Source organism: Saccoglossus kowalevskii, chromosome 8 (genome assembly GCF_978046115.1).
Source record: "Saccoglossus kowalevskii chromosome 8, keSacKowa6.1, whole genome shotgun sequence".
Classification (NCBI taxonomy): Eukaryota; Metazoa; Hemichordata; class Enteropneusta; family Harrimaniidae; genus Saccoglossus; species Saccoglossus kowalevskii.
The window spans coordinates 5,205,052-5,493,409 of NC_140648.1; the positions used below are offsets into that span (position 1 = coordinate 5,205,052).

General features: G+C 37.2%; 15 protein-coding genes and 1 long non-coding RNA gene across 32 annotated transcripts; 10 read left to right on the plus strand and 6 right to left on the minus strand.

Moving 5' to 3' along the window:
- Positions 1 to 26,046: 26,046 nt before the first annotated feature.
- On the minus strand, positions 26,047 to 34,365 carry LOC100368316 (tektin-3-like). Its single transcript, XM_002732079.3, has 6 exons — positions 33,403 to 34,365; positions 32,807 to 32,877; positions 29,613 to 29,756; positions 27,274 to 27,496; positions 26,786 to 26,940; positions 26,047 to 26,654 (listed from the first exon to the last, which is right to left on the minus strand). The coding sequence occupies exons 1-6, from the start codon at positions 34,096 to 34,098 to the stop codon at positions 26,429 to 26,431; spliced, it is 1,515 nt and encodes a 504-aa protein (XP_002732125.2). The 5' UTR covers positions 34,099 to 34,365; the 3' UTR covers positions 26,047 to 26,428.
- Positions 34,366 to 43,753: 9,388 nt separating this feature from the next.
- LOC100368768 (cytosolic Fe-S cluster assembly factor NUBP1 homolog) lies at positions 43,754 to 63,152 on the plus strand. The gene is made up of 10 exons (XM_085502060.1): positions 43,754 to 43,809; positions 44,856 to 44,960; positions 45,849 to 45,982; positions 48,036 to 48,137; positions 50,185 to 50,275; positions 51,187 to 51,341; positions 60,024 to 60,134; positions 62,127 to 62,229; positions 62,640 to 62,723; positions 62,880 to 63,152. The coding sequence occupies exons 1-10, from the start codon at positions 43,767 to 43,769 to the stop codon at positions 62,921 to 62,923; spliced, it is 972 nt and encodes a 323-aa protein (XP_085358186.1). The 5' UTR covers positions 43,754 to 43,766; the 3' UTR covers positions 62,924 to 63,152.
- A 726-nt stretch (positions 63,153 to 63,878) lies between these two features.
- LOC100368923 (Golgi apparatus membrane protein TVP23 homolog B-like) lies at positions 63,879 to 69,871 on the minus strand. 3 transcript variants are annotated; one of them, XM_002732083.4, is made up of 6 exons: positions 69,854 to 69,871; positions 69,685 to 69,764; positions 68,931 to 69,165; positions 67,095 to 67,214; positions 65,963 to 66,091; positions 63,879 to 64,682 (listed from the first exon to the last, which is right to left on the minus strand). In XM_002732083.4, exons 1-6 carry the CDS (start codon positions 69,857 to 69,859, stop codon positions 64,647 to 64,649), a joined length of 606 nt encoding a protein of 201 aa, XP_002732129.1. In that variant the 5' UTR covers positions 69,860 to 69,871; the 3' UTR covers positions 63,879 to 64,646. The 3 variants fall into 3 exon arrangements, with proteins under 3 accessions (XP_002732129.1, XP_085358185.1, XP_006813228.1); XM_085502059.1 differs by lacking the exon at positions 69,854 to 69,871 and having other exon boundaries at positions 67,095 to 67,208; positions 69,685 to 69,845; XM_006813165.3 differs by lacking the exon at positions 69,854 to 69,871 and having other exon boundaries at positions 69,685 to 69,845.
- A 445-nt stretch (positions 69,872 to 70,316) lies between these two features.
- LOC100369067 (uncharacterized) lies at positions 70,317 to 71,447 on the plus strand. The gene is made up of 2 exons (XM_002732084.4): positions 70,317 to 70,740; positions 71,224 to 71,447. Exons 1-2 carry the CDS (start codon positions 70,317 to 70,319, stop codon positions 71,445 to 71,447), a joined length of 648 nt encoding a protein of 215 aa, XP_002732130.2.
- Positions 71,448 to 72,574: 1,127 nt separating this feature from the next.
- On the minus strand, positions 72,575 to 86,539 carry LOC100369212 (UNC93-like protein MFSD11). Its single transcript, XM_002732085.4, has 10 exons — positions 86,439 to 86,539; positions 84,929 to 85,193; positions 83,986 to 84,141; positions 82,054 to 82,177; positions 81,661 to 81,698; positions 78,834 to 78,899; positions 78,238 to 78,363; positions 77,410 to 77,581; positions 76,771 to 76,906; positions 72,575 to 76,141 (listed from the first exon to the last, which is right to left on the minus strand). Exons 1-10 carry the CDS (start codon positions 86,532 to 86,534, stop codon positions 75,983 to 75,985), a joined length of 1,338 nt encoding a protein of 445 aa, XP_002732131.2. The 5' UTR covers positions 86,535 to 86,539; the 3' UTR covers positions 72,575 to 75,982.
- Positions 86,540 to 90,160: 3,621 nt separating this feature from the next.
- On the minus strand, positions 90,161 to 92,588 carry LOC144345889 (uncharacterized). Its single transcript, XM_078006977.2, has 2 exons — positions 92,510 to 92,588; positions 90,161 to 90,960 (listed from the first exon to the last, which is right to left on the minus strand). Exon 2 carries the CDS (start codon positions 90,945 to 90,947, stop codon positions 90,183 to 90,185), a length of 765 nt encoding a protein of 254 aa, XP_077863103.1. The 5' UTR covers positions 90,948 to 90,960; positions 92,510 to 92,588; the 3' UTR covers positions 90,161 to 90,182.
- A 4,401-nt stretch (positions 92,589 to 96,989) lies between these two features.
- Positions 96,990 to 101,343, plus strand: LOC100369357 (serine/arginine-rich splicing factor 2-like). 3 transcript variants are annotated; one of them, XR_014930056.1, is made up of 5 exons: positions 96,990 to 97,308; positions 97,737 to 97,940; positions 99,374 to 99,415; positions 99,712 to 100,051; positions 100,463 to 101,343. XR_014930056.1 is itself a non-coding variant. In XM_006813166.3 (4 exons), the coding sequence occupies exons 1-4, from the start codon at positions 97,127 to 97,129 to the stop codon at positions 99,929 to 99,931; spliced, it is 648 nt and encodes a 215-aa protein (XP_006813229.1). In that variant the 5' UTR covers positions 96,990 to 97,126; the 3' UTR covers positions 99,932 to 100,421. The 3 variants fall into 3 exon arrangements, 2 of the variants coding, with proteins under 2 accessions (XP_006813229.1, XP_006813230.1); XM_006813166.3 differs by lacking the exon at positions 100,463 to 101,343 and having other exon boundaries at positions 99,712 to 100,421; XM_006813167.3 differs by lacking the exons at positions 99,374 to 99,415; positions 100,463 to 101,343 and having other exon boundaries at positions 96,992 to 97,308; positions 99,712 to 100,421.
- Positions 101,344 to 101,540: 197 nt separating this feature from the next.
- On the plus strand, positions 101,541 to 138,369 carry LOC100369503 (ubiquitin domain-containing protein UBFD1-like). Of its 10 annotated transcripts, none has more exons than XM_085502062.1 (8): positions 101,541 to 101,680; positions 107,305 to 107,433; positions 109,849 to 110,238; positions 112,855 to 113,034; positions 116,342 to 116,439; positions 116,994 to 117,099; positions 119,726 to 119,808; positions 137,562 to 138,369. In XM_085502062.1, exons 2-8 carry the CDS (start codon positions 107,397 to 107,399, stop codon positions 137,670 to 137,672), a joined length of 1,005 nt encoding a protein of 334 aa, XP_085358188.1. In that variant the 5' UTR covers positions 101,541 to 101,680; positions 107,305 to 107,396; the 3' UTR covers positions 137,673 to 138,369. The 10 variants fall into 10 exon arrangements, with proteins under 10 accessions (XP_085358188.1, XP_085358192.1, XP_085358197.1 ...); XM_085502066.1 differs by having other exon boundaries at positions 107,305 to 107,421; positions 109,852 to 110,238; XM_085502071.1 differs by lacking the exon at positions 107,305 to 107,433.
- A 2,271-nt stretch (positions 138,370 to 140,640) lies between these two features.
- Sepx1 (selenoprotein X, 1) lies at positions 140,641 to 147,065 on the plus strand. Its single transcript, NM_001184921.1, has 4 exons — positions 140,641 to 140,776; positions 142,589 to 142,731; positions 144,502 to 144,619; positions 144,873 to 147,065. The coding sequence occupies exons 1-4, from the start codon at positions 140,722 to 140,724 to the stop codon at positions 144,902 to 144,904; spliced, it is 348 nt and encodes a 115-aa protein (NP_001171850.1). The 5' UTR covers positions 140,641 to 140,721; the 3' UTR covers positions 144,905 to 147,065.
- Positions 147,066 to 147,533: 468 nt separating this feature from the next.
- On the minus strand, positions 147,534 to 154,863 carry LOC100377333 (THUMP domain-containing protein 1-like). The gene is made up of 4 exons (XM_006818943.3): positions 154,774 to 154,863; positions 150,132 to 150,368; positions 149,555 to 149,691; positions 147,534 to 148,734 (listed from the first exon to the last, which is right to left on the minus strand). The coding sequence occupies exons 2-4, from the start codon at positions 150,343 to 150,345 to the stop codon at positions 147,976 to 147,978; spliced, it is 1,110 nt and encodes a 369-aa protein (XP_006819006.1). The 5' UTR covers positions 150,346 to 150,368; positions 154,774 to 154,863; the 3' UTR covers positions 147,534 to 147,975.
- A 168-nt stretch (positions 154,864 to 155,031) lies between these two features.
- On the plus strand, positions 155,032 to 166,909 carry LOC102805198 (uncharacterized). The gene is made up of 7 exons (XM_006818944.3): positions 155,032 to 155,115; positions 159,035 to 159,362; positions 161,324 to 161,530; positions 162,365 to 162,592; positions 162,699 to 162,788; positions 163,128 to 163,363; positions 163,943 to 166,909. The coding sequence occupies exons 1-7, from the start codon at positions 155,048 to 155,050 to the stop codon at positions 164,067 to 164,069; spliced, it is 1,284 nt and encodes a 427-aa protein (XP_006819007.2). The 5' UTR covers positions 155,032 to 155,047; the 3' UTR covers positions 164,070 to 166,909.
- Positions 166,910 to 182,968: 16,059 nt separating this feature from the next.
- On the plus strand, positions 182,969 to 192,411 carry LOC100374599 (UPF0764 protein C16orf89 homolog). The gene is made up of 8 exons (XM_006824746.3): positions 182,969 to 183,453; positions 190,001 to 190,162; positions 190,259 to 190,409; positions 190,521 to 190,635; positions 191,113 to 191,275; positions 191,518 to 191,643; positions 191,809 to 191,856; positions 191,975 to 192,411. Exons 1-8 carry the CDS (start codon positions 183,234 to 183,236, stop codon positions 192,055 to 192,057), a joined length of 1,068 nt encoding a protein of 355 aa, XP_006824809.3. The 5' UTR covers positions 182,969 to 183,233; the 3' UTR covers positions 192,058 to 192,411.
- A 594-nt stretch (positions 192,412 to 193,005) lies between these two features.
- On the plus strand, positions 193,006 to 216,356 carry LOC100370347 (transmembrane protein 220-like). 2 transcript variants are annotated; one of them, XM_085502877.1, is made up of 7 exons: positions 193,006 to 193,118; positions 212,701 to 212,864; positions 213,237 to 213,266; positions 213,456 to 213,516; positions 213,974 to 214,094; positions 214,238 to 214,306; positions 214,775 to 216,356. In XM_085502877.1, the coding sequence occupies exons 2-7, from the start codon at positions 212,757 to 212,759 to the stop codon at positions 214,926 to 214,928; spliced, it is 543 nt and encodes a 180-aa protein (XP_085359003.1). In that variant the 5' UTR covers positions 193,006 to 193,118; positions 212,701 to 212,756; the 3' UTR covers positions 214,929 to 216,356. The 2 variants fall into 2 exon arrangements, with proteins under 2 accessions (XP_085359003.1, XP_085359005.1); XM_085502879.1 differs by lacking the exon at positions 213,237 to 213,266.
- A 7,894-nt stretch (positions 216,357 to 224,250) lies between these two features.
- On the plus strand, positions 224,251 to 256,278 carry LOC102805459 (putative sodium-coupled neutral amino acid transporter 10). 3 transcript variants are annotated; one of them, XM_085502073.1, is made up of 16 exons: positions 224,252 to 225,397; positions 230,239 to 230,356; positions 231,434 to 231,479; positions 231,616 to 231,709; positions 232,707 to 232,847; positions 233,953 to 234,074; positions 235,026 to 235,128; positions 235,706 to 235,891; positions 236,774 to 236,891; positions 244,823 to 244,938; positions 245,559 to 245,745; positions 247,657 to 247,716; positions 249,820 to 249,890; positions 250,663 to 250,708; positions 251,282 to 252,321; positions 252,737 to 256,278. In XM_085502073.1, exons 1-16 carry the CDS (start codon positions 225,311 to 225,313, stop codon positions 252,749 to 252,751), a joined length of 2,550 nt encoding a protein of 849 aa, XP_085358199.1. In that variant the 5' UTR covers positions 224,252 to 225,310; the 3' UTR covers positions 252,752 to 256,278. The 3 variants fall into 3 exon arrangements, with proteins under 3 accessions (XP_085358200.1, XP_085358199.1, XP_085358201.1); XM_085502074.1 differs by lacking the exon at positions 247,657 to 247,716 and having other exon boundaries at positions 224,251 to 225,397; XM_085502075.1 differs by lacking the exon at positions 235,706 to 235,891 and having other exon boundaries at positions 224,253 to 225,397.
- Positions 238,871 to 249,824, minus strand: LOC146739239 (uncharacterized). Its single transcript, XR_014930057.1, has 3 exons — positions 249,648 to 249,824; positions 240,685 to 240,747; positions 238,871 to 239,135 (listed from the first exon to the last, which is right to left on the minus strand). It is a non-coding gene; the product is annotated as an uncharacterized LOC146739239 (long non-coding RNA).
- An 11,769-nt stretch (positions 256,279 to 268,047) lies between the features above and the next one.
- Positions 268,048 to 275,073, plus strand: LOC144347848 (uncharacterized). Its single transcript, XM_085502880.1, has 5 exons — positions 268,048 to 268,268; positions 270,252 to 270,898; positions 272,498 to 272,663; positions 272,855 to 272,996; positions 274,617 to 275,073. Exons 1-5 carry the CDS (start codon positions 268,080 to 268,082, stop codon positions 274,742 to 274,744), a joined length of 1,272 nt encoding a protein of 423 aa, XP_085359006.1. The 5' UTR covers positions 268,048 to 268,079; the 3' UTR covers positions 274,745 to 275,073.
- The last annotated feature ends 13,285 nt before the right edge of the window (positions 275,074 to 288,358 follow it).

Genomic DNA, 288,358 nt, shown 5'->3' on the forward strand with positions numbered 1-288,358 from the left:
CAGTACTGAGACAAAACAGTGCGACGGCACAACTGTCACTGAGACGAAACAGTACTGAGACGAAACATTGCGACGGCACAACTGTCACTGAAATGAAACAGTACTGAGACGAAACAGTGCGAAGGCACAACTGTCACTGAGACGAAACAGTACTGAGACGAAACAGTGCAATGGCACAACTGTCAGTGAGACGAGACAGTGCGACGGCACAAGTGTCACTGAGACGAAACAGTGAGATGGCACAACTGTCACTGTGACGAAACAGTGTGATGGAACAACTGTCACTGAGTCGAAACAGTGCGACGGCACAACTGTCACTGAGACGAAACAGTACTGACACAAAACATTGCGACGGCACAACTGCCACTGAGATGAAACAGTGCGACGGCACAAGTGTCACTGAGATGAAACAGTGCAATGGCACAACTGTCGCTGAGATGAAACAGTACTGACACGAAACAGTGTGACGGCACAACTGCCACTGAGACGAAACAGTACTGAGATGAAACAGTGCTACAGCACAACTGTCACTGAGACGAAACAGTACTGAGACGAAACAGTGCGACGGCGCAACTGTCACTGAGACGAAACAGTGAGATGGCACAACTGTCACTGAGACGAAACAATGCAACCACACAACTGTCACTGAGACGAAACAGTGAGATGGCACAACTGTCATTGAGCCGAAACAGTGCGATGGAACAACTGTCACTGAGACGAAACAGTGCGACGGCACAACTGCCACTGAGACGAAACAGTGCGACGGCACAACTGTCACTGAGATGAAACAGTGCGACGGCACAATTGTCACTGAGACGAAACAGTGCGACGGCACAACTGTCACTGAGACAAAACAGTGCGATGTCACAACTGTCACTGAGATGAAACAGTGAGATGGCACAACTGTCACTGAGACGAAACAGTACTGAGACAAAACAGTGCGACGGCACAACTGTCACTGAGACGAAACAGTACTGAGACGAAACATTGCGACGGCACAACTGTCACTGAAATGAAACAGTACTGAGACGAAACAGTGCGAAGGCACAACTGTCACTGAGACGAAACGGTACTGAGACGAAACAGTGCAATGGCACAACTGTCAGTGAGACGAAACAGTGAGATGGCACAACTGTCACTGAGACGAAACAGTGCAACCGCACAACTGTCACTGAGACGAAACAGTGCGATAGCACAACTGTCACTGAGACGAAACAGTGCGATGGAACAACTGTCACTGATACGTAACAGTGCGACGGCACAACTGCCACTGAGACAAAACAGTGCGACGGCACAATTGTCACTGAGATGAAACAGTGTGACGGCACAACTGCCACTGAGACAACACAGTGCGACGGCACAACTGTCACTGAGACGAAACAGCGTGACAGCACAACTGCCACTGAAATGAAACAGTGCGACGGCACAACTGTCACTGAGACGAAACAGTACTGACATGAAACAGTGAGATGGCACAACTGTCACTGAGACGAAACAGTGCGACGGCACAACTGTCACTGAGACGAGACAGTGTGACGGCACAACTGTCACTGAGATGAAACAGTACGACGACACAACTGCCACTGAGACGAAACAGTGCGACGGCACAACTGTAACTGAGATGAAACAGTGCGATGGGCCAACTGTCACTGAAACGAAACAGTACTGACACGAAACAGTGCAACGGCACAACTGTCACTGAGACGAAACAGTGCGACAGCGCAACTGACACTGAGACGAAACAGTACTGACACGAAACAGTGCGATGACACAACTGTCACTGAGATGAAACAGTGCGACGGCACAATTGTCATTGAGATGAAACAGTGTGATGGCACAACTGTCACTGAGACGAAACTCTACTGACACGAAACAGTGCGACAGCACAACTGTCACTGAGACGAAACAGTGAGACGGCACAACTGTCACTGAGACGAAACAGTGCGACGGCACAAGTGTCACTGAGACGAAACAGTGAGATGGCACAACTGTCACTGTGACGAAACAGTGTGATTGAACAACTGTCACTGAGTCGAAACAGTGCAATGGCTCAACTGTCGCTGAGACGAAACAGTACTGACACGAAACAGTGTGACGGCACAACTGCCACTGAGACGAAACAGTACTGAGATGAAACAGTGCTACGGCACAACTGTCACTGAGACAAAACAGTACTGAGACGAAACAGTGCGACGGCGCAACTGTCACTGAGACGAAACAGTGAGATGGCACAACTGTCACTGAGACGAAACAGTGCGATGGAACAACTGTCACTGAGACGAAACAGTGTGACGGCACAACTGCCACTGAGACGAAACAGTGCGACGGCACAACTGTCACTGAGATGAAACAGTGCGACGGCACAATTTTCACTGAGACGAAACAGTGCGATGGCACAACTGTCACTGAGATGAAACAGTGCGATGGCACAACTGTCACTGAGACGAAACAGTGAGATGGCACAACTGTCACTGAGACGAAACAGTACTGAGACAAAACAGTGCGACGGCACAACTGTCACTGAGACGAAACAGTACTGAGATGAAACATTGCGACGGCACAACTGTCACTGAAATGAAACAGTACTGAGACGAAACAGTGCGAAGGCACAACTGTCACTGAGACGAAACAGTACTGAGACGAAACAGTGCAATGGCACAACTGTCAGTGAGACGAGACAGTGCGACGGCACAAGTGTCACTGAGACGAAACAGTGAGATGGCACAACTGTCACTGTGACGAAACAGTGTGATGGAACAACTGTCACTGAGTCGAAACAGTGCGACGGCACAACTGTCACTGAGACGAAACAGTACTGACACAAAACATTGCGACGGCACAACTGCCACTGAGATGAAACAGTGCGACGGCACAAGTGTCACTGAGATGAAACAGTGCAATGGCACAACTGTCGCTGAGATGAAACAGTACTGACACGAAACAGTGTGACGGCACAACTGCCACTGAGACGAAACAGTACTGAGATGAAACAGTGCTACAGCACAACTGTCACTGAGACGAAACAGTACTGAGACGAAACAGTGCGACGGCGCAACTGTCACTGAGACGAAACAGTGAGATGGCACAACTGTCACTGAGACGAAACAATGCAACCACACAACTGTCACTGAGACGAAACAGTGAGATGGCACAACTGTCATTGAGCCGAAACAGTGCGATGGAACAACTGTCACTGAGACGAAACAGTGCGACGGCACAACTGCCACTGAGACGAAACAGTGCGACGGCACAACTGTCACTGAGATGAAACAGTGCGACGGCACAATTGTCACTGAGACGAAACAGTGCGACGGCACAACTGTCACTGAGACAAAACAGTGCGATGTCACAACTGTCACTGAGATGAAACAGTGAGATGGCACAACTGTCACTGAGACGAAACAGTACTGAGACAAAACAGTGCGACGGCACAACTGTCACTGAGACGAAACAGTACTGAGACGAAACATTGCGACGGCACAACTGTCACTGAAATGAAACAGTACTGAGACGAAACAGTGCGAAGGCACAACTGTCACTGAGACGAAACGGTACTGAGACGAAACAGTGCAATGGCACAACTGTCAGTGAGACGAAACAGTGAGATGGCACAACTGTCACTGAGACGAAACAGTGCAACCGCACAACTGTCACTGAGACGAAACAGTGCGATAGCACAACTGTCACTGAGACGAAACAGTGCGATGGAACAACTGTCACTGATACGTAACAGTGCGACGGCACAACTGCCACTGAGACAAAACAGTGCGACGGCACAATTGTCACTGAGATGAAACAGTGTGACGGCACAACTGCCACTGAGACAACACAGTGCGACGGCACAACTGTCACTGAGACGAAACAGCGTGACAGCACAACTGCCACTGAAATGAAACAGTGCGACGGCACAACTGTCACTGAGACGAAACAGTACTGACATGAAACAGTGAGATGGCACAACTGTCACTGAGACGAAACAGTGCGACGGCACAACTGTCACTGAGACGAGACAGTGTGACGGCACAACTGTCACTGAGATGAAACAGTACGACGACACAACTGCCACTGAGACGAAACAGTGCGACGGCACAACTGTAACTGAGATGAAACAGTGCGATGGGCCAACTGTCACTGAAACGAAACAGTACTGACACGAAACAGTGCAACGGCACAACTGTCACTGAGACGAAACAGTGCGACAGCGCAACTGACACTGAGACGAAACAGTACTGACACGAAACAGTGCGATGACACAACTGTCACTGAGATGAAACAGTGCGACGGCACAATTGTCATTGAGATGAAACAGTGTGATGGCACAACTGTCACTGAGACGAAACTCTACTGACACGAAACAGTGCGACAGCACAACTGTCACTGAGACGAAACAGTGAGACGGCACAACTGTCACTGAGACGAAACAGTGCGACGGCACAAGTGTCACTGAGACGAAACAGTGAGATGGCACAACTGTCACTGTGACGAAACAGTGTGATTGAACAACTGTCACTGAGTCGAAACAGTGCGATGGCACAACTGTCACTGAGACGAAACAGTACTGACACAAAACATTGCGACGGCACAACTGCCACTGAGATGAAACAGTGCGACGGCACAAGTGTCACTGAGACGAAACAGTGCAATGGCACAACTGTCGCTGAGACGAAACAGTACTGACATGAAACAGTGTGACGGCACAACTGCCACTGAGACGAAACAGTACTGAGATGAAACAGTGCTACGGCACAACTGTCACTGAAACGAAACAGTACTGAGATGAAACAGTGCGACGGCGCAACTGTCACTGAGACGAAACAGTGAGATTGCACAACTGTCACTGAGATGAAACAATGCAACCGCACAACTGTCACTGAGACGAAACAGTGAGATGGCACAACTGTCACTGAGACGAAACAGTACTGAGACGAAACAGTGCGACGGCACAACTGTCACTGAGACGGAACAGTACTGAGACGAAACAGTGCGACGGCACAACTGTCACTGCGACGAAACAGTGACATTGGCACAACTGTCACTGAGACAAAACAGTGCGATGGCACAACTGTCACTGAGACGAAACAGTACTGACACGAAACAGTGCGACAGCACAACTGTCACTGAGACGAAACAGTGAGATGGCACAACTGTCACTGAGACGAAACAGTGCGACGGCACAACTGTCACTGAGACGAAACAGTGAGATGGCACAACTGTCACTGTGACGAAACAGTGTGATGGAACAACTGTCACTGAGACAAAACAGTGCGACGGCACAACTGTCACTGAGACGAAACAGTGCGATGGCACAACTGTCACTGAGACGAAACAGTGAGATGGCACAACTGTCACTGTGACGAAACAGTGTGATGGAACAACTGTCACTGAGACGAAACAGTGCGACGGCACAACTGTCACTGAGACGAAACAGTACTGACACAAAACATTGCGACGGCACAACTGCCACTGAGATGAAACAGTGCGATGGCACAAGTGTCACTGAGACGAAACAGTGCAATGGCACAACTGTCGCTGAGATGAAACAGTACTGACACGAAACAGTGTGACGGCACAACTGCCACTGAGACGAAACAGTACTGAGATGAAACAGTGCTACGGCACAACTGTCACTGAGACGAAACAGTACTGAGACGAAACAGTGCGACGGCGCAACTGTCACTGAGACGAAACAGTGAGATGGCACAACTGTCACTGAGACGAAACAATGCAACCGCACAACTGTCACTGAGACGAAACAGTGAGATGGCACAACTGTCACTGAGACGAAACAGTACTGAGACGAAACAGTGTGACGGCACAACTGTCACTGAGACGGAACAGTGCAATGGCACAACTGTCGCTGAGACGAAACAGTACTGACACGAAACAGTGTGACGGCACAACTGCCACTGAGACGAAACAGTACTGAGATGAAACAGTGCTATGGCACAACTGTCACTGAGACGAAACAGTACTGAGACGAAACAGTGCGATGGCGCAACTGTCACTGAGACGAAACAGTGAGATGGCACAACTGTCACTGAGACGAAACAATGCAACCGCACAACTGTCACTGAGACGAAACAGTGAGATGGCACAACTGTCACTGAGACGAAACAGTACTGAGACGAAACAGTGTGACGGAACAACTGTCACTGAGACGGAACAGTACTGAGACGAAACAGTGCGACGGTACAACTGTCACTGAGACGAAACAGTGCGACGGCACAACTGTCACTGAAACGAAACAGTACTGAGACGAAACAGTGCAACGGCACAACTGTCACTGAGACGAAACAGTGCGATAGCACAACTGTCACTGAGACGAAACAGTGCGATGGAACAACTGTCACTGATACGTAACAGTGCGACAGCACAACTGCCACTGAGACAAAACAGTGCGACGGCACAATTGTCACTGAGACGAAACAGTGTGACGGCACCACTGCCACTGAGACAAAACAGTGCGACGGCACAACTGTCACTGAGACGAAACAGCATGACAGCACAAATGCCACTGAAACGAAACAGTGCGACGGCACAACTGTCACTGAGACGAAACAGTACTGACATGAAACAGTGAGACAGCACAACTGTCGCTGAGACGAAACAGTGCGACGGCACAACTGTCACTGAGACGAGACAGTGCAATGGCACAACTGTCACTGAGATGAAACAGTACGACGACACAACTGCCACTGAGACGAAACAGTGCGACGGCACAACTGTAACTGAGATGAAACAGTACTGACACAAAACATTGCGACGGCACAACTGCCACTGAGATGAAACAGTGCGACGGCACAAGTGTCACTGAGACGAAACAGTGCAATGGCACAACTGTCGCTGAGACGAAACAGTACTGACATGAAACAGTGTGACGGCACAACTGCCACTGAGACGAAACAGTACTGAGATGAAACAGTGCTACGGCACAACTGTCACTGAAACGAAACAGTACTGACACAAAACATTGCGACGGCACAACTGCCACTGAGATGAAACAGTGCGACGGCACAAGTGTCACTGAGACGAAACAGTGTGATGGAACAACTGTCACTGAGTCGAAACAGTGCGACGGCACAACTGTCACTGAGACGAAACAGTACTGACACAAAACATTGCGACGGCACAACTGCCACTGAGATGAAACAGTGCGACGGCACAAGTGTCACTGAGACGAAACAGTGCAATGGCACAACTGTCGCTGAGACGAAACAGTACTGACATGAAACAGTGTGACGGCACAACTGCCACTGAGATGAAACAGTACTGAGATGAAACAGTGCTACGGCACAACTGTCACTGAAACGAAACAGTACTGAGACGAAACAGTGCGACGGCGCAACTGTCACTGAGACGAAACAGTGAGATTGCACAACTGTCACTGAGACGAAACAATGCAACCGCACAACTGTCACTGAGACGAAACAGTGAGATGGCACAACTGTCACTGAGACGAAACAGTACTGAGACGAAACAGTGCGACGGCACAACTGTCACTGAGACGGAACAGTACTGAGACGAAACAGTGCGACGGCACAACTGTCACTGCGACGAAACAGTGACATTGGCACAACTGTCACTGAGACAAAACAGTGCGATGGCACAACTGTCACTGAGACGAAACAGTACTGACACGAAACAGTGCGACAGCACAACTGTCACTGAGACGAAACAGTGAGATGGCACAACTGTCACTGAGACGAAACAGTGCGACGGCACAACTGTCACTGAGACGAAACAGTGAGATGGCACAACTGTCACTGTGACGAAACAGTGTGATGGAACAACTGTCACTGAGACAAAACAGTGCGACGGCACAACTGTCACTGAGACGAAACAGTGCGATGGCACAACTGTCACTGAGACGAAACAGTGAGATGGCACAACTGTCACTGTGACGAAACAGTGTGATGGAACAACTGTCACTGAGACGAAACAGTGCGACGGCACAACTGTCACTGAGACGAAACAGTACTGACACAAAACATTGCGACGGCACAACTGCCACTGAGATGAAACAGTGCGATGGCACAAGTGTCACTGAGACGAAACAGTGCAATGGCACAACTGTCGCTGAGATGAAACAGTACTGACACGAAACAGTGTGACGGCACAACTGCCACTGAGACGAAACAGTACTGAGATGAAACAGTGCTACGGCACAACTGTCACTGAGACGAAACAGTACTGAGACGAAACAGTGCGACGGCGCAACTGTCACTGAGACGAAACAGTGAGATGGCACACCTGTCACTGAGACGAAACAATGCAACCGCACAACTGTCACTGAGACGAAACAGTGAGATGGCACAACTGTCACTGAGACGAAACAGTACTGAGACGAAACAGTGTGACGGCACAACTGTCACTGAGACGGAACAGTGCAATGGCACAACTGTCGCTGAGACGAAACAGTACTGACACGAAACAGTGTGACGGCACAACTGCCACTGAGACGAAACAGTATTGAGATGAAACAGTGCTATGGCACAACTGTCACTGAGACGAAACAGTACTGAGACAAAACAGTGCGATGGCGCAACTGTCACTGAGACGAAACAGTGAGATGGCACAACTGTCACTGAGACGAAACAATGCAACCGCACAACTGTCACTGAGACGAAACAGTGAGATGGCACAACTGTCACTGAGACGAAACAGTACTGAGACGAAACAGTGTGACGGAACAACTGTCACTGAGACGGAACAGTACTGAGACGAAACAGTGCGACGGTACAACTGTCACTGAGACGAAACAGTGCGACGGCACAACTGTCACTGAGACGAAACAGTGAGATGGCACAACTGTCACTGAGACGAAACAGTACTGAGACGAAACAGTGTGACGGAACAACTGTCACTGAGACGGAACAGTACTGAGACGAAACAGTGCGACGGTACAACTGTCACTGAGACGAAACAGTGCGATGGCACAACTGTCACTGAGACGAAACAGTGAGATGGCACAACTGTCACTGTGACGAAACAGTGTGATGGAACAACTGTCACTGAGACGAAACAGTGCGACGGCACAACTGTCACTGAGACGAAACAGTACTGACACAAAACATTGCGACGGCACAACTGCCACTGAGATGAAACAGTGCGATGGCACAAGTGTCACTGAGACGAAACAGTGCAATGGCACAACTGTCGCTGAGATGAAACAGTACTGACACGAAACAGTGTGACGGCACAACTGCCACTGAGACGAAACAGTACTGAGATGAAACAGTGCTACGGCACAACTGTCACTGAGACGAAACAGTACTGAGACGAAACAGTGCGACGGCGCAACTGTCACTGAGACGAAACAGTGAGATGGCACACCTGTCACTGAGACGAAACAATGCAACCGCACAACTGTCACTGAGACGAAACAGTGAGATGGCACAACTGTCACTGAGACGAAACAGTACTGAGACGAAACAGTGTGACGGCACAACTGTCACTGAGACGGAACAGTGCAATGGCACAACTGTCGCTGAGACGAAACAGTACTGACACGAAACAGTGTGACGGCACAACTGCCACTGAGACGAAACAGTATTGAGATGAAACAGTGCTATGGCACAACTGTCACTGAGACGAAACAGTACTGAGACAAAACAGTGCGATGGCGCAACTGTCACTGAGACGAAACAGTGAGATGGCACAACTGTCACTGAGACGAAACAATGCAACCGCACAACTGTCACTGAGACGAAACAGTGAGATGGCACAACTGTCACTGAGACGAAACAGTACTGAGACGAAACAGTGTGACGGAACAACTGTCACTGAGACGGAACAGTACTGAGACGAAACAGTGCGACGGTACAACTGTCACTGAGACGAAACAGTGCGACGGCACAACTGTCACTGAAACGAAACAGTACTGAGACGAAACAGTGCAACGGCACAACTGTCACTGAGACGAAACAGTGCGATAGCACAACTGTCACTGAGACGAAACAGTGCGATGGAACAACTGTCACTGATACGTAACAGTGCGACAGCACAACTGCCACTGAGACAAAACAGTGCGACGGCACAATTGTCACTGAGACGAAACAGTGTGACGGCACCACTGCCACTGAGACAAAACAGTGCGACGGCACAACTGTCACTGAGACGAAACAGCGTGACAGCACAAATGCCACTGAAACGAAACAGTGCGACGGCACAACTGTCACTGAGACGAAACAGTACTGACATGAAACAGTGAGACAGCACAACTGTCGCTGAGACGAAGCAGTGCGACGGCACAACTGTCACTGAGACGAGACAGTGCAATGGCACAACTGTCACTGAGATGAAACAGTACGACGACACAACTGCCACTGAGACGAAACAGTGCGACGGCACAACTGTAACTGAGATGAAACAGTACTGACACGAAACAGTGCGACGGCACAACTGTCACTGAGACAAAACAGTGAGACGGCACAACTGTCACTGAGACGAAACAGTGCGACAGCACAACTGTCACTGAGACGAAACAGTACTGACACGAAACAGTGCGATGACACAACTGTCACTGAGACGAAACAGTGCGACGACACAATTGTCATTGAGATGAAACAGTGTGATGGCACAACTGTCACTGACACGAAACTCTACAGACACGAAACAGTGTGACAGCACAACTGTCACTGAGACGAAACAGTGAGATGGCACAACTGTCACTGAGACGAAACAGTGTGACGGCACAACTGTCACTGTGATGAAACAGTGTGACGGCACAACTGTCACTGAGACGAAACAGTGTGATGGAACAACTGTCACTGAGACGAAACAGTGCGACGGCACAACTGTCACTGAGACGAAACAGTACTGACACAAAACATTGCAACGGCACAACTGCCACTGAGATGAAACAGTGCGACGGCACAAGTGTCACTGAGACGAAACAGTGCAATGGCACAACTGTCACTGAGACGAAACAGTACTGAGACAAAACAGTGCGACGGCACAACTGTCACTGAGACGAAACAGTACTGAGACGAAACAGTGCAACGGCACAACTGTCACTGAAATGAAACAGTACTGAGATGAAACAGTGCGAAGGCACAACTGTCACTGAGACGAAACAGTACTGAGACGAAACAGTGCAATGGCACAACTGTCAGTGAGACGAAACAGTGAGATGGCACAACTGTCACTGAGAGAAACAGTGCAACGGCACAACTGTCACTGAGACGAAACAGTGCAATAGCACAACTGTCACTGAGATGAAACAGTACGATGGAACAACTGTCACTGATACGTAACAGTGCGACGGCACAACTGCCACTGAGACAAAACAGTGCGACGGCACAATTGTCACTGAGATGATACAGTGTGACGGCACAACTGCCACTGAGACGAAACAGTGAGATGGCACAACTGTCACTGAGACGAAACAGTACTGAGACGAAACAGTGTGACGGCACAACTGTCACTGAGACGGAACAGTGCAATGGCACAACTGTCGCTGAGACGAAACAGTACTGACACGAAACAGTGTGACGGCACAACTGCCACTGAGACGAAACAGTACTGAGATGAAACAGTGCTATGGCACAACTGTCACTGAGACGAAACAGTACTGAGACAAAACAGTGCGATGGCGCAACTGTCACTGAGACGAAACAGTGAGATGGCACAACTGTCACTGAGACGAAACAATGCAACCGCACAACTGTCACTGAGACGAAACAGTGAGATGGCACAACTGTCACTGAGACGAAACAGTACTGAGACGAAACAGTGTGACGGAACAACTGTCACTGAGACGGAACAGTACTGAGACGAAACAGTGCGACGGTACAACTGTCACTGAGACGAAACAGTGCGACGGCACAACTGTCACTGAAACGAAACAGTACTGAGACGAAACAGTGCAACGGCACAACTGTCACTGAGACGAAACAGTGCGATAGCACAACTGTCACTGAGACGAAACAGTGCGATGGAACAACTGTCACTGATACGTAACAGTGCGACAGCACAACTGCCACTGAGACAAAACAGTGCGACGGCACAATTGTCACTGAGACGAAACAGTGTGACGGCACCACTGCCACTGAGACAAAACAGTGCGACGGCACAACTGTCACTGAGACGAAACAGCGTGACAGCACAAATGCCACTGAAACGAAACAGTGCGACGGCACAACTGTCACTGAGACGAAACAGTACTGACATGAAACAGTGAGACAGCACAACTGTCGCTGAGACGAAGCAGTGCGACGGCACAACTGTCACTGAGACGAGACAGTGCAATGGCACAACTGTCACTGAGATGAAACAGTACGACGACACAACTGCCACTGAGACGAAACAGTGCGACGGCACAACTGTAACTGAGATGAAACAGTACTGACACGAAACAGTGCGACGGCACAACTGTCACTGAGACAAAACAGTGAGACGGCACAACTGTCACTGAGACGAAACAGTGCGACAGCACAACTGTCACTGAGACGAAACAGTACTGACACGAAACAGTGCGATGACACAACTGTCACTGAGACGAAACAGTGCGACGACACAATTGTCATTGAGATGAAACAGTGTGATGGCACAACTGTCACTGACACGAAACTCTACAGACACGAAACAGTGTGACAGCACAACTGTCACTGAGACGAAACAGTGAGATGGCACAACTGTCACTGAGACGAAACAGTGTGACGGCACAACTGTCACTGTGATGAAACAGTGTGACGGCACAACTGTCACTGAGACGAAACAGTGTGATGGAACAACTGTCACTGAGACGAAACAGTGCGACGGCACAACTGTCACTGAGACGAAACAGTACTGACACAAAACATTGCAACGGCACAACTGCCACTGAGATGAAACAGTGCGACGGCACAAGTGTCACTGAGACGAAACAGTGCAATGGCACAACTGTCACTGAGACGAAACAGTACTGAGACAAAACAGTGCGACGGCACAACTGTCACTGAGACGAAACAGTACTGAGACGAAACAGTGCAACGGCACAACTGTCACTGAAATGAAACAGTACTGAGACGAAACAGTGCGAAGGCACAACTGTCACTGAGACGAAACAGTACTGAGACGAAACAGTGCAATGGCACAACTGTCAGTGAGACGAAACAGTGAGATGGCACAACTGTCACTGAGAGAAACAGTGCAACGGCACAACTGTCACTGAGACGAAACAGTGCGATAGCACAACTGTCACTGAGACGAAACAGTGCGATGGAACAACTGTCACTGATACGTAACAGTGCGACGGCACAACTGCCACTGAGACAAAACAGTGCGACGGCACAATTGTCACTGAGATGATACAGTGTGACGGCACAACTGCCACTGAGACAAAACAGTGTGACGGCACAACTGTCACTGAGACAAAACAGCGTGACAGCACAACTGCCACTGAAATGAAACAGTGCGATGGCACAACTGTCACTGAGACGAAACAGTACTGACATGAAACAGTGAGATGGCACAACTGTCACTGAGACGAAACAGTGCGACGGCACAACTGTCACTGAGACGAGACAGTGCAATGGCACAACTGTCACTGAGATGAAACAGTACGACGACACAACTGCCACTGAGACGAGACAGTGCGACAGCACAACTGTCACTGAGACGAAACAGTCCGACAGCACAACTGTCACTGAGACGAAACAGTACTGACACGAAACAGTGCGATGACACAACTGTCACTGAGACGAAACAGTGTGACGGCACAATTGTCATTGAGATGAAACAGTGTGATGGCACAACTGTCACTGAGACGAAACTCTACTGACACGAAACAGTGCGACAGCACAACTGTCACTGAGACGAAACAGTGAGACGGCACAACTGTCACTGAGACGAAACAGTGCGACAGCACAACTGTCACTGAGACGAAACAGTACTGACACGAAACAGTGCGATGACACAACTGTCACTGAGACGAAACAGTGCGACGACACAATTGTCATTGAGATGAAACAGTGTGATGGCACAACTGTCACTGACACGAAACTCTACAGACACGAAACAGTGTGACAGCACAACTGTCACTGAGACGAAACAGTGAGATGGCACAACTGTCACTGAGACTAAACAGTGTGACGGCACAACTGTCACTGTGATGAAACAGTGTGACGGCACAACTGTCACTGAGACGAAACAGTGTGATGGAACAACTGTCACTGAGACGAAACAGTGCGACGGCACAACTGTCACTGAGACGAAACAGTACTGACACAAAACATTGCAACGGCACAACTGCCACTGAGATGAAACAGTGCGACGGCACAAGTGTCACTGAGACGAAACAGTGCAATGGCACAACTGTCACTGAGACGAAACAGTACTGAGACAAAACAGTGCGACGGCACAACTGTCACTGAGACGAAACAGTACTGAGACGAAACAGTGCAACGGCACAACTGTCACTGAAATGAAACAGTACTGAGACGAAACAGTGCGAAGGCACAACTGTCACTGAGACGAAACAGTACTGAGACGAAACAGTGCAATGGCACAACTGTCAGTGAGACGAAACAGTGAGATGGCACAACTGTCACTGAGAGAAACAGTGCAATGGCACAACTGTCACTGAGACGAAACAGTGCGATAGCACAACTGTCACTGAGACGAAACAGTGCAATGGAACAACTGTCACTGATACGTAACAGTGCGACGGCACAACTGTCACTGAGACGAGACAGTGCAATGGCACAACTGTCACTGAGATGAAACAGTACGACGACACAACTGCCACTGAGACGAAACAGTGCGACAGCACAACTGTCACTGAGACGAAACAGTGCGACAGCACAACTGTCACTGAGACGAAACTCTACTGACACGAAACAGTGCGACAGCACAACTGTCACTGAGACGAAACAGTGAGACGGCACAACTGTCACTGAGACGAAACAGTGCGACAGCACAACTGTCACTGAGACGAAACAGTACTGACACGAAACAGTGCGATGACACAACTGTCACTGAGACGAAACAGTGCGACGACACAATTGTCATTGAGATGAAACAGTGTGATGGCACAACTGTCACTGACACGAAACTCTACAGACACGAAACAGTGTGACAGCACAACTGTCACTGAGACGAAACAGTGAGATGGCACAACTGTCACTGAGATGAAACAGTGTGACGGCACAACTGTCACTGTGATGAAACAGTGTGACGGCACAACTGTCACTGAGACGAAACAGTGTGATGGAACAACTGTCACTGAGACGAAACAGTGCGACGGCACAACTGTCACTGAGACGAAACAGTACTGACACAAAACATTGCAACGGCACAACTGCCACTGAGATGAAACAGTGCGACGGCACAAGTGTCACTGAGACGAAACAGTGCAATGGCACAACTGTCACTGAGACGAAACAGTACTGAGACAAAACAGTGCGACGGCACAACTGTCACTGAGACGAAACAGTACTGAGACGAAACAGTGCAACGGCACAACTGTCACTGAAATGAAACAGTACTGAGACGAAACAGTGCGAAGGCACAACTGTCACTGAGACGAAACAGTACTGAGACGAAACAGTGCAATGGCACAACTGTCAGTGAGACGAAACAGTGAGATGGCACAACTGTCACTGAGAGAAACAGTGCAACGGCACAACTGTCACTGAGACGAAACAGTGCGATGGAACAACTGTCACTGATACGTAACAGTGTGACGGCACAACTGCCACTGAGACAAAACAGTGCGACGGCACAATTGTCACTGAGATGATACAGTGTGACGGCACAACTGCCACTGAGACAAAACAGTGCGACGGCACAACTGTCACTGAGACGAAACAGCGTGACAGCACAACTGCCACTGAAATGAAACAGTGCGATGGCACAACTGTCACTGAGACGAAACAGTACTGACATGAAACAGTGAGATGGCACAACTGTCACTGAGACGAAACAGTGCGACGGCACAACTGTCACTGAGACGAGACAGTGCAATGGCACAACTGTCACTGAGATGAAACAGTACGACGACACAACTGCCACTGAGACGAAACAGTGCGACAGCACAACTGTCACTTAGACGAAACAGTGCGACAGCACAACTGTCACTGAGACGAAACAGTACTGACACGAAACAGTGCGATGACACAACTGTCACTGAGACGAAACAGTGCGACGGCACAATTGTCATTGAGATGAAACAGTGTGATGGCACAACTGTCACTGAGACGAAACTCTACTGACACGAAACAGTGCGACAGCACAACTGTCACTGAGACGAAACAGTGAGACAGCACAACTGTCACTGGGACGAAACAGTGCGACGGCACAAGTGTCACTGAGACGAAACAGTGAGATGGCACAACTGTCACTGTGACGAAACAGTGTGATGGAACAACTGTCACTGAGTCGAAACAGTGCGACGGCACAACTGTCACTGAGACGAAACTGTACTGACACAAAACATTGCGACGGCACCACTGCCACTGAGATGAAACAGTGCGACGGCACAAGTGTCACTGAGACGAAACAGTGCAATGGCACAACTGTCGCTGAGACGAAACAGTACTGACACGAAACAGTGTGACGGCACAACTGCCACTGAGACGAAACAGTACTGAGATGAAACAGTGCTACGGCACAACTGTCACTGAGACGAAACAGTACTGAGACGAAACAGTGCGACGGCGCAACTGTCACTGAGACGAAACAGTGAGATGGCACAACTGTCACTGAGACGAAACAATGCAACCACACAACTGTCACTGAGACGAAACAGTGAGATGGCACAACTGTCATTGAGATGAAACAGTGCGACGGCACAACTGCCACTGAGACGAAACAGTGCAACGGCACAACTGTCACTGAGATGAAACAGTGCGACGGCACAATTGTCACTGAGACGAAACAGTGCGACGGCACAACTGTCACTGAGACAAAACAGTGTGATGTCACAACTGTCACTGAGATGAAACAGTGCGATGGCACAACTGTCACTGAGACGAAACAGTGAGATGGCACAACTGTCACTGAGACGAAACAGTACTGAGACAAAACAGTGCGACGGCACAACTGTCACTGAGACGAAACAGTACTGAGACGAAACATTGCGACGGCACAACTGTCACTGAAATGAAACAGTACTGAGACGAAACAGTGCGAAGGCACAACTGTCACTGAGACGAAACAGTACTGAGACAAAACAGTGCAATGGCACAACTGTCAGTGAGACGAAACAGTGAGATGGCACAACTGTCACTGAGACGAAACAGTGCAACCGCACAACTGTCACTGAGACGAAACAGTGCGATAGCACAACTGTCACTGAGACGAAACAGTGCGATGGAACAACTGTCACTGATACGTAACAGTGCGACGGCACAACTGCCACTGAGACAAAACAGTGCGACGGCACAATTGTCACTGAGATGAAACAGTGTGACGGCACAACTGCCACTGAGACAAAACAGTGCGACGGCACAACTGTCACTGAGACGAAACAGCGTGACAGCACAACTGCCACTGAAATGAAACAGTGCGACGGCACAACTGTCACTGAGACGAAACAGTACTGACATGAAACAGTGAGATGGCACAACTGTCACTGAGACGAAACAGTGCGACGGCACAACTGTCACTGAGACGAGACAGTGCGACGGCACAACTGTCACTGAGATGAAACAGTACGACGACACAACTGCCACTGAGACGAAACAGTGCGACGGCACAACTGTAACTGAGATGAAACAGTGCGATGGCCCAACTGTCACTGAAACGAAACAGTACTGACACGAAACAGTGCAACGGCACAACTGTCACTGAGACGAAACAGTGAGACGGCACAACTGTCACTGAGACGAAACAGTGCGACAGCACAACTGTCACTGAGACGAAACAGTGCGACAGCGCAACTGTCACTGAGACGAAACAGTACTGACACGAAACAGTGCGATGACACAACTGTCACTGAGATGAAACAGTGCGACGGCACAATTGTCATTGAGATGAAACAGTGTGATGGCACAACTGTCACTGAGACGAAACTCTACTGACACGAAGCAGTGCGACAGCACAACTGTCACTGAGACGAAACAGTGAGACGGCACAACTGTCACTGAGACGAAACAGTGCGACGGCACAAGTGTCACTGAGACGAAACAGTGAGATGGCACAACTGTCACTGTGACGAAACAGTGTGATGGAACAACTGTCACTGAGTCGAAACAGTGCGACGGCACAACTGTCACTGAGACGAAACAGTACTGACACAAAACATTGCGACGGCACAACTGCCACTGAGATGAAACAGTGCGACGGCACAAGTGTCACTGAGACGAAACAGTGCAATGGCACAACTGTCGCTGAGACGAAACAGTACTGACATGAAACAGTGTGACGGCACAACTGCCACTGAGACGAAACAGTACTGAGATGAAACAGTGCTACGGCACAACTGTCACTGAAACGAAACAGTACTGAGACGAAACAGTGCGACGGCGCAACTGTCACTGAGACGAAACAGTGAGATTGCACAACTGTCACTGAGACGAAACAATGCAACCGCACAACTGTCACTGAGACGAAACAGTGAGATGGCACAACTGTCACTGAGACGAAACAGTACTGAGACGAAACAGTGCGACGGCACAACTGTCACTGAGACGGAACAGTACTGAGACGAAACAGTGCGACGGCACAACTGTCACTGCGACGAAACAGTGAGATGGCACAACTGTCACTGAGACAAAACAGTGCGATGGCACAACTGTCACTGAGACGAAACAGTGCGACGGCATAACTGTCACTGAGACGAAACAGTGCGATGGAACAACTGTCACTGAGACGAAACAGTGCGACGGCACAACTGCCACTGAGACGAAACAGTGCGACGGCACAACTGTCACTGAGATGAAACAGTGCGACGGCACAACTGTCACTGAGACGAAACAGTTCTGACAAGAAACAGTGCGAAGGCACAACTGCTACTGAGACGAAACAGTGCGATGGCACAACTGCCACTGAGACGAAATAGTGAGACGGCACAACTGTCACTGAGACGAAACAGTGCGACGGCACAACTGTCACTAATACAAAACAGTGCGACGGCACAACTGTCACTGAGATGAAACAGTGCGATGAAACAACTGTCACTGAGATGAAACAGTGCGACGGCACTTCTGCCACTGAGACGAAACAGTTCGACAGCACAACTGTCACTGAGATGAAAGAGTGTGACAGCACAACTACCACTGAGACGAAACAGTGCGATGGCACAATTGTCACTGAGACGAAATAGTGTGACGACACAACTGTCACTGAGACGAAACAGTGCGACGGCACAACTGCCACTGAGACGAAACAGTGCGATGGCACAACTGTCACTGAGATGAAACAGAGTGACAACACAACTGTCACTGAGACGAAACAGTACTGACACGAAACAGTGCGACGGCACAACTGCCACTGAGACGAAACAGTGCGATGGCACAACTGTCACTGAGACGAAACAGTGCGACGGCACAACTGCCACTGAGACGAAACAGTGCAATGGCTCAACTGTCACTGAGAAGAAACAGTGCGATGGCACAACTGTCACTGAGATGAAACAGTGCGACAGCACAACTGTCACTGAGACGAAACAGTGAGATGGCACAACTGTCACTGAGACAAAACAGTACTGAGATGAAGCAGTGCGACGGCACAACTGTCACTGAGACGAAACAGTACTGAGACGAAACAGTGCGACGGCACAACTGTCACTGAGACGAAACAGTGTGATGGCACAACTGCCACTGAGATGAAACAGTGCGACGGCACAACTGTCACTGAGATGAAACAGTGTGACGGCACAACTGTCACTGAGACAAAACAGTGCGATGGCACAACTGTCACTGAGACGAAACAGTGCGATGGCACAACTGCCACTGAGACGAAACAGTGCAATTGCACAACTGTCACTGAGACGAAACAGTGCAATGGCTCAACTGTCACTGAGAAGAAACAGTGCAATGGCACAACTGTCACTGAGACGAAACAGTACTGACACGAAACAGTGCGACGGCACAACTGCCACTGAGATGAAACAGTGTGACGGCACAACTGTCACTGAGATGAAACAGTGCGACGGCACATCTGTCACTGAGACGAAACAATACAACGGCGCAACGGTCACTGAGACGAAACAGTACTAGGTCATAACCGTGAGTGGAAGAAACGACATTTGTACGAAAGACACTCGGTGGCGAGTTGGTGCTACATCAAAACAATTACATTTGGACTCAAAGCACTTTTTACAAACAATAAGGACTTCCACCACATATGATTAAATTTGTTCTGAATTAGTATGAACTGGTCATAACTGTGTTTCAAACCACATCTACGTGGAACAGTGACGATATAGATGGTAAAGTTCATGTGTTAAGCATTCATATAGTCAGGTATAAATAGTTCATATATTGTATATAGACAAAATAAAATTAGATATTCATAACTGATAGTTTTGCTGGTGGTAGAAAATCAGGCTCATTATTATCGTTACAATCATATATTTTAAATTCTCGATTGAAATTGTACCAACACGGTAAATTACTTTCATTTAACTATAACCTCCCTGTTATGTATGATGACCACCTGCCCAAAGTGACCACGTTTGTGTTAACCCAATGTAACTAACATGTGAAGTGGTCTGGGTATAATGACCACCTGCCTAGAATGACCATCTTTGTGTTATTCCAATGTAACTAACATGTGAAGTGGCCTGTGTATAATGCCCACCTGCCCAAAGTTACCACCTTTGTGTTATCCCAATGTAACTAACATGTGAAGTGGTATGTGTATAATGACCACCTGCCCAAAGTGACTACCTTTGTGTTAACCCAATGTAACTAACATGTGAAGCGGTCTGTGTGTAATGACCACCTGCCAAGAATGACCACCTTTGTGTTATTCCAATGTAACTAACATGTGAAGTTGTCTGTGTATAATGACCACCTGCCCAAAGTTACCACCTTTGTTTTATCCCAATGTAACTAACATGTGAAGTGGTCTGTGTATAATGACCACCTGCCCAAAGTGACCACCTTTGTGTTAACCCAATGTAACTAACATGTGAAGTGGCCTGTGTATAATGACCACTGCCAAAGTGACCATCTTTGTGTTATCCCAATGTAACTAACATGTGAAGTGGTCTGTGTATAATGACCATCTGCCTAGAATGACCATCTTTGTGTTATTCCAATGTAACTAACATGTGAAGTGGCCTGTGTATAATGCCCACCTGCCCAGAGTGACCACCTTTGTGTTATCTCAATGTAACTAACATGTGAAGTGGTCTGTTATAATGACCACCTGCCCAGAGTGACCACCTTTGTATTATCCCAATGTAACTAACATGTGAAGTGGTCTGTGTATAATGACCACCTTCCCAGAGTTACCACCTTTGTGTTATCCCAATGTAACTATCATGTGAAGTGGCCTGTGTATAATGACCACCTGCCCAAAGTGACCACCTTTGTGTTATTCCAATGTAACTAACAGGTGAAGTAGTCTGTGTATAATGACCACCTGCCCAGAGTGACCACCTTTGTTTTATCTCAATGTAACTAACATGTGAAGTGGTCTGTGTATAATGACCACATGCCCAAAGTTACCATCTTTGTGTTATCCCAATGTAACTAACATGTGAAGTGGCCTGTGTATAATGACCACCTGCCCAGAGTGACCACCTTTGTGTTATCCCAATGTAACTAACATGTGAAGTGGCCTGTGTATAATGACCACCTTCCCTGAGTGACCACCTTTGTGTTATCCCAATGTAACCATCATGTGAAGTGGTCTGTGTAAAATGACCACCTGCCCAAAGTTACAACCTTTATGTTATCCCAATGTAACTAACATGTGAAGTGATATGTGTATAATGACCACCTGCACAAAGTTACGACCTTTGTGTTAACCCAATGTAACTAACATGTGAAGTGGCCTGTGTATAATGACCACCTGCCCAAAGTTACCACCTTTGTGTTATCCCAATGTAATTATCATGTGAAGTGGCCTGTGTATAATGACCACCTGCCCAAAGTGAGTGACCACCTTTGTGTTATCCCAATGTAACTAACATGTGAAGTGGCCTGTGTATAATGACCACCTTCCCAGAGTGACCACCTTTGTGTTATCCCAATGTAACTAACATGTGAAGTGGTCTGTGTATAATGACCACCTGCCCAATGTTACCACATTTGTGTTATCCCAATGTAACTAACATGTGAAGTGGCCTGTATATAATGACCACCTGCCCAGAGCGACCACCTTTGTGTTATCCCAATGTAACTAACATGTGAAGTGGTCTGTGTATATCGACCACCTGCCCAGAGCGACCACCTTTGTGTTATCCCAATGTAAATAACATGTGAAGTGGTCTGTGTATAATGACCACCTGCCCAAAGTGACCACCTTTGTGTTATCCCAATGTAACTAACATGTGAAGTGGCCTGTGTTTAATGACCACCTGCCTAGAATGACCATCTTTGTGTTATCCCAATGTAACTAACATGTGAAGTGGTCTGTGTATAATGACCATCTGCCTAGAATGACCATCTTTGTGTTATTCCAATGTAACTAACATGTGAAGTTGTCTGTGTATAATGACCACCTGCCCAGAGTGACCACCTTTGTGTTATCCCAATGAAACTAACATGTGAAGTGGTCTGTGTATAATGACCACCTGCCCAGAGTGACCACCTTTGTGTTATCTCAATGTAACTAACATGTGAAGTGGCCTGTGTATAATGACCACCTGCCAAAGTGACCATCTTTGTGTTATCCCAATGTAACTAACATGTGAAGTGGTCTGTGTATTATGACCACCTGCCAAAGTGACCATCTTTGTGTTATCCCAATGTAACTAACATGTGAAGTGGTCTGTGTATAATGACCACCTGTCCAGAGTGACCACCTTTGTGTTATTCCAATGTAACTAACATGTGTAGTGGTCTGTGTATAATGACCACCTGTCCAGAGTGACCACTTTTGTGTAATCCCAATGTAACTAACATGTGTAGTGGTCTGTGTATAATGACCACCTGTCTAGAATGACCACCTTTGTGTTATCCCAATGTAACTAACATGTGAAGTGGCCTGTGTATAATGACCACCTGCTCAGAGTTAATGACCACCTTTGTGTTATCCCAATGTAACTAACATGTGAAGTGGTCTGTGTACAATGACCACCTGCCCAGAGTGATCACCTTTGTATTATCCCAATGTAACTAACATGTGAAGTGGTCTGTGTATAATGACCACCTTCCCAGAGTTACCACCTTTGTGTTATCCCAATGTAACTATCATGTGAAGTGGCCTGTGTATAATGACCACCTGCCCAGAGTGAGTGACCACCTTTGTGTTATCCCAATGTAACTAACATGTGAAGTGGTCTGTGTATTATGACCACCTGCCAAAGTGACCATCTTTGTGTTATCCCAATGTAACTAACATGTTTTGTGGTCTGTGTATAATGACCACCTGCCTAGAATGACCACCTTTGTGTTATCCCAATGTAACTAACATGTGAAGTGGTCTGTGTATAATGACCATCTGCCCAGAGTGAGTGACCACATTTGTGTTATCCCAATGTAACTAACATGTGAAGTGGTCTGTGTATAATGACCACCTGCCCAAAGTGACCACCTTTGTGTTATTCCAATGTAACTAACAGGTGAAGTAGTCTGTGTATAATGACCACCTGCCCAGAGTGACCACCTTTGTTTTATCTCAATGTAACTAACATGTGAAGTGGTCTGTGTATAATGACCACATGCCCAAAGTTACCATCTTTGTGTTATCCCAATGTAACTAACATGTGAAGTGGCCTGTGTATAATGACCACCTGCCCAGAGTGACCACCTTTGTGTTATTCCAATGTAACTAACATGTGAAGTGGCCTGTGTATAATGACCACCTTCCCTGAGTGACCACCTTTGTGTTATCCCAATGTAACCTTCATGTGAAGTGGTCTGTGTATAATGACCACCTGCCCAGAGTGACCACCTTTGTGTGATCTCAATGTAACTAACATATGAAGTGGTCTGTGTATAATGACCACCTGCCCAGAGTGACCACCTTTGTGTTATCCCAATGTAACTAACATGTGAAGTGGCCTGTGTATAATGACCACCTGCCCAGAGTGACCACCTTTGTGTTATCTCAATGTAACTAACATATGAAGTGGTCTGTGTATAATGACCACCTGCCCAGAGTGACCACCTTTGTGTTATCCCAATGTAACTAACATGTGAAATGGCCTGTGTATAATGACCACCTGCCCAGAGTGACCACCTTTGTGTTATCTCAATGTAACTAACATATGAAGTGGTCTGTGTATAATGACCACCTGCCCAGAGTGACCACATTTGTGTTATCCCAATGTAACTAACATGTGAAGTGGCCTGTGTATAATGACCACCTGCCCAGAGTGACTACCTTTGTGTTATCCCAATGTAGCTAACATGTGAAGTGGTATGTGTATAATGACCACCTGCCCAAAGTTACCACCTTTGTATTATCCCAATGTAACTAACATGTGAAGTGGCCTGTGTATAATGACCACCTGCCCAGAGTGACCACCTTTGTGTTATCCCAATGTAACTAACATGTGAAGTGGCCTGTGTATGATGACCACCTGCCCAGAGTGAGTGACCACCTTTATGTTATCCCAATGTAACTAACATGTGAAGTGGCCTGTGTATAATGGCCACCTGCTCAGAGTGACCACCTTTGTGTTATCCCAATGTAACTAACATGTGAAGTGGTCTGTGTATAATGACCACCTGCCCAGAGTGACCACCTTTGTGTTATCCCAATGTAACTAACATGTGAAGTGGCCTGTGTATAATGACCACCTGCCCAGAGTGACCACCATTGTATTATCCCAATGTAACTGACATGTGAAGTGGCCTGTGTATAATGACCATCTGCCCAGAGTGACCACCATTGTATTATCCCAATGTAACTAACATGTGAAGTGGCCTGTGTATAATGACCACCTGCCCAGAGTGACCACCATTGTATTATCCCAATGTAACTTACATGTACAATTACATATTTTTAAACTGAAAAATTGTCATCTTTTTATTCATTTACTTTATTTTTGTATATCGGCAATGAATTGGGCAACATGAAGAAGAAGTCAGAATGATCGTGACATGGTGGATATATTTCATAGCAATATTTATTCATTTCTGATATTACGATACATCAATAGCACGCTTCAAATGTGTCAATAATGTAACAAAAAACAATCAAGCGCACTTTGAAGTAATGAACACCAAACGAACACTTTATAGGAAACGACATAAATATGACACCATAATATATTAATATATGTGTCCAATTTTGATTTAATATTCGTGGGTTCATATTTATATCAAAATCCTTTTTATAGCAAACGTTTCCAAATTATCTATTTGAAAAATCTGTAAGACACTCTGTGATCAGGAGGCTAGATATTCTAATTGCGTTTCAAAGAAACTTGGACGGAATTGCTGAAAAAAAACTAATTATAATTAGTTATAATTGTTCATGTTAAAAATACAACAAAACACACTTCAAACAGTTTAAACATATTTTTTAAGTTAAATTTTAGATGATCGCACCATTTTCTGCACCATTTGTATGTGAGTGAACACTACATTTTAACTGTACAATCTCAACACCGCTCCATTTCTCTGCGTCTTTTAATTTCGAAACGTTAATGGAAAGAGAAAAAAAAACATATTTACATTGAAAATTCGTGCATAAATTGAACACCTAAAATACAAACGTGAGTCTAATGATGAATTAAAGCTTTGCATAATTGATTAGTGAAATTGACAAGTGGTGCAAGACTGGCAAACACCGCTATTGCAGTCACTGGGAGTGTGCCTAAATTCGGCATCATCGAAAATACCATTTAATATATACTAATCCATGGACGGTTAAACGCTTGAATTTTTCAAGCAGAATATTTGCATAGGCATCCCACCATGTGAGCTGTGGGATTTATTGGCTGAACCCTGACCCTAAGGCTATTGTGCTAAGCGTTGGTGCGTTTAGAGCATTCTATGCTATATTTATGCTATTTATTTGTAATACTGTGTGGTTGATTAATTTCTACCAGTGTGTATCTGCTTAGATTCCACCTTAAATCCGTAAATATGCTTTATAAGCTCAAAATAAACAACTTCGAGTTCAAGTCGTGGACTGCACTGCAGTATCAATCAATCAACGGTCGACATAAATTACTGAATTCAAATAAAAATACGAATTAAGTATTCTTTGTCGAGTGTAAAGTTTTCAGATAATTGCCACTAAAAAGGCATAGCCAATTTCAATGAAGGGCTGGTTGAAAAAACAAACAAACAAACAGAACATTGTAATGGTGTAGAGGTGGCGCTGTCTGTGTGTGCACTTCATTGACTAGCTGGATATTGTAATTTCGGAGAATGCTTTATGGACCCTGTCTGTAGGCAGCCAACTTAGTGGTGGTTGGGTATGTCCTACGTACACCCATACACTTCTCTTTGTCGATGAAAAGACTGTTGTTCTTAACGGACAAGTCGTGCTCCAGGGTGGTCTTGGTACGGACGAGTTCTTGTAGAGCGGCCTCACCGGCACGTAGACGGTTCTGTAGAATGTCAACTGTTTCATAGATCTCACTAACTTCTCTGACCAGCCTAGAAATGATACAACAGTAATCGTCAATATAACGTTCTACTAGCTTCATGTATTGTGCAAGTTATGATTTTTGTAATTATAATATGTTGTTGTTTTTTAGGCCACGCGATTACAGCCATGTTTACTGTACCTGTGTTGTGGTTGATCTCTGCAGAGTTCAACATTGGGTCGTCGAGTTCTGCTATCCAGACGTGACTGAGCAACTTGCAGAGGAGCATTTTTATCCTGGAGTGCCTTTCGCATCATTGAAATGTTGTTTTCCATTTCATTAATTTCTTGTAGTACCTAAAATACATATAAAAGAATACTATTTAGTTTCAGTCTAGCCCGGACAATGGATCCTTATTCCGGGCGTCATGTCAGCGTTACATCCATATATTGACTTATCAATGAACTGAATAATTTATTGAAACCAAAAATAAAATAAATAAAAAGCCCACAATTTACTACTTTAAAGCCTAAATCATCGTTCGCAATATAAATTCACGTAGGCTGTTTTAATAATACCGCAATTTTAATGGAGACTTGAAAACAACTGAAACGCACGTCCATATGGTCCAAAATATTAACAAAATTATCGAAAATGCTACACCGACCAATTGGCGGGATTCTACTCACTTTAGCCAAATGGGCCTGGATGTTGTTCCTAGCGTCAAGCGTCTCAGCCACTCTACCTTGAAAGGCGACGTTGGATGTGTTGTATTGCGTCCACATGTCATTGGCAGTTTCCTGAAGGACGCTGTCGACGTCGCCTCTTAGACCACGTGATGCGTTACGCTCACGCTGCGATCTCAGCAGGTTATCGTTGGTGAATTTAGCCCAACTTTCTGGCACAGAAACCCTACAATGACAAACAATTACACGGTCACGTGGTGTAAATAACAATAGTATTTGAAATTATAGCACTGCTAATTTGCCTAAAAATATATTATGAGAAATGTTTACCACACCTAAGTCACCAGTGCCAAATTACAGCAGAGAAGTTCGATGGTAGGTGACCGAGATAAAAATGACTTTTTGACATGCTAATTCTATTGAATCTTTTTTTCGTGACGTAAATCACCACTCACAAAGGTAAATTCACCATTTTATTTCACTATAGTAACTGTTACGACCAATTTAATATAGCTGTAATATATGTCATCGCTCGTTTTATAAATGCACTTATAGTAAGTTTTATATGTTCGATTCAATAGCATCGTAGTATAAATGATATCAATAAAAACTGTGATCACGATTTATTTACATATTCAAATAAATATGTATATTTCGATCGATATTATTACTTGGAGTTTAGGAATGCCATGGCAAAGGCCATCTACGCAGGGGAGAGACTAATAGAAACTGAGCTCTACTCATTAAAAATATGTCACTTTTACGGCGTGTAATACTAAAGCAAATTCCCATCAGAAGCCCACTTCATCACGGTCTGATTACACATAAAAGGCAATACTAACAACAGGATACACCTGCTCTGTTTCATGTGCGCCCTCTGACCCCTCACATTAGACCTAAACGTTGTAATAGTACGTTACCATGTTACACCATTTTGTGTATAGTTACTGTTTGCAAGTCGCGCTGTAAAGAAGTGCTGATCAATGTGTCAAAATTAACTTTAATTTAAGTGCTATATTTCACTCGTCATGAAATCACCCAGAAACCCAACTAAAACAAATAATTAGATTCAACTTATAACCATGCGAGTAACAAACACTGGATACGAATTTGGGTCAATTGTCTGTGTTTTAACATTCCAGTTTATTTACATGATAAGATTAATAGTCTTACAATAGCCAAAGGTATCGTAAATTTACTCAACATGGCGTCCACTGTAACACGGTTGCTAAGTGACGCCCCCACGCGATGTGGGCGCTTAACAAATAACAAATATGCAATTTATAGAGTTATTAATAATCTTGTGGCATTTCAAGCGTGTATTATTTCATATTCACACAATAATGCTGTATATTCAAGGAGATAAACGGCATAAAATTATTTGGACTAATGAGATATTCAACATAATGGGGAACATGAATATAATTGTGTTTTTTTTGTGTGTGCGTGATTCAACAACGTGATCGATAAAACGTTATTTGCAACTGGGGGTCCATATTTACGTTAATACTGTGCTTATATTTAGGGACGAGCTAGTATTTATACAGGGTCGGGATAAAAAGGTCATATTTGACTAGATAAGTAAACTGCCCATTTGATGAGTGCATTGTTTGGCTTGATAAACCTGGCCAAAACAAACATATGATATCGAGTTGCGGCTGTTCTAGTCGTCTGAGTGGGTTAACTAGTATAGGATTAATTCTTGTTTCCATGACAAATAATTAATTCACAATGATGAGGATGTAAAAAATGTTCTGATAATTAAAAACGTTATTAAAAATGCCTGTTCACTGTCTTTATATATTGCTTTTGACAATGGCGTCGTAATAAAACCAATATACCTGTTGTCGTAGTTTTATTTGGTACGTGAATAAACGGATTATTATTTGAGGATTATTGTGCTCAGATTATATGGACTTCGGTGAGTTTAAACTTGTTCAATTTTTAAAATGACTATAGTGAACTCTTTAAAACTAGCTCCATAGAAAAGCTGGCATTGTACTTCTTCGTAGAGCTTTGTTGAAATTGAAGTTAGTCATTGTACAGTGATATCTTCTCATTCCACTGTACTAGGAACCTAATGAGTTGTAAAGACACCTAACTTGTTGCTAGGTGCACCAGTCAAATGCTTTTACAGTGGGATTTTCATATTCTCTCAAAATTAGTAGTATTTGTTTATAGCCAGTGTTTATCGAATTGAAGATGCATATTACTAATACTATTTTAACGAGTATGTTGCACCCATACAGAGACCTTTTTTTATTTGTTTACCCAAACATCTGCCAACTACAATGTCTTTGTAATTTGACTGATCGGTTTGACAGTCGTGATGGTCTACTTACGTGTTGTCCACGCCCTCTACGCCACGGAAATATGCCAAGCCTTCCGAGTTGTTATGTAACTGGTGACATTTGCCATCGATGTTCAGCGAGCGCCATTTGTCAGCGGTGTCTTTCTCGAGTTCATGTAAGGCTGCTCTGTTCATGCTGAAAGAAGACATAAAGGAAAATTTAGTTTAACGTCTATTTCACGAGTGAGCTGCTTCAAGTTGCAAACGTCGGACCTCACCCGGAAGAATACTCAATTGACTTCTGTCACCATGAATGTCTTTTAGGCTACATTATGGAACGTTGCCAGTGTCCCACTTGTATCATGAGCCGGGTGGGACTTCACAAACACATATGATAAAAAATAATATTATGAGATGTAATTGTTGAAATAAATTTTGAGAATATAATTATACTAACATAACTGGTAATAACATAGTATCTACTAGTATATCCCGTGACTCCCAATATACATTCACATGTTTGGTACATGAATAAAAATTGTTATTAATTTCTTTTTCTCATCGTATTTTAAATGTTATTTTACAGATTGCCAGCAGAGTACTGTAAGATGTGGGACCGGCTGTGTCGTTGCTATGACGATAACATCATTGTCATATAGTAAGTAGGTTTTTTGTCTGTGGCGGTAAAACAACAAATGTAGTCCCAGTATTTCACGCTATAAACTTTTATTCTGTTTACTGTCGCAATTCGTGGGTGCGATATCGGTTTACTATTGCTCGACAAGTAAGGCACCCCGCAGTTACGTGTACCTGATCCCTTCTCCCGTCTATTCGTGGAGGTGTATTTGTCGCCATGATTCGCTGTTCATGTGGCGTACGTTTCAGTATGTATATACATGAGATTGCTCAATAGCAGAGTAGCCGTGTTTAGTCTACTAAAATTTAAACAACACAATACGTGATAGACTAGAGAGTGGGGGCAGTCACGTGATGAATGTGTGTTATTCCAATATGTTATCGAGATGAGAACCGGACGTACATGCAAGCTAAGTGAAACTGACATTTCACATTTCATAAAACACACACGGCGTTGAATTTTAAAATAGACCGGATGTTACGTATTTCCTAGCAACAAGCTGGTAACTATAGAACACGTATAAGTAAGAGTGAAATTAGCCAGATAGTTTGTTGAACTCATAGCACATGTTTAGACTTATCAATAAGGGATTATATGCAGCGATTTTCTTGTCATAATTACTCCAAGGATTTCTGTATTATAAAATTTCACGGAAAGCTGACTGAGGAAGAATATCTGAGGCTGGCCATTTAGTATTACGGCAACACTGAATTCGGTATATCATTATCGCCTAAAACATATTCTGCATTCACTGAAACAGCGCTTAGCCACTCCTTAGTTTCCTACATGTTTAACAAATAGCATGTTCGGAAAGCAATTAGATATGAGAATGAAACACAGATTTGGGTTATTATGTTTAAATGTACAACTGCGTTCTTATCACGAATACAGTCGGACCGATTTCAAGAATGGTCTATTTCAATTTGCATAGCAATGTTTGTTTTTTGTTGTTTTTTTTCACGAGAAAATAAAATCGACGGAAACGATGAGTGACAGGCTGTCTGCTCTTTCAAAAGTATGAACAGAAGTGAGAGGTCATTAAATATCGACTCATTGAGATTCAGGGTGCGTCTCCGTCACGGTGTCTTGTTTATCTCTTGCACAATATAATTAAATTCGATTTATGTTGGAGTGATCTAGTATTCTGAAGCGATGTAAAGTAAAGAATGATTCTAAGACCTTTGTGAACTTAATTGAAGTTGAAATTAACTATACCGTTAGAAATGGAATTTTTCTACCTTGTCTTTGCTGGTTACTAGGGAAAAATAAGCGGCGCGTACATTTATATCTAGATATCATGCACAACCGTGTTGTATTGTACCGTGATAACCCAGACATTAATACAAGTAATTGTCTGTCCTTGGCCCTAGTATGTATACCGCCGGTCGTTTTTTTTTATAGTACAAAGCCTCGTTGCTAAGGGCGACGCACGTCACGTGAAGTGATAACCACCTCTCCGTTGTATTGGCAACGATGAATTTGTCAGTCGGTCGTTGGCTTGTTCGTTTCGTGTCAAGGAATGTCGATTACAGCGTAAACGTCACATTCAACGGACATTATGAAAAAAACAGTGCTTGAAAAAAGGGGGTCCACCATGGCCACCGTGACCGACCAAGGCACGGTGCCAGAGAAGGAGTGTTATGTATAAACTTGTGATCAGCGATATCACTCACATTGACATTCTCCTGTTTACTGTTTTTTTATAATTCTGTTCTGTTTGAAATAAATTAAGGAGTGGGAAATATGAGTCACCATGTTATGCAGTTATACGTGTGTGTAACCTTTGAACAGTGCTTCGCAACAATGGACGTGCAATTAACCAGTTTGATTTATCGTTTGTTGAAGTTTCAAGGCACGATAACGGAAAAATGGTGCCGCCCTTCGGTCAACAGGTGGATTGTCGAATAATTCTATGAAGGGTTAGAAAAGGTCATAAGGTTAGAATTTACACAAAGAGTAAACCACACCGCGGTGAAGAAATGGAGCATAACAAACTAAACAAGCCAAGGGTGAAATATACACTGTAGTATATTTACAAATGGGCTATTAGTCTACAGCGTGCAATCATAGAGGTATAAGATATCCCATGATGCAACACTCTATATTTACATATATATAGTAATACATGATGTAATGGTGTGGCCAGGGTTGAGTACTAGACCGGCTTGTTTCCCGTGTGTTTTCACTTTAAATGTCTACTTGATCTGCCAGTGTTGGAGTGACGTTTACTTTTAACATAATGCATTTTGCAATAATGTTGTTAGAAGAGTCAAGACCTCGCTGTGGCGGGGGAATTGTATGTTTGGTGAGTGCTGATACCATGGAAACTGTCAGATTTGGTCACGCGTAATGTCGAGTGTCTTTTTTTTTTAAACACAATATAACATATACATTTTTGAATTCTAAATTATGATGTCAAATGTCTGTTTCGTTTATCACCATTATGTCTGCATGTCATCTTATATACGCTATGAAGTCGTTGAGATAAAGGTTGTGCAGTCACGGGGGAACACTTCAAACTAAAAGGGGTCCCGTTATAATGAGATAGATGGATAGCACAAGGAGCACCGTTCTCGGGAATATGTCAGATATAAATGTGTATAAGTTACCTTAGCTGTGCTGACTGGCGGTCGATCATTTTTCTCAGTTGGTCTTGGGAACGTTTAATTGTGTCTACCTCCTATAAAAAGAACATACAAAGCACGGTCTTGAGTAAATAGAGTGAAAATAATCTAATTTCAACTCAAGTTTTGTATTTGTGCATGTTTCCATAGAACGTCAATTTTATATGTACAATTTCATTAGTTAATAACCCCATTAATTTCAAGTTGTCGATTCTGCAATTTGATTGTATCCTTCCGCGAGCTGGGGTGCCAATCAGACGCTGGCATCGTAACACAAACAGAAATAATGGAAGTTTGTTTACGCCTGTTTATAGTGATAATCAGTTCTGGTGTATAGCATGGAACGATATGCACACATTAAGCCGCTGATCCCTGATTAATGTACCGTTAAATAAACTACACTTCGGGTGATAACAACAAATATTGACTTAGTTGGAAAATCCCGCGAAATGTAACCATGTGGTTGTTTGGAGTCGGCATAATGGGCATACTTACTGTGTGATATTATTGAACATGAGATTAACATCTTATTTGCACGTGTATTTTAAAAACCCCATTATATTGCTTAGACATGTACGTACCTTCAACAGTTCCTTTTCTACAGCATCGTTCACCAAGTCAATTCCTTGTCTCTTTTCACGATTAAAGAGGCATTCTTGCGCAATTGCCAAAGGTCCTTCGGTCTCTCTCAGTGCGTGTTCGGTTCTCTGTTTCCATGCAGCTACGTCGTTGATTTCTTTCTGCATTTCATCGATTTCTTTATGTAGTTCCGATTTCCAGAAGTTGATGTCGCTCATCCTCTGTCCCAAATTCTTGCTCGATTCGTGTTGGTTCTTAAAGGTTTTTGCGTCGGTGTCGTGAGCAATTCGGACGTTCTCGTCACGTAACCGCTGTGCAGCGCTTCTTGTGAAATCGGACGTTCGGTAGTTTGTGTTGTTGCTCTTGAACCATTCCGTTGGGGTATACTTGGAAAATAAAGCCGTACGATTCGAAGGGAGCATTGGGGGTACTCTGTAGACAGCATCATCTCGCATCAGTATACTAGGATTGGCGACGGGAGCACTCTGGCTGAGTGGACTTAACTTATTAGCACCTCGGTAGTACACGCTGGGTTTCCATGGTAAATTAAGTGACTGGCTTACAATAAATGGCGGTGCATAGCTCTTGTAAGATGCTTGCATGGTGCTTTCAAGTGGTGGCAGGAAAGTCGCTCCTGTTCCCATTCTGGGAGCGGAGAAATAACTCCCTGTCATTGTTTGTCCGTAATAATCCTGCATGTTGTTATCGTCTAGTGTGTATGCGTCAACCAAATCGTCAGTAGCCCAGTCCTGTTACAAGGTGGGGAAGTAATTAATTAACTCACTTTAGAGAACAGTGTTCCGAAACGGAGTTGTTCCTTCTTCTCTGGAGTCGGTTGTTGTCTCCAAACTGACACTGTCACTACCTCCACCGAAATAACCACGTTGAACTTGGAATTTGGGCCAGATATGAAGCTCAACAAGTTCCACTGTAGACTGACGGAACTCGACGGACTCTAATCTATGTGGTACACAAAACGGCTACCTCGCAACCAGCCTCATGTTTATGGATACCTTGCTTGGCCAATTGAATGCCGTGTCTCATGAATATCAGTTTAGCATATGATTGGTAACTATGCGCGTCGGCAAGGACGCCATTATGACCTGAGAGCTCCAATTGCAAACATGGGGAACAAAGAGTCAAATCTGTCACAGCGGCTCCGCCCCTAGAAACCATTCAATCGGAAAGTTTTCATGACATAACCAATTCACTGGGATTCAATGTAAGAAGTAAAATAACTCATAAAATGGCATTATAATTAAAAAGTACAGCATGTTTTTATTACAAGCTAATCACTATGTCTTTACGATGATGGATAATTGAGTAGTCACGTGGTGGATTATGTTTTACTGGAGCCTTATAATATCATTTTGTGTTCTGTTAAATGTAAATATTACAAGAATATTACGCACTACTAGCGTCTGTTATATTGTGAGTAAAATACATTTGAATAAAATGAATAAAATAAAAGCCTTTTATTATTTTTGTTTTGAGTTGCACGTAAAGACGTTATAACCATTCTTATTCGACCATTTGTCGCCACCCATACGGATTTATCTCTATCGGGTACGATGTAATCATGATATTATATCAATCAATGTTATAAATGTGGACAGGTCGCGGCGACAGTTAAAATGACATTGATGTGAGAAATGCTATGATAATTAGCGCATTCATCCCAGCTTCTACTCACACCTCTCCAGCCCATCTAAGTGTCTCAATAAACATTGCGTTAACGTAAATCAGTTTAATATTGTAATAAACGGCTCGCACCATTTAGGAGAGAAAAATTTTCAGTAAATAGTACATACTGTAACCTGATTGTTTTCAATCTTTGCATTAGTTTGTTTTTATTAATTTGACTGACACGCACTACTGAAATCCATGTAGTGATACCTGCCTGGGGTTCGTGTCATTAGTGCCGACCATTGTCGCAATAGAGCACATCTGTCACACACCTTTTGTAAACATGTAAAGTTAATCCAATTCAGAGACCTCGTTAAACGTTCTGTCGTAAAGTGGTTCACAGTAATGCATTATATAACTAGTATTGAACACTGTAACTGAGATAGATAGATATGTTAATGACCATGCTTGTTCGATTATTTCGTGGCGTTCATGTGCGTCACGGTGTATTCACACACAGGTTGCATTAAATGAGTATTCATCGTAACGATCGAGTCGATCTCACCATCGCCGCCATAATATCACTCTACTCACTGAAGTACCCCGTGTAATTCCAGTTCTTTGTTTACGGATTGAAACATGTCCTCGTGAGACATTGTAACAATCACTGTGACTAGGACAGAAATGGTGACGAAGAACTGTATTACAGTGTAACCTTGAAGATAGTACAGAATTTAGAAATCGCATGGTTGCTACGATGTCTATGAATAAATTAAATTATTTCCAACAAAACATTGAACTATTTGTAAAAATCTTTCCCAGCAAAGAATACTTCTTTGAATCTTGGATCATTTAAGACTTCAAGTATTACGTTTGATTTAGCGATGTTATGTTTTCCATAAAAACGTATTCATTTTAGTTTAATTAAATGTGTGAATTATTATAGAATGCTACTCAGTAGTAATTTGAAATTGTCGGTCGTTGCTTGCTCATTCAGTTTACGGTAAGTGTTCACCACAGGTGTACGGTGTCAACTATAGTGCACTTCATTTGCAATGAACTTGAACATGGTAAAGTTGTTGATCATTCTCAGTTTTTTTTAGAATACTGAATACCCCCACCCATCCCCATCCAGTCCCTGGATACGCTAATATGCTGTTGCTAGGCACCGACATTCATTTAACATTTATATTATCGCGTCATCGATACTGGGTATTAGACAACGGGTATTGATCGTTACGTCTCATTGTATTCGCGTTATGTCCTCTTTGTTTTTTTTTATTGAAATGTGTTTGCGTTTGTGAAGACAAGACATCCAATTCTGTTCGGTTGCTAACTTAATAACTTAACATTAATAAGTATCTGATCTTATGCAATTTGAATGTTTTGAATCCCTATAATTTCACTGGAATGCCCTGCTGTATTTCACCTGTCTGAGAACACGAGAAAATAATACATTGCCATACTATTGCCTAGTAACCGTAACCATGGAAATATAATACGTGTATGATATCATTACACCTGTCTCATTTTTAGTAAAGCATACAATTTTCATGACATATATGCTAAGTGTTTGCAGGTTCGACGCTAGTCGCAATCATCTTTAAGTTATTTTCTCCATAGTTGCGACCGAGCCATAGTATGTTGTTATCAGGGGTTTACGACTGTGAAACGCGACAATAAACATTGTGATATGGACTTGAACACTGTAAATCTTTGCTACGGGCATTAACCGCAAAGTCTGACACGATACGATTTTTGTATTCAAGAGGAATGCTAAAGATTTCAGCTGGAATTATATAAACCGCTACTCCCACACTGCACGCAGTACAAGGGGTGTTTCTGAGGGTTTAATATTCTAAACGATTACCACGTTTGCCCATTGGCAAGGTTTGACTTGGCAACCTCGTTTTCTACTTTCTTGTAGGATTATTTTTGTCTACGATTAATACAAGTGAACTATTATTCGAAATACTGCTGTTAATCCTAATAATATAGTGGCATTTCAAAACGCATTTGGAATACCATGGGAACGGGGATAATAAATTAGTGTCTCGTCTCTCATAGAGATACGAAGTTTGGGGCCACCGTGACTGTGAAAGTAACGTAACACACAATATTGAGCGATAGGTCAATCAAAAGTTGAACGCCTAACAAGAAAAGGAGAACAATTGCCTGGGATTATGCGAGGTTATATAATGAAAAGAACATGACAAAAATATTAATTTATGAAATGAACGCCATCCGTACCTTGTGGGCATTACAATATTGTAAAAGGGTGTCAGTAGAGTCCTTTGAACAAGGTTAAAATCAGGATTATCGATGAAACATCAAATAAAGAAGATTGTTTGCTCGTCCTTTCAGTGAACTTCCAATAACATATGTTGTATGAATCGATGGGTATTATATCTGTCATTGCTCTGAAGCCCAAATCTTCAGTTGTTTGCCCCGCTGATTGTTTGTTACTGAAAAGCTTGGCAGTCACCATTGTCGTACCTATAAAGAAAGCTTCTTCTGCAACGGTTCTTTAGGGCAAGTGCGCCACGGCTTGTGTGTAGCACCGCTGCCGACACTAAAGTCTACGGTATGGCCTCACGGAATTACTGTACATGTATTTATAAAAAAAAAAGGATCGTTTGGACGAATGTTTACAACCTGAATTTACTGAGTCAATCAATTGTTCGACGTCTTAACCCAGAGTTCATAAATTTAAAAGTCTAGGTGACCGTAAAACATATTTGCTTTAATGTCTGCGTATATGTATGTACACATTGATATGTGTGAAACTGGCCTTTCTCAGCGTGTATGCACAGTGCACTATTATATTATACACTTAGTTAGGTCCCGCTATCATAGATCGATCGACTGTGGCTCGAAGGGTCCCTCTATTATAATAGACAGCCATATATAGAGGAAGTGTGGTTAACTAAACACCTGTTCGTCGATATACCCGAGCTGTTTCTGCCCGGCTCTGTCATGACCTGTTCCCATTAGATATTCAATACACTGGCTGGTCTATATCGTTAATCACACTAGTTACTATTGTTCAGATAAGGAATGTTTTTAGTACCTGTGTCAATGTTTCACTGTACCAGGTCACGTGGTTATCATGTAAGTGGCTGGTTATTTATTTATTTATTTATTTATTTGTTTATTTATTTATTTATTTATTTATTTATTTATTTATTTATTTATTTATTTGCCGTTATGAATTTTTACAGTTTTCTGATTGATTAATAATCTAGCAACTAAATTATAAGATTTCAAGATTTTGACATAATATATGCGCTCCACGTGTCAAAAACACAAAAGTCGTGTACTACCCAATCTGACTAAAATCTTTTTTTCTAATTTACATATTGCATTTAGGTTTAGTTATGGCAACCGAGATATGGCATATGAAAAAATGAATAACGGCAAGTAACCCCCCCCCAATAACAATGAATAAAATATGGAAATTTAAAAAATGGAACCTATAGCTACACTGCCATAAATCTAGTGCATATTTGTATGTGATTTGTGATTTAAATAATAAAGTCATAAACTATTTGCAAGTTGGTTCACCGAAGATGGGAAGATCAAAATAAGAAAAACGTATGGTTTGTCTCGACGCTGACAGCCTGAGCGTTCTACGCCGTGGGAAATGTTCCGCTCGTCGCTGACAACGTTCCGCATTGCGGGACAGGGTCCACTCGTCACGCTGTTAGCGTTCAGCATTACGGAACACGTCCCAATGGGCGCTGACAGCGTTCCGCATTACGGAACACGTCCCAATGGGCGCTGACAGCGTTCAGCATTACGGAACTCGTCCCAATGGTCGCTGACAGCGTTCCGCACTACGGGATACGTCCCAATGGGCGCTGACAGCGTTCAGCATTACGGAACACGTCCCAATGGTCGCTGACAGCGTTCAGCATTACGGGATACGTCCCAATGGTCGCTGACAGCGTTCAGCATTCCGGAACACGTCCCAATGGTCGCTGACAGCGTTACGCATTACAGAACACGTACCAATGGTCGCTGACAGCGTTCCGCTCAACGGAACACGTCCCAATGGTCGCTGCTAGCGTTCCACACTACGGAACACGTCCCAATGGTCGCTGACAGCGTTCCGCACTACGGAACACGTCCCAATGACCGCTGACAGCGTTCCGCATTACAGAACACGTACCAATGGTCGCTGACAGCGTTCCGCACTACGGAACACGTCCCAATGGTCGCTGACAGCGTTCCGCACTACGGGATACGTCCCAATGGTCGCTGACAGCGTTCCGCACTACGGAACACGTCCCAATGACCGCTGACAGCGTTCCGCATTACAGAACACGTACCAATGGTCGCTGACAGCGTTCCGCACTACGGGATACGTCCCAATGGTCGCTGACAGCGTTCCGCACTACGGGATACGTCCCAATGGTCGCTGACAGCGTTCCGCACTACGGAACACGTCCCAATGACCGCTGAAAGCGTTCCGCGTTACAGAACACGTACCAATGGTCGCTGACAGCGTTCCGCACTACGGGATACGTCCCAATGGTCGCTGACAGCGTTCCGCACTACGAAACACGTCCCAATGACCGCTGACAGCGTTCCGCATTACAGAACACGTACCCGTGAATGGTCGCTGACAGCGTTCCGCACTACGGGATACGTCCCAATTGTCGCTGACAGCGTTCCGCACTACGGGATACGTCCCAATGGTCGCTGACAGCGTTCCGCACTACGGGATACGTCCCAATGGTCGCTGACAGCGTTCCGCATTACAGAACACGTCCCAATGGTCGCTGACAGCGTTTCGCACTACGGAACACGTCCCAATGGTCGCTTATAAATTAATAAACGCTGCTCGGACTGATAAATATAATATATAGAAGATAATATTTGGTAATCGTAGTCCTAAATGGTCGCTGCTAGCGTTGCGCACTACGGGATACGTCCCAATGGTCGCTGGCAGCGTTCCGCGCTACGGGATACGTCCCAATGGTCGCTGACAGCGTTCCGCACTACGGGACACGTCCCAATGGTCGCTGCTAGCGTTGCGCACTACGGAACACGTCCCAATGGTCGCTGACAGCGTTCCGCACTACGGAACACGTCCCAATGGTCGCTGACAGCGTTCCGCACTACGGGATACGTCCAAATGGCCGCTGACAGCGTTCCGCATTACAGAACACGTCTAAATGATCACTGACAACGTTCCGCACTACGCGACACGATCCGAAGTAGATAACAATTATCTTTTAATTATTAATGATAATGATTATTATTTGAAAAATATTGAATATCCCACTTGAGCTACTAGTATTTCGCGTGGCACAGTATGCCATAATGACGGATGGAATGATATAATCCTATGATCGCATAAAGCAGTCACGTGAAAACAGCACACAATTTTTGTGGATTAAATTAGTTAAGGTAGAAGCCTACTCATCATTTTTGAGAAAGTTGGTCATATATTTATGACCAACTTTCATTTATGACCAACTTTCACCAGCATTGGTCTATTATGTAAAATCATGGAGCTATCATCCCATGGCCAATGGCACCATTTTAGAACAATTCCATTGAACACAATGTTTAAGAAAAATTGCATTCTGTGACACTTTTCAAAATCCAGATTTTAAAAGTATTTTAGGAAAGCAAGTGTATCCCTTAAATACAATATAGCTGTAGGAACCTATGGTAAAAGCGTTATAAATCTGATAAAATGGCCACTATCCACTAAAATGCTACCATTATTTTCTCGAAAATATCTTTATATTTCTCGGGAGTACTATTCTTTTCAAAATGAATAAATTATGGGTATTTGCATTTATGATTAATGAGGTTCACGCCTAATTGAAGATTATATGTCATGTTTACTAGGATTTCATTATTATGGGTTCATACCATCAGGATACCCCAAAAAATGGGGTTAGGATTATTGCTTCTTATCTCAAAATTGTATTTGGTGACATGGGATAAAATAATCATATATTGGTATTGGTAATATTATGATAATATTTTTTAAAAAATGGTATATAATAATATCTCCTATAATCTATTGCGTATATGTGCAGTAACTCAGTATTGTAACATACAAGTTCGGCTCAAACTGCCCCAATTGTATTGCCATAGATGTATAACATTGAATCACGGCTTAAAATAGCAAAAAAAATGTTCACTCAGTTCAGTGAGTAAGCAATCATAAATAGACGTTGTGTCGCGCACATCCAGTTTATTGCCGATCGATTCATAAACACTTTATTCAGTGAGTAAGCATATGTTCATACACAGGATAATATTCTAGTTTGAGATTATTTCTTCATACTTGTATTTTTAAACAACAATAGTTAGGTTAACCCCAATGGTATAATCAAAATGGTGTACTCACAGTGGCATAATCAATGTGGTGTAATCTGAGTGGTATAATCAAAGTGGTGTAATTACAGTGGTATAATCACAGTGGCATAATCACAGAAGCATAATCAATGTGATGTAATCTCAGTGGAATAATCAAAGTAGTGTAATGAAAGTGGTATAATCAAAGTGGTATAATCACAGCGGTATAATTACAGTAATATATTCATGTTGATATCACAGAGGTGAGTGGTTCGGAGGGTATAACATCCATGCATGCCTACGTGACGTCACATCTATATATGAGTTTGTAGCGAGAAACAAGAAAGGCAGAATTCTGTTTCTGATATGTTAATGTGACTTCATATTACTCTCAGGCAATTATAGTTGCTAGGACAACGACATGTGACCATATTCATCAATGACTATGTGTTATTCTCAAATAGCTATAGTTACTACAACAGCGATATGCAGCCATGTTAGTGCTGACATATCACATTGTAAAAAATAAGCATTTCAGACTTCTGGTTTATACATTTGTCAGCAACTAAATAATCGAGCCTTCTGATTAGTCGACGTCGTCATGGAAATAACAATTAACTCTGTAGATCACGCATGACGGCTCGTACTATAAATTCAATCCTTTTTTTCTATGCTGGTCATAGTCTCATTTTTTTTTGGTTCAAGAATATCCCTGGAACAGTTATGGCGAACGAAATCTCTATTCCATTATATCATGTCACGCACGTATACGTAGTCACACAGTTAATAATCTAGCTGACAATAGATGCAACAGTTATAGTACCCGGCACGTCCATCAGGAAGGACAAATAAATAATTTGTTCTAGCTACTTACACAATAAAAGTTATATTTTGTTTGGTATAAAAATACAGTGCAAAGACTTCGTTGTGACAATACTTTAAAAACAAACACAGGGGACTGAAATCGGCGATTACCGTATTTCCCCCAGCGTGCCAGCCCGACTCAAGTAGTCGCGACGACAACTCACTTCACCCGTGCACCGCGACATCGTCGTTATTGGGGCGCGCATGCTCTGACCTTCTCGACGCTGTAATGATGCAATCAATAACAGTATTATCACAATCACATTTACGCGTGAAATGCAAATATTATTGCTACATTTCGTAAACCTTGGCGTCGCCGCGAATGGCTGACGCTATTGTTTCGACATAGTAACACCCAGTGTTAGATGAAGGGTAATGTTACACCGTTTCCATGATGACTAATTGTCCAAATTATCCGACTGCTCATGGGTCGGTGCAAATGCCGGAGCGTTTCAATCACAAATGTAACAGTGATACACACAGAGTAAGTAAACACGTGGGAAGGCTTTCTTCAAGCCAACTGTGTCAAATTTCTCTCTCTTCGATACTGTCAATTTGACACGAAACAAATTAAAATACAGACTAAATACAGACTAACGTTTGGTATGTAATAATGTAAAAGAGATCCTCTGTGTGTGTTTTATAAATATATTTTTCTTCCTTTTTGTAGATTTTTTCAAAATTTTTCATTTTGTCGTTTTTAACCACGTCTACCATTTCCCCTAGAGTTTCTAATTGTGAAAGATACTCACAATGCTACAAACCATTGACACGGCACCATTTACAAAAGTGAAGCACAACTTGAATGCTACAACTAATGGCATGCAATTTACGGAAGTGACGTACTCATTTTTCAACCCAATGACAATCCTGGGCAACAAGGGTCACGTGCCATCATGTTCCACTGTTGCCTGTATATATTCATAGATTTTTTGCGATCAAAAACTAATTCACAAGAGATGTTGAATTGTTTTCGTAATTCTATGTCCGTAACTCGAACAATTCAGCATCTCGTTTCACAAAGTAGCATTCATAATAGAGAAAATAAAACTATAGCAAATTGAAATGAAGCATTGCATCATGGATGTTTTCTAGTTAATTGCTTAGAAACTTTAAATTGAGTGGCTTTGCCACTTTAAATTTGTGTGATAAGTATTCCAATATTTCATTCTAAAGCCCATTATTTTTAGTATATACATCATGTGTTATTGAAATACTAATGGAACAGATAAAAATATGCCAATTGTTATGCAACTTAGGTAATTAATATGCAACCAAAATATGTGACCAATTTTATTGATTTTCATGGATCGTGTTTTTTGTCTCAAAGACACACGCCTGTAAATCCATACAACTTTTTTCAAATAAATTAAGAAATAAATGAATAGCCTTACATCTCCTTTTCTGGCTAAAATAATTTACCTGAAGCAAGTGTATATGTGTTAGGATATGCATGGAGGTACTAACATTAGTACATGTACCTCTATGGGATATGCAGCACGGGTTTGAAATTACCCGGATACACTTGCGCCCGCTAGTTGGCGCAATAATAAAGATGGCGGCGCCCAATGTAAACGTGCCTGCAGACGCACCTGAACGTACGTAGCAAACATTTCTTATTTTTTCGTGCAGTATTTCTTGCCAACTTCATGTGCACGCATTATATATTCGTCTTTGAATCGAAAACCGTGCGATGTGCCAATGACGCGAAAACGTGATACGGTTGGCTCGATACAACAAGAATGACGATCTGACTCGGACTGCACTACACTCGCAGTTCTGAGTTCTGTTTAATAGCTCTTTGGGTTGCTGTAGTTTGTTTTTATTGTCGGTAGGAATATTTGACGGAGGAAATTATTAGAACTAAACAAACAAAATAATAATAAATGTAATAAACAGTACAGTAGGTTATTCTAGTGTTGTAAAGGTAAAAATCCGAAAAAGAGGTGACACGGTTTGCATATGTAACAAACATACCAGCACTTCATTAACCAGTTTACTAATTAAACAGTAACTCTATGGTGAATAAAACCTCAGACAACTGTTATATTAGATAAAACAGTGTAATAATTCTACGGGCAATAACAAATCGTACTGCAGCGAAACCCAGGGCTACAGACTTGCAGCAAGAGTCTTCTTGCTTTACTTGAGGGTCTGATCATTAGAAATTCAGGTGGGGATATATAGGGCCTCGGCGATGTTCTGCTAAATGGGTTACTTTTCCTTGTAAAGTTGACTATACATACTACCGGGGTATATGGGTTATTTTTTTATGAAAGAAATTGCTTAATGTGGGTCATATTTTGAAAAAAAAACATACATATCCAGAAATTACGCAATTGCATTTTAAAACGAAAATGTTTATTTTTTTCTCAAAAAACGCCATTTTTCAGACCAACATTTTTCTGTAACAAGATTGTTGTTTTGAGTTTAAGCAGCAGACCCTTTCAATTTGTTTCCTTCACTTAGTTTTGAGCAAGATTTTTCTTTAAGTATGCTGTTGCATGTTTCTTTTGGCTTTTCACTATAATTTCCTGCAGATTTTTTTAACCAAAATCATCCTTCAATCCTCAAAGTTACGAATGGTCAATCCCTTATCATTGAATTCGATGGACCATTAAATTTATTTATTTTGTTTTTTCAGATTGTCCAGGTACAGAAAGTAGTGATGCTGGTAAGGTATCTGCATGTGCTGGATGTCCAAATCAACAAATATGTGCAAGTGGTGAGACACAGGCACCTGATCCAGGTAAATATGCAAGGCTTAAAACAATAATGGCTTCACATATTGATTGAGGAATCGATTCTATGCTTTACCTTTAGTAAAATGCTTCTAGGTTTATAATTGTCTCTCAAATTAATGAGATTAGAACAAATATTAGAACTTGTATAAAGTGTTCTCGGCTGAATCAACTTTAGCTGTAGCTCATAGTCTGAACGTATTTACTTACCTGTCGATGGCTTGGCTTGCCGATATGGTGACTTACAGCAAAATGTGTCAAACAAATAAAAGAGAGTTAAAAATGAGTTGTCTTTCACAGTAGTGTGCGATGGAACCACAGCTAAATCAACACTAACCCTAATACATGTATGACACTGGCGGAATTATTTTTTTTAACTGTAAGGCCGTCACTGATCGACTCCTGAGTTGGATGGCGATTTCGCTTTCTAAAACCCTGGGAAAGTGTTTTATGTTTTTCGTGTAATTAGGAGTCCATATGCAAGATATATTTCCACCTGATTGTGATTGACGCATGTCCATACAATAATCGATCAGATTTAATGTCCCAGCATTATCCAGTGGACGGCAATAGTGTAATGTGTAAAAATTATGTCACATAATGTCCACATATGAACAATGGTATTTTAGTACTTTAACACTATATATGGGGTGTATGTCTGTTGATGTTGTCATTGCTGCTAACAATTTCTTGTGTCTAGTTTAGTTCTATGATCAATTAGTGGATACCAGTAATCTTGTCATGTCTGAGCTATCACATACTTGTTGGCGTATCTTAATGTATTATTGCGTCTATTTGAAATAATACAATAATACAAACGTACAACCTCCAAACAAAGGATTGTTTTCTTATATAATAATGTAGCATGTTTTTATTTATAATATTTTTTGTTCAAGCTATTGAAGTAATCAAAGGACGCATGTCATCAGTAAAACATAAAATACTAGTCTTGAGTGGTAAAGGTGGTGTCGGGAAGAGTACTTTCACATCTCATTTAGCCCATGGTATTGCACATGATGACACTAAGCAGGTAAGTTTGCTACCAATGATCAGATCTGCAGCATACAAGTACCAATGCATTAAATCTAGGTTCATAAACAGAAACAATAGATATTCCGCAGTTACCAAATATCATAATCTGCTTCAACAACTCTTTTGCAAACTATTCACTACAAATCACTACACAATTTAATGATTTCACATTTATTAGATGAAATGACCACAGTTAAAAAAAAAACTACTACAAATTTCACAATTTCCCCTTACTCTTGTATTTTGCGAAAATTGGACCTGTGAATTACCCCAACTCCATGTCTTGAGTTTCAGGTTAGCCTAACTCACATATTTGCAGTATTTGAACTTATGCTCTGTTATATTTTCCTGTTTTCACATAATCTTCAGCTAAGACTGTAGTGCTATTACAAATACCAGTATGACATATTCACACAATTTAATGTATGCGACTAACTAGTGAAAATATATTTGAAAAAATTTGGAAACAGTGGTCTTGTGCTTTTACTCACTGGCAGCCAATTTGAATCGAAAATTTATCAAGAATATATACAACTCATATTTATGGTTCAAAATATAGGTGGGTGCACCATTTTTTGCCTAAGATCTTCAGACTTTTAAGGTAGCGGGACTATTATTTGCATACTTGTTTTCATCTTCTAATTGTGACTAAATGATTACAAATAGACCCGGGAAAGTATATATTTTTAGAATCGCCAGATTTCAAGCTTTTCACAAGTGTATTTTGCATGCCGGTATCTGCATTCTAGACGCGTTACTCAATCAAAGGTGAAAAATTACTTTTTCTGTAAAAAAAATAATTACGCATTTATGCTGGCGATAAGAAGTATTTTTTTTCACTTTTCCTAGTTGTTCAATAGTCTGGTAAATTGAATGTGTCTGGTCAGTTTTATTCAAGCAATGCGTTTTAAAAAGTAGTGTGCTGAATTTCAATTACTGTTTTAGTCGCATTGCCCCCAACTCAAACCACAACTCGTTGGTAAATAATCGATGAAATACTGTAAAGGGGGTAATTATTCACTGGGTTTTAATTTAGTTTATTTCGCTGACTGGAAAAATGCGCTAAATTAAAACATCGTCAATATGTAAAATTTAGCATAAAACACATTATCTTAATGACGAAACCGTGAATTTAAAACCCACTGAATATGCCTGAAATGGTAAATCAGTGAAATTTAAACCCAGTGAAAATTAGTCATTTTACAGTAGTTTGTCTGGACACATTCAAGTTCCTCTCACTGTCACCTTAAAGCTGTGAAAATTTGGTGTTAATCCGACGACAATAAGTATACGTTATTTTTTGTTAAAGACCTTGTATTTTGAAAAACATAAACTCCTAGAAAACGTCCATGAAGTAACAGCAAAGATTTTCAAGCTTGTTTATCGGCACAATCAATTTGTTTCCCCATCAAGGTCTGTTTTAACATGTGTAGGGACATCCAAATGTGTAAGGCTATTGGAAACCAAAAAAATAAAGGAATGGAATAGCGATAATTGGATAAATTCGGCATATGAAAACAGCGGAGACAGACCACTCAAATGTTTGGAAACACTCATTGTGTGTCAGATAGCTACTGATAACACATCCTAACATTGCTTTGTCTTGAGTTTATCTTTGAAACATATAGGCACACAGATTAAACCTGTGTTGTTGATTTTGGAAAACACTACTGAGGCTGCCTTGTTTCCCTTCAGAAAATCTACATTTTAACCAACTTACATGACATTCTATGTTATGTTGACTTTATCACATGAAAGTTTATAGTGCATTTCATCAATTAATAAATAAATGTGAAAATCGTAATTTTCAACACAAATAATAGTCTCGCTACCTTAAATAGCCAGTCCTGAAATAACTTTCTAAATTACGGGAAATTCCTGTGTAAAAGTGTGATGGCTTTGTATAACCTTAATAATCACGAGAATGTATCTTACTGAGCTTCCAGCTTTGATGTATTGCAATGAAATATATTATTTGGTGATACACATGTATTTAGAATTAGCTTGGAGTGTGCGCATAATAATATGATAGTTTAACTTTGCATTCACAGGTTGCTGTGTTGGATATTGATATATGTGGTCCTTCAATACCAAAAATAATGGGTATTGAGGGAGAACAAGTCCATCAAAGTGGGTCAGGATGGTCACCTGTGGTAAGTAGGCTTTTAAAAGCAACATACATGTACATGTAGTTGGGATATATTTCTGCTTAAAAGATATTTTTGACATGTCTAGACCACTTGCATTACAACTTTACACATGCATACTACATCTTAAGATATTTCTTCAATTCAAGATGGTCAATCATTAGCTCCACTGTCGATGTAATCAAAAAAGCAGAGCTGTTCATATTACTGATTGTCTGTTGTCGTCAACATTACATTTTCGGCTTCTTCTTGAAAACAGCAAGTTCGCTTGGGTGACCCTTTCTCAGATTTGTTCATTTCGTGAATATTGTTGGTAACAATTGCTATTTTCAACTTCTACATGAAAATAGCTTGCCCAGTTGGTTTGATATTTATATGTACCGGTAGACACCTTGAGTTGACGATGGTCCGATTTATCCATTTTGTAACAATATCTTAAAATTTTTCAATTATAATTATTATATATGTAATTATATTTTTTCGTAATTTTTGGTAAATGCGATTTTTGACTTCTTGAAAATGGCTACCCCAATTGCTTCAATATAGTATATGTAGACACCTTGGGTATATCTAAGTCAGATTTGTTCATTATGTGGCGATACCTTCACTTCTAATTTTATTATTAGTAATTTTTGGTAAAAAATGCTATTTTCAGGTTCTTTTTTAAAATGGCTAACCATTTTCTGGTTTTTAGTCCCTGTCGCAGTTCAAAAACGAGGACTTATGAATTGACTTCTGTGCTTCTGTGTGACCATGTGTGCATCCAGATTCAAGAAAGCCGAATGGCGACAATTTTTGTGCTGAAAAATCAACAAAATCAAGCATTTATGGATGGATTTTGTTCAAACTTGGTACATACATTGGACATTATGGGACCTTGATGCATGTCCTTTTATTTTTTAGTTCTGATTTAAAATGGCCAACTGGCGGTTATTTTGTTTTAATGAATGCAGTTCTAGTGCAATATCTCTGCCATGCTTTGACTAATTATGTTCAAATTTTATATATTCATTATACATCATGTTATAAATATATAGGTGTAATCAAAATGACCGACCATTGGTCATTTTTTTTAATTAATGCTGTTCAAGAGCAATATCTCTCAATATGGTACTCATTTAATGATCAGATACAAGATGTCAATCATTTTAATGTTAACAAATTCACATCTCTGATATGTTTATGTTTCATTTATATCTTAAATTTGACTGTGCCATGCATAGCTTGTCTATGTAGACACCTTTCTTTTTTTCTTGATAATAAGTTTTATTTTCTAATTTTAGTGAATATTTTTGTCATTTTGACATATCAGTCGACAGGCTAATTGTTTATTTCAGTTTTGTTTCATGACAGGAATTATGCTAATGACTTGTTATTACATATTGGAAATATTGTGAATACTTTATTTTCTCCATTAGAAGCACATCTTCAAAAAAAGCACATATAGCCAAAAACTGTATGTATTGTATGCTGGATCATTAAAATGATTTATTTTGACCATTGTATATCTAATGTACAATTCTATATGGTAATATTAGATAGGACATTAAATAAATTCATAAAAAAAAGAGAAGAATACAAATGGGGACTATGACTATGCCATTGACGAAAACTTGTTTTTCAAAATGGCCAACTGGTTTCTATTGTTTTTCTGCTCTGACTAATTATATCCATACATCAATGGAAAATTATGCATTTTGTTATGTGATCTGAAATTGGTTGACTAGCGGCCATTTTGATGTTAAGAATTTTTAAATCTTAATTCTTGGATATGTCCACAACCGGTTCTCGGAGATGACTTGGTCTATTGCAATCTAATGTATGACAGCAATACGTATTTTATAGGATCAGATGAACTTTTAGTGATTCAGTAAAACATTTTCATTTTTATTTAATATATCAAGGTAATGGTAGTTTTTATTGTCTGAAACCTTTTTTATTAGCTTTTATCTCTGATTTACAGTATGTGAAAGGCACTAAATCATTGATGGCCACTTACAAACAAGTAAAGCTAACACTAGTTTAACTCTGTTTTATTTGTATGTATTTGCAGTATGTTGAGGATAATCTGGGTGTCATGTCAGTTGGATTTTTATTAGGCAGTCCTAATGATGCTGTTATATGGAGAGGACCAAAGAAAAATGGTGAGGGCATTTTAAGACTATCAATATTTATCACTTTCTAATAAGTACTTTTTTCTGCTACACGATTTCTTCTATCAAAGTTAAAGGTTTTATTCATAACTTCATTTGCTTGATCATTACGTTGGGAATAATTTTTGACACAACTAGCTTAAGGTTGCTGTGTTAGATTTTTATTCCCTGTTCAGACATAGTCCAAAAACTAAGACTTATAGTTTAACCTCCATGCGTCCAACCGTTCACACCTGTATCTCTGAAATGCCTCGGCTAATTACATACACATACATTTGTTTCATGATCTAATTCAATATGTTCAAACAATTTTTTAGCCACAAATTCATTTCTGCCATTCCAGAACCAGACCTCAGTAATGCATAGACGTATTTCATTCACATAATATTCTTTCCAGATCAGATTCAAAATGGCTGACTTGCAAAAAAAGGCATTTATTATTAGTGCCCGTTCGAATGAAGTCCGAAAACAAAGACTTATAATTCGGTCTCCGTCCATCCGTCCGGAGTCATATTTCAGAATCCTACCGACCGATTCTGTTCATTCTTTGCATGTGTCTATAGTACTTTATGTGGGACATATGCACATGCAGTGGTTGAGCGATTCGATTCAAAATGGCCGACTGGCAACCATCTTGTTTGTTGAAAATGTTGTATTTTGGACATGCTTTGTCAGTTTTCATTCAACATCTTTAGCCAACATCTGAAACTACCAAAAATATCCAAATTAATATAATTTCTAATAATAATTCAAGAAATATTGTGTAAAACCTTCAACATACCTATGATGGCCTAAGTTTTGACAGTCAGGCATGATGGCAAAAATGCAAACTGTTCGTCAAGATGTAAAACAATAAAGTGTGCTATTACACATATTTAATATTTATTCATGATTTATGACAGGTCTGATTAAACAGTTTTTACGAGATGTTGACTGGGGTGATGTAGATTATCTGGTTGTAGACACACCCCCTGGAACGTCTGATGAGCATCTATCTATAGTACAGTATCTTAGCTCTACCAATGTGGATGGTGCTGTTCTTATTACTACACCTCAGGTAGGTAGTAATAAACATCTTTTTATAGTACAGTATCCTAGCTCTACCAGTGTGGATGGTGCTGTTCTTATTACTACACCTCAGGTAGGTAGTAATGAACATCTTTTTATAGTACAGTATCCTAGCTCTACCAGTGTGGATGGTGCTGTTCTTATTACTACACCTCAGGTAGGTAGTAATAAACATCTTTTTATAGTACAGTATCTTAGCTCTACCAATGTGGATGGTGCTGTTCTTAATACTACACCTCAGGTAGGTAGTAATAAACATCTTTTTATAGTACAGTATCTTAGCTCTACCAATGTGGATGGTGCTGTTCTTATTACTACACCTCAGGTAGGTAGTAATAAACATCTTTTTATAGTACAGTATCTTAGCTCTACCAATGTGGATGGTGCTGTTCTTAATACTACACCTCAGGTAGGTAGTAATAAACATCTTTTTATAGTACAGTATCTTAGCTCTACCAATGTGGATGGTGCTGTTCTTATTACTACACCTCAGGTAGGTAGTAATAAACATCTTTTTATAGTACAGTATCTTAGCTCTACCAATGTGGATGGTGCTGTTCTTATTACTACACCTCAGGTAGGTAGTAATAAACATCTTTTTATAGTACAGTATCTTAGCTCTACCAATGTGGATGGTGCTGTTCTTATTACTACACCTCAGGTAGGTAGTAATAAACATCTTTTTATAGTACAGTATCTTAGCTCTACCAGTGTGGATGGTGCTGTTCTTATTACTACACCTCAGGTAGGTAGTAATAAACATCTTTTTATAGTACAGTATCTTAGCTCTACCAATGTGGATGGTGCTGTTCTTAATACTACACCTCAGGTAGGTAGTAATAAACATCTTTTTATAGTACAGTATCCTAGCTCTACCAATGTGGATGGTGCTGTTCTTATTACTACACCTCAGGTAGGTAGTAATAAACATCTTTTTATAGTACAGTATCTTAGCTCTACCAGTGTGGATGGTGCTGTTCTTATTACTACACCTCAGGTAGGTAGTAATAAACATCTTTTTATAGTACAGTATCTTAGCTCTACCAATGTGGATGGTGCTGTTCTTAATATAACACCTCAGGTAGGTAGTAATAAACATCTTTTTATAGTACAGTATCTTAGCTCTACCAATGTGGATGGTGCTGTTCTTAATACTACACCTCAGGTAGGTAGTAATAAACATCTTTTTATAGTACAGTATCTTAGCTCTACCAATGTGGATGGTGCTGTTCTTATTACTGCACCTCAGGTAGGTAGTAATAAACATCTTTTTATAGTACAGTATCTTAGCTCTACCAATGTGGATGGTGCTGTTCTTATTACTACACCTCAGGTAGGTAGTAATAAACATCTTTTTATAGTACAGTATCTTAGCTCTACCAGTGTGGATGGTGCTGTTCTTATTACTACACTTCAGGTAGGTAGTAATAAACATCTTTTTATAGTACAGTATCTTAGCTCTACTAATGTGGATGGTGCTGTTCTTATTACTACACCCAAGGTAGGTAGTAATAAACATCTTTTTATAGTACAGTATCTTAGCTCTACCAATGTGGATGGTGCTGTTCTTATTACTACACCTCAGGTAGGTAGTAATAAACATCTTTTTATAGTACAGTATCTTAGCTCTACCAGTGTGGATGGTGCTGTTCTTATTACTACACCCCAGGTAGGTAGTAATAAACATCTTTTTATAGTACAGTATCTTAGCTCTACCAATGTGGATGGTGCTGTTCTTAATACTACACCTCAGGTAGGTAGTAATAAACATCTTTTTATAGTACAGTATCTTAGCTCTACCAATGTGGATGGTGCTGTTCTTATTACTACACCTCAGGTAGGTAGTAATAAACATCTTTTTATAGTACAGTATCTTAGCTCTACCAATGTGGATGGTGCTGTTCTTATTACTACACCTCAGGTAGGTAGTAATAAACATCTTTTTATAGTACAGTATCTTAGCTCTACCAGTGTGGATGGTGCTGTTCTTATTACTACACCTCAGGTAGGTAGTAATAAACATCTTTTTATAGTACAGTATCTTAGCTCTACCAATGTGGATGGTGCTGTTCTTAATACTACACCTCAGGTAGGTAGTAATAAACATCTTTTTATAGTACAGTATCCTAGCTCTACCAATGTGGATGGTGCTGTTCTTATTACTACACCTCAGGTAGGTAGTAATAAACATCTTTTTATAGTACAGTATCTTAGCTCTACCAATGTGGATGGTGCTGTTCTTAATACTACACCTCAGGTAGGTAGTAATAAACATCTTTTTATAGTACAGTCTCCTAACTCTACCATTGTGGATGGTGCTGTTCTTATTACTACACCTCAGGTAGGTAGTAATAAACATCTTTTTATAGTACAGTATCTTAGCTCTACCAATGTGGATGGTGCTGTTCTTATTACTACACCTCAGGTAGGTAGTAATAAACATCTTTTTATAGTACAGTATCTTAGCTCTACCAATGTGGATGGTGCTGTTCTTAATACTACACCTCAGGTAGGTAGTAATAAACATCTTTTTATAGTACAGTATCTTAGCTCTACCAATGTGGATGGTGCTGTTCTTATTACTACACCTCAGGTAGGTAGTAATAAACATCTTTTTATAGTACAGTATCTTAGCTCTACCAATGTGGATGGTGCTGTTCTTAATACTACACCTCAGGTAGGTAGTAATAAACATCTTTTTATAGTACAGTATCCTAGCTCTACCAATGTGGATGGTGCTGTTCTTATTACTACACCTCAGGTAGGTAGTAATAAACATCTTTTTATAGTACAGTATCTTAGCTCTACCAATGTGGATGGTGCTGTTCTTAATACTACACCTCAGGTAGGTAGTAATAAACATCTTTTTATAGTACAGTCTCCTAACTCTACCATTGTGGATGGTGCTGTTCTTATTACTACACCTCAGGTAGGTAGTAATAAACATCTTTTTATAGTACAGTATCTTAGCTCTACCAATGTGGATGGTGCTGTTCTTATTACTACACCTCAGGTAGGTAGTAATAAACATCTTTTTATAGTACAGTATCTTAGCTCTACCAATGTGGATGGTGCTGTTCTTAATACTACACCTCAGGTAGGTAGTAATAAACATCTTTTTATAGTACAGTATCTTAGCTCTACCAATGTGGATGGTGCTGTTCTTATTACTACACCTCAGGTAGGTAGTAATAAACATCTTTTTATAGTACAGTATCTTAGCTCTACCAATGTGGATGGTGCTGTTCTTATTACTACACCTCAGGTAGGTAGTAATAAACATCTTTTTATAGTACAGTATCTTAGCTCTACCAGTGTGGATGGTGCTGTTCTTATTACTACACCTCAGGTAGGTAGTAATAAACATCTTTTTATAGTACAGTATCTTAGCTCTACCAATGTGGATGGTGCTGTTCTTAATACTACACCTCAGGTAGGTAGTAATAAACATCTTTTTATAGTACAGTATCCTAGCTCTACCAATGTGGATGGTGCTGTTCTTATTACTACACCTCAGGTAGGTAGTAATAAACATCTTTTTATAGTACAGTATCTTAGCTCTACCAATGTGGATGGTGCTGTTCTTATTACTACACCTCAGGTAGGTAGTAATAAACATCTTTTTATAGTACAGTATCTTAGCTCTACCAGTGTGGATGGTGCTGTTCTTATTACTACACCTCAGGTAGGTAGTAATAAACATCTTTTTATAGTACAGTATCTTAGCTCTACCAATGTGGATGGTGCTGTTCTTAATACTACACCTCAGGTAGGTAGTAATAAACATCTTTTTATAGTACAGTATCCTAGCTCTACCAATGTGGATGGTGCTGTTCTTATTACTACACCCAAGGTAGGTAGTAATAAACATCTTTTTATAGTACAGTATCTTAGCTCTACCAGTGTGGATGGTGCTGTTCTTATTACTACACCTCAGGTAGGTAGTAATAAACATCTTTTTATAGTACAGTATCTTAGCTCTACCAATGTGGATGGTGCTGTTCTTAATACTACACCTCAGGTAGGTAGTAATAAACATCTTTTTATAGTACAGTATCTTAGCTCTACCAATGTGGATGGTGCTGTTCTTATTACTACACCTCAGGTAGGTAGTAATAAACATCTTTTTATAGTACAGTATCTTAGCTCTACCAATATGGATGGTGCTGTTCTTATTACTACACCTCAGGTAGGTAGTAATAAACATCTTTTTATAGTACAGTATCTTAGCTCTACCAGTGTGGATGGTGCTGTTCTTATTACTACACCTCAGGTAGGTAGTAATAAACATCTTTTTATAGTACAGTATCTTAGCTCCACCAATGTGGATGGTGCTGTTCTTAATACTACACCTCAGGTAGGTAGTAATAAACATCTTTTTATAGTACAGTATCCTAGCTCTACCAATGTGGATGGTGCTGTTCTTATTACTACACCTCAGGTAGGTAGTAATAAACATCTTTTTATAGTACAGTATCTTAGCTCTACCAATGTGGATGGTGCTGTTCTTATTACTACACCTCAGGTAGGTAGTAATAAACATCTTTTTATAGTACAGTATCTTAGCTCTACCAGTGTGGATGGTGCTGTTCTTATTACTACACCTCAGGTAGGTAGTAATAAACATCTTTTTATAGTACAGTATCTTAGCTCTACCAATGTGGATGGTGCTGTTCTTAATACTACACCTCAGGTAGGTAGTAATAAACATCTTTTTATAGTACAGTATCCTAGCTCTACCAATGTGGATGGTGCTGTTCTTATTACTACACCTCAGGTAGGTAGTAATAAACATCTTTTTATAGTACAGTATCTTAGCTCTACCAGTGTGGATGGTGCTGTTCTTATTACTACACTTCAGGTAGGTAGTAATAAACATCTTTTTATAGTACAGTATCTTAGCTCTACTAATGTGGATGGTGCTGTTCTTATTACTACACCCAAGGTAGGTAGTAATAAACATCTTTTTATAGTACAGTATCTTAGCTCTACCAATGTGGATGGTGCTGTTCTTATTACTACACCTCAGGTAGGTAGTAATAAACATCTTTTTATAGTACAGTATCTTAGCTCTACCAGTGTGGATGGTGCTGTTCTTATTACTACACCCCAGGTAGGTAGTAATAAACATCTTTTTATAGTACAGTATCTTAGCTCTACCAATGTGGATGGTGCTGTTCTTAATACTACACCTCAGGTAGGTAGTAATAAACATCTTTTTATAGTACAGTATCTTAGCTCTACCAATGTGGATGGTGCTGTTCTTATTACTACACCTCAGGTAGGTAGTAATAAACATCTTTTTATAGTACAGTATCTTAGCTCTACCAGTGTGGATGGTGCTGTTCTTATTACTACACCTCAGGTAGGTAGTAATAAACATCTTTTTATAGTACAGTATCTTAGCTCTACCAGTGTGGATGGTGCTGTTCTTATTACTACACCTCAGGTAGGTAGTAATAAACATCTTTTTATAGTACAGTATCTTAGCTCTACTAATGTGGATGGTGCTGTTCTTATTACTACACCCAAGGTAGGTAGTAATAAACATCTTTTTATAGTACAGTATCTTAGCTCTACCAGTGTGGATGGTGCTGTTCTTATTACTACACCCCAGGTAGGTAGTAATAAACATCTTTTTATAGTACAGTATCTTAGCTCTACTAATGTGGATGGTGCTGTTCTTAATACTACACCTCAGGTAGGTAGTAATAAACATCTTTTTATAGTACAGTATCTTAGCTCTACCAGTGTGGATGGTGCTGTTCTTATTACTACACCTCAGGTAGGTAGTAATAAACATCTTTTTATAGTACAGTATCTTAGCTCTACTAATGTGGATGGTGCTGTTCTTATTACTACACCCAAGGTAGGTAGTAATAAACATCTTTTTATAGTACAGTATCTTAGCTCTACCAGTGTGGATGGTGCTGTTCTTATTACTACACCCCAGGTAGGTAGTAATAAACATCTTTTTATAGTACAGTATCTTAGCTCTACCAATGTGGATGGTGCTGTTCTTATTACTACACCTCAGGTAGGTAGTAATAAACATCTTTTTATAGTACAGTATCTTAGCTCTACCAGTGTGGATGGTGCTGTTCTTGTTACTACACCTCAGGTAGGTAGTAATAAACATCTTTTTATAGTACAGTATCTTAGCTCTACTAATGTGGATGGTGCTGTTCTTATTACTACACCCAAGGTAGGTAGTAATAAACATCTTTTTATAGTACAGTATCTTAGCTCTACCAATGTGGATGGTGCTGTTCTTATTACTACACCTCAGGTAGGTAGTAATAAACATCTTTTTATAGTACAGTATCTTAGCTCTACCAATGTGGATGGTGCTGTTCTTATTACTACACCTCAGGTAGGTAGTAATAAACATCTTTTTATAGTACAGTATCTTAGCTCTACCAGTGTGGATGGTGCTGTTCTTATTACTACACTTCAGGTAGGTAGTAATAAACATCTTTTTATAGTACAGTATCTTAGCTCTACTAATGTGGATGGTGCTGTTCTTATTACTACACCCAAGGTAGGTAGTAATAAACATCTTTTTATAGTACAGTATCTTAGCTCTACCAATGTGGATGGTGCTGTTCTTATTACTACACCTCAGGTAGGTAGTAATAAACATCTTTTTATAGTACAGTATCTTAGCTCTACCAATGTGGATGGTGCTGTTCTTAATACTACACCTCAGGTAGGTAGTAATAAACATCTTTTTATAGTACAGTATCTTAGCTCTACCAGTGTGGATGGTGCTGTTCTTATTACTACACCTCAGGTAGGTAGTAATAAACATCTTTTTATAGTACAGTATCTTAGCTCTACCAATGTGGATGGTGCTGTTCTTATTACTACACCTCAGGTAGGTAGTAATAAACATCTTTTTATAGTACAGTATCTTAGCTCTACCAATGTGGATGGTGCTGTTCTTAATACTACACCTCAGGTAGGTAGTAATAAACATCTTTTTATAGTACAGTATCTTAGCTCTACCAATGTGGATGGTGCTTATTACTACACTATTATCACTGAGCATCATTTAACATATATAGGAAAGAAAGTGCCAACTTTGTAACAATGGGGCTATTGACAATGAAATTCATGCACTTTTAGACTGTAATCATACTGGAATAACAAATGCTCGTACTGAATTTCTGAATACAGTCAACATTTATAATGAAAGTATACTTAAACTATCAAAACAACAAATGTTTGCAGAAATTTTAAGTTCGAGAGATGGGTTCATTGCCAATAGTGCTAGCAAATTTATTGACAGCATATTATTTTACTATAAGGAATTTTACTTAGACTTTAGTCTTTTATTTTTTTAGCTCCGCTGTCGACTTTGTCGAGCGGAGCTTATCATATGAGTGATTGTCCGTCGTCGTCGTCCGCCGTCGTCGTCCGTCGTCGTCCTTGTCAATGTTTTACTTTTTCGACTTCTTCTTGAAAACTACAAGCCTGAATGCTTTGATACTTGGTGTATATGTACCTTGGGTAGACCTCTCTTAGGTTTGTTCATTTCATGTTGATATCTTCAATTCTCTAATTTTGGTGAATATTTTTGTCATTTTTGGTAAAAAGTGATATTTTCGACTTCTTGTTAAAAACCGCAAGTGCAAATGCTTTGATAATACATATATAGGTACTACATGTGGACCTCTCTCAGATTTGTTCATTTTGTAATGATATCTTTAATTCTCTAATTTTGGTGAATATTTTTGTCATTTTTGGTAAAAAGTGATATTTTCGACTTCTTGTTAAAAACCGCAAGTCCAATTGCTTTGATACTACATATATAGGTACTACATGTGGACCTCTCTCAGATTTGTTCATTTCGTGATGATATCTTCAATTCTCTAATTTTGGTGAATATTTTTGTCATTTTTGGTAAAAAGTGATATTTTCGACTTCTTGTTAAAAACCGCAAATCCGATTGCTTTGATATTACATATATAGGTACTACATGTGGACCTCTCTCAGATTTGTTTATTTTGTGATGATATCTTCAATTCTCTAATTTTGGTGAATATTTTTGTAATTTTTGGTAAAAAGTGATATTTTCGACTTCTTGTTAAAAACCAATAGTTCAATTGCTTTGATATTACATATATAGATACTACATGTAGACCTTTCTCAGATTTGTTCATTTTGTGATGATATCTTCAGTTCTCTAATTTTGGTGAATATTTTTGTCATTTTTGGTAAAAAGTGATATTTTCGACTTCTTGTTGAAAACTGTAAGTCCGATTGCTTTGATATTACATATATAGGTACTACATGTGGACCTCTCTCAGATTTGTTCGTTTTGTGATGATATCTTCAATTCTCTAATTAATTTATTTTGGTGAATATTTTTGTAATTTTTTGGTAAAAAGTGATATTTTCGACTTCTTGTTAAAAACTGTAAGTCCGATTGCTTTGATACTATTCATATTGTTCATTTTCTAATGATGTCTTCAGTTCTTTAATTGAAATGTGCATTGCTAACAGCGGAGCTATCTCAGCCGATAGGCTGCTTGTTTCTTTTGTCTCGTGTGTGTACTTATGTTTTATTATGTTTAATGTCTTTTGACCAAAGATAATGTAACAAAATATATAATTTAATGTCAAATAAAATATACTATATACGGTATATATATTTCATTGGATGCAGGAAGTTTCACTTCAGGATGTCAGAAAAGAAATCAGTTTTTGTCGGAAAGTAAAGCTCCCTGTCATTGGTGTTGTGGAGAATATGAGTGGATTTGTTTGTCCCAACTGCAAGGTAAATAATACTAATGTCTGTCACTGCCCATATAAAGCACTTGTGCCAGGATGCGTCATCTCGGAGGACAGTTTTCCTTGAATTGTTATTAAAATTATGCTGAATAGAAAGTGGCTGTCAGTGCTATATTGTACAGGTGTCATACGGTAGCATTGACAGATGTCTTTGATAAGGAATACTTGCAAGATTTGAGCCAGTGACTTCAACGACCAACAAATGTAAACAGAGCCATCGTACTTGCATCCCTGATAACTGAGTGTGAGATCACCAGTCAAATCTTTCCTATACATTTTGTATTACTTTTGCGTAATAATAGCTTGGCAGTCACTCACAAAATACTTAAAAAATAATGAACGACCCACCAACCCATAATGGACGAAAGCTCACATATTATTGTATTGAACTTGTATACATTGCGAGTGAATGAGTGACTGATGTGTGGTGTGGAGTAGCATTGCAGTGATCGCCCAAGCGAACGGCACACCATGACTGGTACGCCGTATCGGTGTCCACCGCGGCCTTGCACTACGCTACGCTAGATCGTCACCGTGGTCCAGCTGGATCGACTGAGCATAGAGGTGCATACCCGAGGTACATGCACGTAGTTGCATCGTTACCCCATCCCACTAGTGTTTTCGAACATCAAGGTAGATATTAATTATTGACAACTGTCCTTTCTGTGTAATAGTTATTTTAAATTCCACGACAGGGCTCGGAATTGACGAATACTTTGAAGCGGGCGAACAAACATGACCGAAAAGCTAGTGGGTGTTAGCCATCCTAGAAGGAGAACCAACAGTGATTTTAATCTCACTGTATAAATAAACAGACACACACATGGGAACACGGATACTTTCATTTATTTATGCAAACTGTGCCCGGACTGTTACATTTACCGGGAGTCGAGGCTGAGGAAATGTCATGTCGATCTTTCGTCGATCTCGTTTCGCAAATTTTGTAGTACTACTCACTACAAAAACAGAACAAATTCATCTCTCTGTACTCGTAGACATAGTACCCCCATTTCGTTTATCGCATTTGCTTGGATAAATAATCCTTGGTTAACCTCACTTCATCAACATGATTGGGCGAACTAATCAGGAGGCCACAAGGACAGCGGCATCAGTCGCGGAATCTAGAAGCGCGCTTACTAGATGGAACGCTTCGACCGAACGCGCGTAAGCGTACAGAGCAGACGACAATTCCCTCCCAATATTGTCTGATTTTGATATTGGAATCGGCTGTTAATGGTTATGGACCGTTTAATTCGATGTTATTTTTTCCCATTATATACTTGTTATCTAACAATTTCTCTTCTTTTTCAATAGTTTCTTCTTTATTCGTTTTCGAAAATAACATTGTATTCATATCCATGGGACAGGGCCTTGATGCTCAATAATGTAATACATTATCGCAAATAATCTGCTGCAATGACATCATAAAATCCACTGGTATTGATAATGCTATAATATAATATCCAATACTGTAATATGTATCATACGAACCAGAACTACTAAGTGAGCAAATGCCATTGACTGGCATTAATGTTGTTATGGAAACATTAATAAAAACATGGCTTCAGAAACTTGTCTCAGAATTTTCTGGCATACCCACATGTACCTGACCTGGACCATTGCTTGTTTTTGTCAATGCTATATATTCTTATTGCTATCTCAATTCCAGCTGTTCTGTACATATATATATATATTATTCAATGACCATGTTTTTCGATGCCGATTAATTCATTTCTAATTTGGACCAAGTTGCATCTAATACTTAGTATGCTTCCTCTGTTTCGGGAAAAAGCCTTAGATTCATAGAAATGGGAGGAGATATTTAAGGTTGAGAACTTCTATTGTCCTTATAAATTGTTTAGAACATGTGGAATCCTATGTGCAACTTTATCTGGATGTAGCACTATCAATGTCTTGTGCTAGTCTTGTCTTGTATTAATACTAAGTACTGATGACATCATATCTTTATTTGCATTAGACTGAATCTCAAGTCTTTCCACCAACAACAGGTGGTGCAGAGAAGATGTCAATTGACATGGATGTACCATTTCTAGGAAAATTACCCTTAGATCCACGGATAGGTCAGTAATATCATTTAATGTTTGTCAGTACAATCTACAATATATGCTATTTCAAGTATTGTTTTGTTGCAATGTAATTTCTCTAATGAATTGATAAACTGTATTTAAGAGCATAGTGTGACTATTAATTTGGGTTACATTCATGTGTTCACCTTTCATTTCTTGACTTTGATACAACAATAAGATATAGGTCAACTGTTTTTTTGATCCTTATGTTTTGGCTAATTAGTAGTCATGTTGGTGAACAATCAAATATCTTTTCTGAGATATTCCTATAGTGATTGTATTCAAAAAATTCCACTAGGATTCATAGTGAATGAAAACTTTCCTTGCATCAAAAATGTCCTAAGTATGCTGGCTATATTGGCTGTACATGTTTTACTCATTCTTTTCTTTTCTGTGTTACTTAGGTAAATCGTGTGATGAAGGTAAATCGTTTTTATCAGAGGTTCCTGATTCACCTGCAACACAAGCTTACAAACAAATAATTGAAAGTGAGTTATATTATTAACAGCTCATTTCTTAATTGTCAACAAATGTCATATGTTATGTACCACACAAGAGTCGATCAAGCCTCAAACATATTTATGAAAATATTTCAGCTATGGTTTCATTCATCATAGTACAACTTTTCTTTACTTTCTTCTCAGAAATACAAGACTTCTGTACAGGCAGTCAACTTATGGAAACCTGACATGGACTACTTTGTTTAATAAACTATTCATCTCCATTTTAACTTGGCACATGTAAAATATAGAGGAAGCCAACAAGTTTGAGGAGAAATCACATTTACATATTTCAACACTTGTATAAGGTGAAATAATAAAAACGTAAAGGGAAGCAGAGGTCTGCACATGAAATTTGACATCTACGAGTGAATTCTGTCAATAAAAACTTGTATGGGCTGTGAAGTAGACGACAAACATCTGCTTTGCCTGGTGTCATTTTTCCTCTAAAGGACCAGTCAATGATGTCATCAGTGAACACTGATAAGTGAACCCATTCATTCTAGTACATCAATCCCATAGAAATGCTACTATGAAATACCTTGTTAAGTGACAATTTAAAATGTGTATGAATGCCATAATTCATGTTAAGCTTCTTGAAATCCCAAATATAAAATCACTTTGTTGGTTGAGAGAAATCGGCAGAACTAACTTGAAAGTGAAGATTGTTTACTAACGCTTAATATACCAAATCCAGATCTCGTAAAGAGGATGGGAGGTTTAATGGGGTTACATCGAAGAACAACTAAATTATAACTACTTGCTGAAATTTATATGATCAAAGGTTTCTTTATGAAAACTGTAGGATATAGTCATAGATGGCAACTTTAGTTTCAAATAGCCTTGGCAAAGTGTTCATTGTGCAATGAATTGTTTGTATGCAAGAAATTTTCCACTGTTGATTTACTATAAATATATAATGTTATTTACTATGTTACTATATGTCCCCTACTGCAATATAGATCCTAGCAAGATTCAAAAGCCCACTGTTCAGTCAAAACAGTGGTAGTTTTTGCTTGATTTTGATGCGACAGATTTTATCTACCTAGAATGTGATCTTACTAAGTCATTCAGTCGATATACCAGCTTTAAATTCACAATTGAAAAACCAGAAATTATGAATCCTCGTAGGCACTAGGATACTCATGTGCAGCTTCTTTGACTTTATTCGACAGTTGAAAATAAAAATACTGTATTTGCTCTTAGAATCGCACCGTTCTCCAAGCTGAAAAAGTGTTTTATTTTGACTCCATCACAAGCACAATTACATGCATGTAAAACTATTATTGTTGGCCTATTGCCTGAATCATTTACATCAACAATTTCAACTATTTATAAAAAGGCATTTAAATACCAAAAGAAATTGCATTAAAATTAATTTTAGTATAGACATACCCAAAACTTAAGTTGATTTGCTTCTAATGACAAATATGGTAGCTACTGTAAAGATTGCATAAAGCACACAAGTATTATCAGTACATATAGGAATGATAGGTAGGTATAATTCCCATTGGATAGAAACAAGCATTTCACTTTCTCAGCTTCACCTTATAATTAATATTATATTAAATATACACAAATTGTTTAAACGGATGAAAATATGGAATAAAGAATAGACAATGATATAAAACCTGCAATGTACCACGATTCTAAAAAAAAGCACAAATATTTTGAAAATATTGTTTTTTGATGTATGAGAGTAAATAATTTTAATAAAGTCTCAGTTATTCGTAAACTACAGCATTTTGCACCAGCTGTCAATCCTTATATTGTTGACATCTGTGACTAGATGAATTGCCATGCGGTCTAAGTGAATGTCAACAAGCTCAGATCACTACTTTCGGAGGCTGTCTGTATTATTTAAGTATAAATTTAATAAATATTATAGTTCACATCCTCCACTGTGTATCTCTATTTCTGTTCAGCTGGTGTCATGGCAGTTGTGGCCTGAAATAAAACAAATATTTACTAAATAAACCCAAAATTTGATAAAAAAGTGTGCAAAAAAACAAATAATTACCATAGTAGCCATTGTCACATGTATTTTTGATTTCCCTAGTTGCTATGCTACTGACCAATAAGAAACAAGTGTCTTTCACGAGTAGATGTTCATGGGTATTGCGGGCATGGCTTTGACGTACTTTATACTAATATATGTATGGATATGATCATACCAAAATATCATGATTTCTGTTATTTGTCCTCTTTCATCGGTGTGCTTGAATAAATAATAGTGCTTTTCTTTCAAAGACAGTTGGGCCTGAATGACCTCAGTAACCAACATGTTATATAATAAGGCTGATGTCATAAAAACCATGTGTAAAATCTTGATGCCTGCATGTCTTGTAGCCTAGCAACTAGAGATCCTAAATTTTGAGTCTTTCACATCAAAACATTTTCAAAATTCTATTTTTTTTAATAATGGGTTTGCGAATTTTAGACCAAATTACTATAATATAGGCCTTTACTCAGTTTTGTGCTATTCTGTCATATTGACAAATCAATTTGTAATACTGTAAAATACTTTATTTTAGCTGAAATTAATTTTCGCTGAAAAAAAGAATATTCGCTAGTTTTATTTTCACTGAATCATTCCTTCAGCGAAAAAATTAATTTCAAGCGAAAATATAGTATTTTACAGTACAAGGTATATGCATTCAGCACACACAAAAAAATAGAATTAGTTTTTTGTTGATGCCCATTATTGTATTCATAGTTTCCTTATTTGAAATTAACTGCATCAGCAACATTAAAAGAACTCTAGATTCAGCAACTGTTTCTCTGTTTACATCTGAAGTGGCACCAATACACGACACAATAGAATTAGAATCCAATCACTGAACGTTTTTTCACCGTTATTTGTTGCTAATGTGCAGTAATTGTAGTGTTCAATCCAGGGTGTAAAGAAGATGCAAAGTATAAATTTTCTAGAGACGAATTTTTATAATCAGTTTTCATGAATGCCATAAAATTAGGCAGTTTAATCTTCTTGAGCTTGGGGTTCCAGTAGACTTAACATACAACAGACTTTTGTCATTTCTCATTCGTAACAACTTGAGAATGCATGAGGCAGTATGGCAATTCCATTGACTGACGCATGGTTGACAGATTACATACTGCTTGAGTACATACTTTGCGGTATTCTCATGATGACATTATTATTATTATTATAGATCTTTTTTCTGCTTGTAGTAATAAATATTGAGTGAAACGCATTTTCAGCTTACCGTCCTTAATAGTTGGGCTCCTAGAAAACTTGTTGCCACTGTTGTGAGTTTCTTCTTTGCTCCCACTTTACATCTGATATAGCCATATAAATTAGATCCTGTCAACCCTAATGCAATAATTACAACCATCTAAAACAAAGAAAACACAAATTATAATTTTGCATTTGAGTTGCTCATGTCGGCAGATTTGAACTTTGCCGAAGAAAACATACACACATGCTACCATAATAAAGTTATTTTTAATGGTAAAAAGACATAACTAGAATACAGATTTAACAAAACTTAAACATCCTGTTCTTGTGCTGCTCTACAAATTACACTGCAACACATACTGTGAACCACTTTTATATCACAAAAGACAAATTTTCACAAAGTTGTTGACTTTCGTGAAATCTTGTTTTGAGGATTTCTCAGTAAAAAATATGTGGTAGACTGTATTCAATGTTTTTTTATTGAGGACTATGTTTGCCATAGTGTGGTGATGTCGATGAAAATGACAGTCCCCACTGGTACGGTACTTTCAAAGTGATCCCTTATAAGCTAAACATCAGACTTACAAAAAGATAGGGTGGATTTTGTCTGAAAAAAATAATTCTATGCAATTCCAAAAGAAACCAATGACCTGTTTAAATGTGTCAATTGTTTTAGTGTGGTTAGTATGTTAATTGAGGTGTTATAGTTGTTTGTGGCATGATACAAGGCATTCATGTCTTTAATGTCTATTATGACAGACATATGATACAAACTGGAATCAATTTACATAGCTTTCATTATGCATTTCTAGCACTAAAATGACTGCCGTTTGGTCATCCTATGTAAGCACATGTAAATGTGTGACATGATGTATGTGTGAAGTTTGAACATGATGAATTTAGTCATGTCGGGGATATGGCTTGAAAATAAAATGCCCAATGTGAAAAACAAAATTACATTTCAAGGTTCCATAATACTCAATGTCCAAAATGTTTGAATGAAATCCATACTGTCAATGGCCACCATTCAGCCATCTTGAATCAGAAATAAAAGTACAACTTTAACTAGTCACGAATCAGTGAAATCACGAAAAGCACTGAAAGATGATGTGTTCATTTAAAATAACGTATTCTACAGTAAATGTGAGTGTTATACTTACAAACCACTTGAAACTGAGACTGAATAATGATGCAAACAAGAAAGCTACCCAGATAACCGGACATACAATCAATCCAAACCAAAATATCCTGGATTCTGTTATAGTTTCTCTTGTCTTACTCTATAATGAAAAGAAACATCATATGAATATCATTATCTATACAAAGAAGAGTCTTTTATGGATGCAGACATCATGTGACAACAATGCAATGTAATCTTAAGCAAGTAACCTAGTGTTATCATATTGTGAATGCCAAATTCCAGCAGCATTAATCTCCAAGTACCCCGTATATGCATGCTATCTGAGACGCAATATGTGTACCATAATACCAAACTTATTTACCTGGTACATTTTTGTTAAAACCGTGGCTCCGGGTCTATAGGGACAGATGGAGACCAGGTTACAGTATACAAATTGCACTCCATGGTAAATTATCTGGTCAAAATGCTTTAACCATACAAAAAATTTAATATTTGTAGAATACAATTTCAGTGTTAGTTTAATAGTTAGGTAATTTTTGCCCAGAAAGGCATGTTTTAAACAGCCATGTTAGTCTTCAGAATGACAGTAAATCATAGGTTTATTCAAATAACATTGTAAACAGAATGTGTGCCATTTAAATAACATTTCCCATAATGTATTGGTTTAATGCGAGGAAATTGCAGAGCCATGCTTCAACAGTAATTGGTTCTAACACATAGTTTTTTCAGCATCAGATATTTTCACTAATGGCCACTGATCATTAAATACAGCAACCACGCAGTTGCACTTTTTTCTTAGAAAAGCACTATTTGGAAAAATTAGCCACCAAGATTAGAATATACAGCAATTATAGAACTGGTAGAACGAGTTGACACCAACAAAGCCGGTTTTCTCATTTTGTATAGAACACAACCCAGGAAGTGAAATTTCCCAGTAATGATGATAGAGCACTAAACTTTGACAACTACATAAAGAATAGACCATTATTATTTCCCTGATAATGAACACCAGAAATGGTCACCAAAATGTTAAAACCAGCAAAGCACATGAAACGTCAAGTTTTTGGTGGTTTTTATGTTTATAGCATTCACTATTTGGAGCAAAATTTTATTTGACTGACAATTGATGTATTATTAGACTGTAAAGCTGTTGTGCAAGCTGTCACCACCAATAGATCTACACCACACAATAAAACTATTAAAGCACACAAACACCAGCGTTGTCTTCCCTAGAAGTTGGAAATCAGTACTCACCACCCAAATGACGAATGGCAATTTTGAAACAAGTAAAATTATTTTAATCAGGACAAGTTCACACACATGTATACATTGTATACATTGATATAGTTTATTGCATTGGTGTAGATTAGAAGTGCATTGAGATCATAACCATATGACTACTATTTTTTTATTTTCCAGGATTTCAATAATTCAGACTATACAGTTCTGTGAGAAGAAATCAAGGTTACAGTTGGAAGAAGGTTAGGAATCTATGTAATTTTTTGCAAGGGTTTTGGTTAAGTTTTGGCATGGTATCCACGTGTTTTACATGATAATACAAATGATGTAATGGTTACCCTTACTTTCAGAAAATTGCAAACTACTGGGTTTTAAGTTCACAAACTTTGCAGGGAAGCAATGAGTTCTATTGTTATTTTACATGGATTTGATTTCGTAAATTACTTACCAGGGAAAAAAAAAAAAAAGTGAATAAATAATACATTTACAGAACATTTCATATACTAGTATCCTCCAATATCTCTGATGTACACTTTCAAATAATTTGCTAGAAACTGTATTGAGCACCTGAAAAGAAGCTTCATCTGAGAAAAGTCTTTAATAATATTGTACCAACCTTTCTAGATTCAAAGACCCAATGACTTTTACCATCTTCGTCAACATGATTCCACCATCTCAAGCCAACCATCAATCTACCTGTAATGTTTTTCACTGTCCAGAAATCCATTGATAGTAACACAATTATGATGACAAAAGAGGCAATAAAACTATTACTGAACCATCCACAGAATAAATAGGCTACTATGGAGAGCACTCTAAAAAGTAAATGGAATAACGTGGCCAGTGGATGCCTGAAAAAAACGACACAAAATGATATTAGAGATGCAAGTTTCTCTGCAGAACTTGAAATTTAGAGTTGATACGCTATTCATTTTCAAAAGAAAATTATAAAATTGCCTTAGCATTTAAAAATAATTGATGCCTCCATGAAGTTCATGCCCTGTATGTATATATTTATCACACTCAAAATCCGGAAGTGGAAATCGTCTTTCCTGCATAAATATTCATCTTACAACGAACGATATGTATTATAAAACTGCATTTCACCGTCAATTGCTAATCATTTCAAAATGTAAACAATAATAAATATTATTGATATTGATTTCCATGTTTTGTTTATTTATTCACCTGTTAGACTAAAAGAAACATCATAGTTTTTTTTTCATACTGGTAAAATCATGGTTAAGTTGACAAAAAAGAAAGTGGTACAATGTGAATCACCAAATCCAACACAGTACACGCCACAGACAGCAGCTGTGCGTAAAATTGCCAACGTGTAAATCGTAAAATAATCAAACAATTATTAATACCTGATTCTGCGCCTCAATTTAGCTGCGTCTTCTTCACTGGCGAAGTCCAACGCCACATCCTCCGTGTCGTCAACGTGTGACTGAAAGAACATGTCCAGAATAAAACTCAGTTGCTACAAGGAAAGTGCTAAGAATCAGTTCTAAATATAGTGAAACTGGAGGTGCTTACCATCATCGTGATCCCGTGAAACCTTTAACGTATTAATTATTTATAATATGGCCGCCTTAAGGTTCCTTGTTATAATTATAATTCTGATATATAATGCGTGGCTTGATGACGAGATTAGTAGTAAATTTGTATACTAAATAAACATAAGATACGTTTCGAAGTCTCGAAATCTCCTGCATTCACTACAACAGTATTAGTTTACTCTTTTATCATTGGTCTAGGAGGTTCTCAAATATCCTCTCTCACAGAAACCTAAGAGGGCGCTATAAAAACAATTTCTTATAAATTGAGCGGGACTCAAAGATTCAAATAGTTAAAATGATCAATCATCTTATCTAAACATTCACGCTTTCGAAACGGATTTGTGAGTATTGATAAATTGGTGATTATACATGTACTGTGATTTGAAGATTTAGTTTGTACTTACTATAAATACTAGTTTCGTACTTTTGCCAGCCACGGTATGTTCTGGCAAAACTTGTGTCGTGTGTTCGGGATCGTGATGTCAGCTGGACTGATCTCAGAGATGATTTACCAGGTATATAAAAGCACAACTAAGCAGAAGAAAGAAAGTCGTCTAGATCTTTTTCACCGAGTTTTGTTTTTCCCAGATAAAGTAGTGGCTTGCAAAGCACATTTCCGTGGAAGAGATGGTTGCAAAAACGTGAACTGTCATTTTTCGCACAGTGACACAAGTCTTAGTGAGCTGTTGAAATACATAACAAATGCAAAGAGAAGTCTCGATGTCTGCGTCTTCAGTATCTGCTGTCATGAGTTGGCTGATGTGTTGGTCGAGTCTCATGAACGCGGAGTGATCGTCAGAGTGGTTACTGACGGTGAACAGACTGGAGCTACTGGATCTCAGATTGGGAAATTCAGAAGTAAAGGTGTGTGATGAATCATGGGTGATTTCAATCTGACTTTTTGGTGATCTAGCTGCAAATATGGTCGTACAATTATTTTATTGCTATACAGTGCACAGAAACCTGTACCTGAGATTATAAATGCATTTTGTATAAATATTTGTAAATTTGCCTGTACTGTGTGCATATGCCTTCAATTATTTTTGAATGTACTGGCTGCAATCACCCACTTATTCAAATTAAAGTCTTTGCTGATTGATGACACTGAACTATCTCATTACAGTGAGTACAAAATATTTACATACACCTAACTCCCACACCTAGTTGTAAAATGGGATCTTAATAATGAAATCCTCATTCCCCATCATCCAATCCTTTTCTAGATTTCAAATGGATCAAACCTTATATTGTTGACATTAACTGTTTTCTTAAATGATGCTGCAGTCTCTCACAATATTCACTATATTATCTGCATAACATAATTTCTCTCTGTGTGTTTCTCTTCAGGTATTCAAGTTCGTCACGACAACTCTTCCTTCTTGATGCATCATAAGTATGTTATCATTGATGGAGAAATTCTCATAAATGGATCATTTAACTGGACAAGAAGTGCTGTCACTGGTAACCATGAGAATGTTGTCATAACTAATAATACAGAACTGCTGAAACCATTCGAGGAGGAATTTGAGAATCTCTGGGAGCTGTATGAACCGTCTAAGCATCTAAAATAGTCAGATCAAAACTAATGTTCATACAGCATGATAATAATACAACACATCATATAGGGTCCTTTTTTGCTTTGAAGAATTGGTCCAGCATGCAATTAATTAGAAGAGTCATGTGACCTCATTCTATTTTGACCATAAAATCAGTTTACAAATCTAGAAACTATTTCTTGAAACACACTATTTTATTTATTCATTCAGATTTATGCAAACATCACATACAATATAAGGTCATTTGGCAAAAAAAGTTTGAAATTTGGTCCTAGAATTCCAAATAACCATGGCATCATCTCAAAGTGACTGACAATACTTATGTTGATGTCATTTTTGAACCGTCAATCAAATTTACATTAAATAATCGACACCAAATAATAGTGACTACCTCCATTCCTACTTTAAAATCTGTATTAGAAGCTATATTCCTAATGAAAACCACACTCATTCTTTTTGAACATTTGAGAACCATTACTCATATGTGTAATTCCTCTAATAGAAGCCACATCCCCTCTGTTGCATCATAATAATAGAAGCTGCGGCTTTGAATAAAGATTTTATATTTGTCCTTATTGGTGGGAATTTTTGTGATGGTCTAGGCTAAGCATATTGATACGAGTTTAGTAAAATCATAATTCACATCATGAGCAATAGATAAGAGAATTAAAATGATCACTAATTTTTTGTATTGAGAGAAAACCATACAGCTAACAAGAAATTTATTTTTGATGCATCATATATTTGATATCTTTACATGTATATTGAAATATTTTTTTTTTATAAAATATTTTGAAATTTCAAGTACAATGTACCATTGCACATTCCATGAATAAAACTCATTAAACTCAAAAGGGAACATGTACATTATAAGCTATTTACCGGTATCTATGTTAACAGGTTCTATGTTCTATGTTAACAGAGTTGTCGTGACGAACTTGAATACCTGGAGAGAAACACACAGAGAGAAATTATGTTATGCGGATAATATGTAGTCCTGAATGAGGACTTTTAGAATCTGCACATCTGACATAATTTATGGGACATGACTAGGACAGCTCAATGTTAATACAATAACAAGTCACAATGGTACACTTTTTTTTTTTTAACGCAAGATTAGCAATCAGAAAGTAATGAACAAATTGTCATTGGCAGTAAGTTTATTTCAACTAATACAGCTCATTTGACAAACATAAAAAAACACACACACAAATTATGTAGACAGGTTTAAGTACTTTCATCAATTCAGCATTATTACTTACAATATATCAACCAATTTCCAAGTTACATTTTAAAATAAAGTTCTGATAATAGTAATAAATGGTTATTATTAGATTCCATATGCATTGCTTATCACGAGGTTTGAAACTGTTTTTTATGGTCCAGGACGGCTAGTTGTGCCTTAATGACTAATAGTTGTTCACTCCAAGATCACAACTAGTTTAAAAAATGACTGGTAATTAATTGTTCATTTCAAGACCATAATTATATCTTATCAATTCTACAAAAATAAGTATTTGAAGCCTCATTTTTTTTTAAAAGTAATGCGCATTAAAAACATAATTCTGAACATATTCTGATGGTGCAACCCATTTGTGTGGTGCAACCAAAACCGGAACCATATTTGTGGTGCAACCAAAACAGGAACCCATTTGTGTGGTGCAACCAAAACAAGAACCATTTTGTGTGGTGCAACCAAAACAGGAACCATTTTGTGTGGTGCAACCAAAACAGGAACCCATTTGTGTGGTGCAACCAAAACAGGAACCCATTTCTGTGGTGCAACCAAAATAGGAACCCATTTCTGTGGTGCAACCAAAACAGGAACCCATTTGTGCGGTGCAACCAAAACAGGAACCCATTTGTGCGGTGCAACCAAAACAGGAACCCATTTGTATGGTGCAACCAAAACAGGAACCCATTTGTGTGGTGCAACCAAAACAGGAACCCATTTATGTGGTGCAACCAAAACACTAACAGGAACCCATTTGTGTGGTGCAACCAAAACATTAACAGGAACCCATTTGTGTGGTGCAACCAAAACAGGAACCCATTTGTATGGTGCAACCAAAACAAGAACCATTTTGTGTGGTGCAACCAAAACAGGAACCCATTTGCAACCAAAACAAGAGCCCATTTTGAGTGGTGCAACCAAAACAAGAACCCAGTTTGAGTGGTGCAACCAAAACAAGAACCCATTTTGGGTGGTGCAACCAAAACAAGAACCCATTTTGTGTGGTGCAACCAAACAAGAACCCATTTTGGGTGGCACAACCAAGACAAGAACCCATTTGTGTGGTGCAGCCAAGACATGTACCAGTTTAGGTTAAGAAACCAAAGTAGGAACACATTTGGCTGGTGTGCAGCCAAAACTTGATTGAAATTGGCGACAGATATTTCTGAGTTTTTATGTGATAAAGACACATTACCTTAGCCTAAAGATGTGTATGAACCACATAGAAAAGCATCCTTAACTCATTCCATATGGACATCGCATAGAAAAGCACCCTTAACTCATTCCATATGAACATCACACCAATATTGCACATTTAAAACTTGTAAAAAAAATATACAAATGTCAAATTTAAAAGCTCCCACTTTCATACAATTGACATATCAATTAAAAATAATAGTCATAATTACCTTGAACAAGAAATTTGTTTCAATTACAAAATTTGAACACCAATACAAAAACATGATTTAACAAAGTGATCAAATTTAGTAAACACAATTCATAACATTGATTAAAAAGTCTTTGTATATAATGTCAACATTCACCTAGGGGATCCACCTGCTATTACCATTAACCTAGGGGATCCACCTTCTATTATTGTACATGCTATTACCATTCACTTAAAGGGGCACTTGCAGTTAAGCCTAATCTTACAAAAAATTTTACTTTCTGGATTAAAATTACAATGGATAACAAAAGATAGATTAACTTTGTAAACAACATAAACAATAGTGTCCCATGATTCTTTGGTGCAATCCCTGGGCTTGGAAGTTTCCCGTTTAAGGGAGTCACCTGCTATTATTGTACATGCTATTACCATTCACCTAAGGGAACCACTTGCTATTATCATTTACCTAAGGGGCCCACCTACTAATACTGTACATATTTTAGAAGACAGCGGAGAATTGGAGATTTGCTTAGGAATGGCAGCAAATTGAGGGAACCATCTATTACTGTACATATATTCACCATCTAGTTTTATTTTACATCAATAAGATCGCATTCATCTCAAGCATTTATTGTGGCAGTGAACACCAGAATAGAATGATAGAACTAAAAAGACATTGATGCTCAACATTCCCAATAATGCATGCTGAAAAAAAGTGTTAATTTAATGTGATAGTGCACATAAGAATATATTAATACTAGCAAGCAGCTACATAACCTGAACAGCATTACGGATACACAAATATTTAAGAAAAACAACAAAATTCAGCAACACATGCTTAAAAAATTATTTAAAAAAAAACAGCCTGGCTTCATCTCAGCCTCAGAATGAAATCACAATTTATCAGCCTCATGAGGGCGGTATCAGCAGAAAGAAAAAACAACATCAGCCTCTTGAAAGGGATATCAGCAGAAAGTAAGACGAGATGAAGATGTATGAATACATAGAAACAGCAGTGTTACTTCAAAACAAACTAGGTGCATATTGGAGCAACTATATAAAAGTGTGTGAATTACTGAGGGGTTACCAGGGTTACGTATGCAACATACGTATTTCACAATACCTTAAAATGAAGAAACATATTTGAACACTGTTGTAGCAACAATTCTCATTACTTATGGACAGTCTTCTGTTGAGAAATTAATTGCAGGTGATTAAATATTTTTACAAATTTCTTAGTTTGTGTCACTTATCTGGTAGTAGGTATTGGAAAGTAAATCAGTAACAAGAGGGTATTGGGAGTGAAATGAGACAATAGATCTAATGCTCAACCCCTATATATCACATATCCCTGTATTTCTGGGTATTATTGTCTTATAATGACAATTTGTTAACTCAATTTTTGTCATGTTGAATTAAATGACAATTCTGTTTCTTGAAATTGAGAAATTCCAGTTGATAAAGTTTGTACACTCAGAAGGTACCAGAATGTGCGACTTTTTTGGGGGTCATCTCTAAATTGTGTTAAATGATTGATGAACAATGAATATGTTTTCTGAATTGCCTACTTGGATGAGAGTGTATATTGGACATGGACATCAACACAATATATCATCCAAATATGTAAATATTAACAAATGGGGAAAAAACTAATTTTGGTAAGTTTAACTCAAGACAATTCAGAAAATGTATGTGAATTTATATTTAAATTTATGTTACTATAACAGTAATTACTCCTTCTGCCACCTGGGCACTGACTAGTATATAGGGCAGCACAGCTTAGCTAAAATGGCAATTTTACTAAAATTTAACTTCTGCTTCTCACGCTTCCTCTTCACTTGAAAAATAAGACAGATCTCCGAGTGATTCCATTGACACAACCACACCTTTGTGGAAGAAGTCTGAGGCGTAGACAAAGCCAGGTCCCCGTCAGATTTGTTTATAGCCTTCCTTGGCAGCCCTGCATGTCTTCCATTCCACCACACAAAAACACATAGCACCAGCCGTGCCACTAACAACCAGTATAAGTAACTGCCAATGTAATAGCACATATGTACTGTAGAAAAACGCTGCGGCTGCCGCAATGGACTGAAAATAATTAGAACAAAAAATATGATATAGTAAACAAGCAACTTATCAGTCAAGACAGAAAACAGCTCCCCTGTTATATTTGTTTATTTACATAATTCATATTTTAACAGCATTATTGATACCAGGACTGATAGTTTTCAAAAAGTATTACCATTTTCTACCAAAAATGACAAAAAGATTGACTAAAATAACAGAATTGAAATTATTGTCACAAAATGAACAAATCTGATAACTACGATATATCATGAATAACAAATTGATGTTGGACATCAGACATTCAGTCATATAACAAGCTCAATGGACAATGTTGTGTGAAACCAAGTCCTTAAAAACAAATAAGTCAGGAAATAAATCAAACTACCAGAATCTTGTTTTGGGTTACAAACACACCAGTGGAGAAAAGAAACTTAAGACTGGATCTCATGTACGGCCCCTGAAGGTCACTCATCATGGTACTTTTACAGTTGACTTGTACCTTCCAGTACTACCGGTACACCTCAATTTATGTCATGCTAAACAACATTCACTTTAATGGAAAAATAATTGTGAAATTCCCATTGATAGGAAAGTACCAGGATGTGTGACCTTTAAGGGTCGTAGGTGATGCAATATACCTATTTACTGACCTGCATGAATTTGTAGAGTGCAAATGCAGGGGCACTATCTTCTGGAAACATAAAACCCAGAATTGAATATATTTGGGTATTAAAACAGCTGTCACCAAAACCCAACATAAATGCACACAATAATGCTAAGTATTCGCTGAAAAAAAGAAGGAAAATGACTTATGAATAACAAAATATTTTTAGTCATTGATTTTTACAGATGAGTGAAACACTGACATGCTAATCTGTGCACTCACTGGGTGATAGAGGAAAATCACAGAGTTATATAACAGAGAGCATTTCACTGAGCATCTTGAAGTATGACTCTGCAATCCATGTGACTGCAACATTGCATCATGGGAAATGATTGTCTGCCAAGAAAAGACATTGTCACTAACAGTTTGGATTAAAACATTAAAAACCTGTACCTGACATTTATTTTGAAGACTTGCATGGCTGTTCAAAACTCGTCTTTTTATCAAGAATTTTGCTTAAATCTAGCCCAACTATTACTGGTGACTAATAAGGATATCTATATTTTATCTATATTGTCAGCAAAAAGATAATTTTTATACAATTTATGTTTTCAGCTTGTTCTGTTCATATCTGTGAATTCAAATTTAACAAAAATGTATAACAAAAAGAAATACTGGTACTTACTTGGGGATAATATATGCTTGCATGTGTTCTGAAGGCCCCATGGGAGTGTCAGCAGGTAGATTGAGAAATATTAAGTAAAAACACAGTGTGTGTACGAGATAGCCCATTAAAACAACAGGGTCACGCCCATGTACGACAGTACGTCTTCCAAGCAAACCAAATGCAGCACCACCTGAAACATTAATATTGTTAATGTGGAGAGCACAAACTCGTGTTTTTATCAGCTGATTGATTTCCATTCACTTTCACTCAGCAATGTAAATTACATTACGGGGTTATATTAAGCCAACCAATAACAAAATTCGGCCATATTTGACGTTTTTATGTGGAAAAATCCCTTGCATACGAACACCTAATTACACGAAGAACATAGAACACTTTCCTGGGGTATTTTAAAACCGAAATTGTCACCTGACTGTAAGGCCATCACTGATTGGCTGCTGAGCTGGAATGACAATTTGTGGTTTAAAATACCCCAGGAAAGTGTTCTATGTTCTTCGTGTAATTAGGTGTTCTTATTTAAGGGATTTTTCCACACAATAACGACGAATTAGACTGAATTTTGTTATCGGCTGGCTTATCCCAATATATCGTATTTCTGTGAAAGATTGGTATTTTTGTCCTGATTTGTAGGAATCTGAAAAACGCATTTCACAACTTGTCTCTTATTTAGTTTTATGCTGCATTCAAGATGGCGGCCCCCCATATAGTAAATATCGTATTTATTTTATTACCACGTGTGCATCAGCTGACTGTGGCTATGAGACATACGATGCTCTAACAACATTTACACTCTCTTCAATAAAAAAAATAAATTATAGGTCATACCAAATATTTCACCAACACCGATAAGTATTCCACACAATCCAATGTAACTTTTTGCTTCTGGACCCCAATAAGTTGTGTTACCAACACAGGTACCATACACCCCACTGAAGAATGTCAACTCAAAACCTGGAGAGGAAAGATTTTAGGAATATTATAATATTCACAAATGATGTGAGTTTTCAGGAGATATATAATTTTGGGTTTGTTTAAAGACCTTTGCAGAGTGCCTATTCAAATCCAGAGTGCTAACTGACTGTCTGCTAAAGTGGGAAGACTGTGTATGGTATTACAGAAAGTCTTCTTTCATATAAACATATAACAAAGGGTAGTTTAGCTACAATCACTAAGGAACTTATATTTTTTTCTACTCTGCCCCGCAGTCCCTCCCTGATTGTGTCTGCCCTCAAGAAAATTTTTACATGTGAACATAATAATTATATAAATTTAGCATACCATCAGTACTCTTAGTGGTAAATTGCTTTCAAGGTTTCAACAGTGAATCATGCTAGTTTGAGGGATTTCTGGTAAGAGACTGCTGATTATTAATATAATGAACATTTTTCTTCAAAATATGGGTTTAATAAAAGATGGCATACCTGTATATGCAAAACATACAGAAAGAAGCAAAATTTCTTTTGTCTTCAGCAGTTGAAAAGATCGTTCTGTAAATGTAAAAATACCATATATATAGAAAACTTGAAATAAAGCATGATAATGGAAAAAAAATTAAAAAAAACATTTTACAAGCACAATCAGCAGACATTTAACACATTAAGACAGCTAAGGTGGAATACTTTATTTTCGCTGGGGGAATGATTCAGTGAAAATGAAATCTAGCGAATATACCTTTTATATTTTACATTCAACTCGTCAAAAATCAGTGAAAATAAATTCCATACAATACACCCAAAAAGTCTATTCAGCGAAAATTAATTTCAGCTAAAATAAAGTATTTTACAGTATTACAAATTGATTTGTCAATATGACAGAATAGCACATTATAGTAATTTGGTCTAAAATTCACAAACCCATTATTTAAAATAACAGAATTTTGAAAATGTTTTGATGTGAAAGACTCAAAATTTAGGATCTCTAGTTGCTAGGCTACAAGACATGCAGGCATCAAGATTTTGCACATGGTTTTTATGACATCAGCCTTATTATATAACATGTTGGTTACTGAGGTCATTCAGGCCAAACTGTCTTTGAAAGAAAAGCACTATTATTTATTCAAGCACACCGATGAAAGAGGACAAATAACAGAAATCATGATATTTTGGTATGATCGTATCCATACATATATTAGTATAAAGTATGTCAAAGCCATGCCCGCAATACCCATGGACATCTACTAGTGAAAGACATTTGTTTCTTATTGGTCAGTAGCATAGCAACTAGGGAAATCAAAAATACATGTAACTGTGACAATGGTTACTATGGTAATTATTTGTTTTTCAAAAAAAAATATATTTGCCTAAAACTTTACAAAAAAAAAATATTCACTAATAAATCAAGACAATATTGGTGGTATATCACATGACACACTGATACAAGTACACATGTTCACAAGCGGTATTACAAGTTTACATGTACATACCAAATCTAGCTAATAGATCATATGCATGTTGAGTGCCTGTCACAAAAAATTGTCAAAAAATAAAAGGAGAATTGAGGTCATTACAAAATCCCATTGTAAATTAAGCCACTGACATTAAAGTAAATTTTAAGACAGTAATGTAGATCTAGAGAAATACATATAGTGGAGAAAAAAACCTATTTCAACAAAACAACATTACTTGCAACCCAAAATATGCATTATTTGCAAGTAAAACCTGAATGAACCTAGTAATTTTGGAGTCATTATTTTCAGTAAAGGGTCACTCAAATATCAGAAATGCTATTATACAAAAATAAATTCATCAGTAGTAACTACCAGTAGTTACACTTATCCAACTATATTGATGACATCAACGTGAGATTTCAAAGCAGCAAGACAAAAAAGCTATGAAAGCTCTGCTCTCAGCTAAACACTCTTCAACATAGATGCTGAAATACTTATTAAACTACTTAATGCTATTATAAAACCCATTTTCTTATATAAAGTCACTGCACATTACACATGGATTACTAATATTGAAGGCAATGTCCATGAACAAACAAAGTCGTTCACTGCCAAATCAGCTGTAGCTACACACATAGAGCTCCATTCTACATACATATATTTGTAGCATACATATACACCTAAATTACACTAATAAAATAACACTAAATAATAATGAATTACAATAAAAATAAGCACTGCCTGTGTGTGTATTAATGCCAACAGAATAAGGTTTGCAACATTTTACCAACTCCAAAAAAAAGTTATTGTGAAAACAAATCCTAAATTTGAAAACCATTCCATTTTCAACAATTTACAACTATTTTGTTGAGTAAATAAGCGAAACCGATGATGGGTGGAAAGGAAAAATTTACAATGGAGTTAAGACTTGAAACAAGAAAAACAAAAGATATAAATCAGATTAACCCCTGTCCTCCTACCTTTGATGATCTAAACAACTTAGGGTGTGCCATTTAATAAAATAATAATAATATTTTATGTATAGAAATTCATCTCGGCCCTCACCTTCGGCTCACTGAAAATATCACCTTAATGTTTATATTAACATTAGGATGAACATTTGCTTGCTGATGCTAACTTGTATCCTATTACTGTTAAAAAAAGATTATTTTCACTATTTTTTTTTTTTTGCCATATACCCAGGTGCTGGAACATCACCCAAAGGGTGATCTCTTGGGATGGGTGATGTTTCAGAGAAATACAGTAAAAGAAATAAAGTGGCACTGTGCATTTTATGGAGTATGAATTTATTTCATATAAATATTTATAAATGTTTCATAATTCAAAAGATGATAGAAAACCAATAGACCGATAACCATGTGTTCAAGATGCCAATGAAGAAAACACATAGGTAGTTAATGAGTGTTACTAAATTGCCAATGAAAGCATTTTCTGCAGATTTAAATGAAGCATGAGGAAAAAATAATGGACTTGCTAAGGAAGTGAAAACATCTAAACACGGAAGAATTGATAGACACACAGACAGAATGAGATGCCAAGGACATGTACAAATACAATGACAGTTACATACAAGTCATAAGGTATTCATTCATTTTTCTAAATTTAGTATATAAAAGCCTTAATGACATAAAATTTAAATAAATGTCTAATTTACAATAAAATATATATATATCACTGCACCACTGCAAACATCAAATGAACCAACACTAAACCCAACATATCGGTACATAGGATTGCATTTATAATAAAAAAAAAAATTACTGCACAGAATTACAAGCAAATATGGTTATCATGAGTCACAATTAAACATACCCGGTATTGTACAAAGATGATGTACTTACTGATTGCCTGAAGAGGTCCCCTCTGTGTTTCCTCTCCACTGAAAAACATTTTAAATAATTGGTGAGAATACATTTTAGTATTTATTTATTTAATATTTATTTTATGCAATCAGTATTCAAAATACTCTCACAATTAATTAAGACTTGCTACACCAAAACAAACACATACCAGTAACTCTGAATATAATTTCTCATGATTTTCTTGCATTTATGTATTCAAAATTTTGCTGATACTAGAAAATAGTATGTAATGATATGTACAGCATGCTCAGTGAGGAAAGTCACTAAAAAAGATTGTGGCACATGCGACACTATAGTCAGGTATAAAAGCTAAGTTGATGACTACTAGCAGAGACATTGCCATGATGATTGAATCACATTGATGGCACTTACCTGACATTAATATTCAATAAATCTTCTGTGTCAGTTGTACGTTTACTCCTCAATAACAAGAATAATAAAATACCAATAGCAGCCAATACTAGCAACACTACATACACAGTAATACGAGTTTCATCTAAGACAAAAGAACATTGGGAAACTATTACAGTCTTGCCCTTTTTACAAGAGGGCAGGCAATGAACACACCTAACGTCATGAGGTGGGATGAGACAGTTGAAAATATTAGGGTGTAAAATATCAGTACTCGTGCAAATGCTAAAAGAATCATGTAAATAAACAATTTGAGATTTCTTAGACCAAATGGATATCTATTGGAGGTATGTGAAATTTGAGGTTTTGATACAAAGTGAACAAATTTAATAAGACAAACCATGCATGTAACAGAACTGCATTTGTCTCACCAAATATTCATACGCATGCTGGGGGTAATATTTGTTCTCTTACCATGTTACAATGGTCTGGAGAATGTAAACAGATATATTTTTAATGTTTTCCTTTATGTATTTTACTCTTTTTTACTGTTGCTGTTCTGGATTTTTTTTCATAAATCTTAATTAACACGTTTGAAAAAAGTTAAAACTATTTTTTCCAAAAAAAAATAACAAGAATTGAAAACATTGTAATGAAAATAAAAAATCACTTTTTATAAAAAATGACAAAAAATAAAATACCAAATTAGAGTCTTGAAGATACCATCACAAAATGAACCAAAAGTAAAAATTAAGCCCACAAGGTCAAACATATTTTTATGATATCTCAAAATATATGCATGTGTGACAGTCCAGATTTAATACTGATGCATAAAATGTGACAGTTTGGAATAGATTACATGCAAACTTTTTGCATACTTGAGCTCACAAAGAACCAGTGACAGACGACAGACATTTGCCAAATTATTTCAACTCAAAATAATCCCTTTGTTTTACCAATGTCAATGTATTCAAGATTTTTGGGAAACAATGTATATGCTTTGTTGGGGCAAGCTTGGCCTGAGGGCATTCCTGAACGCACAACAAATCCTTCTCGGAAATGAAAATTTAACATGTTTAGTCAACTTTTTCTTTCTTGTATTTACTCGTGTAGACATAAAAACCAAATTTCCTGGAGTACTTCATTGCTTTCCGATGGAATAGATTGACTTCTCATAATAAGAAATAAGGAAATTTTTTGAAAAATGTTTCCTAGTCCGCTTCACAACATGCAGATTAAATGCAATTTGTAATGTACAATCCAAGTATGTAAGGTTTTAGTGCAAACTCCAACAAAAATTTATAAATACAAAGAAAAACTATAAAGTGCCCTGAACTTTTGAAAAGGAAAAAAACTGTTTTTATTACTGAGTATTCAGTTCAAAAGTTTGAACTTGTAATTTCAATCTTTGACTTATGTAGCCTAAAGTCTGAAATAACTCTTAAATTATTGCATTTTGCATCCAATTAAAATATGTGTGTTTTTTAGATAAACCTACATGTACAGTCACTAAATCCCTAGCCAATGACTGGATTGTATTTTTTCTGGATAATATCTGTGTGAGTTACGTTGCTTTGATTGCTTGTCAATACTCATATGAATATATAATCGTCTAAAGTAAAGTAATTCTCTCAGCGCAACAAAGGTGTACCCTTCATTTTTATAAATATTTATAAATTTTACAATTCAAATTTCTCTTTGCTGACTGAATAACATTAGAATGTTTTCAAATGATGTAATTGCGCACTGTGCTAGTTGACTGGTTGGATTCAACTGTCATTAAAATTTATTAATATTTATAAAGATGAAGGAAATACATTTGTTGCGCTGAGAGTATATTTACTGTGATTTTGAATTTTGTCAGACATTTTATTATAACTTTTTGTATGAAAGATGGGTGTTTGTCTTTACTTTGGTCAATAGTGTACCATTTCAGAGTGCAACAATCCTTACCTGTAATTCTACTTTCTCCTTTAAATTTAAAATATACAAACAAATTTCCAAATAAAAGACTACATTGCAACAATGCCCAGAATATACCACTATTGCGACCAATTGTTTCTGTGTCTGAGTTGATTGTTAAGAAATTCCCCTGCGCAGTCCAAATTACTGAAAAACAAAGGCAAGTAAAAATTAATGAAATAGCAAAAATAAAACAATAGAATTGTTAATAATGATTCTGGTGCCGTTGACGGTGTACGCGTGCTAGCTGTCAAACAAATCATCAAGTGAAAACATATATGTGCCAGTAAAAGTAAAAGGATGACACACTAAAAATAAAAGTGAACCCACCAGCCGCCTTTCAATTTAAACAGTATGTGATTATGGCACAAGCATTAATGTTGCAAGAGTAAGATTTGTCAAGTACAATTTCAAGTTAAATAATATCAGATGTGTATATATCATAAATTAGCATAAATAGTTATGAAAAATATAAAAAAATATGAAAACTGTACTGGTCCAATATACCAAGAGTGATGGCATCATTTTAATAACATACATCACAACTATCTGTACCGTGAAAACCTATTTATATACATTAACTATGTATTTATAAAAGTATTTTCAGAACCTTCCATCTCTGATTTCACTTATTGAATCATGCTAATTTGTGTCAGTAACGTACCTGTAATATCACAGTTTGTAATTTAACATACTGTAAAATACTTTATTTTCGCTTGGAACTTATTTTCGCTGAAGGAATGATTCAGTGAAATTAAAATCCAGGGAATATACTTTTTTTCCAATATTTTTTATTCAACTCATCGAAAAATCAGTGAAAATAAATTCCATACAAAATACCCCAAAAAGTCTTTCCAGCGAAAATTAATTCCAACTAAAATAAAGTATTTTACAGAATGTACAGTGTTTTTTTCTAAAAACAGAAGCAGCTTACCTGCAGCACCTATACCGACTAGAACTGAAGTCAAATAAAGTGCCCAGACAGTGGGTTGAATAAAACTGCCAATAAAGAGTGCATACATCACTCCCCCAGCTAACATGGATTTTTTGGGTCCAATGACCGACACTACAGAGGGTGCTACCCAGTTTGAAGCAGCAAAGACTGAGTAAATGATTGCCAGACTTGTATAACCACTGCCACGAAATGTGGTATCAGTTTTGTTGTGGTATTCTGTGTTGTAGCTTTTCAAAACTGTTTCCTGCAAAAGATAAAATATTGGAGAATCAGATTAGTGAACAGAATTTGAAAACACTGGAATTTACACAATGTGCATTTGGTACATCACTCTAAAATATGTACCAGTCAACTGTGAACAAAATATATTGACTTTCATTTTCATTTTTTAGGCAGGAAGTCACAGCAACTCAGAATGTAGTCCCCTCACTAGTTTTGTCACCTGTCCCCAAGTTATTGGATCGTTAACATTCCTGGCAGCTAGTAGTTTACATATCTCTAACTAATTCAGAATTACCGGTACAAGTTGTTTTGATACAAAACTCTTCCATTATTGCACTAAAACTACCAGCATTAATAAGGCTAATGCTGTGTTAACAAAATTCAATTCTAAAAATAAGCAGTCTACCAGTATGTACAAAATGCCACTTGATCGCATTAAATACCATCAACATGTGGCTGTAGGCTGTGGCATATCACACCCTTGCATACCATCATCTTATTAATCCAATAATATTAAATACATGGAGTGATAATTACATGTATGTATTTTAGTTATTTATGTATTTTCTTTTGTCTCGTGTGTGAACTTGTGTTTTATTATATTTAATGTCTTTTGACAACAGATAATGTAACAAAATATATTATTTAGTGTCAAATAAAATATACTATACTATACTAAAAAGTATTCCAACGAGTGTGAAGACAGTATACGGCTCTTTTCGTTTCACTGTAATTGCAGGTTTCTGTCATTTCAAAATAAATCATGGAACTATAGTTCCATGGGGCTATAATTAAACACGGTTACTAGTTACTAGAGGACTGTGCTTAAATTATAGATTATAATAATAATAATAACTTATTATATTACACTACTAAAAACCTTCAGAGGGTTTTTGTATGGTAAGGAACATAAATACATACAATACATAAGAGATAATACACAATTCCATGAATGAACGAATTTATTCGAGGTCAATGAAATATACATATCGTAAAAAATTAGATGAGTTTTAATAGAAATAACGTATGCTTTAAAATGATTTATTTTGTATGAATAACAACCCGAAGTGGTCCGTGTTATTGTATAGTCGGTTAGAAGGCGTCCATGTTAATTATGAGTACATGTATTTCAATGAGTGATCAACAACACAAGACAATGGGCCATCGTGACCCTCGGCCATGACCGTAGTTGATAATACGTTCAGACACAACGTAGAATCGATATATCAACTCTATTAGTATTAATGTATATCAAGTAAACACTTACCGATATCATCGAAGACGTTTGAAAAGCAGTGAATAAAAACATAAACGCAAAGCCGAGAATTATAACGTTCACCAATCTAAAATCTACGTCCGCCATGTTGATGTTGATGTAAGTCACGTGACACCCGTGCAATTCAGGGTCATTGGTCACGGTGATTGATGTTCGTTCCAACATTATTATCAGGAAAAAATGTGTCACCCAATATTTTTTTCACAAAAAAGAATGCGAAATATAGGGAAAATTGCATTACAAAAATGTGCACTGGTTTCTATGGTGAAAGTATTTTTTTTCATTGTACATATGTGAAGTAACGACATGCTCAGTAGTCAGTGGGGGGAAATTAAATCTTAGTTTGTTTGTTTTTATTGTATTATATTTTCTTATTTTTTAAATATGTATTTATATCTTATTCCATTTTATTTTAATGTATTTAATGATAATTTATGACAAATATGAGTACTCTTCTCACTTTGTTCATTGTGCACAGAAAGGGATATATATCACCGAATGGTAAAACAATGAAATTATCATTGTGATGCCTTATTATCATTATAATGATGTTAATACTATAAGAGCCTCTTTATACTATTTTTAACATAACAAACTCGTCACACTTTTTCAACAACAAACGCGAGAATCTGTTTGACAAATTCTTATCCATAAAATACGTCGGTCCGGCCTGCTGATGTGGGTATATACTGTAGTTGAAATACTCTTCTTTTTTAGTTGACATTTGAATATTGTAATTTATTTATTTATTGTAATTCAAAACCCGTGGACCCAAAGATACAGATTGCATGAACAAATAATAATTTTAAAACATGTACCAAAATCACACAAGGTTTTTGTAAATTTCATATTTTAGTTTTAAGGAATGATATAGACAAGCTGCCATGTAGTATGTGACTGTCAACCGTCATCATCAATTCTATGAATTTATTATATGATGGCAAATTGAATGTAAAATATCATCTTGGGATGTATTTTTCCTAAGATCCTCAAACTACGGACAAAAAACTAAAAATAAATTATACTCATCTTCAATTTTAGAATAAGTACATAAAGGACAGATTCGTTCACTCCTTTCAATATATTTTTTTTCTAATTACTAGTATATGAGCAACGAAAACGCGATAACATACACCTTTGAGTGGGTTTCTAGTTTATCCGTAGTTGAAATATAACTATACCAATCCAATTATATTTATCTATTTTATACAAGGATCTAAAGAACTGAGTCAATATTTGAGACGTCTTGTGCATCCCAAATTTCTGTTGCAAAAACAATGGAACGTTTATAGGCTTAACGTTGGATTTAGATCGTGTTATAATCCAAATCCCCTAGAAAGAGTTGTAAGCACAAATTTCATATGTAATAATAGTTGTTTAACATTAGTAACCTAGGATACTCAGTGTCGGGAATATGGCGTCCAGTCGGATAGGACGTTAAACTATCGGCCCCGTGAGCTTCCAGTGCACGTAAAATAACACAACATCCGTATTGCAAAGAGTAGCGAATGCCATGGGATGACTCGACATAAATAGTTCACTTAGGAAACACTGGACTCTCAAAACTTTATTAACTCATTCGACCGAATAATTAACAACTACACAAACAAGAACTGAATTCAAGCATTATTATTTTAAAATTATAGCTTCTGGATGTATATAATATAGTCGGTGCAATATCAAAATCAAAATATACAGATGTGGTTTCATGTTATATTTATTGTTACTATGTTTAAACATACAATATGAATGATAAAATGTAAGTTTTGGTATTATTGTTTGATACTCTAAAACAGTACTTCCTAGCAGAGGTCCACCCAAATATAATATTGATGACTACTTTGGAGTATGATGTATCGTGATCTGAAAACACTGTTTTTGTAACACCCATCCGAATATTCGTTCAATGATACAATGCAATTTGTAATACGCATGTACACTGGTTATTTTTATGTATGTACAATAACAATCACTGCACATGCGTATTATTGTTCTTCTAACGAATACAATTGTGTGTCCTGCAAACGCAACATTTTTAGTTCATGATAATACTAATTCAATTTGGTCGACAATACGAGTATCGAGGAAAATATTTTAAAATATTGCATCTTTAACATGAAATATAGTCTTTGTCTGTGATTGTGAAAGCATTGTGTGCACGCCATGCATCTAGTACACACAGATATTTCTCATGGCATTCTCATGGCATTGCCCTGCGTATTTTGTGTATTACTTGTTCTCCATTGTTATATCGTATGGACTGTAACTATTCCACGTAACCACAGTCCCTAGGGACATATTGGCTTGACATTGAGCTCCTATTTAAAGGGCGGTGGTCGTCGCGCCACGCATGAGCGGGACATGAGTCTCATAGTATAAACAAAGATGGCGACTTTGACTGTTGCACAGACGTTACCAAGCTTTAACTAGATACATTTTTTTGGTGATTGGAAAGTGTGCAAGGAGTGCACGTCGCGCCCAGGTCAAAACTCGTACTTGTGATTTCCCATTAGAAGAGCGCATTAGAATGTGGGAAAAGCAATGTTTACCAGCACGGATGTCGTATATGCGCGGCGTGACAACCTCCGCCCTTTAAAGAAGCAATAGCTGTGATTTTGAACATTTTTTGTTTAAATATTACCATATAAATATGATCAAATGTTATTGCATGGCAAAGTGACCATTACCAGGCTAACATCACATAAATGCTATGTGAAAACAAAGGGTCGAGTAGTCGTTGAATTGGGTCACGTGGTTGGGACCGTTGATAATTATGAAGCAATACACTATTATGGGAAATATGGCACACAACAAATCATCAGTGAGAAAGAGGCTGAGCCTCTCATGATTGAAATGTATTTGATATTTTGCCAAGGGTCCTGGTTAAGTTGTCATCTTGTACTGTAATCCCTGAGGTTCGCTAGACAAAATTGTCACTCTTTTGCAGCCATCTGTTTTATTTGCAAGTGATTTAATGTACAACGTTGGCATATAGCGTATATGATAAGCTTTCACATTTCGACGATGGCCTTTACAATTTAACACTTTTGACACAGAAAATGTGCAGTTGCAGCTAATATCGCTTTACATACTCTATCTATATACAGTGCCGATTGGCCAATTACAAAATTGTCCTTACCTCACTGACGAATATACACACTTCAATCGATGCTTTGCTTTTAAAAGGTGTAGGAAACCCAGCTATCAGGGTTAGCTAGTTGGTGTCTTCACGAGCCAAAGTGCGTTTATTACGCAGTGGCGAATCGGGGGGGGGGGGTCTCTCCCCCCGTTGAAAAAAATATTCAATTTGTTTTTGTATAATATAAAAAAATCATTAACTTAGTCTGGCTATTTTAAAGTTTTGACCCCCCCCCCTCCCCAGTACTGAAATTCATAGGACAGTACACAGTCCCTCTCTCTCTCTCTCTATATATATATATATATATGATAGAGGGACTGTGAACAGTAGTTTAACTTAAACCCCGGCTTCAACAACAAATCTGCGACGATTCGGGTGATGGTTTTGTTGTTTGGCTAGAAGGTTTGCGCGTTCCTGTTTCAGATTGCACCCCTATGTAAGGCCAACGCCTGAAAATCAGGTTTGTAGATATGGTGACGTCAACACTACAGTTTTGGACCAAATATTAATATCACATTGTTTTCCAACCTGACACAAACATTTGTATTCATATTAAACCAATGAAAGACAGAAAAAGCGGCCATTGACAATTTAATTCACACAACTTCTTCATACAAAATCTGAACGTCACACGCAGCTTTGCCGGCAACCGTCCTAATGCGATATGCCATAGATGGTCCCAATAAGCTACTTCTACCAACGTGTCTGTTATGGTAATACACTATCAACAAATCAATCAAACAGAATGAGCCGTTTTTCAGCATTTTGTCCAACAGTTCGTACTCAGAGCCTCCTATATTCATCCTTAATACGACAAAATCTTCTTTGGACAAGTTTGTCCTTAGCCATTTGTTCAAATCCAACGTCCGCCCAACTTGTTCCATGTTCAAATTAAGTTCCTCATTTTTGAACCAAACGGCGGTATCTTTAAACAAACTAAACCCGTAATTGAGTTTCATGTTCTCGAGAATTCCACTGAACTGCTTGTCCGCCTCGATTGCGAAGACACTCCAATCTCGTGGGTTGTACTGACAAGGGATTACTGGCAAGCCAACTTCTGCTGGAAGCTCTTGGTAAAACGCCCTCAGTGCCCTACCGTCACCGGCTCCAACATCGATGTAGACACCTTCAGGCGTGTGACCGTCTTTGTGAAAATGTCTATCTCTGCATGGTCCATTGCGCCAACGTTTTATCCTCAACAAAATTGGTTTACACTGGAGCCCGACGAACGTGAAAATTATGAATACAGTCAACACAATCATCAATCCTTTTATAACTGGTCGTGAATTTCTACGGAACCCTCGTACATGAATTATTCTCAGAGTTGAACTTAGACCGTGAATCCTCATTGCTCGCAACATTGTTATGATGTGTCTGTGAATTAAGAAAAATATATTAATAATAAATTATTACATGATTGTTTTGGTGATAAAAATATCAATATTGATATCAACATTCCATTATACACGTTATTGTTATTTTGTTTCCAAAACATTGAGCTATATTGTAATACTGCTGTTTGTGTTACTTTTTCGTTCACGGTAAATCAAGCGTCTATAAACGCCACTTGTCTGGCTTCGATGACGACAGTTATCATCATATCCTCCCGTATTCATATATGTTATGTGTATCCAAGACACACTTGAATATTGTAACGTGTAACGATTATCGTGACACGATCGACATCCCAGTCATGTGCAATATATATGTATATATGTATAACAGTAAAGACCACCGTGACACCCGCGCAGATAATAGTCTTCTAAGTTGATTAATACATAGAACTTACAAAACATTCATACTTATAATGATGAATTCTCGATTATGGACTAGCATTTGTGTATCTTGGGGTTCAATGTTTAAAGCGCGGTGGTCGTCGCACAGTGCGTGTTCGAAATCCATGTAAATAAACAATGTATTTTACACGCGTTGTATACGTCGCTATGAGTCCCATATCGAACAGGACGCGGCACGACGACTGCTGCCCTTAAAACTTCCGTAGTAAGTTCAATGACCGTTAATGAAGTTTATCAGAATAACATCATGGGCATATAATGCCATAGTTGGATGGGGGAATAATTATCTAAAAAAAATGACACCAGTTATTTCTGTTCGAGTGATTGTTTGATGATTAACGATAAGCAGGTGATCGTATTACTTTTACAGTCTCCGATTAACGGGGGATGTAATTTACCATTTGACTCGGCATATCACGGGCCCTGTGTGCATATAGTAGTGTAGAATTTCAAACATGTGTGTTGTTTTATCACACCAACTTGAATGCGCGCCATTTTGTTCCCATTACCAGTCCATTTCCAGTCTTGAATCATAAGTTGCTTGCACGCTTTCCTCTCGTCTAGGCAAAATAAAGTCTACTTTTCATTCTTGGTACCATTATGATACACATATGGGAAATGTTTATGTTTTAAACTCCGACATACAATAATGGTCTAAATATCAGTTACAGTTAAAACATAAGTTACTTATCCGTCAGGAATGCAGGTCTCACCTTGCGGGCCTCAGTAATTAAATGGGCGGGCGGAGTTTTAATCTATAGTATGGCCATAGTGATAGTGTCGCATGTTGACAAATGGCATGGATAATATATGGTGACATTAGGAATATATTTAGTTTCCTATTATAAAAAAAAACAAACTAAAAAACAATTGTTTGTGTGTTTTAGTCAGCCAGTCAACACCGTCATGCTTTCACAAACAGCGCTCGTTGAATCGGTTATTGTTTACTGTCCTCCAATGCGAGATTGATGCGGAGAGGAAACCAGCTGTATAATGGCATACGCCAACGACACCGGTAAACGGGCCTGGGAAATTCATACATGGAACAAGTGCCTAAAGATGGCGAATGCTCATTATAGAAACAAATATGTGTATGGGAGGAAATAAATATGGAAACATCAGCTCACCTTCATCCGCACTCACAGTAGTAAATGAAACTGATATATGACAAGCTGGTGTTTCTGTCACCATTCGTATTGTAATTTAGGTCACCGGGGTCACGAACACTCGGATCCAGGCATTGATTGGCCAATGAAGGGATACAGTTACGCGTGATCGATGCACTACTCGGCGTAGAATAACCAATACATGTTTGTATTAATACTGAAACATGTCACGTGATTTAACAGCTCACAATAGCTGCTTAGCATAATATTGTCATACGTATGTTTATATTGTCTGATATGAAGGTTGGGAACTGTTTGAAGTTTCCATCGCATGGCTATGCTGCAATTAGCACGCATTGTAACAATAGTCTGAATTCGTGTTATCAGATGATGACTGGTTATTTATTTATTTAGCATGTTTATCATTCCGCCATTTTCTTGAAGTTTTCTTCATTTTCTGGATTTAAAAGATAAACAACACATAAGTACTCAGACTGGGGCAATGGTGCTTGATTGAGAGAAGTTGATATTTACATGTAAATATAAAACATCATCTTCGCCAGCCAAGGATCATTTATTCGGCCGAAGCCTCAACATTAACCCTTGGCAGATTTCAACACGATTTATGTATGTCGCACGCGCTCAAACGACTATAAGATTCACCTCGGCTCATTTGCATCACCCAATCAGAACTCACGAAAGAAAATTGGTAATGATAATAATAAAATCCTTATTGCATTATTGCTCTAATCGAGCTTACTGCATGATCATCAAAAGAAAGCGCTTTGAGGAAGATGGCGTGTTTGTTACAAACACAGTCACAACGAAGACCGAATCGGACAAGCTGATATGTTATCAGTTTCGACAGTTTTGTCAGTTTACTAAAACACAGTTTGCACAAATATTTAGACATTCCTCAGTCCTCATTCACTCTCAGCAAAGTTGAATCAGAAAAACTCTGATTGGTGGCGCCAGCTCCTTGGCGCGCCCAATCAAATGACTCAATTTAGCTGCAGTGAAATACGGCTTTTCCTAACAAGGTCACGCACGAGTTCGTGGGCCGGTTATGAATGGCCGGATTTAGCGAAACTGTGCGATTCGGACGATGATAAAACATATGTAAACATGTTTCGTTTTTTTAAATATGATTTAATTATTCAAATTATTAGCAAATCAAGTCAATTTGTGTAGTTTTCTTGATTTACTCTGCAGATATAGGTAAAATATAGATAAGGCTTTGGCGAAATTTGAAAGAGCAACTAATAATTTTCAACTTGCTATTTTTTATAGATTTTATTTTTCAATCTGTTCGTTTATTTTTCCCAGTTTAAAAAATATGAGGTGGCTGGAGCCTTCCTCCCTTGTCTATTTCTTACACTAGATACCAGCCGATAACCCACCCCCCGCTCATACATACAGTTGATCATAGTTCCTGGGCTCCCTGTGGGTCGATTGTAATCGGTCGACAGCTGTCACTTGAGGGCTGAAAATTAATAAATACTAATTTAAAAAAAAAAATCTTCCGCTATACGTATATAAATAAACAAGTTGTGAAACATGGAACCTAGTAAATCGACACCTTGTCGGTTTCAAATTTCGATTTCTCACCTTAAAATGCGCAACAAAAAGTTTAGAGGGGATCGGGTGTTACGTTAATAACCATTGTTTATAATCGCTAACTTGGTTTTATTCAAAACTGCACAAATCCCGCGTTTTCTGATGATATCCGACGATTTCATCAACGAAAATGACCAGCAGCCAGAATCAAGGGGATTCGCACAGAGTTCTGGGTAAATCAAGTGCGCAAACTTATTTTCAGCCAATCAGGCGAGCCGTAACAGCGCATCTTTCCTTGATTTACCTTGATTTGATTTATTTATCATTATTTCAAAATCATTGAAGGATCACTCACATATTATGGAAACTTATAAAAAAGCAACGAAAATTTTAGCATAGAGTAAATCAATCATAAACCAACATAACAGTTACAATAGATTTGAATATTGTGATGTCCTGTGGCAAAATATAATCATGCCATCAATTAACTATGGATCTAGTGTATGGCTGTCAGAAAGTACAGTGAATAAAAACAAACTTAAAAGCATCCAGTATCAATTTGGCAAGTTTCGCTTTAAATTTATTAGGAATGTAGAAATCTCCAGAAATATTTGGAGATTTAGGATGGCAAGACATCAACTTTATTCACGATAAATCCCGAATACAGTATTTGGACAGATTACAAAAGATGAATGATACCAGGTGGACCAAAATAGTTTTCTCTAAACTACATGAATCATACCAGAACAAGGCTAAACTTGCTTGGAACTGGCCAAAATATATCAACAATATCCTAATTCAAAATGGTATGGATCATGTTTATGGCCTAAAAAGACCACAGAATATTAGTTGGATTAAAAGTTTCTATAAAATTAGTGAAGAAAATGAAATAAAGCGTTTTATTGAAAGTATTCAAGACATGAAATCCCTAAAGCACTATGGTTGGATTAAACACAACAATAAAAAGGAAAATTATATAAAGGATCCCCTTGATCGTCATGGCATCTCACTCCTCTTTAAGGTGAGGTCAAACGCAATAGACTTGGAAGGGAATAAAACACGATGGGAAAATTATAAAGGTAACGGGGGTTGTAAGCTTTGTAATGATGGAAAAGAGGATGTTTATCACTTTTTATTTCTTTGCAAATCAACTCACCACTTGAGAAGTAAATTCTATTTAGCACTGACCAATACAATAATGGAAATCTATGAAAAATCTGTCATAGATTTTTCTCAGGAGGAATTAATTTCAAATTTAATTTTCTCTTCAGTGATGCTTTATGGGCAATCAATACGGATTTGGGAAATAATACATCAAACGAAATCCGAAACTTTTTCACCCACCTATGGAAATTCAGAAACGAGAAACTGAATGATTTACATGTATGCTTCTTGTAAATTGTTTTTCCTTTTTTTTCTTGTTGTTGTTGTTGACTTGTATGTTACTTTTTACGCTTTACTTTTTCAAAGGCTAATAAAATATTATTATTATTATTATGTTTCACAACTTGTTTATTTATATACGTATAGCGGATGATTTTTTAAATGAGTATTTATTGATTTTCAGCCCTCAATTGACTGTGCTGTGAATCGGTGGATCCTCGTCGGTTGGAATAAAACATGGTTTTCTTTAATTTAACGTTCAGTCGGCCGACTTTTTAAAACTGTGGGTCGGTTAGAATCGCCCGACTACATCGTGTTAAATGTTGCCTTTAATGTCTTGATCGTGATTTGTTCCCTTCAATCCCACACGTGGTACTTATATGTTGTCTTTATGCAAATTAGCAACACCCACAGCTTTCGCCATGTATATGTAGATTAGAGAACGGCCATGTATTTCTGTTTGTAAAAGTGTGGTATTTCATACAGATGAATGACAGTTCTTCTTCAATTATTCAAAAATAACCTCCTCTATAGCTGATTACAACCCTTGATGGACTGTGTTTTCAGACCACTTCTGGACTAACAATTAATACGCTCACCGTCACGTGATATGTATTGATTTTTTACACGACTGATTTATACAACTTGTTTTATGCAAATACAGTTGTATACCGTTTTACTGGTATCAATCAGGCGATGAACTTTCGCGGTGTATTGGTTTCGTCAGTTATAGCAAAAGTTGTTAATCGCATTTCGCAGCAACATGGTAAATGGTATTTAATTGTGTAGCATGGCTACGAGTTGTGATTAAAGGGCGGTAGTCGTCGCGCCACGCATGCGCGAGATATATGGGTCTCATAGAAACAAAGAAGTCGACTTTGGCTGTTGCGCAGATCAACTAGTACAAATTGACAAGAAACTAAGCTTTAAATAGGTATTTTTAGGTGATTGGATGGTATCGAAGGAGTCATCAGTAGGAATTAGTGCAAGTGGCGCCCAGGTCAAGCCTCATTCTTGTGATTCCCATTAGAAGAGCGCATGGGATTGTGGGAAAATCAATGTTTATCAACACAAATGTCACACATGCGCGGCGCGACGACTACTGACCTTTAAATATACTGATGCATGAACACATCAATAAATAATGATCACACAACAGGGGTTCAGTTTTCTAGCTTACGCCATTTTCCCTCAAATGGCTAGTGTAATGAGACATTTCTAATTATTTGTCATACTTTCGGTGTAAAACAGTCAATTCAAAAGAAAACACATAAGCCTCAAACAATTTGCTAAGACGGTCAGCATAATAATGCCAATGTCAATCATAGTGTGTTCAGTCAACAATATTCAGTGTTTGAAAGAAAAGAAAATAACCATTCAAAAGTGAAATTCTATTTTAGAGCCAAGAATAAAAATATGATATTCATATAAAAACATTTAAATGTCCATGAACGAAAACGTCACACGAACATCATGTGATGCGAGGTGGACGCGATCGAAGCGAGAGGTTGTTCCAAGCAGCGCCAAGAGCGGCGAACTTTCATTAGCGTCGAATTGCTAACACCCCCCTATAGGCACTATTTCCCAGCACCGCGTGTGAGGGAAGGCAGCGTTGTTTGGATCGCTGTGTGTGGTCAAGTTTGGGAAAGACTGGTCGTATTTTCGCGTCCATTTCTGGCTTTTAACCTATTTCATAGCATGAGCTACAGTCGAGGACCACCAGAAATAGAGGGAATGCATTCCCTTAAAGTCGACAATTTGACCTATCGAACCACGCCAGAAGACTTGCGTCGTTGCTTTGAGAAATATGGCGACGTCGGCGATGTCTACATACCACGTGATAGATTTACAAGAGAAAGTCGTGGATTTGCGTTTGTAAGGTAAATTGTAGACTAGCATATTGTCGAAGCTTTTTACATAGATCTGTTGAATGATAAATATAGGTGGGATCGCGTAAAATGCTGTCGTCTAGTGGCTCACAAATGTGTAGTGCAATTCGCCATTGTGCATTTCGCGCTGTCCCCTTTTGTGCCCACGCTTTGCATATATTATTATCATCTCGCGTTTGATTTTAGCGGCAAAAGATATCTGTGAAAATATTGCGCGGCAGAAGTTATCCCAATCATTACAAGTGAAACCAAACACTTGGTGAAATGTTGGTTTAAAATTTGACAATGTCGTGCATGTGCGATTTAGTAAAAAATTATGCATTCGGATATTTCAATGTCAAAATTAACTAGACAGACAGACAGTCACTTAATGGATGGTTGCACTGAAATAATTTAATTACCACTATTTATTGCCACAGATATTATGACAAACGTGATGCAGAGGATGCTCTGGATGCTATGGATGGAGCAACATTAGACGGCAGAGAACTGAGAGTTCAAATGGCACGCTATGGCCGCCCATCTGACCCACATAGACCACCACCAAGACGATATTATGGTGGTTACGGAGGCTATGGTGGCGGCGGAGGTGGTGGCGGTGGCGGAGGGCGACGACGAGCTAGGCAAGTATTGTAATTGGATATTTGGAACTTTAGATGTATATTCAGGTTTCACGAGGGTAGCCGATTGACACAAGAAAGAAAAATTCTGTTTATGATGGATTTGATAAAGTCAATGGAAAAGTACTGGGGCTGGCAGAATAATTCACTGGCTTCAGACGGAAACTATACATTAGGTTTTAATTGGTGCATTTAGCCAGCAGCAAAAAGGGGAAGTAAAACCCAACACATTATAATATACAGTATTGCAGGTACTGGACATCTCTACCTCCAAAAATCTCGACCCATTTTTCGTTGGACATCTCGACCCACCTACACCTATAGCCAAAAAAAGGTCAGCTTGAATATTCAGTCGTGATACATGTCAAAACAATCGCTGCCAGTGATATATTTCGCGAATAAAAAAACCCAAAATAAATACAATCGAAGGCGCCGACCACATGTGCGTTGGAAATGTATAGAACACGCGACAGTCTCACGAGCCTCTTAAGCTCATGCAAATGCACACACGCGTGCTATTTTCGTATATTGGCCTTTAAATTATGTAGCTTTCTTGTATTTTCCTCGCTGTTCTAATTGTTTTTACTGCTCCAAAGTAAATAGTTTACTTTGCAGCTTGGTGTTACCAAAAATGTTTCACTCAAGTAATGTTGGAGGGTGATATAAAAAGTTTTACCATTTCCAATATCCTTTAACTAAGGAGCATATTTTACTATCTGAAAGCATTGCAATTGTTTACACATTAACAAAGCTGAGGCTGAAAAATGCAAAATAATGTTAAGTGTCAAGTACTTGTGCAGCAAATCAAATTCATAGCACCTAAGAGCATTCAGCAACCCATGTGTAAACATTGACAATCGCTTTTAAATGTGAAAATGGTCTTTCACACCTTTATCCAAATTACTCTCTCTGGGGGTGCTTCTTGTTCAAGATAAACCTCTTCCTTTTGAAAAGCTGGGTAATTTGCATACTTTTGTTAATTTATTCAGTGTTGCCTTGTTCCTGTTTGTGTAGATGGAAAAATATGCACATGGTTTAATTTTCGCCAGTTTGAGGTTGCAGATTTATTCACTAGGTTCTAAATTCATTAGTTTGTGAAGGAAACAATTCTATCTTTGAAGTTGAATATAGACTGGATTTTAATTTTAATGCTGGCTAAATAAGCTAAAATAAGACACTAGTAATGAAGCACTGTACAACATCTTTTGTAGTTGCATTTTTTTAATGCACATCAACACTGACTTTACACAATTTGCTAGCATTAACATACTAAATGCAAAAATTCATGTATGCTTGCCTAAATCTAAGTTTGCAAAAACTACTTTGTAGCAAGATGTAAGGGCTTACTCTTGTCTTGCATTCCTTGTGCAACAAGTGAAAGTAATCTTTGTGAACATCAGATTGCTTACAAATTGCGATGGTGTTACTGATTGCAGGTCTTATTCAAGATCAAGATCACATTCAAGAGGCAGATACAGGTCCTTTATTTTATTTATCATATTGCAGTAGTGTTGCCAGATTATCTCTGATTCTATTTTAAATTTCTTCATCTTGCATCTATATTTGTATTAAATTCCAGAATTGTTGAATAACCTGGTATTGAGTGTGCACTAACCTGTTGGTACATTAACAGTCGTACTAGTAATGTTTTATCATTTTGATAGCTGTACAAACGAGTGGAATTTAGATATGATGTGGTAATACTGGTGCAGTTCAGTTAACGAGATGATTTACTAAATGTAATTAAAGTTTTCCTCCTGATTATGCATTGCAGGTCCTACTCGAGGTCCAGATCTAGATCCCCACGTCGCAGACGTTCTCGCAGCAGATCCAGAAGCAGAGACTACCGCCACAGTCGTTCTAGATCCCCACGCAGATCTCGATCTGGTTCTAAATCACCAAGAGGTTCAATGCACAGTGGTTCTCGGTCACCACCTTCAAAGTCTGGCTCCATACCAAAATCTATTTCAAGATCGCGTTCAAGATCTCCTTGACACTCCAACTAATGACATTGATGTTAATACTGCTGTAAAGTACTGTAGTGGATAAGGCTTTGCAGTCTTCAACCAGAAATCTATATATAACCTTGACAAGTAGACCAAATTTATTAAAAGGTTAAGATCACTTTAAATATTTTTTGTAAGGGTGATATTTTAGTGTTGCTTTAGAATTGACTAGGAAATTATGTAGTTAATCAGTACAATCATTCTGTACTTGTATGTAGTGTTGAGAGTATGTAACTTGTATTTGCTTACATTCAAAACCAAGTCAGACCACTTTCCCTTTCAGGATTTTAGAACTGCCAGGACCCTTCAATTTACTTTAACTTTAAAAATAAGGTAGTCTTCCTTGTATGTAACTGTGATTTTCCTTTATTGCCCAAATGAATTGTTTTTTTTTGTTTTTTTTTGCTTCTGCGGACCAGTCTTTTGTATTGTTGAGCCATATAATAAAGATTTTAACATTTTTATTGTGAAAACTTGAGACTAACATGTTTACCTTACTGTTATTTCCCCTACTACTAGGAGCAGTACGGTGTTACTGTAAGCTGTCTTGTAATAGTAGAGCATGTCTGTTGGCGGTAGCTGAATGCAGGCTGTGTGAGATAGCAGTGCTCCTGTACTGAAAATAAGCTGGGGTTGCTGTTAATGCAGTGCAGTGCAGAATGGCGAGATAATTTCGGACTTCCTGTATGAGATCCAGAAACAAGAAAGCCAGTCTATGCTGATTTGAGTCTGCTTATCTGTAAACCAGTTTCCACAGCTTGGTTCTGCTGGCAGATCTACCAGATAAAAAAAATTCAGTTTGCTGTTCACTGCTGCTATTGTGAAATGAACATTGGAGGGGGGGGTCTGTGATGATTTTAGTGCTTCCATTTCAAAAAATGTCCAACTTCAAAATTATGCTATTAATGTGGGATTGTCCTCATTTCGTGTTTAAATTCAATATTAGTACAGTGCAAATTATTGGTACTCTGTACTTTTTAGTTTAGAGTTTCTAGGAAAAATCGTTTGTTGCAGTGAATAATTTACCTGGGTTCATTGGGCAACTGGTTCCAATGACTTGTGTAAGGATCTTGTTGAGTTTATCTATTAATGGTTTTTGAGGTAAAATGTGCTAGATTGAATACTTGCAGAAATTGATGACAATCGGGAATGTTTGTGGGAATAGCAATGAATTACGTTCAGATCTCTACACATAATTTGTTGCTTTTGAATTTGCACTTGAACTTCGGTTTTCCCAAGTATTGCTATAATTCAGAGGGTGTTGAACTAAAAGCAGATTCCTGCTAATTGAATATTTTCTCTGCTCTGCATTTGAATTTGGGGATGAATCGTAATTTGAGTTCCTTCTGTCTGGAAGTGCAGTTGTGATCCAAGATGTAAACTAAACTTGTATCAGTCTTTGTCGGTGTTTGATAATTTTCTGGTTAACCACCACACTATGTAAATTGTTTTTGTTGATTTAGGTGATTGCAAATTTGTGATCATTGACATTCCTCCGAATAGATCAAGTGTGTGTGCTTTGTCAGCATTTCTCTGCCCAACCTACATGCCCTTTGATTACTTGTGTTGCCTCTCCAGGGTTGGTGTCAGGTAAGTAAAATAACAAGTTTTTCCCCCCACAGCACTGATGATTCCAGTCTTGAAGCTGCTTCAGATTCCAGCCTCTGGGTTGAATAACGTACATTGAAAAATTGCAGTTCGTGCATTATATACGATACTCTACATGCGTTTCAAAAGGTGGGTGCTTACCAGAGCATCCATTCGAAAAGGGAATGTAAAAGACATTTTGAGTTAACTCTGCCAGATTGAGAGGAATCTTATTTGGAAAATAAAATCGTGAAATTAGTTGCATCATTGACTTCAACACTTGGAAAAGTTATGAGAAATTTACAGCCCTTAGAACTGTTAAACGATGACAAATTTGGTGCTATTAGTTTCTGGTAGAAGCGATTTCAACAATTAATTTCATACTCTGCAGTTATTGTTAATGTCAAAATGCATACTAATTAGGTAACGTGTCTCTGATGAAAACTGCTATTTTGGAACAGTAATACTGGAGGCATTTGGTAAAGCAACTCTGAAGTGAATTCATGTTGATGTACGATCTCTTGGAATTTGTTAAAACTGGTAATTGACAATTTTTGAAAGGTAAACCGAATATGCAATGAAGTAATAAATGCCCTGCAGTTACAAAGCATAACATATTTTGGAAAAAGCAAAGACTAGGTTTTATGACTACTGTTAAATTTGGGTCATTGTGCAAGATGGGCATTTGTGCAAACGTGACATTGTAAACAAAAGTGGGGGTAGGCTTATTAGAGTACTAAATCATTTGACCAATTCAACTAAATGGTAAATGTTGGCAGGTAGTAAATTATATAATTTCATAAGATGAAGTTTCTGAACATTTGATCCTTTACAAAACTGATTTTTTCATAGATAGCTTGGCTGGTCATATAGACGATTGTCAGTCGGTGGGTGGGGGGTGGAGTTGCTTTTTTGACTTCTTTAAAACTACCAGCTCAGTTGTTTTGATATGTTAGGGACCTTAAGTGGACCTGTCAGATTTGTTTATTTTATATCTTCAATTTCAGATAAAAAAAAAATGCTATTTACGATTGTTTCTTGAAAACTTACCAGCTCAGTTTCTTTAATACACTATCAAATTGAGCTGGCAGTTTTTAAGTACTGGTAGTCTTGTGGGTGTGTTGCCAGATTTTGCTACCACAATGCTATTGTAGGACAGTCGAGGCTATATTTCGACCATCGCGACGCTTGTGTTGATTTGCAAAGATGTATGCTGCTTCAGGCAGGACTGTTGCCTTAGATGCTGTCTGGTTTGGCATGGTCCACACTCGGTATCCTGAAACAGTTTTGGTCATGGTCAATGTTCCTGTGTACACCAACACTAGTTGAGTACCGGTAGTTGCATTCATGGGAAGCTCTTCAAATGGAATGTTTCTTCAAAAGATGGGATAAATCATTCAGTAGCCGGACATGGCCCCAGATGTTCAATTCAATTTTTATGTTTAAATTGCCAAATGTGAATTTCAGTTTCCAAATTAAACTTTCTATAATTTGATGTCTTATTGTAGATTGTTTTTGTACAGCTCCTTTTGGGCTTGAGTAACTGATTTCATATCTCGAAATAACACCTTGTATGTAGCGGTGAACTTGCATAAACCATAATTTGTCTGCTTAGCTCATTCAGTAAACAAACTCCTAGTTAATGTGGGTAATTGTTCAACTCCATGATGTATGTAGATTTGAAACTATCGGTAGAAATAAATTGATATTCATTTTGTAGAATCTACAAACCAAAAGGTTTCAACAAGGTGATTTGGAACTTTGGTAAGATTAGTTCTATGTAATCATTTCGGTGTGATGTGGTTGCCATTGCAGTATCGCATGTTATGAGCCCCAAATCTACAAAAAGAATTTTAAAAAAATGTTCACAGCTGCCAACTATTTCGAAAAATTTGTATTTGTTACGAGAATAGGATAATACGAATCAACGAAATTTAAAAAGGCATAAAACATGGCCAAAGCGGAGTTCACGATTAGTTTACCCTACTCTGGTGGAGAGTGCGTTACTGGGTAAAATAAATGTACATTTGAACTTGTCGCGAATCATGTAAAAGCTCTTAATACAAATCCCCATGCATGTTAATGACTAATTTGCATATTAACCAAATTTTTTCTTTCCTTTGCTACTACCAACATGTTTCAATAAAACTTCCTTCTTGGATTATTTTGGGTGATGTGTACACCTGATTAATAATGCACATTGACATAATTTACATATTAATCGGCCAATTTTTACTTGTTTTAGAAGATGTGTAGAACCAACCTGATCACTGCAGTTACTTTTTTCAAATGCTGCATTTGATCTGTTAGAAGCATGTGTGCTTGTAAGTAGAAATGACACAAGTCTGGTCAAAATAAGATGCAAGCAGATTTTGTTTAAGGTGTTACAAAGTCGTGCATGTTGATTTCATTTTGTTCTGATGGCCATTTTTGTCTAAGCCAATAAAATTATTTGAACTTTTGAAGGATTTTCTAGGCATGTCTGGCAAATTTTACTTCAGTTTTGTATGAGCACCATGCATGTATTACAATTGTCCAAATTTTGTTTGTACGATACGAGAGATTAAATTTCTTAGAGCTACCAATTTGACAATATAACTGCAAGCAATGATCAGGGTGGTTCCAATTGGCCATAGTTTAAAGGGGGAACCGCTCAATCCCATGGATTGCACCAAAGAATCATGGGACACTATTGTCTATGTTTACAAAGTTAATCAATCTTTTGTTAGCCATTGTAATTTTGATCCAGAAAGTAAATTTATTGTGAGATTAGGCTCAACTGGAAGTGCCCCTTTAACAATTATAATTAGTTGATGAAATAATGGCCATATACGATTTGATATTTTGGTGGCAAAAAATTTAGCACAAGTTGCATGGTTCTATCTGCAACTACTTAATATGCATGGTTTCAACCAAAAACTAATCTGGTCTGCATATTGTCCCTGAGCATCTGTGCATCGAGTATTAACTCGTTAAATGTGATGTGGGCGAGGGGCTTCGTCATCCATGCACTTATTGGTAGCGTGCATAAAAATGAATCTTCAATCGAACTGGAAGTAAATGCTAGTGACATAAAGAAACAAAATAATCCACAGGGAGCCCAGAAACTATGATTGACTGTACGCACTCTCTATGAGAGGGGTGGGGGGGGGGTATCGGCTGGTATCTAGTGTAAGAAATGGACAAAGGATGAAAGCTCCAACCAGCTCGTATTTTTTAAACTGGAAAAAACAGATGAACAGAATGAAAAATATCTATAAAAAATACCAGCCATAGCGTGTCATTGTTTACAAACAAGCGTCTATGAGTTTTTAGCGTGTGTTATGGTCGCTTGGGACTCAATTCCCGCGCGTGCACAGGTGACGACCCTCCCACTTTAAACAACCATGTAAGAACTCTGTTGTCTGACCTACGTCACCGAAAAAAGTAGCGTCCGTGCTCCAGTCATCTGGCTATGATATGCCAGTACGGCGTCAAACAGAATCAGCAGTTGAAATTTCTAAACCGCTTTGTTATATTTTCAATCCGTCTGACAAAGTGCCGAAAGCTTTTAAAATTGCCAAAGTAACTTTATAAAATGCTCAAAAAATTCTCCTATGAATTATTGAATTTCTGTTCTCCCCATTCTGAGTAAAATGCTCAGATGGTCAACATTTACAGCAATACATTTTATTCGAACATCAATATGGCTTTCGTAAATACTATAGTGCAAAACTCTTCATGGTCAATTTAGTGGATGATTTACTTTTTCAGTTTGGTGAAGGAAAGGATACAGTTGGAATTGTTACTGACTTCACAATGTATTTAATACTATGAATCACGTCACGTTACGTTAACATTTGCGAATAAACTAAGAATAATGGACTAGTGTAGTGAATCTGCCTGGGGGGGGGGGGCATTAAGTATGGGACCAGGCATAAGCAGAGGGCGTTTACATTGCGAACATGGCCTGGTATGGGTCAGTCTGTGCATACGAGTTTCCATGGTAATTTACTAATGTCAGCCAATCAAAATCAATGTTGAAACAACTCCGTGCCGTCCACTTATGTGCGTGGTGATTCACCAGGCTGTACTTGAGTGCACTAGTAAGGACGCTCCAGGCCTGTTGAAACATGAACATTGTGGTACCGGCTCCTAAATCACAGATTTGAAAATTATCTGACTGACCCCAAGATACTGTGGTGGCTAATAATACTAATATGCTGACTTATAACCTAATCTTAACACATCATAGCCATAAGACAAAATTGTTGCAATGATTTTATTGTCCCCAGATGAATACATCAGTCGATCAATTCGCTGTATGTCATTCAGGTGCTAAACTGTGTAATAGTCCCCCTGTATCCTTAAGAAATAAGACCAAGGCCACATTCAGAAACATATCAGAGCAGCTCTTCTTGAAACAAGTGTATTCATTCAATCTGATTTTTTATTCGCAAGTCGCGCAATATTTCCCTATATTACGAATATAACATTGTTTTATTTAAATTTATGTCAATGTCATTTATGAGGTCTGTCCCGACTAGCTGTTACCAAGTATTACATATTCCTGTGACCTACTCCTGTAATTGTGTTTTCTATCAGATTGTATCACAATTACTTTAACAATCACTGTGTTATGGGTAATAAACTTAGAAAATAGAAATTAGTAATATCTGAAATCTGGGCTCATAAACAAGAAGCCATTTGGTTGCTATCAAATGGTTTTAGAGTGATTGTCGGAGAGCCTTATATTGAAAAACGTCAGTAATTGAGAGATTGTTTTAATGAAAAATTTACGCAAACTCCACAATCCCATTTTCACAATGACTACCAAATATTTGACAATGGTTAAAAATAATTTCCCTATCAATTTTCTTTGGAACATTGCTAGTCTACAGTTAGTTGTAATTTGAATAAGAATGACAATATGTTGGTCATATTTACAGCTAACGTGGGTTACGTTAAATAACCTATCAACCCTAGTGAAAATAGTTGTGTCTAGGGCGCCGGCTGTTGGAATTGAATGTACCAAAATCAAAACAAATGCCACTATGAACATTCCAAGGAATTGCGATGTTACAAGGGAAAATGATAGCAATATAGCGTTTTTATGATCTGTTTATTTAGGGACAAGAACCAAGCTGCAGTGAAATTAGTTGTCAGTTTAGTTCTTGGGATGTCAGTGGATGTGAATACACCGTGGGCAAATGTATTGACTGTTAGGGTACAAAATAATACAAGATGATAATAGTTAATTAATATGCATATTACTATTAATTAATGTTTGGCATCAGTCAATTTAATTTGCATAACTGTAATGTTCTCTGTGTAACTTTGCAGCAGTTTAGCCGACAACTAAAGGAATGTTTGTAAATGTTTAATTACATGTAAATGCATTTGCCTCGAAATATAGATAAATTTATTTAATTCACGGCACCTAATTTTAATTTCACAATCACGCTAAAAAGGCCAAATTGACAATTAAGTATATTTTTTTTGTAACACAAAAAAGCAGTCCCGACTTTGCCAGTCTATATAATATACGTGATGTAAAACGCGACTTTTTACATCCGGGTGTTGAGGTAAATTGTAGTATCCTAGGGGGTACATTCCCACTGACGATGTTCTTAGGGAGCATAATGTAAAATGGCGGAAGACGTAGGTAGGTTTTTTTTTTGTTGCGCAACCAAGTAATGCGTACATAGATCATTGCATATTATATTTTAAGGGATACAGGTTGAAACTGGTATGTAGTTTTGGGCTCTGTCTGTCAAAAATCTTGCTGTTTGTAGATGTGGTCCATTCCCAAACAGACGATTGTCGGACTATTGAAACATGATTGAGTTGAGATGTGTGACCCGTGCACTGCCAAGGACCAAAACGGATGAGTCACTTCCGCATTGTCACAGGTGCATGTTGTTGTAAGCGTAATTTTGCTCCGATCATCGTTCATTCGAGATGCTTCAAACACTATGCGTTATTCAAATGTATAATCGTATATCAATACACAACCTTTCCGTCATTATTACTCTTCAGATTTACATGAAAGCGCCCTCATGCACATTCAAAATTCTAAGAAGGCCTTAGTCACTATTAATACATTGCCAGCACGTTTTTTCACAGACCTTCACTTTCCCCCATGTTCAAATGTTCATACTACTGTGTAGCCTGATGTCCAGCCACAATCTCCCATGTGAAATTTTATTTCTACGAATATACACTGCCAATATGCAATCTTTCTTATACTCGTCGTTAATTGGTTGAGGCATTACAGTTGGTACTACTTTTAAAGATGTCCTCCAAAACATTGTCACCTGACAAAAGCAGTGTTTGTAGATTCTGGGAAGGAAAAGATCCAGTCATTCTCAAAAACATGCCTCTATTATGATCACCCCAATCTCATTAAAATAAGATCCTAGTTTTGACTTTTGTTTTTTATATATTTATTTTATTTTGATCTAGTATGTATTTTTGGAAGTTTTGGTAATTGCAAAAGCTAACAAGGATCTGACCAAATGCCTATGTAAATTTTTTTCAAATCTTGCATAAGTAACAGCCAATCACAGACCCCTTTTATACAAGCTGTCAGTTGCTTACTTTTCAGTGTAGCGATACTCTACGGGCAATCTTTCTGTACATTATATTTTGCCCTCTTGAATAAACCATTAATAAAAAATTACTAGTATACTTTTTTATTTACAAAAGAAATTCCACAGCATTTTACAAGTTTTGTCATTACATTGAATATTTTTTTCACTTCCAACAAATGTGTAGTGTCCTGATGCATTTTTGCCAGCCAAGGTTTGTTTATTCAGTAATCGCTTCAATCAAACACTGAGCATAATTATCTAGAATGGAAGCAAAAAATAAGTAAATTGTAATGATTAGAACACTGTATGCAGTTATAGTAAACAATGCAAACTGATTTTAACGATCACCAGCCCATGGCATCGATGCAGAATATTGGAGCAAAAAGTGTTTCCTGAGCAATTTTGATGTGTTCCAAATAAAAAATATTTTATTCCAGTCCAAATCAGCTCAATTACTTTAATAAAGAGTTATTGTATAATGTACAAAATGTTGATACATTTTGATGAATATTTACAGCTTCTGCTTCAATACCATAGATGATTCTGGCGCGATCGTCAACAAAACATCGCCCGTCTCCAGGGCAAGTGACTGGAAAATGATACCTGTGTTCAGTCCAATCGGTGGAAAAAAATCGTCACTCCCGGAATAACTACGCAAAATAACGATCTAAACTGGAATCATTCAAGTCACAATATAAACATAAAAATGATGACTTTCAATGCATTTGACAATGTACCGAAAAGCCGTGTTTTTCCTGATCGTTTTCTTCGCTAATGTTGATATAATCCGCCATTTTTTTTTAGTATGTTTGCGACCCGATTCTGTCCGGTGACATCATCAGGCGTGCTATAGAAGGAAATCTGTGATTCGTTGACTAAAATCGTCGATAGTGGGTCTCGTTGAAAACTCATTACATAGGCAGAGGCTCAGAAGTATGTAGGGCTGAATTAAAAATAAATCTCAAAATCAAAGTAGAATAATAAAATAAAAAGGCATTAATAACAAAAGAAATACAAAATAAAATAAAATAAAAATAAGTTTATAGCCAAAATAATTAAAGCCTGTACAATGCATCAGATTGTGATCACCCAAACCGTTCCAGGATCAATCACAAACACAGACAGTCTTCGCTTTCCTTCGCGTACACCAACCAACTTTCCCTCATCCTAACAAAAAAAATTTGTTGTTTTCTCCTAACATCCTGTCCCGGTTCATTTTTGAGAAATCCATGAACACCAAATATTTGTTCAGTCTTGTGAGCATATGCCGCATCTAATCTAAATACTGTACAATATCTTCTCAGTAGTCTGTGTTTAATCAGTACTAGAGGAAACTAAATTATACCTATAAACAAAATGATTTAAGGAGCTGTTTCTCAGAGATGACTAGGCCAATTTAGATCAAAGTTGGTATGATGCCTACTTTCCCATGAATGCAATGAACATTTCTGTTTAAATTTTGTACAAAGACAGTATAATACCAATAGATACGTCAACATCAACATTATTTTATAATTTGATTCAATATGACTGCCCAATGTCCAATTCTCGTGTAAAAGCACTAAATCATAATTTTTTACAAATCTATCAACTATTAATGGTTTCAATCTAATCTCAATGAATTCATCAGCATCAAATTGATATGTCAGATCACCAAATTTTGTACGGGGACTGTGTCATTAACAATTTTTAATATATTCTATATATTCTCTGCATAAACAAAAACTTTATATTTTTATAATCCAGTAGAAAGCAAGATGGATATGCAAATGAAAGAAGAAAAAAAATCAACTGATACTATTTCAAGTGGCAGTGGTGATAGTCAGAATGCCAAAATGGATACCAGTACAAAGGAGGAGAGTACAACAACCTCACAAACTATCAGTAACAACAGTGCAACAACAACAACTGCAGCATCAGTTGTGAGTGAGGAATCAGAACAATCAGAGCAAGCTAACAAAATGACTTCTGAGTCTGCCAACAAGCAGGGCACTGTGTCCACACCCTCCACACAAAGTGCCACACCTAAAGAAACTGTAGATTTTAAAATTGTTTATAATAAGAGAAAATATGATATTACATTTGAATTGGATAATACTGTAGCTAATTTAAAACAACATATCCAGACATTGACAGGTGAGTTGTATTCACTAGTCACTGGTGTATAAGAATAATCTTCTCTGTCACTGCAATGTCCTTTGAGCCAATGGAGCTGCATGTAAATCTTGGTGGCCTGAAATATGCAGAGCTTATGTGCCTCTGTCCATCTAATGTCATTTCTCAGGCATGCTATCAGTATCTATGTATTCAGTTTCTGCTTTGTTTGAAACTTCAATCTTTGAACCCTGTGAACATGTTGTTGAGTAGTACCGGTAGTTTATTTGCAGCTGCAGTTATTTTGTGGCTGTAAGTTAAAAATCTGTACAAAAGGCAAGACATGATACAATGGCACATGGACTGGGTTTACTGTCTCTTTGTTTCACGATTTTATTTTAATGGCCGCCTATATGGAATAATCTTTCAAAAAACGGTTACAAAAAGTGTATCATAGGTGACACCAATCTACTGGTACATTCATGATTGTCCATTTATGATTCACAGCAGGTATTGGAAAAAGATGATAGGAAACCCATTGCCAGCAATGTACACATATTGCACAGATCCACATAACCCATATGTTATGTTGTAAAGGAAATAATAACGATTGTTGAATATCATGTTTGAATGGCCTTGTCCATATTCAAATTACAAGTGTCCGAGATGTCACCTGATGATATGTTTCAATATCAATCTGTCAAACTTTAGTTCAACCAGAAATAATTAGTTACCATTACCTCATTGTTTCAGATGCCGGTAAGAAAAATGACAAGATCTATTATAGTGCTCATTGCAGACCTGTTCTGCATATAGTGCTCATCGCAGGCCTCTTCTATACATAGCGTTCATCACAGACCTCTTCTGTACACAGCGCTCATCTCAGATCTCTTCAACACATATTGCTCATCGCAGGCCTCTTTTTCACATAGCACTCATTGCAGACCTCTTCTGTACACAGCGCTCATCACAGACCTCTTCAACACATAGCACTTATCGCAGGCCTCTTCTGCACATAGCACTCATTGCAGGCCTCTTCTGTACACAGCGCTCATCGCAGGCCTCTTCTATACATAGTGCTCATTGCAGTTCTCTTTTACACGTAGTGTTCATTGCAGACTTCTTCTACACATAGCACTCATCGCAGGCCTCTTCTACACATAGCACTCATCTCAGGCCTCTTCTACACATACCTCTCATTGCAGACCTCTTCTACACGTAGTGTTCATTGCAGGCCTCTTCTACACATAGTGCTCATTGCAGACCTGTTCTGCACAAACCACTCAACATAGGCCTGTTCTACACATGGCATTCATTGCAGGCCTCTTCTACACATAGCGTTCATCCCAGACTTCTTCTACACATAGCACTCATCTCAGGCCTCTTCTACACATACCTCTCATTGCAGACCTCTTCTACACGTAGTGTTCATTGCAGGCCTTTTCTACACGTAGTGCTCATTGCAGACCTGTACTGCACAAACCACTCAACATAGGCCTGTTCTACACATGGCATTCATTGCAGGCCTCTTCTACACGTAGTGTTCATCGCAGTTTTCTTCTACACATACCACTCATCGCAGGCCTCTTCTACACATAGCACTCATCGCAGGCCTCTTCTACACATAGCACTCATCGCAGGCCTCTTCTACACGTAGTGTTCATCGCAGTTTTCTTCTACACATACCACTCATCGCAGGCCTCTTCTACACATAGCACTCATCGCAGGCCTCTTCTGCACATACCACTCATCGCAGACCTCTTCTACATGTACTGTTCATTGCAGGCCTCTTCTACACATAGTGATCATTGCAGACCTCTTCTGCACAAACCACTCAACATAGGCCTGTTCTACACATGGCATTCATTGCAGGCCTCTTGTACACATAGCGTTCATCCCAGACTTCTTCTACACATAGCACTCATCTCAGGCCTCTTCTACACATACCTCTCATTGCAGACCTCTTCTACACGTAGTGTTCATTGCAGGCCTCTTCTACACATAGTGCTCATTGCAGACCTGTTCTGCACAAACCACTCAACATAGGCCTGTTCTACACATGGCATTCATTGCAGGCCTCTTCTACACATAGCGTTCATCCCAGACTTCTTCTACACATAGCACTCATCTCAGGCCTCTTCTACACATACCTCTCATTGCAGACCTCTTCTACACGTAGTGTTCATTGCAGGCCTTTTCTACACGTAGTGCTCATTGCAGACCTGTACTGCACAAACCACTCAACATAGGCCAGTTCTACACATTAATGTAGCTAATATTTGAAAAAAGCTGAAAAGATAAATTTTCCTAGTTTTTAAAATCAGATCTGATTGGTCTTCATAAATTGTTTAAAAATGTGAAGATAATAATTTTTTTTAATAAAAATTCTTTGAGATACAAGCATATTTTTTCATGCAAAATATTGTTTTGAAAATAAAAAAACTACGCCAATTGTAGCTGCAGGTAAACTAGGTACATGTTGAATTTGTTGGGGAGCAGGGGTAGATGAAAGGATAATTGTATTAATTTTAGTGTGAACAGTCTCTTCATCAGCTGACGCCATTATATACCATTCATATCAGCTTTCTGTTGAGGCTTTTAAAAAGCTGTGTGTTAAAATAATGATTGTTATTTCAATGAATCTCTTCATATTTATAGCTGTTCCACCTGCAATGCAGAAAGTTATGTTTAAAGGTTTGATGAAAGATGACAAAACACTAAGAGATTCCAAAGTGATAAAAGGTGCTAAAGTGATGGTGGTTGGATCCACACTTACTGATGTTATCGCTGTCAATACACCAGCTGCAGAAGCTGCTAAAGAAGAGAAGACAGAAACAGGTGATTACTCCTCACTACCGACTTGTGAATTCTAGTGTATCAATAAGTGTGCACTCTAATCCAATCTAACACATTTCATTTCTCATTTGGCAATTTCACTTACTGTACTATTACGGTAGTAGTGTATGCACTTGCCTATAAGATGTGTGGCTATGGCCAAAATGAGTCGTATCTGAGGCAGTAAGAGGCTAATTCAAATTTTGCAATACTGAGCATGTTACTGCACATATGTGCAATGCATTGTGGGAGACAACTTCAAATTTTGCACTACTGAGCATGTTACTGTACATATGTGCAATGCATTATGGGAAGTAACTTCAAATTTTGCACTACTGAGCATGTTACTGCACATATGTATATTTGTATATAATAGAAAAATATTATCACACAAGAAATGTTTTTCACAATATTGGGACAATTATAATACTTATGAAAAAAGTGTGACAAAGTCAATTATGACAATTCTCCATGACATTTGGGACTCATACGGTGACCAACAATCTTTTTTGGCCCCCACCCATACGTTTCATACTTAACTAAATTCAAGGGTGGACCGAACTCATGACTTTTGGATCTAGAAACCAGCTAACTGTTTCATTCATGAGAAAGGTATTTATGGTTGTTAGCTTGATTGAACAACGTATTCCCTTAATATACAAACAGAAAAAATGCTTGAAAGGTTCTCTTCCATAAATCCCCTGTCTATACATCTTCTCAGCTCTGTGGGGGATGGATGTTCAGTGGAAAGAGGCCAATCTACGAGACTCATCTCAGGGCTATATACAGTCAAACCTGTCTATAAAGGACAGTCAGTGGACTGAGCCAAACTGTCCTTTATAGACAGATGGTCTTTATATGGAGGTGGCCTAATTTATTCATTTAATCATGAATATTAATTAGGGCCGGAATGTTAAGGGAGATCATAAGCAAAACATAAAAACAAACCTACAATGAACAGGTCTTTTTAATAAAAATCACTCATTTTCATTGGTGTTTCAGCTCGGACTTTCACACTCTCGCCATGCAGTCTTATTCCCCAGTCTCTTACACATATTCCATCACAGGCGGTAATCAGTCCCATCGTTAGTATTGTCGATTGTACACTGTGACAAAATGCACAGGAAAAGTTGCCGTGTTTGAAAAAACAAACATTAAAAATGAAGAAGCATTGGTAATAAACAAAATTTACCAAACTCATAACGATTGCTCCAACTCTCGGTGTTGAATCAGAAAGTCAAACGAACCGGAAATGAAACGCGGTGATCGTACATTTTACAGTTATTTGTTGCAAGCATCGACCTGTCAAAACTGCCCAAACAAATTTGCTCGATTGCGAATTATTGATATTACTGTTTATATAAAAAGAGGATCAAAATAGAAAACATCTTTCGTTGAGAATAACCCCGAGATGACCCCTCAGTAACAATACGTTTTGCCCATGCGCTAGCTTTAGTAGCATAATTTATAACGATCAACAACAAACAACATGGCGGCCAAAATAGGTCGGACTTTGCAATCCCGCGATGAAAACGAATGTTTTATTATTTTGTTGGATATTTCATGTCGACAATGTAAATAAAACATCTCTCATTTAATAAATCTGGTTCATTGTTCTTGTTTTCGAGACGGGGGGAGTTTGCTCTTCATGTGCGAGACAGTCCACAGAAGTGCCGCTGGCCGGCTGGGGATCGATAGTATACCGGGGGTGGTACCGATCAGAAACAAGCTAGTTTTTCATTTCAAATTTTGAATGAAACTGTTTTAATTTGTTGTTAAAATCTTTCCAGTCTCCAGACGTTACATTCAGATGATATTCAACTTTTTTTTTAGCTCCGCTGTTGACTTTGTCGAGCGGAGCTTATCATATGAGTGATTGTCCGACGTCGTCGTCCGGTGTCCGTCGTCCGTGTCAATGTTTTACTTTTTCGACTTCTTCTTGAAAACTACATGGCCTGAATGCTTTGAAACTTGGTGTATATGTACCTTGGGTAGACCTCTCTCAGATTTGTTCATTTCATGATGATATCTTCAATTCTCTAATTTTGGTGAATATTTTTGTCATTTTTGGTAAAAAGTGATATTTTTGACTTCTTGTTAAAAAACGCAAGTCCAATTGCTTTGATATTACATATATAGGTACTACATGTGTATCTCTCTCAGATTTGTTCATTTTGTAATGATATCTTCAATTTTCTAATTTTGGTGAATATTTTTGTCATTTTTGGTAAAAAGTGATATTTTCGACTTCTTGTTAAAAACCGCAAGTCCAATTGCTTTGATAATACATATATAGGTACTACATGTGAATCTCTCTCAGATTTGTTCATTTTGTAATGATATCTTTAATTCTCTAATTTTGGTAAATATTTTTGTCATTTTTGGTAAAAAGTGATATTTTTGACTTCTTGTTAAAAACGACAAGTCCAATTGCTTTGATATTATATATATAGATACTACATATGAACCACTCTCAAATTTGTTCATTTCATGATGATATCTTCAATTTTCTAATTTTGGTGAATATTTTTGTCATTTTTCGTAAAAAGTGATATTTTCAACTTCTTGTTAAAAAACCGCAAGTCTAATTGCTTTGATATTACATATATAGGTACTACATGCGGACCTCTCTCAGATTTGTTCATTTTGTAATGATATCTTTAATTCTCTAATTTTGGTGAATATAAGTGATAATTTCTTCTTGTTAAAAACCACACTCATTTATGGTTAAAAATTATATTTTTGAATTCTTGTTGAAAACAGCAAGTCCCGTTGCATTGATACTATGCATATTGTTCATTTTCTAATGATATCTTCTGTTCTTTAATTGAAATGTGCTTTGCTAACAGCGGAGCTATCTCAGCCGAGAGGCTGCTTGTTTTACTTTTTCGCAACTTCACAAACCAAGTTGCGATGTTCACCCCTGTCTATTAGCCCTAAAGATTGCGTACTCGGTAATCTGAACGTAACATATGGCCACTTTCCTGTTAGCGATTCGCAAGTAGCTATTGTCTTTTTGCTGAGGCCGTTGGTGGTCGTTATACAAAGGTTAAAGTGTGAATAGGTCTACAATAGGGTGGTCGCTGGTCGCGTTGGACAGGTGGTCGCTATATCCAGTGTCTTTAACGTTGTAATTGCGAAGGGACTGTACTAAGGTGGTCGCTATGAGCAGGTGGCTGCTCTGCACAGGTGGTCGTTAACACAGGTTCGACTGTATGTGCTTCTAATAAATCAAATATTGTTGAATGAAGCTGAAAATGCTCTCTCATTGTCTTTGTTGAACCATATTTACATATTTTCATCATCACAGAACCCACCAAAGAACCTCTTAGCAAACAGAAACCACATCTAAAAATTATTGAAAAGGGAAAACCTGATGATGCACTTCCTGGACTCAAAGGAGTTAAGGTAATTATATATAAATACTCTCGTTACTGTGTATTAATACTTAATTTTTATATTTATTTTGTTACAGTAGAAATGCTTAATGTATCAATGATCCTCAATTTCATGCTAGAAATGCATAATGAATGTCATGGTCAGAGAGAAATAAATCACACAAATAAACTGGCTCCACTTTGTGTCATGTCTGTCACATGAGTGTAAGTAATTATTTGGCACTAATGTTGACAGTCACACAAATCTGGATGGGGACTTGTTGTTTTCATGAAACTTTAAGTGCAATACTAGTACAGTGTTTTCTCCAGACCTTCCCAGCATGGATAGAATGTGACCAAGAAAACAACTTATTGTGCATATTTCACAGGTTGCAGCTTCAGAACTTGTACAATGTATGCAATTTAAAACTTTTTTTGGCAAAAACCAAAGTGGCAGGTGGAATGTGAGGGGACATGATTGTTTGTTACATACAAAAAAAATAAGGGAATTGTTTCATTTTCAATGTTTTAACCTATTGCACATATTTTATCACAAATTCTCCTAATGATGTTTTGTGTTCTCAGGAAAGGCTACCTTCTGTTCCATTGTCAGGAATGGTCAATAAAAGTGGTGGAAAGGTTCGGCTAACATTTAAATTAGAACAAGATCAACTCTGGTTAGGCACAAAAGGTGAGTTCAGTTTTGACCGGTAAAGGCACTATGAGAAGTATTCCTTTATGACTGAATTGTGTGCACCTTGATCTCTTTTTTTTGTTTTCCAGAATCCTAAATTTATGGCGTTATGAATCAAGATGAAATGATGATAAACAAAAATTACACATTTACTAAAAAGCTAAATTTCTTAAATGCAATTTTTCTATAAGGCAGCAACATGAAATCATTATATAAAATAAACAAGTTACGTTTCTATAGCACCGCTGTCATCAAAGATGAGGTCAACTTTTTTTAAAAACTACCAGCTCACTACTACTCAGCTGGTACTTGGTATGTAGGGTCCATGAGATTTCAAACAAGATAACAATTGCAATTTCCATGGTAACAACCAAATAAACTACCATGGTTGTGATATGGCAAGAACACTAATGGCAAATAGGTAATATACCGGTATATCTGTTTACAGAACACTAACAAATTTGTTTTGAGGAAGACACTCTACAGTGTTCTCCACAAGGGGTTTTAGGTGGGCGGCCCGCCCATCAAGTTGTACGGCCGCCTAGTAACTCTCAACACCCGCCCACCAACGTACATCCAGCTGAAATTATTTGTAAAAAGCTTGCATTGTTCTTCCCAAGCCTAAACAAAAGAGTAGTTGCCCAACCCTTTATTTTGCTATTGTTTCATGAGTCCAAACATAAACAATGACCACTGGAAGTCTGCAAGCAGTTATCGAGTGTATTCATGGCAATGTGTCAATCGCCTGAATTCATTGTCGCCCGACGTTGTTGCCACTTATTGCTCACGATACGCAACTACAGTGGTTTCAATTTACAGCTGTATTTTTAATAATGGTCTTCCGATCACGAAAGAAAGAAGTAAATACGAACGAAATGTTTATGCACAGAAAATAAACAAATATATTAGCAGATTGTATGTAAACTCGAACAAAAATTAAAATTCTAGCCGTATTTACAACGTTCGCTCGATTTTCATCATGAAAACAGCATGGAGAAGGCAAACTGGTGACCTTTTGGCCTACCCCATTCAACGACCGTCGGCCACCCATCGCTGTTGGCGCTGTAACGATTTAGCATCTAAGTTGCATAGGGGAACAACGCATTCTGGGTGTTCGTGTACTGAATTCGGAAAGCGGTAATAAACATCAAACATGGCTGCCGGATTAGTTTACCGCGAGTATTTGTAATTGAATAATATTTTAGTTATCTTTTCCATGTCCTTTTTTCAATTTATCCATTTTTTATGTCTAATCTTTCGAGAACGTAGCAGATTCTTTTATTTTGCCGATTGCTAGAATATTTTCTTGAATTCCAAAACAACGTATGAAAACGCAAGTATCGTGACCGTACCACAGGCGCCTGTGGACGGTACATGCGTAAATGAATCTTACCGTCCGTCGGCACGGGTGAGTACTGATTCTTACTGACGGACCGGAACAGGAAGTCAGTGGAAAACAAAAGATTTTTTCGTTAGCGTGCCACAAATAAAAATGTTATGGGTTTTGTTTTGACAAATCGTCCGTTTTGGCTTCGGGGACAAATCACCTCGTATATTTTCTACATTATAACTCAATTATGTTTTGTACTTGCTCTTGAACAAGAACAATTTGCGAACGTATAAATCATCGATTTCAAACTTTTTGCATTTCGTAAATATTGATAGTGACCAATCCGTTTGTATTTCAAAAAATTGTAACATGTTTCAATTAAATTAAAAAGAAAATAGTAAATAACTTAGTGACATAAATGCTAGAATGCTGTATGTAAATAACATGCAAATTAATATGCAAATGTATGCTAATTAGGCCGCCCACCAGCTAATTTGGATTGTGGAGAACACTGCTCTATAAAGACACTGTGGCTATTACTTCCATTAGATCACTTTTAAAAATTTAATTGCTGTAAAATTCCTTTTTGAGTCCGCAGCTTAATCAAGAATGGAAATCTCCTTTCTCCCACTTGAAAAACAAAAAGTCTGGGGTCGGCTTCAATTGAAGATGTTTCCTTCAATTTGAAAGCCCAGCGCAAATGCAAATTAGGGTTAATGATATGTTAATGAGATGCACACATGTTTGAGACATTGCTTCAAGCATGGAGGTATATTTTTATACCTCCATGTTTCAAGCTTATTAACAAAACAATCACAGTAAAAAAATGCCTGAATAAACATTCAAAATGCATGCAAATATCAGTCTCGCATAATATTCAATAAATACACACAACACACACATGAAAGTCTTTGCCGTCATCATCGTCGTCGTCGCTGTAAAATATCTCTGCAATTTCTTCACCAACTGCTTCATCCGTTTCAAGGTCTTCGTAAAGCAGGTTATCCTCAGCTCCATAGAGAGAATTGGATATCCCAGTCTTTTTAAAAGAATGTGTCACAGTTGATGTCGGTTATTTTTTGTTTATTGTTTTGTTTTCTTAAATTTTAGTGACCTTACTACGGATTTCTCCAGAGACGGTGTTGTGTCTTATAAATAATAATGCCCCTACCAACAACCAACCCCAAATTACAAATTTACTATGTTTACCACAAGCTGATTGTAAGGCATCAAATGAAATGTGTCAATTTGATGAATGTAATGGTTTCTAAAGTGTATCAAATTAAATTTCAGAAAGGACAGAAAAGCTGCCGATGGGCAGTATAAAAGCTGTAGTGAGTGAAGCTATACATGAACATGAAGAATATCACATGCTGGTTAGTATATACATTTATTCATTAATACTGTCAACACATGGCATACATTGGGTTCTCTTCCTCTGTCAACACATGGCATACATTGGGTTCTCTTTCTCTGTCAACACATGGCATACATTGGGTTCTCTTCCTCTGTCAACACATGGCATACATTGGGTTCTCTTTCTCTGTCAACACATGGCATACATTGGGTTCTCTTCCTCTGTCAACACATGGCATACATTCGGTTCTCTTCCTCTGTCAACACATGGCATACATTGGGTTCTCCTCCTCTGTCAACACATGGCATACATTGGGTTCTATTTCTCTGTCAACACATGGCATACATTGGGTTCTCTTTCTCTGTCAACACATGGCATACATTGGGTTCTCTTTCTCTGTCAACACATGGCATACATTTGGTTCTCTTCCTCTGTCAACACATGGCATACATTGGGTTCTCTTCCTCTGTCAACACATGGCATACATTTGGTTCTCTTCCTCTGTCAACACATGGCATACATTGGGTTCTCTTCCTCTCTCAACACATGGCATACATTGGGTTCTCTTTCTCTGTCAACACATGGCATACATTGGGTTCTCTTCCTCTGTCAACACATGGCATACATTCGGTTCTCTTCCTCTGTCAACACATGGCATACATTCGGTTCTCTTCCTCTGTCAACACATGGCATACATTGAGTTCTCTTCCTCTGTCAACACATGGCATACATTGGGTTCTATTTCTCTGTCAACACATGGCATACATTGGGTTCTCTTTCTCTGTCAACACATGGCATACATTGGGTTCTCTTTCTCTGTCAACACATGGCATACATTGGGTTCTCTTCCTCTGTCAACACATGGCATACATTCGGTTCTATTCCTCTGTCAACACATGGCATACATTCGGTTCTCTTCCTCTGTCAACACATGGCATACATTGGGTTCTCTTCCTCTGTCAACACATGGCATACATTGGGTTCTCCTCCTCTGTCAACACATGGCATACATTGGGTTCTCTTCCTCTGTCAACACATGGCATACATTGGGTTCTCTTCCTCTGTCAACACATGGCATACATTGGGTTCTCTTCCTCTGTCAACACATGGCATACATTGGGTTCTCTTCCTTTGTCAACACATGGCATACATTGGGTTCTCTTCCTCTGTCAACACATGGCATACATTGGGTTCTCTTCCTCTGTCAACACATGGCATACATTGGGTTCTCTTCCTCTGTCAACACATGGCATACATTGGGTTCTCTTTCTCTGTCAACACATGGCATACATTGGGTTCTCTTCCTCTGTCAACACATGGCATACATTGGGTTCTCTTCCTCTGTCAACACATGGCATACATTGGGTTCTCTTCCTCTGTCAACACATGGCATACATTGGGTTCTCTTCCTCTGTCAACACATGGCATACATTGGGTTCTCCTCCTCTGTCAACACATGGCATACATTGGGTTCTCTTCCTCTGTCAACACATGGCATACATTGGGTTCTCTTCCTCTGTCAACACATGGCATACATTGGGTTCTCTTCCTCTGTCAACACATGGCATACATTGGGTTCTCTTCCTTTGTCAACACATGGCATACAATGTACATTGGGTTCTCTTTCTCTGTCAACACATGGCATACATTGGGTTCTCTTCATCTGTCAACACATGGCATACATTGGGTTCTCTTTCTCTGTCAACACATGGCATACATTGGGTTCTCTTCCCCTGTCAACACATGGCACACATTGGGTTCTCTTCCCCTGTCAACACATGGCACACATTGGGTTATTTTTCTCTGTCAATACATGGCATACATTGGGTTCTCTTTCTCTGTCAACACATGGCATACATTGGGTTCTCTTTCTCTGTCAACACATGGCATACATTGGGTTCTCTTCCTCTGTCAACACATGGCATACATTGGGTTCTCTTTCTCTGTCAACACATGGCATACATTGGGTTCTCTTTCTCTGTCAACACATGGCATACATTGGGTTCTCTTCCTCTGTCAACACATGGCATACATTGGGTTCTCTTCATCTGTCAACACATGGCATACATTGGGTTCTCTTTCTCTGTCAACATATGGCATACATTGGGTTCTCTTTCTCTGTCAACACATGGCATACATTGGGTTCTCTTTCTCTGTCAACACATGGCATACATTGGGTTCTCTTTCTCTGTCAACACATGGCATACATTGGGTTCTCTTCCTCTGTCAACACATGGCATACATTGGGTTCTTTTTCTTTGTCAACACATGGCATACATTGGGTTCTCTTCCACTATCAACACATGGCATACATTGGGTTCTCTTCCACTATCAACACATGGCATACATTGGGTTCTCTTCCTCTGTCAACACATGGCATACATTGGGTTCTCTTTCTCTGTCAACACATGGCATACATTGGGTTCTCTTTCTCTGTCAACACATGGCATACATTGGGTTCTCTTCCTCTGTCAACACATGGCATACATTGGGTTCTCTTCCACTATCAACACATGGCATACATTGGGTTCTCTTCCTCTGTCAACACATGGCATACATTGGGTTCTCTTTCTCTGTCAACACATGGCATACATTGGGTTCTCTTTCTCTGTCAACACATGGCATACATTGGGTTCTCTTCCTCTGTCAACACATGGCATACATTGGGTTCTCTTCCTCTGTCAACACATGGCATACATTGGGTTCTTTTTCTTTGTCAACACATGGCATACATTGGGTTCTCTTCCACTATCAACACATGGCATACATTGGGTTCTCTTCCACTATCAACACATGGCATACATTGGGTTCTCTTCCTCTGTCAACACATGGCATACATTGGGTTCTCTTTCTCTGTCAACACATGGCATACATTGGGTTCTCTTTCTCTGTCAACACATGGCATACATTGGGTTCTCTTCCTCTGTCAACACATGGCATACATTGGGTTCTCTTTCTCTGTCAACACATGGCATACATTGGGTTCTCTTCCTCTGTCAACACATGGCATACATTGGGTTCTCTTCCTCTGTCAACACATGGCATACATTGGGTTCTCTTCCTCTGTCAACACATGGCATACATTGGGTTCTCTTTCTCTGTCAACACATGGCATACATTGGGTTCTCTTTCTCTGTCAACACATGGCACACATTGGGTTCTCTTCCCCTGTCAACACATGGCACACATTGGGTTCTCTTTCTCTGTCAATACATGGCATACATTGGGTTCTCTTTCTCTGTCAACACATGGCATACATTGGGTTCTCTTTCTCTGTCAACACATGGCATACATTGGGTTCTCTTCCTCTGTCAACACATGGCATACATTGGGTTCTCTTTCTCTGTCAACACATGGCATACATTGGGTTCTTTTTCTTTGTCAACACATGGCATACATTAGGTTCTCTTTCTCTGTCAACACATGGCATACATTGGGTTCTCTTTCTCTGTCAACACATGGCATACATTGGGTTCTCTTCCTCTGTCAACACATGGCATACATTGGGTTCTCTTCCTCTGTCAACACATGGCATACATTGGGTTCTCTTCCTCTGTCAACACATGGCATACATTGGGTTCTCTTTCTCTGTCAACACATGGCATACATTGGGTTCTTTTTCTTTGTCAACACATGGCATACATTAGGTTCTCTTTCTCTGTCAACACATGGCATACATTGGGTTCTCTTTCTCTGTCAACACATGGCATACATTGGGTTCTTTTTCTCTGTCAACACATGGCATACATTGGGTTCTCTTTCTCTGTCAACACATGGCATACATTGGGTTCTCTTTCTCTGTCAACACATGGCATACATTCGGTTCTCTTCCTCTGTCAACACATGGCATACATTCGGTTCTCTTTCTCTGTCAACACATGGCATACATTGGGTTCTTTTTCTTTGTCAACACATGGCATACATTGGGTTCTCTTCCTCTGTCAACACATGGCATACATTGGGTTCTCTTCCTCTGTCAACACATGGCATACATTGGGTTCTCTTTCTCTGTCAACACATGGCATACATTGGGTTCTTTTTCTTTGTCAACACATGGCATACATTGGGTTGTCTTTCTCTGTCAACACATGGCATACATTGGGTTCTCTTCCTCTGTCAACACATGGCATACATTGGGTTCTCTTCCTCTGTCAACACATGGCATACATTGGGTTCTCTTTCTCTGTCAACACATGCATGTATGTAAATGTGTCGAAATGGGCGTAGTGCGAGTGGTTAGTGCTAGTAGCACTAATCCGAAAAAGTACTAGATCTAGTGCTAAAATGGCACTAGATCTAGTGCTAAAATGGCACTAGATCTAGTGCTAAAATGTGCACAGTGCGAGTGGCATTGTTATCGCATTGTCAACGACGTCGAATAATAGGAGGGGCATCAACAACCACTTTCATATTCAAACTACAAACAGTATAAAACATCGGCAATATACGCGAGATATCCATAATAATACTTTCTTTATATGCCGTCGTAAATTAGCCATCCGAAAATCTCCCTGGGGATTTCACGGCTGGTGGGCACTTATTTTGGGCTCAGAATTTCAAAAAATAATCATCAAATATTTTTTGGGGACTTCCATTTTCATCATTGAAGTATCTAACTACGCAGACTTTCAACACCGTCAGTTGGGCCACCTAAGACGAAAGAAACTATTGCAGAGTTAACAATAATAATTAATAATTCTTGTTGAATTAAAAAGTAGACCGCCTGCAATTTCATTACAATATCGCCCAGTGTCATTTTTCAAATACATTTGTTTTTATTTTATTGGTAACGAAAGTATATTCTCAACGAAGTTTCAAATAAAAACGAACACAACTGCATTGCGTAGTAGCAAATGATTATGGTTGTGCAATCCGGTCATGCTGCGTCTCACAATTGTTGAATATTATTCAGTAGTGATTATAATAATGCACAAAAAATAAATTCGTTGAATTGTTATGAAATTCAAATAAAATTCACTTAGTTTCATCGTAAGCAAATGATTCCGATCGCATATAAACGTTCGATGCTGTATGGGTATCCGCCATGTTTCTTTTGCATGAGTTGAGCTAATAGGTCAAATCGCTAATTAACCAATCAAAATGCTGAAGGATGCCCATGTGTTCAAATCACCATAGCTCATTTAAATAGGTTGAACGCAACGCGGAAGAGATTTGCCGATGTTGTAGTACGATATTTTGGCTTGGATTTTGATGGGAAAATGGCATGATTTTTTTTTCAAGTCAAAAAATAGTTGTTTTCAAAAGATGAACTGAGCATCAGAAGAATAATTTAATATTGTTTACAGTGATAGCAGCTCTTTGTCCAAACGAAGCTTACCCATTCACGCTTGTAACAATAAACACGCTCTTGAATAAAAATTTAAATCACCGTCCGTGTTGAGGGACGGTGCTTAAATAGACTATTTTAGGCGTCCGGAAAGATTGAAATGTCTAAAAAATTACGCCAAAATATTTAAAAACTGCCGAAAAATCGCCGCTATACAAAACTACGGTCATCACGTATGCGCACTGGGTTTGTTTAGCTGTGAAGGGTTAAAATACGCATTTCACTACCGGAAATTCAACAGACTAACTTGTAACTTCACAGATTTCGCATGTTTTAATTATTAGCAACTGTAACAAGAACAACATTTCGAGAGTCTATAACAAATAATAGGACTCCTAAAAAATACTATTGCTGAGAAAGTGTCTAGACATATATTATATGGTCATGTTAAAAAATCGGCGAGGTTATATCATATTCCGCTAACTGGTTACTTGTGTAAAGATGAGCTTGACAGTGTCCTTGTCAGGATTAACTTGGGTTGAAACAAAGGGGAATAAGTCAGTTAAGAGGCTTAAATGGCCACTTGAGAGGGGTTGTCGCTGCTTCCGTTAGTACCTCCTTGCATAGACATTCTAAGGTCTATGCTCCTTGGTACAATGTAACAACAGGATTGTGTGAATCCACTTTTATCATTGGTTGATTATGTCCGCAAAGGTCAATGTCATGACAACCAGACAACGGTTCATTTTCTGTCTGGTTCCCAGCGGTACTGAGCGACATGCCCATTCACAGGTACACACAAAATCCACCGGACACACAAAATCCACCGAGTTTTACAGGGACCCGGGACTTAGACTAGGAGTATACAATTTTTTTATTTAGTTCATATATGGCATCATAATTTCATTGAAGATCTATTTTCATTAAATGTGGCGCCGACTAGAAATAAAACGGCACGTCAGCGATTTAAAAAAAATCAACGCTGAATTCCCCCATTTACATACAAGTTACAAGTTTATATCCACCGAAGCTGAAAACACAAACTTCCACACAATACGATTTCATACAGTGTATCTATTCACAATTTGTAAGAATTGCGAAGTTTGACCTGCAGTTTCACTGTCCGTGGAGCTAGTTTCCCGGCCGATCGCGTTGTTTCAAAGGTCTCTTTTAGTAACCGTGATTACGACAAACGTGGACAATGACATTCATGTACATTCTCAATTTTCCCACTGCAGCACATTTCCAATGAATGAAAGATACAACAATTTACATAAATATTAATTCATTTTCGGACAATTACGGGATGTATTGACGTCGTTGACAATGCGATATCAATGCCACTCGCACTATGTACATATTAGCACTAGATCTAGTGCCATTTTAGCACTAGATCTAGTGCCATTTTAGCGCTAGATCTAGTGCCATTTTAGCACTAGATCTAGTACTATTTCGGATTAGTGCTACTAGCACTAACCACTCGCACTACGCCCATTTCGACACATTTACATACCTCACACATGGCATACATTGGGTTCTCTTTCTCTGTCAACACATGGCATACATTGGGTTCTCTTCCTCTGTCAACACATGGCATACATTGGGTTCTCTTCCTCTGTCAACACATGGCATACATTGGGTTCTCTTTCTCTGTCAACACATGGCATACATTGGGTTTTCTTTCTCTGTCAACACATGGCATACATTGGGTTCTCTTTCTCTGTCAACACATGGCATACATTGGGTTCTCTTTCTCTGTCAACACATGGCATACATTTGGTTCTCTTCCTCTGTCAACACATGGCATACATTGGGTTCTCTTCCTCTGTCAACACATGGCATACATTTGGTTCTCTTCCTCTGTCAACACATGGCATACATTGGGTTCTCTTCCTCTGTCAACACATGGCATACATTGGGTTCTCTTTCTCTGTCAACACATGGCATACATTGGGTTCTCTTCCTCTGTCAACACATGGCATACATTCGGTTCTATTCCTCTGTCAACACATGGCATACATTCGGTTCTCTTCCTCTGTCAACACATGGCATACATTGGGTTCTCTTCCTCTGTCAACACATGGCATACATTGGGTTCTCCTCCTCTGTCAACACATGGCATACATTGGGTTCTCTTCCTCTGTCAACACATGGCATACATTGGGTTCTCTTCCTCTGTCAACACATGGCATACATTGGGTTCTCTTCTTCTGTCAACACATGGCATACATTGGGTTCTCTTCCTCTGTCAACACATGGCATACATTGGGTTCTCTTCCTTTGTCAACACATGGCATACATTGGGTTCTCTTCCTCTGTCAACACATGGCATACATTGGGTTCTCTTCCTCTGTCAACACATGGCATACATTGGGTTCTCTTCCTCTGTCAACACATGGCATACATTGGGTTCTCTTTCTCTGTCAACACATGGCATACATTGGGTTCTCTTTCTCTGTCAACACATGGCATACATTGGGTTCTCTTCCTCTGTCAACACATGGCATACATTGGGTTCTCTTCCTCTGTCAACACATGGCATACATTGGGTTCTCTTCCTCTGTCAACACATGGCATACATTGGGTTCTCCTCCTCTGTCAACACATGGCATACATTGGGTTCTCTTCCTCTGTCAACACATGGCATACATTGGGTTCTCTTCCTCTGTCAACACATGGCATACATTGGGTTCTCTTCCTCTGTCAACACATGGCATACATTGGGTTCTCTTCCTTTGTCAACACATGGCATACAATGTACATTGGGTTCTCTTTCTCTGTCAACACATGGCATACATTGGGTTCTCTTCATCTGTCAAAACATGGCATACATTGGGTTCTCTTTCTCTGTCAACACATGGCATACATTGGGTTCTCTTCCCCTGTCAACACATGGCACACATTGGGTTCTCTTCCTCTGTCAACACATGGCATACATTGGGTTCTCTTCCTTTGTCAACACATGGCATACATTGGGTTCTCTTCCTCTGTCAACACATGGCATACATTGGGTTCTCTTCCTCTGTCAATACATGGCATACATTGGGTTCTCTTCCTCTGTCAACACATGGCATACATTGGGTTCTCTTCCTCTGTCAACACATGGCATACATTGGGTTCTCTTCCTCTGTCAACACATGGCATACATTGGGTTCTCTTCCCCTGTCAACACATGGCACACATTGGGTTATTTTTCTCTGTCAATACATGGCATACATTGGGTTCTCTTTCTCTGTCAACACATGGCATACATTGGGTTCTCTTTCTCTGTCAACACATGGCATACATTGGGTTCTCTTCCTCTGTCAACACATGGCATACATTGGGTTCTCTTTCTCTGTCAACACATGGCATACATTGGGTTCTCTTTCTCTGTCAACACATGGCATACATTGGGTTCTCTTCCTCTGTCAACACATGGCATACATTGGGTTCTCTTCATCTGTCAACACATGGCATACATTGGGTTCTCTTTCTCTGTCAACACATGGCATACATTGGGTTCTCTTTCTCTGTCAACACATGGCATACATTGGGTTCTCTTTCTCTGTCAACACATGGCATACATTGGGTTCTCTTTCTCTGTCAACACATGGCATACATTGGGTTCTCTTCCTCTGTCAACACATGGCATACATTGGGTTCTTTTTCTTTGTCAACACATGGCATACATTGGGTTCTCTTCCACTATCAACACATGGCATACATTGGGTTCTCTTCCACTATCAACACATGGCATACATTGGGTTCTCTTCCTCTGTCAATACATGGCATACATTGGGTTCTCTTTCTCTGTCAACACATGGCATACATTGGGTTCTCTTTCTCTGTCAACACATGGCATACATTGGGTTCTCTTCCTCTGTCAACACATGGCATACATTGGGTTCTCTTCATCTGTCAACACATGGCATACATTGGGTTCTCTTTCTCTGTCAACACATGGCACACATTGGGTTCTCTTTCTCTGTCAATACATGGCATACATTGGGTTCTCTTCCTCTGTCAACACATGGCATACATTGGGTTCTCTTCCTCTGTCAACACATGGCATACATTGGGTTCTCTTTCTCTGTCAACACATGGCATACATTGGGTTCTCTTTCTCTGTCAACACATGGCATACATTGGGTTCTCTTCCTCTGTCAATACATGGCATACATTGGGTTCTCTTCCTCTGTCAACACATGGCATACATTGGGTTCTCTTTCTCTGTCAACACATGGCATACATTGGGTTCTCTTTCTCTGTCAACACATGGCATACATTGGGTTCTCTTCCTCTGTCAACACATGGCATACATTGGGTTCTCTTCCTCTGTCAACACATGGCATACATTGGGTTCTCTTCCTCTGTCAACACATGGCATACATTGGGTTCTCTTTCTCTGTCAACACATGGCATACATTGGGTTCTTTTTCTTTGTCAACACATGGCATACATTAGGTTCTCTTTCTCTGTCAACACATGGCATACATTGGGTTCTCTTTCTCTGTCAACACATGGCATACATTGGGTTCTTTTTCTCTGTCAACACATGGCATACATTGGGTTCTCTTTCTCTGTCAACACATGGCATACATTGGGTTCTCTTTCTCTGTCAACACATGGCATACATTGGGTTCTCTTTCTCTGTCAACACATGGCATACATTGGGTTCTCTTTCTCTGTCAACACATGGCATACATTTGGTTCTCTTCCTCTGTCAACACATGGCATACATTGGGTTCTCTTCCTCTGTCAACACATGGCATACATTTGGTTCTCTTCCTCTGTCAACACATGGCATACATTGGGTTCTCTTCCTCTGTCAACACATGGCATACATTGGGTTCTCTTTCTCTGTCAACACATGGCATACATTGGGTTCTCTTCCTCTGTCAACACATGGCATACATTCGGTTCTATTCCTCTGTCAACACATGGCATACATTCGGTTCTCTTCCTCTGTCAACACATGGCATACATTGGGTTCTCTTCCTCTGTCAACACATGGCATACATTGGGTTCTCCTCCTCTGTCAACACATGGCATACATTGGGTTCTCTTCCTCTGTCAACACATGGCATACATTGGGTTCTCTTCCTCTGTCAACACATGGCATACATTGGGTTCTCTTCTTCTGTCAACACATGGCATACATTGGGTTCTCTTCCTTTGTCAACACATGGCATACATTGGGTTCTCTTCCTCTGTCAACACATGGCATACATTGGGTTCTCTTCCTCTGTCAACACATGGCATACATTGGGTTCTCTTCCTCTGTCAACACATGGCATACATTGGGTTCTCTTTCTCTGTCAACACATGGCATACATTGGGTTCTCTTTCTCTGTCAACACATGGCATACATTGGGTTCTCTTCCTCTGTCAACACATGGCATACATTGGGTTCTCTTCCTCTGTCAACACATGGCATACATTGGGTTCTCTTCCTCTGTCAACACATGGCATACATTGGGTTCTCCTCCTCTGTCAACACATGGCATACATTGGGTTCTCTTCCTCTGTCAACACATGGCATACATTGGGTTCTCTTCCTCTGTCAACACATGGCATACATTGGGTTCTCTTCCTCTGTCAACACATGGCATACATTGGGTTCTCTTCCTTTGTCAACACATGGCATACAATGTACATTGGGTTCTCTTTCTCTGTCAACACATGGCATACATTGGGTTCTCTTCATCTGTCAAAACATGGCATACATTGGGTTCTCTTTCTCTGTCAACACATGGCATACATTGGGTTCTCTTCCCCTGTCAACACATGGCACACATTGGGTTCTCTTCCTCTGTCAACACATGGCATACATTGGGTTCTCTTCCTTTGTCAACACATGGCATACATTGGGTTCTCTTCCTCTGTCAACACATGGCATACATTGGGTTCTCTTCCTCTGTCAATACATGGCATACATTGGGTTCTCTTCCTCTGTCAACACATGGCATACATTGGGTTCTCTTCCTCTGTCAACACATGGCATACATTGGGTTCTCTTCCTCTGTCAACACATGGCATACATTGGGTTCTCTTCCCCTGTCAACACATGGCACACATTGGGTTATTTTTCTCTGTCAATACATGGCATACATTGGGTTCTCTTTCTCTGTCAACACATGGCATACATTGGGTTCTCTTTCTCTGTCAACACATGGCATACATTGGGTTCTCTTCCTCTGTCAACACATGGCATACATTGGGTTCTCTTTCTCTGTCAACACATGGCATACATTGGGTTCTCTTTCTCTGTCAACACATGGCATACATTGGGTTCTCTTCCTCTGTCAACACATGGCATACATTGGGTTCTCTTCATCTGTCAACACATGGCATACATTGGGTTCTCTTTCTCTGTCAACACATGGCATACATTGGGTTCTCTTTCTCTGTCAACACATGGCATACATTGGGTTCTCTTTCTCTGTCAACACATGGCATACATTGGGTTCTCTTTCTCTGTCAACACATGGCATACATTGGGTTCTCTTCCTCTGTCAACACATGGCATACATTGGGTTCTTTTTCTTTGTCAACACATGGCATACATTGGGTTCTCTTCCACTATCAACACATGGCATACATTGGGTTCTCTTCCACTATCAACACATGGCATACATTGGGTTCTCTTCCTCTGTCAATACATGGCATACATTGGGTTCTCTTTCTCTGTCAACACATGGCATACATTGGGTTCTCTTTCTCTGTCAACACATGGCATACATTGGGTTCTCTTCCTCTGTCAACACATGGCATACATTGGGTTCTCTTCATCTGTCAACACATGGCATACATTGGGTTCTCTTTCTCTGTCAACACATGGCACACATTGGGTTCTCTTTCTCTGTCAATACATGGCATACATTGGGTTCTCTTCCTCTGTCAACACATGGCATACATTGGGTTCTCTTCCTCTGTCAACACATGGCATACATTGGGTTCTCTTTCTCTGTCAACACATGGCATACATTGGGTTCTCTTTCTCTGTCAACACATGGCATACATTGGGTTCTCTTCCTCTGTCAATACATGGCATACATTGGGTTCTCTTCCTCTGTCAACACATGGCATACATTGGGTTCTCTTTCTCTGTCAACACATGGCATACATTGGGTTCTCTTTCTCTGTCAACACATGGCATACATTGGGTTCTCTTCCTCTGTCAACACATGGCATACATTGGGTTCTCTTCCTCTGTCAACACATGGCATACATTGGGTTCTCTTCCTCTGTCAACACATGGCATACATTGGGTTCTCTTTCTCTGTCAACACATGGCATACATTGGGTTCTTTTTCTTTGTCAACACATGGCATACATTAGGTTCTCTTTCTCTGTCAACACATGGCATACATTGGGTTCTCTTTCTCTGTCAACACATGGCATACATTGGGTTCTTTTTCTCTGTCAACACATGGCATACATTGGGTTCTCTTTCTCTGTCAACACATGGCATACATTGGGTTCTCTTTCTCTGTCAACACATGGCATACATTGGGTTCTCTTCCTCTGTCAACACATGGCATACATTGGGTTCTCTTTCTCTGTCAACACATGGCATACATTGGGTTCTTTTTCTTTGTCAACACATGGCATACATTGGGTTCTCTTCCTCTGTCAACACATGGCATACATTGGGTTCTCTTCCTCTGTCAACACATGGCATACATTGGGTTCTCTTTCTCTGTCAACACATGGCATACATTGGGTTCTTTTTCTTTGTCAACACATGGCATACATTGGGTTGTCTTTCTCTGTCAACACATGGCATACATTGGGTTCTCTTCCTCTGTCAACACATGGCATACATTGGGTTCTCTTCCTCTGTCAACACATGGCATACATTGGGTTCTCTTTCTCTGTCAACACATGCATGTATGTAAATGTGTCGAAATGGGCGTAGTGCGAGTGGTTAGTGCTAGTAGCACTAATCCGAAAAAGTACTAGATCTAGTGCTAAAATGGCACTAGATCTAGTGCTAAAATGGCACTAGATCTAGTGCTAAAATGGCACTAGATCTAGTGCTAAAATGTGCACAGTGCGAGTGGCATTGTTATCGCATTGTCAACGACGTCGAATAATAGGAGGGGCATCAACAACCACTTTCATATTCAAACTACAAACAGTATAAAACATCGGCAATATACGCGAGATATCCATAATAATACTTTCTTTATATGCCGTCGTAAATTAGCCATCCGAAAATCTCCCTGGGGATTTCACGGCTGGTGGGCACTTATTTTGGGCTCAGAATTTCAAAAAATAATCATCAAATATTTTTTGGGGACTTCCATTTTCATCATTGAAGTATCTAACTACGCAGACTTTCAACACCGTCAGTTGGGCCACCTAAGACGAAAGAAACTATTGCAGAGTTAACAATAATAATTAATAATTCTTGTTGAATTAAAAAGTAGACCGCCTGCAATTTCATTACAATATCGCCCAGTGTCATTTTTCAAATACATTTGTTTTTATTTTATTGGTAACGAAAGTATATTCTCAACGAAGTTTCAAATAAAAACGAACACAACTGCATTGCGTAGTAGCAAATGATTATGGTTGTGCAATCCGGTCATGCTGCGTCTCACAATTGTTGAATATTATTCAGTAGTGATTATAATAATGCACAAAAAATAAATTCGTTGAATTGTTATGAAATTCAAATAAAATTCACTTAGTTTCATCGTAAGCAAATGATTCCGATCGCATATAAACGTTCGATGCTGTATGGGTATCCGCCATGTTTCTTTTGCATGAGTTGAGCTAATAGGTCAAATCGCTAATTAACCAATCAAAATGCTGAAGGATGCCCATGTGTTCAAATCACCATAGCTCATTTAAATAGGTTGAACGCAACGCGGAAGAGATTTGCCGATGTTGTAGTACGATATTTTGGCTTGGATTTTGATGGGAAAATGGCATGATTTTTTTTTCAAGTCAAAAAATAGTTGTTTTCAAAAGATGAACTGAGCATCAGAAGAATAATTTAATATTGTTTACAGTGATAGCAGCTCTTTGTCCAAACGAAGCTTACCCATTCACGCTTGTAACAATAAACACGCTCTTGAATAAAAATTTAAATCACCGTCCGTGTTGAGGGACGGTGCTTAAATAGACTATTTTAGGCGTCCGGAAAGATTGAAATGTCTAAAAAATTACGCCAAAATATTTAAAAACTGCCGAAAAATCGCCGCTATACAAAACTACGGTCATCACGTATGCGCACTGGGTTTGTTTAGCTGTGAAGGGTTAAAATACGCATTTCACTACCGGAAATTCAACAGACTAACTTGTAACTTCACAGATTTCGCATGTTTTAATTATTAGCAACTGTAACAAGAACAACATTTCGAGAGTCTATAACAAATAATAGGACTCCTAAAAAATACTATTGCTGAGAAAGTGTCTAGACATATATTATATGGTCATGTTAAAAAATCGGCGAGGTTATATCATATTCCGCTAACTGGTTACTTGTGTAAAGATGAGCTTGACAGTGTCCTTGTCAGGATTAACTTGGGTTGAAACAAAGGGGAATAAGTCAGTTAAGAGGCTTAAATGGCCACTTGAGAGGGGTTGTCGCTGCTTCCGTTAGTACCTCCTTGCATAGACATTCTAAGGTCTATGCTCCTTGGTACAATGTAACAACAGGATTGTGTGAATCCACTTTTATCATTGGTTGATTATGTCCGCAAAGGTCAATGTCATGACAACCAGACAACGGTTCATTTTCTGTCTGGTTCCCAGCGGTACTGAGCGACATGCCCATTCACAGGTACACACAAAATCCACCGGACACACAAAATCCACCGAGTTTTACAGGGACCCGGGACTTAGACTAGGAGTATACAATTTTTTTATTTAGTTCATATATGGCATCATAATTTCATTGAAGATCTATTTTCATTAAATGTGGCGCCGACTAGAAATAAAACGGCACGTCAGCGATTTAAAAAAAATCAACGCTGAATTCCCCCATTTACATACAAGTTACAAGTTTATATCCACCGAAGCTGAAAACACAAACTTCCACACAATACGATTTCATACAGTGTATCTATTCACAATTTGTAAGAATTGCGAAGTTTGACCTGCAGTTTCACTGTCCGTGGAGCTAGTTTCCCGGCCGATCGCGTTGTTTCAAAGGTCTCTTTTAGTAACCGTGATTACGACAAACGTGGACAATGACATTCATGTACATTCTCAATTTTCCCACTGCAGCACATTTCCAATGAATGAAAGATACAACAATTTACATAAATATTAATTCATTTTCGGACAATTACGGGATGTATTGACGTCGTTGACAATGCGATATCAATGCCACTCGCACTATGTACATATTAGCACTAGATCTAGTGCCATTTTAGCACTAGATCTAGTGCCATTTTAGCGCTAGATCTAGTGCCATTTTAGCACTAGATCTAGTACTATTTCGGATTAGTGCTACTAGCACTAACCACTCGCACTACGCCCATTTCGACACATTTACATACCTCACACATGGCATACATTGGGTTCTCTTTCTCTGTCAACACATGGCATACATTGGGTTCTCTTCCTCTGTCAACACATGGCATACATTGGGTTCTCTTCCTCTGTCAACACATGGCATACATTGGGTTCTCTTTCTCTGTCAACACATGGCATACATTGGGTTTTCTTTCTCTGTCAACACATGGCATACATTGGGTTCTCTTTCTCTGTCAACACATGGCATACATTGGGTTCTCTTTCTCTGTCAACACATGGCATACATTTGGTTCTCTTCCTCTGTCAACACATGGCATACATTGGGTTCTCTTCCTCTGTCAACACATGGCATACATTTGGTTCTCTTCCTCTGTCAACACATGGCATACATTGGGTTCTCTTCCTCTGTCAACACATGGCATACATTGGGTTCTCTTTCTCTGTCAACACATGGCATACATTGGGTTCTCTTCCTCTGTCAACACATGGCATACATTCGGTTCTATTCCTCTGTCAACACATGGCATACATTCGGTTCTCTTCCTCTGTCAACACATGGCATACATTGGGTTCTCTTCCTCTGTCAACACATGGCATACATTGGGTTCTCCTCCTCTGTCAACACATGGCATACATTGGGTTCTCTTCCTCTGTCAACACATGGCATACATTGGGTTCTCTTCCTCTGTCAACACATGGCATACATTGGGTTCTCTTCCTCTGTCAACACATGGCATACATTGGGTTCTCTTCCTCTGTCAACACATGGCATACATTGGGTTCTCTTCCTTTGTCAACACATGGCATACATTGGGTTCTCTTCCTCTGTCAACACATGGCATACATTGGGTTCTCTTCCTCTGTCAACACATGGCATACATTGGGTTCTCTTCCTCTGTCAACACATGGCATACATTGGGTTCTCTTTCTCTGTCAACACATGGCATACATTGGGTTCTCTTCCTCTGTCAACACATGGCATACATTGGGTTCTCTTCCTCTGTCAACACATGGCATACATTGGGTTCTCTTTCTCTGTCAACACATGGCATACATTGGGTTTTCTTTCTCTGTCAACACATGGCATACATTGGGTTTTCTTTCTCTGTCAACACATGGCATACATTGGATTCTCTTTCTCTGTCAACACATGGCATACATTGGGTTCTCTTCCTCTGTCAACACATGGCATACATTGGATTCTCTTTCTCTGTCAACACATGGCATACATTGGGTTCTCTTCCTCTGTCAACACATGGCATACATTGGGTTCTCTTCCTCTGTCAACACATGGCATACATTGGGTTCTCTTTCTCTGTCAACACATGGCATACATTGGGTTCTCTTTCTCTGTCAACACATGGCATACATTGGGTTTTCTTTCTCTGTCAACACATGGCATACATTGGGTTCTCTTCCTTTGTCAACACATGGCATACATTGGATTCTCTTTCTCTGTCAACACATGGCATACATTGGATTCTCTTTCTCTGTCAACACATGGCATACATTGAGTTCTTTTTCTAGTATTCTCATGAAAATCTATCTATCTATATTTTTCCTGTCTGTAGTAATAATTTAATCAGAGGTAACAAACCAAAACTGCAGCAACAAAACATTTCATACTATTATGCACTGTAATGCTTCTACATCTAAACCAAAGGAAAATGTTCAAATGTGTCTTCAACGAACTTGCTCTAGCACACCCCAAAGATATACTTTTAAATGAGTGTATACACATATTGAAATCTATGCAGATTCATCTTGGAACGGTGAATTCTGATGTTTTCAGTGCTAGACGTAATGGAACGGTGAATTCTGATGTTTTCAGTGCTAGACGTAATGGAACGGTGAATTCTGTTGTTTTCAGTGCTAGACGTAATGGAACAGTGAATTCTGATGTTTTCAGTGCTAGACGTAATGGAACAGTGAATTCTGATGTTTTCAGTACTAGATGTAGAAGTATTATTTCATACCTTCTTGTCATCTTGTATTTCTATTCGTTACAGGCACTTCAACTTGGTCCTACTGAAGCCTCTCGTTACTGGATATACTGGGTACCGGCTCAATTTGTAGATGCTATCAAAGACGCTGTACTTGGCAAGTGGCAGTACTTCTGATGAAACTGTGATTACTTTGTTGTGCATTACACCTTGAATTTACGTAATTCTGCCAGGAAAACCAGAAAGAGCTCTAACTTAAATCACACTTACAAGTCCAAAGAATTTTACTCAGATGCCCATCTTTCTATCTCTGCTTATTTCGTATCTGATTTGCACATGTAGCTGTCCAACATTATTCTTGTCACTGCTGACATTAGTGAGCAGTTTGACAAAAACTCTTGTGTTCATCTCCTTGAAGTGGAGATCAATGCTGCAGTCGTTTTTGTTTTTGCATGTAGTCTGTATTTGTTTTATGTTATATGGAAAAATTGATGTCAACGTAGTTTTAAAAAATAATATTTCTGTGTGATACTCCCATGGTGTACCTCACATTGATCAACTTTCTGTTTTGCAAAGACTTAAAAATAACATCACATATTGAGTAGTATATACCATATTTTATTTGTTGAAGAGATACATCGGGGAGTGTCAATGTAAACACATGCAGCACTTAACTGAGAGACATATTTGAATGCTTAAACCATTGCAGAATTGACTTTCATTTTGATTATACATTCTGTTGTAGTTGATGGTAGTTTTACTGTTCAGTAACACATCTTCCTTTGTAGTATTACTAGTTGTAGAGGGCAGTGTAACACTAAGAGAATATGTACATGTGTCTGGTCTTTGGTAATAAAAAAGATTGTTCACAAAATGTTGGTGTTAATGTTGAAGCGCTTTGTACAAAAGAGTGTGTATGTATGTGTGTATGCGTGTCTGTTTTATGGATATCTCAGGAACCATTGGACAGATTTAAATGAAACTTGGTATATAGGTGCCCTGGGGACAATGCGCAGGCCTGATTCTGTACATGTTAATTAACTAATTTTGCATAATAATTAGTCAATTTTTTACTGATATGTCAAATACCGGTACTCGTCATATTTAAAGGAAACTTAGTACATAGATGCTCTGTGACAATGCACAGACCTGATCAGTTTTGGGTTAAAATCTGTGCTTATGAATTACCTATTTTCCATACTAGTAGTTATTAGTTAATTTTGTTCTGCTCGTGTCAACATTGTATCCTTCAGTGTGTATGTTTTCATAGTCCAGCAATCCAATATTGTAGATAAATGAGTGTAGGGACACCTACACTGCCCTGAACTTTTATTCAAATTATTATTTGGCTAAGGAGTTCAACATTGTCTATGTTTATACTATGCCAGCATTCATAGGCAAGCATCATGGACAGATTAATTCAATATATTGTTTATGTTACGTACAGAGTAAATGAAAGCTTGCTGTTCTTCCTCGGAAAAAAACTAATTCAAAACCTTGTGAAGAAAAAAAAATAGTTTACACTTTTTGACTCCCGTGTGCGAAGCACAAAAGGGAGTCTTTGCAGTTACCCTGTCTGTATGTATGTCTGTCACTTTTTTTGTTTGTTATCTCAAGAACCACTAATAAAATTTTGATGAAACTTGGTACATAGATGCTCTGGGATAATGCGCATGTTGATTAGGTTTTGGTAAAAATCTATGAATATTTATTACCTAATTTGCATGATAATTAGCTGATTTTTAGCTGTTCCATGACTGTTCCACTGATATATGAAGAACCACTCATTGGATTTTGATGAAACTTGGCACATGGATGCTCTGAACTAATGCGCAGATTTCATTAGTTTGGGGTAAAAATCTGTTTATATTAATTACCTAATTTGCATAATGATTAATCAATTTTCGGCTTTTCGACTGATATCTCAAGTACTAATCATAACATTTCAATAAAACTTGGTACATAGATGTCATATGACACTGCACAGACTTGATAGTTTTTAGGGTAATATCAGTACATTTTAATTACCTAATTTGCATAATTAATTTTCAGCTATTGATATTTCAAGTAGTAATGATCACATTTCAATGAAACATGGTACATAGTTACGTGAGGACTGCAGAGACCTAATTAGTTTTTGGAGAAATATTTGTGCATATTAATCACCTTATTAGCATAATTAGTTAATTTTCAGCCCTTCACCTGATATCTCAAGTACTAATCATCACATTTCAATGAGACTTGCGACATAGATCTTCTAGGACTATGCAGAGACCTGATTAATTTTAGGATAAATAATTGTGCATATTAACTACCTAATTTGCATAATAGTTAATTTGTTGCTGTTGCACTGATGTCTAAATAACCACTCATTGGATTTTAATGAAACTTTTAAAGAGTACTCATCACATTTCAATGAACCTAGGACTATACACCATATTAGTTTTGGTAAATATTTATGCTTCTTAATCACCTAATTAACATAAATAATTAATTAATACTGATATCTCAAGTATTGATCATCACATTTGAATAAAACTTGGTACATAAATGCTCTAGGACAATAGACAGCCTGATTAATTTTGGGTTAAAATCTGTTCATATTAATTCTCTAATTAGCACAATAATTAATAATTTTTTGGTTCTAATCACATTTCAATGAAACTTGGTACATAGATATTACATTACGCAGATCTTATTACTTTTACATTGTGCAGACCTTATTAGAGTTACACTTAAATGTGTTCATATTAGTTACCTTATTTGCATAACTAGTTTTCTGCATTTCCATCAATATCTCAAGTTCAAGTAATTTTGAATTAATTTTTAATGTGTCTCCAATGCTCTCAGCACACGGGAGTTCTTTCTAAGCTTTCTTTGATTCTACATTTTCCTCACCCATTTTCTGGACATGTAAGTTATTTTAGATTTTCGTAAATAACATAAATATGTCTTGCTGTAATTAATTGATTTCAGTCATCTGCAAAAAAAATAGTTTTACATTGCATGCGCCTGATTCACGGACATTTATTACTGGTCGGCGTTTTTCGGTTACCCCTCCTCTATTGCTCCCTACAGAAGTAATCGCTTCGCCCACTAAGCTACTGAACTTTGACCTTTAGATAACGCCCTCAATCTAATGATTCATTGACAAAAAGTCAGACGCCGGTTTGATTCTGGTGTGTGATCAATCTGTTTTGTTTTGAAACTCAAGTCGTCCAACAAAATGTCGTACTGTTCGTGGTTTGGCGGAGAGAAGTACCGGGATACGTTTGACTCAGGTAAGAATATTGGTTTCCGTCCCCGTCTCAAAGAAACCTCGAAAGTTCGACTGAAATCAGGTGTGATCATTTGAAGAACCCGTATATACCACATCATTGTTACCATTTCCTCAAACCTTTCCTAGAAATATGATCATAAATGTTTTTTGAAGAACTAGTACGAAGGATATCCGGGTAGATTTCGCTCGACGGTACATGTAAACGACGGAGTGGAAGCAAAATTCTGATACCCCACCCCGCCCCAGACAACTACACTCAATAACTTAACATAATTTAATGAGCGAGTTAAACACGCAAAAAGTCAAATTTGAATACGAATGCTCTACTATTTTTGACTGTCCCCTGAGATTGTCCATGTCCGGGGTCGATGCACAGTCAGAAAAGTAGTTTACTGCAGTGTGGCGTCTATGGCATGCGACCACATGTAATGTGGTTATAAAACAATGTGATTTGTCAAAAGTTCTTATCTTTTGTTACCCTCTTGTTCATATCATGTTTGTTCACGTGAGAACTATCACCTATATATAATAACTCACTCGTCTTTAATTTCGCCTGTGTTGGTCAGTACATGGAACACGTTCCATGGTCAGTACAAGCTCTGTGGTCAGAATGTGATAAACAAAATAAAATTTAAAAAAATACATGTACAGTCTTATTCTATTCTTCTCAGTCCCTCTGTGTGCAGGCAGATTTTCACGATGTTCATGGGCTTTCACAAGAGTGAATAAAATGTCTTATTTTTATTTTATTCAAAAATATTACATAGTTGTTGATCTTAGACACAAGTCGTTAACTTTTGTGGGTTTACTACATATGAACAATATTTTGAGATACAAGTTGACAAAACTTTTTACCATAAGAACCATAAATCACCATTTTCATGGGGTTTTTTTTATCCATTTTTTGTGCAAAGGGTAGTTCAATGACAATACCCTTTGTTCTGGATTTTGTCATAGTAGATATAAAGCATATAAAATAAAGCCATTTGGTCAAAAAAATCTGAGGATGAGTTTTAATGGTACAGATATATCATGTATATATCAAAATTTTGTGGCTTCACAGTGTGTGTGTGCATGTAAACAAAACTGTATTTATATTTGTTATCTGTTATAGTATATAGTATATATAGTATCTGTATATAGTAAGCATGGTTTGTAGTTCTGTGGTACAAGTTAGAAATAATACACTAGTGATATCTGTCATCAGATTTTCTGTTCATTTGTTCTTACTTCTGTTAAGTTAATATAAACATTAAGGCGATATTTATATTTTCGTCAAGCCCAAGGTGATGGTTGGTATGAATTCCTACAAATATATGGCACACACAAAGTTGTTTAGATTAACATCTCAGTTGACCTTGCCTTTGTATTTTCAATGCTGGGAGGATTAGAGATGGATTTGTATGTCAATCCATAGACCTTAGAAATGACATTACAGCTCCCTGGTCAAACAGACCTTCTATAGGTAGCTTATTTACCATTACAGTGATTGACAAGAGTATATTGACAGGAGAATTTTAATTTTTCTTCTCTGCTCCAAACAATGATTTCAAGGATATCTTCATCAATGTTCAAGCATGGTTCAAGTAATCATTATAAATTTGGCATATAGTCAGTGCTATGAACTTCACAGTTGTAATTTATAGAAAATGAATGGGTTTTTCCAATTTAAGATTTGTTTTCACGATAACCTTTTTTTGAAGTTGGTAAAATGTTGTGAACTTTATTCTGTTGGCAACAATACACACAAAGACAGTGCTGGCATATTTTATATAGTAATTCATTATTACTTTGTGTTGTTTTTGTAATTTAGGTATATATGTATGCTCCAAATGTAGCTATGAACTATTCTCCAGTAAAACCAAATATGAGCACAACTCACCTTGGCCAGCATTTACAGAGACTATACACAAGGACAGTGTATCAAGAAGACGCGAGTCAGCTAATGCCATTAAGGTCAGTATTTTGCATTCAAACTAATACACACATTACGGTATTATTATTATTATCACATATACTTTTATACATTTAGTAGTTTATGCATAAGCTAGAATTTGTTGAATGTGCATTATTCATAATATTAAACCATAGAAGTTATCAGCTGATATGGTCAGGACCGTCAGGTGATCTCTCACACTTGCATGTGATCGCGTGTGATCATCAGATATTTGCTATATGATATGCACAGTGAGTGATTTGTGGACACACACCAAACATAAACATTTTCTGGATGTAAATATTTATTGCATATTATAGAATGAGAAAAAATTACAATTTTTCAAGAACTATCAACTAAGGAAAATATAATGTTACTATAGTTACCATTTTTTCTGTAAAAATGTTAAATGTTTATTGTTATTTTTTGTAGTGTGTTTTTTACAGTAAAAATCTATCTGTGGTTCTAAATACAGAATCACAGTGATGTCAGTAAAATGGTATCCTCAGAAATGATATTAAATCATCAAATTGTAAAAATTAGACTGTTTAAGGAAATCTATTGTTTCCACACCATTTCAGAGTTTAATTATTAAACCTTTAGCTTTTACCATCATTTTGAAATGAGCAATCTGTTCTATTTTTATCCCCTGACTGACATCATTCTCTGGAACTGCATTGTGCATTGATTATATTATGTCTGGACAATAAAAAAAATGGAAAATATTCACTGAAGTGTCTTGAAAAGAATATGATCACTATTTCAAAAAAAACACACTAATGTATACTGTTTCATAATTTCACAAATATTCTTGGCCCATCTCTGCACATCTGTTTCTGTAGAACCAACTACCCACCCACAGACATTTAAATTCATATTTTTGTACATCTACTCTAAGCACAGCTTTACTCAGCTGGTCACTGACTACATGTTGAGTTTTAAATTGTTTATCCTATGTAGTTATTGCTAGTTTCAATTTCACATGTACTAACATGTGAGCTTACAAATTGAAACTTTTGTAGAATCCAAATATTATTTATAGAATTTGTATAATTTTAATATAAAGACAAATATGTAATCTATACCATACTTAAAATCAATTTAATTCTAATAATTTGTAGTATTTTGTGTCACTGTAGAGTAAAATACTAAAAAAAATTTTAATTTTATGAAAGATAAATTTTTGTGAATTTTGTGTGTTGGGGCAAGCTGACAAAATTTCATTAACAGTGCACATTTTATTTATAAGACAGTCAGTGACTTTGTGAAATTTGTCCTCATAAATGTTCTTACTTAATTATCAAATCCACACAATTTGTTACAGTATAACTTAATTGTTAGAATCATACACTTCTTGGGGGTCCAATAGTCTATTCTTTTACCTAACTTTTGTTTTTTTTGCTGAGTGATAGTTGTGGTGTACCATAACACAGTGACATAGACAGTACATGTAGGTCATAGTACAGAATACAATATAGCTCTGGATTGTTTTAATGAATTTAAACGACACATTACAATTATGTAACTTGAATATACTTGTTTCAGTATTTTTCAAAAATTACATATAAGAATATATATATGTCAAAATAATTATGGTCAAAATAAATCTCATTTTAATGGTAGAACAAAAGATGCGATTGTAATCAAGATAATACAGTGCTAGTTATTTTTCGTATTATAAACAAATTTAAGACAAGCATACTTTTTGTAATAAATAATTTTTTTCATTATTTTTAAATATAATATATTTGAATATAATTTTTTATCTGTTTTTGTGTTTATTTACATAGGTGTCTTGTGGTAAATGTGGCAATGGTTTGGGTCATGAATTCCTAGGTGATGGTCCTAAAGCTGGGCAATCAAGATTCTGAATATTCTCATCCTCATTGCAGTTTAAACCAAATAAAGGTATAAGTTTTATTTATGTTGCAGATACAATACATAATTAATAATGTACTATGCCATGGGTCAGTTAAGTAGATAATTTATCAAGTGATGAATATACATGTACTGGTAAACTGTGCTCGTACTTAATGATGTTATCTAAATTATGTTGTTTTGCTCGAGATTTTTTTTATTGCATCTGACTTTATTTAACAATATTACTATCAATATTCAATATCAGCAATTGTCTGTAACTATTATTACTGTATCTTTTCAGATATGGCTGAAACTGTCAATGGGTCAAAGTAAGGAGACTTTGCTGTGAATGCTTACATGAAACCCTGGAAAAAAAGTCTAGTTTTGTATTGCATGAAAGAAACTATGTACAAAAAAACTGTTATGAGATCTTCCATGTGGATGGCAGTGACAACACACTATATATGTTATTCTCACAACTGCTGCACCTCGTTCTCCGATTACAGTAGATTTATCTGTGTCTTTGGATTTGTAGATTGATTATCAGTGGGAAGTATCATATTTGCTCTATTAGAGCATGGAAGGAACGGATTAGAGCATGTGCTTACTATAGAATACTTTATTTTCGCTTAGAATTAATTTTTGCTATTTTCGGTGAAAATAAAATCCAATGAACATGCCGTTGTTCCTATATTCCTACATTCAACTCGTCAAAAATCAGTGAAAATAAATTCCATACAAAACACCCTATTCTCTAGACTATTCAGCGAGAATTAATTCCAGCTAAAATAAAGTATTTTACAGTATGTAAATAACAGATCAGTCTACAGTCCAAATTACCGGTATGTCTTATTTCAATGATCTAGCATTCAATTTTGGGTGTGTGTGCTTCTAATCAAGTACATACTGTAATCATGACAAAATGCATCAATGTGGAATAAAGCTATGAGTATGGACAACCAATTTGATGAAAACTTTAAATTTTTCAGGGAAAAAAATGTTGCATACCATCACACAGCATGATCAGAGTATGCTGAATGGCGCCCTCTACAATCATTTACAATTACCATCAATATGCCAGCATTTTAATACAATACAATTTCTATGCATTTGAATGTATTTTTAACCAAAAGAATATTTTGGCATTATTGGAGTATCAAAGAGGCTAGGTGCTCTTTGTATCACATGTATTTAGAAGGGCCAGGCACACACAGAGATGAAATGTAAAATTGTTCTATAGTGCATGCTTTGGGTTCTGTATTTAAGATGTTATACAAGACAGACAAGTTTTCAGGGTTTCATGTCTTAAGATTATGCACTAGTCATCTTAGCAGACAATACTAATCACTCTTATTTCAATTCTTATAATGTGATTTATATTCAAGTTCAGTTGACTAGTGTATCGTCTAAGGTGTGTTATGAATGCATTGGCACTGTGTTATAGTATTCCTGTCTAATCAATGAGGCGTTCTCGTCGAAACCCCACATGGGGAGACGGGTGCTGCTGATGTTTAAGTGACGTGCTATAATTCACTGCTTGACTTTTCATAACATATCCTTATTTTTAATATTTAAAAACAAAAATCGTTTATCCAAGAGTATAAAAATGTAATATTAACTAAAGCTTTCAAGTTTTTCCATACTGGTGTGTGTGTATGTTATCTGAAAAACCAATCCAATTGCTGACATTTTTACAAATGTCAATGCAATGCAGTGTTTCAATTTTCTATTTAGACTCTTCATTCATGCAATTCAATTTGTGCAATTAAGTACGCATGAAACCTCTTTCTAAGCTTTCTTTTTGGTGCTACAGCGTATGGAAAAATGATTGTTACATAACACAGTAAATTGGTTTAGAATTAATCCATGATTGATTTACAAACATTGTAAGGATGGGATCCAAGGATGTTCATTGACATCTAGTATGGGTTGCAAATACTAGTATTGACTCGACCCTCGTTTGTACCAAGAGTTCATTACTATGGGTTTGAACTAAAATCATATGTAATAAAATAATTTCATTAGCAGATATTTTTTGTAATTCACAATTGTGAAGTGTTTAATGTGATTCATGTTTGTAAATTGGTTACTTAGTACTTAACATTTGTAGGGAGACAATTCCATCAAATTCACTCAAATAATGTTGCTAGATAAGCAGTTTTAGATTTTATTTGTGAAATTTAAAGAGTTCATACAAATGGATAATCTGCTATTTGGTAGAATTAATTTGAATTGGTGTAATTTTTAAAATGTTTATTTACAAGACTAAGTGTTGGCCACCATTAGGGAATATTATTACTATCCAGAATTGTTGGTTACACATTGTCAGTCAGAGAAAATTGGGGCTGTTTGAATGAATTTTTGAGCCATTACAAATTCTTTTCAAGTGTTTTATTGTTGTTTAGTTATTATAATCAGAACTATCAATGGATTGTGAATTTACACATTTCAATATTTGTATCCTGGATGTGATAATAAAATTGATAATCAAAGTATGACATGAGTGAATTACATGACATAGTGAACAAGTCATTGTTAATGACAGTCCCTGTCCAAAATTTTGTGATCTGACATATCAATTTGATGCTGATGAAGTCATTGAGACTAGATTGAAACCATTACCAGTAATAGATGGATTTGTGAAAAATTATGATTTAGTGCTTTTACACGAAAATTAGACACTGGGCAGTCATATTCAATCAAATTACTAAGACGCGCATATGTAAGACATTATGTATTGTCTTCATGTAAAGTTTGAATGAAATCAGTCAATGGGTGTTCGAGATATAGCTTCGTACGTACAGATGGACAGAGTGAACCCAAATTAATAGTCCCCGTTTTCAGACTTCGTCCGAACAGGGAACTAATTGAGCATTCACAATCTCCATAGCAACACTATTTGGTGCACAATCAGAGTGGCAAGTATGTGCTTGCTGGAGTAAATAAATGTACAGCCAAAACATGAGGTATCAGTTTTATTAACAAATTACAATAATCCATACAGAATTACATGAGAATATTACCAGAATTTACTTTGTTCTCAACAAGGCCCATTTCCATTGAAAGAACTGTTCAGAATGATCAAGTTTTGCATGTTCAAAATGATACATATCTTGAATAGCAATACCTTTAATGTGCTGTGTGGCTACATTAACACTCTACTGAATGAAATATGTAGTTCACAAAGATAAATATGTGAATCAGGTCATTGACAAATACAAAAGGATAATGGAGTTGCAAAAAAAACTGCCTAAAAAGTCACCAAATTCACAGCATTACTTCGTTAATATCCTGCAATTCAAACACTTGTGGCAGTCAATGTAATACAATGTATGATAAAAAAAAATATTTGGCTAATCACACTCAGGGCTCCCAATACTCAGGGAGATTCATTCATTTCACTTTTATCTACATCCTGTTTTCCCATCAACTTTGTCATCATCCTCTGTTCTTGCTTCATCTACAGTTTTATCACTGCGTTCATCTTTCATTGATTTTTCTGTGTCTAGTATTTCTCTTGGATCATCTTTGGTTTTCTCTATTTTATCATCGGGAATGTTATCGCTCTCTTTGTTGCCTTCCTCTATGGCAGGTGGGTTAGATTTTACCTTCTCATTCTTTTCTTCAGATCTTTGGCATAGATCTTTACTTTCATTGTTGGCCAGTTTTTCCACTGGATCAGGAACATTAGAATGTTCTTTCTCCTTGCACCTTTGACCTGGCTCATCCTTACTTTCATTAAGTCGCTCTTCAACGACAGCATGCAGGTTATACTTCTTGAGACCATGGAAGTTCTTCACAATACTCATACAACAAATGTTCTTGATGATTTCCACTATAATTGTAATATCTGGCATATTTAAATCCACCTTATGTGGTGAACCTTCCTTCAACACCAGACTTGCCAACATCCTGATAATTTCATCACGTTTTACTTTGCCATTGTTCCTAGCTTTGTACTGGACACTGAAGGCTATTTGGGATGTGCCTTCCACATGAAAAAATGGATCTATGAGACGAGACCCCAGGTCTTCCATATCCTCCATAATAGTGCGACAGGTGCCGTTGACTGGTATCATTCGCTGTATATGACGGGTGATTTTTTCTGATTTCTTAGCAATGTCTGTCAGGATTTGATACGCCATTTCGCCTGGATTATCAATCTGCAGAAATAAAATTATATTATTGAAGGATTTTACTTTACAGAGGAGGAATTATAAGTTTTGCAATTTAGATATTCATATTTAGTGGCATCACAGAACACAGTTGAGGCATGGGAAGAATTGACTGTATGAACATTTTTTTATACAATTTTTTCTTGCTGGATTAAAAAATAGAGGGACTATAATTTCATTACAATGTCACCTAGCGCATCTTTTTCAACAAAAAAATCACATTAACAAACCTTGTGTGACAAATACAATTATTTTGTTTCATTTTATGAGCAACGAAAGTATATTCTAAAAGAAGTTTCAAATAAAAACGAACCCAACTGCATTGCTTAGTAGCAAATGATCGTGGTAGCGCAATCCGATCATGCTGCGTTTCACAATTGTTGATTATGTGGTAAATTATCAGCAAATTTGGAATTTTGGAGTACAATTTTAGAAACTAAAATAAAGTAAAAGTGGAAGCTAAAAAATGTATTATTTGTAACATAAAAAATATTTGAGTAGACAAATGTAAACATGATTTTTCAGCTACTCATGGAGGCTTTTAGTGGGCGATGTGATAAAATGAAATGAAATAGATGTGATCATCCCTAATGTTGAAGTGTTATATTTGTCATGTTTTTTTTTATATATGAGTGTATATGACTGATGAAGACGTGAATTTGTTTTATGGGCATTTATAAATATCCTGAAAGATCCAAAGCCACTGGCATTCAAAATTGTACTATTTGATTTAAGAGGGAAAATATTTGAAAAGCTCATAATTTGTGGTAACAGTATAAGTATAGAAGTATAGAATTTCAAGAGATACCTGTGTTCTGATAAAAACTACATTATTAGCACCAGACTGCATAGGTTGGAACCGTTGTGTCTTATTCTTGATCTGTTCTTTCAATCTTCTTTTTTCCTTTTCTAAACTTACTTCAATATCTTCTTCACTATCAGAATCTACATTCGGGGAAGACAACAAGAATTCTTACCAATAGCATTGTTTAGTATTATTGGTATGTGCCATAAATGATGTCATTTACATTAAGGCATTAATTAATGTGACTAATTTAAATAATTTCTAATTTCATGAGAGACCAATTGTCTCATTTGACAACTTTTATCATGCCTAGTGAATTGCTCATAATATTCCCAGCCATTGGACCTTATGAATCAAACCATGAAGTATTCTCATCTTCCTGTAAAACATACAGCCTGAGCCACTCAGAACTAAACAATGGTCCCTCTGCAAAGAAGCCTTGTGTGCAATGTACACATAGCAATCACTACCCTACCAGATACCAATTTTTACCAGGGTAGATAGAAGCATGGAAAAGTGCCTTATACAGAAACATGTTTGTCCTAGAAAGGCTCTGCAAAATGTTGATATAAACCATTACCATTATCTGTTGATTCTTTTTTGTCATCATTTTCTGGACCATAAAATAGATCAGCATACTCAGTTAGTAGATTCAATCCATCACGAACACAAGCTTTTTCATCTCTATTACAAGTGAGCAGAAATCCCCTCATACCGACATTCAATATACCATGTACTTTGCGTCTTTTATTTGATGATTTTCTATAGTAAGATTTTCCTCTTTTTTGTGACATTGTATTAATTTAAATCTTCCACACTGCAAGAGAAACATATATTTGTATTTACTATACTATATCTCTATTTGTAAGGAGGTGATCCACTGATACCTTTATATCCATGGCATGCTGAATGCTTGTTTTGATGATGCTGATGGGTTACTACAGTTGCCAAATATCGGAATATTCACTTCTGATACTGAATAAGGAACATGTAAAGCACAATTGTTCCGACTCTGTGGCCAAAAAAAAGAGTCATATGAATAATAATAATTGCACAAATAGATGTCAGCTATTAGCACGTGATCAAAATGGACAATGTCAACCAGCAGCAACTGTACCATGTGATCAAAGTAAATGTCAGTTTATAATATTTTCAAAGTTGCAAACATCTTCGGGGTTATTACAAAATCAATTCTATCCAATGAAAGCATCTTCGGCAGAGCTCCAGAAGGAGTACCTACACTTTATGCAATTTTTTTTAAAATTATGCTAATTTATTCATGACGTAGCAGTTTCTGTGCTCATGAATATTCATTAATTTGTGGGTCAATACATTTTAAAAGGGGCGATATATTATTTTTGGGGGAAGAGTTAGAAAGGGGGATTAGCAATCCTTAGGGGGTCAATACAAAAGAAGGGACTCATTTGGAGAGCAGCCATGCTCCTCGTGTCTGTTGTTGCACGTGACCTACAGCTGTCAACTGTGTTCGTTCTTCGACTGTGTTCGTTCTTCGACGACTTCGACTGGCTTCCATGTGGGGTAGTATTCTTGTGTTCTGTTTTCCTGACTTGAGTTTTTGAATCCGCTGTTTATGTTTTTAACGTCTTTCATGTCTTTTGTAGGAGTGTCCAATCCGTGATTCGAACTTGCGATCTTTGAGTTCCCAGTGCACTGTCTTGTCCACTGTACCACGAGTGTCTTCACACAGGAGTTAGGATTTAAGTCCTATTCATAGGAGCACTGTCTTCACTAGCATTCAAAAATCTAACTAAACATACTGGATTCGAACCAGCGATCGCTCACATTGCTGACATAGTACAAATCAACTGAGCTATGTGGGTAGTCATGCAAATTAAATAATTTGTTGTCATATTTAGCTTTATTGCCAAATGGTGTTTGCGAGAAAAAGATGAGCAGGCAAGGGAATTGAACCCAGGTCCTCCTGATCACTATGTAGAGAACTGACCCACAAGACCACAATGGATTGACTGGATGTGTTTGCATTTGATAAGACTATATAGTGTGTATATATATAGAAATACAACATATTTCTATTATTGAGTTACAATTGTCCAAAAAATTGCCAATTTTGTGTTTTTACTTGTGTAAACTATATGCATGCCATAACCCGTTAGTGTACATCTTGCCAATTGGGTGTTTGCCATTTGCGTTGCCCATACCTGACCCGACCCTAACCCTAATGTCAAGACACGTTCCTGTTAATAATTCCGTTGCCCATACCTGACCCGACCCTAACCCTAATGCCAAGACACGTTCCTGTTTATAATTGCTCAATAATGATACTCTGTTGTGCACTGTCTACGGGTAAGTTGCATTGATGTCAACTGATTAAACAAGTCGCGTTTAAGTAATTTCCACTATTAACAAGTGGTTAAAATGTGACAATAAATGTGTGGACAAATATTTGAGATTAATTTTGGTGTAGACAACTCTCGTTTAATTATTTTACACCATTACAAGTTGTTAAATTGAGAGAATAAATGTCTCAACAAATATTAAATACTTAGTTTGATGTAAACAACTCACGTTTGATTAATTCCCACAATTACAGGTTGTTAAATTGAAAGAATAAATGTGCGGACAAATATTTTAGACTTATTTTTGTTCAGACATCTCTCGTTTGATTAATTCCCACATATTACATGTTGTTAAATTGAGAGAATAAATGTGCGGACAAATATTTTAGACTTATTTTGGTGTAGACAGCTCTCGTTTAATTATTTTACACCATTACAAGTTGTTAAATTGAGAGAATAAGTGTGCGGACAAATATTTTAGACTTATTTTGGTGTAGACAGCTCTCGTTTGATTAATTCCCACAATTACAAGTTGTTAAATTGAGAGAATAAATGTGCGAACAAATATTTTAGACTTATTTTGGTGTAGACAGCTCTCGTTTAATTATTTTACACCATTACAAGTTGTTAAATTGAGAGAATAAATGTGCGGGCAAATATTTTAGACTTATTTTGGTGTAAACAGCTCGCGTTTAATTATTTTACACCATTACAAGTTGTTAAATTGAAAGAATAAATGTGCGGACAAATATTTTAGAATTATTTTGGTGTAGACAGCTCTCGTTTAATTATTTTACACCATTACAAGTTGTTAAATTGAGAGAATAAATGTGCGGACAAATATTTTAGACTTATTTTGGTGTAGACAACTCTCGTTTAATTATTTTACACCATTACAAGTTGTTAAATTGAGAGAATAAATGTGCAGACAAATATTTTAGACTTATTTTGGTGTAGACAGCTCTCGTTTAATTATTTTACACCATTACAAGTTGTTAAATTGAGAGAATAAATGTGCGGGCAAATATTTTAGACTTATTTTGGTGTAGACAGCTCTCGTTTAATTATTTTACACCATTACAAGTTGTTAAATTGAGAGAATAAATGTGCGGACAAATATTTTAGAATTATTTTGGTGTAGACAGCTCTCGTTTAATTATTTTACACCATTACAAGTTGTTAAATTGAGAGAATAAATGTGCGGACAAATATTTTAGACTTATTTTGGTGTAGACAACTCTCGTTTAATTATTTTACACCATTACAAGTTGTTAAATTGAGAGAATAAATGTATGGACAAGTATTTGAAACTTATTTTGGTGTAGACAACTCTCATTTGATTAATTCCAACAATTACAAGTTCTTAAATTGACAGAATGAATGTATGGACAAATATTGACCATTATATTGTTGTTTAATTAATTTCCACCTCTACAAGGTTGAGAAAATAAATGTGTCGACAAATATTTGATACTTATTAGGTGTAAGAACTCGTGTTTGACCAACTTCCACCATTGCAAGTTGTTAAAATAATGAAATAAATATACTGGTATCATTGGATATTTGATTTAATTGTGAAACTTTCTAACAAAATGTTAACTGCTGGCTTTGAACCCTCAATCAACAATTCCGCAGACACAGTATAAATTCAACAACACCACAGAAGATATTCGTCTGTTGCCTGAATTGTTTTCGTAATATAGGGAACGCCATCGACACTTTAACAAAACTTACCTTGACTTGGGTCTTGTTTATCTCTTGTCACAATCTGGAAACTGTTGAACAAATTGCGCGTCGTCCAGTTTAAGACGTTAGTTATTTTATTATTTATTCATTCAGTTTTGTATGGTGGAGTTTTGTCAGGTTTATTATTTTTTTTGCGACGTTTACTTGTTTACGGTTTGACAGATTTCAGTTTATTTGATTTACGTTTTTACGGTAGCTCTGAGCGGGACTCGAACCCACTGTCTTTTCAAGCTAATTTTGTTTTATTTTGATGGCACGCTTGTGTACCACGCCACGACGTTGGTCGTTAAGTGGTGTTCATTTTTCTAACTACTCCAGTGTTCCGATGAGTTGAACGGAAAAGCCAAAACGATTGCTGGTTTCTGATTGCTTCGGTTCTGGTGAGTGTGTATCTAGTGTGATTCGAACCCATGTCGTTTGTATTGGGCGTTTTTTTATTTCCCATGTTGGATACGCCGTAATATGCAACCACTTCCCCGTTTTATTGTGATTTTGAGTGTTTAATGATGTCTTCCTCACCCGTCACGCCATGACCCAGTTTCAACCACACGGCCATTTTGCAACACAGTTCGTGACCCTCGGCGTCACCCGACTGACTATATGAGCGTTCTGTTCAACTGTTAAGCTAGGATTTATTACCGTTATTATCATTATATTGTCACATGATTTGTTTTACCTTATGTGTAATGTCTTAAGTATCTTTATTGTAATTTGTATATACCAATTTGTATATACCGAGGAAACGACCTCGATTGAAGGTCATGTATTTTATGACGTCACCAATTCGTGTGTAGGTACTGCTTCTAGATCTGTGCCACATCTTCTAAGAATTTGTATGAAGTGCAAAGATTATTCGGGGTAAATGTTTTAACAAATATTTTCTAAATTTCCATAAAAGCATGCATACCTTCATAAAACACAATGTGTTCTGTTCTATTCTATTCTATTCTATTCTATTCTATTCTATTCTATTCTATTCTATTCTATTCTATTCTATTCTATTCTATTCTATGTTGTTAAATTAGGTCAGGAAATTCTGTTTATAATGACAGATTATAAAAAAACAGTGATTACAAGGTGAATTTCTTGATTATGTCATGTAACAAAGACGGTACATAACTCATAATTCTATAATAAGTGTTCATAGAGTAAACTAACCTGGTTAAACGTTTGTTTTGAGCTCAGCTGTTCCTAGAATCTTTGTATGTCTATTAGTGCGGTGTTTTTCTCCTCAAAATGTTTTGTGAATATCAATTACAATCCAGGGACATACACTTACAGCATCATATTACTGTTTATTTTTTTTGTAAAATGAGAATGGTTGATAGATAAGAATAATTATGGTGTAAAAGTTCAGATAATACTTAAAACGAAAGCACTTCGTGGTGGTTAAACTTGAGTAAAGTGTTCACAAACTTACATATTTTTCAAAATGGCGGACATGTCATTGGACGAAGTGATCGCTCGTCGGAAAATTCAAGGTTCTGGAAGTCGGGGAAGGTAGGTAGTTAGTATTTGGATGCATTCATTACGTAGGGTATTATGTTTTCGTTCTAGCAGGTTGATCAGTTTAAATTGTTTTGCATTTTTTCCAGAGAACGTCCAGATTGTTTGACCGCGCTGTAAACTAACTTTAATGTGACTGACGCGCAACACTCAATCATTCACCGTGTGGCCACTGTACAACTCCGCATGGATAATTCATTTACAATTCTCCACGATTCATGACTAAATTCAAATCCACGATTGGTAGTATTGAACGATGGTGAAGTATGTAGTTTGGATGTAGTATGTTACGTTTGTAAAATAAAGTTTTTATTGTTGACAATGGCCGTGCATATGTGTTTTTATGTAAATTACATCTCTACTACTGTACTCTACTAGTACTACTGTGTTTGTCATTAGCGCCATGGTTTTCGTGAAATTTAATGTTCATGTTATTTTACACATAACCATGTTTTTCATGGTATATCATCAAACAAGCACGACATCCAAATTAGTAACAAACAACTAAGAACATTATTTTTGTGTGGCAACTCTTACGTTTTGTAACATTTGATATGCTAATTTTGTTACGTAACTCTTTGGTAACAAGAGAAGTCGGCCAGCAGGAGAAGTCGGCCAACAAAATAACGGAGAAGTCGGTCAGTGATGTATGCCAGCAAGCATCACACCGACCCGATTAACATCTATTGTCCAAGGTGTTAACTGCCGATATTTTTAATCATACCGACAAATTGCGTTTCTTTTATTATAAAAACACCTACAAAGATTACACTGCTATTGAAGGTGTACAAAGGCCACGGATAATCGGACTATGCTTCGTATTTATTAACCACGGGGAAATCCATTTTTTTTATTTGATTGACTGATCGGTCTTCAAGGTACAGAATACATTTTTTTTCAGCGCCGTTTACTTTAGTTTATCATTGCAACTCGATTACCTTTATGTTATGTACTTTTCATGTTTTAAAATAAACTTAAATGCTGACTAATAAATTTCTCTAGTGTTTTTTTTTTTTCAGCGCCGTTTACTTTCGTTTATCATAGCAACTCGATTACCTTTATGTTATGTACTTTTCAAGTTTTAAAATAAACTTAAATGCTGACTAATAAATTTCTCTAGTGTTTTTTTTTCAGCGCCGTTTACTTTCGTTTATCATCGCAACTCGGTTACCTTTATGTTATGTACTTTTCAAGTTTTAAAATAAACTTAAATGCTGACTAATAAATTTCTCTACATCTATGTTATATATCTTATCGAAATTCCATTAGCATTTATAATATGTAATGTGTATTTCAGGTTTTGACTATTTAGATTTTTGTTGTAATATCAGTTACGTTTATGTTATATATTTTTCGTTGTTCTATATAAACTATTTTGAATAATTCTATCACTTTGAAATGTCTCTAGTTTTTTTATTGGCATTTTCTGGCAACGGAACTGGGCTACTTTTATGTGATGTATTTTTACTGTTTGGAAATAAACTATGGAATGCTTGACTTTAAAATGTTTCCAGTTTGATTTTATAAATAATTGTCATCCAACATCCGTAAAAAACAGAAATAAATAAGTATCTGTGATCCGTAGTCTAGACTCAAGCCAACGTCCCTCCATTTCCACATGATGTGTCAGTTGGCGGCGAGATGACTGTAAGTTCATATCACGTGTTTGGATGTAGTACCTAAGACAAAGCATTGTAATTCAGCAATAATCGCTTAACATTTTGGAAGAAAAATACATCTATTTTATGAAACACCGTACATGTACTTAGAAAACGTTGTTAGTTGCCATTTATTAAACCATGAATCTAAAAAATAGCTCCATGATTAAACGTACATTATACGTAACAAAGACGGCAAATACATTTTTTTTGTTCACGTTAAAATGAATATAACTTATGTGTATAATAAATGGCAACAAATGACGTTTTCTAATGTACAGCATTTTATAAAAACATACGGCAATTCAAACAGTTGAGTTGACGTGAACTTACATAACAACTATGAAAGTAACGCATTTCACGGACAGCAGTTCAAATACACAGTTCAAGCACTTCCATTGTGATGCATAACTTCACACTTTCACATCCTCGGCAAGTTCAAATATTAACAGTTTAGACAATGAGTATAGTTGTGATTAAAGACGAGATTATTTGTTCCTTTTAGATAAATCATTGTCATTGTTATGTATTCTGTGCAAAACGAAAAGACTTATATTTTATGCACAAAACATAATTAGTTCTTTCTTGCTAAATAACTATGAACTTACAGGTAATCTTCCCTCACTGAACTTCCGTTTTGCCATAAGGTTTTACTGAAAGAGAAAAAAAAAACATTGTTCTAGTAATCACCATGCACGGACACATTGCCACCCCCGTGAAAAGGGTGGTAAAGCCAGGCTATCCACGTAACAATATGGCCGCCGGCACGTTCTCTCAACCACAGGTTCGCATTGTTTATTATTCATGGGAACACATGTGTGTCACTGCAAGATTTCATTTTAAAAAAAATGAAGATCTAATGATAACGTTTGAGTAATAAATATCTGTCAAAAGTTTCTAATAAGTATTTCAATCGGATCACCCTGAATGAGTCCCAAAACTGCCATGTATCGGCGAATGGTCATTATTTTTGCTTGTCGAATGCTGTGATGTAGGGGTCGCCTGGTACCCAACAGCCCTACATGCAGTGGTTGTACTATTATAGTAGGTAGCCTATATGAACTCATCAATTTGCTCTGTAGTTTACGAACATAGATTTGTATAGTCTCCCTGCCTATTAGTAGAGTTGAAGTGGCCGACTTCTCCACCCGGCCGACATCTCCGACAGGCCGACTTGGCGACTGGCCGACTTCTCCTACAGGCCGACTTGGCGATTGGCCGACTTCTCTCGTATTCAACTCTTTAGAAAAAAATGTTTTGAAATAATGGACTGCTTGTGTTTATTTTCTCCCAAATCCAAAATTTGAAAAAATGCTTTGTATGTATGCAGACTGTCAATATACATGTATAATGATGTTCATGTATAAATTAAAACTATGGATATGGATAGATGCGAGTAAATGATGCATCAAAACTTGAATGAAAGTGTTACATTTCTGTTGGTTTGTAGAGAAGTGAATACATATATTTTTAAGCTGAAGTTTCCAGATAGAGTGGGACGGGAGGACATGTACATGGTCTCGCCATCATTGGGTTTTTACCATGTACAGTGTTTGTATTGTCATATAAATAAAAACATGACATTGGATGGTCAAAGTTATGTGAAACTTCCTATCATAATCAACATCCTGCCTTCTATATGATTGTGCTTATAAATTTTTCTAAATATGTGATAACAGTTGGGGCTTTAAGAGCTGATTGTTGTAATCGCCATAAATTTACCAAGTTTGTGCAGCCCTGGGTTTGTTTGTTTTATTAATGCCTTCTGTATTTTTAGCCATTTTTTGACAGGAATTGGTTTTAAAATACAATGCAAATGTAAGATTCTGCCGTCAGATTTTACCACACATATAAATGGAATACACCCTCTGGTTTAATATAACACAACAGTTTTTTAGCTGACTATCACTCACGAAAAATTTGCTCAGGTTTGGTCATTTTAGAACAATAGTTACAATTATTTACAATTATTTTTTTCTTTCGAACAGCACCTTTGATTTAACTGAGCAAATCGGTGAACCATAGACTTCAATTTGTTTCAAATAAACTGTCACCATTTATTATTGTTTTCACTTTGCTGCCAACATTGTGTAAATTACTGGCCTTGTTTACTGAAAATATGTTGATGACTCTGCGATCATTGAAATGCTGTTTTTGCTATAACAGCTCAACTCTTGACAAATTTCTTGATTTTTAAGAAAAAAATGTTTTTAATTGCTCATTGCTTTGTTCTTTTATGTTTTACGTAAACTTAGGGGACGAGGTAGGGGCCGTGGTGCTGGCATGGTACAAACAAAAACTCCAGTTTTAAATCTGCAATCTAATCGAGGACGCATGTCTACCAGTCAAGGGCACTTATCAACCAATAGAGGTCAGTTCAATGTTCGAACAAATCTACAATCATCTGTACCTGATGCTAGACAAAAATTGATGCAAAAAGCTAGGCTGACCGACGCTAGGGAAAGACTGAACCAAAAGGCTAAAAAAACTGATGCTAGGATGAAATTAATTGCTAAACGGAGTAAACAGCCTGACATCAATGTAGAAGAACAAGAAATACAAAGTGGACACATTGACATGACGGTAAGTAGAATGATTGAAACTGTTTAGATGACAATCGGCAGAAATCGTTTGATGCATTCTTACATGTCTACTCGGAGCATACCTGTTTTTCAAGGAACGTATGTCATGACAGAAAATCAATATACAGTCAAACCTGTGTTAACGACCACCTGTGCAGAGCGGCCACCTGCTCATAGTGACCACCTTAGTACAGTCCCTTCTCAATTTACACGTTAAAAACACTGGATATAGCGACCACCTGTCCAACGCGACCAGCGACCACCCTATTGTAGACCTATTCACACTTTAACCTTTGTATAACGAGCACTGACATTTCTATCAGACGGTCTCAGCAAAAAGACAATAGCTACTTGCGAATCGCTAACAGGAAAGTGGCCATCTGTTACGTTCAGATTATCGAGTACGCAATCTTTAGGGCTAATAGACAGGGGTGACCATCGCAACTTGGTTTGTGAAGTTGCGAAAAACTTGAATATCATCTGAATGTATCATCTGGAAACTGGAAAGATTTCAACAACAAATTAAAACAGTTTCATTCAAAGTTTGAAATGAAAAACTAGCTTGTTTCCGATCGGTACTATACTGTCGATTCCCAGCCGGCCAGCAGCACTTCTGTCTTCTATCTCGCACATGAAGAGCAAATTCCTCCTGTCTCGAAAACAAGAACAATGAACTAGTTTTATTAAATGAGACATGTTTTATTTACCTTGTCGTCATGAAATATCCAAACAAAATAATAAAACATTCGTTTATTTTGTTTTCATCGCAGGATTGCAAAATCCGACCTATTTTGGCCGCCATATTGTTTGTTGTTGATCGTTATAAATTATGCTAATGAAGCTAGCGCATGGACAAAACGTAATGTTACTGCGGGTTCATCTCAGGGTTATTCTCAACGAAAGATGTTTTCTATTTTGATCCTCTTTTTTTTTTTTTTTTTATAAACGGTAATATCAATAATTCGCAATCGAGAAAATTCGTTTCGTTTGGGCAGTTTTGCAAGTCGATGCTTGCAACAAATAATTGTAAAATTGTGTGTACGATCATCGTGTTTCATTTCCGGTTCGTTTGACTTTCTGATTCAACACCGAGAGTTGGAGCAATTGTTAAGAGTTTGGTAAATTTTGTTTATTACCAATGCTTCTTCATTTTTAATGCTTGTTTGTTTGTTTTTTGAACCACCGCAACTTTGCCTGTGCATTTTGTCACAGTGTACAATCGACAATATTAACGATGGGACTGATTACCGCTTGTGATGAAATATGTGTAAGACACTGGGGAATAAGACTGCATGGCGAGAGTGTGAAAGTCCGAGCTGAAACGCCAATGCGGCCGATCGTTGACAATCGTTCTTATGCTTTGAATACACCAATGAATCCATGGGCAGAATCACTTGGTTTCAGTGAATTTACATGATATAATTTGTAGTAAAAAAGTAAAGCTGTGTAATTATCCAGATGAAAATGAGTGACATTTATTAAAAAAGACCTATTCATTGTACAATGTGTAGGTTTGTTTTTATGTTTTGCTTATGATCTCCCTTAAAATTCCCGCCTAATTAATATTCATGATTGAATGAATAATTAAGCCACCTCCATATAAAGACCACCTGTCTATAAAGGACAGTTTGGCTCAGTCCAATGACTGTCCTTTATAGACAGGTTTGACTGTATCATCACTATATTGATAATATTATTATTAATTTTCAAGTGATTGAGGGAGCTGTTTCAAACAAACCGTATAAACGCACAAGAGATAATCTCCTGTTAATTGTCGGGAGAAGCAATAGTTTGGGTCCAATTAAATGCTGCTGTGTAGCCAGTAATAGCTTGTGTCCTCCTCTAAATTTCTGCTGATGATGAACTTTATTTTACGTGGAGACAATATTATAATATACCACGAAACTATAAAAACTCTATGCACAGTGTCAATCCTTGTGTTATGATTATCTCTTTCTGTAGACTGGTACGCCAACAATAACCATATCAAATCCTGAAGCACCAACAGCCACACCTAAAGTAACAATTATGAATCCTAGAGCTCAGTTAATTACTCTTCACAATCCTAAAATTCATAATCCAAATATGGCTGCCTCAAGATTGAGTAACAAGGTGCAATCGACTAAGGGACAACTGAAAATTACAACTATCAACGAAATGGCAAAAAAAGTGAGTATATTAATCTTCTTAGTCCTAGTTTGAGTGAAGTAAAAAAAAGCCTGCATGTGTACCTATATCAGAGATGTACCTGAACTGATGTTACATTGTGTGACACATTTTGACATGCGTTTGTTTCAATTTTTAATTTAGTTTTGTTTGCACAGCAGAGACTTGTTTTGCATAAATTATATTTCTTGATTTTTATTTATCTTTATGCAGCACTTTTAATTCCAGTTAATAAACTTTAATATATTCTCCTATCATTAAACTAAATAATACTTGTCTTGAATTGACTATGGCCAGTCTGTAATACTGTTCTCATCCATCTTAGCGCCCAGGGTACTCACCTCCAAAATGTCATGTGTTTCAGGGGGTAGGCACTTGTCCAAGCACCCCCTTTGAAAATAAGTGTAAATGACAATTGTAGTTGAACACCATATGACAAAATTAAGAGAATATTACGTCTTCGGGGGAAAATAAAATTCCGAAATTTGTTGCATTGTCATTAATTTCAACAACACTTTTACAATGAAGAAAAAGAAATGGTCACAAAAAAAATGCAAATTTTATGCCAATATTAACTACGTACCACCAGAATTTACAAGGTTAATAATATTAGAGTCAAACAATAATCAAAGACAGGTTTTATGGTTAGGCAATCAAATTATGGCCATTTCAGGGGAATGGGCACTTAGTCGTTCTTGAATCTGAAAATATATATGTCCCAAAAGTTAGGGTGCGCACTTAGCCAAACATGGATGCTAAGCCGGTCGAGTACTGTACTTGTAACCTGAAACGCTTGTTCAGAGAAACAAAAAAATCGTTTTTTGTTGTGCACATTAGAGGAAAGCAGGACCTGTACGGCATATCCCAGTTTTGGGTAGAGTCAAGATGAACATGCAAGAAGAAGAGTTGGAAGATGAAGAAATGGAGGAGGAATATGAGTATGATATTGATGATGAAGAAGAAATTGAAGAAGAATTAGAAGAAGAGATGACACCTCCGCCACCACCAAAACTAACAAGAATATTGAAGAAGCCAGCAGCACCACCAAAACCTAAGGCCAATGAGGTCAGTAGTATTCCACAACTCGTGAAATTGTGACTCAACAAGGCGCATATGTATTTGTATTATTCAAAACATTGTTCTTGTTTAACTTATGTTATTATTTCTACAGTTTCTGCATGGTAGTGGTGTAAGTCCTTTACAAGGTGCTAGAATGACAATAACCAATCTTCACCCAAGTGTGTCTGGAGATGATATTGAGGTAATAGCTGGTTGTTTAATTGATGCGACTTCCTAGACAATATTAATAGTCGGTCTTTCTGGTGTTTACTACTAATTATCATATACCTTGTATTGCCTCGTAATGCTATTGCACCTTCACCCTAAGTGCACCCTCACATGAGAGCAATATTTTTCCATATCACACCCGGCCCCACGCACACAGTTTTCATCAATCAAAACAAAATGCGTCATTCTAAATTACGTTATGTGTTTGAGGTCACGGAAGGTATATGATACCCTCGGTCATAAAATTAACTGGTGAAGCTGTTACACTAAATATAGTATTTATGAAAATAAAGATAATGTACTTAACTTACAGGAATTATTTGGAGCTGTGGGTGCCTTGAAGAAAACACGTCTCTTAAGACCAGGTTCAGCTGAGGTGGTTTTTGTGAAACGAGAAGATGCTATGTCTGCATTTAAAACATACCATAACAGAGAATTGGATGGCCAGCCAATGCAGTGTAAATTAGATTCACTTGTTTCTCCCACGATGTCAACATCAGCATCAGCAGCACCATTAGCAACATCAGGACCATTACTGTCTTCGCTTCGGTAAGCTACAAATCTAATATTCTGTATTATTAATTTTATCAATGTCAGAAATTTTATGACTGCTAGATCACCTAAATAAATCAGTTTACAGATAAGAGTTTGCAAAATTCTATTGTCGTGAAACTGATTTTTTGGTAACTCTCTTTTTGTCCAAGTTTTTCTTAACTCTTTGCGTGTCATTGTCAACTTTTGACACTTTCGACAAAATTATTTTGTATAGTTTTCTTCTTCCCACATGGAATGTTTATAAGAATTGACAAATTTTTTGGTCAAAAACTAAAAGCAATATTTGAAACTGCTCGTATGGACCAAAATTATCATAGAATTTAGTGACAATTTCACAAAATGTGAAAATATTTGCATTGAATTGTGGGTGGGAAAAATATCTGGCAGTCAAAGGGTTAAAACTTTTTGAAATTTGACTGAAAATGGTTGCCTGGCAGTCTTTGTTGTTTGTAGAGTCAAGATGAACTGTCTTACTCAGTCACCCTATTATCATTACAAACCCATGATATCATTTCTCACTAGTATTCAGGAAATATTTATATAAATTTAAAATGACTTCTTCTTTTTTAACAGAAAGAAAGAATCGGCAGGGAGGAGAGAACCCCCACCTGAGGTAGACCCAACACTGATCACAAAAGCTTTGTTCAAAACCACTGGCAGTACACCAACCAGACCAGTCACATTTACTGTCAAGTTGTAACGTTTGTCACCTTCTGCAGTTGACATGTTATGTTTGTCGCCCTCTGCAGTTGACATGCTATGTTTGTCGCCCTCTACAGTTGACATGTTATGTTTGTCATTCTCAACAGTTGACATGTTGGATGTGAATTGTATACATGTACCACTGCCAATACCAAGTCACTTTTATGTCAAAAATATAGAGATAACAACAAGATTCACCAAATTCATATCTGATAATATCATTCTTGATTTCTCACTCTAAGCCAATTATTGGTTAGATCCATAGAGGTACAATTATCTATGTCAATTATATTGTATCCTGAGAGTGCAATGATGACATCATTCTTATGTCTGTCAATGAAGGCTAAGATAGCTTCCTATGTACAAACCATACTTGTCTTTAAAGGACAAGGAGCTGATGGTTTCAAACATTTTTTATAATGTAATACAGAGTCAAAATGATCATTTGGTACCAAATGAATACTAAGACCAGGAAAAAAAATTCTCTGTTTCTTGTTTCATGAAAACTTTAAAATGCCGATTTTTTTTTTTTTTATTATTACTGAGCTAAAATAGGAGGAATTTGAGACAAATGCGAGTACAAGCGCATTTTAGAATGCTTTAGAAGGAAAAAACGTCCAAGGCGCAATGATGCACGTGAAAACGAGAAACATTTTTTTTTTTCTCAGCCTAATAGGTTAAAGTGTTTTGGGGGGGGGGTATACATATGATAACAGTACTTAGACTGCCGTGAGATTACCAGTAATGTGTGTTTGAACAAAAATGCATTTCTTGCTGCATACATGAATGTTTGCATAACTATAGTCTATGTGGCTTGCCATATAACTCTGTATTTTACTCATTTGAGCCATTAATATCTATTTTGTAACAGTTTTATATGGATTTAAAATATGTCATAGAAAGCAGATTAACACTTGCTAATACATAGTTGTGTTCTCTTTGATAATCAAACTCAGATCCAGGCATACTCTCGCCATATACAAGTATAAAATTTTCATTAAAAAAAAAATTGTTTTATGCCACATTTATTCGCTGGATTGATAATTATAATAGAAAACAAAGGGTAAATAGTGTCACAACATAAACAGTTGTCACATGACTCCCTGGTGCAATTCCAGGGATTGGCAGCGTCCCCTTTGAATAGTAGCATACTGTAAAACATGTTGAAAAAGCGGCATGCAATTTTAGCTAGTTGTGGTAAAATGACGTAATAGCAAAATGTTGATTTAGCGAATCTCTCTTGTCATTGTTGATTTCTTTGTTTGGTGACCATTTTGAATTTATAATAAAGTCATTAGCGACATCTTTAATTGGCGAATCAGTTCTCTTGCTAAATTCGCAAAAAAGACATGCTCGTGAAAAAGACATGTTTTACAGTACTTATTGACTTTATTGCTAGTTAGTCTGTCATGTTTGTCTTAGTTTCCATCCTGGATGATTACCATAACTGTATTTCCTATAATATCTTAGTCAGGAACAATGGTTGCTGGTAGTGACTCTTAATGCTGTTTTTGCAATCAGCTCTCACCTCAAAAAAAACAAAACAAATCATTTGTTGTGAACTTAAAAAAACTTAAAAAATATGCATTTTTCATTAACGCTTCTGATTTTGCTAGTTACCGTTTATACTTATAAAAATACACATATCATTACCACTAATTATGAAAGTAGATGCATAAAAAATGTGTTTTAAGTTTTTTGCTTTTTTATCCACATTTTATATATATAACATTCTGTGCTTGAATATCAAAGTACTCTACAGTAAAACTAATACAATATAGCTGATACTCCTTTTCTGTCTACATTAAAAATCTACACAGATTTTTGTTTTGTTTTGATTTTTAAGCATTGATTTGTACATTTATAGGTTTGCACATTTATGTTAGTAAAGTGATTATCAATCCTTTTATGAAGTATTCATATCTTCTACACCATTTTCAAAGCCGCCTACTTTTTTTTCCTCTGAAATCTTATGGTCAGTTCAACTGATTGTCAGTATTCCAGTGAATCTACCACAGACTAACATTGATTACACATTTCGTAAATGTTGATATTTTAAATATATTACCTTTTAGTCAAACATGCATGCTGCTTGGTTCCAATGTATAAAACTCACAGGGGAGACCACTGATCTAATCACTTGTATCTAATCCATTGATAAATAAAGAACTGCTGCTCTTTAATTTAAAGTTTGATACACAAGTACATTAGATATGATTTGTAGATGACCTTTGTGGGGGTTTTCCCAAATCATGCATATATGGCTAGTATTTGGTTATTTTTTCTGTAAAGTACATATATTGGACATTATGGGTTCTTCATGCAAGTCGTATCATTTTGCTGATTGGTTTCAATAACAGCTCTTTCTCTGATGTATTTTGATCGATCACATTCAAATATCACACAAACTTGGGATACATATTCCTGCATTGGCTTTGTGTTTCGATTCAAAATCAAGCATTTCATTGCAGAACCTTATTCACTTGTAATAAAACAAATTCAGTATAAGTGATTATGGGTTGTGTGGCAGGGGATTTTTTTGTAATAATAATAAAAGTTGTTTTTCAGTCATGTTTTTTACTCTAGTAACATTTTGTTTTAAACTTAAACGTGTATACTTCTTCTAAAGAATAATTACCACCCTTTCATTTTGAATATAAAAATCTACGCATATCGATGTCAGATTGCTTTCAGATTATTTTCTGTGTTATGAAGGGATTCTGTACATAACTTATCGGTATGTCATACTTATTTCATAGTCCTTTAGACATGGCATTATTCTGCTCTATTATTTTGTCTCAAAATAAATAGATGTTTATATCATACTTTTTACATCAATAGACTGTTGTTGTGTACTTGTGTAAGAATGAATGGATCGTATTTAACCCAACCCACTGAGCAACATATTACTTTACAAAGTTTACAAATTCATTTAATAATTTGTTAAAAAGTAAACTAACAGGAAACAAGGCCCTTCTCTTTTAAAAGGTAACCTGTTATACATTTTTACATGCAAATGATATCCACTTAGAATCATCAGTGTCATTCATGCAATGATGTTGATTTGCATTGATTTGCCACTCATTGCCTTTGTGAGTGAAGAGACCATGCCCAGTAGTGACGTTCACCACCAGGGAGCAGCTGATGCTCAAAATTGGCCACCACTATCAAAATTTGGCCAAAATTAAAACCAGATATGTCAAGTGCAACATGATTCTTCATCAGGCTGTCAACTTCCTCATGTAAATTTCTCAGTTTCGGAATGACGATTCAGAGTGACTTGCTTTGAATAAAGGCAACAATACAACACAAAATAAAGAAAACGCCAGGCTCCATCACTACTATGCAAGGTTTTGAACACCTACCGGTAATCCCAGTCCAAGCTCATAGCCTTCATCTCTACCCAATACAGCACTATTTTCAGTTACAGAGACTATGAGAGAGAGAGTCTTTAATGTCAAGTCAATATACAAGGGCATAACCGGACATATTACATGCCTTGCCATAGTCACCTACTACCCCTGGTCATATTCTGACTGTGTGAAAACAGCCTTGAATGCTGACTTGTCATTACCAGTACTACTGGCATTATCTGGTGACAATGACATCTTCGTTAAGACTCGCGTATGGATGGAGATGCTGTCATGACTAGTTGCTGAGATCGCTCACACGGTCAAAGCTGCCACGTAAGTACCATGTTTCTATGCTAATAGAAAAGGCAGAACAGATTTCATACTGCACCTGGTCTACTGTACACTGCTGTTAGTACACATCGTGTACTTAAAGGGCCGTTTGGAGAAAACAATACCCAGTATACTAACTAACAATACAGGGAAACTACACTTAGGGTGCCATTGGCCACAAGTGAAGTGCTAATCAAAACTATGCACAACACGTGTCTTTTGGAGTGTACTCAATGGCCGGTTTCTAGTCGGCAGAGGTCCTTGTCACAGTCAATGATGCATTCAGAAATAAAATTATTAGTCTATAAATTATTCAGTCTTCCACACATCTCAATCGTTGATTAAGGTATGGATTATTATTATCGTTCTTTGGGAAATTGAACCAACCAACATCTGGTTTACCCAGAGATCAAAATAGACACTCGTCGCAGGTTTCGTTCTTTGTAACACAATCATGAAAGTGTGCTTCAAAAACAATAACCACACTGTTATATCTGCCCTATGTGCCACAATTCATTATGTGTGTGTGCTTATAGATTTTCAACAACTAGAAGCCAAACCCAGCGAAGTGGAATTATTCAGCAAATGTTACCACGACATTGTTGGCATGAAATAACCTACAGTTGTATTTATCATTAACTTAAGATGACATCATATGCTATTAATAATGTTAACCGTATTTAAGTATTTACTATATTTAAAGGGCGTGGTCGTCGTGCAGCACGTGTTCGAATTTCATGTAAATAAACAATGTATTTTACACGCGTTGTATACGTCGCTAAGAGTCCCATATCGAACAGGACGCGGCGTGACGACTACCGCCCTTTAACATTGGTTTAATCTCAGACTAGTAATACAAGTATGTATTACTAGTCTGAGGTTTAATGTTATTAACAAAATGAGACATTCCAATGCGTTGTATAATGTAACTTCCAATGAACTGAAGCTATGTGTTAATTGTATGAACGTGTGATAATCACCGAGAACGGAGTCTCCCTAATAATAAATGCAGAGAATGCATCTCTGTTACCATGATAGCATTTTCATAACAAATCTTACAAAAGTTGACGCTATAAGAAATATATAGCGCCCCCAACAGTTGAGTATTATAATAGTGGAATCTGAGGGACGGACCATTATTTTGTAAATGCTGTCACGTCAACGTTGAGTTCAGCAGAAGTGTTCGCTGGTATGCCGGGCCATTGATGCAAGAGCTACTGAAATTTGAAACTTCAAAAACTAAATTTAAATCACAACACTTTAACGTTAGATAAATGTGTATCATGCCGTAGACCTCTGACCAAGACTATTTGTTATGATCAGTCTGAGGCGAAAACGTTTAGTGTAAGTTAAACGAAATAGAAATTTGTACTGGAGGTCTGTTCCAAATTAGCCTGGTTCCTTGGGCTTTCTTCACAATAGATCCCATAAAACAATAGGAGGGTAACCACGCTAGTTGCTCGGTGGATGCCGTGATTAATAAACCTGAAATTGTATACTAAACAGTCACGTGATTGCACGCGTTTATCTTGACGGTGTAGCATATTACCTGACGTGATGCACTTCCTTTATGTGTTACGGATTTGTGTTTATGAGCCACGGTATATTTTAAACCGTAGACAAATAATATTCCATAGGTACGTAGTAGAATCAATCAATTATGTATTGCCACGAAAATCTACAAATAAAGTGTTGTCAAAATTGTTTTACTGGTCTTTAGTCATTATTTGATTTACCTGCATATGGATATTGTTTTCTGCTTCATGAAAGACACTGGATTATGATCTATTGTAAACTAAAATTGTAATTTTGTTTGCAAAATATATAAAAATATCTGTCGATTTAATAGTACGTACCAGTAATTACAAACGCATTTGCATTTGTGTTTTAAAATATTTCACCAAGAAAAATCGTTTGTAGACGACCAAAGTAACTTTGTTTAGGGCCGCGTGATTCACGTCATTTTTCATATATTTAGTGCCGTGTTATTCTGAATAAAAAAAAATGTAGCATCAAATGGTGATGAAAAAAATATTTGTCACTGTCCAGGTGTTATATTCTTAGCATGAACATCCCAACATGTTCCCCTCATGTGTAGTATCACAAAGTTAATTTGAAAAAAATACTATAAAAAGAAATCGTACCAGGTGCAATATCGAATACAAATACACATAAAAAGTTGTCCATCTTGTCTCTTAAAACTGAGTCAAAAATCTCTCTGTAATGTTTAGAAAGTGTGTTTCAATGAACTACAGGTAGTTCTTGGGATAGATCATCACAATTTTCCATAATTCATTGTTTCTCAGGCGATTGTCTTAGATAATGTACATGATGTAACTACCAATCAAATATCACCTCATCACAATACGAAGTTACGTAAATCCTGAAAGCATTCACTGTATATCAGCGTGACTGAACGGGATTGTAATCATTCGTAGCGTTTGCACGTACATGTGGTATCATTGGTATTCTGTTCTTGTTTGCTTCTACAGAACTGGCTGTATTAAGGTAGTCAGAGATAACTTGACAATAATTTTCTAAGGAATATGCGTGTATTTAGCATATAATTACACGGGTGTGTGATTGGAAAGGGCCATTTTGAGCGGTCTAGTAGTAGCTGGGAACACTTGACACATACGTACATTTACTGATGTAAGCCATTTTTATTTTACCGCAAGGCGATTTGTTAAACTGAGAGCAAGCCGCTGTGAGTATCGGTACTGTAAAAACACTGATTCGCGTAACTAACAGAGTTGAGTACTGCTGTATCTGTACTGAAAATGGCCTTGTTGAAAAAATTGATGGACACATCGTTTAGTTTATGTGGTCACTGAAACTGGGCACACTGAATTTGGCAGGTCACGTGATATATAAAGGATTGCCGGTACATTCACTGAACGACAAGTTATGTGCCAATTTGTGGTATCTGTAAAATAACTTTCCCATGAATGTTCTCAAACTATCATAGAGTAAAAATTACATGTTTTACAGTGTTTGAATAACGACGAAAATACAGAAATGTTGGATAACTAACTACAATTAATTAGATGACAATGTATAAACGCGGAAATCAAGAATATTTTACACATTTTAATCCGAATATCCCAAATTTTACAAAATCAAAACAGTTGATTCGCTTACTTTTTAAAATCAAACAATTAACAACACCACAGTATTGAAATTCCAAATAAGTACGCCAATTCAACTACACTGGTATTGGCAATATGGAAAAGTTAACTCAGCTGATTGCTCACTCTAAATGTATCAGTCCGCCATTTCAAAAATGAACTTTCTTCAAGGTAGTAGCCACGTGGGAAATTTATGTTGCTCTGGTGGCTGAGGAGCCTACAAAAAAGGTTTCCGGTCTTTCTGAGAACATTCAGCTCAAGCAGTCGGCTATACGGATATGGCTTGTGGAATTAATAGCAACAAATCAATCAGTGGTGGCGCTGTGTATAGTGTGTATAACCCATTTACTCGATGTAATTTCATAATCGTTTATCAAATTTATGGTATGTACACATATCTCAATCCAATCACGCTTTGTACAGGCGTATTGGTAACAGGTGTGTGTAGACGTCAGGAAGCACGTGAATGTTACATGTCGATTGTTTAACTTCCTCAATCCACAAAACGTGTATACCGTCTCAATGAAAACACCAGACCGTCCATTTATTTGTTTAAACTACTGTAGAATACTTTATTTTCGCTTGGAATTTATTTTTGCTGAAGGAATGCTTCAGTGAAAATAAAATCCAGCGAATATACTTTTTTTTCCTATATTTCACATTCAACTCATGAAAATCAGTGAAAATAAATCCATACAAAACACCCAAAAAGACTTTTCAGCGAAAATTAATTCTAGCTAAAATAATTTACAGTATTATATGTCATCGCATGCGAGAAATGATACAAATAGTGCTCTAGAGAAATGAAAACAGAGGATATATATCCTCATGTAATTTATATTATGGGTTCTAAATGCCCAAACAAGTCCACGGAAGCGGGAGTGCTCCTCTTTCCTTACTTCGGGTTCGGGGTCAAAATCTTTAAACCAACATGCGTGAAAGAGTAAGTCCGGTTTTGACGCCCTACATGACCTATAAATGGTGAAGCGGTTTTGTCGGTTGGCGTATATTGTTAAACATTTACCTTAAGAACGGGACGTTTGTCGAAAATTCAAGAATATCTGTCAACCCATTAAGTTGGCAAAAATGATAACGAAATCAATGACAAATGCTTTCTGAGAGAATCCCGCAGTATATTGCTTGAGATAAAATAAAACAGAGAAATATCATCTCGAATACCTTGGAGACGACTAATTTCTTCGCATTATGGTAATTTAGTAGACATGTATGAAGATTTATTTGAATTGGACATTAAAACGAATGATCGCCAGTGAATTATTGATGACTTCCTGAAATCCCAATCCATGTATATTTCATCCACTGTATTGTTTATCACAAGACGTGTATTGTTAACGAACGATCCCAATTCATGTATATTTCATCCACTGTATTGTTCATCACAAGACGTGTATTGTTAACGAACGATCCCAATTCATGTATATTTCATCCACTGTATTGTTCATCACAAGACGTGTATTGTTAACGAACGATCCCAATTCATGTATATTTCATCCACTGTATTGTTTATCACAAGACGTGTATTGTTAACGAACGATCCCAATTCATGTATATTTCATCCACTGTATTGTTTATCACAAGACGTGTATTGTTAACGAACGATCCCAATTCATGTATATTTCATCCACTGTATTGTTCATCACAAGACGTGTATTGTTAACGAACGATCCCAATTCATGTATATTTCATCCACTGTATTGTTTATCACAAGACGTGTATTGTTAACGAACGATCCCAATTCATGTATATTTCATCCACTGTATTGTTTATCACAAGACGTGTATTGTTAACGAACGATCCCAATTCATGTATATTTCATCCACTGTATTGTTTATCACAAGACGTGTATTGTTAACGAACGATCCCAATTCATGTATATTTCATCCACTGTATTGTTTATCACAAGACGTGTATTGTTAACGAACGATCCCAATTCATGTATATTTCATCCACTGTATTGTTTATCACAAGACGTGTATTGTTAACGAACGATCCCAATTCATGTATATTTCATCCACTGTATTGTTTATCACAAGACGTGTATTGTTAACGAACGATCCCAATTCATGTATATTTCATCCACTGTATTGTTCATCACAAGACGTGTATTGTTAACGAACGATCCCAATTCATGTATATTTCATCCACTGTATTGTTTATCACAAGACGTGTATTGTTAACGAACGATCCCAATTCATGTATATTTCATCCACTGTATTGTTCATCACAAGACGTGTATTGTTAACGAACGATCCCAATTCATGTATATTTCATCCACTGTATTGTTTATCACAAGACGTGTATTGTTAACGAACGATCCCAATTCATGTATATTTCATCCACTGTATTGTTCATCACAAGACGTGTATTGTTAACGAACGATCCCAATTCATGTATATTTCATCCACTGTATTGTTCATCACAAGACGTGTATTGTTAACGAACGATCCCAATTCATGTATATTTCATCCACTGTATTGTTTATCACAAGACGTGTATTGTTAACGAACGATCCCAATTCATGTATATTTCATCCACTGTATTGTTTATCACAAGACGTGTATTGTTAACGAACGATCCCAATTCATGTATATTTCATCCACTGTATTGTTTATCACAAGACGTGTATTGTTAACGAACGATCCCAATTCATGTATATTTCATCCACTGTATTGTTTATCACAAGACGTGTATTGTTAACGAACGATCCCAATTCATGTATATTTCATCCACTGTATTGTTTATCACAAGACGTGTATTGTTAACGAACGATCCCAATTCATGTATATTTCATCCACTGTATTGTTTATCACAAGACGTGTATTGTTAACGAACGATCCCAATTCATGTATATTTCATCCACTGTATTGTTCATCACAAGACGTGTATTGTTAACGAACGATCCCAATTCATGTATATTTCATCCACTGTATTGTTTATCACAAGACGTGTATTGTTAACGAACGATCCCAATTCATGTATATTTCATCCACTGTATTGTTCATCACAAGACGTGTATTGTTAACGAACGATCCCAATTCATGTATATTTCATCCACTGTATTGTTTATCACAAGACGTGTATTGTTAACGAACGATCCCAATTCATGTATATTTCATCCACTGTATTGTTTATCACAAGACGTGTATTGTTAACGAACGATCCCAATTCATGTATATTTCATCCACTGTATTGTTCATCACAAGACGTGTATTGTTAACGAACGATCCCAATTCATGTATATTTCATCCACTGTATTGTTCATCACAAGACGTGTATTGTTAACGAACGATCCCAATTCATGTATATTTCATCCACTGTATTGTTTATCACAAGACGTGTATTGTTAACGAACGATCCCAATTCATGTATATTTCATCCACTGTATTGTTCATCACAAGACGTGTATTGTTAACGAACGATCCCAATTCATGTATATTTCATCCACTGTATTGTTTATCACAAGACGTGTATTGTTAACGAACGATCCCAATTCATGTATATTTCATCCACTGTATTGTTCATCACAAGACGTGTATTGTTAACGAACGATCCCAATTCATGTATATTTCATCCACTGTATTGTTCATCACAAGACGTGTATTGTTAACGAACGATCCCAATTCATGTATATTTCATCCACTGTATTGTTTATCACAAGACGTGTATTGTTAACGAACGATCCCAATTCATGTATATTTCATCCACTGTATTGTTTATCACAAGACGTGTATTGTTAACGAACGATCCCAATTCATGTATATTTCATCCACTGTATTGTTTATCACAAGACGTGTATTGTTAACGAACGATCCCAATTCATGTATATTTCATCCACTGTATTGTTTATCACAAGACGTGTATTGTTAACGAACGATCCCAATTCATGTATATTTCATCCACTGTATTGTTTATCACAAGACGTGTATTGTTAACGAACGATCCCAATTCATGTATATTTCATCCACTGTATTGTTTATCACAAGACGTGTATTGTTAACGAACGATCCCAATTCATGTATATTTCATCCACTGTATTGTTTATCACAAGACGTGTATTGTTAACGAACGATCCCAATTCATGTATATTTCATCCACTGTATTGTTTATCACAAGACGTGTATTGTTAACGAACGATCCCAATTCATGTATATTTCATCCACTGTATTGTTTATCACAAGACGTGTATTGTTAACGAACGATCCCAATTCATGTATATTTCATCCACTGTATTGTTTATCACAAGACGTGTATTGTTAACGAACGATCCCAATTCATGTATATTTCATCCACTGTATTGTTTATCACAAGACGTGTATTGTTAACGAACGATCCCAATTCATGTATATTTCATCCACTGTATTGTTTATCACAAGACGTGTATTGTTAACGAACGATCCCAATTCATGTATATTTCATCCACTGTATTGTTTATCACAAGACGTGTATTGTTAACGAACGATCCCAATTCATGTATATTTCATCCACTGTATTGTTCATCACAAGACGTGTATTGTTAACGAACGATCCCAATTCATGTATATTTCATCCACTGTATTGTTTATCACAAGACGTGTATTGTTAACGAACGATCCCAATTCATGTATATTTCATCCACTGTATTGTTTATCACAAGACGTGTATTGTTAACGAACGATCCCAATTCATGTATATTTCATCCACTGTATTGTTTATCACAAGACGTGTATTGTTAACGAACGATCCCAATTCATGTATATTTCATCCACTGTATTGTTCATCACAAGACGTGTATTGTTAACGAACGATCCCAATTCATGTATATTTCATCCACTGTATTGTTTATCACAAGACGTGTATTGTTAACGAACGATCCCAATTCATGTATATTTCATCCACTGTATTGTTCATCACAAGACGTGTATTGTTAACGAACGATCCCAATTCATGTATATTTCATCCACTGTATTGTTTATCACAAGACGTGTATTGTTAACGAACGATCCCAATTCATGTATATTTCATCCACTGTATTGTTCATCACAAGACGTGTATTGTTAACGAACGATCCCAATTCATGTATATTTCATCCACTGTATTGTTTATCACAAGACGTGTATTGTTAACGAACGATCCCAATTCATGTATATTTCATCCACTGTATTGTTTATCACAAGACGTGTATTGTTAACGAACGATCCCAATTCATGTATATTTCATCCACTGTATTGTTTATCACAAGACGTGTATTGTTAACGAACGATCCCAATTCATGTATATTTCATCCACTGTATTGTTTATCACAAGACGTGTATTGTTAACGAACGATCCCAATTCATGTATATTTCATCCACTGTATTGTTCATCACAAGACGTGTATTGTTAACGAACGATCCCAATTCATGTATATTTCATCCACTGTATTGTTTATCACAAGACGTGTATTGTTAACGAACGATCCCAATTCATGTATATTTCATCCACTGTATTGTTTATCACAAGACGTGTATTGTTAACGAACGATCCCAATTCATGTATATTTCATCCACTGTATTGTTCATCACAAGACGTGTATTGTTAACGAACGATCCCAATTCATGTATATTTCATCCACTGTATTGTTTATCACAAGACGTGTATTGTTAACGAACGATCCCAATTCATGTATATTTCATCCACTGTATTGTTTATCACAAGACGTGTATTGTTAACGAACGATCCCAATTCATGTATATTTCATCCACTGTATTGTTTATCACAAGACGTGTATTGTTAACGAACGATCCCAATTCATGTATATTTCATCCACTGTATTGTTTATCACAAGACGTGTATTGTTAACGAACAATCCCAATTCATGTATATTTCATCCACTGTATTGTTTATCACAAGACGTGTATTGTTAACGAACGATCCCAATTCATGTATATTTCATCCACTGTATTGTTTATCACAAGACGTGTATTGTTAACGAACGATCCCAATTCATGTATATTTCATCCACTGTATTGTTTATCACAAGACGTGTATTGTTAACGAACGATCCCAATTCATGTATATTTCATCCACTGTATTGTTTATCACAAGACGTGTATTGTTAACGAACGATCCCAATTCATGTATATTTCATCCACTGTATTGTTTATCACAAGACGTGTATTGTTAACGAACGATCCCAATTCATGTATATTTCATCCACTGTATTGTTCATCACAAGACGTGTATTGTTAACGAACGATCCCAATTCATGTATATTTCATCCACTGTATTGTTTATCACAAGACGTGTATTGTTAACGAACGATCCCAATTCATGTATATTTCATCCACTGTATTGTTCATCACAAGACGTGTATTGTTAACGAACGATCCCAATTCATGTATATTTCATCCACTGTATTGTTTATCACAAGACGTGTATTGTTAACGAACGATCCCAATTCATGTATATTTCATCCACTGTATTGTTTATCACAAGACGTGTATTGTTAACGAACGATCCCAATTCATGTATATTTCATCCACTGTATTGTTTATCACAAGACGTGTATTGTTAACGAACGATCCCAATTCATGTATATTTCATCCACTGTATTGTTTATCACAAGACGTGTATTGTTAACGAACGATCCCAATTCATGTATATTTCATCCACTGTATTGTTTATCACAAGACGTGTATTGTTAACGAACGATCCCAATTCATGTATATTTCATCCACTGTATTGTTCATCACAAGACGTGTATTGTTAACGAACGATCCCAATTCATGTATATTTCATCCACTGTATTGTTTATCACAAGACGTGTATTGTTAACGAACGATCCCAATTCATGTATATTTCATCCACTGTATTGTTTATCACAAGACGTGTATTGTTAACGAACGATCCCAATTCATGTATATTTCATCCACTGTATTGTTCATCACAAGACGTGTATTGTTAACGAACGATCCCAATTCATGTATATTTCATCCACTGTATTGTTTATCACAAGACGTGTATTGTTAACGAACGATCCCAATTCATGTATATTTCATCCACTGTATTGTTTATCACAAGACGTGTATTGTTAACGAACGATCCCAATTCATGTATATTTCATCCACTGTATTGTTCATCACAAGACGTGTATTGTTAACGAACGATCCCAATTCATGTATATTTCATCCACTGTATTGTTCATCACAAGACGTGTATTGTTAACGAACGATCCCAATTCATGTATATTTCATCCACTGTATTGTTCATCACAAGACGTGTATTGTTAACGAACGATCCCAATTCATGTATATTTCATCCACTGTATTGTTTATCACAAGACGTGTATTGTTAACGAACGATCCCAATTCATGTATATTTCATCCACTGTATTGTTTATCACAAGACGTGTATTGTTAACGAACGATCCCAATTCATGTATATTTCATCCACTGTATTGTTTATCACAAGACGTGTATTGTTAACGAACGATCCCAATTCATGTATATTTCATCCACTGTATTGTTTATCACAAGACGTGTATTGTTAACGAACGATCCCAATTCATGTATATTTCATCCACTGTATTGTTCATCACAAGACGTGTATTGTTAACGAACGATCCCAATTCATGTATATTTCATCCACTGTATTGTTTATCACAAGACGTGTATTGTTAACGAACGATCCCAATTCATGTATATTTCATCCACTGTATTGTTTATCACAAGACGTGTATTGTTAACGAACGATCCCAATTCATGTATATTTCATCCACTGTATTGTTCATCACAAGACGTGTATTGTTAACGAACGATCCCAATTCATGTATATTTCATCCACTGTATTGTTTATCACAAGACGTGTATTGTTAACGAACGATCCCAATTCATGTATATTTCATCCACTGTATTGTTTATCACAAGACGTGTATTGTTAACGAACGATCCCAATTCATGTATATTTCATCCACTGTATTGTTTATCACAAGACGTGTATTGTTAACGAACGATCCCAATTCATGTATATTTCATCCACTGTATTGTTTATCACAAGACGTGTATTGTTAACGAACGATCCCAATTCATGTATATTTCATCCACTGTATTGTTTATCACAAGACGTGTATTGTTAACGAACGATCCCAATTCATGTATATTTCATCCACTGTATTGTTTATCACAAGACGTGTATTGTTAACGAACGATCCCAATTCATGTATATTTCATCCACTGTATTGTTTATCACAAGACGTGTATTGTTAACGAACGATCCCAATTCATGTATATTTCATCCACTGTATTGTTTATCACAAGACGTGTATTGTTAACGAACGATCCCAATTCATGTATATTTCATCCACTGTATTGTTTATCACAAGACGTGTATTGTTAACGAACGATCCCAATTCATGTATATTTCATCCACTGTATTGTTTATCACAAGACGTGTATTGTTAACGAACGATCCCAATTCATGTATATTTCATCCACTGTATTGTTTATCACAAGACGTGTATTGTTAACGAACGATCCCAATTCATGTATATTTCATCCACTGTATTGTTTATCACAAGACGTGTATTGTTAACGAACGATCCCAATTCATGTATATTTCATCCACTGTATTGTTTATCACAAGACGTGTATTGTTAACGAACGATCCCAATTCATGTATATTTCATCCACTGTATTGTTTATCACAAGACGTGTATTGTTAACGAACGATCCCAATTCATGTATATTTCATCCACTGTATTGTTTATCACAAGACGTGTATTGTTAACGAACGATCCCAATTCATGTATATTTCATCCACTGTATTGTTTATCACAAGACGTGTATTGTTAACGAACGATCCCAATTCATGTATATTTCATCCACTGTATTGTTTATCACAAGACGTGTATTGTTAACGAACGATCCCAATTCATGTATATTTCATCCACTGTATTGTTTATCACAAGACGTGTATTGTTAACGAACGATCCCAATCCATGTATATTTCATCCACTGTATTGTTTATCACAAGACGTGTATTGTTAACGAACGATCCCAATTCATGTATATTTCATCCACTGTATTGTTTATCACAAGACGTGTATTGTTAACGAACGATCCCAATTCATGTATATTTCATCCACTGTATTGTTTATCACAAGACGTGTATTGTTAACGAACGATCCCAATCCATGTATATTTCATCCACTGTATTGTTTATCACAAGACGTGTATTGTTAACGAACGATCCCAATCCATGTATATTTCATCCACTGTATTGTTTATCACAAGACGTGTATTGTTAACGAACGATCCCAATCCATGTATATTTCATCCACTGTATTGTTTATCACAAGACGTGTATTGTTAACGAACGATCCCAATTCATGTATATTTCATCCACTGTATTGTTTATCACAAGACGTGTATTGTTAACGAACGATCCCAATCCATGTATATTTCATCCACTGTATTGTTTATCACAAGACGTGTATTGTTAACGAACGATCCCAATTCATGTATATTTCATCCACTGTATTGTTTATCACAAGACGTGTATTGTTAACGAACGATCCCAATTCATGTATATTTCATCCACTGTATTGTTTATCACAAGACGTGTATTGTTAACGAACGATCCCAATTCATGTATATTTCATCCACTGTATTGTTTATCACAAGACGTGTATTGTTAACGAACGATCCCAATTCATGTATATTTCATCCACTGTATTGTTTATCACAAGACGTGTATTGTTAACGAACGATCCCAATTCATGTATATTTCATCCACTGTATTGTTTATCACAAGACGTGTATTGTTAACGAACGATCCCAATTCATGTATATTTCATCCACTGTATTGTTTATCACAAGACGTGTATTGTTAACGAACGATCCCAATTCATGTATATTTCATCCACTGTATTGTTTATCACAAGACGTGTATTGTTAACGAACGATCCCAATTCATGTATATTTCATCCACTGTATTGTTTATCACAAGACGTGTATTGTTAACGAACGATCCCAATTCATGTATATTTCATCCACTGTATTGTTCATCACAAGACGTGTATTGTTAACGAACGATCCCAATTCATGTATATTTCATCCACTGTATTGTTTATCACAAGACGTGTATTGTTAACGAACGATCCCAATTCATGTATATTTCATCCACTGTATTGTTTATCACAAGACGTGTATTGTTAACGAACGATCCCAATTCATGTATATTTCATCCACTGTATTGTTTATCACAAGACGTGTATTGTTAACGAACGATCCCAATTCATGTATATTTCATCCACTGTATTGTTTATCACAAGACGTGTATTGTTAACGAACGATCCCAATTCATGTATATTTCATCCACTGTATTGTTTATCACAAGACGTGTATTGTTAACGAACGATCCCAATTCATGTATATTTCATCCACTGTATTGTTTATCACAAGACGTGTATTGTTAACGAACGATCCCAATTCATGTATATTTCATCCACTGTATTGTTTATCACAAGACGTGTATTGTTAACGAACGATCCCAATTCATGTATATTTCATCCACTGTATTGTTTATCACAAGACGTGTATTGTTAACGAACGATCCCAATTCATGTATATTTCATCCACTGTATTGTTTATCACAAGACGTGTATTGTTAACGAACGATCCCAATTCATGTATATTTCATCCACTGTATTGTTTATCACAAGACGTGTATTGTTAACGAACGATCCCAATTCATGTATATTTCATCCACTGTATTGTTTATCACAAGACGTGTATTGTTAACGAACGATCCCAATTCATGTATATTTCATCCACTGTATTGTTTATCACAAGACGTGTATTGTTAACGAACGATCCCAATTCATGTATATTTCATCCACTGTATTGTTTATCACAAGACGTGTATTGTTAACGAACGATCCCAATTCATGTATATTTCATCCACTGTATTGTTTATCACAAGACGTGTATTGTTAACGAACGATCCCAATTCATGTATATTTCATCCACTGTATTGTTTATCACAAGACGTGTATTGTTAACGAACGATCCCAATTCATGTATATTTCATCCACTGTATTGTTTATCACAAGACGTGTATTGTTAACGAACGATCCCAATTCATGTATATTTCATCCACTGTATTGTTTATCACAAGACGTGTATTGTTAACGAACGATCCCAATTCATGTATATTTCATCCACTGTATTGTTCATCACAAGACGTGTATTGTTAACGAACGATCCCAATCCATGTATATTTCATCCACTGTATTGTTTATCACAAGACGTGTATTGTTAACGAACGATCCCAATTCATGTATATTTCATCCACTGTATTGTTTATCACAAGACGTGTATTGTTAACGAACGATCCCAATTCATGTATATTTCATCCACTGTATTGTTTATCACAAGACGTGTATTGTTAACGAACGATCCCAATTCATGTATATTTCATCCACTGTATTGTTCATCACAAGACGTGTATTGTTAACGAACGATCCCAATTCATGTATATTTCATCCACTGTATTGTTCATCACAAGACGTGTATTGTTAACGAACGATCCCAATTCATGTATATTTCATCCACTGTATTGTTTATCACAAGACGTGTATTGTTAACGAACGATCCCAATTCATGTATATTTCATCCACTGTATTGTTCATCACAAGACGTGTATTGTTAACGAACGATCCCAATTCATGTATATTTCATCCACTGTATTGTTTATCACAAGACGTGTATTGTTAACGAACGATCCCAATTCATGTATATTTCATCCACTGTATTGTTTATCACAAGACGTGTATTGTTAACGAACGATCCCAAGAGACGTCTCTCGGTTGATTACTACGAAAATTAGATTTCCATTTTCATTACTAAAAACGCCACTTTGGAGGCAGAAAACGTATAGCTGGTAATATTCGACATGACATTACACTGAATTAGCGATGGTATTACTGCGCGTCTTTTGTAGGTAATTATCGCAGATCTATTCCATTTCGTTACGCCCGTGCCCTTTACTCAACTACCGTGTCAGCGATTTAAAGTACTTGAGGAAATTGGCTGTTCAGAAAGCCCATACAATCTTTTCATAGCCACTGATTAGAAACCGCTTCGATGTAAAAATCTACCTTAAGGCTATTCAACCTGTTCTACATATACTTCTACGTAACTCGCAATTGTTAAACGTTTGTTTCTCGGTCACACATTAGCATCACGAATTTTCGGTTAAAATCACAACTACTTTTAGGTTGCGGTAGTATATACGCGCCTCCAACTCCACCAGGCAGTTCCAGATCTCTAGAATAAAAAGGCAAAGTTTTATATTGACTTCGACTCGGCTACGATGAAGCGCTTCTTTTCAACGACGATATTTTTACTTCTGTTATTTACTGGAGCCAAGACGGAATCGCGTGGAGGACAAACAGGGGACGACGATGGCGACGATGTTTATGAAGTTGTCCTTAACGATGTCTTGGTGGCATTGAATGATGCTGTGAACTACGTAAGCCAGAAGTACCGGGAGGTGAACCTGGATGCTGTACTTGGTCTTCGAATGGCCGAAGGTAGGGAGAGAGAAATATCAAATATTCTACTAGCACTGCTAACGGATTACTCGATATGCAGTCAGAAATTGTGCCACTTTTTTACTGAACGGCGTTGAATTTAAACAAGATTATGAATATTTGGTACACATTTGATTTAATTACGCAACGCTGGTTTGGAAATAAAATTAAATAAGATATAAATTATGAAAATTGTGAATACTAGTAGCACCATTTTTTGATGTGCTACGTCACGATATCATAGTATATCATAGTAGTTCATATTGATCAGAATATGTCATGAAAGCAACCATGCCATGAATGATATGTCCCTCTCAACGAATAATTTTAAGCAATCTATTGTTATTCTTGACAGTTTTGACTGAGTCACTAAAAGGTATTCCATATTTTGATATTTGGAAGTCACCAAAGGGCGGTGGAAAAAGTTGCAGAAATATGTACAACAATATCAAAATGTTATCCTATTTCATCCAAACGTTTTTACAAATCCGTGTGACAAATTCCAGGAGTTCTTTGATTCCTGTTAAGCTGGGATATTATAGGATATTATTACCACACAAGACGCATAATGGTTACTTGTCGCATTGTTCTCTATTTTTTCTAAGGGGTGGGGGTATTGATTTTCGAATAAGATCAGTAAAATGTCAATGATGTGTTTTAAAAACAAACAACACTTTTGTACACCGCTCCAGAAGTTCGTTACGCGGCTAACGGGAATGTGTTAATGTTGTATTGTTCACAACTAATGGCCAACGCCCTATAGTGCATTACGAAATTCTAAGTTCCGTGAGTTGATTATGAAACCGAAACTACGCAAACTTAGAGTTACAAAATAACCAGAATCATTTACCTATTCTCGTTGTTCGTCAAAATGAGGAATTAAGCAATACAAGTACAAATAGTAATACTATCCATCTGATAGGTTTTCCAAATATTGTAAATCACTAACAAACGCAGTTATAAAGAAAATGATTGATTTAAGGAGACGTCATTTTATTAATATTTAGTAGCAGTCGCGTTATCTGCCCAAACGTCGAAACGTCGTTTTTCACTAAACCATGCAGGTCACTTGCAGCCAAAAAGTATGTGTAATACATATCCACTTCAAAAGATGAATGCAGTTCAAGTAGAATCGTGTTTGTTCGTGCGTGGGTCGGGCTTCAAGTGAAAGTCAGTCTTTCTGTGTGTGGAAAAACTGTCTCTAAGTACATGAAACGGGGCGTATGTGCGCGAAAGACCCGTCGCTATGTTCGCGGAAAGATAACTCTCTCAACAGGCATCAATTATATCGTGATCAATATGACTGAGAGATGACAAGGGTATGTCTATTAACTCATTATCTCGTCATCTTAGTTATACTCCAGGGCTGAGGTGAAATTATGATAAATCTAGCCGTCTTACAAATGTAGCTATACTCATCTATAATCATTTATATACGCGTTTTTATAGAAATATCAATTTCCCCGTAGAAGGTGGGAAAATGTGCATGTTAGAGACGAATGTATTACTAGTCTGGGGTCAGCCTGAGAGAGTGCGGTGCGGAAAATGTTAAACCCAATATATCCGATTGAATCTCCTTTAATCTTGGGTATATTATATAAAAATACATGGGATATGTTGGTCCATATTGCGATTCAATATCATTTAGATCTAAACTCTCAATAATGATGATTGTTTTAGAACACTTTCCTCACCGTAGTAGCCGAGTACGATGGAAACAACTCCAGATGAAATTCACTCCCGTCAACCCGAACACGGTGGCAGAGTACCTGGCTGAATTCACTCCAGTCAGCTCGAGCAAGGTAGAGCAGAAGCTGACTTAATTCACCCCTGTTAACCCGAACACGGTGGCAGAGTACCTGGCTGAATTCACTCCCGTCAGCTCGAGCAAGGTGCTCATTATTAGTTCGAATTTTGGCGACCTTCAATGAATTCTATTGAGAGTTTAATTACAATTTCAATGAGAAATTATTAACTCAATAAATCAAACTGCCTCAAATAACGTCAGAGATGTGCTCGTATATCTAAACTGATATTATATTGGTTGATTTATTTCCCAATAATTCTCCACACTTATTTGAAATATGATACTGACTAGTTCCACGCGTCTGTTGCCCCTGTGACCGCCACCCCGTGACACCTTCCTTGCGTAAACACTTGAATTCCTTACATATAGTGCGTATAATGAAATATATACATACAATCGGGATAGTTCTGTTCCGGGATAATATTGTAGTGTACATTATCTACACTTTATTAGGAGAAGTGCAAAAAAACGTGAGACTGGTTCGATCATACAATATGACGTACACACTGAAACGGACATCACCAAGCTTCGATTCAAGCGTGTATAGCACCTATACTTAATAGCACAAATGAATAGAGTATAGGCAGCGACGCTATCATTGATCTACAGAAATTAAGTTAAACCAAAGTTGAAACCTGTATCGATTCAGACAACGAAAGCAATCGTTTGAGTAATATGAATGACGTCATAACATCAATGTAATGATAAAATAGCCCAGTCAAAGCGAGGAACTGACTTAGCTGGAACAAGAATTTTGTTTTGTATATAATTCAATAATATACTCACCATACACGGGATATGTTGGATAATATTGACGATTTGTTGGATATATTAACATTTTACCAAAATCAGAAGACTGTATATCATTTATATTTGAATCATTAATATTCATGGTTGCTATGGATACCGTTAAAAATGATACATACACTTTAAAGCAACGAGTATCAATTTTCTTCTTCAATCTGTACCATGAAAAATAAACTCATTACGTTGTATTCAAATATTCATCACAGAATTGTGAACATTTTCATGTAATCAACGATTTATAGTTCATCACAGATTTCAGTCTTACGTGGATAAAACACTAGTTCTTAGGGTTCTAAGGGTAGTGTGGTGCTCGCCGCGCATCGTTGTATACGTCGTATGGGTCCCGTGTCGAGATTATCGTGAACGACGATTCGTGTAGTGCAATTATATTTCCTACGAAACGAGGTATACATATAGTATATAATATATGTGTAATATTACTTACATAAATATCCACTAACATAACGTAGTGGCAGGAATAGTGTAATAAATATATTTAATGATATTATTATAACAAATAGTCTCAAAAGAGTGGACATCAAAGGAACAGTTTGAAAACCCTGAAGTATCTATTATATGATAATTTATTAGTTCGTGGGCGTGGCGGGCTATACCCACCCACAACGTACGACGGGATTCCTGTGGGCGTGGCGGGCTATACCCACCCACACCGTACGACGAGATCCTTGTGGGCGTGGCGGGCTATACCCAACCATATTGTACGACGGAATCCTTGTGGGCGTGGCGGGATATATCCACCACACCGTACGACGAGATCCTTGTGGGCGTGGTGGGCTATACCCACCCGCACCGTACGACGGGATCCTTGTGGGCGTGGCGGGCTATATCCACCACACCGTACGAAGAGATCCTTGTGGGCGTGGCGGGATATATCCACCACACCGTACGACGAGATCCTTGTGGGCGTGGTGGGCTATACCCACCCGCACCGTACGACGAGATCCCTGTGGGCGTAGCGGGCTATACCCACCCATACCGTACGCCGGCTCCTTGATTCATCTCGTCCTTTTCATGGAGAGTGTGAAAAAAGAAAACAACGGTTATGATATTGGCCACCCATCAGTAAATTTGATTTATCATGCCGCGACAAAAAGAGTGATAAATCAGCCTTCAGCAACTTCCCACCGCTAAACGAGCAACCAGATGAGCAAATTTAGCAGCTTGTATGTTTGTAATGAATGGCGCCAATGTGCTCTGTTTCTTTCATCACGGCAAATGTGATGGATTTCTATCAAAATTGAAATCGATGTAACCGTTGTTGGCAAATTAAGTAACCTTGTGATATGGCTGCTTAGTTGCTATTAGTTACTAACGCCGTTAAATTAAGCTTCGTATCCAGCTGGGATTACGTACAATCTGAGTTAACCTATATACCTTTGTAGGTGTAGAGTTATCACGGGACTTCGGTCAGATCGATGACAATATTAATTCATAATAATATTTGTAAAATACATTCAAATAAACTACTCAAATAACTTAAATTATTTAGAGTTGGCAACCATTTTATGTAGGAGAGGGCTAGAATTATACAACAAAGAGAAAATATAGTCTCAGTAAACGAAATAACCATGTACCTCAAAATTCCAAATTAATTGACGAACTAACATCATTTCAAGTTGAACCTTGCAGACTCCGGGGTATGGTTGGTGTTTGGGGGTTAGGGCCGAAAATTTGATGATTTATCTTATTATAGCAGTAGCCTATTTCCTGTGATGCTTCATACTACTCGTTTCTGTATTTCTACCATGAATGGTTATATCGCACATCGCAACGTCTTTTCACAAATTTTCGAAATTTGTATCCGGTTTTAAGTTATTTATTATAATTTTTGAGGAAATTTAGTGGAAGAAGTTTCTCAGTTGTCTTCCCTGCTTTGCACTTGTCTGACAACCTACTTACTACAGCAGCGTTTACAATGTAAGTCATTTCAGAAAGTGTATTGTAAAAATTATGATACAGCAGGTTATTTTAATTTGTTTATCTTATCGATTTTTTATTTTTTTAAAGATCCGAAATAAGGTTAGTATTTTTCTAAAAATAAACACCAAATTTTTTATTCATTGCCCACCTTCCGAGAAAGTGGCTTATTATGCATTGTAATATTATGCATCGAGACCGTGACGAGCACATTTTTTATCTGACGCTCAATGAAAAGAAACACGAATATTGTTTTTTGGACATTACCAAAGAATTTACAACCTATTTTTTTACATGGGGTAGGGAGTATGGCATTTGAAATATGAGTTCATTATCTGTATACAGTGTCCTACATGCATTATAATATCAAAATACAAAACGTATTACCACTTATGTATAAAAATACATATATCCATTTTAATTGTACTCAATCTAGTGAATATTTCAATACTATCCGTGTAATTGTTTTCGCATATTTCGTCGGGAGAATGGTACACGGTAATGAAATTTACACCTGACCTTAAACAGAACATTCAATGGGATTGAGGTTAAATTTGTCCATTTTACTTTCCAATTAACACATTTGTATATAAAAAAAAAAGATCGGCATTCGGCAACCACCCTGCAATAAATTAATATGGCAAATTTAAAGTATTACACAATTCTATATTAGTCTGAAGAAGTATAGCACTCATTCTACTCAAAGCACAACGAATTTATTAATTTTCCTTTCACACGTTTTATCGTTTTCATTATTTAGAGACCGATTCCAAATGATGGAAGACTATTCCAGATTACTGCAAATAATAGCTTTGTACAGAGATTTTAAATACTTTACATTATGTTCCATGGCTGCCCCACTAATAAGCTCAGAAATGCACCATCAAGTCAGGGCAGACTATGAACCAAGTTGATTTCTTAAAAAGACAATATGGACAACTTGGTAATTTGGTTTGATATTGCATAATGATAATTACAGTGATGTGTGATTTGTTGTAAAATCAAAACTGTTGTTTTGCAAACATAGTAGAATTCGTTCGTCGAATTACTCGTATCGTTAGTGTGTGGAAGCTACGAACCACCAGTACCTGTGGGTAAACAAATGTACTGACGATTTCATTATTTCATCAATACTGCTTCTTGTGTTGCCAACACATACTCTACTGCATTTAGAAAGATGCTCTAAAATACTCAAAGTTATTCACATTTACTCTTTAAAAACGTTTATAGTAACATTTGTCTTCTTATCAATTTGAAACAAAGCGTACCTGCCCATGAGCACAACGAGAAATCAGCCTGAGTGCTATAATTCGGACTTTAAAACTGTCATAATTTGAGCGAAATGCTGCCTTTATTATTCATACTTCAATAGTAATTCCATTTTATATCTTTCAAGCACCTGCGTCGTTTATTGTCTCCTTAATTGGAGTAAAGAAATTGCAATTCACTTGTTCATTGATCGACTTGATCTGTATTCCCCGGATGTAGTGCGGTTAATCACGGTCAATTTAAGGTTGAAATTGCGTACATGTTGACTTACCTGTATCGATTTATTCAATAGTGGCCGTTACTTGACGATTTAAAGATTTTAAAGGGTGGACATGTACATATAAGTGGTCGTTAAAATAGTAAATGTATATTACGTCATAGTTCAGATATCAAAAACTTGGATGAATAGACATGCCACAATCCCTGTACAAATACACACTATGGAGTATTTATAATAATTTATGACGTCACATTGTTAACTGTTAAATCGATTTAATTTTGGGCGTTGATTTGGAAAACATCAATGACAAACGTATTATGTTACAATGTTAAAAGCTATATGATATACTTTCGTTCGTAATTAATTTTAAAGCTTGCGTTACGAAAGTGTAATTTTCAATCCACTGAAAAACACAAAAAACTAGAGGGCGCACCACGATTACGTGTCACACTATTTACATTGCATACGATAATTTAAAAGACTATTTCACTTATTTTCTATTTCAGGCCAATTAAGCGTACTTTTGGAAAGAATGGAAACTGCCGAGACGGTCCCGCACATACAAGAAATGACACTGGAACGAATTCGGGGTTTACAAGAAAAAATGTCGTTTCTGTGTGATATAACCCAGCCCCAGTTAACCAAGTCAGACCCCGAACAACTTGCATGTAAGTTTGCATACAAGTCATATTAATGTATATATCCCGTGAAATCTTAGTAAAATGATTAAAGTTGTTTGTGTTTCTTTTCCAACATTCTGTCAGATCTTGGAAAAATTATTAGAAAGGGATTCTGGGAAATTCACTCGCCTAGCAGAGCCGTGGATGACGATTTGATACTGGAGCCCATTGTCAATGGAGAATTCATGAACGAGGACGCTACCGACGAATGTGTTAGAGAAATTTTAGGAACGAGGTTGAGTATGCACAATTTAAAATAAAGTCGTTATTTTCGAATTAAATTATTTATATACTATAAATCAGTGTTAATTATCTCATATATGCTATAATTGATGTTTATTTTAAGTGCGGACACAAAACCATGTGAAGTTTCTGACGCATGCGTAAAACTTATGACGACGCCAGGCTATGAGATGTATACATTGTCGCACCAAGTATTCTATTTAGAAATTGTGCAACAGGTGAGAAAACATTTGGAAGTCAATGAAATGATTTTAATAACAACTTCCCAGAAGTTTTGATCATATATGCTTATAACGAAAAGTCTATTGCGTAGTTTCTGGTGCGTATGATATTCTGTATGATTATACCATGTAGCCTCGTACGAGGCTGATGCATGATGCGTACGTCCACGGTGCTATGCATATAGACACATGAGCCAACCAGTGCAACTTTTCAGGTTTTCGCACTGTTTTAAACATCGTATAACTGGTTACAAACAAAACAGTGGTATATGACGTAATCTAACAAAAATACGTGATATTGAAATCGTTTATTGCGCGAGTACATCATATCAGAAACAGCATTCATACATTCAATTCAATGTGGTGAGAGGTGAGAGATCAGCACTAAATATTATTCAAAATGTTAAAGATAACGAATGCGCGATATATATTATTTACGTGAAGAACAACTCGAATTGCATTATCTTTTACCAGGAAGGTTGTGCAACGCAAATGGTTCAACGAATGAAAAATGATGGTGTCGACATTGACCCAGATATAATGATGAAAACCTTTTGTACAAATATGCTGAAAGATGCAGAACATATTGCCGATGGTGGGTTTCCTAGCAACAAGCAAGATCTGTTCCTGGAGGAAGGTGAGTAAATTACATATCCATGCAAGTGCCTATTTCGAAGTTAAATATCAATGTTTTCATTAGGAAACCAACTGACCAGTCGTACATCATGTATTGTTTACTAAAAACATAATTTATACATAATTCTTACATATTTCATTGATCATCTACTTCACACTGAGAAAAACGCGTGTGTTTATATTGTAGAATTGTTTTCTTAATTCAAAGTACATACATTTGTGTATTTTCCTCATAACAAACAGCGTTGCTATGTGGGTTGGATGGTTACCGAGAATTTTACCGTCCACAATGGCTGGATCATATTCTACATTGGCAGGACAGCAGCGGATGCTTTAAAAGCAGCTATACTACAGACTTCGCCCATCAAGGTTCGTTCAAACAAATTAGTGAAGCTAAAAGATTTTAGTTTTCGTTATCAGTGTATAATCTAACTACGGGGATTTTAGGACAGGGAAGTAGTGTAAATGAGTATAAAGTCACACTAAAGGTTAGAAAGATGGAGAAAGTCGATCATTGTCTGTGTTTTTTTGCAGACACCAACGACGAAAACAAAGTGAAAAGGAGAGAGAAAATATTAGAAGGTTTGTTATAAGCAAGAATATAATAAGCAATTTTCGTTGTATTTGCGTCTTATGTACATCTACGAACGTTGATGTGATGATGTTGAAAGACACCAATTATTATTTGATCTCTCCGCAGATGGATGTTCATCTCACAAGACCGCTGTTGCCATAGGAACACTGGGTGGATACGTCAGGTACATCATGGAAGCTATGATATAGAGGCGATGACGTCACATCATCAATAAAATGCCATCACCGAGCTCTTAAATCTATGCACACGATATGATGTGTAATTCCCATTTGGAAAAGTTGACGGTGCTCAGTTTAGTTGATCATCGTATTTATGTACACCTGCTTGAATTGATAAACGCCATGTTACTGCTACATACACGCGATTGCTCTTTTCCCGAGAGTTTAACTTTTTTGTATGACCCCAGTGACTAAATTATTAAAGGTTATGTACACAGTCCGTGGAACTTTGACATTATTGTATATTCGTAGGCCACATTGCGCAACATCTCTCACACACTGTGTGATGTAGATATGTATAAATAAATATATAACGTAATCAAATTATCTTGTCCTTAATGTATGTATGTATAGTTGATTGTTTTTCTTTCACGCAACGCTGATCAATGAATCCACATTGTTTCAAATAAGTTCTTGTCGAAATGAGAAACAAAAAAATACATTATCAAACGAGTAAAGAGTGTGAGTGAGTGCGAAGTTATGCTACAGTGTATAATATATCAGTGATGAAAGCAGTTCAAGCTCGAAAAATATCAAACAATTTCAATAATATTCCAACCGTGGATGATGTAATGCACTGTGAACACTTGCCAGCAAGGTGACATCCCAAGAGAGCAGTTTTGGAAGAAATTCCTGATCATTTTCATGTACAAATATCCGTTAAGACTAATAAATTAAATGATGTGTCACTCATTTTCGGCTGCTATAACGATGATGTATATTTCACGTGTGATGAATGGTTTGATTTCTTGTATTTCGCTTAGATTTATACGAGACAACATATCATGTTATATGGACTGCGTCCAGTACCTGCTCAGTCGTAAAATTTAATTTAGTTACTGCACGTCCATAACCAACCAACCAAACAACCAACAACTATAATGCTTGAAGTTTCCATTCTTGCAAAGGATTATGGGAAATAACAAACTTCCGGGTCCGATCAGTTTGAACCAGGAAGTATGGAGTTTATTTTGCGCTGGTTTGCTTTTCATTACAATCTCGACATGTATGGAATGCTGTAACTGTCTTAGGTAGCATATGTATTTATTACATTCTATCAACTTTGTCTTGTGTTGTATAAATTCGCTATATTGGTCTCACCATTGAGCTGTATGGTCTCACCATTGTGTTGTATGGTCTCACCATTGTGTTGTATGGTCTCACCATTGAGCTGTATGGTCTCACCATTGTGTTGTATGGTCTCATCATTGTGCTGTATGGTCTCACCATTGAGCTGTATGGTCTCACCATTGTGTTGTATGGTCTCATCATTGTGTTGTATGGTCTCACCATTGTGTTGTATGGTCTCACCATTGAGCTGTATGGTCTCACCATTGTGTTGTATGGTCTCACTATTGTGTTGTATGGTCTCACCATTGTGTTGTATGGTCTCACCATTGAGCTGTATGGTCTCACCATTGTGTTGTATGGTCTCACTATTGTGTTGTATGGTCTCATCATTGTGTTGTATGGTCTCACCATTGTGTTGTATGGTCTCATCATTGTGCTGTATGGTCTCACCATTGAGCTGTATGGTCTCACCATTGTGTTGTATGGTCTCATCATTGTGTTGTATGGTCTCACCATTGTGTTGTATGGTCTCACCATTGAGCTGTATGGTCTCACCATTGTGTTGTATGGTCTCACTATTGTGTTGTATGGTCTCACCATTGTGTTGTATGGTCTCACCATTGAGCTGTATGGTATCACCATTGTGTTGTATGGTCTCACTATTGTGTTGTATGGTCTCATCATTGTGTTGTATGGTCTCACCATTGTGTTGTATGGTCTCACCATTGTGTTGTATGGTCTCACCATTGAGCTGTATGGTCTCACCATTGAGCTGTATGGTCTCACCATTGTGTTGTATGGTCTCACCATTGAGCTGTATGGTCTCACCATTGAGCTGTATGGTCTCACTATTGTGTTGTATGGTCTCATCATTGTGTTGTATGGTCTCACCATTGTGTTGTATGGTCTCACCATTGTGTTGTATGGTCTCACCATTGAGCTGTTTGGTCTCACCATTGAGCTGTATGGTCTCACCATTGTGTTGTATGGTCTCACCATTGTGTTGTATGGTCTCACCATTGAGCTGTATGGTCTCACCATTGAGCTGTATGGTCTCACTATTGTGTTGTATGGTCTCATCATTGTGTTGTATGGTCTCACCATTGTGTTGTATGGTCTCACCATTGTGTTGTATGGTCTCACCATTGAGCTGTATGGTCTCACCATTGAGCTGTATGGTCTCACCATTGTGTTGTATGGTCTCACCATTGAGCTGTATGGTCTCACCATTGAGCTGTATGGTCTCACCATTGAGCTGTATGGTCTCACTATTGTGTTGTATGGTCTCATCATTGTGTTGTATGGTCTCACCATTGAGCTGTATGGTCTCACCATTGTGTTGTATGGTCTCATCATTGTGTTGTATGGTCTCACCATTGAGCTGTATGGTCTCACCATTGAGCTGTATGGTCTCACCATTGAGCTGTATGGTCTCACCATTGAGCTGTATGGTCTCACCATTGTGTTGTATGGTCTCACCATTGAGCTGTATGGTCTCACCATTGTGTTGTATGGTCTCATCATTGTGTTGTATGGTCTCACCATTGAGCTGTATGGTCTCACCATTGTGTTGTATGGTCTCACCATTGTGTTGTATGGTCTCACCATTGAGCTGTATGGTCTCACCATTGTGTTGTATGGTCTCACCATTGTGTTGTATGGTCTCACCATTGTGCTGTATGGTCTCACCATTGTGTTGTATGGTCTCACCATTGAGCTGTATGGTCTCACCATTGAGCTGTATGGTCTCACCATTGTGTTGTATGGTCTCACCATTGTGCTGTATGGTCTCACCATTGTGTTGTATGGTCTCACCATTGTGTTGTATGGTCTCATCATTGTGTTGTATGGTCTCACCATTGTGTTGTATGGTCTCACCATTGTGTTGTATGGTCTCATCATTGTGTTGTATGGTCTCACCATTGTGTTGTATGGTCTCACCATTGTGTTGTATGGTCTCATTATTGTGTTGTATGGTCTCACCATTGAGCTGTATGGTCTCACCATTGAGCTGTATGGTCTCACCATTGTGTTGTATGGTCTCTCTATTGTGTTGTATGGTCTCACCATTGAGCTGTATGGTCTCACCATTGTGTTGTATGGTCTCACTATTGTGTTGTATGGTCTCACCATTGAGCTGTATGGTCTCACCATTGTGTTGTATGGTCTCACTATTGTGTTGTATGGTCTCACCATTGAGCTGTATGGTCTCGCCATTGTGTTGTATGGTCTCACCATTGTGTTGTATGGTCTCATCATTGTGTTGTATGGTCTCACCATTGTGTTGTATGGTCTCACCATTGTGTTGTATGGTCTCATCATTGTGTTGTATGGTCTCACCATTGTGTTGTATGGTCTCACCATTGTGTTGTATGGTCTCATTATTGTGTTGTATGGTCTCACCATTGAGCTGTATGGTCTCACCATTGAGCTGTATGGTCTCACCATTGTGTTGTATGGTCACACCATTGTGTTGTATGGTCTCTCTATTGTGTTGTATGGTCTCACCATTGAGCTGTATGGTCTCACCATTGTGTTGTATGGTCTCTCTATTGTGTTGTATGGTCTCACCATTGTGTTGTATGGTCTCTCCATTGTGTTGTATGGTCTCACCATTGAGCTGTATGGTCTCACCATTGTGTTGTATGGTCTCACTATTTTGTTGTATGGGCTCCCCATTGTGTTGTATGGTCTCACCATTGTGTTGTATGGTCTCACCATTGTGTTGTATGGTCTCACCATTGTGTTGTATGGTCTCACCATTGTGTTGTATGGTCTCACTATTTTGTTGTATGGGCTCCCCATTGTGTTGTATGGTCTCACCATTGTGTTGTATGGTCTCACCATTGTGTTGTATGGTCTCACCATTGTGTTGTATGGTCTCACCATTGTGTTGTATGGTCTCACCATTGTGTTGTATGGTCTCACCATTGTGTTGTATGGTCTCACTATTGTGTTGTATGGTCACACCATTGAGCTGTATGGTCTCACCATTGTGTTGTATGGTCTCACCATTGTGTTGTATGGTCTCACCATTGTGCTGTATGGTCACACCATTGTGCTGTATGGTCACACCATTGTGTTGTATGGTCTCACCATTGAGCTGTATGGTCTCACCATTGTGTTGTATGGTCTCACTATTGTGCTGTATGGTCTCACCATTGAGCTGTATGGTCTCACCATTGTGTTGTATGGTCTCACCATTGTGTTGTATGGTCTCACTATTGTGCTGTATGGTCTCACCATTGAGCTGTATGGTCTCACCATTGTGTTGTATGGTCTCACCATTGTGTTGTATGGTCTCACCATTGTGTTGTATGGTCTCACCATTGTGTTGTATGGTCTCACCATTGAGCTGTATGGTCTCACCATTGTGTTGTATGGTCTCACCATTGTGTTGTATGGTCTCACCATTGTGTTGTATGGTCTCATCATTGTGTTGTATGGTCTCACCATTGTGTTGTATGGTCTCATCATTGTGTTGTATGGTCTCACTATTGTGTTGTATGGTCTCACCATTGTGTTGTATGGTCTCACCATTGTGTTGTATGGTCTCACCATTGTGTTGTATGGTCTCACCATTGAGCTATATTGGTCTCACCATTGAGCTGTATGGTCTCACCATTGTGTTGTATGGTCTCACTATTGTGTTGTATGGTCTCACCATTGTGTTGTATGGTCTCATCATTGTGTTGTATGGTCTCACTATTGTGTTGTATGGTCTCACCATTGTGTTGTATGGTCTCATCATTGTGTTGTATGGTCTCACTATTGTGTTGTATGGTCTCACCATTGTGTTGTATGGTCTCACCATTGTGTTGTATGGTCTCACCATTGTGTTGTATGGTCTCACTATTGTGCTATATGGTCTCACCATTGAGCTGTATGGTCTCACCATTGTGTTGTATGGTCTCACCATTGTGTTGTATGGTCTCACCATTGAGCTGTATGGTCTCACCATTGTGTTGTATGGTCTCACCATTGAGCTGTATGGTCTCACCATTGTGTTGTATGGTCTCACTATTGTGTTGTATGGTCTCACCATTGTGTTGTATGGTCTCATCATTGTGTTGTATGGTCTCACTATTGTGTTGTATGGTCTCACCATTGTGTTGTATGGTCTCATCATTGTGTTGTATGGTCTCACTATTGTGTTGTATGGTCTCACCATTGTGTTGTATGGTCTCATCATTGTGTTGTATGGTCTCACCATTGTGTTGTATGGTCTCACCATTGAGCTGTATGGTCTCACCATTGTGTTGTATGGTCTCACCATTGTGTTGTATGGTCTCACCATTGAGCTGTATGGTCTCACTATTGTGTTGTATGGTCTCACCATTGTGTTGTATGGTCTCACCATTGTGTTGTATGGTCTCACCATTGTGTTGTATGGTCTCACCATTGAGCTGTATGGTCTCACCATTGTGTTGTATGGTCTCACCATTGTGTTGTATGGTCTCACCATTGTGTTGTATGGTCTCACCATTGTGTTGTATGGTCTCATCATTGTGCTGTATGGTCTCACCATTGAGCTGTATGGTCTCACCATTGTGTTGTATGGTCTCACTATTTTGTTGTATGGTCTCACCATTGAGCTGTATGGTCTCACCATTGTGTTGTATGGTCTCACTATTGTGTTGTATGGTCTCACCATTGTGTTGTATGGTCTCACTATTGTGTTGTATGGTCTCATTATTGTGTTGTATGGTCTCACCATTGAGCTGTATGGTCTCATCATTGTGTTGTATGGTCTCACTATTGTGTTGTATGGTCTCACCATTGTGTTGTATGGTCTCATCATTGTGTTGTATGGTCTCATCATTGTGTTGTATGGTCTCACCATTGTGTTGTATGGTCTCACTATTGTATTGTATGGTCTCACCATTGTGTTGTATGGTCTCACCATTGTGTTGTATGGTCTCACCATTGTGTTGTATGGTCTCACCATTGTATTGTATGGTCTCACCATTGTGTTGTATGGTCTCACCATTGAGCTGTATGGTCTCACCATTGAGCTGTATGGTCTCATCATTGTGTTGTATGGTCTCACCATTGTGTTGTATGGTCTCACCATTGTGTTGTATGGTCTCACCATTGTATTGTATGGTCTCACCATTGTGTTGTATGGTCTCACCATTGAGCTGTATGGTCTCACCATTGAGCTGTATGGTCTCACCATTGAGCTGTATGGTCTCACCATTGAGCTGTATGGTCTCATCATTGTGTTGTATGGTCTCACTATTGTGTTGTATGGTCTCACCATTGTGTTGTATGGTCTCACCATTGAGCTGTATGGTCTCACCATTGAGCTGTATGGTCTCATCATTGTGTTGTATGGTCTCACTATTGTGTTGTATGGTCTCACCATTGTGTTGTATGGTCTCATCATTGTGTTGTATGGTCTCATCATTGTGTTGTATGGTCTCACCATTGTGTTGTATGGTCTCACTATTGTATTGTATGGTCTCACCATTGTGTTGTATGGTCTCACTATTGTGTTGTATGGTCTCACCATTGTGTTGTATGGTCTCATCATTGTGTTGTATGGTCTCATCATTGTGTTGTATGGTCTCACCATTGTGTTGTATGGTCTCACTATTGTATTGTATGGTCTCACCATTGTGTTGTATGGTCTCACCATTGTGTTGTATGGTCTCACCATTGTGTTGTATGGTCTCACTATTGTGTTGTATGGTCTCACCATTGTGTTGTATGGTCTCATCATTGTGTTGTATGGTCTCATCATTGTGTTGTATGGTCTCACCATTGTGTTGTATGGTCTCACTATTGTATTGTATGGTCTCACCATTGTGTTGTATGGTCTCACCATTGTGTTGTATGGTCTCACCATTGTGTTGTATGGTCTCACTATTGTGTTGTATGGTCTCACCATTGAGCTGTATGGTCTCACCATTGAGCTGTATGGTCTCATTATTGTGTTGTATGGTCTCACCATTGAGCTGTATGGTCTCACTATTGTATTGTATGGTCTCACCATTGTGTTGTATGGTCTCACTATTGTGTTGTATGGTCTCACCATTGTGTTGTATGGTCTCACCATTGTGTTGTATGGTCTCACCATTGAGCTGTATGGTCTCACCATTGTGTTGTATGGTCTCACCATTGTGTTGTATGGTCTCACCATTGTGCTGTATGGTCTCACCATTGTGTTGTATGGTCTCACCATTGAGCTGTATGGTCTCACCATTGAGCTGTATGGTCTCACCATTGTGTTGTATGGTCTCACCATTGTGCTGTATGGTCTCACCATTGTGTTGTATGGTCTCACCATTGTGTTGTATGGTCTCATCATTGTGTTGTATGGTCTCACCATTGTGTTGTATGGTCTCACCATTGTGTTGTATGGTCTCATCATTGTGTTGTATGGTCTCACCATTGTGTTGTATGGTCTCACCATTGTGTTGTATGGTCTCATTATTGTGTTGTATGGTCTCACCATTGTGTTGTATGGTCTCACCATTGTGTTGTATGGTCTCTCTATTGTGTTGTATGGTCTCACCATTGAGCTGTATGGTCTCACCATTGTGTTGTATGGTCTCACTATTGTGTTGTATGGTCTCACCATTGAGCTGTATGGTCTCACCATTGTGTTGTATGGTCTCACTATTGTGTTGTATGGTCTCACCATTGAGCTGTATGGTCTCACCATTGTGTTGTATGGTCTCACCATTGTGTTGTATGGTCTCATCATTGTGTTGTATGGTCTCACCATTGTGTTGTATGGTCTCACCATTGTGTTGTATGGTCTCATCATTGTGTTGTATGGTCTCACCATTGTGTTGTATGGTCTCACCATTGTGTTGTATGGTCTCATTATTGTGTTGTATGGTCTCACCATTGAGCTGTATGGTCTCACCATTGAGCTGTATGGTCTCACCATTGTGTTGTATGGTCACACCATTGTGTTGTATGGTCTCTCTATTGTGTTGTATGGTCTCACCATTGAGCTGTATGGTCTCACCATTGTGTTGTATGGTCTCTCTATTGTGTTGTATGGTCTCACCATTGTGTTGTATGGTCTCTCCATTGTGTTGTATGGTCTCACCATTGAGCTGTATGGTCTCACCATTGTGTTGTATGGTCTCACTATTTTGTTGTATGGGCTCCCCATTGTGTTGTATGGTCTCACCATTGTGTTGTATGGTCTCACCATTGTGTTGTATGGTCTCACCATTGTGTTGTATGGTCTCACCATTGTGTTGTATGGTCTCACTATTTTGTTGTATGGGCTCCCCATTGTGTTGTATGGTCTCACCATTGTGTTGTATGGTCTCACCATTGTGTTGTATGGTCTCACCATTGTGTTGTATGGTCTCACCATTGTGTTGTATGGTCTCACCATTGTGTTGTATGGTCTCACCATTGTGTTGTATGGTCTCACTATTGTGTTGTATGGTCACACCATTGAGCTGTATGGTCTCACCATTGTGTTGTATGGTCTCACCATTGTGTTGTATGGTCTCACCATTGTGCTGTATGGTCACACCATTGTGCTGTATGGTCACACCATTGTGTTGTATGGTCTCACCATTGAGCTGTATGGTCTCACCATTGTGTTGTATGGTCTCACTATTGTGCTGTATGGTCTCACCATTGAGCTGTATGGTCTCACCATTGTGTTGTATGGTCTCACTATTGTGCTGTATGGTCACACCATTGTGTTGTATGGTCTCACCATTGTGCTGTATGGTCACACCATTGTGTTGTATGGTCTCACCATTGAGCTGTATGGTCTCACCATTGTGTTGTATGGTCTCACTATTGTGCTGTATGGTCTCACCATTGAGCTGTATGGTCTCACCATTGTGTTGTATGGTCTCACCATTGTGTTGTATGGTCTCACCATTGTGTTGTATGGTCTCACCATTGTGTTGTATGGTCTCACCATTGAGCTGTATGGTCTCACCATTGTGTTGTATGGTCTCACCATTGTGTTGTATGGTCTCACCATTGTGTTGTATGGTCTCATCATTGTGTTGTATGGTCTCACCATTGTGTTGTATGGTCTCATCATTGTGTTGTATGGTCTCACTATTGTGTTGTATGGTCTCACCATTGTGTTGTATGGTCTCACCATTGTGTTGTATGGTCTCACCATTGTGTTGTATGGTCTCACCATTGAGCTATATTGGTCTCACCATTGAGCTGTATGGTCTCACCATTGTGTTGTATGGTCTCACTATTGTGTTGTATGGTCTCACCATTGTGTTGTATGGTCTCATCATTGTGTTGTATGGTCTCACTATTGTGTTGTATGGTCTCACCATTGTGTTGTATGGTCTCATCATTGTGTTGTATGGTCTCACTATTGTGTTGTATGGTCTCACCATTGTGTTGTATGGTCTCACCATTGTGTTGTATGGTCTCACCATTGTGTTGTATGGTCTCACTATTGTGCTATATGGTCTCACCATTGAGCTGTATGGTCTCACCATTGTGTTGTATGGTCTCACCATTGTGTTGTATGGTCTCACCATTGAGCTGTATGGTCTCACCATTGTGTTGTATGGTCTCACCATTGAGCTGTATGGTCTCACCATTGTGTTGTATGGTCTCACTATTGTGTTGTATGGTCTCACCATTGTGTTGTATGGTCTCATCATTGTGTTGTATGGTCTCACTATTGTGTTGTATGGTCTCACCATTGTGTTGTATGGTCTCATCATTGTGTTGTATGGTCTCACTATTGTGTTGTATGGTCTCACCATTGTGTTGTATGGTCTCATCATTGTGTTGTATGGTCTCACCATTGTGTTGTATGGTCTCACCATTGAGCTGTATGGTCTCACCATTGTGTTGTATGGTCTCACCATTGTGTTGTATGGTCTCACCATTGAGCTGTATGGTCTCACTATTGTGTTGTATGGTCTCACCATTGTGTTGTATGGTCTCACCATTGTGTTGTATGGTCTCACCATTGTGTTGTATGGTCTCACCATTGAGCTGTATGGTCTCACCATTGTGTTGTATGGTCTCACCATTGTGTTGTATGGTCTCACCATTGTGTTGTATGGTCTCACCATTGTGTTGTATGGTCTCATCATTGTGCTGTATGGTCTCACCATTGAGCTGTATGGTCTCACCATTGTGTTGTATGGTCTCACTATTTTGTTGTATGGTCTCACCATTGAGCTGTATGGTCTCACCATTGTGTTGTATGGTCTCACTATTGTGTTGTATGGTCTCACCATTGAGCTGTATGGTCTCACCATTGAGCTGTATGGTCTCATCATTGTGTTGTATGGTCTCACTATTGTGTTGTATGGTCTCACCATTGTGTTGTATGGTCTCATCATTGTGTTGTATGGTCTCATCATTGTGTTGTATGGTCTCACCATTGTGTTGTATGGTCTCACTATTGTATTGTATGGTCTCACCATTGTGTTGTATGGTCTCACCATTGTGTTGTATGGTCTCACCATTGTGTTGTATGGTCTCACCATTGTATTGTATGGTCTCACCATTGAGCTGTATGGTCTCACCATTGAGCTGTATGGTCTCACCATTGAGCTGTATGGTCTCACCATTGAGCTGTATGGTCTCATCATTGTGTTGTATGGTCTCACTATTGTGTTGTATGGTCTCACCATTGTGTTGTATGGTCTCATCATTGTGTTGTATGGTCTCATCATTGTGTTGTATGGTCTCACCATTGTGTTGTATGGTCTCACTATTGTATTGTATGATCTCACCATTGTGTTGTATGGTCTCACTATTGTGTTGTATGGTCTCACCATTGTGTTGTATGGTCTCATCATTGTGTTGTATGGTCTCATCATTGTGTTGTATGGTCTCACCATTGTGTTGTATGGTCTCACCATTGAGCTGTATGGTCTCACCATTGAGCTGTATGGTCTCATCATTGTGTTGTATGGTCTCACTATTGTGTTGTATGGTCTCACCATTGTGTTGTATGGTCTCACCATTGAGCTGTATGGTCTCACCATTGAGCTGTATGGTCTCATCATTGTGTTGTATGGTCTCACTATTGTGTTGTATGGTCTCACCATTGTGTTGTATGGTCTCATCATTGTGTTGTATGGTCTCATCATTGTGTTGTATGGTCTCACCATTGTGTTGTATGGTCTCACTATTGTATTGTATGGTCTCACCATTGTGTTGTATGGTCTCACTATTGTGTTGTATGGTCTCACCATTGTGTTGTATGGTCTCATCATTGTGTTGTATGGTCTCATCATTGTGTTGTATGGTCTCACCATTGTGTTGTATGGTCTCACTATTGTATTGTATGGTCTCACCATTGTGTTGTATGGTCTCACCATTGTGTTGTATGGTCTCACCATTGTGTTGTATGGTCTCACTATTGTGTTGTATGGTCTCACCATTGTGTTGTATGGTCTCATCATTGTGTTGTATGGTCTCATCATTGTGTTGTATGGTCTCACCATTGTGTTGTATGGTCTCACTATTGTATTGTATGGTCTCACCATTGTGTTGTATGGTCTCACCATTGTGTTGTATGGTCTCACCATTGTGTTGTATGGTCTCACTATTGTGTTGTATGGTCTCACCATTGAGCTGTATGGTCTCACCATTGAGCTGTATGGTCTCATTATTGTGTTGTATGGTCTCACCATTGAGCTGTATGGTCTCACTATTGTATTGTATGGTCTCACCATTGTGTTGTATGGTCTCACTATTGTGTTGTATGGTCTCACCATTGTGTTGTATGGTCTCATCATTGTGTTGTATGGTCTCATCATTGTGTTGTATGGTCTCACCATTGTGTTGTATGGTCTCACTATTGTATTGTATGGTCTCACCATTGTGTTGTATGGTCTCACCATTGTGTTGTATGGTCTCACCATTGTGTTGTATGGTCTCACTATTGTGTTGTATGGTCTCACCATTGAGCTGTATGGTCTCACCATTGAGCTGTATGGTCTCACCATTGTGTTGTATGGTCTCACCATTGTGTTGTATGGTCTCACCATTGTGTTGTATGGTCTCACCATTGAGCTGTATGGTCTCATTATTGTGTTGTATGGTCTCACCATTGTATTGTATGGTCTCACCATTGAGCTGTATGGTCTCACCATTGAGCTGTATGGTCTCACCGTTGTGTTGTATGGTCTCACCATTGTGCTGTATGGTCTCACCATTGTGTTGTATGGTCTCTCTATTGTGTTGTATGGTCTCACCATTGAGCTGTATGGTCTCACCATTGTGTTGTATGGTCTCACTATTGTGTTGTATGGTCTCACCATTGTGTTGTATGGTCTCATCATTGTGTTGTATGGTCTCACTATTGTGTTGTATGGTCTCACCATTGTGTTGTATGGTCTCATCATTGTGTTGTATGGTCTCACTATTGTGTTGTATGGTCTCACCATTGTGTTGTATGGTCTCACTATTTTGTTGTATGGTCTCATCATTGTGTTGTATGGTCTCACTATTGTGTTGTATGGTCTCACCATTGTGTTGTATGGTCTCACCATTGTGTTGTATGGTCTCATCATTGTGTTGTATGGTCTCACTATTTTGTTGTATGGTCTCATCATTGTGTTGTATGGTCTCACTATTGTGTTGTATGGTCTCACCATTGTGTTGTATGGTCTCACCATTGTGTTGTATGGTCTCATCATTGTGTTGTATGGTCTCACCATTGAGCTGTATGGTCTCACCATTGAGCTGTATGGTCTCACCATTGTGTTGTATGGTCTCACTATTTTGTTGTATGGGCTCCCCATTGTGTTGTATGGTCTCATCATTGTGTTGTATGGTCTCACCATTGTGTTGTATGGTCTCACCATTGAGCTGTATGGTCTCACCATTGTGTTGTATGGTCTCACCATTGTGTTGTATGGTCTCACCATTGAGCTGTATGGTCTCACTATTGTGTTGTATGGTCTCACCATTGTGTTGTATGGTCTCACCATTGTGTTGTATGGTCTCACCATTGTGTTGTATGGTCTCACCATTGAGCTGTATGGTCTCACCATTGTGTTGTATGGTCTCACCATTGTGTTGTATGGTCTCACCATTGAGCTGTATGGTCTCACCATTGTGTTGTATGGTCTCACCATTGTGTTGTATGGTCTCACCATTGAGCTGTATGGTCTCACCATTGTGTTGTATGGTCTCACCATTGTGTTGTATGGTCTCACCATTGTGTTGTATGGTCTCACCATTGTGTTGTATGGCCTCACCATTGAGCTGTATGGTCTCACCATTGTGTTGTATGGTCTCACCATTGTGTTGTATGGTCTCACCATTGTGTTGTATGGTCTCACCATTGTGTTGTATGGTCTCACCATTGTGTTGTATGGTCACACCATTGTGTTGTATGGTCTCACCATTGTGTTGTATGGTCTCATCATTGTGTTGTATGGTCTCACCATTGTGTTGTATGGTCTCACCATTGAGCTGTATGGTCTCACCATTGTGTTGTATGGTCTCACTATTGTGTTGTATGGTCTCACCATTGAGCTGTATGGTCTCACCATTGTGTTGTATGGTCTCACCATTGTGTTGTATGGTCTCATCATTGTGTTGTATGGTCTCACCATTGAGCTGTATGGTCTCACCATTGTGTTGTATGGTCTCACCATTGTGTTGTGTGGTCTCACCATTGAGCTGTATGGTCTCATCATTGTGTTGTATGGTCTCATCATTGTGTTGTATGGTCTCACCATTGTGTTGTATGGTCTCACCATTGAGTTGTATGGTCTCATCATTGTGTTGTATGGTCTCACCATTGTGCTGTATGGTCTCATTATTGTGTTGTATGGTCTCATTATTGTGCTGTATGGTCTCATTATTGTGTTGTATGGTCTCACTATTGTGTTGTATGGTCTCACCATTGTGTTGTATGGTCTCACCATTGTGTTGTATGGTCACACCATTGAGCTGTATGGTCTCATTATTGTGTTGTATGGTCTCACTATTGTGTTGTATGGTCTCACCATTGTGCTGTATGGTCTCACCATTGTGTTGTATGGTCTCACCATTGTGCTGTATGGTCTCATTATTGTGTTGTATGGTCTCACCATTGTGTTGTATGGTCTCACCATTGAGCTGTATGGTCTCACCATTGTGTTGTATGGTCTCACCATTGTGTTGCATGGTCTCACCATTGTGTTGTATGGTCTCACCATTGTGCTGTATGGTCTCATTATTGTGTTGTATGGTCTCACCATTGTGTTGTATGGTCTCACCATTGTGTTGTATGGTCTCACCATTGTGTTGTATGGTCTCACCATTGAGCTGTATGGTCTCACCATTGTGTTGTATGGTCTCACCATTGTGTTGTATGGTCTCACCATTGAGCTGTATGGTCTCACCATTGTGTTGTATGGTCTCACCATTGTGTTGTATGGTCTCACCATTGAGCTGTATGGTCTCACCATTGTGTTGTATGGTCTCACCATTGTGTTGTATGGTCTCACCATTGTGTTGTATGGTCTCACCATTGTGTTGTATGGCCTCACCATTGAGCTGTATGGTCTCACCATTGTGTTGTATGGTCTCACCATTGTGTTGTATGGTCTCACCATTGTGTTGTATGGTCTCACCATTGTGTTGTATGGTCTCACCATTGTGTTGTATGGTCACACCATTGTGTTGTATGGTCTCACCATTGTGTTGTATGGTCTCATCATTGTGTTGTATGGTCTCACCATTGTGTTGTATGGTCTCACCATTGAGCTGTATGGTCTCACCATTGTGTTGTATGGTCTCACTATTGTGTTGTATGGTCTCACCATTGAGCTGTATGGTCTCACCATTGTGTTGTATGGTCTCACCATTGTGTTGTATGGTCTCATCATTGTGTTGTATGGTCTCACCATTGAGCTGTATGGTCTCACCATTGTGTTGTATGGTCTCACCATTGTGTTGTGTGGTCTCACCATTGAGCTGTATGGTCTCATCATTGTGTTGTATGGTCTCATCATTGTGTTGTATGGTCTCACCATTGTGTTGTATGGTCTCACCATTGAGTTGTATGGTCTCATCATTGTGTTGTGTGGTCTCACCATTGTGCTGTATGGTCTCATTATTGTGTTGTATGGTCTCATTATTGTGCTGTATGGTCTCATTATTGTGTTGTATGGTCTCACTATTGTGTTGTATGGTCTCACCATTGTGTTGTATGGTCTCACCATTGTGTTGTATGGTCACACCATTGAGCTGTATGGTCTCATTATTGTGTTGTATGGTCTCACTATTGTGTTGTATGGTCTCACCATTGTGCTGTATGGTCTCACCATTGTGTTGTATGGTCTCACCATTGTGCTGTATGGTCTCATTATTGTGTTGTATGGTCTCACCATTGTGTTGTATGGTCTCACCATTGAGCTGTATGGTCTCACCATTGTGTTGTATGGTCTCACCATTGTGTTGCATGGTCTCACCATTGTGTTGTATGGTCTCACCATTGTGCTGTATGGTCTCATTATTGTGTTGTATGGTCTCACCATTGTGTTGTATGGTCTCACCATTGTGTTGTATGGTCTCATCATTGTATTGTATGGTCTCACCATTGAGCTGTATGGTCTCACCATTGTGTTGTATGGTCTCACCATTGTGTTGCATGGTCACACCATTGTGTTGTATGGTCTCATCATTGTATTGTATGGTCTCACCATTGAGCTGTATGGTCTCACCATTGTGTTGTATGGTCTCACCATTGTGTTGCATGGTCTCACCATTGTGCTGTATGGTCTCATTATTGTAATGTATGGTCTCACCATTGTGTTGTATGGTCTCACCATTGAGCTGTATGGTCTCACCATTGTGTTGTATGGTCTCACCATTGTGTTGTATGGTCTCATCATTGTGCTGTATGGTCTCATTATTGTGTTGTATGGTCTCACCATTGTGTTGTATGGTCTCACCATTGTGTTGTATGGTCTCATCATTGTATTGTATGGTCTCACCATTGAGCTGTATGGTCTCACCATTGTGTTGTATGGTCTCACCATTGTGTTGCATGGTCACACCATTGTGTTGTATGGTCTCATCATTGTATTGTATGGTCTCACCATTGTGTTGTATGGTCTCACCATTGTGTTGTATGGTCTCACCATTGTGTTGCATGGTCTCACCATTGTGTTGTATGGTCTCACCATTGTGCTGTATGGTCTCATTATTGTGTTATATGGTCTCACCATTGTGTTGTATGGTCTCACCATTGAGCTGTATGGTCTCACCATTGTGTTGTATGGTCTCACCATTGTGTTGTATGGTCTCACCATTGTGCTGTATGGTCTCACTATTGTGTTGTATGGTCTCATCATTGTATTGTATGGTCTCACCATTGAGCTGTATGGTCTCACCATTGAGCTGTATGGTCTCACCATTGTGTTGTATGGTCTCACCATTGTGTTGTATGGTCTCACCATTGTGTTGCATGGTCTCATCATTGTGTTGTATGGTCTCATCATTGTGTTGTATGGTCTCACCATTGTGTTGTATGGTCTCACCATTGAGCTGTATTGTCTCATCATTGTGTTGTATGGTCTCACCATTGTGCTGTATGGTCTCATTATTGTGTTGTATGGTCTCACTATTGTGTTGTATGGTCTCACCATTGTGTTGTATGGTCTCACCATTGTGTTGTATGGTCACACCATTGAGCTGTATGGTCTAATTATTGTGTTGTATGGTCTCACTATTGTGTTGTATGGTCTCATCATTGTGTTGTATGGTCTCACCACTGTGTTGTATGGTCTCACTATTGTGTTGTATGGTCACACCATTGAGCTGTATGGTCTCATTATTGTGTTGTATGGTCTCATTATTGTGTTGTATGGTCTCATTATTGTGTTGTATGGTCTCACCATTGTGTTGTATGGTCTCACCATTGTGTTGTATGGTCTCACCATTGTGCTGTATGGTCTCACCATTGTGTTGTATGGTCTCATTATTGTGTTGTATGGTCTAATCATTGTGTTGTATGGTCTCACCATTGTGCTGTATGGTCTCATTATTGTGTTGTATGGTCTCATTATTGTGCTGTATGGTCTCATTATTGTGTTGTATGGTCTCACTATTGTGTTGTATGGTCTCACCATTGTGTTGTATGGTCTCACCATTGTGTTGTATGGTCACACCATTGAGCTGTATGGTCTCATTATTGTGTTGTATGGTCTCACTATTGTGTTGTATGGTCTCATCATTGTGTTGTATGGTCTCACCACTGTGTTGTATGGTCTCACTATTGTGTTGTATGGTCACACCATTGAGATGTATGGTCTCATTATTGTGTTGTGTGGTCTCATTATTGTGTTGTATGGTCTCATTATTTTGTTGTATGGTCACGCCATTGTGTTGTATGGTCACACCATTGTGTTGTATGGTCTCATTATTGTGTTGTATGGTCACACCATTGAGCTGTATGGTCTCATTATTGTGTTGTATGGTCTCATTATTGTGTTGTATGGTTCCACCATTGTGTTGTATGGTCTCACCATTGAGCTGTATGGTCTCACTATTGTGTTGTATGGTCTCTCTATTGTGTTGTATGGTCTCACCATTGAGCTGTATGGTCTCATTATTGTGTTGTATGGTCTCATCATTGTGTTGTATGGTCTCACCACTGTGTTGTATGGTCTCACTATTGTGTTGTATGGTCACACCATTGAGATGTATGGTCTCATTATTGTGTTGTGTGGTCTCATTATTGTGTTGTATGGTCTCATTATTTTGTTGTATGGTCACGCCATTGTGTTGTATGGTCACACCATTGTGTTGTATGGTCTCACTATTGTGTTGTATGGTCTCATCATTGTGCTGTATGGTCTCACTATTGTGTTGTATGGTCTCACCATTGTGTTGCATGGTCTCACCATTGTGTTGTATGGTCTCACCATTGTGTTGTATGGTCTCACCATTGTGTTGTATGGTCTCACCATTGTGTTGTATGGTCTCACTATTGTGTTGTATGGTCTCATCATTGTGTTGTATGGTCTCACCACTGTGTTGTATGGTCTCACTATTGTGTTGTATGGTCACACCATTGAGCTGTATGGTCTCATTATTGTGTTGTATGGTCTCATTATTGTGTCGTATGGTCTCATGATTGTGTTGTATGGTCACACCATTGTGTTGTATGGTCACACCATTGTGTTGTATGGTCTCATTATTGTGTTGTATGGTCACACCATTGAGCTGTATGGTCTCATTATTGTGTTGTATGGTCTCATTATTGTGTTGTATGGTCTCACCATTGTGTTGTATGGTCACACCATTGAGCTGTATGGTCTCACTATTGTGTTGTATGGTCTCACCATTGTGTTGTATGGTCTCACCATTGTGTTGTATGGTCTCACTATTGTGTTGTATGGTCTCATCATTGTGTTGTATGGTCTCACCACTGTGTTGTATGGTCTCACTATTGTGTTGTATGGTCACACCATTGAGCTGTATGGTCTCTTTATTGTGTTGTATGGTCTCATTATTGTGTTGTATGGTCTCATTATTGTGTTGTATGGTCACACCATTGTGTTGTATGGTCACACCATTGTGTTGTATGGTCTCTTTATTGTGTTGTATGGTCTCATTATTGTGTTGTATGGTCTCATTATTGTGTTGTATGGTCTCACCATTGTGTTGTATGGTCACACCATTGAGCTGTATGGTCTCATTATTGTGTTGTATGGTCTCATTATTGTGTTGTATGGTCTCACCATTGAGCTGTATGGTCTCATTATTGTGTTGTATGGTCTCACTATTGTGTTGTATTGTCTCACCATTGTGTTGTATGGTCACACCATTGAGCTTTATGGTCTCATTATTGTGTTGTATGGTCTCATTATTGTGTTGTATGGTCTCACCATTGTGTTGCATGGTCTCACCATTGTGTTGTATGGTCTCACCATTGTGTTGTATGGTCTCACCATTGTGTTGCATGGTCTCACCATTGTGTTGTATGGTCACACCATTGTGTTGCATGGTCTCACCATTGTGTTGTATGGTCTCACCATTGTGCTGTATGGTCTCACCATTGTGCTGTATGGTCTCACCATTGTGTTGTATGGTCTCACCATTGTGTTATATGGTCTCACCATTGTGTTGTATGGTCTCACTATTGTGTTGTATGGTATCACCATTGTGTTGTATGGTCTCACCATTGTGCTGTATGGTATCACCATTGTGTTGTATTGTCACACCATTGCGTTGCATGGTCTCACCATTGTGTTGTATTGTCACACCATTGTGTTTTTTGGTCTCACCATTGTGTTGCATGGTCTCATCATTGTGTTGTATTGTCTCACCATTGTGTTGTATGGTTTCACCATGGTGTTGTATTGTCTCACCATTGTGTTGTATGGTCTCACCATTGTGTTGTATTGTCACACCATTGTGTTGTTTGGTCTCACCATTGTGTTGTATTGTCTCACCATTGTGTTGTATGGTCTCACTATTGTGTTGTATGGTCTCACCATTGTGTTGTATGGTCTCACTATTTTGTTGTATGGTCTCACTATTGTGTTGTATGGTCTCACCATTGTGTTGTATGGTCTCACCATTGTGCTGTATGGTCTCACCATTGTGTTGTATGGTCTCACCATTGTGTTGCATGGTCACACCATTGTGTTGTATGGTCTCACCATTGTGTTGCATGGTCTCACTATTGTGTTGTATGGTCTTCCCCATTGTGTTGTATGGTCTCACCATTGTGTTGTATGGTCTCACCATTGTGTTGCATGGTCACACCATTGTGTTGTATTGTCTCACCATTGTGTTGCATGGTCTCACTATTGTGTTGTATGGTCTCATCATTGTGTTGTATGGTCTCACCATTGTGTTGTATGGTCTCACCATTGTGTTGCATGGTCTCACCATTGTGTTGTATGGTCACACCATTGTGTGTCATGGTCTCACCATTGTGTTGTATGGTCTCACCATTGAGCTGTATGGTCTCACCATTGTGCTGTATGGTCTCACCATTGTGTTGTATGGTCTCACCATTGTGTTATATGGTCTCACCATTGTGTTGTATGGTCTCACCATTGTGTTGTTTGGGCACACCATTGTGTTGTATGGTCTCACCATTGTGCTGTATGGTCTCGCCAAACTATTGTTGTATGGTCTCGCCATTGTGTTGTATTGTCTCACCATTGTGTTGTATGGTCTCACTATTTTGTTGTATGGGCTCACCATTGTGTTGTATCATCTGACCATTGTGCTGTATGGTCTGACCATTGTGTTGTATGGTCTCACCATTGTGCTGTTCATGGTCTCGCCATTGTATTGTATGGTGTCACCATTGTGCTGTATGGTCTGACCATTGTGTTGTATGGTCTCACCATTGTGCTGTTCATGGTCTCGCCATTGTGTTGTATGGTCTCGCTACGGTGGGTTGTCCTGTGTAACATGCATGCATCTAGTTGTGTACTGTGTCTATTCAATCAAGTTGATATTAAATTCCACATAATCTACTACTATTGTGATGTAGATATCTGAGCAAACACGCATACCGTGGTTACAAATTAATAAAACATGAAGTTAATATTAAACTATTAGATTGAATGTATAAAATATTGTCTGGGACAGAGTTTTGTGCTGAATGGCACCACCCGGTAACAACATCTGAATGAAGTACAACCAGAATGACGTCCGACAATGACCATGGTTCACCATCTGTTGTTCAATTGATAATATGGAAAAGTGTTCACGGAGTCATGGCAACGTTCTTTCTCCTCTGTGCGATCGCTCAGGTGAGATGTATATTGGTTCTTTGTTTTCAAGTTCTGTAAAATATCATTGATGTCGAATTCATACTGACACGACCGACGCTGATTAAAATTGTTTACATTAAGGTACATAATATATCACTTTTTTGTTTTGTACTCGTCTTGTGTGACCTCTTGTGTGACCTCTTGTGTGATCTCTTGTGTGACCTCTTGTGTGACCTCTAAGTTAACCTTCTCATAAACTTTACCATTGTGTTGTATTTACCATTGTGTTGTATCACCGGGCCAGGTTTCTGTTTATCGTCACTGAAAACTGTGCAGACAAGTATGATAATAAAGCCTAGCGCTTATTGTTCTTTTAAAATGTACATGCGTAATACTGTATCCCTATTGCAGGTTAATGACCCAGATCCGTTCATTTGGATGGTGAGTTCTCAATGAATATAAATATTCATAAACCAGTTGAGTGTCCACCCACGGTGACTGCATTGCAAATTTTCGTTGATGTATTGTGTCTCATTACGTATACTATATATATATGATGAGTTTTCATTTATATACTCACGACGCCCTCACTTGTGACATGGCTAATATTCCATTTTTTGTCTGCTGTAGACGTTATACATCGTACCCGCCATGCTCGGTATCGTTGCTATAGTTTCTGCGAGTATCACAGGTGAGAGGGGATGAACACTGAGACATACTGGGCTGATGGGCCATAAACATATATCAATAAATGCGATATAGTTGATAATATTGATGAGCATTTCATTTTTTGCTTTTTATTCATGAGTGAATATCTATTTACAGAATGTTAAGTAGCGTTTTACACAAGGCGAGTCGTACACCGAGCCAACACACGCAATAACATATGCACTATTACGGTTTCCGGGCGATGTTACTTGACTTATCTTGGCGACGCAATTATATCAAGGCAACCTCGTGAATCGCCTCATGTAAAACGTGTTTATCTAATACACTTATTGTTCATTGCATTGCATTCAGTCTGTGGAGCAATTAAACTGTTGTTCGCAGCAGATGGCGATTATCAAGTGTGTTGTTGACGCCCTCTTCGTTGGAGTGGGCAACATAATCCATTTATCCGTTGTCTTTTATTGTATTTATTGTAATAGATAACCCTGTTTATAAATGGCTGGTAGTTATACATATTGGGGCGTGCATAGTTGGCATGGCTTACTCAGTGGCTTCAATCGGACAATTCACAGACAATCCAATGAAGAAAGAAGAAGGAAGGTACAATAGCGCCCTCATTCGTATAAGTAATGGTAGTTTGTTTTAGTTCATCGATTATAATACAATGCAACAAGATTAGTTTTTTAAAAAAAAACACTGTTAGAGAGTTTACACAGTAGTAATAATGTATACATTACTTTCAGAGAATTTACCGGACTTTTAATTGTCACAGTGTGGCTGACTTTTTGTCGATTTAATTGGATTAATAACGGGTATGTATAATAACATGTTAAACACTGTTTCAATCGAGCTAATATTATTAGAAGACAGACATTCCACGACCGTACCTTGTTGTAATCTGACTACGTACATGTAAACCATCAACAATCACACACATGGTATTACATTGTACAATTATAAGTAAACATTAAAGGGCGGTGGTCGTCGCGCCACACATGCGCCAGGTATAGGTCTCGTATAAACAATTTAAGATGGCAATTTTGAGTGTTGCGCACACATACAGGTACAATTTGATATTTTGTTTGGTGATTGGATGGTATCGAAGGAGTCGCCGGCGGTAATTAGTGCAAATGGCACCCAGGTAAAAACTCGTACTCATGATTTCATTAGAAAATCGCATTGGATTGTAGTAAAATCAACACAAATGTCGCACATGCGCGGCGCGACGACTACCACCCTTTAAGAATGATGTTTCACTGATGTTTGTTTCTGTTACACAGATCCAATACAAAGCCTATACAAATGAGCGTAATTTTGACGATAGCCGTAGTTATGTGTGTCATGCCAATGGCAGCATGGAGTGTGTGTTTGATTGTTGAATCACCGTCATCACCATATCACTGTGCAGACCATCGTGATGTGATGCAAGACTGACGTTAAAGGGCCGCGGGAATGGACGTGAAAACGTATATTCATACATAATGTATAATGATGAAATTTTCTTATATCCGTGTTTGTATCCACAATATGTGTTAACACAGCAATCTGCCCATGACAATGTATGAGTGGAGAGCAATCGTTTCGATGTTGAACGTTTGTACGATATGTGTGCATTGGTCGGCTTACAACACGACAGTAAAACATGTTGATCTGTTACTATAACGTGTCACTAACTGCGTTGGCATATCCATGGACAATTTTTCGGGCACCGTTTTCATTGTTCGCATCTTTAAATACATGTATTAAAATTGCACAACACGAATGTATTGTTCTGGTTACAATACGATAGTAAAACTAGTTGGAGCTGACCAATTACGTGTCACTAATTGCGTTGGCCGTGACAATTTGAACAACAGGAGTTTTAGCCAATAAATTGATGAAAAATTGTTATATGCAGATTGTAAAATGACACACTTGTATTGAAATACCGATTGTAAATTTACTTGTAAGAGTAAGAAATAGTATAAGTATACCTGGAATAAAGTTTACGATGTTCAGTCTTAGGATCCTATGTTCTGGTGCTGTGAGTCAGAGTCATTGTATTAATCGAAACTATACCTTGAAATTAAGAATTCATACTAACAATACAAAACAAAACAAAATAAATATCGCATTGATTGTCGAACCGAATGCGCCTAGTTGATACTAGAACCGAACAATATAATAATATGTATATATAAACTGTAAGAGAGACCATCCATTGGATATTCTCATTAAACCTAAAGTGTAAAGTGTAGCCTTTGAGGGGATACACACCTGGTACTGCATATACATTGCTGGAGGCCACTGATTGGATGGTACCCATGAGCAGGTGAATGATTGAACTGCAACACTGTATGAAGGCTGATGATTGGTGCAGTATGGCAGTGTGTGTATTAGAGAGCAGAGGTTCGTCACTATATAATCTCGATCGTGATATGGATGATTTTCCATTTGAGTTTTACGTTGTGTTGAACCAAACTCCAAGAGAAGGTGCGTCTCTTTGCTCGGAGAATTGTCTACGCCCGTGTGTCTGCGTGTGAGGAAAGCATTTACAGACGATCTAATTGCGTCGCCGCCTGTCTACGCCCGAGGCAGCGGAACACCATTCGTTGAATGACTGATAAACACTTGGTAACATGACATACACAAACACCACTGGATATTCCCAATTCGGGGTGGATGTTTATTATAACGATTTATATTATTCTGAGATAAACTCTTTATAATATAACTTACTAGTACTATTATTACTATACATTACCATTACGTTGTCAGCTGGCAGAGCCATAATTTTTATAGTTTAATGTTTGGTTGGTTTTATGTAAGCATACGTTGCATATATTTGTGCATGATAAAGTGTATATATTATATATGAACATATCACATGTGTGTATGAACTGATCTATATAATAATCTCTTTTAACACTCATTTGTACATTGCGAGTCACCCATGAATGTATTGAAGTTCTTTTAACTGCTTGATCACGTGGGTAACCAGAACCCACACAAGAGGCGTCTTTATATTTTGGAACCTCTTGATAAATGTATGTATGTATATAACCGAGGCATTATTTCACACATCCACAACACGAGAAGTTTATATCTTTTTTTCTAATTAATATTATAAATGATATTGCCACTTCTATTTTACATGATTGTGGGCACACTGTGTATAAGGCCAATTTGTGATTTGGTCAAACTCTCTCCATAAAATTCACTTTAATACTCACTCTGGGCCAATGAATAACTATATCTGATCAACGATTCTCTTTGTTTGTTTGGAAAGATGCACTACAAACTAAGTTACAAACCGGTTTTGTTGCTAAACTTCTTTTCTGGCAATAAAAGTTACATTTGTACATCCAAAATACCGGTATACAAATAAATTATGTTTTATCATAGAAGCTCAGACAAATCTTGGAAGTCTATATATATATATATATATATATATATATATAGTTTTACCTCATTCAGTCATACAAAATCCAATGTGAGCGCATTTAACTTGGTGATTTTTAGTGTGAAAGTAGTTATTATTATTCGGATCACCACATGGTCAAGACTACCATCTTTGCAGTTGTATCATTTTAAATTTCGATAATTGTTTAGAGCATCTATTGCCATGTGTGATTACTAATTAACTATTTAATGATTTTAGTGTTTACTGGAAGGATGTACGACTTACATAGAACAGAGTGTTATGCACACTTTGTGCCCAAGACATCGCCAGTACTCGAGTGGAGAATGCTGTATTGTATTGTTAAAGTTGGAAACCTCTTCCTCTAGCACCATCTACTTATTGATCCCCTCAAAAAATCAAAATCTAAGAATAAAGACAGAAAACAATTCTGGGATTAAAACTGAGACGGAAAGTGTACTTATGTCACTACTGATATTTGGCAAGTTAATGTAGGTTACCTGTGTTGCCAATAAGGCATTGGTGCAACGACTGAGCCAGCATAGTCGTCCAAAGAGGTATCAGTGAATCTGGAAGGCCCACTAGATCCTGTCAGGACGCCAAAGTGCATGTTGGGGGAGTGGGGTCAGAAATTGAGTTAGCTACTGCAGGTCACAGTTAGGGATGCTGGTAATTGGAACTTGAATTTTGTGTAAAATCAGGTAAAAGATCTGGGCCAGGTCGATAATTCTGAATCCAGTGACCAGTTTCGGGATGAAAGATGTCTCCAATAGACCGAATCAGTATATTCTCACAGATCATTTTAAGATTATGACCCAGCAGAGCTGCACACACCAAAGGATTAACTTGACCTCAAAGATGCGTATATCCATGTAACGATTGACTCCAAAACTGATAAATAGTGGAAATAACTTTGTCTGTGAGAAGTCTCATGCTTCAAGTGTAGTCTATAACACTTGTTAAAGATGCCTCGAATGTAGAATGGGGAGCTCATCTCATGAAGAAAAAAGTCAAGGGAACCCCAAAGGAAACAAAGCTACACATAAACATACTGGAAATGTGGTGGGTGCTTGCTCGCATTCTGGATGAGATTCAGGACTAAAAATGCTCTTCAGCAATTGACGTCCAAAAAATGATTTTCTAGTACAGATTGAGATTCTGTGATTAAAGATCATTTGATCACCACAATTAAAGGACAAGACCAGTCCATTCTGTAATGAAGGGGTGAAGGTAGCCGACGGAACAATCCATTCAGAAAGAAGAGATTAAAGGGAATTGACAAGGTTAAAGTCCATTCTGTAAAAGTTGCTAAAGGAAGCGTACAGAAGAACAGTCCATTCTGTAAAGAAGGGGTGAAGTTATCTGACAGAACAATTCATTCTGTAAGAAGTGATTAAAGGGGATTGACAAGAAGTCCATTCTGTAAAAAAAGGCTGAAGGTAGTTCCAATCATGAAGGACTAAAAGGAATTGACAGGAAGTCCATTTTATGACAAGGGGCTGAACTGAATCCCCTTCTGATAGAAGAGAATATTGGTACTTGACAGGATAACAGTCCATACTGCAAGGAGCTGCTAATATGAAATACCGTTTATAGCACTACATTTTTGGAGAAAAGGTAGACGATTCAAAAACAAAGAACTGCCACATGGTCCAACAAGCTTTGGCAAAAATATTTTTTCAACAAGAATTCGAAAATACCACTTTATTCATCAAAATTAGATAATTGAAGATATCATCACAAAATGAACAAATGTACATATACACCAAATATCAAAGCAATAAGAATTGTAGTTTACATGAAGAAGTTGAAAATGTAAAAAGTTGACATGGACGACGACTATGGACAATCACTCGTATAATAAGCTTCGCTCGACAAAGTCGACAGTGGAGCTAAAAAGGCCATAGTATCAAGTCTATGTTCATATGTATATCAATAACACCTCCATTTTTTAATGCTATGATCTAACGTCTACTTTTGTACAACTATCCCGACCAAATCCCTCATAGTAGGAGTAGGGGGTTAGGGGAACAGTCCTCTAATAGAAATTCATGGTTTGAACCAAGCTTGGCCAACTCGAGAAATAACTCATTCACTTCTAAAATTCAAAACCTTGACACCCGGCCAAGTTCAAAGTTTGACAAGCTATGCATGGTACAGTCTCCATTGGTTATCACATTTAAGATATATAGCATTGTTTATAGTAATATAGTTGGAACATGTATATGTCAGATATATTGATCCAGAAGCTGATGCTTGATTATAATTTGATAACAAGTAGCATCCGCTGTGAGCAATGCACATTTCAATTAAAGAACTGAAGATATCATTAGAAAAGGAACAATATGTATAGTATCAAAGTAATCAGACTTGGTGTTTTCAACAAGAATTCGAAATTATCACTATTTACCAAAAATGACAAAATTATTCATCAAAATTAGAGAATTGAAGATATCACAAAATGAACAAATCTGAAACCAGTCCACGTGTACTATATATGTAATATCAAAGCAATCAGATTTTTCAACAAGAAGTCGAAAATATCACTTTTTACCAAAAATTACAAAAACATTCCCCAAAATTAATTGAAGATATCAATTTTTTGCATTCAGGCTTGTAGTTTTAAAGAAGTCGAAAAAGTAAAAAGTTGACACAGACGACGGACACCAATGGACAATCACTCATATGATAAGCTCCGCTCGAAAAGTCAATAGCGAGCTAAAAATGGTTGATATTCATTCATCTTGTATCTGTTCATCAAACGAGTTCTTGTCCATATTGAGTTATTGCTCTGGAACAGCAATAATTAAAACAAAATGGCCATCAGTCGGCCATTTTGAATACATCTGTATATCCATGACATGATGTATAATGAATATATAAAATTTGAACATAATCAGTCAAAACATGTCGGAGATGTGGCTTTAGAACCACATTCATTAAAACAAAATGGCCACCAGTCAGCCATTTTAAATTTGATCTGAAAAATAAAATGGTGTGCATCTGGAACCATTAACGTCTAATGCATGTACCAAATTTGAATAAAATCATCCATAAATAACCAAGATCAGGTTCCGGAATGCCAGAAATGCTTGATTTCAGCACAAAAATGGCCGCCATTCGGCCATCTTGAATCAGATTGTGAAACAAATTGATGTATAATATTATGCATTATGTACGTGTGAAGTTTGAATGTTATTGGTCTGTCACCCAATCTGATATTTTTTTATTTTGAAAATTATTTTGTATTATTTTAACTATGGCCACACCACATACATAAAAGGGTAGCAGTGATTGGTTGTTGCTTGAACAGATTTCAATGTGCATTGGGTCAGATCCTTGTGGCCTTTCGTGATTAAAGAGACTTTTAAAAAAAAACAGCAGCAAATAAAGAATACATTCATAAAATAAAATATATGAAAAATAAATAGATATTTAAAAAAAAATCTGACAAGACAGTCCCTGTTATTTCATTATAATATACTCATTTTAAAATAATACATGGAACCTTTGCAAATAGGTGAATTAATATGTACTCTATGTGGGTACAAATCATCATAAAGTGATTTCCAGTAATCTAGTATTGAACTGATATTAAACTGAAAACTTCCATTGACCCATGTCCAAAATCTACACAAGTGCAACCAAACTATGTCTCATACATAATAGCTCAAGTAACTGCATTAATAAATCGGAGTAAACCTTGATGTACCTTCAATTAATAACTTGACTTCTTTAATTCAGGTCTTTGTATATTACCAGGACCTGGGTTTGTTTCAGTATCATCACTATAATTCCCATCTTAATGTAGCCCTGACCCCTCTACAGTTTCCATTGAGCTTCGTAATGGTATGACCCATTTATCCACTCGCCCCTGACAACCGAAGTTATATTTAAACCACATGTGTCAATGTGCTTGACCAAGATTTATAAACAGTAACTGCAAAGTGTTTTCACTGATCTTCAACTTTGTGACCAGGCATTTCAGTGATGGCTCTTTATAATGGAATGCAATTTTTATAGTTTAAAGATATAATATAAAACAACATTTCTGACCACTTTTTTCAAGATTTCAGCATTAAGCCAAACAAACTGAAAACCCTAGCATTACCATCTAACCTAATTATTTATTCTAAGCATGCTCAGTTGTTCTCTGGTGTTATTGGGAGAGGTATTTTTAGATGAACATCGTGAAAAGACCCACTTAAGATTTTCAGATCCGGGAAAAAAAATATGTGCATATTCAACAGAGACTTGTTCATCAACCTGCCAAGTTTCATCGATATCTGCTGCAGAATTTCTGAGAAAATGTTTGAGATATAAAGGAAACTATACTCCACTTTTCTGGCTGCATCTGACTAGAATCTTATTGTAATTAGATTGAATTTCATACAACCAAAGATTCATAAGATTAGGGTATGCAACTTTTCTAACAATGTACCATGATATGCGGACATGAGACAGGAACCCAATTCCATGCACGACGATCTATTTTTGACCAATAAATTTACAAATCCAGCGGGTATTTAGAAATGAGTATGTTAACTACCAATAAAGGGGAGCAGAGGTATGACTTTTGTTTGTCACTCTGTACATGAAATTTGAGATCTATGAATGAATTCTGGTGATAAAAACAACTTATTTGTGCTGCGAAATGCCTAGACTGGCGCAGTCGGGGCGATTATTATTATTATTATTATTTTTTTTTGTAGTTTAAATAAAATTTAAAAAAATCGCGAAATGGAGGTGTTAGCGCGAACTCCACTGTAACTGCTAAATCAGTCGGGGTGATTTCGCGATTTTTTTAAATTTTATTTAAACTACAAAAACAAATTAATCGCCCCGACTTCGCCAGTCTACGAAATGCCCTCAATATCAAGTATAAAACGGGCTGTGAAGTAGATGACAAACGTCCGCTTTGCCTGGCATTATTTCGCCTCTAGAGGGCCAGTCAGTGAACACTGATAATAGAACCCATTCATTCTAGTACGTCAATCCCATTAAAGCGCTACTATGAAAGACCTGGTTAACTGACAATTTAAAAGTTGAAACATGGTGAGGTGTTGTGCGTATGAATGCCATAACGATTCATGTTAAGTTTCTCGAAATCCCAAAAGCAAAATCACATTGGATAAAAATAGAGTTGTTGCAGCCACAAAGATAAAGTTAATGAGGGAGACAAGGACAGAATGTTTTCCTTGTATACCTTTTCCTTCATCTTCATCAACAAGGGCAGGTAATAAAACATGAATAATTAAGGCGTATACAGTATTAGTTTACATATGGTTGACAGTACAGAATCATTTGCCAGATGTTAGGTAATTGGATCTCTTTGCACAAGAGCACACTCCTAATTCTAAACCCCGTACACTTGTATTTTTACATGAAGCTAGAAATTCAAGGCATGTACCAAAAGGATCTATAATTGGTCCTTATTATTCATATTATATGTAAATGATTGCAGTCTTGTGCAAAATCTTGTTATTACAAAAAGACCCGAATAAAAGCTTTTAAAAAATTGGGGTTTTTGAAACGCCATTGTAAACATTTTATTAGTATTGTATATTTCAATTGTGAGAAATAAGTCACCTCGAGTATTGTTCCATTGTCTGGAACCCATGGCAGAATAACTTAGTTGAAAAAATTGAACGGGTACAAAAGAAATTTATCCAATTTATGTTTTAAATCTAATAAGCAATTTTTATCTTCAAAATATAATGAGCATTGTAAATTTTTAGCCTTCCCCTCTATGGATTAGGAGAAAGGTTGCTGACCTGTTTTTTACACACCTAAATGTGTTTATTCGAATATTGATTGTGCTTTTTTGGACCAGTGCAGTACCTTTAAATGTGCAACACAATTTGAGGCAAACAACCATTTTTCACATCCTATCACTTTTTAATGACTCGCCATCAACTGATATTTTTAATAGGTTTAATGTTTTTAAGAGTAGTAGATTGAAGTTTTTTAACAAGTAATTTTGTTGTTTGTTGGTTTTCCTTATTTGTGTGTAATGGAAGGTTTATTTAACACATTTTTGTGTATTTCTGTATTTTGTAGATCCTGTAATTGGGAATTTTGTTCTGTAGGCAGTTCCATCAGTATTAACATGGTATAAACATTTAATCTCCACTGGATTTTAACTTGTGTTGATTAACATGCCCCAAATCCAAGCAAACATATGTATAATCATAGACCTTACAGTACTACTATAAGGTCTATGGTATAACACACTTTGTATGATAAGCAAAAAACCTCTCACTAACCCATGTAAGCATCACAACTGCTTTGGATTTTGTAGGGTTCATAAGATTTCTTATCCCACAGAATCCTGAAAGCCTCTAAAATAAATGAAAGTGGCCTTGAGTGATTACAACAATGAAACTGCACGTTTGATTCACTGATAAGACATCACGATCTTCAGCGGGCGCGGGCAACACATCAACATGCATGAATATACTAGTAATGAAGATTAGTACATCCGTTTAGAAAGTAGACTCCGGAATAATTAATGAAGCTAAAAATAAATAAATAACCACACGTGTTGAAAGTTGTCTCAATGGTGTTTTATCTACACGTCTATCTACATACACAGGCAACGACTAAAACGAGTTTACATACTCATGGTTTACGTAAGAACAAAGAAATAATACGGTTGTTTGAAAGACCATGGTCGACCTGCAGTTCTAATGCTTAAGAACCAGGCGAAATGACCGTTCTCTCAATATTTGATCTACGTATTAATGACAGACACCAATGTAACATCTAAACAAACCGTTGAACGGCAAGCAGCAGGGAGAACCCTTAACACACAACATTTAACACAAGGTCAGTGGAAGTGGTCGCTTCACCGTCAGGTTATATTTAGATACAAACATGTCAGCCATTTTTAAGTACAGCTCAATCTTCCTGAGAACTCGGAAACCAGTTATTTGCAGCTCTTGTTTATCCTCCACTCCAATCCCACAGAAAACTGGCATAAAAAACTGCAAGATACGCAAAGAAGTGGATGTGTCCGACCCGGTTAGGGTTAAATAGGACCGGAGTCTTGGAACCCAGACAACAAGTCCAAATGAGAACGCAGGAAGTGCCGGAAAACAGCCCGCGTCACGTTTATATACGAGTTATTACGTCATCATGCATCAGCCAATGCAAGGTCGTTCTTATAGATTGGATTATAACCTTGCATTATTGACAATATGGGCAAGGCCAGTATAAATCTCAAAATTACACGTTTATTATTGTTCATCCAAGATCAAATTAAGTCAAAATATCCAGCAACCAAGCTCTGTTTTCCTCATTTATTACATAACCTTTGACCTTGTATTTTTAATGTACGCATGCGCTGCCACGTCGGAAGTCAGCTGTTTTCTAAAAATCTGTGACATCTGCGTGATTATCCGAACTGAGTCTGCTTTTCACTAATTTAATGCATGTGCTTCTTTCGCCGATGCTACCCAATAACGTCGGTATTGTGATCGCACTATATGTGGAAGTTCTACTGTTGGGTTGATGTCATGCAGTCAGGAAAAGGTCTGTGTCAATGAATCGGAAGTTCAACTTAGTTCTCCTTCAAGTTCTACTTGTGGCGAAGATGATTGGAAATTATTAACCGAGTCTGAACCCGACGAGATCACAATAAAGCCTCAGGAGGATAAATTAAAGACCGATATTATTGTATTTGGAATGGACACGTAAGAGTTCGGAACAACAATACTGCACGCGTGTGATTCTGGTATATAACCGATTGCATGTTGTCATAAACCGGTTCAAACGTAGTCAACAAGTGACGGGGCCTGACGGTGTTGTAAATCGTGTCTGGTTTGGTAACAGGTTGTAGTCCCATAAATAAACCCGACATTGACTTAGAACTATAGTGAGTTACATTTGTAAACAACCCACGCTATTCCATTCCTCGGTGATATACTAGTACACTGGTCACATTGGTACACTAGTCGCAAACTATTCTTTTCTTGGTGCCAGGTGATGGTGTTATGAAAACCTTGGCGGACAGCTCACGAACCGTCCATTTTACACGTCGGCTTCACACACACGAGTTCATTTGCATGCAATAATAGCAGATTAGCCTGAATTCACTTGTATTTTTTTCTTAACATAAATTACTGCTGGAAAGAAGTGACGAAACTGAAATGTTGTCAGGTACATCACCATACTACTCGTATGTTTTCACGATCAGCAATAGCATGGGAGGGCCAAGTATCCTTGCCATCCCCTTTTGCTTGAAAGAGGTGAGTTGCTGAGTTACTAAGCAACAACGAGTTGCCTCGGTGACATAAACTGCCTGACTAAACTGTATTGCTTTTTTTAATGGTACAAAGGTGAACTGTGGTTTTAGTTCTCTACAACTGTTTATTTTTGGTATAATTTTTGGGAGAAGTTAAGGTGACACAGCATCATGGCCGCAGAGTGGATGTATATAATAAATCTGGGTAATAGTATAGTTGGAGTGAGTGTCCTTGCTATGCCGTACTGCCTACAGCAGGTGAGTCAGCTATGGACTGGGAAATAGAACGTCAACACACTCCAAAATCATCTTGTCCAAAAACCATCTCGCCAACTTTTCTTTGTGTGAATATCTGATAATTCATAAATGTGCTTTAATTTACTACCTTGATCATGTTAGTTGGAACTGATCACTTTACATTAGAACAGAGAATTACAAAGTCCACATAAAACTGTGTTGAGTGTTTATGCTATGATTATGTAATATTTGGTAAGGTGGTTTTACAAGCATTGTTTTTGTGTGAGTTGACATGAAATTAGATTGCAATAGATACTAGGTTACTTGTATTTTTCAGATCTGGAATTGAGGTTCTGATTAGCAGAACATGTGTCATTAAAACAAATCATTCCAATTTACTATTCAATTCTTAAATTCAGATTCAGATTACAGAAAATAATTTATAACAAAAAAAGGATTTTATTGTTATAGGTGACAGAAGTGAATTTGGTGTTCATGGGTCAAATAATCACACAATCAAAACAAAGGAAATCTGCATTTCAAGGCACATTGTAATCTTTCAATGAATATTTACATGCTTGATTATGATAGTTATGAATAATTAATGGTATATTGATCATAATTCTGAAGACAGTTCTTTTGTGAAGTTCCATAGCACAAATATTGTCTTAGTAGTAACAAAAAATTGCCTTTGTTGTCGCTGACCGTCTGAAGAAAAATATGAAGCTCAGCTTCCCATCGGCCTCTTTATGTATGTATCGAAATATTGTTCAAAATTACTATAACATTCCTGTTTGGATGTTTTTAACTATTTTTTGTGTTTATGAAATGGGCCTGGTTTTTTTAGTAATTGGCATGTACAATAAATTAGTTTTCTTGTTGCTATGACTACCTTTGTCAATTCTACTCGCTAATAAAATTGAGGTGATTTCACCAGGCTAATACAATTTGGTTTTCCCCAAAGATAAAAATACCAATTTGATGCAAATTTTTCTTGTTCTGTTTTGATTACTTTTTGTTGACTGTGAGTGAAATGATTTGAAGCACAGTACAAAAATTAAATCTAATCTTGTCAGGTAGAATAGTGTTCCCAGCCATCACATGTTTTACATTCTGAAATTGACAAAAACGATTAAAAGTTCTATTTGTGTATAATATAAAAATGGAATTTCCATTTAAACCAATTCTTTTTTTTTTGCATTTCAAGTCTATTTGATACAGACAATTTATTATTGTCAACAAACTTTGTTGAAAAGAATTTGTGATGGTATGAAATATTCAGCCCCCTTTCTGTTGTACGTATTGTTCACATGGTAGCATAGAAACAAGAAAATTGTCAATTGCATGGGCATGTGTGCATGTAAGAACAGGAAATGACCAATTTTTATTTTATTATAAGAAATGTCTTGGAAGGAACTAATCCCTCAGAAATTGACTTTATGTCTTTTTTATACAATTTAATTTTCTGAATGTTTTGCATGGCATGGTTTCTTTGATTCATGTGAGATGCATGGTATTGCATATATTATTGAGGTCAAATGTCATATATGCAAGTATAAAATTGATATTTTTTTTATTTATAATAAAATATTTATCACATTTTGATGTTTTTGAATTCATTCAAAGTATTTAGGTCAAAGTTCATATGTGTTGGCAGTTTCAATGATAAGATTCAAAGTGACAAATTAACATAAAACAAATATGGTGTTTTCTCACAATATGTGATACTGTAATCAGATGTTTGTACAGCTCGTTTGTCATTTTTGGCTGGACTGTTACATATGTGCTTTATACTGCTTATTTTACTTTCTGCTAAATTAAACACTTTTATTTTCGACTAATTAATTCAACTAATACAAAGTAAAACCAGTTTTTTTTTTATGTACAAAACTTATTGTAACTCGTTTCAATTACACTTGTTATCAATCATTATACTCACAATAGAACTAAGGACCAACTTATGGCGCAACACGTCATTCTCAGCTGTACCGCAAATTCATTCAGATGAAATGTACACATAGTCAATACAATAGTTATTTGATTTAAATTGAGTAATCTGAACCCCATTTGTTCAACTACAAAAATATTGAATAATGCCAGCTATTTTTTTTATCATTACACTGCACATAGTACCAGCTTGGTTTACAGTCTACTTAATAGTATTATCATGTAACTGAAAGAACTATGTAATACATGATTATATTTTGGTAAACTATCTGTGTATAAAAATTAGCACACTGCTTAATTTTATTGGACTATGTTATAACATGTCTGGTGATTGAATTGTGTTTTCACATTGGCCAATCATATGTCTGATAACTGGATAGTGTTTTCACACTAGCCAATCACATTTCTGATAACTGGATAGTGTTTTCACACCAGCCAATCACATTTCTGATAACTGGAAAGTGTTTTCACACCAGCCAATCACATTTCTGATAACTGGATAGTGTTTTCACACAAGCCAATCACATTTCTGATAACTGGATAGTGTTTTCACACCAGCCAATCACATGTTTGATAACTGGATAGTGTTTTCACATCAGCCAATCACATTTCTGATAACTGGATAGTGTTTTCACACCAGCCAATCACATGTTTGATAACTGAATAGTGTTTTCACATTGGCCAATCACATGTCTGATAACTGGATAGTGTTTTCACACTAGCCAATCACATGTTTGATAACTGGATAGTGTTTTCACATTGGCCAATCACATGTCTGATAACTGGATAGTGTTTTCACACCAGCCAATCACATTTCTGATAACTGGATAGTGTTTTCACACCAGCCAATCACATTTCTGATAACTGGATAGTGTTTTCACACCAGCCAATCACATTTCTGATAACTGGATAGTGTTTTCACACCAGCCAATCACATTTCTGATAACTGGATAGTGTTTTCACACCAGCCAATCACATGTTTGATAACTGGATAGTGTTTTCACATTGGCCAATCACATGTCTGATAACTGGATAGTGTTTTCACACCAGTCAATCACATTTCTGATAACTGGATAGTGTTTTCACACCAGCCAATCACATGCCTGATAACTGGATAGTGTTTTCACACCAGCCAATCACATGTCTGATAACTGAATAGTGTTTTCACACCAGCCAATCACATGCCTGATAAATGGATAGTGTTTTCACACCAGCCAATCACATGCCTGATAAATGGATAGTGTTTTCACACCAGCCAATCACATTTCTGATAACTGGATAGTGTTTTCACACCAGCCAATCACATTTCTGATAACTGGATAGTGTTTTCACACCAGCCAATCACATGTTTGATAACTGGATAGTGTTTTCACATTGGCCAATCACATGTCTGATAACTGGATAGTGTTTTCACACCAGTCAATCACATTTCTGATAACTGGATAGTGTTTTCACAGCAACCAATCACATGCCTGATAACTGGAGAGTGTTTTCACACCAGCCAATCACATGTCTGATAACTGAATAGTGTTTTCACACCAGCCAATCACATGCCTGATAAATGGATAGTGTTTTCACACCAGCCAATCACATGTCTGATAACTGAATAGTGTTTTCACACCAGCCAATCACATGTCTGATAACTGAACAGTGTTTCCACACCAGCCCATCACATGCCTGATAAATGGATAGTGTTTTCACACCAGCCAATCACATGTCTGATAACTGGATAGTGTTTTCACACCAGCCAATCACATGCCTGATAAATGGATAGTGTTTTCACACCAGCCAATCACATGTCTGATAACTGAATAGTGTTTTCACACCAGCCAATCACATGCCTGATAAATGGATAGTGTTTTCACATTGGCCAATCACATGCCTGATAACTGAATAGTGTTTTCACACCAGCCAATCACATTTCTGATAAATGGATAGTGTTTTCACACCAGCCAATCACATTTCTGATAAATGGATAGTGTTTTCACACCAGCCAATCACATTTCTGATAAATGGATAGTGTTTTCACACCAGCCAATCACATTTCTGATAAATGGATAGTGTTTTCACACCAGCCAATCACATGTCTGATAACTGAATAGTGTTTTCACATTGGCCAATCACATGCCTGATAAATGGATAGTGTTTTCACATTGGCCAATCACATGCCTGATAAATGGATAGTGTTTTCACACCAGTCAATCACATGCCTGATAACTGGATAGTGTTTTCACACCAGCCAATCACATGCCTGATAACTGGATAGTGTTTTCACACCAGCCAATCACATGCATGATAACTGAATAGTGTTTTCACACCAGCCAATCACATGCCTGATAACTGGATAGTGTTTTCACACCAGCCAATCACATGTTTGATAACTGGATAGTGTTTTCACACCAGCCAATCACATGCCTGATAACTGGATAGTGTTTTCACACCAGCCAATCACATGCCTGATAAATGGATAGTGTTTTCACACCAGCCAATCACATGCCTGATAACTGGATAGTGTTTTCACACCAGCCAATCACATGCCTGATAACTGGATAGTGTTTTCACACCAGCCAATCACATGTTTGATAACTGGATAGTGTTTTCACACCAGCCAATCACATGCCTGATAAATGGATAGTGTTTTCACACCAGCCAATCACATGTCTGATAACTGAATAGTGTTTTCACACCAGCCAATCACATGTCTGATAACTGAATAGTGTTTTCACACCAGCCAATCACATGTCTGATAACTGTATAGTGCAATAATTCACTGCTGACAAAAACAGCTGATCAGTTTAAGATAAAAAAACAACAACAATGTCTACAATTTTAATGTATGTTATCCAATTAAATCTCATATTGACTGTACTTGATGTTGTTTTATCTTTTCTCTCCATTACGTGCCATGCCTCTAGTGTGGCTTAGTTCTAGGTTTACTTCTATTACTTGTCAGTGCATATCTGACTCGGATCAGCTGTAATTTGTTGCTGAAAACAGCCAAGCAAGCCAGAAGAACATCGTATGAATATCTTGGTACGTTGTTAGTTTAATTGTTTCTCTATCCTTTCTATGACCAGTTATAAATGCACTTGTAATTTGCATGTATTCTTTGCCCTCCATGTCTACCACCTTCCATGACCACTGTGCTCTATGACATTATGATGATCACCACTCTCTATATAACCACCACCCTCTATAACCACTACCTTCTATGATAACCACCCCAGTGAAATAAATTCCCACAAATAATGTGGTAGTCACCAGGGCTACCAACCTTAAAAGTTAGTGGCCCTGATAAAAAGTTGTTGGACCAACTTGCCAGTGCTGTTAAAATTAGAAGTAAAGTAAAGTATAGTATAGTATATGTACTTAAACTAAGCAACACTCATACATATGATAGAAAATATAGATAGTGCTACTCATACTTTATTTTTGATACTTTTATAGTGTTAGTTTTAGTTGAATTAATCACCAATAATATTCAGTATTTCTTACCCTTCGTATTGAGCTGCTGAATTGAGGGTAACTGCATGGTTTTCATCTTTTTAGCTCCGTTGTCAACTTTGTCAAGCAGAGCTTATTATATGAGTGATTGTCCGTCGCTGTCGTCTGTGTCAATGTTTTACTTTTTCGACTTCTTCTTGAAAACTACAAGCCTGAATGCTTTGATACTTGGTGTATATGTACCTTGGGTAGACCTCTCTCAGATTTGTTCATTCATGATGATATCTTCAATTTTCTAAGTTTGGTGAATATTTTTGACATTTTTGGTGAAAAGTTATATTTTAGACTTCTCGTTAAAAATCGTAAGTTCGATTGCTTTGATATTACATATATAGGTACTACATGTGGACCTTTCTCAGATTTGTTCATTTCATGATGATATCTTTAATTCTCTAATTTTGGTGAATATTTTTGACATCATTGGTAAAAAGTTATATTTTCGACTTCTTGTTAAAAACCCCATTACTAACAGCGGAGCTATCTCAGCTGACAGGCTGCTTGTTTTATGTTTATATTAAATTACCTAATTTGCAATATTAATTCATAAATTTTCGGCATTCTCACCATTCAAGTACTAATCATCACATTTCATTTTTTTGGATTCAGCATTACATTCTTTTGGAAGTGTTGGTAAATTAGCAGTTGAGACAAGGTAAGATTTTTATTAAGGTTTTACACCATTTTGTTTTGTCTTGTACACAGTTAGCACCATATTAAATACTTTGGTCATCATGACCTATTTACCTTCACAGTAAGTTGTTTTCATACATGTCTTTTGTGTTTTATAGTATTATTGGTCTGCTGATAGGAACTTGTGTAGCTTTCTATGTTATTATTGGAGATCTAGGTCCATCCATTGTTTCTAAATGGTTTGGTTTCGAGGTATGTATTTTTTTTTGATGGTTATTTGCTTTAAGACGTTTGTGTCTAGGTATATTCAGAATATAGTATAATGACTATTTGTCTTCAAATCAAGGAAGGGGAAATTATGTTGTTGTGTAGTTATCAAAACCATCAACTGGCAATTATTTTGAGATTATGGTACCAAGACGTAGTGATAGTAAAAGGGATAATGTTATTACCATGATATTGAATTTGGCACTGGGAATACTGGGCAAAATTCAAAATGGTTGCCATGCCAGTATAAGTATATCAGAAATGATCCCAATTCTATTAAAAAATGAAGACATAACAACTCAAACATGTTGTCGAAGGTAAATAGTATGTAATCTTTGCAGAAAGTTATTTTGCCAAAATCGTGAAATATACGCTCTCTCCACACATACCCTTTTGTTTCCACTGTGGTGTTAGAGTCTTGCCTATACACCAATGTTGTCATGTACACAGACAGGCAAAGCCTATATGACTTATCCATACCTAAAATAGCTATTTTAATCCCACCCTTATCTACACTCCCCAATTGAGATGTGTACTACATTTAGCTATATTCAGTTACAGTAGCTGGCATACAACAGTCCAGCAATCAAAACAGTAACCTCTACCAATTTCTTGTGAAACAATGTGAGGGGATCTGTCATCTTTGATGGCTTTCTGTTATTTAAATGTATTTAATAAATATTTGTTAGGACTGTGATTTGCTGCCATATTTCAATTTGAATGAATCACTATGTGGTTCATGGGATGTAGTTAAAAACATGTGCAGTTAATATGTTGCTTAAAAGGCGCTTGTAACAGCTATTTTTTTTTTTAGATTTAAAAATAAATTAAATCAAAAATGACAATTTCATAATAAAAATGAAAAGCTGCCCACTGCCCAAATATTTGTAAAATAAGTTATGGATTATGATAATATTTCATTAATGATGCACACACATGTTCAAATAATAATAAATTTGTTTGAAATACTTTTTTCTTTCAGAACTCATGGAGTTTACGAACTGGACTATTAATAATACTTTCACTATGTGTAGTGATGCCGCTAGGGATGTTACGACGAGTAGAACAGCTGAGTAGTATAAGTGCCTTGTCTTTGTCATTTTATACTGTATTGATTGCACAGGTGGGTTTAATACAATGTGATCACTCAAACATAAATGAGTTGCTATGCCAACATGAATTACCTTGCACGATTATCGCTTTCCATCAGTTATCATATTTTCTCAAATCAGCTTGGGATTTAGCAAGCTGAGTATATCATGCATTCACATAAAAAACGGTGGTGTATCTATGTTCAAAATAAATCATATTTAAATGATAGAACACAACAAATGTAATTATTTATTTACATGCACCTATACCCACGGTAATATGAGGTTTAGCCTAAATGATGAAAGTGATTTGCATCATTCTTTCTGAAATGGCATTAATGAAATTTTAACTGCATAAAAACTGACTGTGTATGTTATTATTATGTTGCATTATAATTGTTCTATATTTTATCATCTTTGACAAAATATACATGCATAATGTCTTCCTTATTTAAAAGAAAAATGTCTGTTTGAAAAAAGAAATTATAAACGAATACATAAGGTGTCCAAAATGTTGATTTAATCCAAAAATATGCATCCCAATGGTTTAAGAATTATGTTCACTTTTCACTGTAATATATGTTTAACAAAATGTTTTGTGGATAAACTGAAAATGTTCATTTTAATTATTTTGTTCATTTTAATTATTTTGTTCATTTTAATTATTTTGTTCATTTTCAAAGCAGCACTGTTGCTGAATTATTAAAAACCTCAAAGTCCACAAAAGAATATCACACATTTGTATAATTTCTAAAATAAATAAATGTAATTGTACACATTTGTTGATTCAAGAATTATGAAATTATAGAGACAGATTTCTATACCTGGGTGAGTTTCAATAATTGTGCGACAGCTGGCGTGTGAACTATACACCTGCTGAATGAAATTCCCAAGTAACACATTTACTGTTTCTGGTACATTGCTCTGTTAAATGTGCATCTCCAATAGAAACGCGTGTAACAGCTGGAAGCCAACAGTTGCATTTATTGTATGTTTAATTATTAAAATATTACTTATTTTGACCATAGACACCCTTCTGCTATTTATGTAAGTGCATGCAAAGCAAATACAGCATTTATATTTATAGATTTAGCTTTTGTGAAGAATATTCACATTTGGTTTGTTTTTCTTCATTAGATTGTTTTGATAAGTTTTCCTACATTACTGTCGTTTTCCTGGGTTTCCTACGCCAGATACTGGAGACCCGAAGGGCTTTTTAAATGCCTATCTATATTTGCACTGGCATTTGTTTGTCATACGTAAGTAGCTACACTTTGCTCTACTGTTATTTTCTAGTTATCAAAACTAGTTATCAAGTATTTTGAGATATGTTTAATGAAGTGCGGTTTTGTTGCCTTTCATCAAAATTTAATTGTATTCTTGAATCATGAAAAAGCCCTGCTTAGTAAAATTAGAAAGTTCATTAAAATACCGGTAAGCTCTTTGTTTGGCCCATGAAGATCTAACCATATCAAATCTTTCAAAACCAGCACCCAATCAAATTACTTGTATCATCTATTGGGTTGAACCCTGTTTGTAAGATGTACATTGTTTTATTATGATTGACCCTGTTATCGATAGCCTGGCATGTAGGTGTGAGTGGCGCCCTCACCAGTCGAACGGCATCAGATCTCACTAACGCCTGACAGCTTAATGTATGTCTCGACGACAAGATCAATACTGCGAAATTCGCACAGATCACACTTTCTTGCAATAAGTTTCAATGAATATTCATTTTGGTTGTCATGGTAACATCGCACGGGGGGGGGGGGGGGGGCAACTCACGCGACCCTGCCATGATTTGTTACGCTTTGATATCTGTCACAATCTGCCGTTCCTGCAATTTGATTGGTATTGTCAAAAAATCGTCAGGGAAGTGAAAAACTAATGTAACATTGTTCTGTCAGGCGTGTGTCTGGTTTGGAGCACCACGGAGGGAGCAACTATCACGACTTTGTCAGGCCATGTTATCGAGAGTTGAACAAAAATTTATTTTTAGGTTGGTCAGATCTTGTAAAATTAAAAAAAAAAATTTTGTTCGGACAACGTGTCCTTCATGCAAAATCAGTTTCAATTTAGAATGTATATTCAGGTACAATCCCCCCCCCCCCCACTCCCTCCTCAAATTTCAGCCAACATTGTTGTGTGGAGATATGTGGGTGTATGTTCATTGTTTTTTACTAATGGTGATATTATTTTGTTTATTTCAGACAAGTATTTGTAGTTTATGAGTCATTACCTGACAGGACAGAAAGAAAAATGAATGACGTTGTAAAGGGAGCCGTCAATATGGTAACATTTTGTTACATTATGGTAAGTTACAATTTATCTTCTCAGATCACTATACTTTTTAAATGTACTAATTTTCCTCGCCATAATTTTATGTATAAATTTTCTCAGCATAATTTTATGTAATAATTTTCTCTGCTTTAGTTTTGTGCATAATTTTCCCTGCCATACCCAAATTTTCTGCACAATTTTTTTTGCCATAACTTTGTGTGCATAATTTTTTCTATAATTATGTGTACAGCTTTCCATGGCATAGTTTTGTGCAGGAGCAGACTGTACAAAATCAACTCAAAGTGTTAATTAAGGGTGAAAAATAGTTGCTATTTCAAGAAACTGGTCCCCTCCCCTCTTTTTCCAGAACTTAAACAATGATCGATGCAATCTAGAAACTTCATTAAAAGTTAATTTCAAGAAAATTTTCAAAAAACTATGATTTTGTGAGTTTTTTCATTACCATTACTCCTAACAAATATGACAGAGAGTCATTCTTTGAATTACTTTCTACAAATGGCTATTTCAAACTGTGTGTATATATGTACTACAAAGTTGATTCCATCAAGCAATGGTGATCACATCACAGTATCAATAAACTGTTTTACAGGTTGGCTTCTTTGGTTACGTTGCTTTCTGTGAACAAGGCATCAAAGGAGATATTTTGATGAATTTCAAGACATCTTTTGTAAATGACCTCTTGAAGTTAGGTTTTGTTGTCTCTGTTGTGCTCAGTTTTCCCATGATGATATTTCCCTGCAGAGCGAGTATCAATACACTTCTATCGGGATCCGAGGTGCGTGTGTCATTATTTCAAAACTTTGCAATATTGAAAAGTGTTTTTTTTCATTCATTCCTTCCTGATTGTCACTTTCCATATTTTATTCAGAGTTGTTTGTTTGTTGTGTTGACAAAAGTGAAGGAACTTGAATGTATTTTTGAATTCTGATTTTAGCGCTCATTATCATTAGCTAACTCAACAATGTTGAAGAGGTTTCAGCTAAATTGAATATAATGTCTCTTTATGTTTTCATTATTATGGGTAGGATACCAAAATTGAATATAATGTCTCTTTATGTTTTCATTATTATGGGTAGGATACCAAAATTGAATATAATGTCTCTTTATGTTTTCATTATTATGGGTAGGATACCAAAATTGAAAAATAAAAATAAAGAAACTATCTGTATTAGAAGCAGTACCCCTAATAGAAGTCGCACTCATTCTTTTTGAACAATTGAGAACTAAATATTCATCATTTCTCATATGTGTAGATGCTCCAATAGAAGCCACATCCCCTCTGTTGCATTGTACCATTTAATGGAAGCCTTCTAATACAGATTTTAAAGAAGTCCGAATTGGTCAATAATGTTGTAATTGAAATAATTTGTTCGTTTTTATATCATTGATTGAAATAATCTGCCTAAGATTGAATGACTCTAAAAATTTCATGACTTTGCTTCTTATCTTCTTAATTTTGAATGTTTTGAATTACTCAGATCATGAGGACGATACATTAAGAACATGAGTTACTTCAATAAAATATAGGATATATCGTATACTGTGTACAGCGCCCTCATCATTCATCATTTTAATATTTACTGAATGATTACTTTTGTTTTTGATGGACTAACAGCGCCCCCAACATGTATATTAAATAACTACTTTTGTTTCACAGGGAGTATCTTTGGAGAATCCAGGTGGAGGACATGAACACATTCCATCTAATAGATTTAAAGGGATCACAGTGTTTATAGTAATACTTACACTTATAATAGGAATCGCTATTCCAAATGGTAAGATATCATATTTCATAATTAAAAACAACTGAATGCATTTTTGAAATTACAAATTATTCAATTTTAGTTCTTGGTATTATTGTGACAAAATTTTGTTTTATTAGAGACATTACCAGATTGAATCCTTCGCTAGATTAGTCACATACAATTAAACAAAATATCCACAGGGAACTCTCGCAAGAAAGGCTCAAACTGCACGATAACTGACAGTAAGCAGCTTGTGCCCACAGTTGTACAATGTTTCAATACTCCCCTGTATTGTACATAGCATATCATGCTGTTCTGTTTTTGAGTTGTTATTTTCATTTCACTTTGCTCTTGAACTTTTGTACCATGTGACTTTCATCATGCCAGCAGTCTGCTGATGTTGAAAATACTTGTATTATCATTTGTCTTTGGATAAATGTCCTTGAAGACATCCTTGAAGACAACTCCCAGTGACTTTGAGAGATTTATAACCAAACATCACACTGAGCATTTGTTGCTGTTGTCACTTTGTTGAACTCACATTGCACTTGTAAAATATGAAAGGTCGATATCTGCATAATACCAGTCATGTGTTACATATATATTTTGTGATTCGTATTTTTTCTTGTTCTTTGTCGTTATATAACTTGCTGAATATTCAGTGTTGAGCAGTGTGTGGCCCTAAATTCTAGTTTTAATGAATATTTTTGGCATTTTTGGTAAAAAGAGATATTTGTTAAAAACCACAAATCCAATTACACCTCAGGTGTACCTCTCTCAGATTTGTTTATTTCATGATGATATCTTTAATTTTCAAATTATGATATTTTTTTTATATTTTATATATTTTTGACGTTTTTGGTGAAAAGTTGTAATTTCGACTTCTTGTTAAAATCCATGTGTCCGATTGCTTTGATGTTATACACCTCGAGAGGACCTCTCTTTGATTTGTTAGTCCCCGTTCGGACGCAGTCCGAAAACGGGGACTTATGTTTTGCCCTGTGTGCGTCCGTGCGTCCGTCCGTGCGTGCGTCCGTCCGTCCGTGATCACCTGTATCTCGAACATGCATGGACCGATTAAGTTCAAACTTCACTCATACATCACACATTATATGGGACATATGCACATGCATTTTTTTCATGATCCGATTAACGATAGCCGAATAGCGGCCATTTTAAGGCCGAAAATGCATCAAAATCGCACATTTTCACCATTCCGGACCCGGATCTCAGTTATGCATGGACGGATTTCATTCAAATTTGGTACATACATTAAACATAATAGGACCTTGATGCACATCATTTTTTTTTTCGGATCAAGTTCGAAATAGCCGACTGGCGGCCATTTTGTTTTAAAGAATTCAGTTCTGGATCCGTATCCGAGACATGTCTGGATTGATTAAGTTCAAACTTCACACACACCAGGTACATCATGTCACAAATATGTATGTGCATTTGTTTCATGATCTCATTAACGATAGGCAAATGGGGTCTGCTTTAAGGCCGAAAATGCATTGAAATCGCACATTTTCACCATTCCGGACCCGTATCTCAGTTATGCATGGATGGATTTTGTTCAAATTTGGTACATACATTAAACATAATAGGACCTTGATGCACGTTTTTTATTTTTTCGGATCAAGTTCGAAATGACCGACTGGCGGCCATTTTGTTAAAGAATTCAGTTCTGGATCCGTATCCAAGACATGTCTGGATTGATCAAGTTCAAACTTCACACACACATGGTACATCATGTCACAAATAGATATGTGCATTTGTTTCATGATCTGCTTAACAATAGCGGAATGATGGCCATTTTAAGGCCGAAAATGCATCAAAATCACGTATTTTCACAATTCCAGAACCGGATCTCAGTCATGCATGGATGGATTTTGTTCAGATTTAGCACAATGTGTTGTACATATGCAGGTGCATTTCGGTCATGATCTGCTTTGAATGTATATGTCACTCAAATATGAACGGAACGGGGACGTGTCATTGACAATGACTTGTTCATTTTGTGATGATATCTTTATTTTCTAATTTTGATGAACACATCTTGTTGAAAACTGCAAGTCTGAATGCTTTGTAAACGAACATATGGACTGATCTCTGATTTGTTCATTTTCTAATGATATCTTCAATTATCTAATTGAAATGTATATTGCTAACAGCAGAGCTATCTCAGCCAAGAGGCTGCTTGTTATTTTATTATGATGACCTCATTGTTCATTTTTTCTCAGAATTGTTCCCACCTTGTTTCCAAACTGCACCCTGCAACAAAAAGATATCAGAAAGTACATCATTAGTTTTTTTTTGTTATTTAACATTTAGATTCTCATCAAGCAAGGTTGTAATAGGTTACTCTAAGTTATTGAAATTAGTTTTCTAAAGCTTCACTTCCAGTTTGTGTCCTCTCTTCTTAAAAAAACATTTCCACATAGTTTCTGTGTGAAGTACCGCTCAACATATTTGTGTTACTGTGCAACGTTATGTAATTATGTTGTAAAGTGAAAATCGGATTTGGTGTTTCGGAGGATTGCCCCTGAGGTCATTTTCAACTTACATAAATCACAGACTGCGTCTATGAATAAATAATAGGCAGACTTGTGTCCTATATCTTTACCAGAGTTCAAGGATAGTACAATTTTGAGGAAGAGGGGTGTTCAGCAGAAAATTAATGACCACACCTGCTTGTTTTTTTTTCTTTTCATAAAGGGGTCAAGGTAGGTACACCTTAAGGAGGGGGAGGGGCATACCATGGAAACTCTTGTGTGGGTACACCCCACCCACTAAATTGATCTAGAAGTGTATGAGTCTTTATTTTCCACATTTCAAGAAATAAGTTGTATCATGTAGGGAATTTAAAACAAAAAGTTTACATTGTTCATCAAATTTCTAGACTAGGAATGCAATAGGCTAATCAAGTATGACAATATAGGCCCAGTCCACACATGCTATGATGATGCAATAATTAGTAGTCTTGGCATTTGTATGCTAGCAAGCTGCCCAAGTTAGTCACTAAAATCTGGATTGTATATCTTTAAAATCAAATCAATGGGTTTTGAAGTGTTTTCGGTTAAGACCACCCATCCTTGCCTCGTCTTGGGTGGAGATGGGGTACAAGACAGATCCATCTCTGTTCTTATTTCACTATCTACTTATTTGACTGACAAGTATAATTTACATTACTTATGAGTCCAGGAGAGATTGGAAAATTTAAGTTAGTATGGGAAGCAGCGTTTGGGGACAAACACAATCTGTTTAACTTGTACGTATCAATAAATCATATACACATTGAAATCATTGTCGCTTTCGTTGAAATATTATATTGGGTAAATGCTTACCTAACTATATGGTCAAAATAGGTCATAATTTAGTTATTAAGCATCAAGGTGTTTATAATAAAGCAGATATGGTGAGAAGTTAGTTAGTGTAGTGGGCAGCACGTTTTTATTAGTAACCTTCACTTCTTCACTAAAACTATTAGGTATACTGTACATCTTTGTTTGTAGACGACCTTGTCAAGGTTAATCTCCACTTGTCCAATTGAAAGCAAGTTGACTTATTAATACACCAATTAGCTCTTTATTTCGTACAGTATGGGTTTTATCACTGGATGTGGTTTATTATTATGTTTAACTATCAAATTTTTTCAAAGTATAAAATCACATAAAGTATATGAAAAGAAAAAAATAAAGTTTAAAAATAAAAGAAAAAAAAAACGGAAAAGGCTGGGATGCTGGAACTCATAAAGCCTTACAATGTCTTCACTCAGCCATGATACTTAACATAAAAAACTTGCACATTGAGTTGATAATACCTGATGACGTTGTTTGATGTGGAAGGAAGGGTGGAAGGGGGTTACCCTAAATAAGTTCTTGTCCTACAAAAAATAAAAAAGTTTAAAGTTTAGTTTGGGTGAAATGGTTTGACACTATGAAAACATGGAAGCATGAATTTACAGAAATAACTAATAATGACACTTTGTGAATTTAATATAAATAGGAGATATAGTTAATTTTTTTTCTACTAAGTCGGTATTTAATATTGATGTTTTTTTCTTACAAATTGCAGTCAGTATTATTCAGTTAGAATTTAACTTTTGATGTTATCCCTTAATATCCCAATATTGAATTACAAATTTCTTCTTGCATAAATTATCAAATATGATCATTCTTGAATAAAAACGATTATTATTTATGTCTATGAATATATAACAACACATGCTATTGATATACCAAGATAAAGTTTAACAGAATATTTAATATGCATGTCCACTATATTAATGCTGTAATGTGGTGTCAGTGTATGCAGTATTCTATGAATAATGGACATTACATGTTTATATTGTACCTGTATTGTAAAGGCCTGCTCCATCTTTTATCAAATTGGTATACTGCTTTTGTTTGTGCATTTTGTAGTTGCTAAAAAAGCAGTCGTGCATAGCAGATTTGAGGACTAATTTATATGTAGCTCTTTGTGGTACCAGATAAAGGGTGTTTTATTTAAAATGCAGAGTGAAATGGTGGTTGTTGATATCTGTCATTTTGCCGTTAGGCATCTTTATTCATTACTAGATAGGGTTGAATAACTTTGCCAGGTACCTTCGCCTCGAGTATAGTTCACTTATTCAATAGAGCAATTCACAGTGTCCTCTTTGGCTTAAACATATCTTTTGAAACTACTTTTCAACGGTAAAAATCATATAACAGTCGTTTGAAATGGGAGATGTGTAATTTCTAGATGCATGTTCTCTATATGATGAGCTATTAAATTTTAATTGGTGGTTTTTTTAATAAAAGTAATTACTTTACGTTCTCTTTGATTATTTGACAAATATAAAAATGACTGATATTGTTGATATCGCTTTTTATCTGATCTGTCATCTACATAACCTTAATTTAAACCTTGATTTTGAATAACCAGATTAATGTGCAACCATTTTTACTTGAATTCACTTAATTCGTGACATGAATTACCACTGTGAAAACTCGCTGCCCCACCCCAATTTAAGTGTTTGTAAGGAAAGATTATCGTGTGCTTGATGCATTTCCTCAATGAGTGCTTTCCTCAATCTGTAGTTTCTTTTTTACCCCATCTCATTTTACTGAGTTTCATTTTCCTGGTCAATATATCCGCCCGAAGACAGTGAGGGCAGCAAATCTACTGGGGCAACTGTAACAGAAATACTTCCCAGTACAAGATATTTTGTTTCATTCTGTGAAAAAAACGCCTCCTTGCAAATTATCCGAATACAAAAGAATGTTTTTTTTTTGTTAAAAAAAAACCATGCCTCATTGCACAGCACTTTGCGAATTGCTTGACATTTCCTGTCACCCCATGACATTCAAGACTGATTTACATATTAAAACACAGCAAATAATAGATTATATCTCTCAAGCTGTGACATTTTTACACCGAGTAAACTAAATGAAACTGTTACTTGAGAAAGGTGTCCATGGCTGAACTCCTAGATACACCCATTATTTATGTTGGTATACTTTAGACTGGAGCTACCATGCAAAGGAAGGCAGGTGACAATATAATTTAGATAACATTACAAGAGTCAAGATTGGTGTTGATTGTTTTATTACTGCCAATATCTGAAATTTTAGTACAAGATACAACAAGATACAAGATATTTTATTTGGAACGTACACAATACAGAGCTTGAGTAAAGTCCAAAAAAATAAAACAAAAAGAAATAACAATACGTATATGTAGGCCACCTGTGATATGTGTTCATTATGACCCAATAAACCTAAATGTTTTCTGTTAGGAATACATTGTATCTACCACTTTAATACTTTTTTTGGTTAGAAACAAAATTACATTGAATAGACACTTAAGGTAGAGATGCAGTTTACCTGACAGGTATTTTAATTAGTTAATTAGGAAACCAAGATGACATCCCTTGTCCACAAAACTTTATATTTTCGGAAAGCTTATTGTATGAATTTTATAATTTTGTTACTTATGAACACTGTAGTTTTAAATATGCACAAAAATGTGCTTTTTTGGTCAAAAGTGATTTGGAAAAATTAGCTTCTAAACCATGCTTCTGTTTCCTGTCAAAATTGGTTTATGGGTACATCTCTTTATTATGAAGAAAGTTCCGTCTTGAAAACTGTCTACCAGTTGTCAATTTGGCAGGGCAGCAGTTCAAATTTCACTACTTCAAGTTTATGCATAAATTAACACCCAGGCTAGTTGTCTGTACGATTGTTGTAACACTGTTCAACCAAAAACAATGCCCCGACGGTGTTTTGAAGATAAACACATTGTCAATCATTTGTGAAAATTTCAAAACAGAAGGTCAAATCGTCCAGAAAAAGTTCTGGAATGCGCACTAAAAAGAAGCTGAGATAATTGCTAATTTGCAGAACAATTCACTCAGTAAGAAGTTTGCTAATGCTCATAATTAAAATGGCTGTAACATTTATTATCGTTTTGTTAAAAGTTAAATATAGTGCATAATATGGAGATCCCGTCATTTCTTTTTTTCCCCCATGTTTTTTCTGTATTATTTATATACAGCCTTGCTAAATCTTGCTAAGCATTCAAAAGAGATAATGTTTGCACCTGTTATCTATATTTTAAAATCGTTTTTGAGTATGTTCCACTATTCACAATTCTACAAAATTTTAACAGTCTATAGCCAAGACTGTTTGGATAATAAAAAGCAAAAAAAAAAATTCATGAACATGCATCTCTACCTTAACTGAAATAAAACCAGAACTATCAACCAGAATCCATGTCATAAAGAAATACCCTGTAACATAATAATAATAATATTATTAACTCATAATATCTCCTATAGAAGATAAAAATGGTCATACATAACAAAGCTCCAAACTCATCATCATCATCATCAAAACACAATTATTGTCTCGTATTAAGACTAGTCTTAATGAACTAAGCTAATGGGGGAAGTACATATATTTGTTGCTCATAATGGAAATAAATTAATCACTCTCACTATTGGTTCAATAATTATTTATATGAATTTTTGCTTTGTTAAATAAATGCACTCTGTCTTGTATACTGGGCAATTCATGAAAAAGTGTTTTCATCTTCAACTTTATTTTTATGCAAGCTCAACAAAACATTTTCAAATACGTATGAAAGAATAGTACTCTAATAGACCATTTTCCATTCACTGCGAGAATCACACGTTATGCGTGAAATCGAACGTAAAAACAGGACAAACAAAGGTCATAGCGTCGTAGTCGCGTCAAACATCGCGTGGGATTCGACAAACGCGAAAGTATTTCGGGGACATTTCCATGCTTAATAATGTGCTGTTCACATTTGATGATAGGCAATTTTGATGAAGTAAGGGTATTCGGAAGCAATATTTCTCTGTCGAAGATCGGTCGGTCAATGTAAGCTGCGAAATAAAGAAATTCTAGTTCAAAATCAAATCGTTCGATTTTTGCGGCAGACGTTCAACGCGCGTCTTTCATGCATCTCTCGAGATCTCGCAATTGTTCGGAAAAACACCTATAGTGTGATGGCTAGAGAAAGATTTACAAATTCAGTGGTTCCACAGGCATAAGCAATACATACATACAACCTTCTTATTCTACATCCACCAAGACTGTCCAGAAATGAGTATTTTTTGAGGACTACTAACAATAAATAAAAAAACTTCTAACATTTATTGACACAACACTGAATTTGGAAAATACAGCAGTAAGGTAAAATACGTTTAACAGTGACAGATATAAAGTTGAAACAAATTACATTTACAGATTACAAGATTCATTGGCAAAGATAAGTGAAAACAAAGCATTGAGGGCTCTAAATAAAATAAGTCTTCAGCAGTATTCGAGATGCAACAGTTGTAAGAGAATCACCAAGGACACCGCTATTAAAATGGCTGAAGCAGCCGAAGAACATGTGTCTGTACTTTTCTTTGTACATTTTATAACATGTAATATTATTGTATATTTCAGTGGAAACCATATTAGGCCTGACTGGAGCCACAACCGGCATTATGATAGGATTTATCTTTCCAGCCACAATGTTTCTTAAATGTTTACCAAAGGGTCCAGGTGTCAAATCAGCTCAGGTAAGCACATTGTATTTAGGTGTCAAATCAGCTCAGGTGAGCACATTGTATTTAGGTGTCAAATCAGCTCAGATAAGCACATTGTATTTAGGTGTCAAATCAGCTCAGCTAAGCACATTGTATTTAGGTGTCAAATCAGCTCAGATAAGCACATTGTATTTAGGTGTCAAATCAGCTCAGGTAAGCACATTGTATTTAGGTGTCAAATCAGCTCAGCTAAGCACATTGTATTTAGGTGTCAAATCAGCTCAGATAAGCACATTGTATTTAGGTGTCAAATCAGCTCAGGTAAGCACATTGTATTTAGGTGTCAAATCAGCTCAGATAAGCACATTGTATTTAGGTGTCAAATCAGCTCAGGTGAACACATTGTATTTAGGTGTCAAATCAGCTCAGCTAAGCACATTGTATTTAGGTGTCAAATCAGCTCAGCTAAGCACATTGTATTTAGGTGTCAAATCAGCTCACGTAAGCATGGTAATACATGGTGCTGTTTGATTGGCTGCATTAGACATACATGGTGTTGTCTGATTGGCTGCATTAGACATACATAGTGCTGTCTGATTGGCTGCATTGAGTGTTCTTACTTAACATGAATATAATCACTGTTGTTATTACAGCTTGTTTTGTTTCTTGGAATCATAATAATGTTTGCCAGTACATATTCCACATTGATGAGCCGACCCGATGTGAGCCAGGCCGTTGAGCCCGCCAACATTCCAGACTTTGATGTTGAAAAACTGAAAATAAATGAACCTGTCAACCTAGTGGAAGAAGAGATAGGTAACAGAGAAGTTGTGTTACCAGGTGAAATCATTATCTTGTTTGGCCAGTTTTAACTCAAGAACAACAGGGAAGACTGTGATTCATGTTTGGAATTAATTTTTTATAAAGCACCAATAATGTTTGCATTATTAGCTTGCTGTCATATTTGCTTTTAATTTTTTTACCAAACCAACATGAAAACTTCAAATACATATTTCTGGTACCCAGGCGACTGTAACTGCTATAGTGCTTGCTAAATTTGCCAAGCATAAAATGTCACAAAGGTGACATTGTAGTACTGGTATTGCAAAAATCATTTTACAAATTCCTTTGGTTGAATATTTTAGAAAATCAACTTTCTGATAACATTGATAATTTTCACATCTTCCAAATTGAAACCCATCGGGTATGTGTTAGAAGGCACCCACTACAATCCAATATCCTGTACTGAGAACACATGCAGCATACCCACAGTTACCTTCCAAATTGAAACCCACCTGGTACATTTGAGATACACACACTACAATCCAATATCCTGTACTGAGAACACATGCAGCATACCCACAGTTACCTTCCAAATTGAAACCCACCAGGTACATTTGAGATGACACCCACTACAATCCCATATCCTGCACTGAGAACACATGTGGCTAACCCACAGTGACCCTCCAAATTGAAACCCACCTGGTACATTTGAGATACACCCACTACAATCCCATATCCTGCACTGAGAACACATGTGGCTAACCCACAGTGACCCTCCAAATTGAAACCCACCTGGTACATTTGAGATGGCACCCACTACAATCCCATATCCTGCACTGAGAACACATGTGGCTAACCCACAGTGACCTTCTAAATTGAAACCCACCTGGTACATTTGAGATACACCCACTACAATCCCATATCCTGCACTGAGAACACATGTGGCTAACCCACAGTGACCCTCCAAATTGAAACCCACCTGGTACATTTGAGATACACCCACTACAATCCCATATCCTGCACTGAGAACACATGTGGCTAACCCACAGTGACCTTCTAAATTGAAACCCACCTGGTACATTTGAGATACACCCACTACAATCCCATATCCTGCACTGAGAACACATGTGGCTAACCCACAGTGACCCTCCAAATTGAAACCCACCTGGTACATTTGAGATACACCCACTACAATCCCATATCCTGCACTGAAAACACATGTGGCTAACCCACAGTGACCCTCCAAATTGAAACCCACCTGGTACATTTGAGATGGCACCCACTACAATCCCATATCCTGCACTGAGAACACATGTGGCTAACCCACAGTGACCTTCTAAATTGAAACCCACCTGGTACATTTGAGATGACAGCCACTACAATCCCATATCCTTCACTGAGAACACATTTGGCTAACCCACAGTGACCCTCCAAATGGAAACCCACCTGGTACATTTGAGATGACACCCACTACAATCCCATATCCTGCACTGTAAACACATGCAGCATATCCTGCACTGAGAACATATGTGGCTAACCCACAGTGACTCTCCAAATTGAAACCCACCAGGTACATTTGAGATGACACCCACTACAATCCCATATCCTGCACTTAGAACATATGTGGCTAACCCACAGTGACTCTCCAAATTGAAACCCACCAGGTACATTTGAGATGACACCCACTACAATCCCATATCCTGCACTGTGAACACATGCAGCATACCCACAGTTACCCTCCAAATTGAAACCCACCAGGTACATTTGAGATAACACTCACTACAATCTCATATCCTGCACTGTGAACACATGCAGCATACCCACAGTTACCCTCCAAATCAAAACCCACCTCTGGTACATATCCTGCACTCTATCATCAATATGCAATGTATTAAAAATTTATCTCAAAGATTTTCTGGCATAAACTTACTGGGGGGAAATGACTGACAATAACTGAATGTTTTACAGATGGTGATGATGTTATAAAAGACACTGAGAATGAAAATGCATATGAGCAAATGGATACAGGTAATGGTGATGGAATAGCAGCCGTAGAGCATGCTAAGTCGCTTGTAGTTGAGGGGAAGGGTGAAGAGAAATTGCATGCTGGGAAATTAGAAGATGACAATGTGGATGTGCTGGTAGATGAGAATGTTGGGGAACGAGGTACAGTAGGGCAGATTTTGTAGCCCCTGTGGTGTCGCCATGGTAACCCTCTTATTTTGCGTCATTAAGCTTAGTTTCTGCTAAGTATGCTAGTTTAAATAGCTTTGCCACTACTGGTTCTGTTTGTTTTGTTGCACTGGATTTATGCCTTTACAAACACTGGTGGAAACTTCCAGCGCAAACCATTTCCGTCATGATATCAGTACGATTTAGCATCAGAGTAATCATTCCTAATTGACGGGAGTGTTCAAACAAATCTCTTAAAAGGTATAGACTTGTGATGATTTTAAAGATCATTCTCAAGTTCAAGGATTGTCAGCTAATAGATCTAATGTTCCATTGTTAAAACAACGTGGCCCCTAAGATAAGATGACTTAAAACAACATGACCACTAAGAAATAGGAAATATTACGAAGGGTAATTTTGATCTGAATTATAATTGAAATTGTGAGGGTAACATCATTATACCACGGTACATAGAAGGAACCAAAACATTGACATACAGAACTTTTGATGCATGTCCCTATTTCTTTCAAGGTGATTTGGACAATGAAAATTTACCGTGTACACTTCCATTAACACAAATGTCAACCCATTGTGGTGGTAACAAGTTTAACTAAAAGATTATGACCCTCATTAACATCCTGGTTCTTTTTACTGCATTGTACCGTTCATTTAATGTGCCAACCTCTGTTTGTTACCAATCAGTGATTGTGCCAACCACTGTTTGTTACCAATCAGTTACTGTGCCAACCACTGTTTGTTACCAATCAGTTACTGTGCCAATCTCTGTTCGTTACCAATCATTTATTATGTCAACCACTGTTAGTCATGGATCAGTTCCTGTGTCAATCTCTGTTAGTTACCAATCAGTTATTGTTCCAATCACTCTTAGTTACGGATCATTATTGTTCCAATCACCGTTCAGTTAAGTGACTATAAAACCATGTTCAATGACATCTTAAAAAAATATAATTTTTCATAAAACGATACTTGACAGTGATCTCTTCTTTATAATTTTGTCAGTAATTTTTGTCAAGTTTAAAAATGACCTGAACAAAAATAAACTCTTATATTATTTTATATATTATTCCTATAGCATTGAAAAACAAAATGGCTGCCATTTTGAAATTGGTGAAATCTGTCATGTTTGTCCCTGATTTTGAAATTGATTAGTAACCTCAAATTTTGTTGAGGCTACTAATTATCAAATTGTATGCAAAAAAAAGGTAGATAAATTAAGGCATACGTTCGTGCTAATATGCAATGTTTCATTCATCAAGTCAACTTGTTTTGCCCAAATAGCATCACAGAATGCTAAAAATGCTCTTTGGTAACCAAGGAAACATTCGCTTGTTGAAACCATTTGTCATGATCTAGTGATACTATTCAAGAAGGGAAAACTTCATGTGGTGCTATACGCACTGACTCAAAAATCATATGAACTCGCGCCATTGGTTTTAGAAATTAATTTGCCATTAGTATTTCTAGAAATGGAAATTTGGTGTGCGTCACCTCAATTGCATATTGCTATTCTTTTATCTACCTTTGATGTTACATAGTAATTATATTAGGTTTGGTTGATTTGAATTTTGTGTGAAGCCCTCACAGGCACTGGAGTTCAACTGTTTACTGAGAAAATGGAAGCAGAGCACCTTATGATGGTTCTAATAATTATGTCCCGACATGTCTTATCTTATGCATTGGTGCGACAAACACTTGTTTATTTTGTCAATTGAATGAATCAAGTTAAACTAGTTTTTGCAACAGGATGCACATGTCTCTTATCTTACCTGAATTTCAGGGACCCAATCATTGAAACATTTCATCAAACGCCTAAAATCCTGATTGGGGTGAGAACGACGCTTGTGTTCATGGAAATTGCTACAATCGCTTCACAACTCCGCTTCTGACCTTTGCACCCCTCGCATCTGATTGCTATATGTTGTTTTTTCTTTTTTATAGGTAAAAGAGTTGAAGTGTTTGAAGGCATAAGACAGGAGCCGCCGGTACCACATGCACCTAATGACAGTGAGGTATGCATACTACTAGCCACCTGTTGAACTCTAGGCTTTGCTATGGCCACTGTGTACAGAGAAATAATGAGTGTGTGTATCTTTCTTTGTGTATATTTCTGAAGCTACAAGAGGTTCCACATAGCTTAAATATTTATCCAGTGTGATCATCAAACAGCTGGGTTCCTCTACTTTTCCCTTTCTTTCTTCTCCCACACATTCCATTCCTGCACGACGGAATAGTATGAAATAGTACACAGCAACTTGTAATGAGACATTTTGCAACTGAAAAAAAGGGGACGTGACCTGGCAGAAATGTTTCTTATTTGTTTTGGATTTTTCTACAACTCTGTTTCATGTTGTTGTGGTTGAAGAAAGTATTCACATCCAGGATCTGTTGTAGACTTATGTCTCTTTAAAGTGCATATCATGAACTTGTATTCTGTTGGCTGTTTACCCACAATCCTTTGCTCTTTCTACAGCTTAGGTTGAAGGTAAACTATCCTAGATATAACAATAATAAGAGCATTCATCTTTGGTATGATGAGTCCCTCTATCTCGCAATTAAATGAGGATCTATGTAAAACTTATTTTTTTTTTCAAACCAATTTCCCTGGTATTAATATGTATCTAGGTAGACAAAAAAACATCCACCAGATGGCCACATATTGCACAAACTTGTTTGAGTAGTGAAAGTAAGCTATGTTTACATATGTATTTCGGATTTGTAAACAGGTTTGTTTACACTTTCTGTGCACATGTCTGTAATAAATGCATCTGCATCTGTTTTCAGGAAAAAGAAAATGGAGTCAACATCCAAGAGAAAAAAGACCTCCCAGGTGATTAATAATTTAGGGATATCACCGCCCGATACTATTAAAACTTTTGGGTATTTGAATAATTACATTCATAGTGGTGCACTGTATGCACAAAAGATATGAACTGTTGTAATGGATACTCCCTGTTCATCTGTCCGTCCGTTCGCTCATCTGTGTCACACCAAACTTGGCATCATTGTTCGATGATCTATGCTGCCCAAATAGTGGTCAAGTTGGTCTTGAAAATCCTTAATATAGTTAAACAAAAGTAGCTGAAGAAAACTAAAAACTGAAGGTTCTTATAGATGCATTATTGAAATTTACATTATAAAAAATTGACATGGTATGACAACTACTTAGATGAACATCTTCCTACATATACTGTCACAAATATGTCCATATCATAGAGTGCTGAGTTGAATCATGGAAAATGCCCAGATGTGGCTACACCCCCTGGCTGCTCTGGTATTGCTGCTTCTTTTATCTTTTCTATGATAGGATAAATTTGTTAACTTGATATTGTGATGGTAAGCTTACCATGTAGTATAGATATATAGAAAGTCTCATTTTCTCATCACAATATTTTTTATATAGATGATAAATTTGAACTTGTGATGCCAGAAGTACAACAAATCCAAGGAGGACCGGATGACCGGGGACCGAATGGACAAGAAATAGCTGATTTTGGTGAGAAGAAAGAGCATGTCATTGATGAGGATGATGACGAGGCTCACAAACGACTGGAGGAAAAAGTAGAAGAGAAAGTGAAGGAACAAGAACAGAAACATGAGGAGCAGCAAAAAATGATTGACAATCTTCAGGAGAAACAAGACAAACAAGAGAAAATAATAGAACAACAACAAGAAATTATAGATCAGTTAAAGAAACAACATGATTCTATTGAAGTCGACGAAAAGAATCCAAATCCACAAGCTCAGGACAGTAAACATGAAGTTAATGTTGCAGCTCCTGCACAACATGAACCAGGTCTAGTTGATCCAGCAAAAGTGAATGCACCTGACAAGCAGTCAAATGATATCAATCCAGTTGTTGCTAAAATAGATGCAGAACAACTTGTGCATCATGCAATTGATCAAAATGTGCAGCCAGCAGACGGATTGAAGCTTTTAGATGGACTCAAAATGCCACAGGACGATATACAAAAGATGAGACAAGATATACAGCCGCAGCAAAGGGACATACTTAATGTGAATGATGCTGAAATTAGGCATGATGACAAGAAATTTGTGGAGAGTCCTGGAGAGAAAAAAGTTGAGGTAGGCAAAGATGAATCCCATCACTTCAAGAGAGAGGCTGGTGATGAACCAGATGATCACATCAATAGATCAAAAAGAGATATGGATGATGATGATGATGATGATGATGATGATGATGATGATAAAGTAGATGATATCAGAAAGGATGTGGATGTTAAAAGAAATGAAGGAGAAGACAATGCCATGAATTTAGAAGACATCCTCTACAAGGATCACTTAGAAAACTTACAAAATGGCGCAGAAGAAAAAAATGAACATGCATTATCAAACAATTTGGAAGTGAAAGAAGATAATAGTAAAATAGAGAATCAAAATGCTGCTGCTAGTAACAATGGCAACAACCATGCAAGAAAAGAGGTAAGTTATATCATCTGATGGTGATCCATAACAGAATCTTTCTTCTTTTGAAACACTACAGTCGTTCTCTCTCAGCAAACATTTTCTTGTTAACGAACAATTATTGGTATTTTTGCTGAAAGTGTACATCAATAAAAATGCAAAGTACTCGTCTACTTTTACTGCAGAATTCTCACATCTACCACTGCTCTTAGCAGTCTTGTTATGTATTTAGACTTTCATAATAAATATGTATGTTATGTGTTACTGGTCTGTCAATCTAGCTTCTGATTTATCTTATAAATGTTTGGTTCAAAGTTATGGGGAAATTCACACAAACAGAAGAATTAGGAACTAAATTTTACCATAAATATTGTGTGACATTTGGTGACTCTTATGCAAATTAGTTCATCAGATTTATTAATTGTTCTTGCAGGAAGTCAGAAGGTGATGATGTCACTAGTTCTTCAACACAATAGTTGGTGATGTCACCATCTTTCAAACCCAGAAAGCAATGACATGACAAGTTTTTTCAACACAGAAGGTGATGTTGCCAGTCTACACACCAAGAAAACTAGTTTTTTTTAGCACAGAAGTTGTTGACAAACCTGCGTGAATAAGTTTGTTAAATAGAATGAAAGGAACAATGCTCTTTATATAAGAAGACAAATATTAGGGAAGCTGTGACATAAAAGTTACAATCTTCAGTTTTTCATTCAATAATTATAGTTTATTACTTGCATTAAATCAATTGAATTCCCTTATTTTTTTGTTTTTCAAAACCTATCTTTAATTTACTATATGTTAGTTTGGTTTCATTGTCATCATGATTTCTCATACTGCGTTTTCTGGATTGGAAATTCACCTTTCTATAATATGCTTCTAAGAGAGGAAATCAATTAATATAATAACAAGCATGTGGTTGCTAACTAATATTTCTCAAGAATGACCTACATATCATATTCCCAGTTATGATATTGATCATACAGTTTCCATGACTACATGTTTCTAGAACCCTTGTGAAATTGTCCCTGTATAAACTTGTAAACCTTATTCTCTGTCATATTACAGTGGTTTACTGTTGTTGTTTTTTTTGATTTATTGTTTTTTCAGCTAGTTTCATGACATGACTATATTGAATGTTTTAGCCTCTGGGTCTGGTGGACTGCTTCCACTGTGTTAATTTGGTTCTTAATATGCTGTAAAACAAAGTGATAAAGCTACATGTCATTTTAGCGGATTTAGCTCAATGCATGAATCTTACTTAGCTAAGCTTTTCTCTATCAGTTCCCTCTTTTCATCACAAATTCACAAAATAGTCCCGTTTATAGTCTGCACTTTCCTTCCAAAGATTGGGACAAAAATAGCCAAATATTTGGAGTAAAAACTGGAAATTTAATAAATTTTGACTGTTGGCTCCAAAATTAGGGTTTATTTCCAGAAATACTTAAGAATATAAAAAAAAAAAAGTACAGACAAATTTGGGCGAAAAAGTTTGGTGGTTAAAGTGCTAACAATTTCATTGTGAGAATATTTTTTATGTTAAATTAGTGACATCTTGAATTAACAAAATTATGGTTTGGCTAAATTAGCTAAAATAACAAGTTAGCTAAAGACATGTTTTACAGTAAGCTTTATCCTGATTGATTGGACTCAGTAGGGTTAGGGTTACATATCCAATGAATGTGGCTCGTTGCTGTCACATGACAAGCCCATATTGGGTTTGGCTCTAATTTTTGACATAGTGGATTAATATAAAATGTAAATATATTTCAAATTATACCCTAATTTCTAGGTTTTTTTCAGAAATATGATTTTCACATAATTTTTTTATTTGATATTGTATTCTTTTTTTTCAACATTAGCTTAGTTCAGCCACCAGAAAAAAAAGTTTGGATTGGAACTAATCCTTTGCTAAAGGTATTAATTGCATTAATTACTAACAACACAAAAACATGATTTGGGCATTTTGTAGTTCTCTTGGTGACAATGCAACGGAAATTCTAGCTGGCATATTAAATGACGCACTTCAATTCCAACCCACCCAGTAGACAAACTAGTTCAGTGTGTGTAAGCGATTACAAATTCAGCCCTCATCGTGTCTCGCATTTTTTTACCACAATGAGCGGTCTGCATAGTTTACATCTCAATTCAAATCCCTGATGGTTAATCCAAAATTTATCCACTAATCTTGTAACTTCACGTAAGGTAGCGTCCACAGAAAGTTTGCAATAAAATAAAATAGCGAAGAAAAAAAAGATTTTGTACCAAATTAGTTGTCTGTTGACTTCTGGCAGGTACAGTTTGTGCAATGTGTGTTTTTGTTTTCAAAAGACGGATTATAGTGAATTACGGGGGTTAGCAACCCACGGTGTGTAGCGTGTACTAATAATAGTCAGGTATTTTCATTGCTTACTCAGTGACATTGGAGAATACTGGGTCAAGTGTTTAGTTCCTAGGATTCTGTTTACACGCCAAATGCTTTAAGAGTTCTATGATAATGTGAAAGGAGGTAAAAATGTATAAAGTGCTATGAATAAACTGTTCATGCAAATGTATAAGTAAAAGTTATGAAAAAATAGATCTGATTTGATGTTATTGATAAAATTTGTTAAGACTACTACAGTCTAGATAATATATTATAATTATATACTATTTTTTTGTACAGAAAATATTGCATAATCAGTTTTTTGTAGACTGCATTCCTAATTCTATGTCACAGAATTCTATCAGAAAGCTGTTAATTGGTGCTTTTTCTTTTCAAACTTTTTCTGTCAACTATGTAACATTAAAGTTAGTTTTATTGTCACTTCGAGCAAACAAAATTAGAATAATTCAGTCTAATGTCTATTTTGTTCTCACGTAGATGACAATCAGTTCTATCATGCTTTATTATAATAGGCAAGATTACAGACCTCAGTAGTAAACTTAATTTTACCATCAATGAATCGTAAAAAGTAATGGATATGCTGTCAACAAAAGATCGTTAGCAACACTCTGTTCATACAATACATGACAGAGTCCTTGTGACCATAATTTATACTTTCGGTAACGCTTTAAGCTTTTATCACCAATGTTGACTTTTGTCGTATCTCACAAAACACACAAACAAGATGTATTGTTTGTGTTCTCATAAACTTTCAACAAAAGATTTTGTCACTATTCAATAGACACATTTTTTTCCATCTTAACATTGGTGCAAATATTAACACATATTTAGTAATTTTTGCTTAATTCACTTATGAATTTGAATAAAAACAGACAAATTTTAATATTGCTAACAGTTTTATCAAATATTTTTTTATCGGCATTTTCTTTGTAACTGTTGAACTATTTTGTGAATGGTAACAAAAGATAGCCCTTGTAGTGTAAGGTCAAGGGTCAAAGTTGACATTTCTGGTTAAAAGGTCAAAGTAAACCCTGGTAGTGAATAGGTTAAGTGTCAAAGTTGACCCTGGTGATAAAAGGGTTATGGGTCAAAGTTGACCCTGGTGGTGAAAGAGTTTAAGGGCCAGAGTTGACAATGGTGGTGAAAGGGTCAAAGTTGATAATGGTGGTGAATGATAGAAGGGGTTCCCATTCACATACATTAGCCTCAATTTGTACTGATGGGTCTGAGGAGTCTATTAAATGTTGTATTTCAAAATATGTTAACAGGTTTAGTAAAATGGAGTATTGGTACATGTGTAGGTACTCCTAAGCAAATTAAATGAGGTAAAATGATACAAGAATCCCTGATTGTTATAAAACTAATGTTATAATTGTGTTAAATTCTGCTTTGGCATACAATATATTCATTCTAGGGAAAGATGTGAAAGTGGTAAATTTTTGCTTATTTTTTATTGTATTGTATGATCATTTGTGGGTTGGGGGGATTTTTCATTTTGTGTTCAAAATTTCTATATTTTATTTTTAGAATTTCAATGCAAGTATGGTTGCCATGGTTAACAGTTTCAAATTAAAATATTTTCATTGAAATTACATCTTTCGTGTATTTGAGAGTAAGTAGTATCACCGGTGTTGAGGGACGGTGGTAGTATGAACCAGTAGTACTGTAAAATCTGTATTAAAATGCCACAATACAAAAGAGAAGATGTGGCTTCTATTAGAGCTTCTACACATATGAGAAATGAAGAAATTTATGGGTCTCAATTGTTCAAAAAGAATGGGTGCAACTTATATTAGGGATGCGGCTTCTAATACAGATTTACCGGTAGTATGTTTTGTGTGTGGAAATCAAAACAAGAAATGAACAAAGCTAATGTTAAATTGTTAATCTTGTCTTCATTAATCCCAGTTGGATGTAGTCCAAAAAAAGGACTTATGTCCATCATCGTTTCTCAGACATGTATGGATGTGTGTTCAATGTTGGTACAAAAACAGGTCATAATGGAACATATGCAATTTGATTTGTTTTTCATTTTGTTCAGCTGGTGACCATTTTTTCCCCAAAAACATTCAGACATTTTATCAACTATTTCTCGGACTTTACTCATGGTGGGTAATTGATTCACGACATTTAGTTTCGCGATTTGCCTCAAAATGATCAACTGCCGGTCATCTTGAATTCACTTTCAAAGATTTTCTCTAAATTTGATATAGACATAATGAGTTGCATGATTCTCTCAGTTATTTTTGGATTTTAATCAACTGGCAATTATCATCAAAAAAAAATAAAAACACAAAATTTGAACCTGTCATTGTCAACTGTCGACCTGTCAACTTTGAATTGATATGATCATCATACATAATGGGTTTCTGACGGATGTCATTTGAATAAAATGGTGGCCATGTTGGTTTAATTGTTATGTTTTTAACCATTGCTTGAAATGACTTGCCAATTTTGGTCAAATAATGGTACTGTAAAGGGGGTAATTATTCACTGGGTTTTAATTTAGCTTATTTCGCTGACTGGAAAATGCGCTAAATTAAAACCCAGTGAATATGTAAAATTTAGCATAGAACACATTATCTAAATGACAAAACCGTGAATTTAAAACACACTGAATATGCCTGGAATGGTAAATCAGTGAAATTTAAACCCAGTGAAAATTAGTCATTTTACAGTATACACAATGTTGGTTTGTTTTCCTTTTGATTGACCTGCAGCAATTTTAGTATCAACAAATTTGAACTTGTCATCTACTATTTCACAGGCATTTCCTTTTCGATTTTATTCAAACTTTCTATGAACGTCACACATGCTTGTCCATCAAGGCAAGGTATATGAGGTGAAAATGTCTGAAAATCTCTATGTGGATACAAGTGTGTGGTTAACAATCACCATGTGGATACAAGTGTGTGGTTAACAATCACCATGTGAATACAAGAGTGTGGTTAACAATCACCTTGTGGATACAAGTGTGTGGTAAACAATCACCATGTGAATACAAGTGTGTGGTTAACAATCACCATGTGAATACAAGTGTGTGGTTAACAATCACTATGTGGATACAAGTGTGTGGTTAACAATCACCTTGTGGATACAAGTGTGTGGTTAACAATCACCATGTGAATACAAGTGTGTGGTTAACAATCACCATGTGAATACAAGTGTGTGGTTAACAATCACCATGTGAATACAAGTGTGTGGTTAACAATCACCTTGTGGATACAAGTGTGTGGGCAACAATTGCCATGTGGATACAAGTGTGTGTGGTTAACAATCTCAATGTAGATACAAGTGTGTGGTTAACAATCAACATGTGGATACAAGTGTGTGGTTAACAATCACCATGTGGATACAAGTGTGTGGTTAATAATCACTATGTGGATACAAGTGTGTGGTTAACAATCTCAATGTAGATACAAGTGTGTGGTTAACAATCAACATGTGGATACAAGTGTGTGGTTAACAATCAACGTGTGGATACAAGTGTGTGGTTAACAATCACCATGTGGATACAAGTGTGTGGTTAACAATCACTATGTGGATACAAGTGTGTGGTTAACAATCTCAATGTAGATACAAGTGTGTGGTTAACAATCAACATGTGGATACAAGTGTGTGGTTAACAATCACCATGTGGATACAAGTGTGGTTAACAATCACCATGTGGATACAAGTGTGTGGTTAACAGTCACCATGTGGATACAAGTGTGTGGTTAACAATCTCAATGTAGATACAAGTGTGTGGTTAACAATCACCATGTGGATGCAAGTGTGTGGTTAACAATAACCATGTGGATACAAGTGTATGTGGTTAACAATCACCATGTGGATACAAGTGTGTGGTTAACAATCACCATGTGGATGCAAGTGTGTGGTTAACAATAACCATGTGGATACAAGTGTATGTGGTTAACAATCACCATGTGGATACAAGTGTGTGGTTTACATATGCCATGTGAGTACAAGTATGTGATTCACAATCTCCATATGAATAAAAATGTGGGATTTGCACACGATGTATAAAAGGGTATGGTTCACATTCTCTGGATGAATACAGGTGCTGTTGTGCGTGTGGTTAACAGTCACCACGTGAGTTCGAGTTTTTGCTTTATAATCCCCATATAACTAAGTGTGTGGTTAGCAATCTGTGAATACAGGTGCTGTTTGCAATCACAATGTGGATACAAGTATATGGTATACAATCATCATGTCGATACAAGTGTATGGTTTACAATGTCCATATGCCTGCTCTGGTTTTGATTATTAGGGTTTTACACAAAATGTAGTAAATGTGGCACATTGTAGATACAAAGGTTATATTGGTGACAATCGAAAGAAGTTGTGCGTGTCTTTCTCCATTCCAATGTACTGTAACTTATCGTCTCCCAAGAGAATGTTCAAGTTAAGTAAATATTTACGCTTCATTAATTGTCAGTTAATGGTTAGGGTTGTGTACGCGACGTTATATAAGATTGCCGTAAAAGAGTGTACACAAAGGATTAGCATCGCGTTGTATTGCCTGCCTTTCATTCTACCATTTACTGTAATCCAACGTCAATTCTTGTCAATGTCTTTAGTTTAATTACCAGCTAGCTGCACCAATGTTTAAATATATCCACAACAAAAATGTTCTGGGAGTAAAAAAATGAGTTTCCAGCGATGTATGTCGTTAGGCTATTTAATTACTAAGTGTTGCTCGTTTCCGGATTTCGTTGCTCTCCAACAAAAGCTAGTCGTATAAACTTCGTTTCAAGGATATTGCCGGTTATAATAGTGATTTACCAACTATACCCTGTATATCTATAACATGTAGAACGACACACGATAGGGCACAAGTGACGTCACATACACAACTATCCCGTGTGTACCTTCTTGGAGAATGTCTTTCTCAGTTCAGGTTGAACTAATTAGGCTCGTTCTAAATATTGCACTTTTCATAATTACAATATAAATAAAATATTAGAGTCGTTCATCGCTCATCCAGTTCAACGAGGCGTAGATAACACGTCGTACCCACGGTATTCGGTGTTGCCGTGGACACAAGAGAGAACTAGAAAAGCATGACGAGAAACGAGATCGTTATAACCTCACAGTCCTATCTATTGCAACTGTCCACATCAACCCCAGTGTAAACATTAACAACCTCACCATGATATATTTCTAACAAGGTTGAACACGAAAGATACATTGCCTGCCTATTAGTCGCAATGTCAGCCACAGTTCCAATTAAAAGATAGCGATGAAGTATTACTAGGATACCAATATCCCGAGGTCAACTTAAATACACGGCAGTTGTCACTGGGTATCCATGCGCTAGAATAAATATTATTATTGTAATAGTAGAGAATTCCTGGTGTGTACGCGCCGTTTACTTTCACGTTTAATTAGTGGCGGTAAATTGAATTTCATTCTGCTTAGCGCTCTTACTAGAGCCTGTATACGAGTGAGTGAAACTGGCTGAGTGTCTATAATTATTTATTTAATGGCCTATTTGCTCACAATTTGTAAAATGTTTTCTTCTAAATTCCATACCATAGTCGCGTAGAGAATTGGTGGCTGCTAAGCAGAATGACAGCTAGTCTTCTTGGACACGCCGGCCCTGCTCGTTTTATTTGCAGCTGAATCCGATTTCATTTAAAAAAAAAAAAAACGTTTTTAGTTTTGTCAGTGTATCGCGTTTTATTATATTTTGGACTTGCTTGTATGTGAACGACTACGCTAATTTGACTGGTCCATTCATATGACAAACAGGTTATTCTAGCAAAACTTCTAGTTTTAAATTACATTGACTTATTTAATTCATTTCAGTCAACCAGCCAAAAACACAAAACAATTACGCACAATTAAAAATACATTTACATAAGTTACCCGTCATAACGAAATATACAGGTAAAGCTTTCAGCCTCGTGTCCAACGTATGCCGCCAAGTACAATATGATTGGTTCAAAACTGGTCACATGTTACGTGATGTAACCACGGCAAAGTAATACGTCAGTGAATCATGGAAGATTTATGAAAATCGGATATCTGCGTAAACCGTCAATACTCGAGCCGTGGTCACGTGGTACTAAACAATCTGAAATCAAATTACAACCTGTTCTTTTGAGACCTGACTTCTGTGGTGGGCAAAGAATGTACCTGTATAGAGCTTGTCAATGAGATGACAGGGTTGCAATAAATCCAGAATATCGCTTCCACAATACATAATAGTGTAAATACATGCATGCATCGAAGCATACAGATGAGTATGATTAGCATCAGCTTGCATCTATTGTCTGCCTCAATACTTCAACTTCGCTGTTTCGGCGTCTCCATGGTAGTTAGTGCTCTCTAACAACATTCTGTTGATGTGTGGTCCTATGTGTGTCATTCTCGAGAGATTAAAGGTCCAGAAAACAGGAGAATAAATTCTACGAGTAAGAAAAATCAGCCAAGTTTATGGGTATTTGATAGATGCAGACTCAGACCAATAATAATATTAGTGGCCTGAGATGAAGAGTAAGACGCTGCGTAACATATACAATGGCGTGCATCTCAAGTTGTTTCTTTCTTGGTGATAAATATTTGCTGCCCTTGAACGCATAGCGATGCCTATATAAATGCCAGTACCAGTCATTACCCAATTAAACTCTCAAGGTGTCATTGAGGCGGTGACTTTCTCCATAGTAGCTGCATCGGTAGAAGCGATACGATGGGTGGAATATAGTCGTTCAGTCTTTGTCCACACATGTTCGCAAATACATGGAATGTTTAGACATGACGGGTGGCGTGTTTGTATTGGGAAGAACACGTATTTTCTGCGGTTCACAACAATGCGTTAGAAAAAAACACAATGAATAGAATTTAACATCGCAAAATAAACACCAAATAACGTATGTTCGCCAGATTTCAGGCTATCTCAGCCATTATCACCCCTTGAATCATTCACCAAAGCGGCCCCACCATTTGTGCTATTGAGTTAATGAGAACACCTACCGGACACCTGTCGTCAAATAAGGTGTCGTTGCAGAGCTTTGTGAATACTAGCACGTTTGCGCACCGGCGTGTGAACAGTAAACATCCCGTCCAATTAGAGCATTTCTCGGATGTAAAACGAGGTAGTTTATATATTTATTTTCGAGTTTATCTGGGGCACAGACTATTCTACGAGTTTGACAAGGCGATTTAGAACAGAACAAACAGGACACGGGTACACCACAGTGATGTATGCGTGTTAGTAGTCAAGTATTTTTTATCATCACTATACCCTTCTAAGTTCAGTAGCCGAATGAGGAAGTTCTCCAAAGATACACACTGCAGACAGTGTACGATGTGTTATTAGTACGAGAACATATAGTGAGACTCAGACCACTAAAATAAATTATTATTCTGAGAACGGAGACGAGGGCACTTTACCGCCAAGTCTATTTCCTATAATGTGGAATATCACTAAAGAAACAGGAATGGAAAACGCAAAATGAATCGGATGAAAACACCTGATTTTGGAACATTTTATACTCAATTAGAATGTCTATACGTTGCTTGACCCACAACTCTTTCTCCGAGTCTGTTTTGAAGTCTTTCAACGATATCAACACGTCGTATCCAAATGTTTCCGTACTGTCTGGTTGCCTTGGGCCAAAACAATATTTGCTTTTTTTTAGTGAAAGGTAACTTACCAATCACAGTAAGCGATGAAATCACCTGTGTAGATCAAAAGCATCCGCTGTGTTTATCTATGAATACGATATCGATTTACTGATTTGCCGATATGTGTTAAACTTGTTTCTTCGCTGTCTGAAGGGGTCGGTTGTTGTAGAACTTCTTTGTGTGTGCTACCAGTACTACATAAATCAATCACTATAGCTGCCGTTTTATCAAAGTGTCAATATATAAATATCTTGAGAAAAACACACTATGGTCGGTGCTAAAGTTCGCAGGTTGTTATTACCTAGGTTTGAACACTGGGAGATGAGAGCAAGGGCGGTGTGCATAACAAGGCAATCCTGTAGTTTCGCCCCCACCCTCCCCCGTTGAAAATAGTTACAATTTGTCATTTAAGAGTTTCCTATACGTCTCGAGCTAAAATCACTAATTCATTGCAGAAACTTGTATATCTATTTAAAAATAGAAATGACGAACAAAAGCATTCGAAGTTTTGTAAACAGATGCTTCACGAAACCATAAATTGCATATTTGTTGGTGTTACCTGCATATGTATTACTTTTAAGTTTTTGTTATCTATATATTTCTTGCTCACAACTGATAGATACGTTCTTTTTCTAACGATGCAATAATATGGTCATGTTAATGTAATGTGTTCAATTTAAGACATCAGCTAATTGTCGACCATTTTCAAGTTGTTGGACACCGTGTATGGTCACCATCATTCACACGCAGATTTGCACAAAAAATGACACATTTATCCAGTATTCCCCGCATCTAATCAAATATTTATCTGCCAAGACGCAGTGTGATAAACAGATTTTTGGAGGACTAGTTTGGTGATTATAACACGATTAGCCTTGAACTAGGCTGAACAAAATGGCGGACTACATGAGGTACCCACAAAACATTCCATTGCTGACAAGTACGGAATGAATACTGAAGCTGAATACTGATTATTTCGTCGTGTCAAATGATTTGATGTGTTTCAGTAAAAGCGTGCTTTGTACATGTATGTCCCCATACAGAAATGACATCAGACTAACGGTCCCCAAACCTATTATCTAAAGTACAGTCAAGGATAACAACAGCGCTTATGTATTCTAGTGGCGTTTACAATTGTAAAACAGTCTAAGTATGGTTTGCAGTTCCATGGACTGTTATACTCAGGCTTAACCCATTTCTCCCTTAAGTGGTACACTAAATGAATTAATAAAAAACCTTGAAGACAAACGATAAAACCATAATGTATAAATACGACATGAATAGTACTTCTAAAAATAGCTAAAGTGTATTTAATTATTCATATATATAATTGTGCTACTTTATATGAAGTGAATATAATGTCAATGTGCACTGTGAATTTATTAGCCAACATAGAGGTCTACTGCGTGTGTATGTAATTTCCTTCTTTGGCACAAAGACGCGATTTGAAGGAGACATAGGTAAACTTGAATCATGCGAGGTAAATTTGTATCCCAAAAATCAAGAGTTGTAGTAAAGTATACAATAATTAAATCGACGAACTTGAGGCCAAATTGGCATAAAATACTAAGAAACTTTAAATAAGAGTACCCGGATTGCATTTTGAAATATATTTACATTTACTTAGAAATTCACAGCAATACACACAATATACGACCATTGTCGTGATATTGCTTCATTTGAAAATTACCTGTTTGGTCACTTTCGAAAATATCCAATATGTATACTGAATTAGTGCGAATGGTACATTGTGGTAAACACGTGGTTGGCTGAGGTCAGCACATTGTGAATGATTTAAATATAAATGAAATGAATCATCAAATAAGAGTTACATAGAAGGTGCTCGGGGCAGCGTATTGGGCTTCCAATTTCACCATATATCTTGTCAGCATTTATAGCAATAGGATTTAGAATTGTAACTTTAAACTATTATATGGATTTGTAATTGTTTGACAGCCAGCGATTACTTCAAAGTAGAGCACTGCTTTAAGTTCAGTGTGAAAGGAGTTCAGTATATAATTCCTCACTTGAGAATCAATAATAACAGTGTCCACTATGCTATTAGTGGGCATTGGAGGGGGTGCTACTAAAGTCGCCGCCGCCAACACACCACTTATCGTCCTAGACTTAGCGATACAAAGAATTCTCATTTAAATACATATTTGGGAGAACTTTACATATTCCTGTCTTTGCTAGTATTTAGACTGGACGTTGAATAGTGATAGATGTCCAATAAAACGACGATGTTGACCTTTTTGCTTCTAGATATAATATGCCTTCGATACTCTGCATTCGTTTCTGCCTGCGCGTTGCCTGGCTGCCAATGGCTCATATCGACCCACGATATTTGTATCCCGGCCTTGGAACGGCGTACTTAGTTCAGTGATAGACAGCTCAGGGGGAATTCCTAACATAATTAATTTGTCTAATTACAGATAATCTCATGTGTACATTCATTGAGGTCTCAATTAGGTTTAAACAACGACTCAGGAGATAAGTGAAAACTAACAAACAAGTAGTAAAAAATGTTTAAAAAACGCAACGCAACAAATTAAATTTGAGGTAGTTGTTGTTGTCGGTTCCTTGTCAATCCATGTGTGTCTTTGCTAAGCGACGACAAGTTTTTTTCAATACCATTCAGCTTTTACAAAAGTTGGAGCACTTGGCGGTAAAACAAAACCCCCGGTGTTCTATAATAAAGTTTGTGTTTTCAAGAGTGCTTTTATAAAATGTAAGATGGCCAACACTAGTCAATATTGGCCGAGAGTGGTCAATATTGACGGCATATCCTTGGCAAAACACACAGACACTTGTGAAACTCTATATACCGCTCGTGTCAATGAAATCAATATCAACTTCGCCTTATAAAATGTCGTAAAATATTGATAATTTCTTACATGGTTTGTACGACTATATTTTACGGACTGCAGTCATATATACACTTGATATACAAAGATGTATTGGTTGCGTAACAACAGGACGAGGTTGGTTTGACTAAAGTCAATTCAGAGATTGAACATTAGCAGCATCTACTTATGCAACATTGTATTGTACACCAAGGCGAGTAGTACCATGGCAGAAAGTACTTTCTCTGTGTTCATTCTCAGTGCATCACGTTGGCACAGACTTATAAGGTCCGTCAGCACGTTGAGTGTTTCCCACGACTCATGTTCACAGTTTCCTTTCATCTAGGTATTACACACATCCTTAAATTCCGTTTCTAGCTTTTGTAATCTGGCCTCCAGACGATCGACAACGTTTTGGAGGGATTTGTTTTCCTCTCGGAGTCTCGCCACCTCCGCAGAATACATATGACTAATATTCTCCGTGCTGGAGTCAAAGTCGGAAGTTTTCGAGACTGTCGACCTCGGTTCCGAGGTATTAGGGTCCACAATTTGCGAAATTTTAACATTTTCCACTTTAAAGTCATGTTTGCAAACAGAACGCGATTTTCTCGACATACGGGGATATCTTTGGTGTGTGTCGATCTCGGGTTCTAGATCCGTATTTGTGGCAAGATGAGCTGTTATAGTCACCGTATAGCTTTCTCCAGTTCCAGTGTTCGTACTCTGAGGGGCGGGGTCGACATTCACATCAATCGCACTATCACGTCCCTCCAATACATTACCGCCGTCTTGCTGCATGAGCACGGCGGGGACAACAGTTTCTGAATCGGTTGGCTGTTGACTCTCACTGCTTCCCTTTACCTCGCTCATTAAATCGTCCATTTTCCTTTCCATGTCGTCGTATTTCTCTTGTAGTTTTGCCACCTCAAGGTAGGAAAGGCTCAGTGTGTCCTCGTTGGGGCAAGTACCGTCCGCAAATGCGGGCACTACGAATGTAAACTTGCAAGTATTCGCCTTCTTTCGAATGCGATCAAATCGTGCACAATTGTAGATATGTACTCTCGGGCACGACGCCGACGAACAAGCCATGCTGCTGACAAATACCACAATAAGGACTCGATATAAAAGACAGGGCCGAGTGCACACCGTGTTGCGTCCCTCCGCCATTGTGACTCGAGACAAACTGAACTGTGGGCTCAGGTAGCTGCTGGTTTTATGAGGGACCTACAATAAGTGCCGTCTTTTGTACTATGTTACCATTATAGGATTTCACGAGAAAAATAAACAAGCTTACGTGGAGTGTCACACGGGAAATTACCCATATCACAAGGATAGGTAAGCTTTTGTCTATGAAAGACTCAACTTCCGGTTCATGACGACTGACCCTTTGCGCAGGTGATTTGAATTGTACATTTGTCAGAGAACAGAGAATGATTCACCGTGTTTGTCTTTGTACTTTGAGCTCCATTATCTTATCCCACTCAGTACTGAATGCAGACTACAATAGAACAATATATCAATCTAGGCTACTATTTGGAACCACAAAACGTGTTCAAAAGTCATAAAAGACCGCGGTCCGCTTTTCGTTACTTTTTTTCTTATATGCCATTGTCTATTGACGAGAACCGGGCCCCATTGACCGACGAACCGTATCATTGGTGTCATCCTTATTTACACATGCGCAGAAAGTGAAAACGTAATTGTAGACAGGGTAATATAATATGGACTACAATAACGTTGATTGGTTAAATATCATGAATAGTAACTAATGCTGGTCTTTGTCTTACGAGGGCGCTCTTCACAAAACTACTTCAGTCTGGTTGGGTTGAAAAGTAAATCTGTAACATAACACATCTGAATAGTGAAGGAAGGCAACAATTTAAATATATGGTTTAGAGGGGGGGGGCTTTCGCAAGAATGTATTTGATGAATCTGGAACCACAGCGAGGTAAAAGCGGGTGATATTTACATTCGGCTGGTTGGTTTAACACCCGGTCTTGGAATGTCATGTGACTGCGGACCTAATTGGTTTGTTTAAAACAATCATTGGTGAACTACTCCACACCATGGTGTGGAGAGAATGTGGTTATAACGAAGCTTGGTGATTCGGACAGTTTAGAATTGCAGCCGCATGGTGGCGCACACACGATGGCAACCCATCTTGGTGATACCGTGTGATGGCGCAAAGTATAAACGCATGGTTAATAATGTTCAGAGTGCTTATGAACAATGGTATTAGAGGTTATTTGCAGCTAATGCCAGATACAACCATTGGTATTGTGAGAAGCAGTATTGTTATATTTAACTAAAATATGACCAAATATACAGTACAAGCCGTTACATGGGGATATTGACATTCACTCGGGCGTGTTATCCACAAGCAGATAACATTTTCATGACGTGATTACACAGCCGCGTGCACATACAACGATGATTACAATTTCATGAGGTGAATACATAGCTACGTTTGCATGCAGCGATAACTCGCCTCTGAATGGGTTTGCTGATATATATCGGCTCCGCCTCGGGATGGATGTAATAACACAATCATTATGAAACAGGATTTCTCAAGCGTCAACAGCTCAAGGGTCTCATCTAAATTTTAAATTATATGCCTAATGATTCCGGATTCACGGTTTTCATATTCAGAATGACCGCCAAGTCAATGGAAACAAGCTTGATTCGGAATTTCTAACGGTAAATCCTTCTTACAATGTAAATGCTGCTTTCTTGGCTACTCTTGTGGAACGAAGCTCAAATCACTGCTCACATGTTGATCAACAGTGTGATCATGTACTGCGGCTCAGACTCGGCTCTGGCGTGTAAACGTAGTGATTCAATTTATAAATACTGTGACACGTGTCGCCATCAAGCAACGTAATTTCAGAACCAATCAACCACGCATGAAATAAATGAATATTTCGAAGCGGAATGAAAACAATATTGGGAGAGAAATAACATGGTCATGGTACAGCGTTAAGCGAGCGATGCCCAAATTAGTTCACTGCACTGTTTTATTGCCTGTATTGTTTCTCTATATTTGGCACACAACGTTGCCGATGGAAATGGTGTACCCGGAGCCAGCACGTCGACTTACTAAGGTAATTATTGGTAAGGACCGGGAGAACCAGAGCTTAGAAGTAAACAGTTCTCATATTGGGCCAAGGCATTCCGTTTGAACGATGCACTGATAACACTACCGTTACATTTCAAGAACGGTAGAAGTTCGACTGATTATAATGATGCGACTTGCATAAATGCACTATTCGGTTGAAATGTTGTAAAATAACAATAGAAACCTTGAATTTTTACATTTTATACATCATTTTGAAGATGTCTTATCGATTTACAATGTTGTTGTTGATGATGATGATGATGATGATGATGATGATGATGATGATGATGATGATGACGATGATGATGATGATGATGATGATGATGATGATGATGATGAATATGAATATGTTTTTGTAAACGTACCCCAATAACGATAACTTTCGATGATTGAGTGACTAACATGTGACATTTTAAGTTATACTTTTATCGATATTTTTAAATATATATACTAGTGTAGTACATGTGGTACTCATGATTTGGTCGTGGCTTAAAAACAAACGGATATAAAATTAACGAATTTCCAGCACACCTTTTTTTCATTTTTTTTCCAATTTGATATAATTTCGTTGGTAATTAATATTTAATTACACATACATTCTCATTGCTACTAGTATTGATATGCAGGTTTAATCTCTATATGAGAACAGTTGGCTTATATATTCAATGGATTAAATACTAACAACACATGAGTCGAACATGCCACAATAATCATAATACAAGTACATGACACAGCTGTGCTAAAATGAATTCTAAATGTGTTTATGGACACTATAAAAACAAGCAATCTATATTACAGTTTGTTGTTTTAGTTATATTGTTGTTTCCCGGCACGAGCTATAACAGTTTAATGCACAAATACAAATTGAAATATCGATTTTATTATTTTCTTGGTTAGCCTACTATTCAACAAAGGATGTCTGAATTGTGAGGATGAGTAATTACAATGTTAAACACTTCCGTTGAAATAATCATTATAATGTTGATATCATCTCAAAATGGTCATACTTATTGATAAATAACATTTTAACTATTCTATAAACTTCCAACTTTTGATAAGGAGAGTAAAGAACAGCAATATAATCCATTCAAGGTTTGAAGACATGCATGATGAAAACTGTTGTATTGGAAATATCCGTCTAGTTATACCTCAGTGAGTTCACACAGTTTAAATACCGGTTTAAAATATCCCATCAACGCAATGTAATTGACGTTTACTCAATTCGATACTGTTACTCATGGTATTATTGACATCTATAGGCTGCAAAGTAAAATTGTCGTTGGTTTCGTACCAGTATGCTATGTTTACATACAGTATGCTGTGTTTACATACAGTATGCTATGTTTACATACAGTATGCTGTGTTTACATACAGTATGCTATGTTTACATACAGTATGCTATGTTTACATACAGTATGCTGTGTTTACATACAGTATGCTGTGTTTACATACAGTATGCTATGTTTACATACAGTATGCTATGTTTACATACAGTATGCTGTGTTTACATACAGTATGCTATGTTTACATACAGTATGCTATGTTTACATACAGTATGCTATGTTTACATACAGTATAGTATGGTTGAGAACATGTGTAACATTTAATATTGCTGTTTGATATCGCATACTGGTAAATACACCAAATTGTGATAACAAATTGAAAACTGAATTTTATTATTCGTTCGATTGAAATAATGCACATGTGAACCGATTATTATTGCAAGTATTGAAGAAAAAACATGCTTAAAACGCGGTGGTTGTCGCGCAGCGCGTGTTCGAATTTCATGTAAATAAACAATGTATTTTACAAGCGTTGTATAAGTCGCCAAGAGTCCCGTATCGAACAAGACGCGGCACGGCGACTGCCGCCCTTTAATTTATTTGACGAATTGTAATGCAATGTATTCATCATCATGCAGTATGAGACAACAGTATAATTCTAATTTTGTTAAACTAAATTCCATTAGTTACAGAATGCTAGTTTGGACGTTACTAGGAATGCGTCAACTGGTGGATATCTGCTATCAATGTACGATTCAGACCGTGGATTGGGACCCAATGCACAGTACGCAATATTCAAGGAACACTTGGCACTAGCTATTAAATTAAACAGAACTTTTGTAGACAGGGGATTCACTTCTCATTGGACGGAAAGCGTCATTCAAAGACCAAGATACATAAACGAAACATTTGACATTGAAAAGTTGAATGAAATAGCCAAGTTTTCCTCAGTTGCCAAGTTTAAGCTAGACTGTGATGGAAAGATTGAACGTGTTTTAATGCCACAGTCATGTGCAAAGAATGGCACCATAGACAGCGAGCGTTACAGTAGTGCGCAACGGCAATATTCCGAAATATATGGAATAACAATTCCCGATGCTACCAGCGTTACCAAAATAGTCGCAAACAAGCGTCCCGAAGAAGACGTGCCGACAACAGTGCGATGTTTGGCTGTCTTCTCACGTGTACCCTACTCACTCCCCGCATTAAACACGGTGTCACAGAAAATGAAAAGTCCAGTGGATGTAGCAACAGCGGCCAATGATGTGTCAAAGAAATTATGTGACGGCAAACCATATATGGCATTACATTGGCGTGACAAGATAGGAGAGGGGTAAGTTGTCACAACTAATGGTTGTAAAGTGCGCTAATTCAATGGGCCACACATAATATGCGTATCGTATTTTTAATATATGGTGTACTGAGACAAAATTAACGTCATGGTACAGAGTAGACATGGTATATCACAGGTCGTATGGCTTATAATTTCCACGCCAATAGCTTGAATTGAACTTTTCTCCGAACATTGCAGTTCCAAGTTGCTATTTACATTTCTGTACATCATTACCACAAAATGTTGACAGGAAAATTACAATCAAGGAACGAGCAGATAATCTACACATCTCGACTGTAACCTTCGTTACTACTCATCTCGATTGTTACCTTCGTAACTACACATCTAGACTGTAACCTCCATAACTACACATCTCGGCTGTAATCTCCGTAACTACACATCTCGACTGTAACCTTCGTAACTACACATCTCAACTGTAACATTCATAACTACACATCTCGGTTGTAACCCTCTTAACTACACATCTCGACTTTAACCTCCGTAACTACACATCTCGACTGTAACCTTCGTAACTACACATCTCGACTGTAACATTCATAACTACACATCTCGACTGTAACCTACGTAACTTCGTAACTAACAGTGGCGGATCCAGAGGGGGCCAGGGGGTCATGCCCCCCCCCCAAAAAAAACGCATGACGATTCATATCATCTGGATTACGCATAGCTTCTCGATTTTCGCTCCGTATATCTTAAGCGAAGCTCCCCCCAATACATTTTGCTGGATCCGCCACTGGTAACTAACTACACATCTCGACTGTAATATTTGTAACTACACATCTCGACTGTAACCTTCGTAAATACACATCTCGACTGTAACCTTCGTAACTACACATCTCTACTGTAACCTTCGTAACTACACATTTCTACTGTAACCTTCGTAACTACACATCTTTACTGCAACCTTCGTAAATACACATCTCGACTGTAACCTTCGTAACTACAAATCTTGACTGCAACCTTCGTAACTATACATCTCGACTGTAACCTTCATAACTACACATCTTGACTGCAACCTTTGTAACTACACATCTCGACTGTAACCTCCGTAAATGCACATCCCGGTTGTAACCTTCGTAACTACACATCTCCACTGTAACCTTCGTAACTACACATCTCGACTGTAACCTTCGTAACTACACATCTCGACTGTAACCTTCGTAACTACACATTTCTACTGTAGCCTTCGTAACTACACATTTCTACTGTAACCTTCGTAACTACACATCTCGACTGTAACCTTCGTAACTACACATCTCTACTGTAACCTTCGTAACTACACATTTCTACTGTAACCTTCGTAACTACACATCTCGACCGTGACCTCCGTAAATGCACAACTCGGCTGTAACCTTCGTAACTACACATCTCGACTGTAACCTTCGTAACTATACATCTTTACTGTAACCTTCGTAACTACACATTTCTACTGTAAACTTCGTAACTACACATCTCGACCGTAACCTCCGTAAATGCACATCTCGTCTGTAACCTTCGTAACTACACATCTCTACTGTAACCTTCGTAACTACACATCTTGACTGTAACCTCCGTAAATCAATATTTGTCTAATTCAAGGTATCAAATCTGCGTTCGTTTTTTGAACTCGTCGAAGTGTAACGAAACATACGATCTGAAGAAATCGAACAGGCAAGCAGAATCACTATCATACCGCGTGAGAGAATTAATGCGTGACAGAAACATAACATGCATATATGTAGCGTTCCCGCCATTTATTGGAAAGGTAAAATATATGTAAATCAAGTCAATCAATATAATATGTACACATTTCCCAGAATGCTGCTTTTTATATACTCTGGTGGACGACAATCATACAATATGCACTATGTAATGAGAATTATATTTATTGTGAACATATAATTCAAACAATAGGTGTTAGTAAGAGATAATATTTGTTTTCTGTTATTCATACAGATGATTTTAGAGTACTTGGAAAGTGCTAGAGTTACAGGTGTGGTATCTAAACAGGACATTACCACACACCAGTATCCCGCTGTGTTTGATAAACGAAAAGACAATTACTGGATGTCTTTGCTGGAACAAGAGATATGTGCACGTAAGGCTTACACATCGAATTACATATACTTGGAGAAGCAGAATAAATATGAAGTATATAAGTATAGAATACACAAGAGAAGCAGAATACATATAAAATATCTATGAGAAATAGAATAAATATGAAGTACATAAGTATAGAATACACAAGAGAAGCAGAATACATATAAAATATCAATGAGAATCAGAATAAATATGAAGTACATAAGTATAGAATACACAAGAGAAGCAGAATACATATAAAATATCTATGAGAAGCAGAATAAATATGAAGTACATAAGTATAGAATACACAAGAGAAGCAGAATACATATAAAATATCTATGAGAAGCAGAATAAATATGAAGTACATAAGTATAGAATACAGAAGAGAAGCAGAATACATATAAAATATCTATGAGAAGTAGAATAAATATGAAGTACATAAGTATAGAATACAGAAGAGAAGCAGAATACATATAAAATATCTATGAGAAGTAGAATAAATATGAAGTATATAAGTATAGTATACACATGAGAAGCAGAATACATATAAAATATCTATGAGAATCAGAATAAATATGAAGTATATAAGTATAGAATACACAAAAGAAGCAGAATACATATAAAATATCTATGAGAAGTAGAATAAATATGAAGTACATAAGTATAGAATGCACAAGAGAAGCAGAATACATATAAAATATCTATGAGAAGTAGAATAAATATGAAGTACATAAGTATAGAATGCACAAGAGAAGCAGAATACATATAAAATATCTATGAGAAGTAGAATAAATATGAAGTACATAAGTATAGAATGCACAAGAGAAGCAGAATACATATAAAATATCTATGAGAATCAGAATAAATATAAAGTACATTAGTATAGAATACACAAGAGAAGCAGAATACATATAAAATATCTATGAGAAGTAGAATAAATATGAAGTACATAAGTATAGAATGCACAAGAGAAGCAGAATACATATAAAATATCTATGAGAAGTAGAATAAATATGAAGTACATAAGTATAGAATGCACAAGAGAAGCAGAATACATATAAAATATCTATGAGAATCAGAATAAATATGAAGTACATAAGTATAGAATGCACAAGAGAAGCAGAATACATATAAAATATCTATGAGAAGTAGAATAAATATGAAGTACATAAGTATAGAATGCACAAGAGAAGCAGAATACATATAAAATATCTATGAGAATCAGAATAAATATAAAGTACATTAGTATAGAATGCACAAGAGAAGCAGAATACATATAAAATATCTATGAGAATCAGAATAAATATAAAGTACATTAGTATAGAATGCACAAGAGAAGCAGAATACATATAAAATATCTATGAGAAGTAGAATAAATATGAAGTACATTAGTATAGAATACACAAGAGAAGCAGAATACATATAAAATATCTATGAGAAGTAGAATAAATATGAAGTACATAAGTATAGAATACACAAGAGAAGCAGAATACATATAAAACACACACATCTTTATACGCATTGTTCACTGAACAAACAACGTTTCTTTTCAACGTTTATTGTAACTATATTCAGAGTGTATATTTCATTGTCCATTGTCACTCTAATATTTCGTCAAACGTGTTGGTCTCTACAGGTTCAAAACTCTTTATATATAATTTTGGCACATGGTCAGACTCAGTTCGTCGGAAAAGAAAGAAGGCTTCAACAATACAAATGCTGAATTTATTGACACATAAGGCGAAGTATATTCACACAAAATAATGATATTTGAAGCTACTACAGGCATGGAATAGGGTTGTATTAAATAAAATGTTAAATTTAATTATATTTTAGTGACATTTTAATGTCCGTATAATGGTAGATGAAAGAAAGGTATATAGTCTGACTGTGAAAATGACTGTACTCGTTTTTGTTATCGTCGTCGTAAAACCTTTCCTTGTGGTTACAATAACAGTTTTAATCCTATTTCTTTAAAATTTGGATGTTAACCAGTTTGGGATCTCGATCAAATTCGATTATGGTACATGTATATTCTATCTATGTATATTGTTTTGAAGATGTTCATTAAAATTCACGTTTAAATTTCAAAATTGTTTCCTTGTGGTTACAATAACTTAAACAATTTTTATCTGATCATCTTTGAATTTGAGTATCTTATCATTTACTATGGAATGTCAACCAAGTTCAATTTTTGTGCAGCTGGCAAGTGTTATTTTCAAGATTTGATTGAAAAAAGTAGACGTAGAAATGAAGACATTTATAATGCTGATAATGAGAACAAGATGTTAGTAATATGATCCACGATCTGTAAGTTAGGTAAGTGTAGTGAACCGGTGTGATGTTACGAATATAATCAAAAACGTGTTTTCCTCCTTTTTTTTACAATTGTGGCTAGTATTTTATTTTGCTTAACAGTATCACTGCACTATTATTTCGAAACAATTTTACAATTTCTATATTATATTATATTATATTATATTATATGGTACATTGAGATTATTACAGTACATGTAGTATCAAAAGAGTGACACATTGGCTAGTAATTTTCTTGCCAACTTTTCTTAGATATTTTGCTGTACTTTTACTTTTTATACATTTATATAATTCAAGCTATATTGTTCTATTAGAAACATTGAGATTAATACAGTACATCTAATAATTTTTTTAAGAACATGAATATTAATTATTATATATTTTATACTGCTCCTGATTCCTTGGCCTTAAAATATAAATATCGGGATGTGTGCCAAATTAAAAAGAAATCAACATATATTCACAGACATACTGCGATCTTTGTCAAATTGTTTTGCCTAGAAGCATGTGTGTCTAGTTTGAAGTTCCTAGCTATTCCCTTTGTTGTCCAATATAGAAAATACACAAACACATACTGTGAACATGACCATACTATGATGCTTAACAACGTTATATGTTGCATACTAAGAAGCATAATGTTTTATGCTTTATACTAAGAGACATAACATTGTTATACATCTTGTTTTATAGTATTTTGTATATTATGAGGCACCATACTTTATGTTAAGTCCTGCCTAACATACATACCGATTGTTAGCAAAAATAAATTGTAACTAAAATTAAGCAGTGTGCGAAACAAAATATATGCAGTGACATGTGGGTTAGATCAGTTTGCCATATGTGATTCGGATTATACAGCTAATATTCAGAATATTAAATGTTGTACAGTACGATATTTCCAAACTTGCAAATTGCGAAATGTCGAAATTGCTAGTTATATGCCGAAAATGCGTTGTGTTTATTGACTTATTTTATTTAGGAATATGTGAATTTTGACCTGTCACTCATACATGAGGTGGTGCGAGGGGCACAGTAACGGAAGTGTACACCAAATGAAGTGAAGTAATGAGTACAATGATTTAGACGATACTTGCATGAGGTCAGGGTAAATATAAACGCTACACTACATTGCACTTTTAAATTGTGGGGGGGGGGCGTATTACTTTAGACAAATTCGCTTTATTTTGCAGTTTGAATTTATTTTATAGAATCTATTGTATTTTCAGTATGTGTAAGTATCAGATACCCAGACTTGTGGCCATAGCATCTATTGTATCGACAATATTTATAATAGCATACATACATTAATTGCCAGACACACTAATGACATAACAGATGTTTCCACATATAAACGGATTTTGACATGTGCGACGTGTGCAGACAAATCAAACTACGTTTTGGTATAATTTCTGAGTTTTAATCACCAGACACAGTAATAACATAGCATGCTAATTATTAGTTTAAATTGTTGTAACCACAAGTGATGGATTTACATTTTCCAGATTAATTAGTTACTCTGGTTACTATGGTTACGCGATATTCGACAGACATTCATCATTTCCTAATTCCATTAGTGGTCGTTTGATACATATGTACATAAATTGAGATTAACCCACGTTTGGACTAATTAAAAATATTATTGTAACTAGTTCGGTGATGACAACCAATCTAATTCACAGATTAGTTAACCATGCCAATCCACTATAGCTGAATGTTAGTTTTTGACCTGTATCTAAGTTGATCGGACTTATTTCGTCTGAGGTCACGACAGCCAGTTGAATACTGAGTTATGCTAACCACTGTGAAACTGTGATATACTGGGTTTAAAGAAATTGACGAAGACAGTCGATTTTGTTGATCAAGCAATACTATTGTCAAAACTTATATAGATATATTCTTGTACTGACCAATTTTTTGTCATTTATAAGGTCATAACTCTGCTGTCTGATGTTGCGTTACAACAAAGTTCCACTTCGGGTTAGTACCTTTTAATATCTAGGTGCCAATACATCTTGTCAATTCCTCATTAATGTGTCATTTGCAGGTGACACAACATTGCATGTGTTAAACAAACCTTTCACACTCGACTAACATAAAAAGTGTAATTTCAAATCACACTCACTAGATCAGTGGTATAATCTTACATACACATACACACTAGATTAGTGGTATAATCTTAAATACACATCCACACTTGATCAGTGGTATAATCTTAAATACACATACACACTAGATCAGTGGTATAATCTTAAATACACATACACACTAGATCAGTGGTATAATCTTAAATACACATACACATTAGATCAGTGGTATAATCTTAAATACACATACACACTACATCAGTGGCATAATCTTAAATACACATACTCACTAGATCAGTGGTATAATCTTAAATACACATACACACTAGATCAGTGGCATAATGTTAAATACACATACTCACTAGATCAGTGGTATAATCTTAAATACACATACACACTACATCAGTGGTATAATCTTAAATACACATACTCACTACATCAGTGGTATAATCTTAAATACACATACTCACTAGATCAGTGGTATAATCTTAAATACACATACACACTAGATCAGTGGTATAATCTTAAATACACATACACACTAGATCAGTGGTATAATCTTAAATACACATACACACTAGATCAGTGGTATATTCTTAAATACACATACACACTAGATCAGTGGTATAATCTTAAATACACATACACACTAGATCAGTGGTATAATCTTAAATACACATACTCACTAGATCAGTGGTATATTCTTAAATACACATACACACTAGATCAGTGGTATAATCTTAAATACACATACACACTAGATCAGTGGTATGATCTTAAATACACATACACACTAGATCAGTGGTATTATCTTAAATACACATACACACTAGATCAGTGGTATAATCTTAAATACACATACTCACTAGATCAGTGGTATAATCTTAAATACACATACACACTAGATCAGTGGTATAATCTTAAATACACATACACACTAGATCAGTGGTATAATCTTAAATACACATACACACTAGATCAGTGGCATAATCTTAAATACACATACTCACTAGATCAATGGTATAATCTTAAATAAATATACACACTAGATCAGTGGTATAATCTTAAATACACATACACACTACATCAGTGGTATAATCTTAAATACACATACACACTAGATCAGTAGTATAATCTTAAATACACATACACACTAGATCAGTGGTATAATCTTAAATACACATACACACTAGATCAGTGGTATAATCTTAAATACACATACACACTAGATCAGTGGCATAATCTTAAATACACATACTCACTAGATCAGTGGTATAATCTTAAATACACATACACACTACATCAGTGGTATAATCTTAAATACACATACTCACTAGATCAGTGGTATATTCTTAAATACACATACACACTAGATCAGTGGTATAATCTTAAATACACATACACACTAGATCAGTGGTATGAACTTAAATACACATACACACTAGATCAGTGGTATGAACTTAAATACACATACACACTAGATCAGTGGTATAATCTTAAATACACATACACACTAGATCAGTGGTATAATCTTAAATACACATACACACTACATCAGTGGTATAATCTTAAATACACATACTCACTAGATCAGTGGTATATTCTTAAATACACATACACACTAGATCAGTGGTATAATCTTAAATACACATACTCACTACATCAGTGGTATAATCTTAAATACACATACACACTAGATCAGTGGTATAATCTTAAATACACATACTCACTACATCAGTGGCATAATCTTAAATACACATACTCACTAGATCAGTGGTATAATCTTAAATACATATACACACTACATCAGTGGTATAATCTTAAATACACATACTCACTACATCAGTGGTATAATCTTAAATACACATACTCACTACATCAGTGGTATAATCTTAAATACACATACACACTAGATCAGTGGTATAATCTTAAATACACATACACACTAGATCAGTAGTATAATCTTAAATACACATACACACTAGATCAGTGGTATAATCTTAAATACACATACACACTAGATCAGTGGTATAATCTTAAATACACATACACACTAGATCAGTGGGATAATCTTAAATACACATATTCACTAGATCAGTGGTATAATCTTAAATACACATACACACTACATCAGTGGTATAATCTTAAATACACATACTCACTAGATCAGTGGTATATTCTTAAATACACATACACACTAGATCAGTGGTATAATCTTAAATACACATACACACTAGATCAGTGGTATGAACTTAAATACACATACACACTAGATCAGTGGTATGAACTTAAATACACATACACACTAGATCAGTGGTATAATCTTAAATACACATACACACTACATCAGTGGTATAATCTTAAATACACATACATACTAGATCAGTGGTATAATCTTAAATACACATACACACTACATCAGTGGTATAATCTTAAATACACATACACACTAGATCAGTGGTATAATCTTAAATACACATACTCACTACATCAGTGGCATAATCTTAAATACACATACTCACTAGATCAGTGGTATAATCTTAAATACATATACACACTACACCAGTGGTATATTCTTAAATACACATACACACTACATCAGTGGCATAATCTTAAATACACATACTCACTAGATCAGTGGAATAATCTTAAATACATATACACACTACACCAGTGGTATAATCTTAAATACACATACACACTACATCAGTGGCATAATCTTAAATACACATACTCACTAGATCAGTGGTATAATCTTAAATACACATACACACTACATCAGTGGTATAATCTTAAATACACATACACAATAGATCAGTGGCATAATCTTAAATACACATATACACTACATCAGTGGTATAATCTTAAATACACATACACACTAGATCAGTGGTATAATCTTATATACACATACACACTAGATCAGTGGTATAATCTTAAATACACATACACACTAGATCAGTGGTATAATCTTAAATACACATACACACTACATCAGTAGCATAATCTTAAATACACATACTCACTAGATCAGTGGTATAATCTTAAATACACATACTCAGTAGATCAGTGGCATAATCTTAAATACACATACTCACTAGATCAGTGGTATAATCTTAAATACACATACACACTACATCAGTGGCATAATCTTAAATACACATATACACTACATCAGTTGTATAATCTTAAATACACATACACACAAGATCAGTGGTATAATCTTAAATACACATACACACTAGATCAGTGGTATAATCTTAAATACACATACTCACTAGATCAGTGGTATAATCTTAAATACACAAACACACTAGATCAGTGGTATAATCTTAAATACACATAAACACTAGATCAGTGGCATAATCTTAAATACACATACTCACTAGATCAATGGTATAATATTAAATACACATACACACTAGATCAGTGGTATAATCTTAAATACACATACACACTACATCAGTGGTATAATCTTAAATACACATACACACTAGATCAGTGGTATAATCTTAAATACACATACACACTAGATCAGTGGTATAATCTTAAATACACATACTCACTAGATCAGTGGTATAATCTTAAATACACATACACACTAGATCAGTGGTATAATCTTAAATACACATACACACTAGATCAGTGGTATAATCTTACATAAACATACTCACTAGATTAGTGGTATAATCCTACATACATACACACTAGATTAGTGGTATAATCCTACATACACATACTCACTAGATTAGTGGTATAATCCAGCATACACATACTCATTAGATTAGATTAGTGGTATAATCCTACATACACATACTCATTAGATTAGATTAGTGGTATAATCCTACATACACATATACAATAGTTTAGTGATATAATCCTACATACACATACACATTAGATTAGTGGCATAATCCTATATACACATACTCACTAAATTAGTGGTATAATCCTACATACACATACTCATTAGATTAGTGGCATAATCCCATATACACATTCTCACTAAATTAGTGATATTATCCTACATGCACACAGTGGCGGATCCAGAGGGGACAGGGGGCTGTCCCCCAAATGCATGACGATTCATATCTTATGGATTACGCATAGCTTCTCTGCGATTTTTGCTCCGTAATGTTAAGCGAAGCTTGGCTCCCCCAATACATTTTGCTGGATCTGCCACTGCATACACTTACTCACTAGATTAGTGGTATAATCCTACATACACATACTCACTAGATTAGTGGTCCTACATACACATACACACTAGATAAGTGGTATAATCCAACATACACATACTCACTAGATTAGTGGTACAATCCTACATACTCATACACACTAGATTAGTGGAGTAATCCTACATACACATACACACTAGATTAGTGGTATAATCCTACATACACATACACACTAGATCCGTGGTATAATCCTACATACACATACACATTAGATTAGTGGTGTAATCCTACATACACATACACACTAGATTAATGATATAATCCTACATACACATACACACTAGATCAGTTGTATAATCCTACATACACATACACATTAGATTAATGATATAATCCTACATACACATACACACTAGATCAGTCGTATAATCCTACATACACATACACATTAGATTAGCGGTGTAATCCTACATACACATACACACTAGATCAGTGGTATAATCTTAAATACACATACACACTACATCAGTGGCATAATCTTAAATACACATATACACTACATCAGTGGTATAATCTTAAATACACATACACACTAGATCAGTGGTATAATCTTAAATACACATACACACTAGATCAGTGGTATAATCTTAAATACACATACTCACTAGATCAGTGGTATAATCTTAAATACACATACACACTAGATCAGTGGTATAATCTTAAATACACATAAACACTAGATCAGTGGCATAATCTTAAATACACATACTCACTAGATCAATGGTATAATCTTAAATACACATACACACTAGATCAGTGGTATAATCTTAAATACACATACACACTACATCAGTGGTATAATCTTAAATACACATAAACACTAGATCAGTGGCATAATCTTAAATACACATACTCACTAGATCAATGGTATAATCTTAAATACACATACACACTAGATCAGTGGTATAATCTTAAATACACATACACACTACATCAGTGGTATAATCTTAAATACACATACACACTAGATTAGTGGTATAATCTTATATACACATACTCACTAGATCAGTGGTATACTCTTAAATACACATACACACTAGATCAGTGGTATAATCTTAAATACACTTACACACTAGATCAGTGGTATAATCTTACATACACATACTCACTAGATTAGTGATATAATCATACATACATACACACTAGATTAGTGGTATAATCCTACATACACATACTCACTAGATTAGTGGTATAATCCAGCATACACATACTCATTAGATTAGATTAGATTAGTGGTATAATCCTACATACACATACTCATTAGATTAGATTAGTGGTATAATCCTACATACACATATACACTAGTTTAGTGATATAATCCTACATACACATACACATTAGATTAGTGGCATAATCCTATATACACATACTCACTAAATTAGTGGTATAATCCTACATACACATACTCATTAGATTAGTGGCATAATCCTATATACACATTCTCACTAAATTAGCGATATTATCCTACATGCACACAGTGGCGGATCCAGAGGGGGCAGGGGGCTGTCCCCCAAATGCATGACGATTCATATCATCTGGATTACGCATAGCTTCTCTGCGATTTTTGCTCCGTAATGTTAAGCGAAGCTTGGCTCCCCCAATACATTTTGCTGGATCTGCCACTGCATACACTTACTCACTAGATTAGTGGTATAATCCTACATACACATACTCACTAGATTAGTGGTCCTACATACACATACACACTAGATAAGTGGTATAATCCAACATACACATACTCACTAGATTAGTGGTACAATCCTACATACTCATACACACTAGATTAGTGGAGTAATCCTACATACACATACACACTAGATTAGTGGTATAATCCTACATACACATACACACTAGATCCGTGGTATAATCCTACATACACATACACATTAGATTAGTGGTGTAATCCTACATACACATACACACTAGATTAATGATATAATCCTACATACACATACACACTAGATCAGTTGTATAATCCTACATACACATACACATTAGATTAATGGTATAATCCTACATACACATACACACTAGATCAGTCGTATAATCCTACATACACATACACATTAGATTAGTGGTGTAATCCTACATACACATACACACTAGATCAGTGGTATAATCTTAAATACACATACACACTACATCAGTGGCATAATCTTAAATACACATATACACTACATCAGTGGTATAATCTTAAATACACATACACACTAGATCAGTGGTATAATCTTAAATACACATACACACTAGATCAGTGGTATAATCTTAAATACACATACTAACTAGATCAGTGGTATAATCTTAAATACACATACACACTAGATAAGTGGTATAAACTTAAATACACATAAACACTAGATCAGTGGCATAATCTTAAATACACATACTCACTAGATCAATGGTATAATCTTAAATACACATACACACTAGATCAGTGGTATAATCTTAAATACACATACACACTACATCAGTGGTATAATCTTAAATACACATAAACACTAGATCAGTGGCATAATCTTAAATACACATACTCACTAGATCAATGGTATAATCTTAAATACACATACACACTAGATCAGTGGTATAATCTTAAATTCACATACACACTACATCAGTGGTATAATCTTAAATACACATACACACTAGATCAGTGGTATAATCTTAAATACACATACACACTAGATTAGTGGTATAATCTTATATACACATACTCACTAGATCAGTGGTATACTCTTAAATACACATACACACTAGATCAGTGGTATAATCTTAAATACACATACACACTAGATAAGTGGTATAAACTTAAATACACATAAACACTAGATCAGTGGCATAATCTTAAATACACATACTCACTAGATCAATGGTATAATCTTAAATACACATACACACTAGATCAGTGGTATAATCTTAAATACACATACACACTACATCAGTGGTATAATCTTAAATACACATAAACACTAGATCAGTGGCATAATCTTAAATACACATACTCACTAGATCAATGGTATAATCTTAAATACACATACACACTAGATCAGTGGTATAATCTTAAATTCACATACACACTACATCAGTGGTATAATCTTAAATACACATACACACTAGATCAGTGGTATAATCTTAAATACACATACACACTAGATTAGTGGTATAATCTTATATACACATACTCACTAGATCAGTGGTATACTCTTAAATACACATACACACTAGATCAGTGGTATAATCTTAAATACACATACACACTAGATCAGTGGTATAATCTTACATACACATACTCACTAGATTAGTGGTATAATCCTACATACATACACACTAGATTAGTGGTATAATCCTACATACACATACTCATTAGATTAGATTAGTGGTATAATCCTACATACACATATACACTAGTTTAGTGATATAATCCTACATACACATACACATTAGATTAGTGGCATAATCCTATATACACATTCTCACTAAATTAGTGATATTATCCTACATGCACACAGTGGCGGATCCAGAGGGGGCAGGGGGCTGCCCCCCAAATGCATGACAATTCATATCATCTGGATTACGCATAGCTTCTCTGCGATTTTTGCTCCGTAATGTTAAGCGATGCTTGGCTCCCCCAATACATTTTGCTGCATACACTTACTCACTAGATTAGTGGTATAATCCTACATACACATACTCACTAGATTAGTGGTCCTACATACACATACACACTAGATAAGTGGTATAATCCTACATACACATACTCACTAGACTAGTGGTACAATCCTACATACTCATACACACTAGATTAGTGGAGTAATCCTACATACACATACACACTAGATTTGTGGTATAATCCTACATAAACATACACACTAGATCAGTGGTATAATCCTACATACACATACACATTAGATTAGTGGTGTAATCCTACATACACATACACACTAGATTAATGATATAATCCTACATACACATACACACTAGATCAGTGGTATAATCCTACATACACATACACATTAGATTAATGGTATAATCCTACATACACATACACACTAGATCAGTCGTATAATCCTACATACACATACACATTAGATTAGTGGTATAATCCTACATACACATACACACTAGATCAGTGGTATAATCCTACATACACATACACATTAGATTAGTGGTGTAATCCTACATACACATACACACTAGATTAGTGGTATAATCCTACATACACATACTCATTTGATTAGTGGTATAATCCTACATACTCATAAACACTAGATTAATGGTATAATCCTACATACACATACACACTAGATCAGTGGTATAATCCTACATACACATACACATTAGATTAGTGGTATAATCCTACATACACATACTCACTAGATTAGTGGTACAATCCTACATACTCATACACACTAGATTAGTGGAGTAATCCTACATACACATACACACTAGATTAGTGGTATAATCCTACATACACATACACACTAGATCAGTGGTATAATCCTACATATACATACACATTAGATTAGTGGTGTAATCCTACATACACATACACACTAGATTAATGGTATAATCCTACATACACATACACACTAGATCAGTGGTATAATCCTACATACACATTAGATTAATGGTATAATCCTACATACACATACACACTAGATCAGTGGTATAATCCTACATAAACATACTCATTTGATTAGTGGTATAATCCTACATACACATACACACTAGATCAGTGGTATAATCCTACATACACATACACATTAGATTAGTGGTGTAATCCTACATACACATACACACTAGATCAGTGGTATAATCTTAAATACACATACACACTAGATCAGTGGTATAATCTTAAATACACATACACACTAGATCAGTGGTAAAATCTTACATACACATACTCACTAGATTAGTGGTATAATCCTACATACATACACACTAGATTAGTGGTATAATCCTATATACACATACTCACTAGATTAGTGGTATAATCCAGCATACACACACTCATTAGATTAGATTAGTGGTATAATCCTACATACACACACTTATTAGATTAGTGGTATAATCCTACATACACATACTCATTAGATTAGATTAGTGGTATAATCCTACATGCACATACTCATTAGATTAGATTAGTGGTATAATCCTACATACACATATACACTAGTTTAGTGATATAATCCTACATACACATACACATTAGATTAGTGGCATAATCCTATATACACATACTCACTAAATTAGTGGTATAATCCTACATACACATACTCATTAGATTAGTGGTATAATCCTATATACACATACTCACTAAATTAGTGGTATAATCCTACATACACATACACACTAGATAAGTGGTATAATCCAACATACACATACTCACTAGATTAGTGGTACAATCCTACATACTCATACACACTAGATTAGTGGAGTAATCCTACATACACATACACACTAGATTAGTGGTATAATCCTACATACACATACACACTAGATCCGTGGTATAATCCTACATACACATACATATTAGATTAGTGGTGTAATCCCACATACACATACACACTAGATTAATGATATAATCCTACATACACATACACACTAGATCAGTTGTATAATCCTACATACACATACACATTAGATTAATGGTATAATCCTACATACACATACACACTAGATCAGTCGTATAATCCTACATACACATACACATTAGATTAGTGTGTAATCCTACATACACATACACACTAGATCAGTGGTATAATCTTAAATACACATACACACTACATCAGTGGTATAATCTTAAATACACATACACACTAGATCAGTGGTATAATCTTAAATACACATAAACACTAGATCAGTGGCATAATCTTAAATACACATACTCACTAGATCAATGGTATAATCTTAAATACACATACACACTAGATCAGTGGTATAATCTTAAATACACATACACACTACATCAGTGGTATAATCTTAAATACACATAAACACTAGATCAGTGGCATAATCTTAAATACACATACTCACTAGATCAATGGTATAATCTTAAATACACATACACACTAGATCAGTGGTATAATCTTAAATACACATACACACTACATCAGTGGTATAATCTTAAATACACATACACAATAGATTAGTGGTATAATCTTATATACACATACTCACTAGATCAGTGGTATACTCTTAAATACACATACACACTAGATCAGTGGTATAATCTTAAATACACTTACACACTAGATCAGTGGTATAATCTTACATACACATACTCACTAGATTAGTGGTATAATCCTACATACATACACACTAGATTAGTGGTATAATCCTACATACACATACTCACTAGATTAGTGGTATAATCCAGCATACACATACTCATTAGATTAGATTAGATTAGTGGTATAATCCTACTTACACATACTCATTAGATTAGATTAGTGGTATAATCCTACATACACATATACACTAGTTTAGTGATATAATCCTACATACACATACACATTAGATTAGTGGCATAATCCTATATACACATACTCACTAAATTAGTGGTATAATCCTACATACACATACTCATTAGATTAGTGGCATAATCCTATATATACATTCTCACTAAATTAGTGATATTATCCTACATGCACACAGTGGCGGATCCAGAGGGGGCAGGGGGCTGTCCCCCAAATGCATGACAATTCATATCATCTGGATTACGCATAGCTTCTCTGCGATTT

What these genes read in the sequence shown, in the direction of transcription:
- LOC100369212 (XM_002732085.4), bottom strand. Translation starts at nt 86,534, where the DNA reads ATGGCGGACGTAGATTTTAGATTGGTGAACGTTATAATTCTCGGCTTT. An exon ending in AGTCGGTATAGGTGCTGCAG is followed by an intron (nt 84,142 to 84,928) that starts GTAAGCTGCTTC and finishes TTTGTTTTTCAG; the next exon opens with TAATTTGGACTGCGCAGGGG. An exon ending in CGGTGTTGGTGAAATATTTG is followed by an intron (nt 77,582 to 78,237) that starts GTATGACCTATA and finishes TTAATGTTTCAG; the next exon opens with GTGGTGCTGCATTTGGTTTG.
- LOC100369503 (XM_085502062.1), top strand. Translation starts at nt 107,397, where the DNA reads ATGAGTCACTTCCGCATTGTCACAGGTGCATGTTGTT. An exon ending in TGTCACAGGTGCATGTTGTT is followed by an intron (nt 107,434 to 109,848) that starts GTAAGCGTAATT and finishes TTTATAATCCAG; the next exon opens with TAGAAAGCAAGATGGATATG. An exon ending in AGAAGAGAAGACAGAAACAG is followed by an intron (nt 113,035 to 116,341) that starts GTGATTACTCCT and finishes TCATCATCACAG; the next exon opens with AACCCACCAAAGAACCTCTT.
- LOC102805198 (XM_006818944.3), top strand. Translation starts at nt 155,048, where the DNA reads ATGGCGGACATGTCATTGGACGAAGTGATCGCTCGTCGGAAAATTCAA. An exon ending in GTGGACACATTGACATGACG is followed by an intron (nt 159,363 to 161,323) that starts GTAAGTAGAATG and finishes CTCTTTCTGTAG; the next exon opens with ACTGGTACGCCAACAATAAC. An exon ending in CCATTACTGTCTTCGCTTCG is followed by an intron (nt 163,364 to 163,942) that starts GTAAGCTACAAA and finishes CTTTTTTAACAG; the next exon opens with AAAGAAAGAATCGGCAGGGA.
- LOC100377333 (XM_006818943.3), bottom strand. Translation starts at nt 150,345, where the DNA reads ATGTCACAAAAAAGAGGAAAATCTTACTATAGAAAATCATCAAATAAA. An exon ending in AAAAGAATCAACAGATAATG is followed by an intron (nt 149,692 to 150,131) that starts GTAATGGTTTAT and finishes CCCCGAATGTAG; the next exon opens with ATTCTGATAGTGAAGAAGAT. An exon ending in TAGTTTTTATCAGAACACAG is followed by an intron (nt 148,735 to 149,554) that starts GTATCTCTTGAA and finishes TTATTTCTGCAG; the next exon opens with ATTGATAATCCAGGCGAAAT.
- LOC100368768 (XM_085502060.1), top strand. Translation starts at nt 43,767, where the DNA reads ATGGCGGCGCCCAATGTAAACGTGCCTGCAGACGCACCTGAAC. An exon ending in CACATGATGACACTAAGCAG is followed by an intron (nt 45,983 to 48,035) that starts GTAAGTTTGCTA and finishes TTGCATTCACAG; the next exon opens with GTTGCTGTGTTGGATATTGA. An exon ending in TTGTTTGTCCCAACTGCAAG is followed by an intron (nt 60,135 to 62,126) that starts GTAAATAATACT and finishes TATTTGCATTAG; the next exon opens with ACTGAATCTCAAGTCTTTCC.
- LOC100368316 (XM_002732079.3), bottom strand. Translation starts at nt 34,098, where the DNA reads ATGCAGGATTATTACGGACAAACAATGACAGGGAGTTATTTCTCCGCT. An exon ending in CGCCAGTCAGCACAGCTAAG is followed by an intron (nt 29,757 to 32,806) that starts GTAACTTATACA and finishes GTCTTCTTTCAG; the next exon opens with CATGAACAGAGCAGCCTTAC. An exon ending in AGAGATCAACCACAACACAG is followed by an intron (nt 26,655 to 26,785) that starts GTACAGTAAACA and finishes TATCATTTCTAG; the next exon opens with GCTGGTCAGAGAAGTTAGTG.
- LOC100369357 (XM_006813166.3), top strand. Translation starts at nt 97,127, where the DNA reads ATGAGCTACAGTCGAGGACCACCAGAAATAGAGGGAATGCATTCCCTT. An exon ending in CGTGGATTTGCGTTTGTAAG is followed by an intron (nt 97,309 to 97,736) that starts GTAAATTGTAGA and finishes TTATTGCCACAG; the next exon opens with ATATTATGACAAACGTGATG. An exon ending in CATTCAAGAGGCAGATACAG is followed by an intron (nt 99,416 to 99,711) that starts GTCCTTTATTTT and finishes TATGCATTGCAG; the next exon opens with GTCCTACTCGAGGTCCAGAT.
- LOC144347848 (XM_085502880.1), top strand. Translation starts at nt 268,080, where the DNA reads ATGAATATTTCGAAGCGGAATGAAAACAATATTGGGAGAGAAATAACA. An exon ending in CAGCACGTCGACTTACTAAG is followed by an intron (nt 268,269 to 270,251) that starts GTAATTATTGGT and finishes AAATTCCATTAG; the next exon opens with TTACAGAATGCTAGTTTGGA. An exon ending in GGAACAAGAGATATGTGCAC is followed by an intron (nt 272,997 to 274,616) that starts GTAAGGCTTACA and finishes TGGTCTCTACAG; the next exon opens with GTTCAAAACTCTTTATATAT.
- LOC100369067 (XM_002732084.4), top strand. Translation starts at nt 70,317, where the DNA reads ATGTTCTGGCAAAACTTGTGTCGTGTGTTCGGGATCGTGATGTCAGCT. An exon ending in TGGGAAATTCAGAAGTAAAG is followed by an intron (nt 70,741 to 71,223) that starts GTGTGTGATGAA and finishes GTTTCTCTTCAG; the next exon opens with GTATTCAAGTTCGTCACGAC.
- LOC100368923 (XM_006813165.3), bottom strand. Translation starts at nt 69,776, where the DNA reads ATGTTCTTTCAGTCACACGTTGACGACACGGAGGATGTGGCGTTGGAC. An exon ending in AAATTGAGGCGCAGAATCAG is followed by an intron (nt 69,166 to 69,684) that starts GTATTAATAATT and finishes CGTTTTTTTCAG; the next exon opens with GCATCCACTGGCCACGTTAT. An exon ending in GGGTCTTTGAATCTAGAAAG is followed by an intron (nt 67,215 to 68,930) that starts GTTGGTACAATA and finishes TTTTCATTATAG; the next exon opens with AGTAAGACAAGAGAAACTAT.
- LOC100374599 (XM_006824746.3), top strand. Translation starts at nt 183,234, where the DNA reads ATGAAGCGCTTCTTTTCAACGACGATATTTTTACTTCTGTTATTTACT. An exon ending in TGGTCTTCGAATGGCCGAAG is followed by an intron (nt 183,454 to 190,000) that starts GTAGGGAGAGAG and finishes TTTCTATTTCAG; the next exon opens with GCCAATTAAGCGTACTTTTG. An exon ending in AGAGAAATTTTAGGAACGAG is followed by an intron (nt 190,410 to 190,520) that starts GTTGAGTATGCA and finishes GTTTATTTTAAG; the next exon opens with TGCGGACACAAAACCATGTG.
- LOC102805459 (XM_085502073.1), top strand. Translation starts at nt 225,311, where the DNA reads ATGGCCGCAGAGTGGATGTATATAATAAATCTGGGTAATAGTATAGTT. An exon ending in AAATTAGCAGTTGAGACAAG is followed by an intron (nt 231,480 to 231,615) that starts GTAAGATTTTTA and finishes TGTGTTTTATAG; the next exon opens with TATTATTGGTCTGCTGATAG. An exon ending in ATACTGTATTGATTGCACAG is followed by an intron (nt 232,848 to 233,952) that starts GTGGGTTTAATA and finishes TTTCTTCATTAG; the next exon opens with ATTGTTTTGATAAGTTTTCC.
- LOC100370347 (XM_085502877.1), top strand. Translation starts at nt 212,757, where the DNA reads ATGACGTCCGACAATGACCATGGTTCACCATCTGTTGTTCAATTGATA. An exon ending in TCCTCTGTGCGATCGCTCAG is followed by an intron (nt 212,865 to 213,236) that starts GTGAGATGTATA and finishes TCCCTATTGCAG; the next exon opens with GTTAATGACCCAGATCCGTT. An exon ending in TTTAATTGGATTAATAACGG is followed by an intron (nt 214,307 to 214,774) that starts GTATGTATAATA and finishes TCTGTTACACAG; the next exon opens with ATCCAATACAAAGCCTATAC.
- LOC144345889 (XM_078006977.2), bottom strand. Translation starts at nt 90,947, where the DNA reads ATGTTGCGAGCAATGAGGATTCACGGTCTAAGTTCAACTCTGAGAATA.